The 288358-nt window shown below is 38.7% G+C and overlaps 2 protein-coding genes and 1 non-coding gene across 3 annotated transcripts; 1 reads left to right on the top strand and 2 right to left on the bottom strand.

Moving 5' to 3' along the window:
• The first annotated feature begins 60206 nt into the window (after positions 1–60206).
• EXO5 (exonuclease 5) lies at positions 60207–68561 on the top strand. The gene is made up of 6 exons (XM_089490214.1): positions 60207–60402; positions 63117–63180; positions 63628–63896; positions 64762–64866; positions 65074–65246; positions 68112–68561. The coding sequence occupies exons 1-6, from the start codon at positions 60207–60209 to the stop codon at positions 68559–68561; spliced, it is 1257 nt and encodes a 418-aa protein (XP_089346340.1).
• An 8786-nt stretch (positions 68562–77347) lies between these two features.
• On the bottom strand, positions 77348–225702 carry LOC149289664 (rap1 GTPase-activating protein 2-like). Its single transcript, XM_089490213.1, has 23 exons — positions 225596–225702; positions 179072–179156; positions 130241–130276; positions 129825–129869; positions 121616–121648; positions 120883–121092; positions 119947–120050; positions 118683–118761; positions 117591–117644; positions 117393–117476; positions 113038–113138; positions 112250–112379; positions 107634–107789; positions 105148–105219; positions 102147–102233; positions 101643–101777; positions 98628–98765; positions 97938–98050; positions 96225–96338; positions 95279–95396; positions 92725–92842; positions 91505–91587; positions 77348–77461 (listed from the first exon to the last, which is right to left on the bottom strand). The coding sequence occupies exons 1-23, from the start codon at positions 225700–225702 to the stop codon at positions 77348–77350; spliced, it is 2316 nt and encodes a 771-aa protein (XP_089346339.1).
• LOC149289665 (U6 spliceosomal RNA) lies at positions 216177–216285 on the bottom strand. The gene has a single exon (XR_016277317.1). It is a non-coding gene; the product is annotated as a U6 spliceosomal RNA (small nuclear RNA).
• Positions 225703–288358: the final 62656 nt, after the last annotated feature.

Genomic DNA, 288358 nt, shown 5'->3' with positions numbered 1-288358 from the left:
TTAGCAATATGACTTGGCATGATAGGAGTGTGATTGCTAACAGCAATCACACTCCTATCATACCCAGGCAACCAGTAAATGCTGGTACCTAGGCATGATGGGACTGTGCTCGCTGTGATTGCTGTTAGCAATCACACTCCTATCATGCCAAGTCAGCCAGTACATGCTGGTACAGGGTGGGTGTAAGTGATGTGCAGACCCCATACTGCTGGCAGCATCACTACACAAGGGGGGCAGCTAGCTAGGTTTCAGCATGTACTGGCTGACTTGGCATGATAGGAGTGTGATTGCTAACAGTAGTCACAGTCCCATCATGCCTAGGTTCCAGCACTTACACATCCATCCAGTAAATGCTGGAACCTAGGCATGATGGGACTCTGATTGCTATTAGCAATCACACTCCTATCATGCCAAGTCAGCCAATACACGCTGGTACAGGATGGCTGTAAGTGATGTGCAGACCCCATACTGCTGGCAGCATCAATACACAAGGGGGGCAGCTGGCCAGGTTTCAGCATGTACTGGCTGACTTGGCATGATAGGAGTGTGATTGCTAACAGCAATCACAGTCCCATCATGCCTAGGTTCCAGCACTTACACATCCATGCTATCACACACACACACACACACACACACACACTCACACTCATTTATTCATATAATCATTAATTCACAGATTCATTCCCTCAATCACACACACTCATTCAAACACTCTCCCCACCCCCTTACCTGTACTGCAGCTCCCTTCGATGCCGCTCACAGACTTCAGCAGGGGGCGCGGCCTCCCTCTACCTTCTCTGCTAAAGCACAGAGGAAGTAGGATGTCACGTGAACTCCGCTTCCTCTGTGCTGTCCAGAAGACCCTCCCACAAGTAAGTAGCAGGGCTTGAGGTGCGGCTCGTGTAAGATCGGTTGCCCTGGCTGCCGATCTTACGCGGGCCGCACCTCGAGGTCTCGCGGGCCGCATTTGGCCCGCGGGCCGCATGTTGGACGCCCCTGCCTTATTTAAAAAAAAAAAAAAAAGCTTAAAAAAGATTTCGGGTGGCCCCTTGGCTTGGGCCCCCCTGCCGCCGGGGCCCGGTCGCAGTCGCGACCCCTGCGACCCCGGTAGATCCGCCACTGCCCACTAGCAACAGTAACCCACTCAGAGTATGTACCATTAATAACCACCCTCTGTTTCCTATCACTGAGCCAGTTACTTACCCACATACACACATTCTTCCCCAGCCCAAGCATTCTCATTTTATGTACCAGCCTTTTATGTGGCACTTTATCAAATGCTTTGGAAAAATCAAGATATACGACATCCAGCGATTCACCCCGATCCAGTCTTGAGCTCACCTCCTCATAAAAGCTGATCAGGTTAGTTTGACAGGACCGATCCCTTGTAAACCCATGCTGATATGGAGTCATACACTTATTTTCATTGAGATACTCCAAAATAGCATCTCTTAGGAAACCCTCAAACAGTTTACACACAACAGAAGTTAAACTAACAGGCCTAGTAGTAGCAGAGGTTGTCTGCACACATTGTGCAGACGTTCACGGGCTGCCAGAGAGGAGGATCCAGGTCTCCTGCAGCCCGATGCAATCTCGGCTGCTGGAGCTTAGTCTTGTAGTTAGACCTCAATTTGAGGTCTGATTATAAGACGACCTTGAATATAAGACAAGGGGTATTTTTCAGAGCATTTGCTCTGAAAAAAAATTGTCTTATAATCGAGAAATTGGCAGATGATAGGCACATGAAGCCCAGTGCAGCAGGACTGTTTTTCCACAATATTATAGACATTTAAAAAAAAGGTTCCTCAGAATAAGGACGGTCAAAGAGGTGCAACAGAAGCAGTAGTAGTGGTAGGGCACTGGGCCTGGACAGACAGACACCAGCAGATTATAGGCACATCCAGCCCTGTGAAGCATGACTGTATTTCCCTTATATTATAATGCCTGGTTTTGTCACCAATATTTTTTTTATCAATGAAGAATAATATATGATATGATAAAAATATAATTAAAAACTTAACTTGTCCAAAAATTACAGGTTTGGCTAGTAGCATAATTGGCCAACTGTCGTAATCAACTAAACTTTACTCAGGAACAGGGGGAAATATCTGCTGCAATCCCTGTAATACACTACAGTAGTCACTACAGCTTCTCCAATCCACCCCACAACAGTAGATTTTCTGCACTAAAATAAACTGTTAACTAACTTGCAGTATTGTACATGAGTAATGAGCACTGATCTCAGCCTCTGCAAAACTCAGTGTCACTGACTGTCTCACATTCCAACTCTCACCAGTCTGTAACTGCTGCTACTGACAAGTTAAAAGGGTGTCAGTTATATATCTAATGCTTGTCCCTTCCCCTTGTAAATCCTGATTGGCCAGAGTGAAAAAAAGAAAAAAAATCTCCAGGTTCTTGGAACCATCACAGCCATAACAATCAATGGGACGGCCTCTCATTTTTGGCTACTTCTACTTATTAGTCATTAATATGTACCCTCGTACACAAAGTCCCTCCCACTTTACCTCATCAAGGACCGCCAAAACGGCTTGTAATGGCACCAAAATGGCTTGTAGTGGCGGCTACACGTGGCAACAAAAGGACGACTCCTAATGCATTTTTGGAACTTTTGCAATTCGTTTTTGTTTGTTTCATTGGAGATCGCCCTCGTTTTTGTTGATTTGTATGAATGCACAAAAGGATAGATTTTTATGAAAAAAGAAATTTGTACGAAAATGAATGCACAAGTCTAGTGCTAATGCCACAGAAACTACCTTTTTAGTAGTAAAATTAGAGGCACCACTGGAAAGATTTATATTACAACCATGCAGAAGGGCGTATTTACCGTTAATACAATGACTTTTAAGGTACGGTTCCACTCACTCTGCTGAATTTAACATTTTAACTAAATACAGCATCAAACAAATCTTCTAGAACAGCTTGATGCCCAAACTCTTCCCAGAAATAATTCTTTAATCATGCAAAAGAAATTCACACTTTCATATTTTATCTCATATATAAACTGAAAAAAGCTCTTAAAAGTTTCTGTGCTGTTTTTAATGTGATTAAACATTCCAAAAGAATAAAATGATAGATCTCTCTGCATTTCTGCTTAGCATAGTAGATTAGTGCAATTAATGTTTTGCCTAAATTGAAAGATATATTTAAGAAACAGTGATATAAAGAATTTGGGTTAAATTAAAAAATATCTTAAATGTTCAGACAATGGAAACATAGAGGAGCTGATATCAGATAAGAAATAGGAACTATGGGACTACTCATTCTTTCTATGATGGTTCAAAGTATTCTCTGTAAGTGATGTGCAGTTTCGTAAGTGCACAGTAAAGATGCAGCTACAAAGTTGTTTTACAAGCTTTTTATTCATCATCCAAAAAAAAAAAAAAAGAAGATACATCTCTGCGGAAGATGGCAAATAAAAAAGAAATCCAATAAGCTTTTATAAACCAAGTTCAAAGTCCTTCTCGCTACTTTGTAACCTCTTTAGTAGCAGGGCATGAGCAATGCTTGGTTAGACACAGAAGAGCTAAAACTGTGCAATCCACCCATGTCAAAATATAGGACTTGGACAGCAGGACGGCAACAACAGAAAGCAACACTTAGTCAGGTTCACCATGGAAACGTGAATTCACAGCAGCATCATTCCTACTCCTTGGGGTTAATGAGAAGAATGGAAGGCCACACAAATAACCTGCAGAAGAAGAAGAAATATCCCCAATTAGTATGACACGGGAAGGTTATACAGGCTGAAAAGCTTTTATTCTTGCAATAAACTGAAAAAACCATTATGAAATAAACATCTTCCCATTTTTATGCTCCCACGCATTCTGGAAAATCATCAATTTAATGCAGAGAAAAACAAGTAGTGAGTTAATGAATGATGCATACAGACTGCATTATTTCTGCAGTGTTGCCCTTTTCTGTCAGATAAATAATACTTCAGATCCCTACACATAAAAGGAAAACTAAAGACTGCTATTTGAAAGTGGCAGTCTGTGTTCAATAGGAGCACTGCTTTTACCACCTGGTCTTTTAGCAAATATCAAACTAAATACACAGGCATTAAAGGTAGAATATGTTTCAGTTTCCTAGGGGGTACTTCATTCAATTCTAAAGAAGTTATCCTGGAAGCAACTTCTCCTAATGACTTTGATGTTTTATTAATCACACTCTTTGAAAATAACCTGCTCTACTTAGTGAGTACCTTCCTCAAATCTTACAGAAACAGTACTTCTAATAAACTCATCATGTAATTGTCACGGGGTCAGGGAGAGAGGAAGGATCCTACTATGCAGATAAGCACTGTAGAGAAGTCCAGTATACAGTCCGTAATCAAAAGGGCAAAGGCAGGCAGCGGTGTCAAACGTATCCGAGGTCGAGGCAGGCAGGATAGGAGCAAAACGGTTAAACAGGTCCGAGGTCGTGGGCAGGCAGCAGGAATCTTAGTCAAAAAACAGGTAATGGTCGGTACACAAGGAAATCGAGATAATATAGTAATCAGCACACCCAGAAAGCATAACACTTTGAACGGGTGACTACAGGAGAGAAAAAGTGGTGTTTAAATAGGTAAGTGATTACAAACATCTGTGCAGCGTAATCTACGCACGTTGCGTGCGCCGCGTACGCTGCATAGGCTGCATAGGCTGCGTACGCTGCGTAGATTGCGTACACTGCGGTACGCCAGATGCGGACCTACGCCGCGTCATACCCGCGTCCCCTTCGGCACGCGCGGGCGCGACCACGGACAGCAGACGCGACCCTAGCCGAAGAGGAGGAGGTGGGACCGCGACACCGCCGTGTGCGCCCGGCGGGGACCGCCACGGAGTAGTCGGGACCAGGCGTGGCAGCCCTGGCGTCAGAGGTAGGGACGGCGGCGCGCGTGACAGTACCCCCCCCTCCAGGAGCGCGTCCCGAGCGAGACGGAGCCGGACGAAGAGGGTAGAGCGCGTGGTACCGCGCGACACGAAGGGGAGCATGTACGAAGCGAGCAGGCACCCACGTCCGCTCCTCAGGACCGTACCCCTTCCAAGCCACGAGATACTGAAGGCCGTTACGAACCCAACGGGAATCAAGGATCCTGTCGACGACGTATTCCTCATGACCCTGGATGTTGAGCGGGGCCGGAGGCTTGAATGGAACGGTGAACTGGTTGGACACATAGGGTTTCAGCAGGGAGACGTGGAAGGACCGTGGGATCCGCATGGTAGGTGGCAAGGCAAGGGACACCGTCACGTCGTTAAGCTTGGCACGAATGCGGAAAGGGCCAATAAAACGAGGCCCCAGGGTCCGGGAAGGTTGCTGCAAACGAATGTGTCGCGTGGATAACCAGACACGGTCGCCCACTTGATAGTCCGGAGGTGGAGTCCTCTTGGCGTCAGCACAGCGTTTGTAGCGAAGCTGGGCCTTCAAGAGGACCTCCCGGAGTTTCTTCCAGTGATCGTCCATGTCAGATACACGTTTGTCGACCGCGGGTACCGTGGAGGAGGAACGAGAAGACGGAGGAGGCAGTATGACAGGGTGATAGCCCAAGGCAGCAAAAAACGGGGTACATCCAATGGACTCATGCAGGGAGCCATTATAGGTCATCTCTGCGAGCGGCAGGAGAGACGACCAATTGTTTTGGCTGTCGTTGCTGAACATTCGCAGGTATTGTTTGAGTGTTTGGTTAGTCTTTTCGGTTTGTCCATTGGTCTGCGGATGATAAGCAGTCGATAAGTGGAGCTGTATTCCGAGTCTCAGGCAGAGATGTCTCCAATAGCGGGATATGAATTGTGTACCGCGATCGGACACCATGTGGAGCGGAAGACCGTGAAGACGGACGATCTGATTGAGAAAAACATCGGCAAGTTGCGAAGAAGATGGCAGGCGTGGTAAAGCGACAAAATGAGCTTGCTTAGAGAAACGGTCGACGACCACCAAGATTGTCGTGTTACCCTGTGATCTGGGGAGATCCACGATGAAGTCCATTGACACATGTGTCCAGGGAACCGTGGGAACGGGAAGAGGATGCAGGAGACCTTGGGGTCGATTCCGAGAGGTTTTCTGGCAAGCACAGGTGTGACAGGCGGCAAGGTATGTTCGGATGTCTCTGGTGAGTGATGGCCACCAGAACGACCTGCGGACGCGGTATTCTGTCTTCCGGAACCCTGAATGACCAGCGAGGAAAGTCTTATGTCCCCAGTGAAGAACATCCGTACGAAGACCGGGAGGAACGTAGAGACGTCCCGGAGGAGGACGTTCAGAAGACGGGATGGCCCTTTGGGACATACGGATCCTGCTCATCGTGCGTATGGACAGACCGGCAACCAGACGTGCAGATGGAATGATGGGCTCGTTGATGTGCTGATCCCTGTGGCCCTTGTGTCGTCTAGAGAGGGCATCAGCTTTGACGTTTTTGGAGCCTGGTCTGTAGGTGATGTAGTAATTGAACCGGTTAAAAAATAGCGACCACCGTGCTTGTCGAGGGCTTAATCTCTTGGCGCTCTCGATATATAGCAGGTTCTTGTGGTCTGTTAGGATGACCACGGGTTGTTCTGTACCCTCTACTAGGTGGCGCCACTCCTCGAGTGCCATTTTGATGGCTAGGAGTTCGCGGTTACCGACGTCATAATTCCGTTCGGCTGCGGAAAAACCCTTGGAAAAGAAGGCACAGGGATGGTATTTCGTGGTTTGATCGTGACGTTGTGATAGAACAGCCCCTGCCCCGGTTTCGGATGCATCTACTTCCAAGAGAAACTGTTTGGTAGGATCCGGCCGACGTAATAGAGGAGCTGAGACAAAGGCTTGTTTTAGCTTTTCGAACGCCTGACGGGCGTGTGAGGACCACTGAGATGGATCGGCTCCGTTTTTCGTCAAGGCGGTAATAGGGGCTGCAATGGCAGCGTAGTTTCTGATGAAGCGCCTGTAATAATTGGCAAAACCCAGGAACCTCTGGACGGCTTTGAGTGTTCTAGGGAGGGGCCAGGCTGTGATGGCCTCGAGTTTGGCAGGATCCATGTGAAGCCCCTCGGAGGAGACGATAAAACCCAGGAAGGGCAGACGGGTTTGCTCGAATATGCATTTCTCAGCCTTGGCGTACAACCCGTTCTCCCTTAACCTTTGTAGGACAGCTCGTAGGTGGCGTCGATGTGTCTCGAGTGTTGGAGAATACACGAGAATATCGTCCAAGTACACAATGACGTGAGATAAGAGCATGTCCCTGAAGACGTTATTGATGAAGGACTGGAACACGGCAGGAGCTTTGCATAACCCGAAGGGCATGACTTTATATTCATAGTGCCCGAAGCGGGTGTTGAAGGCCGTTTTCCATTCATCCCCGGACTTGACACGGATCAAATTGTAGGCACCCCTGAGGTCTAGCTTAGTAAAATACTTGGCTCCTTTCAGGAGGTCGTAGATCTCCGTGATGAGAGGGAGCGGGTACCTGTTCTTGATGGTGATACGGTTCAACCCCCTATAATCGATGCATGGCCGTAGGGAACCCTCTTTCTTAGCCACAAAGAAAAAACCGGCACCAGCAGGAGAAGAGGATGGGCGGATGAAGCCTTTATCCAGGCTTTCTTGAATGTATCGCTCCAGGGCTTTGTTCTCCGGTTCGGAGAGGGGATAAGTACGTCCCCGCGGCGGATCGGTTCCAGGCAACAGATCGATAGCACAATCGTAGGACCGGTGCGGTGGTAGCCTCTCCGCATCCTTTTTGGAGAATACATCCAGATAGTCCCAGTAGTGTCTCGGTACTAGGGTCTTGGGATCCGTGGGTGTGATTTCGAGGACGAGATTGAGTCGTCGACAGGGCAGAACACAGCCCTCTTGACAGTGGTTGCTCCACGCTAGTATGTCCCCTTTTACCCAATCGATGTGTGGGTTGTGCTGTTGCAGCCATGGATGTCCCAAGATTAGTGGGGCATGAGGAGACTGAATTATCTCGAACGTGAGCTGTTCCTGGTGGGTTACCTCTACCAGTAGGGTCAGAGGTATGGTTTCCTGTGTCACGAGTCCTGATCCCAGAAGGGAGCCGTCAACGGAAGCGACCAGGGAGGGAGCTGTCTTGCTACGAAGCGGTAGGTGGTGTTCCTTCGCCCACTGGCGATCCATGAATATGCCCGCAGCCCCGGAATCTATGAAGGCGCGGGTGGCTACCACTTGTTCCTCCCAACGAATGGAGACGGGCACCGTCAGGCGTGTAGCGGGAGGAGAAGAAAAAGGACGTGTGCTTAGGGTGCCTTCTCCGGTGCAACCTAAGCGTTGTCTTTTACTGGTTTGTTGGGACAGGAGGGCAACAGGTGGTCAGCTTGACCGCAGTATAGACAGAGCCTCTGTGTCCGTCTGTGTTTCTTTTCGGCCTCCGTGAGGTGGCGCACTGTCCATATCTCCATGGGTTCGTCGACCACGAAGGAGGAAGAGGAGGCAGCCGGAGGCCTTGTGTAGCCGGAGGCGAGTGGTCCTGGTCTTTTTCCACGGGCGTGTTCGTTCGCCCTTTCCTGGATTCGTTTGTCCACTCGGAGACATAGAGCTATGAGATCCTCGAGATCCACGGGGGTATCATGGAAGACGAGGGCGTCTTTGACTTTCTCGTTGAGGCCTCGTCGGTAGGCGGCTTTGAGAGCGCCCTCCTCCCAGTTGGTCTCATGGGCCAGGGTGCGAAACTCCACCGTATACTGTGCCAAGGTTTTGCGGCCTTGCTGGATGTCAAGCAGTGAAGACTCTGCTGTTTCCTTACGACCTGGCGCATCGAAAACAGTCCGTACGGCTTCCATGAAAGCGGGACAGTCCTCAAGGAGATAGGACTCTTGCTCCACGAGAGGAGAAGCCCACAGTAAGGCATCACCTTTGAGCAGCGAAATGACGAACGAGACCCTTTTGGAGGATGTCTGGAACGCCTGGGGGTGGTTTCGGAAGTGGAGCATGCATTGATTAAGGAAGCCAAGGCATTCCTTCGGATCTCCAGAATATTTGTCTGGCAGAGGGAGCCTGGCAACAGAACCTGTGTCCTCGTGCTGAGCGTCTCTGCGATGGGGTGATCCCACTGTTGGGAGAGACGTCAAAGAACACAACAAGTCCGTCATGGCATCCACCTTTTGTTCCAGGGACTGTAGCTGGGTAGCCTGCGCCGCCATACGCTGGTCCTGGAGGTCTTGGCGTGCTTGCAACCGCGCCATATCCGCGGGATCCATGTTATGACCCGTTCAAAATTGTCACGGGGTCAGGGAGAGAGGAAGGATCCTACTATGCAGATAAGCACTGTAGAGAAGTCCAGTATACAGTCCGTAATCAAAAGGGCAAAGGCAGGCAGCGGTGTCAAACGTATCCGAGGTCGAGGCAGGCAGGATAGGAGCAAAACGGTTAAACAGGTCCGAGGTCGTGGGCAGGCAGCAGGAATCTTAGTCAAAAAACAGGCAATGGTCGGTACACAAGGAAATCGAGATAATATAGTAATCAGCACACCCAGAAAGCATAACACTTTGAACGGGTGACTACAGGAGAGAAAAAGTGGTGTTTAAATAGGTAAGTGATTACAAACAGCTGTGCAGCGTAATCTACGCACGTTGCGTACGTTGCGTACGCCGCGTACGCTGCATAGGCTGCATAGGCTGCATAGGCTGCGTACGCTGCGTAGATTGCGTACACTGCGGTACGCCAGATGCGGACCTACGCCGCGTCATACCCGCGTCCCCTTCGGCACGCGCGGGGGACGCGCCGGCGCGACCACGGACAGCAGAGGCGACCCTAGCCGAAGAGGAGGAGGTGGGACCGCGACACCGCCGTGTGCGCCCGGCGGGGACCGCCGCGGAGTAGTCGGGACCAGGCGTGGCAGCCCTGGCGTCAGAGGTAGGGACGGCGGCGCGCGTGACAGTAATATAGAAGTGCTTTGGCACATATTTGAAACATGCAGACATAACGAAAATCTCAGACATCACTGGCACAATAGGCACAAAGGCATTAGACCTGCTGTGTCTACAAAGTAATCAAAGCTGGGACTTTACTAGTTGAGTTTGTCCTGGCAACTTAAGTTGGGGCCTAGGGTGAGTAGGTGGGGCTCAATATATATATGTAAAGATAACTAGACAAATATATCAAATGTAAAGATAACTAGACAAAATAATGTCCACCTCCCAGGATGACCAATGCGGGCAAAGCCTTGTTCCCACTTCTGTTTTTTACCAGGGTCACTATTTCTAATATACATTATTAATGCCATATTTTTCCTTTTAGAATTTTGCAAGCCTACTCAGGCAGATGCCACCACAGCGCTACAATGCTATACTTCCCCAATATGTCTACTTGGAATAGAAATGCATTTAACACTGGGAGATTTCGGGGCACAGGGGATGGGTGTTTTTGTTTAATGTGACAGCCACCTTGAGTGATTAACATCAACCTTTGTGGACATTGTTTGCCCAGTGATAGGTTTTTTGTCCTCATTTCACCATGATATGTCATGTAGAAATAACTGAAGGCCAAGCAAAATGCATTGAGAGACTTCCTTTCATTTAGGTTTGTGTAGAAGTGGACTTCTGCATATCATTACTGTTTTGACCCTCCAATCTTTGAGCCCAGGAGTGTTTTTTTTGTCATGTTGTCACAGTGAATATCATGTTTCAGGACATGTATAGAGCTGTTTTATCTTTCATTTTTTATCTGGGTGCACCTCTTAACTTTGGTACTTTTCTCATTTTTATTCAGCAGTGTGGAAATCAGTATCTATTGGAATGCCTATTTCCAGTTATTCAATGTGAGTGTATAACAAAGTGGCTTGTTATGTTGGTGTCAAGGCTATATGCAACTATATATTTTTTTCTTACTTCTCTTGTGTATACCACCTACCATGTGCATATAAATAAAAACTGTGGCAGAGCCTTTATTTACATTGTCTTGCTTTTGGGATCTTCTGGTCGATCCCGTATCTCATACACATATCTAAACTACTTTTTAAAATAGTTTGTCGAAGAGGTGACACTTCAATAAGATATATTTTTTTCCTACTAAGTGGACATCACTGCTCGTTTAATAACCTTATTAAAGTTACATGGAATATATATTAACTTAAAGCCGAATTAGGAAGAAAAAGAAACTTTTTTCCTCAAAAGTAGAGGCATATATTACAGAACCCAAAAAAAAAAGGATTAGAATACTTTGAATAAATATAGGGTGACACATTCATTCCTATGGCCCATATTTTTGGACGACCACTGTCTGATATATTGTCTCTTGTCTATACTTGTCTAGTATTGAAGGGACATTAAAAAAATAATGCCCTCACTGCATGGCAACCATCCAGTAGCAATAAATCTCTCATGAAGGATTGAGTCTGAAGCAGTATCAATCTGTCAGCGGTAGCAAAGGAGCAAAGTGACTTTGTGCAATAACAAAGGGGACTGAGAAATAAACAATGCAATGAAAAAGGAAATTGAATGAATTTTATAGGGTCTTTGATGGTTGGAATATTGTTATACTACTGTCCAAAGAAGAAGCCATAATTGCATGTGTAGTGCTGATAGGGAAAACAGCTCTAACTTTGAAGATAGATAGCACAGGAACTGAACTTCTTGACTTCAAAACTCTCAGGTGTACTAAAGTGGGGAGTGTTGGAACTAATGCATTTTTAAACCTTTTTTTTAGACTTGCGCATTCGTCTTCGGGCAAACATGAAAACGAGCACGAAGAGGCCGTTTTTTTGTTCGTTCCGAAGACACGCCGAAGAGAATACAGTGCCGGCAAAACGTAGGAGAAGACGAAGACTCACAACCACGAAGAATCGAAGCCGCCAAAATTTCAAACAGGAGTGAGCTGATCTCGTCTGTCCAATCAGCTCACTCTTGTGACGTCACGCTAAGGGTCTCGTCCAATGCCTGTGCTGCTGTTTTTTAAATTCTGAAGGCGCCTTTATAAGACCAGAGCTTGCCTGAGAGATCCATTCATTTTTCGCTGTGACTGCTTTGGCAACACTGCTGTGCTGCATCCGAGCGTTACAGAGAGAGATTGTTCTGTTCTGTGTGAGACTGGTAAGCCTTAGCCTGCCATTTCTCACAGTGTACTTCATCCTCACTTCAGTGCTACTTAATATAATTAATAATAATAATTTGATTAATTTAATTTTTTTTATTTAATTTGTCATCAACTGTAGTGTAAGTGCTGTTGAGTTGACAGTGCACCCAGTGCCTCAGTGGCACTGGGGTGCCCTTGCCCTGGGCTGGCACTAGTGCCTATTGCCTGTCCTGCTTAAATAAATTAAATAGAATTTATAAATAATAATTTAATAGAATCTATAATTTAATAGTTCATTATTATATATATATATATATATTTGTCAGTCATATATATATATATATATATTCTATAGTATACTAGTGTAGAGTGTACTGTAGACATTCATCTACTAGTGTCTAATTTAAAATCAGTAATATTAATTAATATAATTAATAATTGAATTCATTATAAAATTATATATATATTTGTCAGTTATAGTTAGTAATAGTATACTAGTGTAGAGTGTACTGTAGACATTCAAGACATCTACTAGTGTCTAATCTAAAATCAGTAATATCAATAATTCTATAATTCTTTCTTGTCTTAATAGTTAATTAAATTAGCTATAAATAAAAGTAATAATATTAAATAATTACTACTAGCGTATAGTTCAGCTAATCTTATTAGTACTGGTGCTGCAGCTCTATAGTTTGTGCTTTGTTTTAGCAACAGCAAGAGACCAAGTCAATTTTTCTTAATTAATCTTTCATTTTATTTCATTTGTTTTGCTCACCTCAGTCCATCAGTGAAGTGAACTTGTTGGGCTAGTGAGTGCAGCCGCATAAGTGCTGTGTTTTTTTTTGATCAGCAAGCAGTGACGTTAACTGTTTTGCAAAGATTTTCTCATTTATTTTACATTTTATTTCAATTTTATTAAAAGTACCCTTAGTGTTTTGCTCACCTCAGTCCATCAGTGAAGTGAACTTGTTGGGCTAGTGAGTGCAGCCAGCAGTGAAGCTAACTGTTTTGCTGTGACATTTTATTTTATTTCTAATTCTTTTCAAGAAAAATTGACTGTGACGAGCTGTACTAAGCAAAGCTTCAAGCTACTAGCTGTAGTACTAAAATAATTCTAATCTTCTTTAATCTTAATCTATAATATATTATAAATAATATATAACAATATAAATTCTAATTCATAATCTATAATATAAGTAATTCTAATTCTAAATTCTAATTCATAATCTATATTCTTCTATCTATAATACATAATATATAAGTAAATTATTTCTAATCTATTAATATTATATAACTTAATATTAATTAATAAATCATATACTGAATCTGATTTAACCTCACTTTAGCTTAGTGGGTTTGAGAGCGTCTGCCTAGAGGTAGACTTATAGTAAGGAAATATAGCTTTAGGCTAGCATAGTAGTAGGCTAAGCTCTTAGGCCCGTGTAAATTCAAATTAAAAATAAAATACTGCTAGTTATTAAATAGTTAATCTTGAGTTAATAATTTAAATAACTTTAGCACTTTGGCAGATTGCACACAGCACAGTGCAGTAGTGCATAGTTTTACTTTTTAAGCAGTAGCACTGAAGAGAACTTCCTCTAATTTTTTGTCTTTAATTCGTTTTTCCTTTTTTTTTATTTTTATTTTTTTTTATTTTTTTTATAGTTTTTTAAACACTACACTACACTACACACACAACACAAAATTTGAAATGGATCCTCCTTTTGGGACTAAGGAGGGACAAGCTCCATCTACCACCGCCACCACCAGCACCACCACCAGCACCACCACCAGTTCTAAGATGCAGCCTTTGCGTCAGTCTAGTCGGCCAAGTAGGCCAAGCTCTTGCTTATCATTTGGGGAAGCATTGCTTGAAGGATCATCAAGTAAAGGAAAGGCACCAAAAGCAGGCAGTAGTAGTGCGGCTAGGCCCACAAGCTCTATGGTTTTTTACGGAAAGCCTAAAGCACCAGAAGCACGTTCAAAGTTAAAGGGTAGCACAAGTAGTACCAGCCCAGTGACTAAAAAGAAGTGCCTTTTGCCCCAAGCAGCATCTTCCCCATCCACCAGCAGCATGCAAGGTACCAAGCAGAGCCAAATTAGCAGCAAGACTCAGAGGGGTCCCAAACCAAAGCGATCTCATTCCTTTGTAGGGAAAACCACCACCACCACCACCCCCACCTCTACCGCCTCTACCACCACTAGTGCTGCGCCTACTGTTCCCACTGGTACCGCCACGCCATGTCCTCCTAGTACCTCTAGCAAGCCACCAAGTCCTTACAAAATTTTTGTAAAGACAGTTAGAGAGAGGGCTACACATAGTGGAACTCCACCTAGAGAGGTAGCAGAGGAGCCTGAGACTGAGAGGCCAAGTGCAGAGTCTATTCTTCCTGCTCGCACTACTACTAGTCACGAGTCTCACGACGATATCAGTCTTAGCTCCAGCCTAGCAGGAATTCCATTCGATCTGGCTAATGAAGAGCTAGACTATGAGCCAGAGGAAGTAGAGGAGATGAGTGGTCAGGAATCAGATTCCTCAGGGAGCAGTGTCCAAATGACTAGTGCACAATTTTCCCCTGAGCCTCCACCTTCTCCGCTACGATCATCACCACCACCACCACCACCAGCAGCAGCAGCAAAACCTAGCAAATCTAAAGCAATTAGCAGTCCCACTATGGCCAGTACTGTTACCACCAGTCCCACCACCACTAGTTCTGCCTCTGTTCATCCACCCCGAGCAGTAGGAGCAGCACCCAAGGCACACTCCAAGGCTATGCGCGCCCCAATTTGGGAGCACTTTGAAAATGTTGAAGAAGGGCGCTATGGAAAGTGCAAACATTGTGGGAAGCTAATAAGCAGAGGAAAAGTGTCTGGCCATTTTACCAGTGCTAGCATGAAGCATCACCTCAGCACTCAACACAACGCTGTGCTATTGGGGAAAGATGCAGAGGGAAAACTTAGTGCAGGCAGCATAGCTGGTGGCCGTGGAAAAACCCCAACAGCTTCTTCTTCTGAGCCAATAGCAGCAGCAGCAGCAGCAGCAACTAGTGCTGGCAGCCAGAGACCAAGGCAGGTTGGAGCACTGCATGTCCAGCCCACCCTGGAACAATTTGTGGCATTCCAATCCAAAAGGTCAATGCCCAAACAGCAGGCCAATAAAGTAACGCGACTGATTGGTCAGTTCATTGCTGTTGGAGGGGCATCCTTCTCTATGATCGAAGGGGAGCCTTTCAAACAATTGATGGCGGCTGTGGCTCCACAATATACAGTTCCGTCACGTTCCACTTTCAGCAGGAACATTGTCCCCTCATTGTATCGGTCCTGTGTTGCAGCAGTGAAAGAGGAGCTTTCCAAGGCTGCTGGTCAGTCTGTTCATTTCACTACAGATTTGTGGAGTGCACCTAGCGGCCAGCATGCCTTTCTTTCTTTGACAGCACACTGGTGGCAGCCCGGTGTGTCTAAGGAAGCTGCTGCAGCAGGCTACCGATCTTTCCTTCTCCATGCAGAAGTGATGGATGAAAAGCACACTTCCCAAAACATTCTGCATGCGATGAGGAAAATGTTTAGTCTTTGGGTGGGAGCAGAGGCGGGCACCAATGTTGAAGTTGGTTTTGTGGTAACTGATGGAGGTGCCAATATGGTGAAAGCGCTGCGAGATGGTCATATTGTTGGTGTGCGCTGTGCAGCCCACATCATCCATCTTGTAGTGAAGGCAGCAATGTCAGAAGGAACTAATGTGGCAGCAGTAGTTCTGTCCCGCTGCAGAAAGATCGCTGGGCACTTTCACCATAGTGTTAAGGCTAGCCAACTTTTGAGGGAAGAGCAAGAGAGGTCAGGTCTTCCCGTACACTGCCTGCGACAGGATGTCAGTACACGGTGGAACTCCACGTTAGACATGCTCGAGAGGATTTTGGAGCAGCAGAGGGCAATCCATAATCTTGCCTCAGAGCACAATATTGGGATTACCTCTCCATTGAATAGGGAGGATTGGACAGTGATCGCCCAGCTAGTGGCAGTCCTTAAACCATTCAGGGATGCCACAGAAAATTTAAGCTCAAACACTGCCAGTCTGGCCCAGGTAATCCCAGTGTTCTCCCATCTAGGCAGCAAGATGGATGTGTTCCTTGGAAACCGTGAGGCTGTTCAAGGTGGCACTCTACATCCTGACATAGCAGCCATAGTCAGGAAGCTGAAGGATCTGCTAAAAGTACACCTTCGCAAACGAATGGAAGAGAGTCCCGAAATGATGCTAGCGTGCCTTTGCGATCCAAGAATTAAGGGAAAGCTAGCTTTGAAATTTAATGTTCTCAGTAGCTACCGGGAGCAATTGGTCAACAAGGTGCGTGACTGGCAGCGTAAAATGGGAATGCTGTCCGAGGAGGGAGAGGTGCAGGAGGAGGAAGAGATGATGTGGTCTGCTACTCCTAGCAGCAGCATCAGCAGCAGTGCCACAAGCAGCACAACACAGCTGAGTGGAGCAACTGCGTTTTGGGAAGAGGCACTTGGGAGTATAGTTGGACCATCTGACAGAGCTAGCAGCAGAAAGGAGAGTAGTGCTGCTGAAATGGTCAAACTTTACCTCTGTGAAGTTCCTTCTGCGCCTAATGTTGATCCTCTTAGCTACTGGGATGAAAAGAAGAGTGTGTGGCCTGCACTCTCATGGGTTGCGCAGCAGCTACTATCATGTCCGCCAACCACTGTTCAAAGTGAGCGCGTGTTTTCTATGACTGGAAACATACTCACGCATGGCACCTCATCTGATGGAGCAGATTGCCTTCCTTAAATTCAATCTGCCCAAGTTGGGTTACCCAGCTCTTAGCTTGGAAAGTTAATTTTTTTTATCTGTAATGTTTAAGGTAGTTTCTCCCCCTGGTTGCACGTGTTTGCGGTGTGGCAACGTCTGCTACCTCCGCCGGTGTAGCCAATTTACGCTAGGGCCTAGTGTCTGAGTTCTGGAAGTCCGCTCCCAAACGCCATGGACTGACAGACTTTCATGCTTTGCCCTGGGGTGAAACAGGTGAGCGGGTCGTCAATTGCCCACTCATTCACCTTTTTCCTTTTCCAACGGTGCTGCTGGTGGTGGTGCCAGCATCTTTTGCCAGTTCGCTTCCTGGCTGAAATCATGCCTCAAATGTCCCTAATGGAGAGGGTAGTTTCTCCCCCTGGTTGCACTTGCTGCGGTGTGGCAATGCCTGCTACCTCCGCCGGTGTAGCCAATTTACGCTAGGGCCTAGTGTCTGAGTTCTGGAAGTCTGCTCCCAAACGCCAAGGACTGACAGTCTTTGGATGCTTTGCCCTGGGGTGAAACAGGTGAGCGGGTCGTCAATTGCCCACTCATTCGCCTTTTCCAATGCTGCTGCTGCTGCTGCTGCTGCTGGTGGTGGTGCCAGCGTCTCTTCTCTGCCAGTTCGCTTCCTGGCTAGTGTCATGCCTTAAATGTCCCTAATGGAGAGGGTAGTTTCTCCCCCCCTGGTTGCACTTGCTGCGGTGTGGCAACGCCTGCTACCTCCGCCAATGTAGCCAGCTTACGCTAGGGCCTAGTGTCTGAGCTCTGGAAGTCTGCTGCCAAACGTCTAGGACTGACAGTGTTTGGATGCTTTGCTCTGGGGTGGAACAGGTGAGCGGGTCGCCAATTGCCCACTCATTCGCCTTACCCAATTCTGCTGCTGCTGCTGGTGGTGGTGCCAGCGTCTCTTCTCTGCCAGTTCGCTTCCTGGCTAGTGTCATGCCTTAAATGTCCCTAATGGTAAGGGCAGTTTCTCCCCCCTGGCTGCGTCTGTTTGCGGTGTGGCAACGCCTGCTACCTCCGCCGGAGTGGCCAGCTTACGCTAGGGCCTAGTGTCTGAGCTCTGGAAGTCTGCTGCCAAACGTCTAGGACTGACAGTGTTTGGGTGCTTTGCCCTGGGGTGAAACAGGTGAGTGGGTCGCCAATTGCTCACTCATTCTCCTTTCCCAATTCTGCTGCTGCTGCTGCTGCTGGTGGTGGTGCCAGCGTCTCTTCGATGCCAGTTCGCTTCCTGGCTAGTGTCATGCCTCAAATGTCCCTAATGGTAAGGGCAGTTTCTCCCCCCTGGCTGCCTCTGTCTGCGGTGTGGCAACGCCTGCTACCTCCGCCGGAGTGGCCAGCTTACGCTAGGGCCTTGTGTCTGAGCTCTGGAAGTCCGCTGCCAAACGTCTAGGACTGACAGTGTTTGGGTGCTTTGCCCTGGGGTGAAACAGGTGAGTGGGTCGCCAATTGCCCACTCATTCGCCTTTCCCAATTCTGCTGCTGCTGCTGGTGCCAGCGTCTCTTCGATGCCAGTTCGCTTCCTGGCTAGTGTCATGCCTCAAATGTCCCTAATGGTAAGGGCAGTTTCTCCCCCCTGGCTGCGTCTGTTTGCGGTGTGGCAACGCCTGCTACCTCCGCCGGAGTGGCCAGCTTACGCTAGGGCCTTGTGTCTGAGCTCTGGAAGTCCGCTGCCAAACGTCTAGGACTGACAGTGTTTGGATGCTTTGCTCTGGGGTGAAACAGGTGAGTGGGTCGCCAATTGCCCACTCATTCGCCTTTCCCATTTCCTTTTCCATTTCCATTTCATTATTTTCCTTCTGATACACAACCAACCAAACATAACACACACAATAACACAAATAACACAGTGACATAACACATAACACACATAACACATATAACACAGTGACAAGTGACAACACACATAACACACATAACACATACACGTACAATGCAAAAATCACAAGGACCTTTCCTCTTGTTATTTGTCCTGGCCTTCATTTCTACACTCACTAGCATTAACGCTATAACTCACACTTCATACTATAACATTTTTCCATCCACATACCTGCCAACAGACCCAACTTTTTCAGGGACAGTCCTGCTTTTTTCCAGTCCTGTCCCATCTAATTTAGCTAAACTAGGTATGCAAATACACGTTGGTAGTTATAGCTCGGTAGGTAGCACTAGTATAAACATTAAATAAATATAATAAAGTACTAAATAATAAATCTAACTTTAAAATACATTTAAATAAACCCCTAATTTTTTTTTAAAACCCATTAAAATTAAATTATTATTTAGACATAATACATCTTTAACCAAAGCAGTGCACTGCTACTAATCTTAAACATAACCGTACATTAACCCTAAGCTATTTTTTAGTTCTTGTCCAACATTTTTCCATCCGCATACCTGCCAACACACCCAAGATTTTGGTGGACAGTCCTGCTTTTTTACAGTCCTGTCCAGTAAAAGTTGGGTTGTTGCAAAGTATGCCATTGTAAATAGGTAGCAAATGTTAGGCATGTATTACAAGTGGTCCAAAATCAATTTAAAAATGTAAAATAATCCCTATTCTTTTATTAAACATCTATGGATGTGTGATTGTGTATGATAAACGGAGGCCAAGTTCCTTGGAGCATTTGTCTCTAGGTCATTTTGTGTACAGTACACCTCAGTACGTGTGTGCAACTCTATTGGTCGTTTCGGCAGGGGGCTGGCCTGCCATCAACGAATGAAGTGCGTTCTGCAATTCACTAGTTGATGCCAGACCAGCCCCCTGCCGAAACGACCAATAGAGTTGCACACACGTTCCTTCACGGCAGCTGCTGCTGCTCCGATGTGTTGTTAACCCCGTATTAACCCCTGCAAGGCAACCGGGAAGGAAACGAAGATTAAACGAGCACGAAGAATGTCCGCGAATATTCGCCCGAAGAGAAGACAGGAACGGGCGAATATTCGCGGAATACGAAGGTTTTTTCCCCCCCGAAGACGAGCATGAAGACGAACACGAAGAGCCCCCTGGTGCCCAAGTCTACTTTTTTTCAACCTATATTTCATGCACATTAGAGGAGAGGAAATGCACGAACATTCATCTAAGAAACATAAAGTATGAAGTTTAGATTAAAGTTTTGAAAGCAGAAATTATGGAATTCAGAGAATCTATTTCCAGGTTCATACACAGAAGTCCCTCTTCTTGCTGTATATGTCTCTCTTTCTACTTTAATATATATAGTAGGTTTGGCTTAAAATATTTCAACAGAAAGAGAGAACTATACAGCAAGAAGAGTTACTCATGTCCCACTGGCTAGCTTTTCCCCTAAACAAATAATAGTTGTAGACAGGATTTTTGGATTCATCCAAACAAAATAGCTTTTATTGGTCTCTAATATTTTCTTCCTCTTTACTTTGAATGTGCTAATAAATGTTTCCTTCATATCCTCAAATACTGTGTTCATGAAGGCATGTCCTAGGCAGAAAATCAAAGAGAGCAGGAATTTTCTGAAAAAGCTTTGTCAGTCAAGTATATTTAATTTCATATTGTTATAAAAAATATAATTAAGACATTATTCAGTGTTCATTATGAGAGGGCAGGGAGCAATTGGCCCCCTGAATGCTCTGATTCGAAGACTGTGAGACACTTTGTGTGCCTTGCTTGTAATTCCACATAAATCCACATAACATAGTAAGAACTTTATACTGAATTCACAGTCTGGCCCGCTCATTTACAGATCATTCATGGGCATCCTATGACTTTCTTCTTGGGAATTTTTGTGTTCGAAAGGCACAGATAATAATTCAGTGTATTGTGTCTTAAGTGTGTTGGGTCACTAAGTGGGACTTTGTATAGAGCTTTTTTCAACAAAAGCTAACTGTTAGGAAAACAGTATGTTAAAATACTTGAATTATTAGATTAATAAGAGATGACACCTTCACTGCTTTTAGCTTAAGTTAATTTGACGTTGGCTATTATTTGTGCTTTTTCATGTTACAATGTATCTAAACTGTTTTGGAGATATTCAAAAGGAAGAGGTTGTTGTATCTCAAGAAGAGTAGATCTGTGGCAAAACTACTAACGTTCTCTCTTCCCTTACACCAAATGTATAAAGGATATCTGAACACATCAGCATTTACTAAATGGTAGAACTAACTTAATAGGGTGATATGAAGAGAAAATGTTTTTCTAATGCTAATGTATTGCTTATATTGAACCTAAACGCCATTCTAAAAGCTTATTTAGTGTCCTGAATTGTAAAATGTATGAACTGGGGAAGTGGAAGATCTGCCTTAAGATTCATCCCACAGTTGAGTTTTTTTGTTTGAAGCTGATGCAAGATCTTGACAAAAACCATTACTAGACATATATTATTCCATTCCACTTTAAGCTTGGAAGCACATCATCTATAAAGGGCATTTCTGGCAACAGCATTTTGCAAAGGCATATATCATTTTAAAGAGCTTCTCGAACCAAATCTATCACTGACAACACAGAACTTTCCTGCTATATGACAAACCAGTAGGAGATATCCAATTAAGAAATGAGATGTGGAAACATGGACACTACTTTTAATAACCCTCACAATTTTCTGTGAATTTTTATAGAATAACTTCATTTTTCTTAGTAGAGACTAAAATACATACACAACATGTATTAATTGTAGAAGGAAGATGGCTACATGTGATCAAGATGAATTTAAATGATACACATATAATTTAGATATAAAATTACAGATCTATGGGTGAAGAACTAAATGTAGTATAAAGCAGCCAAAATGTATTTAAATAACAGAAGAGATAAATCTCCCCTTCTCTCCCTTCAGTCAATTTATGCTTGTTAAATTACCATCTCTTTTTTATTGTTAACATACAATATTAGAATAATACATTTTTTAATAGTTATTTTTAACATGCAGACATTTTTTCTGTTTTATAAGTCTTTACATTATTGGGGGGAAAAACACCATTGGGAGCAAAACCCCAAAAAAGTATAGTTTATTAAGAGGAAAACAGTTGATACAATGGCCCAGGGACAATTAAAATCATTGGGTTGTCCAAAAGATAAAAGGGACAACAACTGGTAAGGTATTTTAGATATCCCACCTGAGCACAGGCTGAACTATAAGACTATAAAATTGTGTCCATAAATAAAGTGGACATTTATTAACGAAAATTTGTACAAATTACACTTTACATGAGTCATTGGTGATACTGTAGGTTATTTGTTTTCGTCACACAAAGTGAGTGGCCTTAGCTCATTAATCTACGATGAGAATTAAAGTAAAGGGGCACATTCTTTTACTGAATCTAGACATACCTAGGAGAGAGAATGGAAATATTTTGATATCTATGTTCTATAAAGAATTAAAAGTGACTTATACCTCCTTCAGGGCTCAGAGTATAACTAAGGTTAGAGGTTTACCTCATGTAAGGCATTCTATTTAATTTCCAGTCCCTTTTCATACCTGGTGTGTGTTTAAAATTTCAGAGTAAAAAGGCCTGACATTTTAAGAGTCATTATTCTGTTTTAATAAAAAGATTCCAAGACAACAGTGACCTTTTTACTGAGGATTTGTAAATGCCAAAAACTGTTTGCATGAAACCTCTCACTATCTATTTTTTTTCTACCTCTCCCCAGAAAATGAAATCTTTATATTTGAAAAGGCTCCCCTGTAATGATGGTGGTGTAAGATATAAAGTAACCCTTTTATTACCAAAACATGCTGCTGGCTTTGTTAGAAGTAGGTTACAGAGAAAAAAATATATATTAGAATGAACAGAAAGAATATCTCGTTTTAATCTACCATAGTAGCAAAAGTCTAAAATATGCAAATTTAAATAAATATATATAGTATAGATAAATTGTAAATTGTATATGGCAAGCAAAATCAATTCGGACAAAACATTTATTTTTTGAGTCCCAGCAGGATGGGACTCAATTTCTCCAAAAATTGCACCAGTTTGATTAATTGATTCCTAAGAGTATGTCATATGTGATATGTCAGCGGCAGCAGTAGTAGCAGGGCACTGGGAGTGGGTTGACACTGGCACATATCCAGCCCCACCATACAGGACACACAGAGGCAGAGCAGGGAACAGGGCAGGCACTGGTGGACAGACTACCCCCCCCCCTCACACACACTATTAGAAACAAGAACAAGAATTGATCCACCAGAGCAAGAAAGGGAATTGAGGCACAACGCAGGACAGGCCAAGCACTGGCAGACAATAACAATCACCAGCAACTGATCCCCTAGGAAAGGCATTGAAGCACAGGCCAGATTAGGCAATGACAGACAGACACATTCAGCCACAAGACTTATCCCACCATATTAGAAAAATAAGAACTGATTCAGGCAGGCACATATAGCCCCTTGGAGCAGGACAGAAGTTCCCAAATATTATAGAAATTAAAAAAAGGTTCCCCTAGAATGAGGATAGTGAAAGATGAGCAGAAGCAGTAGCTTCTAGTTTTTAAGGCTGCATAACTGCTCTGTCAAAAATGTTAGACATAGCTAACAAGTGTCGGTATTTCCATTAGCTTTCCTTATATACTATATTTGAGTATTGGGACAGACCTCTTAAAGATTGAATTCAGATGTTTCAATCAGACCCATTGCCACAGATGTATAAAACCAATCACCTAGCCATGCAGTCTGCATTTACAAAGACTTGTGAAAAAAATGGGCCGTTTTTAAGAGGTCAGTGAATTCAAGCAGGAATTCAGCCACAAAGTATAAGACCATGTAAGGTCGCAGAGTAGGGTCACAAGTGTTGAGACAAGCATGGGATCGAGTGGCATAAAGCATGCCGGCGCTGGAACAGTGGAACAGTGTTCTGTGGAGTGAAGAATCATGCTTCTCTGTTTGGCAGTCTGGGTTTGGCAGATGCCAGGACCAGGAAAGCATTACCTGTCTGACTGCACTGTGCCAACTGTAAAGTTTGGTGGAGGAGGCAAAATGGTATGGAGCTGTTTTTCATAGGTTGGGCCCCTTACTTCCAGTGAAGGGAAATCTTGATGCTTCAGCATACCAAGACATTTTGGGCAAATCTATGCTTCCAATTCTGTGGAAACAATTATGGGAAGACTCTTTTCTATTGCAGCATGACTGGGCCCCAGTGCAAAAAGACAAGGTTGACTGTCCGGCACAGAGCCTTGATCTCAACCCTTTCAAAAAACCTTTTGCCAAACATAAGCAAGGCCCTCTTGTCCAACATAAACATCATAACATACTGTCATGTACATGGACTTTATGTGCAATCTCCATTTATGAACAATCACATATAGTTAATACATTTAATTAAGGCAGGTCAAGGCTTTTAAAGAAAAAAGATTTTTTTTTCATTACTTTTATTATTTGGTTTAGCATTTAGGGGTAATAATTGGGAAAGTGTGTTTTTTCCTTTTTCCTATTTTTACCATTTGTAAATGTGATGTGATGAACAATCTCCCTTAAGCTTGGCATTTATGAAAAGCAGGACCGTCCTTTGTATAGAACAAAAGGGATGGCTGCCCATAAGACTCTACAGAAGAATGTTATTTTGCACAGATTTAAGCTATAATGAAGACAGGTAAAACAGGTAGGGGAGGGAGCGTGATCTTTGGAAAATGAGCTGTGAGAGGGAAGAGGGGAGGGGGAAAAATGGATGCAGAGAGGCAGAGCGTGTATGTGTATTAGAGTGTGTGTGTTAGTATTTGGTGTTAGTGGCGGGATGTTTATTTCAAAGGAGGAGAAATGTTAGAACAAGAAGCACCAGATAGAGGAAGACTGTATATGTGTAAGTATCAAAATCTTTGTATCAGCTCGTGATCACAGATAGTATGATTGTAGCACAAAAAATGAATAGACATCCCATCATTTACAAATTTAACCACGTTCATATGATTCAGAGAACAAGGTTTAGAGGACAAGGAAGCGTAAACATGCCTTTCAATCTTCTGGATGAGTGTATATTGTTAGAGTGAGTGTGGGTGGGTGTCAGTGTATGTTATTTCACAGCCCCTCTTCCAGCTGCACAATGCATTGTCCCGGGACTTGGGGTCACTCTACCGTGCGGACCAGTTGCTTATAGGCCTGGTGGTTGGGGACCCCTGGTATAGAGGACCTAGGAAATATTTCTTCTGCTTCTTTATTTTAGCTAGCCTTATCTTTGCATGCAACATTTTAATCCAATATTTATGAAATAGTAGAAAAAGCAGACTTTTTCTCTGTAATCATATCACAAACCAAAACATTACGCTATGCTTACAAAAACTAATTAAGATCAACAAAATAAATTAATAATACTTTTGCTTGGTATGAACAAAACAGCACATTTTAGCTAATATTACTGCATTGTCTCAATGATCATTTCAATCCAAAATTAAAGATGACTAAAGTAATCACACAGAAAAAAGAGTGCTATACTTTAATTAATTTTTGCAACAGTTGTTCTAGTAATTGTAATTCCACCAGTTAAGACATTACTGAAAGTCTTGCAAGCATAATTGTAGCTTTTCTGGATTAATTGCAATGGGATACATTGATAAACAGGAGATGCTGACAGCCCCTTATCAAACAGATTCCCTGCAGATACAAAATGCTGTTACCGAAAAGTGTTTTAATAACACTTTGACTCAACAAACAGACTTGGCAGATGCTATGGCGGGCTTTCAAATATTATATGAGAAAAAGAGATTGCTGAAGAAAGATATGCAACACAAATGTCATAGATAAATGTGTGTTATCTTAAAAGATTGGACGGGAATAAAATGAAAAGCCTGTGTGGTCAGAAAATGTGAGGAGAAAGACAAGGCGCTTATGAGTATATATTGTTAGTTAGACAGCAAATCAGATTGGAACAAAACAAATGGTAACTGTGTCTGTTATGGGAAGATAAGAGCGGAGATGGAGACAAAGGCAGAGTGGGAGTTAGCGGAACAAAATGGAAAATACAGAGCTGTACTAGCCATTACAGAACATGGTATTACTCAACCAATGGAGAAAAATCCAGCACACCTATCAATTATGTACATTGAAGAGTTGTCACGCCTATTTCTTCACAGCCCCACCCACTGTGCCCAACCCATAGCATATTTAGCTCCGCCTAGTTATTATCATGCAGATTGTATCACCAATTTCCCACCAACACTACCATACATGGTTGGCATTTGGTAGATACATCTTTTTTGCGAGAAGAAGCTTTCCCCTGGTGAACCCTTCTTCTATTGTACTGTTATAAACTGTCTTAAATGTTTTCTACTTTTGAATAATCTTTTTCACAGTAGAATGGTAGACTTTAACTTGTCTTTCCTCCTTGGCATTGTGTTAACACACACCTGAATGCTCCAGACCAGCAAACTGCTAAAAGCTCTTTTATAGAGCTGGTCACACTTGCTGATGATCAATTAATAAAGGGCATGACAAAAAAAAGAAATAGATGCAGATACGGACACAAAGTATGTCACAAGTATTTATTTGTATATACCGTATTGGCCCGATTATAGGCTGCACTTTTTTCCCATAATTTAAATCTTTAAAGTGGGGGTGCGGCCTATAATCTGGGTTTAGCATTTTTACCTTCTCCAGGGAAGACCGGATCAGAAGACTGCAGAGCGTTTTCTGTAGTGAGGTCCGGCGAAAATGCGGTCCCCCGGCAATGTGAGCAGAAACTTTAGTACAATAAAGAAGCAAGTACATATAGTATTACTAAGAACCACCATGGGATTTCTGAGGGGGAAAAAACAAGCCTTCTGGCTTGTCTGTTGATGAGTGTTTAATAATGCTTCTACTACCCCTTTAATTTTAAGTGGAAGGGTTTTCTATCACCTTTACCCACCATAAATTTTGTAAAGGTATTTCTTGTGCTCTCCCAAGTCTCAGGTATTAAGCCAGTATCACAACCTCATGCTGGCGAGTCCCATTAAGGATGAAACAGCTGTCCATGAGTAGTGATCTGGCTACTGCACCTCTTACCTGAGTTTTTTCTAAAGGCTGTCTTGTACAGCGGGCAATTACTTTCAAAGGTTCCATGTATAAAGTGGATATAAATGCAAAAGGTGATCATTGTTGACCTTATTTGCATGTGCCTACCCAGAATCCCTTCCATCAGCTTTACCCACCATAACTTTTGTAATGGTATTTCTCGTGCTCTCCCAAGCCTCAAGTATTAAGCCAGTATCACAACCTGTCAGAACCCACGGCGGGGTTCTCGCCGACATTACTTACCTGCTCCGGGTAGATTGTCCCTTGCCGCGGCTGTACCGTCCTCCTCCGCTGGCCACGTGGCTTGTTCTAAGCGCACCCTCACAAAACTTTATGTGTTCCCCGTCACAGGCGGCGGGGAATGTGCGCGAGTGACATCACGTCTATGGGCGTGGCGATCACTAGCGGGAAGTTTAGAAACTGAGCACTGAGACTCATTCAGTGCTCAGTTATTGTGCCTTGTACTGGCTATTCCTGACGTGCCTTCTCGTGTACCAGACCCGGGCTTTTTCTTAACGCATCCTATATCTTTAACAGACCTCCGATACCGCTCCCTTGCGATCCGCGCGACAACTGCTGCTGTGTGCCGGGGTTTGTTGTCAGATCCCAGCGCACAACACTGAAGCCGCGCCCACCGCTGTCCGTGCCCTCTGAACCGGAAGAAGACAGAAGAAGAGGAGCGAAGAGCAGGAAAAGGAGTTGAATGCTGTAAGGAGAAAAGAGGAAAGGTAGGAAAGCATTCACTAAGAGTGACAGTGAGAGTGGATTGGTATGTGTGGATTGGTATGTGTGGATTGGTATGTGTGGATTGGTATGTATGTGGATTGGTATGTATGTGGATTGGTATGTATGTGGATTGATATGTGTGGATTGGTATGTGTGGATTGGTAAATGTGTGAGAGTGATGGGTGTTATGCTGTACCATTTCCAATGTCTTTTTCATTATATAATTATGCTCTAAAAGTACATCATAACTCCCATCACTCTATACTGTTCCATACAGTGGCAGAGCTGGGAGACAGAGGCCTTGCACCCCCACCGCAGGACTCCTGAAAGGTAAGTGAACTTCAAAGGGGGGGAGGGTAGATAGTTAGGAGGGGGTAGATAGGGAGAAGGGGGTGAGAAGGGGTAGATAGGGCAGAAGGGGGTGAGAAGGGGTTAGATAGGGCAGAAGGGGGTAGATAGGGCAGAAAGGAGTGAGAATGGGTAGATCGAGAGAAGGGAGGAAGGAGGGTAGCAAGAATATTGAAATAAAGATTCAGAATAAGAGAGAGAGAGAAAATGAATGGATTAAGGTATGAATTGTGTGAATGAGTGAGAATGAATTTGTGAGAATGCATCAATGAATATGTGTAAATAATTTGTGTGTGTTACATGCGCCGCCGTGGCTCCCTCTCCGGCTGCTAACGCCGGCTCGCCGGGCGTCGGCAACCCCACCTCCGTCCCGCACGCGAGTTGCCGACGGGTTACACGCACCGCCACTGCACGCACCTTGGCCGCTCACGCTGGGTCCCCCGACGTCGGCGGCTCCGCCTCCGGTGCTGCCGCGGTCTCTCGGGGGGCTTGCGGTCCTTCTTCGTCGGGCGTGCGCACCCGCTCACGCTCCAGACGCATCGCCGCGCGCACACGCCGGGAAAACGGCGGAAGTGCGCCATCTGGTGGTGGTTCCAGATAACGCACCTAAAATCAATTTAGGGCGCGACACATAGGTGTATAATTGATTTGTCAAAAAAGCAAATATGGTATAAGCAGGGTGTTTATGGGACAAAAATGGCACAGGCAGGGTGTTTATGGGACAAAGATGGCACAGGTAGCGTGTTTATGGGACAAAGATGGCGTACACTCGGCTGTTTGGGAACAATGCTGACTCACGCTGGGCTGTTTGGGGGCAAAGATGGCACGTCCTATGTGTGTGTGTGTAATTTGGGTGCTGGTCAGGTTCTATGTGGGCAATGTGGACGCTGGCTTTGGGGTCTGCAATCTGTGATATATGCCTGTAATTTAGGGGGTTTTATCTATACCTTTATTGCTGAGTTTTTATGTGATTTCTAGTTGATCTATACCTGCAATGCTATGTTTCTTTACATTATTATTGTATACCTGCAAATATGGGATTTGTATGTCTGATTCTATGCCTCCAGTGCTGAGTTCACACGTGAACAATAATAATAACAATATATATATATATATATATATATATATATATATATATATATATATATGATTGCTAACAGCAGTCACACTCCTATCATGCCCAATAACAGCTGAAAATATTAAATCCCTATGAATATACCTAAGGCATAGCTGACAGGACTATGCAGCCATCACTTTTATTGGATGAATACATGCATAATCTTCAGATTGGATATGCCTGATAGTTACCATACAGACCTGCTCATGACTATTTTTGTTTTATGTGTAACATAATTGTAACTTTACAAAATTTTATGAAAATTAGATTTTTGTTATGAAGAGCAGACAAGGAGCTGCCTACATGCTGAAAATCTGATTCTTATTTTGTAAACAACCTATAATCAGAGACAGCCTATACAGAAAATAATGTGCATTCACTAAATGGATAGTTTGCAAGAGCATGCAAGACTCCCTAATTTGTACATAAACTGACAAGTCATGTTTAATTATTTTGCAACTCTACTAGTGGTCTTCAAGCAAAAAGCAGTAGTTTATGACTTATGGTTGACATTTATTAAAATACAGGGAATAATAAATCGATTGTTAAAAATACAACAGGGTTGTTTCCAAAGTTTACACCATACGCTAAAGACTACACCACTAACGCAGATTGACCACATGACAGGCTTTTCGTAAATGGATGTAATCCTCAGAGTAGAGCATGAAGAAGATACTAAAATGAAAATCACAGATTTGCTAGGTTGCGGTTCTGCTTTGTATTAAACTGTCTTTAATTAGATTGATACTATGACAAATTCCATCTAAGCCAACCACAGCTTAAGCTGGACTCTCATTCCAAATGCGAGAGATGCAGTTCAAACAATTTAACCAGCAAGGGCAGGACTGGAAAACAAAGGACAAATCACGAGAAATTGTTTCCACTTCCTAGTGACTTATGGGTCAATGTTGTCAAGCTATTATTCATGCATCAAACTGTCATATTGCGTATGAAAATTATACCGATCATATGTAATGTATTAAAAAATCAGTATTAAAAAAAAACAAATTAAACACTCTATGACGTTTTTCCCAAGAGTGAAAGTGTAGTCCAGATGTGGACCTCTTTGCTCTGTGCCTCGAGTGATGCCAGCTGCTATGATAGATAATACTCACGGAGGCCAAAACCTCCATGTCATTGGTTTGCTAAATCATTGAAAATGTGTTTTGTATTCAGGTGTTGCACCATACCATTTGTATTGTACATTTGTGGCTGAGCTACTATCTTCTGTATGTGTTTAAGTTCAGTGTAGAACTTCTTTAGACTTTTAGACAATTCAGTTTTGTTACATGACTCACTAGTGCAGCTCTTACTTGTTCATTTTTAAAGAATATGCTTCATTAGCACAATGAGAGAACCTTAGAGACAAGATCTCTAGTTTAACAAAGTCAATAGAAATCCAGAGGCAGCAAGAGGCCTCAGAGAATATGTCCTCTCTCACCTTTTGCGCAGCAAATTATATTCCATCGATGTGCTCTTTCACCCCATTCAATCAATAAAACTAATTGCAGGCAGTTTTCTTCACTGGGATAGATAAGGTATGACGGCCTTTGTATAAATGATATGCTCTTTAAGCATTCAGCTGTTTCCTACACAGAAATGCCAGACACTCACTGACATTTACCACATATTTACTTAATATAATTGGTCCTATGATTCTAATCCATTCCATACAGTGTGTATCGGTGGGATACAGATGACTAGTTCTACTTACACAGTTTGAATATCTGATTTTCACTTTTAATTTGTTTTAATCATTTGTGCAAAATGAAGCGCAAGATCTATGCCCAATATAAAGGCTAGTAACATAAATATAGGTGGGCTAGTAACACTTTGGAATTGGCACTGTCCTCAAGTGGCATGCCAGGTAATGCAAAACACCACCCTTTTTTTCATCACTGAATATTAAAAAATGTTTGTTTTTTGCTGTTGTGACAGCCAGATATACAGAATAATGGCAATTTTAACATATCTCAGGTTGAAAGTGTAGTACAGAGGTGGGAGAGAAATCAAGAGATGAGCTAGACAACTACCCATCTACTAGAAATGTACACACATTCATTATTAATATAGACTCTCTACTAGTTTTAGACGTTCCAGAATGTTACACACTTCTCCTTAGCCTAGCTCGTGTTTCCCTTGGCCACATAGATTTACAAATCATAATAATAACGCAAGGTATTCTAATGTATCACCGTATTGATTATGGTTGGTATTCCATAAAACAAGTAATAGAAATTTCCCGCACAAAATTGCAATTGTAAAATCTGCACTAGAAAAAAGTTATTCTCTTATTACACACAAGAGATCAGCGAAAAACACAATACAAGAATTGATATATAATTTTGTATAGATTTCCAAAAAAAAACAGCATGTCCTATAATCTATTTGGATGGAAATAATTTACCCTGTAAGCACTTTGAATGGTTAGAATGTGGAGCGTAGAGTAAAAAAAAATAGAACTAATTATTAATGTGGAAGCAGCTTACAGAATAAATTGGCATACAGTTTTCAATATGTTCATTCTACAGCATTCATTTTCGCATACTGTCCCCTGGCAAGTAATTGTTCTTTTAAAGAAATGCAGACACAGCACAGAATTCATTAAGCTTTTACTCCAAGCAAGGATATGACTTTAGGTCAATACTGGAAGTAAAATTCACTGTTAGAAACTGTAGTTGTGAAACTGTATGAACACATTGCATTTAGTGCTTAACTAATTCTGCAGAATATATGTAAAAAACCCATAAAATAATTTTATTGCAGTATACTGAATAGTTGACTATATTAAATGCGATATGCAAGAGGGAGCGACTGATCGTATTGGTAAAAATAATACTTTTAATGAAAAAAGATCAGTTTTTGTTCATGGAACTATGCTGTATTTAAGTATCATAGTTGATATAACTGCTTATTTTTAACTGCTTATTACCCAATAATATCAATAATAGCTAACCTGCACTCTCATACATTAATTGTGAGCAAAAAAAAAAAAGATTGTAAGCTTACTTGAGCAGGGCCCTCCTTACCTGTTGTTCCTGTAAGTCAAATTATTATGTTATATACTACTTGTTATGTCATGTCTACCCATTGTACAGCGCTACGGAATATAATGGTGCTATATAAAACAATAATAATATGCTACAGGAATGCTTCTAGAACAGGAAATAATACACTATGGCTAGAATAGGTATGAGCATCTGAGGGCATGATGTGCTGGCTTTGGGGCTTTATATAGGACTTCCCATTAGGTCTTGGAGCCAAATTTGCCTATGGCCATCTTTAGTGTTGACGGGACCAATGGTGATACAGCTCTATTGACCCCTCCCCCCATTGACCGAGCGGATCACTGGCAGGAGACCAGTCCTGACCGAGATGTGGAACTGGATCACCAGCAGAAAACCAGCCTTGATGGTCTGCGGGTGAGTGACACTTTTTAGTCAAACCTTCTATGCAAAACAGACAAAAATATGGTGATAATATGCAGATTTTTTTATGTATATGTAAAGTTTGTATTTGTCTTGCATCAGTTTCAGTTTGTATTAAGGTGATCTAGACACATTTATTATGGCTAGTTTAGTGTAATTTAACCAAATTAATTATTTTAATGTCCAGAGATTTGTTTTAATCCACTTAGCTGAATGGTGATTTTTAATTGGGAACAATGTACTCTATGAGGAGAGTTACGCTCGCTAAACCTATACATTAGTCTGAGTGGTTATTACAAGTTACTTGCTTACTTGTGCTGGGAATTTATCCCTAACTGATAAATATGATTTTATCACATTATTCCTTTTTTCAAAAGTCTGGATTTTAAATAGCTTCTTAAATTAAGCTATATATATGTTAATTAAGTACAAGCTGAAATTTTACCTGGAAACAAAACTATATCTTATTTTACAAGCATGTTTCCTGAAATGCAAATAAATATAGTGGAAACTCATATTCCTCATATGACAACACAGGGGTAATTACTTTAACATAATCTGTTACTGGGCTCTGTGGGTCCAGAATCATTTATTATCACCTCCTTAGTTACAAAGAAAGATGATAGAAATATATACAAACATATAATAACAATAAGGTACATAGGTGCACGCAAACTTGACCTTCCTTTAAAGACATTTGAAATATATTCATTATATGTTTGCTTAAGATTTGCTTCTTTGATGTAGCCATCATGAAAAAGTAATTCTTAACTTTTTGTATGCTACTAAATAAAATGAGGAGCTGATAGATGAATCAAAAATAAAAATGGTAATTTGCTGTTCTCAGTAGAACTAATTTTCTTATGTATTGTATATAAGGTAGCTATGTGCAAATGGGCCAAAAAGATTTGGACCAATTTTTTGGTTTGTTTTTGGCCCATTCATTTGTGCACCAAATTTCCCTGCTTATTTGTTTCGGCTAAAACTTCAGGGGCATTTTTGATTTGGGAACGAAATTCATTGTCCAGTGACCGCTTTCACTCTTACTCACGCTCTCACTCTCTTACTCACTCTCTCATACTCCCATTCACTCTCTGTCTCATGCTCTCTAAATGTTTCCTTACCTTCTCCAATCGGGGGAGAGGACATTACCACAAGCGCTGTCATATTGCCTTCGGTTTGTGGTTTCAGTGATATCCTCTTCCCCAATTAGAGGATCGCGGAGGCCACCATCGAAAGCGCTGCAATTTTGGCGGAAGTTCCTGCCGAAGTTATGTCCTGGGACATGTGGAATAACAAAGAAGGTAGCAAATTGAAGATAGAATGGAGAAGAGAAGGGAGAAGATAAACCATGAAGAAGATGCAGAAGCAGTCACCAGAGAAAGTAGAGAAGCACTTATAGAGTGTGAGAGAGAGTGAACAAAAATGCAAGCGTGAGAGAGTGAGTAAGAATATGAGAGAGTGTGAATGAATGTGAAGCCACAAATTTTGGAAGAAATTCATGTGGGGGTCTGGCAACGTTTTCAGGGCTTTGTATGAATTTACAAAATTCTGTAAATTTTGTAATTCATACGAATCCAAATCCACAAGTCTAATCTAAAGGACTATTGCTGACATTTTGTAGGAATACAAGGAATACATATAAATATTTGAACAGCCCTACCTATAAATCCTGTACAATTGGTGACCCAAACTGTGGTATATTGAGATAGATTTCAATTTAGAAAGACTTTTTCTGCAGCGTATATAACTTGAGATTTGTGCAATCAGTGTTGTCACATTAAGTTGTTTAATTAATGTCACAGTTCCAAAGAGAAAAGTTTAATAAATGAATTCTAATTTCTGTATCATTTAATTATATTCCTTTTACAGAAACAACATTTTCTGTTTGGAGAGGATGACTTAAAGAAGGCAATTTGCATTGTGGCTCTGCTGATTTCTCTACCTGCAGATGAAATATAATGCGCGTCCAGGCTTCTGTGCCAATTCCCTCCTCTCTTAAGTCAACAAATCATGGCTTTTATGAAATGAAACATATCATGGATTTCCATCTGAAGCCAGTTATTATACCCTGTGAATGTATTGTATACACAGATGTCGGATGCTGTGAGACTTGCTGAAATGGATACATTTCTAAAATCGCATACTAATTTTACACACAGTTAAAATAAAACCAACAAAACAGTGGTTTTCTATAGAAGAAGCTGTCAGCAAATCCATATTTAACTGAGATCAATAGCTGTGACTACACGATGTTTTGAACAGCACCTAAATGTTGCAGACCATCTGGTCTTGCTTGATCAAGTTTGTACCCCAATTCTAAAAATGTAAGCAAACAAGACATTTTTTCAGATAAATTGGCTTAGAAATCCAAACCATGTTCAATGTAAAGTATAACTAAATTTAGTGGAATATGCATGTAACTATGGGGTTAGACATAAAACAGTATGTCTCATTTATTTGCATTTACTTGATACAATACTCAACATTTTTCTCTCATGGGAGATTGTGTTCTTCTGTAGAAAGATAATGTTATTTTCTTTTTCCTTTTTTCTTTTTCCTGAACTTTGTAAGTAGCACTAAGGATTCTGATTGCATTACTTAGAGAGGCATTGCAAGAAAAAAAAAGTTGGTTCTTGCTCATCTTTAGAATAAATGTTCTGATTTACTCTGGATCACATTAACGTAGAAGAACATTCAGTCTAAGAAGCAGATAATGGCTTTCTGCTGAAAGATACCTATTCTAAAGGCTCCTTCAATGGTCAATTAACCAATGGTCTCAAAATAGCTTAGCAAGACAAAACTTTTGTAAAGGTTATATCTCTACGGATTATTTCTATGGAAGTACTTTGTGTAGAAAGGTATTTTTTTGACGCTACACTTAACTCATGACAAGAGCAAAACATATATATATATATATTTGTTATATAAATGCCTTTTATGATATATATATATATATATATATATATATATATATATATATAAGAACATAATGTGTCTGCTAAGATTATTTTTTTTTATTGGTATTCTAACTATTGTGCTCTGCATCCTTTATAAACACTTTCTCATAATGTCCAGTTGGGAGTGCATTTACCTCCCTGCTTGTGAGCAATGCCTTCTTTCCCAAAGGAGACATGACATCACAGGTTGAGGGAACATGAAAGAGAGATTTGTTTTAATAAAAGTCTGCCCGAGACATGGTACTACCTTAGTCCAAGCATGAAATGCTATCCCCCACAAGCACCTAAACCACATTCATGCTCTCTCACACTCTCACATTCTCACTCACTAAATGTCTTCCTACCTTCTCCGCTGACTGATTCTATGTCCCTGTCTACTTTCCCACAGCTCTGCTTCTTCTCTAGACTCTGCTTGTTTTGTCTTCTTTCTTCCCCCTCACGCACTCACATATATACCCAGACACACAAATATCAACTAGCATACTCAAACAAAGACACGTTCACACACTAAAATACACACACACAGTAACATACCAAGACAAAGATACGTGTTCACATACCATCATACCCAGACAGACACAAACACATAATAACATACCCTATGACAAATGTTTGCACACTAACATACAAACTTTCAATAAAATACCCAGAAACACACTTTACTTACTTATAAGTTACAGACACAGAAACAGACACATTAACTTACACAAAAATATATTCAGACACACTAAAATAACCCAAAGACACATGTTCGCATACTTACATACTCACTCACACACATACTAATATACCCAGACACAAGCTAATACACCTAGACAGACATTAATGTACCCAGACAGACACACAAACACACCCAGACAGACAGAGATACGTACCCAGATAAACACTAACATACTCATATAGACACAAACATTCCCAGACAGACACACAAGAAACTTACTTACCCCGTGCAGCCTCAGGTAGGTGTTTAATGAAGCTCGTGTGGCACTACTCCCGCAAGGTCACGCAATAACACTATGTGACGCCGGTCGACCTCATCTACTCCCGAGAATAAGAGATAAAAGGGTAAGTCCAGGTGTCGGGACTTACTTCTTTATCTCTACAATTGCCCTGTTGTCCCCCCCCACACACACACACACACACACACTGAATCTGCCAATAGCCTTGCTGCACCTTTTAAAGTGCTGCCCATGTCCAATGGACCCACCGGACCCATGTAAGGGCTTTGGTCTCATGTAGCTCTAGATATGTTATTGTGTTTGCTAATACGTGACAAACCCCAGTACCAACAGTTATTCAAAGAGGAACATTAGAGTGAACTGAACTCCGGAGACCCTCTTTTGTTTCTGTTTGTTGTTTATGTCATATAAGCATTAATTTTATATGTACTAAACCGACCACAAATTATGGTTAAACAAGTTAGTTGCATTTCGAGTAAACCATACTGTCTGCTTTGTGACCCAAATCCTTTTGTCCCTTTGCCTCCTGATAACCTCCATTCCTAGGAGCTCAGAATGTTTGCTGGGTATAAGTGTATCGTAGTGTTCTACAGCCCTAAAAGTCACAATTATGTGTATATATACTTTAAGTTGCAGTGCATGTGCTTATAAATTGAGCATTACTTACGAAATATATTCTTTCAAAGAAAACATTTGGATACAAAATTCTTCGGAATACATGTTCCTTTTTATTTATATTGCATGTTACATATAAATTTTCAGGTATATTTTTTCCCTTCAATGCCAGTTTTAATTCACTGTCCCTCCGCTTTAAATAGCTATGATTGTACTATGTGAAGCTAAAACTTTGTGCCGGTCTCTTTTGAAAGCAAATGTTAAAGTGGGTTCATGAGCGAATTCTTTGTACACTGAGCAATATTCTGCTCTATTGTTTTCTAAAGGGTGACATTTCACAAGCATAAAGCCTGTTTCATGGATCACCCTTTCAAACGTTGCATCTCAATAACTATGGAGTACATTTGATGTATGATTTACCATCAGGTTTTGAACAAAGATGATTAGGGCTATAACAATAACTGAATGTAGTTGAATATTGTGGGGTTGATTACACATTTTAGTATGTTAACAATTCAGGGCCTTTATATATTTCTATAAAAAAGGCTTTTATATACACACACATCACTATAAAAGCAAACACATAAGAGACAGGATCAAGGTAGTATGAGAAAGGTTTGTCTATTCACTAAAAAGCAGACGGTTCAGTCAAGTTAATGATTAACTCAACTGGTCAGACTCAACTGAGGTTCCTAATTCCTAATAAATACCAGACTAGAAAAGATCAGTATCACCACTAAATAAAACGTTCTCCAATTAAAAACTCCTTTTCAATATTATTCCAATCTAAAAGTTTGAATCATGGACCATCATTAATGTCCCGCCTCCTATACAACAGCCACCTTGCTACTGCTTTAATGATGACATGATGTTAAAATATCCATTCCCCATCAAATATCTATTATATTCAAAGCAATTCCCCTTAGCTCAAAATATGTATGAGGCATTGATCAGCAATTTCTATTCTCTACGAGTAAGTTGTGAGGGCAAGAGAAAAACAAAACCCCAAGCTTACAAAAGAGCTGGGGCCTATGCAATGTTTATAGCTCCTATATGGAACATATCACATTTTCACAAATGCGATGTTTGAAACCAAATATAACTGGATGACTAAAAACAGCTAGACACAAAACAATGTAGTGTGTAATTACACACTAAAACAGAAACAGAAAGCGGTTGTCTACGCGCATTGTGCAGATGTCCACCGGCTTCCCCCAACAGACACCAGGACGTCACGAGCAGGAGGGGACAAGTCTAGGGATGCATTGGTAAGTCGGGAGTGGCATATAAGGAGGTATAAGGCATATCAGGGGGGCAGAGTGGCAAATAGGTGGTTATAAGGCATATCTGGGGCAGAGTGGCAAATAGAGGGGTATAAGGCATATCTTTGGGGCAGAGCGTCATATAGGGGCTATAAGGCATATCTGGGGGGGCAGAATTATTTATTGTTTATCCTTTTTAACATCTTTCCATTGCAGTGCTTTCTCCAAAGCTATAATGAGGTCACATTTACCTCTCTCTCTCTCTATATATATATATACCGTATTTGCTCGATTATAAGACGACCCTGATTATAAGACGACCCCCCAAAATCTGAATATTAACTTAGGAAAAAAGAAAAAGCCTGAATATAAGACGACCCTAAAGGAAAAAAGTTTTACCAGTAAATGTTAATTCATGTAAACTATTTTTTTTAATAAAAGCTATGATTGAGAAAAATATTTTTTTTGTTTTTATTTCTTGTATTTTCCAGCCTGTCCCCCAGTTACGCACATCTGCCCCCAGGCTTGCCACACCAATACGGCACTGTGGCCCATGATATGCCTTTTAACCCTCTATATGCCACTGTGCCCCATGGTATGCCTTTTGACCCCCTATATGCCACTCTGCCTCCAGAAATGCCTTATACCCCTATATCCCATTCTGGCATTTAGGGGGTTAAAATGCATATTATGGAGCAGAGTGGCATATAGGGAGGTATAAGGCATTTCAGGAGGCAGAGTGGCATTAAGGGAGTTAAAAGGCATTGTATAGAGCACTCTGCCTCCAGAAATGCCTTATACCCCTATATGCCACTCTGGCATTTAGGGGGTTAAAAGGCATATTATGGGGCAGAGTGGCATATAGGGAGGTATAAGGCATTTCAGGAGGCAGAGTGCTCTATTAAATGCCCCCTTAACGCCACTCCAGAAATGCCCTATGCCCCCATTTAACTAACACACACACACACACTCTCTCCCCCCCCTCCCCTCTCCTCTCCTCTCTCCCCTCTCCCCTCTCTCCCCTCTCAGCCCTCTCTTACCGGTGCTTCCAGCCGGGGCAGCGGGTTGACGTCGCCTTCTGCTGCAGCCGGAAGGAGGTGGAGTTGGCAGCGGGGGTTTGTATGCGTCCGTCGCGTATACTTTCCCCGGCTGTCAGAGATCAGAGATCTCTGACAGTCGGGGAAGGTCTACGCGACGGACGCAGACAACCCCCGCTGCTAGCCACACCTCCTTCCGGCTGCAGCGGACGTTGTCTACGCGGATCGCGTAGACGTCAACCCGCTGCCCCGGCAATACAGCAGGAAGCACCGGTAAGTGTGTATGATGGGGGGGGGGTGAGACAGGAGGATCCAGGTCCCCTGCAGCGGTGCGGGGGATCTGGATCTTAGTCTCCTAATCAGACTCTATTTGAGGTCTGATTAGAAGACGACCCCGATTAGAAGACGAGGGGTATTTTTCAGAGCATTTGCTCTGAAAAAAACCTCGTCTTATAATCGAGCAAATACGGTATAAAGAGCGAGAGTGTCAGTATACAATGTTTGTGGGGGTGTGACAGTGTACAGTGTTTGTTAGAATAATGGTGTAGGGGATAAGTGTACTAATCACAATAAGTGTGCTGAGGTGACAGTATACAGGGTTAGAATAAGTAGACGTGTGTGGATGTCAGTGTATAGTGTTAAAATTAGTGTTTGTGTGGGCGTTAGTGTACAGTGTAGGCTGTGTGGGGTGTCATTTAGATTATATTAGAGTGAATTTGTGTGAGGTGTCAGTGTACAATGTTAGTGTGACTATGTAGAGTGCATGGTGTTACAGTGTGTGTGTGTGTTAGTGTATAATGTATGGTGTGTTGGCATATGGTGTTAAACTGTGTGCGTTAGAATATGGTGTTCGGCCAGGAAGGTGGTGTGCTAAGTAACATGCAGAGAGCAGAACATCTAGCAGTGAGGAGGCTGTACAGAGTAGAGGGCAGAGCAAATATTTCCTGTGTCTAGGTGATGCACCCTGCTAGGATTTTTTTTATCTCTGTAAAAGAATGGGGGGGTAAGAGAATATATTTCTCTAGGGTGCCACTTGATCGGCACTGATTTGCAATATGTGCTTGATTCCTTGTTTGTTTGCAATTGGCTTGTTGTATATACTTGTCTCGAGTTATACCTGCTAAATTGTAATACATCCATATCAAGAGGTTGAGACAATACTGATCTAGTTATGGTCCCTAGCAATATGTTCAGCAAGGTTAATGAGTGCATCCTGTATTTATTATAACGATTTGTGAACTCTGGCGCATCAATATGCCTCAAGGATTGAGTGGGATATCGCAGTCATAAAGCATATGTGCTAACAGGCAAAGACTTCCAAGATATATCAAAGGTTAATTAGTGATTAAAATGATACCGTGAATAGTTATCGCATAATCACAGATCATGAAACAACCATATACTTTGATTTAACTTACTAGAAGACTGAGGATACCACAGTGAGATAACAACTTCAAAAACAGTCCTGCGTTGCAATTTATCTGAATACCAGAGTACGCAAAATGATGTGTCAAGCACCCGCTAATGAAGTAGGAAATGTATTCCAGAAACTCTACAGTAAATGTACTGGTTTATTAAAGTGGGGCTGTCATATCATTCTGCCTATTGCTCTAGGGCCTGAATAACTCTGTGATGCGATTTCACCAGTAATGTATTACTAATTAACTCCTTCTATTTATACTTTGTACATTACTTTTAAGTTTTTAACCTCTGTATACTTTACAAATACACACAGGTAACAGAAACACACACAGAAACAAAGAATCTGATGGCAGATAAGAACCATTCGAACCGTCTGCTCATTTTTCTAGATGTAAGGATTCACTTTAATTAGTGCTTCATCTTGTCTTAGATTCAGGGTAGCTTTATGCCTATCCCATGCATGTTTAAATCTTCTCACTGTACTAGCCTCTACCACTTCTGCTGGGAGGCTGTTTTGTTTATCGATCAGATGTAAAACTGATCGATAAACCTTAGCATTTGACTCCCTAGTTTTGGATTATGACCTCTAGTTCTAATATTTCTTCTCCTTTGAAATAAACTGGCCTCCTGTACTTTGTTTGCATAACTAGTATTTACATAGCGTCTATTTCCCTAAGTATTTAAATGTTTCCTACCCCTTTCTTCTTTCCTCCAAGCTTTTATATTGAGATATCCAAGTCATTTTTGTAAATTTGTATCCTGCAAACCATTTGTCATTATAGCAGTCCTTCTCTTAACTTCCACCAAAATGTCAGTATATTTATGGGGTATTTAGAATTGTACACAATACTGTAGGTAAGGTGTGACCAGAGACCAGAGAAGTGTCAGAATTACCTTCTTATTCCTGCTCTCTCTCTCTCTTCCTTTGTCACTTACGGAACAGTACCACTAATGCTATATTCTGCTTTGGGATTTTAACATCCCAGGTGCATTATTTTACATTTATCAACATTAAACTGCAGCTGCCACACTCTCGACCATTCTCCTTATTTTCCTAAATAATTTGACTTGTTCCATCAGGAATGTCTACCCTGTTGTATCATCTGCAAAGATACAAACCTTCCCATTAAGACCTTTTGTAATCACAAAAAAATTATATTAAAAATGATGGGTCCCAAGACTGATGACTGTGGTACCCCACTGGCAACAGGACTTCCCCCTAAATATGCACCTCTGACATCAACCTTCTGTTCCGCAGCGGAAGTGTAGCAGAGCAATGTAAGTTTAATTGCTCCACTGCCTGCTGCCTCTGTAAAAAGATATATGCATAATTTATCTGGGGGGGTTCTCCATTATCCATCCCCCCCGCATGATTTCCTGGGGGGGGATCCTTGGCTGTAGCTCCAAGATGCCACCCAACATCCAATGCTTCCTATAACTTGAGTTTTCTCTTCTTACCTTTTTATCAGTAAATGCAGTCTTATCTACCTGTGTAGCTGGGTACTGAGTCTCAGAGTGCGTGGAAGACCCAACGCTGAATTTCAGTCAATTTAGTTGAGCTAGCCTGGGTAAATTTACTAAACTGTCTGCTCTGCTCCAGGCTAGTGAAGCTATATAGGGGCTTACCTGATAAGACTAAACTGTTCTTATCTGCTGTAGATCCACACACACACCTTGGGCAGGACAACTGCTCCTCACCAGATGTTAAGCTCCTAGCTTTGTGCCACAGTATATATGCATAATGCAAATTACAAACACCAAATTGGACATAGGTCAGAAGACCTTTTTGTCAACATGACATGGTTTAAAATTTAGCAAGAATTGGCAGTTGTATCTGTTTTTTATCAGTATAGGAGTCTTTTGCTGCACCCTCTACTCCCTCTACAACCCTATCCAAGCGCATCTTGTGCAGACATCAATCTGCTAAACTGGCATAAGCATATCACCGTTTACCCTGCTAGCTGCTGCAATTGTACCGTCTGCAACCGTACAGTTCTTGGATAGGAAAGCAGGTACAATTCTGGGTTTTTAGGGAACCTTAGCAAAAAGGGGGTGCCTTTAGACCACTGGAGAGCCATGGCAGGTGGTTAATCTGTTTATATGACAGCACCCCCTGTTGACAGGGTACTGTACTGTACAGTACCTTGAACATGGACTTGATTAAAGAATAGACATTTTTTAACTTTTGATTTTCTCAGTACTCCTTTAACTTTTTTAAAACGATGAATGGGGATACCAGCCCTGTGGGCATAGAAGCACAATGCAGATCATGCTCTGTAAATTACGAAGCCTATAGGTGTCTCATTCTTTGCCTTGGCTTGCCTACTAAATGTGATTTGGGGCTCATCATTTTGTACCTTTTTGTTCAAACCAAAGGTGTAAAGCAATAAAAATGTATACAGCTTCTGGGTTCCATCCAACAACAAGAAAAGATAATTCCATTAGTTTATCTTATTTTGAAAAACTTAATCTTCTTTAGCAAAACTTTATCAGCAGTTGAGCATTGCTCCATTTTACTTTTTTTCATTTTCTGTAATGAAAATAATAGACACCTGGCTCCCTGCCGTGGGCTGAATTAATCCCGCTTGGAACTAAAGTAACGATCGTGGCAAAAGGTGTAGAGTTATTCATTTACAAATGATGCCAAACAAGACTACAGCATTCAAATAAAGTGTGTGTTTTTTTTGTTTCAACGCCAAATTGCTTAGGTATAGCCCACTGAAACAGCTGACTCCCCCAGACAAAATCAACACACAAGTGCTGAGGGCTTCACTGGAGGATTTTAAATTAGTAATATCTCCAATAAAAACCCTCCCATATCTGCCTTGTAACATTAAAATTATTATAAAAAGTACACAGAAAACAATATATAAACAGACTAGTAATTATCATACGACTACAAACACTTTAACCCCTTCTTTACTGAGGATGTTTTGTATGCAAAAAACAGACTTTTCCAGCATTTTTACACTATTATACTTTTTTAATAATACTGTTATTAGACTAGCAATTATCATACGACTACAAACACTTTAACCTCTTCTTTACTGAGGATGTTTTGTATGCAAAAACCTGAGGCTTTTTCAGCATTGAATTGCCTTTGGCCGTGCTTTTAGCTAAAAGGCTTATTTTAATAAATGGATGGCTTGGCTTGGTTTACAATGTATTTCAACTGTTCTTTGTAATTTCCAGATGTGTTATTTCTTTTATAGGGGTTTTGTCCATGTAAAAAAGATGAAAAGCCACTGCATTAATAATCATGTTCATTGGGGCTGAACAAAGACCAGTTGATTGAAGACAAAGCTATAGCATAAAACTTGACCAAGAAATAATCTGGAAAAGAACATGGAAAATCATTTTCTCTAATGCAATCTTATCAAGGGTACGCAGACAAGCTTTTCTCTATATCCATTGCTTTTATGCCAACGTCAAGTCTGGAACTGTGCTGAAAATTTAATTGACATACTCTCATTTGGCATGTGAAAACAAAATGAAAAATATCACTATGACCAGCTTTTGCTTAAATTCAAATTTCACCCCTGAAGGATGAAAGTCATTTATTATTTGTAGATTCATTTGTGACACTGGGATATCATAAAATGCATTAAAAAACATTGTGGATTGTAGCATTTGGGTAGCTATAAAAAATAATTTTATCTTAGTCTTTGAAACATGACCCTCTGTTGTCATTGAGTGCATAAAACAGGCAACAATGATGATAAATATAAATTACAAAAGCAAACTCTCGCTGCACCACATACTGTGACCTAATCTTCTTGGGTGATGTAAAGAAAATATATAAATTTTTTAAACAATGAAATACATGCTAATCACACTAAATCACATTACATAACGGCAGGTGCAACTGTGTTAAGGTAACAAACTGTATTATTAAGGACTAACACCAGTGATTCAAGTAATGCCATCTTGTAGGCAGTATGGTTGAGTTATTCTCAATGAGTATCTTGGTGGTTGCATTAGAGTTCATTTTTATAACATGAACAAGTTGGGTATCTTTTGGCATATAAATTAAGTTGGAAAGAATAAGTTAAGAAAGGGTACACCAAAGGAATGATTAGGGTGGTAAGACTAGAATTATTAAGAAGCTGTTTCATTGTTACCATAGAAGTCTAGAGTTTTGAATATGCAGGAAATGGTCAGTTTGGGGTGATAGGTCAAGGGAGATTAGCATATAATTATTTGGATTTGGCAGCATGCATATCATTAGCTACCTTTTATTTTTAGTGAAAATGTAGAGCAGAAAGACTGTAGACTGTACAAGACTGTAAAAGATCCAGTGGAGAGTGTAAAACAATTACTAAATTGACTCTTGCCACCGCTTTAGATTTTTTTCCCAAATACAAGATATCAGCCACTCTGGATACAAATGGTTCAAATGCCAGAATAGTATAAAATCCAAAAACACCATTCAGTCCATAGACCATATGGTGCTGACTTCCTGAAACTCAGTATCCCAAAGACTGAGCTACTCATAGTTTCGCCATCTCCTATATCATGCATTCTTGATCACAGCTGTGATTTTCACAAGCTACCCAACAGCCAAAGTGTGGTGTTTTACTCAACTCTCTCTGATGCCCTCTTTCATCCTTCACATACATTCACTCACTAAATTATGTTGCCTTCACCTGATAAATCCTCAAGACATCTAAAATATCAATTAATTCCCTGGTAATATCCCATTTGGATTATTTTGCATTTACCTACAGAACACTTAATACTGTATCTCAGCTCTTCTCTTGAAATACCGTCCTCTTCAGTCTGCCCACAATTTCTCCTCACTTCTTCAAACTCACATAGCCAGGATTTCAACCATGCTCTACCTTTTTTATTCTAACTTTAAATTTGCACTGAAAACCCACCTGTTCAGAGAAGCCTAAAATCTATCCTCCTAATACCCACAATCTGCATCCTGAAAGAAACCGTCTTCGCTACATAAACATGTGACCTTTGCTACAACCACATCATCCTCGCCCAAGCAATCCATAACCTCTTTCTCATTCTTCTGCATCCTCCTTATAGATTGTAGGCTAGCAAGAGCAGGGTCCCCTTCTTCTTCTGCAGAAGATTTGGATGTTATTTTTGATTTGGTAATATTGTAATAGTGCTACAAAATGTATTGTAATTCTATAAATAAAACAATGATAATAACTTACCAATGTGCCAGTATATTATATTACATTTATTTTTACCATAACTTTTAGTTAAAGGTAAAATCTGGTTATCCTTCTATACAATATAGCAACATCCACCCATACATACCATAAACACAGAACAACAAATCAAGGCAATAAACTATGTTTGCTGAACTTTGTCTCTTTTAGAAAGCACAGCTTGTAGGACCGAATTAGTTTCATTATGATCAATGGGCAATAAAAAGGGTACAGACAATAGACAGTGTAAGAAAACAAATAGTCAGTGTGTTACTTATCAAGGAACACGCCAGAAACACAGGCAATCAGAGCTGAACTAAAATCAATAAACCTTTTTACATTGTATAGAAAACAAGCTGGGTTCTGTTTATTCACCCATAGTAAGAAATACGTTGACCCATTCAACTCTTAGAGCCTAAATTATCATGTCAGATGCGAGTTATTTCCTATTGTTATTATTAATGGGCTTAAAATCTACTAGATACTCACCAATTAGGGCATTTTGCACACTTCTGAATTTCTAGTTGTAATAAATCTGGAATGCATTTGTTGTTGTACACAAAGGAGTGTATTCATTAACGGAAGAGTTTACAGGATAGTTACGGTAGGCGAGTTGTGATTTCACTATTCATTATAAAGTGACAACCCTAGTGAGCTTCTACTACAGGAAAAGCTTAGCTGGTCTTGTATTGTCAGGGAACTGGGTCCATACGGACGACTGTAATGACCCAGCGCGCCCAAAGATGGAGTTCAGGAGTTCAGTATGCAGTAGCGGAGTCTCAGGACAGGGCCTGGTGCGGGGCGACTGCACTCACACGGGTGATTAGCATCTAGGGTTGTGCAGCCACACACCAGCGCCCAGATATAGCAGCGGATGTAGTCCAGAACGAAGTTAAATCCTGCAGGCTCCCTGGAACAGGCATGAGACATTACACAAGACTCATGTGCAGGATGCTGCAGGCTGGGAATGTGGAAGCTAAGCAGAGGTTATAGAAGAAACATAACAAGTAAGGGATAGGGAGACCAGGCAAGAAACATAATAGACAAGATATATGATACAGGGCACTACATGGAACAAGACATGAACAAGACAGGACACCCCTCTACCGGGGATAAGGGACAGAGTGATACACAAAAATACAGAAACTAGCCTAGGACTGTTTGATTACTATTGGAGATTCCGTCACATCTTATGGCCATAGTATGCTTAGCCCACCACTACGCCAAAGTACTCCAATGACGGTGGGTCCTAACGCTAATCCCTGCTGACAGAGGTACGAAACAAACTAAACATGTAAACCAAACACATAGCACTGAAACATACCTTTAGGCTGCAGACTGAGACAAACAGAACACATGGGAGGGGCACACCTTATAAAGGATACAAAGCAAAAGCAAAGAGCTGAAGCAGAATCAAGGAATGGAAGATCAGAACAAAGCTACAGGAAATCCAGGAATGGATCAAAGTAAAAGAGGGAAACTGAAACAAGACAGGTATGCAGCTCCGCAGCCTGAGTAGGATCATGACATGTATAATGCATAGTTAAATAAGTGAGTTAAATTATGCATTGTATAGGCCAGCTCGGCCTGTCTTGTTGGATGAATGTTCCACTGTAAATGAATAGCGATATGGGGAGATATGAACTTAACTCTCCTGCAAATTCCCTTTAGTGAATAAATCCCAATCTGTGAAATGCAAAAAAATATTTTGCTTGTATACAAAGTTTTACACAAAATCTTTGAATATATTATGCAAATAAATTAATTACTTAAAAGCCAATGTTTGTATTGGTCAAGGCAGAATTCGGGGATGACAGCACCCATGATTGCAGTGTGACCACTATATCTCCATGTTACATGCCAATGTTATGGTATTCCCTCAATACTTTAGGGGTCTAAATTAGGACACATGGGTTGAGGGTGTCACAAGTGGTTGGGAGGAGCAGAGCCAGCAACGTACGTGACCAGGGCCAACACCGGGCCACATAGCAGCTGCAATGGAGCTCCGTGGTGCAAGACCTCTATTGATACAGTTCCCTGGCCACTCAGGGGAGATCAGATCCCCCAAGAATGTCTATGATCAGTTTGCTGCCTGCAAATGCAGGACAGTGGGGCAGTTACCAGGGACAATGCCCAAAAATCAGGACTGTCCCATTAAAACTGTTGGGAGGTGACATAGAAATAAATAAACTAAAGGACACAGCTACAGTATTCAAATCATGGTGTACTAAAATTCTGGGTTGTCTGACAGTTATGCAAAATAAAGTATGTGAAGTTAAAGGTAAGCTGAAACGAGCTGTGTAACTAAATGCAAATTGGTAATTAATTTGGACCTCTGTCTTAGGTGTTATGCAGTCTTATATTTGTGCCTGCCAATTAGGTAGATATCTTCCCCAGTACATTTATATATGTAGGAAATATTTAACCAAGAACACATTGAGATTTCATTGTTTTCAAGTATGTCCCTGAGTGCCCTAAGTGTGAATGTATTACATTTTCACTTTGAAAGAACTGTACTTTTCATCCCACTTTTTATGTGTTTTATGTATTGAAAATGAAAATCCAAAGTATGAGAGCTTATTGGATAATTGGATAATACACATTTTATAAGCAAAAATATCTGGTTAATAAATGAAAAAATCCAGCCAAATTGTCAATACATTTTTTGTATTGGAATATACACCATTTGATATAGGAGGATCACTGGAACAGATGGAAATAGTTGCTTCCCAACACTGTAATAAGCAAAACAGAAATATATTATGTGATCATTTTTGACAAATACAACAGAGATAATCATCGGTAATGTACAGGCTTTTGGGTTTGGGCCCAAAACCACCGTTTCAAGACGCATCATGTGAAACAGATAGGTCACTGACTTCTGGATGGCATTTTCAATGCTTTCAGTTTTGTCATTGTTTTCTAGAATAACTTGTGTTATGGCCAGATTGAAAGACCAGACAAAAGATCAGGACAGATCAAAGTTAGATGGGGACCTGGGGTAGCACTTTTACAAAGGCCCCCTCCAGAATAATTTTATGTATATATATATCTATATCTATAGATATAGCTATATGTATATACACTGGCCATGTTTTGTGGGTCACGTATAATTTAAGCATATTGCTGACTGGCAAAGATAGAACGCTGGCCTGAAGTATGTGGATTCTATATTCTAATTCAGGAACTGCAAACCTTTACAGACCCAATGGACTACACAACCTTTCCCAAAATCATTTTTTTTAAAATCAAATAGAATGGAAAGAAACAACCAAATCACCAAAATACCTAAATTAAGCAGAACAGAAGGCCTACCTGTAGAATTGTATAAAACCTTAGTTCAAACTAGCTACATCAACATCAGTCTTGCTAGCATATAAAATGCTGTCAGAAAGAGTAAAAAAAAATCATATTAAAGACATATGAGTGCTTAACACGTAGTAGCCGGTACAGTGAAAGGATTGGACCCCCCCAGTAGCGTACCTAGCGGGGGCGGGGGGGGGCGGTCCGCACCGGGTGCCGCTCATCAGGGGGGTGCCAACTTGCCGGCACCCCTCCAGAGACGGACAGTAATGTCCGCCGCTGGAGGAGCAGGCTCGCAAGAGAGCGGTATCGGAGGTCTTTAACAGACCTCCGGCTCCCTTGAGTGATTTTAAGCCGGTTCCCTCGAACCGGCTTAAAATCACTCAAGGGAGCCGGAGGTCTGTTAAAGACCTCCGATACTGCTCCCTTGCGATCCGCGCGGCAACTGCTGCTGTGCGCCGGGGTTTGTTGTCAGATCCCGGCGGCACTGAAGCCGCGCCCACAGTGCCCTCTGACCCGGAAGAAGACAGAAGAAGAGGCGCGAAGAGGAAGACTGCTGTAAGAATAAAAGACTGCTGTAAGAAGAAAAGAGGTAGAAAAGAAGGTAGGAAATCATTCAGTAAGACTGAGTGACAGTGAGAGTGGATTGGTATGTGTGGAATCTGTGGATTGGTATGTATGGAATCTGTGGCTTGGTATGTGTGGAATCTGTGGATTGGTATGTGTGGAATCTGTGGATTGATATATGTGTGGATTGGTATGTGTGGAATCTGTGGATTGTTATGTGTGGAATCTGTGGATTGATATATGTGTGGATTGGTATGTGTGGAATCTGTGGATTGTTATGTGTGGAATCTGTGGATTGGTATATGTGTGGATTGATATGTGTAGAATCTGTGGATTGGTATGTGTGGATTGGTATATGTGTGGATTGGTATATGTGTGGAATCTGTGGATTGGTATATGTGTGGAATCTGTGGATTGGTATATGTGTGGATTGGTATGTGTGGAATCTGTGGATTGGTATGTGTGGAATGTGTGGATTGGTATATGTGTGGATTGGTATATGTGTGAATTGGTATATGTGTGGAATCTGTGGATTGGTATGTGTGGATTGGCATGTGTGGAATCTGTGGATTGGTATGTGTGGATTGGTATGTGTGGTATGTGTGGATTGGTATGTGTGGAATCTGTGGATTGGTATGTGTGGATTGGTATGTGTGGAATCTGTGGATTGGTATACGTGTGGATTGGTATGTGTGGAATCTGTGGATTGGTATGTGTGGAATCTGTGGATTGGTATACGTGTGGATTGGTATACGTGTGGATTAGTATATGTGTGGATTGGTAAATGTGTGAGAGTGATGGGTGTTATGCTGTACCATTTTCAATGTCTTTTTCATTATAATTATGCTCTAAAGTACATCATAACTCCCATTACTCTATACTGTTCCATACAGTGGCAGAGCTGGGAGACAGAGGCCTTGCACCCCCACCGCAGGACTCCTGAAAGGTAAGTGAACTTCAAAGGGGGCAGAGGGTAGATAGTTAGGAGGGGGTAGATAGGGAGAAGGGAGTGAGACGGGGGGATAGGGGGTAAATAGGGAGAAGGGAGTCAGAATGAGAGAGCTAAAATCAATGGATTAATGTGTGGATGAATTGTGTGAATGAGTGAGAGAATTAATGAATTTGTGAGAATGCATCAATAAATATGTATAAATAATTTGTGTGAAATAAATGATTGTGTGAATGAAAGTGAATTAGTGAGTGACTGTAAAAGTGTTTGTGTTAATCATAGGTGTATAGTTGATTTGTCAGAAAGGCAAAGATGGTATAAGCAGGGTGTTTATGGGACAAAAATGGCACAGGCAGGGTGTTTATGGGACAAAGATGGCACAGGTAGCGTGTTTATGGGACAAAGATGGCGTACACTCGGCTGTTTGGGAACAATGCTGACTCATGCTGGGCTGTTTGGGGGCAAAGATGGCACATCCTATGTGTGTGTAATTTGGGTGCTGGTCAGGTTCTATGTGGGCAATGTGGACGCTGTTTTTTTTGGAAGGTTATTAAAGAAAGCACTATTAATTTATTTTATTTATTAAATTGATTTCTTGTTGTTTACAGTTGACATACAGTTTACTAATTGGTGCAATAAATATTCTTAACATAATTTTGTAGATGTCTTTACATTTGGTGGGGGGGGGTGCCACTTACAGGATCTGCCCCGGGTGCCAAATACTCTAGGTACGCCCCTGGACCCCAGCACATTAGGTTTAGATGCCAAAAAGTCATATATGGTGTGGCCATATCTTTTCTACTTGCTACAAAAACAAGAGTTTGGAATTCCCTTGATGACCTATATCTGAGCAATCTGCAATGGCCAATGAGTCAGTAACAATTCCCTTTTAGTGAACTATGCTTTTATAATATAGAAATTGGCCCATGTAGCACTTGGCCTATTTCTGAGACTCATTCTGCATTCTAACATATATAGGGGCATCATCACTAACAAACTAGCAACAAGATGCACAGCATTCACCCATGACACAGTTAACTTGACTCCATTTTTTGAGCATTTCTCAAGTTTAGGAATAAACCTAGAAATTTCAGGAGGTGCTTTAGCTGTCAGACATCCACAAAAAATGCTCAAGCAGCCAATTATGCAGCCTCAATATTATGCCTATTCTGACAGATTTATTACTTATTTATATTTATGGAACAAGTTACCTCTAAAGTTAATGACAGCATTAGTGTTATAAAAATTGTGATATTTCTAGTTTATTTTGTAAAATAAGCATGTCATCAATCATACTTGTACCTCAGAATTTATCAAAATTTAACAAAAAATATATATTTCATACGGTGCAGAAAAAGCATCCTCTAAAATCTCTGACAAATGAAACCTATGAAATTGAATTAACTGTTTCATTGACTCCAAAAATTCAATCAGGATTATACCATTTAATTTCAGATTTAAATTATATATTCCCAATTTTCACGATACTGCACCCCTCTTGACGTAAACCTGTGAAAAGGCCCGTAGCATGACATCATTGTTGAAGACATTTCTTCTATTGATACTCTCTATTCCTTCCAGCTATAAACAAGGCAAACAACCATTCACAGCAGACCATATATTTATTTCTTGGCAGAAGGAAAGTCAACTGTTCTTCCTCTAACCTAAAGACCACATTCTTGTTTATATGGTTTTACTCAAAAACGTAATCAAAGTAATAGTTTACGTCAACCTACTACATTAAATCTATGTAACACCCAAACTAAATCCGACCATAAATTATGACAGTTAAGCTATCAAAACTGCCTTAGTCCAAACGACAAAACCACCCCCATGCCCAAATACCAAAACCTGAAATCTTGCCAAACTGATTAAGTATGATAACCATTCCAACATTTTACTTTTGCAAAAACCCATTAAAGGACAATTATCTCAGACAATCGATAGTCACGTTCACTATATATGGCTTGGCCTATAAAAAAATGTAAATGCATACAACCTATGTAATAGATAAATGGTGAAGCACATTTAGACTAGGAACGGGGGGCATGGAATTTCAGACCTTTAAGGTTTTGGGGCACTTGAGTGCAGGTCTAACTGGGGCATTAGACTGGAGCTGCAGAGCTATTTAGGACAGAAGATCAGAGGTTCATGTCTCTTTGTGATGCTAGACTGGGAACAGGGCTCTGTGGGACACTTACTTCTTTCCCAGTGTTCTCCAGAGGCCTTGTTTTCCTGCTGAGAATCTGCTTTTCTCTCTATTATTCATTTCCTATCCATTACGCAAGAAAGATAAAAAGGAAATAATGCAACATGTTTTCACGATGAGGTAGTGGCAACATCAAAACATATTCAAAAAACAGACATTGATTTATAGAATAAAATCTATTAGAAGCAAAAAAAACTGCTGGAATGCATGTGTAATTAGTTATGGCCTGCTGAAGCAAAGTTTTTAGTACTTCTATAGACGCCTGGTAAAAAGATCTAGCAGACCTGGCGTAGCAATAAAGAAAGTAGGCCAGTGGTCACGCAGCTACTGTTTTCTAAGAAACTTTTTAATGATGTCTCCTGTAGTTGAATCATACCGGTTATAAATTTTATTCAAACATAGATGTTTCTAGTGTGGAGATTATAATAATAAAAAATAGATTTATGCGCAAAATATTTACAGTGTTTTGGACAGTTTACTTTAGACTGGGTCTGGGAGACTATTTAGACTTTTTTCTTTTTATTTATACTACCTATTGAATGAAAGATATACACTGCCACCATGTGGCAGATGTATGGAATACATTAAACCCAACAATTACCCTAAAATGTAATGGGTTATTCTGATTTTTTTTTTTACTTTTCTGTGGGGAGAAAAATTTAAGAAGCCTTAAATGTTCCTACAACTCATTGTAGGAAACAAATAATGTATATGTATTTATTAAGCAATAATGGAGTTGTATTCACTAAATTACATTATGTGAGTTGAATATTTTCAACTCACTGATTTCTTTATACATTATTAAGTGTCAACCCACCAAGATTCTCCTGCAAGAAGGGCGCGCTGTAGTGCTAGTTAATATAATAGTTGTACTTTCTATCAAGAAAAATCGAGCAGACTAGATAGGCCATATGATTGTATAGTTTTATGTTAAATAATTTCATATACTTTTCTCATATACTAATCCTGGTGGGGTCATCATTTTAATAATATACCTGTTAGTATTTTCTCAGGACAACTAATACGATATCTATTTAATACTATATATATGTTTCTATTGTCTCTCTGATCCACCATAATCGTTACATTAAAGGCATGCCCATAAGTATTTAGACTTTTCTTGCTTGATTAAAATCCACAGCACAGCACAGTAAAACTACCGCTATTTTAATTCTTTAAAACTAAATGTTTCAATGCATGATACTAGTTTAATATTATGTGTCGCTGGCTGGGATATTATCATCCATATACACACCATCTACATCCAGCTGTTGCAGAGGTTAAAAAAAACACACAATTAGTCAAGGAGAACTAGATTTATTCTTTACTCTATTCCCTAACCTGTGGAGATTGGAATGGAGGGGACTAATTGTCTAAGCAGGGGACAAAAATAGACTATTTCTCATGGAATACTAACATCTAAGTGCTAAACTTGATGTGATTAAAATAATTTAACTAAATTACCATGTAATTAAATATGCAACTGTAGGGAGATGAGGAAGCTTGCCTACCAGTCTTTGGCATTGGGTGTAATTTACATTTAATGTTCAGACAGAAGAATTTGGATTAGCTCAAGAGTGCGTTAGTGTTAGTACTGCATGGATATCGTTTTCACAGGATGTGGCTTGGTTTGGGATTGGTTAAGAATGTGGGGTGCTTTACTATTCATATACAAATATACTGAATATACTCATGCACAATAAATTACACTGAATGAGTGGCCCCACACACATTCATATAGACTATATGGACAAAAGTATTGGGACACCTCTCTTAATTTTTGAACTCAGGTGTTTCAAACAGAACCATTCCTACAAGTGTATAAAATCAAGCACCTAGCCATGAGGTCTGCATTTACAAACATTTCTGGGGAAAAAAATTGGTTGGTCTGAAGAGCTCAGTGAATTCAAGCGTGGTACTGATAGGATGCCACCTTTGCATTAAGTCAGTTGGTAAAATTTCATCCCTGCTAGATATCTCATGGTCATCTGTAAGTGGTATTATTGGAAAGTGAAAGTGTTTAGGAACAGCAGCAACTTGTAAAGTCAAAGAGCGGGGGTCCCCACGGTGCGTAAAGGTCGCCAACGCTCTGCTGATTCCAGAGCTGAAGAGTTCCAAACTTCCACTGTGCTTAATATCAGCACAAAAACTGTGCGACGGGAGCTTCATGGAATGGATTTCCGTGGTTGAGCAGCTGCACACAAGCCTCACATCACCAAGTGCAATGCCAGTGGAGTGATGAATCTAGTTTCTTAGTTTGGCAGTCTGATGGCCGAGTCTGGGTTTGGCAGATGCCAGGAGAACGTTACCTGCCTGACTGCATTGTGCCACCTGTAAAGTTTGGTGGATGAGGGATAATGGTATGGGACTGATTTTCAGGGGTTGGGCTAGGACCTCTTACTTCCAGTGAAGGGAAAACGTAATCCGTAAATCCATCATACCAAGACATTTTGGACAATGCTATGTTCCAACTTTGTGGGGACAGTTTAAGGCTAGGTTTCCACTTGGTTTTTTGTCCTGCGTTTTTTTTCTTGATGAAAAACGCCAAGAAAACTGCCACTGCATTTTTCTGCGTTTTGGCGTTTTTTTCTGGAGTTTTTTCTGGCGTTTTAGCCTTTCTGTGGAAATGGCTTTTTTTGACCTTAGGCAGTTTTTCCAGCCTTTACAAGTTAGAAGTTTCACCCAGCTAAAAGGGATTAGGATAAATGGCAAGTATCTGCCCCCTGATGTCATTTACTTGGTAGAGTTCTACTTAAACGCCCCGGCGGACCCTTTTGTCACTTTTCTGTGGTTTGTAAGGCATGCTTTATTCCGAATGTCTGCTCCTCTAGGAAGATTGGCCCCAAATGATGGTGCAAATTGTTTGCTGTTGCTTTTGCAATGCCAGTGGAGTGATGAATCTAGTTTCTTAGTTTGGCAGTCTGATGGCCGAGTCTGGGTTTGGCAGATGCCAGGAGAACGTTACCTGCCTGACTGCATTGTGCCACCTGTAAAGTTTGGTGGATGAGGGATAATGGTATGGGACTGATTTTCAGGGGTTGGGCTAGGACCTCTTACTTCCAGTGAAGGGAAAACGTAATCCGTAAATCCATCATACCAAGACATTTTGGACAATGCTATGTTCCAACTTTGTGGGGACAGTTTAAGGCTAGGTTTCCACTTGGTTTTTTGTCCTGCGTTTTTTTTCTTGATGAAAAACGCCAAGAAAACTGCCACTGCATTTTTCTGCGTTTTGGCGTTTTTTTCTGGAGTTTTTTCTGGCGTTTTAGCCTTTCTGTGGAAATGGCTTTTTTTGACCTTAGGCAGTTTTTCCAGCCTTTACAAGTTAGAAGTTTCACCCAGCTAAAAGGGATTAGGATAAATGGCAAGTATCTGCCCCCTGATGTCATTTACTTGGTAGAGTTCTACTTAAACGCCCCGGCGGACCCTTTTGTCACTTTTCTGTGGTTTGTAAGGCATGCTTTATTCCGAATGTCTGCTCCTCTAGGAAGATTGGCCCCAAATGATGGTGCAAATTGTTTGCTGTTGCTTTTGGCACGCAGGATCCAGTTGATGTGTCGCGTATGTTTGTTTGTAATGGCATGTTTGTTCCAAATGGTGTAAAATTCAATATGAACTTTGTTTTGTGTGAAACTGTTTGTTTCCAGCCTATTTCTCGTAGGACACACAGATACTGGGTCCATCCTCTGCATTGTAACTGTGGAAAAAACACCATAAAAAACGCCAAGGCAATAAACCCACATGGCTTTTTCATGGCGTTTTTTCTCTCCCATAGACTTCTATTGGAGAAAAACGCCAAGATTTCCTTGCAAAAAACACCAGAGTGTCAACATGCTGCGATTTTGAAAAACTGCCACAGAGCCCAAAAAAGCAGAAAAACGCCAGAGGACTGAAAAAACGCCAAACAAAAAAACGCCAAGTGGATATGGCATTCTGCGATTTCCTATTGAAGAACAGCTAACATCTGGCTGCTGCGTTTTTTCACTAAAAAAACGCCAGGTGGCGCTATTGGCGTTTTTATGGGCGTTTTTAGATAAAAAAAAACCTGTAGGTAACATCTGAGAGTTGTAATGCTGCAGATGCTGTTCAATGCAGTAATTAAAACCAAAGCCTTATGCATATATCAGCAGAGTGGAAATAGCTTTAACAGAATGCATGCTGTGTTAGGAAGCCAATGATTTCTCCAGGATCAGCAAAAAGAGAACAAGAGAATCCATGTTAATTTACAGAAACAATGTATAAATTAAAAGCTAATAGATGTGTCTAAACTCAGAAGAATACACTTAACCAATTAGTTTTATTGTGTCAATGCCAGAGTATTTGGTTTTACTCTCTGTTATTAATGAAAAGGCATTGTTGCCCTAGACAAAACCATGCTTATGTGCAACCCACACATAGCTGCAAACTCACAGATGCAAAACAAACCCTAATGTGGGGGTCCCAATAACCTAGTCCTTCCATAAGCTATGAATACAGTGCCATTTTGGCTTGTAAATTCTGCATACATGTCTAATTAGCCATATCCACTGGTTTATACCGCCTCAGGGAATATAAGAAATTGTTAAACCACCCCAACTCCTTCTTTACTATGTGACCCAGGGGTCTTTGGGGAAAAATCTGACATTTTAATATCCTTTGGTCTTGTGGTAATATATACATATATAAACATATTTTTTTTCAATTATTCAATCATATTTATTTATTACGTAAATTACACAACAAGTAAGGTTATGTAAGGAGCAATTCTGTTTCATATTAAAGTGAAGCTATCACATTCTATTTGCTGCTATGGTGATAGCACCACTTTTACAACTAGACCCCACATATCATGTAATGTACGATTTCCATTTCTAAGGAATCGGTTTTATGTTTCTAATCCCCTCTCTGTTCTCTATTGCATACTTGCTCTATTAATTTCTCGATTATATTATAAAATGACAACTAAAATCTTTGTTTTTATGGTAACAATTTATAGTATATAGTCTTCAGGGGGGCTGCCTTGTGTAGCTGCCTTAATGCCCTGCTTTTGCGGGCCATGGGGGTCTTGGAGAGTTCAGGAGATTCTCTGATCTACTCTGACTTGTCCAGGAAATGTGAAATAAATAGAAGTCTGTGCTGTCGCCCTTACTATGAGCTCTAAAAGCACCTTTTTACAAAAGTAACAACTTAACTCATTAAAGTATCAGTTCCCCCGGTGCCCCGCCAATTATGTTAAAATCTGAAGAACTGCCAAGGCTCAAAGTTACAGCGATGAAACCAAACAACTAAAATAAAGGCACAGCAGTGCTATTGAAAAAAAGCACAGAACAATGTAGGAGATATCCTGTTCGGATACTCACACGTGGGTGAGTGGGTTTTTCCAGCCATGGTAGTTGTCATGAAAAGCTCACAATGTATCCATACTAACTCCCAAGGAAGGAGTGGTAAGTGTGAAAGCAGGAAAAAAAACTCCAGTTTCTGCTGACATTACACCCTGCGCTACGCTTCATGTGACATCATGTATCATGTAGTCCTGATACCATACATTCTACAAATAGGTTTACAATTGGGGCAGCATCATAATAATTCTGTTTTTACATATTCTGCATGAGAACATGTTTTTGGATTTTTCTTTAAGCAAACATTATTTGAACCTGGTTTAGCAAGAACATACCTGCCATACCCTTTACATTGATTCTGGGAAAAGCTTTCTATCACAGAAGCCTCCATGACTTGGGGGGCGCCCGGAGGCTGTATTTCCCGTTCTAGACGGTGGACCCGCGGATTGCCTTACATACTTCCAGCAGGCAACAGTGGACACTAATTGCAGTGCAATATCTGGTCCCTTTTCTTGGATTTATGTTTAAGTCACTCTATACCTGATTAGTGGTACAGGGTAGCAGCGGAGAGAGAGCTGGAGCTCTCCAGATCCCAGTTGCCCTGTTCCAATATTATTGGTTCTGATGGCATTGTGTAAGTTGGTGTGGTTTTCTGTTATAACAAATTTGCATATGATCTGCATATTGCGTTTTACATATGATGTGATGCATTCTGGTCTTAACTTACCGCCAGCCCATTGAAAGGCTCTTGGAGGCTGGTGGTGATTGTTTCCTCAATATAGTTCCTGTTTTACATCAATATGAGTTCCTTCTTGTTATTGGGATAAACCTTGGTGCTGCCCTTGTCAGGGCGGGTAAAGCACTGTAATGCTATGCTTCTGTAGTGGCCATGGGGAGAAGGAAGAATAGTCTGGTAGATAAACCCAGTTGGGGTACAGGTCGTTCCCGTCGCACTTTCCTCTTTTATTAATTTTGATTACATTTTTCTTTAGCTGTGCATATGGGGCATGTGGATGTAAGGGATGACATCTGTGCAACTCAGAACACTGCCGTAGGCTCATAGATAGCATTGACAAGATTGAGTAGTCAATGTTCCTCGCATGTTCTACATACGGGCTGCTTGATATCAGAGGACTTTCCCAAAACATGTGTTTGCTGCTCTGGTAAAAAATGCTTATTGATGCACGGAAAGCTGCAAGGCCACTAGGATAAACCCCCTTTGTCCTGGGCAGGTAGGGGAAGCTCTACCCCACATAGTGCAACAGGGAGCATCAGCATATACAGTGGATATAAAAAGTCTACACACCCCTGTTAAAATGCCAGGTTCTTGTGATGTTAAAGAATGAGACAAAGATAAATCATGTCAGAACCTTTTCCACCTTTAATGTGACCTATAATGTGAACAATTCAATTGCAAAACAAGCTGAATCCTTTGAGGGGGAGGGGAAACAACTCACAATAACCTGTTTGCATAAGTGTGCACACCTTTACACTAATACTTTGTTGAAGCACCTTTTGATTTTTTTTACGGCAATCAGTCTTTTTGGGTAGGAGTCTGTTAGCATGGCACATCTTGATGTGGCACTATTTTTTGCAATTGAATTGTTCACGTTATAGGTCACATTAAAGGTGGAAAAAGCTCTGACATGATTTATCTTTGTCTCATTCTTAAACATCACAAGAACCTAGCAATTTTAACAGGGGTGCGTAGACTTTTTATATCCACCGTACTGTTACAGCAATCGGGGCTGGCACTGAAAAGCCACCAGGGACTACAACAAAAGGGAAGATGATGGGAAAAATTGAATACTTAACAATAATTTAACAAACAAACAAAATACCACGGCAGCCACTTAATAAACATAGGTGAATAGCAGGACTGAATATAACTGTTCACCACAGTGCGTATGTATCAATTGGTATGAAAAGATACATTTGAAGTACACAGAGCGTTGAATAAATGTTTGGGTCACGTGACTTAGAACTTTCACAATGAAGAATAGGGAGGCGCTTATAGCATTAGTCTTCATCACATGAGCGAGAGAAAAAAAATGTCCACAATATAGTGTCGTTCCGGCCATGGCAAGCTGCGATGATCCTCAGGCGCCATCCACGAAAAGTACAGAGAAGACACCGGAGCAAGAGGCAACGGAAGGTGCGGTGGACGCTCAGCTTCACGAACAGGATGAAGACGGATTCTCTGACATCAGTGACTCAGAGCTGTTGGCGGTACCGGAGGAAGCTATGATTGGCAGCGGAGGTAAACGGCATCTCAGTAAGGGGGCGTGCCTAGCTTCGTACAATGGTGCCTTACGGCTCTCTTGCACATGCGCGAAGCGTCTGTGCGTAGAAGCTGGTTAATTGTTAGTTTTTTGGGAGGTTGTTGCTCTTATTTTTCAGACGAAGTACACCGAATTGATGCCCATCCGTAATATTATATGAAGCATTTTGTGTTAACTGTAGGCATATCCCGCTCCAGCTCCTGTGGATTTTGCCTCCCATGCTGCTTAGCAGCGTTAATGCTAAAGGTTATTTAACAACAGCCATTGCAAACCTGTTAATTATTGTGTTTTCCCCAGCACGTGAAGAATTATCCCATGTGTTATATGTAAGCTCTGCAGGGCAGATACCTTATTTGCTATTCCTATGTATTCAAAGCTAATGTACCCCAATCGAAAGCTCTGTAGTTTACATATTATATTACAGGGCTTATTGAACCTCCCCTTTATTAGACAGTAAAGAGCTAAGTAAATCTGTGCTCAATAAATAAAAATACTTAAGTGCTTTTGCACCTGCCATTTGTTAACATACAAATATACCATCAGAGGGGCACAAAATCACGGAAATGCTTTAAAAAAATCATAATTCAGGATATTAAAAATAAATATGAATTATCTGTAATGCCCTTTGCAAACACAATGTGATAAGGAAGCCTTTAAAACAACAGAAGGGATCATTCTTAATCCAAAAGTGTACTTACAGTGCAGGATCAATTATACATGAATGAGCCACCCATGATATTGGAGTCGCTTCACACCATGCTATTGCACCCTTAGTTGAATAATTTAAAAATGCTGATTTTCTTTCGATGAAGCCGTGACCTGATCTGGAGAAACGTGGAAGAGGCTGTGAATATAATTATCCAATCCTTTCATCTGCTGCTTTCTCTTATTTTGCACTGGATTCTATCACTTCTATCATCAATGCACTTATTATTAAACTAAGGGTGTAATATCTTGTGAGTGACTCCAATATTGGGGGGACTTTCCATGTATAATTGATATATTCGGATATACCGTATTGGCTCGAATATAGGCCACACTTTTTCCCCCCACTTTAAGTCTTTAAAGTCGGGGTGCGGCCTATATTCGAGGTCTAGCGCCCGACGCCCGGGACGTGCAACTCACCGAAACAAGCAATTGCACTTTACAGTGTCACGCTTGCATCGCCACTTAAAACATGCTTCGTTTTTGTCAGCACAGTCATGCATATTAAAAATAACCAACACATTAAATTGAATTCCCATGAGGCTCAGCCATACATACTACTTCCATGAGGCTGGCTAAGCGTCATGGGAAGTGCAGCAACAGTAAAGCTGCAGATGCTAACTGTGAACTAAAATTCCCATGATTCTCAGCCAGCCAGGTGTCGACCATAATGCTTGCTGAGCATCATTGGAAGAGTAGTCCACAGCACCAGAGATTTTTTTAAATTAAAAAAGGCTAATGTTAGCCTCCCTTCCAGGACCCTTTCACACTGCCTTTACACACACACCTGCCCATAAACACACAGATACACATACACTGCCTTTACACACACATATATACACTGCCCTTACACACACCTGCCCATAAACACACATATACACATACACTGCCTTTACACACACACACACATATACATATACACTGCCCTTACACACACACACACATATACACTGCCCTTACACACACATATACACGTACACTGCACTCACACACACAGATACACGGCAGCATTCCCAGAAAATGTGGACAAGGTTCAAAGTGGGTACTCATGTTAAGCCAATGGTGCTGCAAGGGCAAACTGCCCGGAAAAAAATCAAGGACAAGGTGCAAAAGAATACATTCGGTGATACAGAATATGATGGTGATTTATAATATCTTTAATAATCTTAACCAAAAAAACAAGTTATAATAGTGAGGTTCAGAGATACGGAAAGGAATAATACATTTTTTTCAAGGTTTCTCTGGACCTCAAGTAACATTTGCTGGGAGACTGTTACACAGACCCATCACTCTTCTGTAATGTAAACCCCCCTTTCAAAATTTAGACTTTTATTACAGCAACTAAAAGTGCAAATCTCAGAAATCCTGTGGACTTCAGCTTTCTTCTGCTAGAAGACTGTTCCACATATCCACCACCCCTTAGTAAAGTTAATCTTCCTTACATTAAGTAAGACTTTATCAGATTAAATAAAAGTACAAATCTTAGGGATCCTGTAGACGTCAAGCTTCTTCCTGCTAGGAGGCTGTTCCATATAGCTACCACCACCTCAGTAAAGTAAATCTTACATTAAGTAGGATTTTAATACATTAAATAAAAGTACATATCTCAGGTGTTCTGTGCACCTCAAGCTTCTTCTGCCGGGAAAGAGAGAGGAAGAGAAATAGAATCTTCATGTACTAAATATTTTAATAACCCATCAAAAGGTTTTGTATTTGTAATGTGTAATGGTGGTAAGCAAATGGTTGAGAATGGTTCTCCAGTAATATCGTAAACATTTTGTAAATTTTTGTCTGTATCCAAGCTGGGAGTTTGGTTGTGATATACCAGTGAAGAAACACCAGCTTTTATATGTCATGATGATCCGCATCATCCACATCTTCGACCACTGTTAACACCAATTATTATTTATACTTATTAAATTGAGCCCAAGGTGGTCAGGCTGTTTATATTAGAGATTGATATACATTTTTCTTGTAACTCATTTTTTATCTTTAATTGAAGGTTATGACCCATTTGCAGAGAAGATGGTGCAGCCAAAAGAAGTAGCTGATGCCCAGGTAAAAATGTATGCATCATTCCTTTATATTGCAATCATAACCACTTTGATAACTGAAAAGTGCATGCATATACTCATATGTATCAGCACATATAATCAGGACTATTCCATAGGCCAATAGGTCAAAAATAAAAGTGCATGACTGTCCACTTGGTCCATATGATGCAGTTGCCCACAGAGTGCTATAATATTGTAGCAGTGTGTTAAGTATTTAATATTTTGGAGACTGTTAACAAATCAGTCAACATACCATTTGGCCTTCTATTGATGCACATGCTGTGACTCCAATTAAGGTATTCGCTAAAGTTTTGGAATTTGTATGGTTTGCACCTGTTCTCCCATTTGCTTCTCATGTTGGTTAATGTGTAATTTGCTGCCCATGTGACCAGAACCTAGAGATGCAGTCACATACAGTTATTCTTCCTAACCAATTCCCAACTTTTGCATTTTTTTAAGTGATGATAGCCCAGGTACCTCATCAGAGGTACACCAGAAGGAGAAAAGAGGAATCACACAGTTTTTCATAGACATTACACAAAGAAAGAGGAAGCAGTTACCCCAAACTCCCCTGGAGAAGTACCACATGAAGTATTTGTGGGTGACTAACCTTTGCTCCCAGACATGGTGTGAACAGCAGATGGTGTATGAGTTTGAGCTTCCGGCGTTCCTGCAGCCAGAGAAAAGTGCAGTAATGAATGCAGGATCAAGTATACACTTAGCCAGAGGTGAGAGCATCCAGTTTATTGCCTTAATTGACTTTTTGTACGGCTGCAGAAATGTCAGCAAGTTCTACAAGCCAGTTTCTCATTAAGCGTTAAGACTGCCAGCATTCAGGGTCATTTTTTACATTGGTACGAGGTGTGTTTTAATAGGAGATGGATCAAATTATCAGCTACAAGGAAAGCTTGGGTTTCACATCTATACATTAATATTAAATAAATCTTTTGACTTCAGCGGGAATCAGGCTACAAAATGTAAATTACCACTAAGGTACTTAGCTTCTCATCCCTTTTCTGTGTCATAGTGAATACAAATAGTATAGGCTCCACTGACACTTTGTCAAAGTATTCCTATGTTTGCAAGTGGGTTGGATATTTCAGTTTTCTACGTTCACCATGCATTATCAAGGAGAAGATCGAAGAGGTTGACTCTTCAAATTACATAGTAAAGTCAGTGAATCAAAATGCTGAAGGCTCGTAAATCACCCAAAGTAGTGAAAATAATTCAGTTTTAACTAATTCTACTGATGAATTAAGTGAATATTAGATGCATACCAATTTTGAGGATGTGAAAAACATCAATTTCTATTTTTACTACAAATATTTCTAAGCAGAATTTTCTTATATAGATAGTACCTTACATGTGTCCCTCTTTGGGACTCAGATCCTCTTCTCCCTTTTTCTTACCCTCAGGTCACAGTGTACTAGAATCCCAAAATGTTTGGTTGATATGGGTGTATGACGGTGTTCTAAAGCCTTTAATATGTATAGTTCTCGTACTGTGTTCATGTAAATCATCTGTGATAAAGTGAGACAAAATGTCTGTACGTTTTTCTATGATCTGTGCTGTTAAATGTATAATCACTTTCAGAGCTGGAGGTTCATGATGTTGTATCAGTGACGACTCAGACACGAGAAGATTCATGGGCAGTAAAGTTTCTTAACATCTTATCGATGATCCCAGTTTTGCAATCAGGTAGGTTCATATAGCATATAGGTTTTCTTACAGTAGCATTCACAAAGGCATACTAAAGTTACATACTGGGGAGCTAGGTGAACCAAGTGAAGTTCATGTTTTTATTTATTAGGGTTTTCTTTCTAAATAACCCATACTTCTGTGTTTATTAATTGTTTCTACTCCTATTAAACCTAAGGCATCTTCCATCTCTGTGTTTGACGTTAGGTGGTCGTATAAGAGAGTTTCCAGTTTTTGGAGAGCAAGATGGTGTATTTTTAGTGGGAGTTATAGATGAGCTGGGATATTCGCCCAAAGGAGAGCTGGAACTGAGAGAACTGAAAACACGAGGAAGCCCAACATTGCCAAAAGCTGCCCAGAAGAGAAGCCATGAGTTCCAGGTGAAATTATAAATTGAGACATTTGTGTATATTTTTTAGTTTTAGATTTAAAATAAAATGTTTGATATTACAAAAATATATTGGCCTGAAAAAGTGTTTAGAGGGTTTAATAGTGTCTGTGCCAGACCCCAATTAAGGAAGCTGTTTTTTCTATGGCTAAAGTAATTAAAGAACCTGACCAACTGAACCTATTCCAAAAGGCCAGAATATTTAAGATGGGTGTGTGGGGGAAAAAAGAAGCACTTCTGCACTTCTTTTTATCTGAAAATCTGAATTATTCTGGCTTCTTAGAGTACATCTGATAAGGGGTGGAGCCATGGCACCCCACGGGTACAACCTCTCCCCTGTTCCTTTAGTCAGCGGAGAGGGTGTAGGGGGGGTTCCGGCCCTTTTGCAGAAGCACTCTTGAGAGGCTTGGTTAATGGAAATGATACCAATGAAAGAAGACAGAAGAACAAGAAGAGGCAAGAGGAAAAGGAGACAGGGACACTGAAGTGGTCGGCGGAGAAGGTAGGGAGACAATGAGAGAGAGTGAGAGCGTAAGAGAACATGAGAGAGTAAGAGAATGAGTGATGACTTTTGTTTCAGAATAAAAAAAGCATTTCGAATTTCGTCTGAACCAGAAGCCAGGAAACAAAATTTTTTGCCTGAAAAAGAATGGTCCAAAAAAAAGGAAACAAAAAATGTCTAAATTATTTTTGGTCATTATTTTGTGCCTTTTTAGCTGTCAAAATCTGAACCCACACGAATCTCATTCTAGAATTCCTTGCAAATTCGGTTACCCTCAGCTGCTTAATCATTTGTATTTTACTTAGGAGGGTCCCAGCTGTCAAACAGAATTTTTGAATATACTGTATTTGCCCGAATATAGGCCGCACTTTTTTTAAACATTTAAAGCGGGGGTGCGGCCTATGATCGACGTTTAGCGAAGGGATGCGCAATTCGTATCACCCGACACCCGGGATGTGGTTCCGGGCGCGCGGGCGGGTGTTTTTTCTCCCCATTCAGCCTTGCTGCGTGCAAGCAGCAGGGTTAGGATTCAGATCCCCTGCAGCGCTGCAGCTCTCCGGCAGTGAACCTCTGCGCGATGCGCGTAGACAACCTCCGCTGCTGGCACTTCCGCAGGGGCTTCTATGGTGAAGCACCGGCTTTACGTAACCTTCTGGTGCTCCACCATAGAAGCCCCAGCGGGAGGGGCATAGCAGGGGGGCAGAGTGGCATATCAGGGGAGCAGAGGGGAATATCTATAAGGTAAGGTGCATTATAGATTAAGGGGGGACCTTAAAATGGCTATTGGTTTACCAAATATTTGTTTATATATATATATATATATATATATATATAAAACATATGCTGACTAACTGCATAATAGATACCAAAAATGTTAAAATACATGTATTCCTGTGTATTAGGTAATATACTGTTTTACCATTCCACTAATGTGTATTTTTTATTTAAAAATAAATGTTTCTTTAAAATAGCACCAAACTTTTCGGGTGCGGCCTATATTCAAGCCAATACGGTATATAGGTCACTCCAATAAGGTTGCAATGAATAGTATCACTGCTCAAATTAAAAGCAGATATGTCACGTTTTCCCTACATTCTACGTTTTACAGTTTGTTACATTAATTAAACCTTTTGAATGAAGTTTACAGATAGAAACCCTCCTCATGCAAATACCTTGGTTAAATTTACCTTAAGTTTCAGAATCACTCCTCTGACTGTTTATTCATTCAGGCTGTAATTGTAAGGGTGGAGAGATCTTCAGAACAGGAAATTAATTAGATTTGTGACACAGATCTCATCTTTCCCCAGCTAAAATAGTCACTTTCTGTTTATATTTCCAAAAGCAATTTTACTGATTCCCAAAAACACACAAGCTACAGTTAGTTTTGATAAATGAATTTAGCTTTGATAAAAGCTGTGATGGTGACAGTGCCCCTTAATACTAATATTGCCACTCTGCCTCTCATCACACTGTTTCCTAAAATGATAGGGTGGACTAATTGGCCTAGATATAATTAAAGTTTTATTCCATATCAGTCTAAGGCATTTATCGTAAACTTTGCAACATGTTGTCAGCCTGCCCACATATTATGTACTGTATGAAATAAAAGCCATTATTAAAACAAATGACGGCGTAAACATGTATCCCTTAGATATTGGTTCTTATTTCAAATAAATGCGTAAAATAGTATTGTAACAGTAAGCTGAATATACGTTTACTCTACCAAGCCCACTGTCCCTGGTTTCCTTTGTAATATCTCAGCTGCCTTTTCTAAAATGCCTATTTACTAATGAATGGTATAATACTTTTATTTGTGCTAATGCAAGACGTGGCGTTAAATGCTGTATATACATGTCAAGTCACGACGGCTTCAATTTATGATGATGTTAAGGACTGAGTATCTTAGATTTAAACTATTCTATAGATGACTATGACTCTCTACATAGTGCATATGTTACCATCACAAATTTATATTCCACATAAACATAAAACATAGTCCTATTGTTTGTGTAGTAGATTACTATACTATTAGATAGCAGTTAACACACATACATGTCACATGCCTGCATCCCTACTGATACAATTACCTATAATAGATTGGAGGAACTTAATCTGGATTTGTATTGTATTGTTTATTATATTGTGCCCTGAAGATGGGACAGTACACCAGAATGGTGGTTTATAATATGGACATAGCTATAGGCATATGTGATATACCAACGTAGAAAATCATGTAGTGTCATATAAACTTTTGAAACCCCAGAGGCCTTTTTTCAGATTGATCGGGTGTTTAAACTTGCATTGAGCCCACAGAGGATTGGTTCCATCATCATATGCTTGTTTCTCTTCTTTTAGGTGTCCTTGTACAAGCTGCTCTTTGATGGCATGGTGAGCGGAGGACTACAACCAGATCTGTTTATTCAACACTTGCATTTGATGCCGGGTCAAGAATTAGGAGTCCAGGTGAAAGAGCATGCCAACAGAGTTGGCATTACTGTGTCTACCTTCATGGACCTTGCAGAGCTCACTTGCTTAAACCTTAAATTTTCTGACCTGCCCATGATTGACAGTTTGAAAGTTGAGTATTGCTATCAGGAGAACGGGGCCATCTTGGGATGTGAAGTATTACATTTTAACAGAGAAACAGTTCTGGAACGCTTGAAGTATTACATGGAATTCTGGAAGGGACTAAGGGAAACTCAGGGAGTGGACATCGAAGAAGCCTGGAAGTGCAGAATGTGTAGCTTTGCCAACATCTGTGAATGGAGGACAAGTAAATCAACTGTAAAAAAGAGACCTAGATGAAGTCAAAACTTTATACTAAGAGCAGACACCATCATTCAACTGCTTTCTCATCTGGTGCTCTTTTGTATGGCTTTTTTTTTTAAACTATTTCATGTTGACGCAATATTTCCTATTGTAACATGTTATCCATTTTATAAGCATTATTTCAAACACAAACTTTGCTGTTGTCCCTGGTTGATGCTTGGTTATCTTTCATAGGGTAGGGCAGGTATCCCATTTACTGTTTCTATGAAAGTACTTGCTTCAATTACAAACTGAAAGTTTAATGCTTACCTTTTCAATTGGATTATTCATGTTACAATAAGTTAGAAACCAAGCTAAATAACTTTATGCAGATGTCTTACTATGAACATCTTAATTGTTAGATATTTGAAAAAACAATTATGGATGTATATAACGTTAGCTGGCCTGTACAACAAAAAATGCCTGGTCACTTGTAACATTGTAGTGTCGATACCTTTTTTTGCCTTTCTTATATTAATGTTTTATTACTGTATCCCTCTCTACTTTAGCCAAAAATAATACTGGAATACCTCTGTTCATATGTTTCATATGTTTACCTCTTGTTTTGTGTGACCAGCAAAAAAATATATTTTATCTTGACATTTAAGTTGTTCTTTAGATTTGAAAATATATCCCATTTTTTTTCCCATTTTTGTTTTATGCTTTAGGATTTATGTCCTTCAAACAGAGTGTATATTGTTTTTCCAATGACAGGTGCACTTTAAACCTCGTCATATCTAGAACAATAGTCAATATATATATATATATATATATATATATATATATATATATATATATATATATATATAAATTGTCAATATATAATTTTTTATTGTAAGTTATGGTTTCTTCTGAAATCTTGTTTGGTTGATATAAATGAAGTATTTTGGAATCTATAATGTTAGCTTTGACCACTCAGTACAGCCCTGTGCAGGACTGTTTTTTTAATCCCGCACCTGCTGAATTTCTGACCATTACTGACCGCTGTCGCAACATATGTGTCCAATCCCGCCCGCTCCCGCAACATATGTGTCCAATCCCGTCCGCTCCCGCAACATATGTGTCCAATCCCGCCCGCTCCCGCAACATATGTGTACAATCCTGCCCGCTCCCGCAACATGTGTCCAATCCCACCCGCTCCTGCAACATGTGTCCAATCCCACCCGCTCCTTCAACATGTGTCCAATCCCGCCCGTTCCCGCAACAGGTGTGTCCAATCCCGCCCGCTTCCGCAACATATGTGGTCAATCCTGCCCACCCCCTTACCTGATCTGCAGAAGTGACGTAAATTCACGTGACTCCGCTGGATTCCTGGGTGGAACAAGAGAAGAGACTCTGTGTAGGAGCAATGTGAAGGCAGCCTTGCGGAAGTGTGAGGGATTACTGGGAACCGCAGGTACAGTGTCTGACTGCCAGCTCCCGCCCACAACACCCCAAAAACTGCCCACGCCCGTAAATTCTTTTTGATGCAGTCCTCTACCACTCAGTATCAGGTGAAGCAGTGGAGTTCAACTACAGACCTCGAGGGAAGAAAAGAGGCCTGGAGATTTGTGTATCCTTGCGTGGAAACAGGAAAGTTAATGAATTTATAGTTGAGCTGCATGTGCCAAAGGTGATCCATTACACCATTTTACGTGTCCCTGCCTGAAAACATGTTATTTAATGAATTGGAACCTTATTTTTAAAAATAAAAAGTTCATGATGCTGCCTGTTTGCTATATAGCTATATAAATTAGTTTGCAGAGCCAGACAAATTTTTGTTCTAAACAGACATTTAAAACTGAACGTGCATTGTATTGCTGTTGATCTCAATGATACACTTTTCTATTCTAACTAAACCTGTAGGTGCACAACTTTAGTCTAATCATGATAATGTTATCTGACAACTCGGTGAGAAAAAAGTGCATGTTCAGTGATTTTCGGCACTGTGTTGTTCACTTTCGTTCTACCCTTTTCACTAGAAGTGAAAGTGAAAGTGAAATAGCTAGAAATAAGAGGCTACAGACCAAGCATAAAATGGCTTCTATGGAGTTTACACTGTTATTTGGCTTGTCTGTGCTGATCTGTGGTAAGTGTATCACATCTTTTTTATCTGCTGTCCCCTGTTATTATAAATAAAGTCTTAACTGACCACCTACAATATGCTGTCATAATTATAGCAGCCTTCCTGCAGTGAATGTGATCACACTGGTTTGTGTGGTGTCTGTACTCCTCTACTGTGTGTGTGTATCTGCATAAGTTGAACTAAAGTTTCATGCTGAAAAGTAACCATTGCATTTGTATTGTATTGTAGCTAATAAATATTTGGTAGCAGGGTTTTACCTTCTTTTTTCCTTTTACTCTAATTAAAAATCCTGTCCAGTCCTGGCCGCGACCCGCATGGGTAGGCTCCGGGTAGCCAGAGCCCAGAAGTTCCCAGGTATGCACACGCCAGAACAGCCTCTGCCACACCAACACCCAAACATACACCAGGACAGGCTCTGCCACACCTACACCCACATCCGAACGGGCTTAGCTACAATAATTAAAAAAAAATATTTTCCACACTGTTGTTGCCCCCCCTTTCTTGTTTTTGCCCCCTTGTGTTTCGCCCCCGGGCAGCACTATGTGTATTTATGCCCCCAGCCTGCCCTTCACTTTAGTATTGATTTATGTCATGGCCCTAGCTACCCCCTTGTGTACTGATGCCACCAGCCCCCCATTGTGTATTTGTGCCCTCCAGCCAGCACCCCAATGTATATTTACTCACCAGACAGCAGAAGACTTCTGTTTCCATTGTGCTCAAGTTTTATACTCATCCCAGTCAGCTCCAGTTCTGGCTGAGCAAGAGTTTGGGGAAGAGGGGGAGCTTGGAAAATAAGATTATATGTTTATTAAAGAAAATAAAATGGCTCCTTTGTTTTTGTAACAGGATTCCAGGCCAGTAAGGATGCCTCTCAAAGGAAAAGTGGAAGAATTCCCTGTTCGACTGGAAGCACCAGACACACTGATCACTTGGCAGCAGACAATATACCTCATGTGATCAAAGACAAGTCCTGGCTAGTGCTATCAGCATCTGATGAAGAGCACAATGATTTGGAAGGTGTCAAATTTATTCTCAAAGGTGAGAAACTGTCTTGCGAAGACTGAACGAAAATAGATATTTAAATATAAGAGGCTCTGATGAATGTGAATGTGTGTTTATATATATTTTATAGTGGCCATTATCATCGTTAATAAAAGAAAAACTGTCATCTGAAAAAGTAAAGTGTGACTGATTGTTTCATTTATGTGTGCTGCACACTAATTTGTGCGTTACTAAAATTACTTTCCATTTCGCTAAACAAACTGCTAATCATAATTTAACAGCTGTTCACTGCTTAGTGTGTGTGAGTATTATTGATTTCCCCCAGAGACATATTTACCTTTGTTGCCCCCATATTACTAGGGCAGCACCACTGGTCACCCTCTATCCACACGCTAGGTGACCACATTGATCATCTTTACCAGGACACATATATGTTTTTCATATTAATGACCAGCACAGGGGAAGTGCTGCCCTGCAGTATGGGGGATATATAGACTCATGGAAGGGAACCAATTAGTCAGATATACAGTGATCAGTCATAACATTACGACTACTGACAGGTGAAGTGAATAACACTGATAATCTTCTTATTTTAGCACCTGTGAGTGGGTGGGATATATTAGGCAGCAAGTGAACATTTCGTCCTCAAGGATGATCTGTTTGAATCAGGAAAAATCTGAGCAACTTTGGCAAGGGCTGAATTGTGATGGCTAGACAACCGGATCAGAGCATCTCTAACACAGCAGCTCTTGTGGGGTGTGTGGCTACCAATCAAAGTAGTCCATGGAAGGAAAGACGGCGAACCAGCAAACACGGTAAAGGGTGACCGAGGCTCATTGATGCACGTAGGTAGCCAAGGCTGACCTGTGTGGTCAAACCCAAAAGACAAGCTACTGTAGCTCACAGTGTATTACAGTTTGTTGCGTATGGGGCTGCGTAGCCGCAGACCAGTCAGGGTACCCGTTTTTACATCACGTGGATTACGGGGTGCGTAATTTTGTATTATTATTTTTAAATTTAGACATTAACACAGCAGTTGTTCAGATGTTTTTGCTTCATTTATGCTGAATTGATTAAATTGCATAAATTCTGTCTTTTACATTATTTTAGAACATTTTTGCAGCATATTTTAAAGATCTTAAATTTAACTTTTGTATTTTGTACTGAAAAAAAACCCCAAAAATAATAATTGGGGGTTTTTTTGTTTTAACCATATATTTTAAAAGCAGTATGTATTAAAAGCTCCCTCACTTAATTAAGAAATTAATTAAGAAATTATAAAAAGTCAAAACTTTATGAAGAGTGTCACGGAGCTGGCTAGTCCGACCGACTGCCTCCGCTGTCTTGTGCTCCCTTAGCCTCGGACAACACACTTTCCCCGGTTCCCCAGTCACTAGCCGAGACTCAGTGTAGGGTAAAACCAAACGAAGACTGATTTATTTTAGACACACAGAGCTGGATATATCCAGCAAAACACACATTAACATAAAACAAGATATTGGGACACAAACCTCCCCCTTAATCTGCCTCTCAGAGACAACAGGGGCAGTAACGGGATTAACAATACAATAGGGGGGAGACTGATTTATACAACATTAAACATCAAAGAATGGTGGTCACTCCCTGGTGGCAGATCCTGGCTGTCTGCCGGAGATAATCCCCTCAGCCAGTGATGAGATGATACTGCTGGGGGTAGCCACAGAAGTCTCTACAAACCCAGGGCCCATAGTCAATAGGGAGGAGGCTGGCAGTCAGGCTTCTCCAGTGGCCCCAGTGATGGAGGCTTCCGTCACAAAGAGTAGTATAATATAGTGTATAATACTCGGTGAAGTGACATCAGCAACAAGAAACTTGACATCATCTGGGCATAAAAACAGCCTATATGTTGTCTTATTTCTCAACAGCTTCATATCTTTGGGTTCAGGAAGAGAGAGGCAAAAAGCATGCTGCGAAACATCAGATATAACAGGAACAGGTTAAAATCTGCTGTTTGAAATGTCTTTAAAACTTCTGGCGTGTTTATTAACATTGTGCACATTAACTAGATGTACTACATAACTACAGCCAACAGGTGGCATCATGAGACCATAAACCAAATATCTCACTTGTTGAAAACAAAACAGGCAAGTAGTACCATAAAAAAGATAATGATCTAGAGTCAATTAAATGTTAAAAAAAGACTTTACCTAAAACAAATGCTACTGTTTCACAGCCCTCATTGCCCTCATGTTAAAGGTAATTATTATTATGGATTCGAGGGAAATACAGCTGGGCTTGCACGCTTTTAAAACAACTTCTACATGTGCAACAAGTGTGCAGGGTAAATCATTATTTGTTAAGCTGTAGAATAAAAATGTTTTACAATGTATGCTGTAGCAAGTGTAATAATCACAGCCCATTGTGCCATTTTTCCAATCCTACCAGTGCACATCTAATAAGATCGAAGAAAAACTTTAGAACATTAGAATTCATAGTAGCCACAGCAGCAGCTCATTACAGCCAATGTAGTAAAAACAGTGGTATGATTATTTTTATGATTTATTCCACCTTTCTATTTCTCCCTAAATGAATTATGTGCATTGCTAAAAGGGCTAACATTTCTACATGAACAAAACCATTTTACAAAACGTCATGTTTTTCTGTGCCAAATTGAATTACATGGAATCTCTTTCTTCATAGACTCATCACTAAATCCTATCCAGTTTTTGAAGAATGACGCAGATAGGCTTATCTGCACGATTACTTTAAATTTCACTGATAACATTCAGATTATCTGGCCCACTCTTCAGAAAAATGAAAATACAAATCAATGGTTTTCAGCTGCGATTAGACATCCAGATGGCAATTTTCAGGTGACAATATATATGAATCAGGTTACAGAGAGAGCATCAGTGGAAGAGCGTAAATTGCAACAAGACAAATTCCTGGATGCTGATACACATCATGTTACAGGTGAAAGAAAATAAAAAGGGGTATTATCGGCTTTAATTGCTACCAATGTTTGTTTTGATGTTCGATCCCAGGATTGCGAGACACTGATGTCTTAAGAACATAAAACTAGACATAGCTGTTTACTCGCTAAAGCTAGAGTTCACAGGAGTGTTGCGGTTCCAACTCAGGGAATGCACTATGAAGGGTTGAACCTAGTGAGCTTTTGCTGCAAGAAGCACTAGTTAGGCCCTGTATAATACATTTTACAGTTCATGATGGGATTTTAAGAAATCTCACCAATTTAATTATACATTATACAGGACAAATCAAGCTTCTTGGGCAGCAGCAGGTCACTGTCATCCTACCATCTCCTGCTTCAGTGAATAAACCCCAATTGATGGTCTATTACCAAAACTTGTGAGAAATATACACTTGTGAGATTTCCCATTAACGGATGGATACGTGTTTAATAATGAAGCTATCTAGTACAACATATATAGAATTTGAAATGCTGGTTTCCTTGGTTTGAAAGCTTGAAGACGTTTGTTATAAGCCTTCTTCTAATAGTTTCTCCCAAACACTTGATAATGAGCATAATTTATAGAACCTAAGATGTAATAATATGACAAATTTTTATCTACCCTACAGCTGTTTATATATTAAGTACCAATACTCCTCTTATCCAGTCAACACTAAAGAAAGATGTTCTTTTGGATTGTTCCTTCTCCTTGGACCACCAAGTCGATGTCACAGTAACTTGGTTATTCCAGGGGAAAGGGCGGAAAAAGATAAAACTACTGACTTATAATGGAGCCAGAAAAACGATACAATATCATAGCGAACATGTGATGTTGCATGAAGAAGATTTACTAAACGGGAATGCTTCCATTTTATTAAGAGATGTTGCACTAGGAAACCAAGGAGTTTACACATGCTCTGTATCTGCAGCCGGTCTATATGGGGACCAAAATGTTCACCTTGAAATCTGGGGTATGTATCACTGTGCCTTGCTTCCTCGCTCAGTGTTTATAAACCCAAAACAGTTTCTTCCAAGTTCTCCTGATATCAATTGAGTGTTATTAATTATTATTACAGTCTATAAAAACAGACATAGTAGTAATAAGTGCCCAAATAACATTTTCCACATGGGGGAAAAAGACTAAAAGAAATGTCTATATTTTCGGTCTAGATGTAGTGTATGATCTTCTGTTTGGTCGTGCTCACCAGGAAATAGAATAGCATTTTCCCATCAGGTGCTCTGGATATAGGCCCCCACAGCATGGGAAATTTTTTTTTGTAGATGAATTGTGGAGTACAACTTTGCTATCAAATACCAATCATATTGCTATCATTTTTGGTGATTTCTAAGGTTTAAGAGCTATTCCATAAAAAAGGAAATTCAATAAAAAAAAACATACAGTATACTGAAGTCCCTCCAATTTACCAATCTTTATCCACATTTCAAAGCAGTATTTGAGGCTGATGATAAATATGTATTTGTAATTTTTCCTTTTTCTCATTTTTCTAGAGAGTCCAGTTGTTAGTTTAAATGTGGAATCATTATTACTCGAAGAAGGCCAAGAGGAGAAAATCGTATGTTCTGCATCTCATTACTATCCACTAGATGTAAACATTGAATGGCTACAGGAAGATCAGGATAAATTACTTGTGCCTAGCATAGTGCAAAATACCTTCTTCAGTGGCCACATATACAACTCTGATGGAACCTATAGTCTTATTGGCTCCTTCATGTTCCGAGCTTCTCTGCAGGATAACGGCATCACCTTTACTTGCCGTGTGGAGCACCCAAGCCTGGCATCACCTATAAGGAGACGTGTTCAAATTACTGTCATAGGTACAATATCCCTTATTCTTGTGGTCTTACTCTATGTAAAGTTAGAATGTGTTTAATAAGTATGTGGTTGTATGTACAAAATTGTGCCTGTCAGATGACTCACAGTGCAACATTTAAACCGAAGTCATAATTTGACAAAGTGGGTGTCACGGTCCCAGATCCTTGCCCAGCAAAACATTAACAGGAATATCCTCGGATATCCCCACCTCCCGCAAACCCTTGCCAACACCCCAATCAAGGTACACACATGCCACTGGCACTGCAGGGCGCACCCCGCCAATTCCATGGATGGACATGGTCTTCCCAGGGATAAGATCCTCCAACTTTACCATCTCAGGCCGCACCAGAGTGCAAGCAGCCCCCGTATCCCTGAGTCCCATAGTCACACGGCCACCTACAGTTACTCTTTGTAGGTTCTCTTCTTCATTCCCCTGAAACCTGGAAACAAACAAGACAGCTGGGTGTTCCCCAACTGTTACACACTGCAAATTGTCTCCTTGTGCCTCCTTTGGTCTAGCCACAAATAAAACAGGTGCAGCTCCCCCAGCTGTACCTCCATTTCCATTTGTCCATGGAGATGGTCTCTTAGAAGGGCAGGTGGCACTCAAGTGCCCAATCTGGTTACACCGATAACACCGGCGGGTATCCCCCTGGCCCGATGTGGCCCCTGCTCTGTTGGCTAGAAAAGGTGTGGGTGATGGTCTCCCTGCTGGCTTAGGAGTTGGTGGCTGGTAGGCTGCTCCTTTCCAGGTAGATGGTCCTTGTGATGCTTGTACCCGCTTGGTTGTTGGAGTACGGTTGTTGGCATAATCATTAGCCAGATCTGCCGCCTCTGCCGTGGTTTTAGGTTTTCTGTCCAGAATCCACTCTCGGGCCTCCGGACTTCGTGTCCTCAGGAACTGCTCCAAAATCATCAGATCCTCCAGGGCCTCATATGTAGTAACTTGTAGGCCTCCAGTCCATTGCCGGAAAATAGTCCGAATCTGTCCCGCATATTCGGTGCAACTGTCCGATGTAGCTTGCTGCATCTCTCGAAACTTTTTTCTGTAGAATTCAGGGGTGAGGTTAAAACTTTTTAACAAGGCAGATTTTATGGCCTCATAGTCCTGATCAACTTCCATTGGTAAGGAAGCAAACACATCCAGGGCTTTCCCCTTCAGACGTGGGGTTAAATACTTTCCCCACTCTTCCTTGGGCAGCTGGTACTGCCGGCACACTTTCTCAAATCCTCTCAAAAACACATCCAAGTCAGTGTCCTTTTCCAGCATTGGAAAGTGTTCCAGGCGAGGTCGGTTAGCATATCCATCTCCGTTAACCATGCTTTGGGGAGACGGACTATATTGCTTTAACCGTAGAAGTTCCAGCTGGTACCTCCGCTCAGCTTCTCGTTCAGCAGCTGCCCGCTCCGCAGCTCTCTCAGCAGCCTCCCTCTCTCTCTCTCTTTCCGCAGCCTCCCTCTCTCTCTCTTTTTCCGCAGCCTCCCTCTCTCTCTCCTTGTACTGCAGAATCAGGTTGAACTTTAGCTGAGGATCCACGCTCCCCAGATCTTTTAGTGCCACTTGTAACTCAGAGTCCATTACACTCAAGGCGTTAACTTTATCAGGAAAACATCCTTGATCCACAGGCTCTTCCAAAATCACATCTGCTCCAATGGCCTGCTCTGCACAAAGTTTATCATATTCCAGGAGATCCAAAATCAGCTGCTCTTTGCTTTTGCCAAAAATTTGTATATTCCTTTCTTGACAAACCAGCTCCAGAGATTCTTTTGGCTGTCGTCGATATGCCTCCATAATGCAGTATGGTAGAGAAAAATAAAAGGGAGAGGAACGAACTGTTTTGCACTGTATGTCTGTAATTAGGCACTGAGTAATGTCTTTGGGAAATTACACAAAACCCATGTAATTTCTTCTAGTACTAAAATCACCAAACCGGGCAATATAAATAGCACTAAAAAACTCTAGATATCCCACCTAGCTGCCGCCAAGTTTGTCACGGTCAAGACTACTTGCCAAGCCGTGACTGTGTGGAGGGCGTGGGCATGAAGGGGTTAATAGCACCAGGCCTCTGGATTTACTAACTTGACCCCTTAACAAGGCATAAGCTATACCAAATTAACCCCCAAATCCTGCCTGTATCCCCCCAGGTAGTCTGCCACCACTCACGATTTTGATACCGGATTCGTGAGAAATCCGAATTAGAACCTTTATCTCTATATATATATATCAACCCACCCCAGGCAACTAACATATATATATATATATATATTGTAAAACTTAATAACAATATGGTAACGTGTTATCCTCTCTTAGGGTTTGTGGATATCGATACTAGAGCCCAAAGACAGACTTGGATTATGAATATTTTAATAACAAAAAGACAAAGATTACACAGTGCCAGAATTACAAAAACAAGACATACAAAATAAAAATAAAACGGCAAACAGTTCTTAAAAACAATAGGACTTAAACACAGGACCCTCACTCACGAGTTTCTCCAATAAGTAGGCCTGTGGGAACTCTTTAAGTCCAGATGGTTTCTTATGATGTTGTTCTGATCACAGAATATCGTGGAGTTCTCCTTTGAGGTCGCTGCTTTGTCCCTAAATCAGACTTTTGCAAGCAAACGCCCCTCTGACCACATGACCGATTATATGACACCATCCCCAAGAATTGGGTCCCATCTTTGATGTGCCAATAAGTTATGGTGGGGTAAAGGTGATGGAAACCCCCCACTTAAGATAGGAATGGAATTCCTATAACTCAGGGTCCTTATCTGTTAGGCCATGAATCACCACAGGGGTCCTTTGGGAAGATGACACCTCTAGCCAGAACAGATACAGAGGGCATTCACAAAGAAACACATTAAATCAACCTCAGATTAACTCATTGAATGCTTAAACAAAGAAACTAACCACCTCTGCTGGGTTACCCTTCCATGCATCCACTACGTTATATGAGTTCATCATGACAGTGGGGCCTTCATAAGCCCACTATTCTTGCCAGGAACTCGGTGAGCTTGCCATCTAACTTTATGGCACTTTCATACAGACAACATAATACATTAGCACTTTATAAATAAAATATTATTATTAGTGAGTCATAAATGACACAATAGGTCACTTAATCATACCAGATTTTTGTTTTCCTATTAACTGCACTGAAATTTAGGACTAAATTTAAATCAGGGCAAAAATCCAAAAAACAATTAGTAATTGCTGAACAATTCACATATGCCAAATGTACCTCATAATCACAGCCCAGACCACACTAATTTCACTTCTAAAACATATCATAGGAGCACATCTAATCTATTAGTGCAGTTTCTTGCCACAGCTGAACCTCACTATAGCCAATTAGGTGGCTTACATACATACATACATACATACATACACACATTCATTATATACTTTATACAATAACAGAGGAAGAAATAATAGAATTGTGTTTTGTGTCAGAGATACCATTTGTTATCTCATCTCCGCCATAAACGGGTGCGATTTTATTTCCGACAAGCTCAGTTCTGTTTGTTCTAAACCTTAGTTCTGTTGGTTCTTTGAAGGTGCATCCCGTGACTAAATAATTTATCCAATTTCTTTCTAAATAGGGGATACCTCTAAATTAACTATATATATAACTATATTAACTATATATATATAAGATGCTGGTCCAGCAGTTACCTGACATATACTGTTGTGCTGAAAACAAGATCGTGGTTTGGCTAACTTTACTTATCTCTGCCTACAGAATCTAAAAGATGGCGCTTGGAAGAATGGTTGATCTTGATTGTTATTCTGTTTCTGATACTTTTGTCCCTGGCAATATATTTTTGCAGAGGTAAAAAGTCCATGTTCAATGAAAAGTAAATAAAGTAGAAACATATAATTTCATGTTAAATAAGAACCATTCGGCACATCTAGTGTGCCCATTTTTCCTGATGCAAAGACTCATACTTTAATCAGTCAAGGTCTTGTCTTAGATTCAGGATCCCATGCATGTTTCAACCCCTCACTGTGTTAGTCTCTACCACTTCTGCTTGTAGACTATTCCAGTTGGATAATGAATTACAACTCCCATGATCATCCACTCTAGCTAACAGAGAAGTATAGGAAATCTAATTCATCAACAGCAAAAAAGTTCTGAAACATGTCATCCTTTTGACATCTTTCCATTTTCCAATAAGACTAGATTTCCAATATTTGCCCGGACATCCTTATTCCCAGAGTGAGAATTTATCAAAAACATAATTATTTTTACCCTATAGTGATGTATGCCTTATCATGCCTTTGTATATAAGGACACCTATAATCTGTCCCTACATTTGTATTCATTTGATGTGTTTTGTTTGATAATTACAAATAGTGGCATAGTTCAAAGTACAATTTTACCTAATTTAAGATTTTTGTTGGGAACACTTATTTGTCATGGGACACAAACCAGGGAATGATAGAAGATGCAAGGCAGTCCTTGGCAAGTTAATAGCTATGAATAATTGGACAGAAATCTTGGATAGCAACAAAAACTTGGGGAACTTTGACCTTAGTGGCGGGCTAAGCAATATTTGACCATATAGTATGGCGAAATCCCTAATATTTCTGTTTTATTGTTTTTTGAATGGTATTTGCTGGGTATGTGCTGAAGTCTTGCTATGTTTTAATGATAGAGTGTTGCCATAGAAACTGAAAGAGTTTTTTAAAGGTTTTTGTGGTGTTTTAACTGATTACACTTTTAGGAGAAAGAATAAAATGACAGATTTGCTAAGGTTTCTTTGCTTAAAATACTAGGGAGCACAATATGTTGTCTAAGTAGATCATTACCTTGGAAATCATACTTTCTTTTGCAATATCTTAGAAATACAATAAGTATTACTCTGTGTGTGGCATATGGTTAAGTTATATTCTTGACTTATCTAACGTTTGCTTGTTTTCTGCAGGAATACTCTCAAACAAGGTGAGGGTTGCTTTCATATTTAGACTTTAACTATCAGTTCGTATTTCCTATGGGGGTCAAGATTGGGGGCCCTCATTTTTGCATTTCAACACTTAATTCATTAGTGATTGAGAGTTTCCGACTTAAGAAGCTGACAACACTTTTGCCATTGTATTGTTATAAACACTAAAAAACGTATATAATGGTGTGATTAATATAATGGACAGTTACTAAAAAACAATGTTTATCTATACCAGGGGTATAAGTACAAGATAAAAATGTTTTCACAATTTCCATGAATATTCCTCCCCATTTATATAAACCCCAACTATTGTCAAATCATGCATATCCATGTTTTATTATCATTGAAATGGAATTTAAAAGCCTGTATATTGTAAGTTAAATTGCATTTCTCTTTTGTTTCTATTTAGAAAAAGCCATATTAAGAAAATATTATGATTGGTAAGTTATACTTGTGGTTGGGTTGCAGCGTGAGTAACATTAGTGTAAGTGAATGAGTAGGAAGAACAGAAGTACCTGACGGTATGATATGGAAGAAAGATCAGTGTTGCATTTTCTGGAAAAACCTAGGCAGTGATGACCCTAGATGCGGCTGGCGAGACGGCAAGCCTGTTTAGAGTCCTGACCCTTAGAGGGGTAAAGGGAGTGAAGGGAGGGTTTCTGGAAAAAATTACGTAACATCTTAGGAGGGCTGGTTTAGAGAGGTTCAAGTATACTTACCACACGTTCATGCAAGGCCTTTTCCTAACTATTTGTAGTTGGATTTGGTGGGTTTCTGTTATCTCTGTGATATTTACAAAATGCTATGTATATATAACACATAGGAGCCTGGGCCAGACTATGTCTATACCCGGAGTGCTTACCCTCTATGATGCCAGGGCTCGATTTGCATGTGCAAATTAATTACTTTGTATTGAGAGCACCATGGATGGTCAAGAGCAGTTGGTTAGGGCCACCATTCATTATCCCCAACATTTCAGGTGTCATGGTTAGGGACAGGACCACTCCGTTCCTAGGTATGTAATTTCTGCATGCAAGAGGCACAAAAGGTAAGGGTCACACTTGAACCACCTGGCAACAATGCTTCTGCATTTTCTAATGTAAGCGGATGTTTTATGAGTGAGGGGCAGGACCTCTGACCCTGCCCCAGGTGCCAAGAGTCCTAGTTACAGCTTTGCACTTACCTTTAACAACTTACAATGTATTGAAGAAGACCACTGGGATATGACTTCATATTGCTGTGCTCAGCTTCATGTCATGGAGTAGCCATGTAGGAAGCTGCATTTATGTGCTGTGAAAACAGAAACTTTGATAGATTTCACATCTCTGGTGTCACAATACCAGGAGCTCACAATCTAGGAGTTATTCACCCAGGAACTGAGTATAGATAGAAAATCCCTTGCCATAGGGCCAGTTACCCGTAGATAAGAGATGCAACAGGTAGTTACTTAGGAATGGTAGCCCCAGGAAGCCAGGTCAGGTACACAGACAGGTAGTCAGCTGATGCCATGTTCGACAGGTAGTGAGACAGAGCCAAGGTCGTTACACAGGCCAGGTAGTCTGCATAGCCAGGTCAGCAAAGTACAAAAAGCAGTAGTCAGACAGTCCATGAATCAAAACACAGCTTCAGGATACAGAATTGCATGATCACACTCTGGTACTTCAGTAAAATAGCTACAGGTTTTTAAATCCAGCACAGAGCCTGCCCTGCCCCATGTTGCATGTCACAACTGTGCCCCCATAAGCGCATCACAACAGCTCCAGAAGCCAAATCAGGAGCCCGACATGACAGCCATTGGGTAGGAACCTTCTGCATGGAGACCTTGCTCCAGCTAACTGCAGCTTGGCTGCCAGTAGCACATCTCTGATGTGTAACATCTGTGGGCTGGCCAATGGAGACCATGACCAATCCTGCCCAAAAAAGCAGAACGGGACAACTGGTCTAGGGCCCTTGGAGGATGAAGGAGAAAACACTACAGTGAACAGCTGTCTATGTATACTCATACATACCAACAGTAAATTTTGCTATTTTAAATCCAATGCAACAATTCCAGGGATTAGAAACTATTGATGTAGGAATAATGAATGATGAGCTTAATTCAATAAATAAATTGCGATGTATGCTGGTGCAAGGATATTTACAAATTGCGCTACATACAAGAATGCTACCCTAATTCCAATCTACTATTTATAAAATTAAATATACTTTATTATCAGAATCACAGATGTCTTTACAGAGTACAAATATATTGTCCATTTTGAGAATTACATCATTGTGAAGAAATATGAAGCATGATTGTTCAGGTCTTTACATATTTACCAAAAGCTACTACACAATAACTAATAGCAAAAAACAACAACAAAAAATAAAAGTATGAAAACTTGCAGTGTAAATATCTTCTGAATAACTATCGCTCCCGCTAGCAAGAAAAGATTTACTCTTTAAAAAAAAAAAAAGAACTGGAAATGGCAAGAGGCCTTATTACAGCGTTATAAAACATATTTGCTCCAACACAGAATTTCTGTATAGATTGTTTTAAGATGATTTAAGAAAAGAATGTAGGCCTGAGGGTAATGGCAAAATAATAATCTCATTCAAGAGCATCTCGGGGTTACTGGATTACAGTTGTAAAGATCATAGAGGGAAATAAATACAATTATAATTGGCAAAATATAAAGATTTTTTATTAAATTCTTTCTCTTTCAGGAAGCCTGTGTGAAGAGTACTACATTGACCCTCTGTAGCACCTCTGGTTCCTACAGGCTTTTTCAAGTTGTTGGAAAACTGCGGGCAGGAATCAATTTTCATTAACCTGTGAGAATAGAGAAAACCTGTACCTAGACATCAGGACATGCTTTTGCAAACTAGTTCAACATATTTTAGAAATTCAGACCCATTGGGCCACTTACTTCGGTACCAGAAGGCACTAGTGTTATGGACAGAGACATTTGCCACAATCTAGAGGTCACATTGCACATGGAGAATAATTAAACTTATGTTCAAAGTAGGCATGTACAGTGGAAGAAGTTTGTATAAAACTGAACTGAAAACCTTGTTTTCTGATTGTGTTTAGTAAATTACCTTTTTAAAGGTAAAACTAACTTGACTTGATGTTTGTTGCACTTCTATTGTGAAAAGGATCCTTTATGGTGGAACCAGAGTTGTACCATAAACCTATGGTGTTATATAACCATAAAAGAACCCACCATCACTGACAGACACATGGCTTGATGGAAATGTATGTTTGGCCTGAAAAGCTGATATTTTTCATGCATGTTCAATTGAATAGATGTATGTTAGTGTTCTCAGCAGGCATACGTTTTATTGTGTGAAAATAAGTAATTGGCATAAATATTAAGTACTGTAGCAATGATTCTTCCATTTGAATTTGAGATATATAAAGTGCTATCTTCACATTCATGGATGTAATTCTAATTTATGTTTAGCTGGATACTCTTAATCTTTGTGAGCAAGAGATCAAAAAGACAACAACATATCTAGGAATAAGGATGAGTCCTAGGGAATGGTAAATCATAATTTTCAGCATTATCTATCATTTTAATACAAATATTATAAAATTCATATTCATCTCTGTGAGCTTCAAGCTTAATTATAAAGTATGTAAAGTTTGTAGTGAAAGTAAGGTAGTGAGATGAAGCAAGTAATAAGGAAAATGTTTTTTAATCCATACGAACAAACAATCCAAGGGTATATTTAAAGTGCCCAACAGTCTTATGACCACAGCATCCAATAGAATGATCAAATCAGTGCAATTTTTTAATTGTTGCACCAGAATCTCCTTTTTCTATAACCCCCAACGTCTTTTGGAAAACCCACAAAGCTCTCATTGACATAGGTTTTTCACATACAATTCTTATATGATAAAACAGCCACAAAGACACGGAACAAGCAACCAATTGGACATAAAATAGGTCATTTATTGTGAATTCTGCAAAGACACATTTAAGCAACAAAATATACATTTATGAACTTCAGATTTCATTCTATACAGGACTAGACCATAGCAATAAATTAAATGTACACTATTTACAGACAGAGGTCACTGAAGACTTACAGAAAGCACCGCCTATCTAAACATTATATAAATAATGGTGTTGATTTCCACTTCATTTATCCCCATATAGTTAAAAATTATCTTCATAATCTAAACGTAGAATTTGATTCTTTTGCATTTTCTAGTGCTACATTTAGGTAGAAATTATATATCTGCATGCTACTTTATATATACACGTTTCTTCATGTTTCTACCTGCCACAAAACATCTCATCAAGCTTAGAGTAACAATGTCATGAGACTATATTCTGTCATAAATGAAGGTTCACCAATATTTGAACACGTCAAGTGTAGGAAATGTTTTGGCAAGTTGGGACGCTCTAGGGATGTCCAACATCAGGGGTTGATAAACTGGTAACCTTGTAGGCTGAACTATAGTTAAATACTATCTAGAAATAGGGTTGTAGTTAGTAATGGATTTCCCATAAAGCAGTCAAGAACTTGCCTAGAGTTCCACTTTAGAGGGGTGCTCCAGATGGTAGGTGGTCCTACAATCTCCTTCCATTTTGGCTCCTAGTCTAGCCTATTTTGGATCATGCACCGAGTCTCTCAGACACTTATGTCTGGCCCAAAAACTTTGATTATCAAGTTGTGACTATAGGATGTGTGCCAGTTAGCTCCTGTGTACCTGTTTTTTTGGTGCCTAGCAGTGCCTTGGATATGAATCTTCCCTAGTTTTTAGTGTAATGACCCCGCAAACATGATTCAATATCCACCATTGTCTCTTCATTAATCACATATCCTAAATGTACGCATTATAAAATAAAATTTCTTCTCGGCAACAACTGCAGGCCTATCAATTATTCGGATTTGTTGTTTTGTACACATACTTTGAGAGCATGCTCTTTGCAAACCAGCTGCAGTAAAGCATATCAAAAATGTCCAGTCAGATATATTAAATGTTATAGAAGGCAATAAAATTCTTCCTTGTAAGGGTGTAATAACAAATTGTAAACTATGTTTTGTATTCGATTCGAAATATTCTTACAAACTTTAAATATCCTGTCCATTCTAATTTCAGCATACGTTCTTGCTACCCAATGCAATATTATGCAGTGTCTCAGAAGTTTTACTCTACAGTAAGGTCAAGTAACTCGTCAGGTTTTTCAGAGACTCAATTGCCATTGCATACTTGCAGTTATTTTGCAACAACTTCTGTGGTTCCACAGTTGTATGACACCCGTTCTACGATGTGCACTCAAGTTCTGAAACACTCAAAAGAGGATCTCATAAAAAAATGTAACAGTACATACCAGGGTCAGTACATACCAAAGTGCGGCTTGCAGCTGGCTATTCACAGCCGCACACTTACACTGTTGCAGCTTGCAGCCACATGTAGGACCTGATCTGCTGCTGGAGCGAGAATGAAGTGCCATGGACCATCAGCCCGGTTTGCCAGATGGCATATCCAGCACAATCCTTAAAGACAAAGTAATCTCTTTTAACTGTTTCACTGCTGGAGTGCATGATTTGCCATATTTTCTTTTATGTTTGCATAACACATTTTACTTTTAAATTCTTTGGTCAAGGGAATTGCAATGATGCATTTGTAACTGGATATATATATATATATATATTCAAATATAATATTTCTTACAATATTAAATTATATTTACCCTTTAAAATATATATATATATTTTAACTTCCAGTGCACAGCTTATAACATTTTTAAATAACGCAATAAAAGAGACACCACATTCCATTTGCATGTGCCCACCCTAAAACTATCTACACTGAACTCATAAATCATAAATAAGTATGGAACACCTTTTGCCATTGTGAAAGCTGGTAGTCTGGACAGCAATATTTTATTTTATTGAACGCAGGGTGGAAACGTCTTTAGAGTCCAGATACTGAGTAAAATCAAAATTATACTTCAGCTCAAGCCCAAAACAATTTCCCAAACTGAGACGATTGAACGATTTGCATATTAGTGTGTTCACTGAAGAAGGGCCATCTTACTGAGTTCATGACACCTTGAGACCCTGGATACAAAGAAATCAGTTTTTAGCTTCCATGGGTTATCATAATTAGGTTGACTGGGCTTTGTGTATTGAGTTCATGAATTGATTCCATTATGACATCAACATTGAGTTACCTTATGTCTTCCATACGCTCTCATTTGCTGCACATGCAGGTTGCGATAAATTCTCTACTAATTTTATCATTCAGTTTAGGGATTAAGGTAATGAGCAGACCTTTTTAGCTTCTGGCCATCAGAGGTCCCAAATCTCCTGGAAGTTCCCTCTCCCTCACAGTCTCCCTACCTTCTCTGCTGACCACATTTGAAATATATACAAATCAAAGGTGTAGTGCATGATATCTAAACACATTGGGAGCCTACGTGTAAACACTGCTAGTTATGAAAAAATACAATGGCTATGGTTTTAGTTTTATAGACTTCTGTGTAGCATTACTCTTTCTTTGCTCTCTTTTAAATGCAACACAAAACAGCTTGATCACCTGTTACTTAGACAAAATGGCCCATGATACACAATAGGAACCTGAAATTAAGTATCAATCATTATCCATGGAACAGCAACTAATAGTAAAAAGCATCATTAACTTGGCTTCAGAACCTTTATATTTTAAGGTACTCCTTTTTGTTGCTTTTCCAAATAAAGAACGCTATCAATAACAAAATATGGCTTCCTACATTATTCCAGCAAATCACATTTAACAAGAATTTATTAAAACATCTTTTTGTTGCGCTGTTTACAGGAGGGATTAAAGTCCCTGAATTAATGGGAGAATTAAGGATTTTCCAGCACTATATATTTATATAACTGATACCTAAAAACATGCCTGAACTTTTCCATTCCCACTGATAAAACCTGCCAATCTGTGTGCAAAACAAATTCAATGGACATAGAGGAGACCTCAGATGTCCTCAAACCTTTTTCTACGTTGAAACAGTAAAAGCTATCAACTTTAATTATAGACAACTTCAACAGACCACTTTAGTGGCAATTGAGGCCCAGTATTTGATTCTCATCCCTCTCAACAGGAGCTTAAAGGTTTGCTTTACTACTGATTTGTTAAATAATAATGTCCATATGCAAACGTTAATATCAGATCCAACATGTAATAATCAAAAATTAATCTCGCTACATTTTTTAGAACATCATCTGAAAATAGACTGATGCAACTTTTAACAGCACAGTAGCACATATGACCATCCATCAGTTACCCTTTGCCTGCCTCTTAGCTTGTCACGTAAGGGGGCATGAGAGCTGAGGGTCAATAACAGCTCAAGGGACATGATATGACCAACTGTTAATAGCGATGGAAAACAGAAATGGAATTTATGGATTTGGCTAAAAATGGCATGTGCAATGCTTTATGCAATCCCCACATATCAAAAATCGTTAATTAGGATGAGCACTGATTATTTCCACCAGCTGAAATAAGAAATCTGTTCCACATGACCACTTAATGGACCTAAGGAACAGCAGACATCTCTGTTCTGTGCCAGAAATGAGCATTTGTGCTGCTTCACTGATCATAGGAAGATTATCTGCCCCAGTCTGTAAGTTATTCCTTGCACAGGACCATATTCCCAAAGACATAATTTATACAAAGACTCCTATAAACGATCTGTATTGCACATCAAAGCCTCTGCTTAAAAAATAAATTAGTTTTCTAAAGAAATTGCATGGTTAATGACAACTATCAGAGTAGCTATCCATCTGAGTATTGCAATCCAGCTATGACCTTTTCAGATGGATCTTAATGGTTTTTTAGAATTCATGACAATAATGGAATTCTAAATAATTTAGTGGCAGTCAAATAAAATTACATTAATGCATGTGGAGTGCCTAAGAAGCTAAAATGAGCCTAACTTCATCACTGCAGACAGTTTATCAGGGGGTTATACAAGTTTAATCAACAGGCCTAATATATGCAAAGTACAGACAGTACTTTCTAATGGTACCCAATAATGTTTTAGGTATAGGGTACTATAGGGTACAGTGTATAGGTAAAGCCCATTTTCTCCAGGACACATATACATATACACAGCACTGCCTTGCAATATGTATGATGTGTAACTGAGTAATTGATTCTTTTATGTGTTTTGGTGCAAAGTTGAAAATGTGGTGTTACCACCATAACATCGGTGAAATGATCTAAGCCGGATTATTCCATGCTGGTTGCAGCACTCTTAGCATTAGTCCTCACTATTTCTCTTTATAAGTATGGTTGTCTTAATATTGGCCCAATTTGTATCACCACATTTTATAGTTATAGTAACAAACTGATCATTAGCAAAACACTCTGACAATTCCATACACATTTAAGTAAATGTCAAGTATTGTAAAATGACAAAAGGTAACATTATTGATGAGTTACATTCGGCAACACAGTTCTTTAACCATTTATAGGACAGAGGCAAAAATATTTTTCATAGAAAGGAGAAAAAGCAGATAACAGATTGTGGTAATAATCCCACAACCTTATGTTGAAGTTACATAACTACAAAACGTTCAGGTACATTTTTTCGTGTGTGTGTGCACCGTATAAAAAAGTTTATGTCTGTAGGTTTTCTTGGAATGGCACTGGTGTCTTTAAAATGCCAGCCAGCCGAAAAAGAACTGAGTGAAAAACAAAGACACTAACACCTTCGAGTCTGGTCATCTGAATTGGCAAGTGCTAGTGTGTTACACTGTAGTAATGACACACACCAGTCTGAAATTCTGCACAATTATCATTTAACTTATCATGTACCGTCCATTTATTCTTTTTATGCACAGTAATTGGCACATGGTGATCAGGTGCAATTGGAATAGTAGGCTTCTTTAGGTTGAAAAATAAAGCTTTTTTTTGCTTTTCATTTTTGGAATAAAAAACAAAATTTCCATTGCTGTACTGATTAGTACTGAATTACAAGATAAGTCTCTCTTGACACTGGGAGTGCCGTAAAGTGGCAGTTGCTTCCTTCACTTGTGGGGAACAGCTTACTAATTAAACATATCCATTAATGGATCATGGCAGTAATTATTCATGGAGTGGATTGGAGGTCAGTTTTGAAGATGGAAAGTTTCTTTCATCAGAACATGAACTCACTGTAAGACAAGACAAATTAATGACATTATTCGTATTTAGAATAATTTCCTTCTACAGCAAAAATAAGGATATGTTGCTCTAAAGCTCATATGGTATTAGGTACATTTACAAAACAAGTGAAAACAAGAGTTGTAGAGTATAAAGAACATGTCATTCAGGTTTGTAGTGCCCGTTCTGTAGGCATTTTAATAATTATATGCTGTATCTATTGGAGAGTAGGGTAGTGTTCAGTACATATGACTGTGTAAAGTAACATTTTGGTAGATAAAAGCATCCATAAGAACAGGGAGCCAGCCATTAAATGGCCACTCACTAACACCTTCATAAGTGTCCTTTTTTTGATATTCTCTGAGAAACCATGGCCTTCTGAAGGTATCCCTAAGCTTTTTTTTAATGGATGGCCTCTACAATGTTCTTGTTTCTGCTTGTGCAATTTACTTTTATATATTGCCTAACCATGGCTGTTATCAGTACCTGGTTTGATGACACAGCTCCAAAGGATACCATAACAACAATGATGCTTTTATAGAATCATTATCATTTGAAAAGTGGTTTTGCACCGTTCCATTGATTGCTATGTCGATACATACTTGTACAAGTTGTACACTAGAATCATGTTTTTCTGATAATCTATATATAATACCATAATATTAAAATGCCTGACAATCCAGTCCCATGCCGTTATTTCAGTTTGATTGGCAAAAAAAATACTTTATTGCCTCTGTACCAAAGTACTGGTCAGCTCATTACCACCTACTGTCAGGTTCAAAGGTAGCCCACATTGGCAATGTAATACTTGGTTGCCATGGGACAATATAAAACATTTGACGATTCACTTAGATGGTTTCATCAATTAGGACGATGAACAAGAATGTCCTAATTCTCAATCAATGTCATAGTAACAGACTAGCTATGCTGTTAGCACAAGTGACAGTCTACTGTTAAAAGGGGAATGACAGTCTCAATGTGAGGCTTTGTGGCCAGAAAATTGATCTACTTACTGTACTTGAGCCGGAACTTGACTGGCTGAGTTTATCAAAACGAAATTTGAGGTTGGATCTTGGGGAATTCCTACTCTTTATATCTGTGAGAAGGAAAAATGGTCAGACGTGCATTTGATAGGTGCGTTATGGATTTCTTATTAATTGGAAACTGTGTAATCCAGGTTATGTATTACATAGAGCAAATGTCACTTTTTAAAAGTTAGGAGACCCATTGTATCAATTGCACAAGATGGCCACCTTCCTTCCAACTGCAAAGAGTAACTATTGAGAGTCAGTTGTTGCAAGGCCAAGGATTTGTTAAGATCACAATCTCATACGGCAAATATAATATGATTTATGTTTGAAGGTGATAAACTTGGGGAAAATTTTATGTGAGGGCTAATTTTTTTTTAATGGAACCACAGATTATCTAGTTTCACAATCCTGATGATAATTATTGACTGCCCCTTTTCCCATCCCCAGCAAGAATTAAAAGCACAAGCTGCCTAAACGGCGCACTAATTGTCCATTGCTGGACATTAGCTAGATAAGTGGGGTCATTAAAAGGTCAGGAAGGTTAGGGTATTCAAGTTTTGGCGGGCTAGGTCAGCTAAATCCAGTTTGAGGTTGCCGGGCAGGTAGATTAGATAGGACAGCTGATTGGTTGATCAGCTGTGCTGCAGCGCGAGCGTTTGTGCGAGTGTTCTGTGCGGCGGGAAAATTAGCGCAGCTGAGCTTGCAGCGCGAGACAATTTTAAACTGAATAAATAAGCAGCGCGCAGAGAGATCAATTTACCTCAAGCAAAATCTTCGGAAAGCTGTTGCTGAACGAGCGTCCCCCCCCCCTTATAAATTTATGTTATATATGTCCTAGTTTTATAGTTTTTATAGAGGTAAAGGTCGCCTCTGCTTTGAGGTGGACAGAGGCTTGGTGGTTAAACAATCTGGCTAAGAAAGGGTGGATTGTATCTGGTGTGTTATATATATATTTATTTGGTTGTTATTACGTTAAATGTTTAATGTGTTGTTAATGCCTCTTATAAAGCTACGGCCATTTATATCCAATTTATAAAACTGTGTCTGTTTTCTTTATTTATTGGTTAAGGGTTAATATGTACATGCAACGGACAATGTATTTGAGGACACAGAGTGTAATAAATATAGATAAGTTTCTTGTAGTCAGATTTATGTTTTGATTCAAAGTTCCCTAACTTTATAGACAAAAAAAACAGAAGCACCTGTGGGGCTCCGGCTCATGATTACAGGGGTAGTGGCTGTATGGTTGTCACTGCTGGGAGCCTGGCTGTAGACAAACACTTCCTGTTTGAATGGTGAAGCGGTCAGTGGCTGGCTGCCCTGCGGGAAATGTTTGCAAAGACATATTTAGAAAAAAAATGTTTGACGTCAAAAACTTCCAACATAATAGTAACAATCCTGGGCGAAATTATCCTGCCGTACAGAACTTTGCTGCCCTAACAGGGATTGCAGTTCTATTATTTAACCATTGAAAGCTGAACCTACATAGTTATATGTAATAAACATCAGGAATACGTAGGAACATGGCTAAGGTTGTCTTGAAGGGGAGGTCAAAGTGAAATATGCTTTAAATAAATTAAAGAACCAAAACAACAAATGTAGTAAATTTCAAGAGGGCATACAATCAGCCCCTAGTCTATTGAATTAGTACCCCTAACCGGTCATAGGGTGATATGTTAAAGGGGAAGCGAGTAAACCGTTTTAGAGTGTGCTTTTAATCTAGAATGGTATCCAAGCAGTGGCGTCGCTACAGGGGGGCAAGGGTGGGCAATTGCCCCCCCTAGGTTATTCCTTGCCCCCCTGTTGCCCCCCCGCCGAATTTGTAACCACCCAGGACAGTCCTCGACTGCTAACGACGGCATGGTGCCATCGCAAGCAGTCCCAGTCAGGTGCTAACGACGGCACCATGCCGTCACTAGCACTATCTTACCTTGATGGAGGTCTGTGGACCTCCATCACCACCTACCCCGGCGATCTGCCCCTCACACTGAAGGGCATCACCGGGGCCACCCGATCTGCCCGGTGACGTCTCGCGCAATGACGCGATGACGTCACCGCGCAACTTTATTAACAACTGACAATTGTCAGTTAAAGAGGTATGGGGGCATGCTGCTTAGATGCCTGTATCTCAGGCATCTAAGCAGCTACATACCCCTTATCAACATATACCATTGGAAAGGTAATCGCCTCACCTTTCCGACGGTATATAATAAAAATAAAATATTAAGTTAAAAAAAATAAAAATGTAAAAAAAATTATTTGGGGGTCTCTAAAGGCAGATAAAAAAAGATCAAATTTAATTATTTAAACATAAAGTAGTTTAACTTTAAAAAAAAAAAAAAAAAAGTTTAAGTATTCTAGCTAAATGATCACTGTGGTAGCCAATGTTACCACAGCGATCATATAGATATAAAAAGTCACATTCCCTTTTTAAAAATGGCCGATACTAATTTTTAATCCTATGATCCCTTTGATCATGGGGTTAAATGTAGCCAACGGTAGAGCGAGGCAATTTTTGAAATCCTGATGAACTGCAAATATTATTAAAATCTGCCATTTAACCTGTGCGGTACGTGAGTAACCATATCATCCCTGGAGCGCCTTGCAATTTTACTGAAAAACTTATTTTTGCTGTAAAAGTGATTTTTTCTTCTCCCTTTACCATCATTTCTTTGGGATTGTAAGGGGAAAGAATGGTGTGTGCTACTGTGAGTAAATGTATGGAAAGAATGGCGTGTGCTTCTGTGAGTGAATGGAGATATGAAAGGCGTGTGAATGATCAGTAATTAGGGTTGAAGCCTTGACGTTGCATTACTACTCACGTAGGAAGTTAAATTATGGCACAAAAAGTACACATTTGCAAAAACGACATCCCCTGGCGCATCAAATGAGGGGCAGCATGTGTTTCTAGTACAAACCTGGAGTGTGCAAGACACAAATGAACAGTTAATGTGATTGTGTGTATCATAGATGTATAATTGTGGAAGGGCAAAGATGGCACTAGCAGGATGTTTGAGCCTTGGGGAACAGGATGGCACAGGCAGGGTGTATATGGGACAAAGATGGCAAATCTTATGTGTGTTATCTGGGTGCTATGTGGGCAGCGTGGTTGGGGTGTGCAACCTGTGATCTATGCCTGTAATTTAGGGGGTTTTAAATATACCTTTAATGCCGTGTTTTTATGTGGAAAAGTTAAGGTATTGTGTTTAAAGGATTTCAAGGATTAGTCGTACTAAATTGTGGCTTCAGGCTTCCCATGTTGAATGATCAAGTATTGTCCAATATCATTCCATAGCACATTACTTTTGGCAATATATATATATGTGTGTGTGTGTGTGTGTGTGTTTTCAGTGGTATGATTTAATGGTGGAAATTATTAATGCCCCCCCAGTTTGACTGTGGTATCTTGTGTGCCCCCCCTATATATTGTTTCTAGAGTTGCCACTGTATCCAAGAGTGATCGTTATAATCACACCAGTTCCTTTGACACAGGGTGCACATGAGATGCCAAAAAAACTAAATAAATAACCAGCATGCATGTTTTTGGATGGCAGGTATAGTGCTTTCATGAGAAATTTAAGTGATTAGTCTCAATGGCACAGGGCATTTTATATGTTAGTGAATGTGAACACATGAAACATTTTATTTATTAATGCATGAGTATAAGTTTTTTTTCCCTCCATGTTGCTGATCCCATTTTGCAAATTCATTCACATTTTAATAGTATGGCAGTAAATAGGGACTTTATATACATACCATACTCTCATACTCTTCCAAAGCCTCGCTCTCCCCAGCAGTGCTACTGAAACTGCTAGTGCTGGATGATGAACGGGAGATATTAGAACGACCGTTTTCTTTCAGTTTCGTGAAGGGCCTGAAATACATAAAATATCAACAAAATAATCATTTTAAGTGGACAACTCACAATAAATTTACCTTGATAACAAAAATGGCTCACTATCCTGAGAAAGTGTTACTGTATAGTAATGTGCTACCGGCATATTGTGCTATAGAGCAGTGACCAGTGACCTACTATCAGAGGGGTGGCAGGCCCCCCACAATGCCACCTGCAGATCCATAAACAGGCATAGGTATTTAAAGCACATCAACATAGAGGTGAAGTGATGAAATGTGTCCTACAACTGAAGAACTGGTCCAGCAGGCCACTAGACATTTGCCCTAGGAGCCGTATTTGCTCTGAGGCCAGTCCAGAATAGTCACATGTGACTGAGTATCTTTGAGCCTCTGGCACTTATTACTGTGACTATACTGAGCAGTCATCAGAGGGAGCAAATCATAAAGTTTTGTTCCAGAATAACACGTCTCCACTCCCTTCCAACCATGGAGGTGTTTCAGTGATGTAAAACGAGTAAGGGTGATAAATAATGAGAACATTTACACATTTGTCTCTGGCTCACATCCACAGCCTACTCCTTATCAGAAATATAACTCCAGGCTATAATCAATGCTAGGTTTCCTTTCATGTTCAAGAAGATTCTTGTGTATGTAGGATTAGCCAAGTCAATTCAAAACCCAACAGGGGCGATAGCACATGAAGGCTCTATAGGAAATCATATCTGCAAATATTACTCTCCCTGTGTTCAGTCAGCCTTATGTCAAGTATTATGTTGAGTATCTCCGGCTGATATTCTATTCTAATGTGTTACACTTAAATGCAAAAACAACCTTATGTTTTCATTACCTCTCTTTGTTAGGGCAGATTTCAGGCGAGCTGGGATTGGAAGAAGTTTCCGATTTCACATCTTGGGATGAATGCCCACCATCAGGGGTTTTCTGGGTCGAAGAGACACTATCACTAAGGATGAAAAGTAACATATAACTACAAGTAATATAACTACAGGTAAAATGTAAGTCGTTTAGGGTTAAATAGCTGTTTTTCTCATAGCCAACAGGCAACTGTGCCATAACAGGCAATATTTACTGAAAAGGGTTAAAAATCTTCTAACCAAATTAATGAAGCAACTATCTAATTTACTGCATGAGTAATATATATAACAGAATTATGTTTTGCCAAATAATGTGGTAAGACATTTTGGAAAAGATTATAACATTAGAAAATGCAGAAGAAGTGACATAAAATACCGTATGTCCAAATGATGAGTTTCTGCAATTTAACAAAAACTAAATATATTTTATTGACACTGTTAATTTCTTTACTAGCATGAGGCAGAAACTCTCTTTGTGGAGACACTGTTCACCATCACCAAATTCTATGCAATAAGGACAAACATACCATTTAGAATTGTTGGCCATTCCCACTACCTTCGAGTAACTATTTAGGGGAGTATCTACAAACGTTCTAGTATATATCTTGATTGATATTTGCCCTCTTTTCAGTTAAATTACACACTGAAATTCATTAAGTTCTAACAATGAAAATATATGAATATGATAATCATGAATATGCCTTTTTATTATCATACTATACATGAATATACCATATGTTCATAGGACTCACCATAAATATAAATATATGAACTAATTAATGCTTCAGAATTTACATTTTAGCTATGGGTGTGACATGGTAAAATATTAGACATTTTTAAAGCAAAGGTCTGAAGACGTGCATCATTTGATTAGTTTAATAAATGGGATTTATCAATTAATTTATATGCCTAATTTTAAGATATTTCATATAGATTCATTATTTGGACCAAAATCAACATTGCTTAAATAATGGACTTATATTAAACATAACAACATTGTTAAGGAAAATTAGTAACCATGTTTATCTTAAAATGTATGCATATAAGCTTTTAGAACATGATTCCATGTGTGATATTCATTCTAAAATGAACTGCAAATTATGTAAAAAAAAATATATGTAAATAGCAATATGATCATGTACTGTACATGAACATCTGATTGTAACAGTATACATAATTGTAATTTAATTTTGAAGTTATGTATGTAATTATGCACAGAGCACTTTATAATCACAGAGCATTATGGGTAGCACTATTTAAGACTGGAAGTCTTCATGTCTGTATGCCTGTCATTAAGCAACATTGTTGGGCATGAAACCTGCAAGACATCTACCCAGTGGGTTTGGAGTCCCCACTGCTGTCAGTCGAGAAATGTAATAAAAATGACAATTTACGTTGCATTGACCTTGTCTGTCTGTGGTGGGAGTACTGGATGGACATATACACTTACTGTAGAATGCATAATTTAATAACAAAAGTATAAGGTTTTCCTGTATTTTATTACTACCCTAGCACCAAAGCAAGTGGTAGATCATTCACTTGGTCGATCTGGTGATAAGACCCTTTTTTTTTTTAAAGTTTGCACTACATATAACTCCATATGTCAGCCACACAGCACTATTTAACAAGAATAATTTTTAATAGCTATGTATCTTTTAATACAAACAAACCAAAAAAGTGATGTTTACCATCGAGTCCGGCCTTCAGTCTGGGTTTCCGCTCCTGTGTGGAGACGAGGGAAGAGACCAGATCTCCGCTTTATGGGGCTTTTGGACTGTGTCTTTGTGACTACCGCAGGAGGCTGTAAAATTATTACAAGAACAGCACGGTTTTATCAGTATAAGTTGACAAAGCAATTTCACTCAAACTATGCTGGAGTATTCTATACTAAATAACACAAAACCAATTCCAAGTTGCATTATCCGCTCTAGCCCACTGTAGAAGGTACTGTATAATGCAGAGTGATGTTAAACTATTGCATCTGACATCTGTCTTCTAGACATTCCTGTGCTTGTAAGACATAATCAGGTAAAGGGCACCAGGCCAAACATGTAAACAGGTCATCTTATGTACATCATGGTTGCCAACAGTCAACACTCCTTTCTTTTAAAGCATGCACAGCCTGATTTCGGCACTGTGAATGCTGAACTGCCAGCAATCCCAATAAACAATGCTATTCCAGAAAATTCAGGGTTGTGAGTAATTACGGAGTTATGTTCCACTGGCTGTCCTGAGCAGTTTTACAGTTTCCTGAGACTGCTGGCAACTTTCATTGGCAAGAAGACACTTATAATGCAATGCACACATTGCTAGCTGATGCCTAAGAATCATCTGCTAGATAGCTAAACTCTGTTATAAAATAATAGTACTGTGCTTACAGAGAAGGTAGTCTTTGTGATTTCTGCAGTTGTATGAACCATGCCTCCACTCAGACTCCCAGAAATTCCTCCAGACTGGTGCTTCTTCTGACTTCCTACCATGGTTTCCATAGAATGGCTCCGGACTCTGATTGCTCTCTAAACAAAACATATAAGAACAATAAGGTTATGAGGATTGGTAATTCTTCAATTATGGGACAAGAAGGCCTGGCTCGTAATCTCTGCTCCAGTCCACCCCAAAGGTGTTATTGCATTAAGCCCAATAATCTAAATATATGTATTTTTAAAGTGAGTCAGGCTAGTATTCATATAACAAACAGAAAATATGTAATACTGGTAATTTTGATGTTTTAGATGTTTTCTTTAACAGGGTCAGATACTGTATAAAACAGAATAGGCATGCGCCTAGAGTGGGTTATGAGGGGAGGGGTTGACTTATTCCACTGTTGACCAAGCACCAACTACTTTTCACCCATTCTTCCCCATATCCACCCATTTTATGCCTAAGACTATTGCATTTAGCCCAATAATATAAATACATGTATTTTTAAAGCAAGTCGGGCTCCAGAGATGTATTTTTTAATTTTCATTTTTTGGGTTATTCACTAAAACAAACAAAAAAGTTGGCTGCCATCAGCTAACACAGTACGTATTTGTGGAATAAGAATTAGATGGCCCTTCAGCTGCTGAATTTGCAATTCTCATGTAATCCAAATTCCACAGATGCATAATGTAGATTAGCTAAACTTGGCACAGATCCCCTTTTTCATGTTCAGACACTGGCTGTGGAAACATCTGAAGGGTGTTGAATTGAACCAGGTGAGATGAAACATTTGAATTTCCTGATCTTAGTATGCAATATGAAGCAGCAACCCTGTCCAGCTATACCTGCAACAAGGGTCACGATGTCCCTGGTTATGATGTAGATTTATTGAATGCCTTCTCAAATATAACTCAACGTAATACAGGAGTTTGTGCCTCAATATAAAGGCATTTCCGCAACACAGACCGAGCTTAGGAGGTGATTGTTGATTGCTTCCTAAGCTCTTTTTAAGCATTTGGCTGCCGCCATATTGAATGTGGCAAATGCAATACACCCAACTTTTTTTGGTTTTTGCTGAATGTCTTAATATTGAGATGTTGCAGCAATACCATTTGAGTGAAGGAAACGATCACTGATCTAATGCTCTCCCAATTATATTTCTCCTAGTTGTTGATTGTTGATGATTGGTTCAAGCAGCCTTTGTAAAGATGGGTTGAGAAGAAGGAAGAGAATCTCAGGACAGGAAGCTGATTAAATAATGGTGGCTTTGCCAAAGGCTGCTGCCAATCCTAGGTTCAAAGAGTTGAAATGTATCGTAAGTATCTCCAAAACAATGACACTGACGAAACCACAGGATTGTTTTAATTCATTAATTTAGTTATGGTGAAAGCAGAACTATGCTTTGGGCTTTATAAACTAAGTATCAGATATATGAGAAACTACAAATTTCTCATACACAAAACTATAGCTGAAAACATTGACATAAAGTGGCCTGGGTCATTAAATTATGTAAATTATGCGCCAAAGCCTTTACATTTAATAAGCCTAGTTAACACATCATTTCATTTGTTATGGTGTCCTTTGTGGGTAATACAGTAAAATAGACAAACTTTTTTGGCCAACACAAAGGGCACCTGACTAAGGTGGCTTCAATTCTATGTTCAACATTGGTATTAACCGTAGAAGTAATAAGGCAGAATTTAACACTTTTGTAAATGCAGTATTAGAACCATCATTCTTATATTGTTGAATGCCCAAACCTTTCCCAAATAGTCCTTTAGTCATGTAAAATTGTGCCTCCTTTATAATGTCATGTGACACAAAAAGCAAGCACCAATGCGTTGTTGCCACAAACTTTGAACAAATCCTATACAAAGTTTAGATTTAGTTTTTTTATGTGATCAGACATTCAGAAGAAAAAATAATGACAGAGAGCTTTAAACGACTGTTCACTTGTGAATAGAGCCCACATTCAGTGGTTTACACAACTAAACTGTTTACACGAAAATGAATTCATTTTATGGTCTTTGTGAAAACATATTGTTTGCTATAACTGTGTTTTGGTATAAATTATCTTGGAAGCGGACTCCATACCCAGGCAATTAGAGGAAGGCATAGTCTGCTATTAAGGGTCAAACGCCTTAGCAGACAGTCTTGCCAGCGATCATCTGTGAGAGTGTCACAAGCTACCCAGGGTTTAAATGATGATCAGATGCAGAGATTAGGTTCTAAAATATAAGTTATGTTAAAAATCAGACCAGTTCTCTTTAATTAACCATTGTGCAGCTGTTTCCATCCACATTAATTTCCAATCTTGGCAGTGATCCTAGAATCTAAACATACCATCTGGCCATAAGGTGCCAGATTATGAGAATGCTATATATGTATATTCATAACAGGAGGACAGCTCTTACTTTAAGCTCCCAAGTGCCATGGTAATGCACAACAAAATTGACACATTCTAAAATGCGTTTTTGAAACAAAATATATGAAAACATAAATTTTACATAAAAATGCATATTGTTATTTTATTTATTCAGTAAAGCAGAGTTTGCAGGTGATTTACAGTTATATCTCCCTGACTTCAGTGAGTGGCCTCATCATGCATAGCGATTCGGAGATTTCAAAACTGTCCTACAGACTTTCCTTCTAACTTTAGTGCATAAACTACTTAGTCTGTCATGCATTGTTTAATAATACAATTATTACCAGCTTTTGTGTTTTATAAACATTACATAGGATTATTTAGTGAACAGAACTGCACACTGTGCGACTTGGAAAAAGTGAAAGATCAACTCTAAACACTTGCTCTCAAAAGTTGTGAGTGACAGATCAGCTTTAAGCACCCTGCTCTCACAAGTTGTGATTCCTTTGAGGTATGAGACAAATCACAAGTCAAGTTTTGCAGTAGATGATAAAATTATATTGCAATTAATAACCGATGATCTATAAAAAACCTTCTATTTCCTCACCTTAAATGACTCCAAGAATCCTCCATGAGCTCCATTTTCTAGCTTGTCTTCTTCTGGACCAAGGCCAAGCATGGCTTGTGTGTGCATGTGAAGGTCATCATGAAGATTGTCCAAGAGAGCAGCTCTAGTTCGATCCTATTGTTATAAATTTCAGGTCATGAACTTCCAATTTCAGCATAATGGTATCAATTTTAGAAGACCACAGGTTCTCCCTACACATTTTTTGGTTGTTTACCCAAAACAGAAACTACTATAGTTTGTGTTTTCTTTTTTCATTGTCCAAATTTAAAGATATTGGATAGGGATTGTGCAGGAGCCCAACTTCTAAAAGGTGGCCAGATGGCCATTCACAAACCTGGACTGGTCATTGGACCCACCAAACACCTGTTGATCAGTGCTTGGTAAGTATGGATCAGGTTTGCTTTAACTACTTGAATTAGTATCTGTCTCTGGTTTTGCCATGGTTTTATCTACCGTAAGAAAATGGTTCTTTTTGTAACTTACCTCAAGCTTTGCAAACTTGTCTGATTTACAGCATGCATGTTCCGCATTAATGAGTTTGCACAACAAAAATTCACGGAACTCAGAGTTCTGTAAAAAAGAAAAATGTTTCATTAGCTTGTTATATGCATAAATGTATTATTTCCTAATCAAGGATTGGCCAACTTTTAGAAATTTAGCAGTTGGGCACTTCAATTCACAAAATGCTCACGAAACCCCAAACCCTATATTTTTATTTATATTATATCATAATTTATGATTAATATCGCTTTACAAAAAATGTGTCTTGGGATGTTGGGCCATTGAGTTTACTGTTATAAAGCAATAAAGCATGAAATTAATTATATTTTTATTTTATGTGGTACGCTTCCTATCACTCAGCTATTCCGTTTGGAGCCAGGTCATGTAGGAGTCATATGTATGTCACAAGGCACTTCATTCATACCTTGCAGAGAATGCTGTGATCACAAGTATTGTCCACGTATATCCTACAGTGATATTGATGATATGATGAGAGGATAGAGATTGCCCTACTTAGTCCTACAGTACATAAAAACAACAATTTGGAGCAGTGGTGTCACTAGGGTTGGTGTCACCCAGTGCGATGACACATGGTGTCACCACTGATTTGGAGGCAATGTTGTAGACAGAACAATATCCATGAAAAAACTTCCCTTTGTCCTGTGGGATTTTAGCACATGGCCGTTAAGTACTCTAAGCAGCCACATACCGTATTTGCTCGATTATAAGACGACCCTGATTATAAGACGACCCCCAAAATCAAAATATTAATTTAGGAAAAAAACAAAAAGCCTAAATATAAGACGACCCTATAGGAAAAAAGTTTTACTAGTAAATATTAATTCGTGTAAACTAATTTTCATATTAAATACAAGCTATGATTGAGAAAAATATATTTTTTATTTCCTTTTATTTGCCAACCTGTCCCCCCAGTTATGCACATCTGCCCCCAGGCTTGCCACTCTGCCCCCAGAAATGCCTTATACCCCCCTATTTGCCACTCTGCCCCATGATGTGCCTTTTAACCCTCTATATGCCACTCTGCCTCCAGAAATGTCTTATACCCTCCAATATGCCACTGTGCCCCATGATATGCCTTTTAACCCCCTATATGCCACTCTGGCATATAGGGGGTTAAAAGGCATATCATGGGGCTGAGTGGCATATAGGGGGTTAAAATGCATTTCTGGAGGTATATATTTTTATATAACTGCTAACAGCAATCACACTCCTATCAAGCCAAGGCAGCCAGAACATGCTGGAACCTGGGGATGATAGTAGTGTGATTACAGCCTCCCTATGCCATGCTACCACCCCCACCCACCTTACACATCCATGCTATCACACACACACTCATTCACAAACATTTAAATACTCATTCATTCCATTAATCACACATACTTGCTCAAAAACCCTCCCCCACCGCCTTACCTGAACTGCAGATCTCCCACTCGCAGACTTCTGCAGGGGCCGGCTGTGCAAGCAACTTCTCTGGCCCCGCCCCCAGAGGAAGGAGGGGGAGGCAGAGTTATGTGAGGACTGTGCTAGCTTCCTGTTCTCCTGCTGCTGCTAGAAGAGACGCTGCTCTCGACCAAAGCCCGGTAAGCAGCCTGGCCCCAGCAGAATGAGGTCTGATTAGAGCATTTGCTCTGGAAAAAACCTCGTCTTAAAATCGAGCAAATACGGTATTTAGATATACTTTTATTGATATACTTTTATACATGTGTATACTTTCTGTTGTATAATTCCAATGATATATTGAAAAATATGTACTAAAAAAATAAACCTACACAGTCCCCGGGGGTAGAAAACATATATCATCACATTTTCTAAGGCTTGCAGTCTAACACATATGCATGTGATTTTAAAATTAATCTTCTGCTAAGGAGTTCTGTAATACACATCAGCAGGGCTCAGTGGTGTTAAAGAGATAAAGTGAGGTATAATGAACACATTTCGTATTCAGATATCATTTCATTTCTTTCATCTCTCCAGGGCCAGCAGGGGCTCATAGGCATTTTAGCTAACATGCTGACGCATTTCTGACAGCTTCAGGGAACTCATGACTAATATTTTGACTGCACAAAGCTGCTTTTTCAGAAATGACGACCTGTTTCCTGCAGAGTATCCAGAAACGGTCTTACTGGATAAATTTGTCAGTTTTATTGAGTCATGGCCTGCTCTGTGTTCTGAATCACTGTTAAACATGGCAGGTGTCCCAGCAGAAAGCGATTAAAGGTGGTCCTATAGTACATAATGCATGTAAATGTATTTCATCAATCTTAGGGCCATAACTGCAAGGCAAACTAGGCTACTGCCAATGGTCCTGGCTATGCATTCGCAGGCCATGTAAGTCACTTGTTAAGGGGTATACATGTGACAGGGTAGCAATGGCCCTCTACTGGCTATACAGTATACGGCTTTTTTGTAATGACTGGTGCAAGTGACCATGTATATGCCTTGATTTACTACCTTAGGTTTTGTAGTCACTGTTTTTTGAGGTTCCCAGTGACATGTCATATATGATACAAGACCCAAGTCTGTATTATAATATTTTTTGGTATAATATATATCTATATATACATATACAATAAATGGACAAAACTATTGGGAGACCTGACCATTACACCAACAGGGACATTTGTGACATGGCATTCAAAATATATAGACATTTATATGTAGTTGGTCCCCCTCTGTAGCTTTAACAGCTTCCACTCTCCTGGAAAGGCTTTCCACAGGATTTTGGAGTGTTTCTGTGGGAATTTCTGCCCATTTATCCAGTAGAGCATTTGTGAGGTCAGGCATTGATGTTGGACAAGAAGGCCTGCCTTGCTATCTCCGTTCCAGTTCGTTGCAAAGTTGTTTGTTATGGTTGAGGTCAGACCCAGTGACAACAGAATCTATAGTAAAGTTGTTCTACATATACCAGGCCTTGTGTCATTTTATTTTAAAGATTTTTCTTTTCTTTATTTACACCACTTACTTTTTGAAATACTGGTGGATTTGGCAGAGGAGGTCCAAAAGATGGAACATCTTCTCGAGCAGTCACAGACACCTTGACAAAAACAAAACAAATTGATAAAGTACATCAGGTATTTATGTTTACCATTCAAAGAAATTATTATTTAGTAGGGACTTTCTGCTTATTCAGTTTCAAGGGTTAATGCCCCCCCCCCCCATTAAACGTGTGTTGGTCATTTGAGTTGAACCACTATTGGTATACTGCAGCACACATGATTCTGGGCTTCATACACAGACACAGAGCAGGCTAGGTATACATGAGCGCAGGTTCAGTCTTCTTGCTGCCTCCTCTTTTAGCACTATCATGTACAACTACACTGATATCAGTATCCATTATCCACAGCGACAAAATATTATTCCAACAAAATCCAAACTAGGCACATTATTACGTCTTACCGTTAAGTATATATTCATACCCATACCTGGTGACTCTTATAGTCTACCCTGAGTCTCTTTGTGTTACACCGATCTCATGTGTTGGAGCTCATTGAGCTCATGACTTCACATTCTAAATTGAGTTAAAGATTCCTCCCGGTTGGTGCTTTTCTCACTGCTAAATCACATTTAACATCCCTGCTTGATTACAGGTGACTCGGTTCAGAAAGTTTTTTTTATTATTATGAACGCTGTTAGAACCATATTGTTGTTGTCATCATTAGCAAGTTGCTACAATACAATCTTTTGATGGATAATTTAAAAGTGAATATTTGAAAAGCCTCAGAGTCAGCGGATTGAGTGCCAATATATTTTCATAACGTTTTTTTACATGCATTTTTTTATTTTGGTTGAAATATACAGTATACCAGGCTATTTGTACCATATGGCTTTTAGATTACATCATCGGGACAGTTTCCTGATGTACAGGCCATTACCTTCTGCACACAACACCCAGCCCTTTGCCTCGGTGAAGGATGGCATGTTCCCCTTTATGTCATAAAGTAATAATTGTAAAAGAATAGCTTTATCTGAGCCGGTGCCTGGTAACTATCATCCTGAGAGGGAAGTTCCTGTCCTCTAATAATATTTGCATTAGAATATTGTCTGGGTAAAGCCAGCTGCTTCTTGGAAACAATTAACAGTGCTGCATGAGCCAATCTGTTCTTGTAAGAATGCTTCATCAAATAGCACATTTTGTATTTATTTAAACTGGAAAGTGTAGCAGAACAGCTCATGTATAAGCCGATTTAGAATGTTACATTTTCTGAACACCTACTGGCTTGCCCGTTTTTAACCATTATTTATAATACTTAACATTTGACAGTTTTAACAGGGTATTTTTTGTGATCGCATTAAAAATAGTTTTTAATAATATTGTGTTGTGAATAAGCAATTCTAGTGCGGTAAACAAAAGAATGTCCCAGTCTTAAATGGACACTCCAGCTAGTATATTCAGTTCTATAGAACGGCCCAGTCTTAAAGCGACACTCCAGCCATTGGGCACTGAGTATTCAATTCCTATGGAGAATATCATTTTATTGGATAAGTGGCACCTTTATCGCAAACAGACAGCTAAGTTTGGTTTTTGACCAGGGAAATTCACCCAAGATATCAGATTGCTTACAACAATGGCAACCTCCAGGTCTGCATGTAAACAAAATTAAATGAAACTAAGTTTTGTCAACCTGTGTTACTGAATACAGCGCTGCATCTAAGGCTCAAACAAAAATATATATTTTTCAATGGGATTCCATTAGCATTGTTAATAATAATAATTAATATGATTAATTATTTTGGTCAACAATAAACTGAACCATGAACCATGAACTCCAAAGTTCTTCCAAATAAATAGGAAAAATAAACTAAAAAAAAACTCGCTGATAATAAGAATTAATGCAATGTTCCACATTATCATATTAGCATTTTTTAAAATATTTATCATGCAATCAGTCAAGCTTTCAACATGCCTACCATTTAAAAGATGCATTCTGTTTAAGGAAAACAACTCTTATTTAGAATTTGTGGTTCTTAATATATTAAATTCAAATAAATACCAATTTCCAAGGTGCTTTCCAAACAATTTGGTGTCAGATTGTATTAGCATGTATAGGTGACTATTTACCATATTTCAGAAATCAGCTGCTAATATTATATATTTTATATATTATAACCATAAGTCAGAACATTTTGACAATGGCTGTCAGATCATCTGGCCAAAGGTGACAATATATTGAAAGTATTTCAATGTAGAAACATAGACTTTGGCAGATAGCATTTTGGCCCATCTAGTATGCCTATATTTTTATTGTTGAATCTAAAACCAAGCAATTTCCTTAAAAAAACAAAAACATTTATTCCACTGCATAGTTAACTTTCTTGTATTTTTTTCTATATGATTTTCTCCCTGAGTGTATTGCAATAATGAAACTTCTTTTGAGTATTACTAATAGTCACCTACTATCAGAGGTATTAATAATTACACCGGCACCCTAAAATGAATGCCTCCTATACCTTGTATGTTGTGCAGTCAGTCTCAGGGTTTTCCACTTGCACAACAATATATGCATGTAGGAAGTTGGATGCGATCATGTCTGGAACGAAAGGAGTGTTTTCTTCTTGAAAGACAATAGCCACAATATCATTCCCGATGTGTCGTTTCCTTTGTAACTGAAACAAAAAGATGATTTCATTTAAGGTATGTTTTTATTAAAAATTAGAAATCAAACCTAAAAAGAGCAACTGCGATTCTTTAATTTTGTAATACGTAAAATTGATACACTGATTTGCAAAATTATTTTTTCCACAATAATTTCAGTTGTTAAAATTATATGAATTTTTTTTTAAAAATTAAAAACATATGTAGCAAAAAAATAAATAAATTATATATATATATATATATATATATATATATATATATATATATATATATATAGCCTGTGTATAGTCAGGAAACGGACCTATAGATAAAAACGATATCAATTTATCTAACACATTGCCAATACATGTACCAAAATTGGGTTTCCTTGCACCCAAATTGGACTTTAAGATTGGATTTTAAGTTGTGAGTTCATTAAGATGATTAAAAGGAACTGTGAAGTTGGATTACAAGTCAGGATCTGTCTCAGTTCAGACGGAACAATTAAGTATATGACTTATCGTGCCAGGGCAGGATGGGCACAAATGCATGGAGGCATTGGTGATGAGGGACTCAGAGTTACAAATTGTTTTGAACTTTTAACGGTATCATAGATTTCCTACGTAGTTAAATTACAGATCTACTGATGTGGTCACCAGTTTATAAAACAGACTGTTCTCCAACCACACAGTAATGACATACACAAAAAGCTAAAAATAACTAACGAAACAGATTATGTAAAAGGCTTGACAACAAGTTGTATTAAAAGATAATTGAGCAATTCAGCACTTCTGTCCAGGGAATAGAGTGGGGACAATCACATCATGGAAATGCCAAAAAGATGAAGGTTCCATCAGCTAATGGGACATGATAAGCTCATGGGTTGATGTCTTCAATTGTCCTAGATGTGTCTAAGGTCAGGAGTCTTTGTTGTGTGATGGATGAAGAAGGACAAGCATTATCCCATATCTGTTTTTCAGGGATTGGTGGGAGATGGGTTGTTTAGGAAACTATTTCTCATATGTTCATCCGTAGACTATATACAGGTATATTAAATTCCAGGCCTTGTTGGATGCATGTACATTGGGTTTCCCAGATAACAGATTGCTCCAAAATACACAGAATTGATTAATTATATGTGAATATATAGAAAAATGTCCTTGAAGGACACAGTTTGGCACCCCTTTTTTAGGAAAGCTGCAGAATGTCTGGTCTTATAAATGAGACATACAGTATATAGTCAGGCTATTGTCAAGTAAAGCAAAAGCACTTTTTATCACAGATCTAGTGCAGATTCTAATGGATTGTTATATGTATTACACATTATAGCTCCCCCGATGTGTAGAAAGCATTGTCAGAAAAGGGAAACCACCCATTATAAACCACTCTGCTTGTAATTTTGATCCGCACCACTGATGTGAAACCAATTACCATGCAGTGCTTACACAACTATTATGGCAACATGCGGTCCCCGTAATGCACAAATTATCCTTGTGAAATTAAAGAAGCAGAAAACATGTGGTACAAAATTGCAAAAGTATAGTAAATTGAAGATCCAATCAGTTGATATCAAACAAACCCATACTATTGATCTCTGGCACGTGAAAGACAAGTTTATAGGCTAATAGTCTTTCGATGTTAGATGGAAAACATTCTGATTTTGCCATTTTAGCTTTAACAAAAGTGATTTAACTCCCAAGACTCTCGTTCAAGTAACAAGTACCAACTGCTCAATTGCATGTACATGTTAAGCAAATGTAACTCGATCTTACATTTAAAATTGCTGCCTTCACATCAAAGAAGATCACAGCAATCCTACAGGCAGCCTTATAAGATCAAAGTCATTAGAAAATAGGTTCAATTAGGCTAAACTAGCTCTAAAAGTGTGTCCAGATCCCCTTGATATAAACTGGAGCTGAAACACAACCTTTGCATATATAAAAACATGTACTGAGTGTTTCAGGGGCCAAAACACAGCAGTTCTTTTATTGACATTTGCGGACAACCCAATTCATCATAGCCTTTAAACTTCCCGATGCTGTGCGCCTCCTTTTATTGGGCGAGTGACCCATAGGATATAAGAGAACCACAACATAAGCCATAGAAACCTAGCACTAGGACAGGTAGGAAACCCTTTTTCCAGGCAGCAGTGCCTCACAGCCCTCAAGTGTCGTCATTTATAGGTTGGGTTCCCATCGAATAGCCTTAATACGCGTTAATAGCACAATAGTCAGCCAATCCAAGCTGACACTTTTCTCTATCTCAGCTTGCCTTGCACACCGCTGTTCCCACTCAGCCTTCGCGCCAGGGCTGCCAACCTTAACCCTTTACTGCCCCTAGTTTTTATATATGCAATGTACATATATATATATAATTTTAGGTAATAAAATAGTAATGATAAACTAATAACTGCAAAAAGGACCTCTCAACAATTAAATAAGGGGGTCGCAGCAAAAAAAGTGCCAGATTTTTTTTCAATACACTTTTTTTGCCATGTTAGATTTTTTTTTACAGTGCCTCATAATGAATACATGAGACATTTACCATCAGATTAACACAATGTAACCATGTAAGGTACCAGAAGGCTTTCCCTAATTATGAAAATTCACTTGTCAGGGCTTCATGCCAGAATTCTGTCACTCTTCATTATCTTGTACCTTACATGGATAAATTGTAGTAATTTGCTGGTAAAGTTAAGAAAATGGGTTGTAAAATGGCTCTTTCAATGCTGGAAGATATTTAATAAAAATTAATTAAATTCATGCACTTACACTACACTATTCCACACTGCATTGCAGAGCTGGCATTATATATATAACTTAAGCTTTATTTAACACTCATGCCCCTGGCTCAAAAAAAAAAATGTAGGTGTGACAGAATCGAGATAGTTGTCAAATATGTTGAAATATGTAATTAGGCTATATATAACTGATATATAATTTAAGATTTATATTTAAAATATGTTTATGGCATTTTAAACAGAAGGTTAATTTTCTTTTTTTTTTTTAATTGCAAATTACCGTATTTGCTCGATTATAAGACAAGGTTTTTTTTCAGAGCAAATGCTCTGAAAAATACCCCTCGTCTTCTAATCGGGGCCGTCTTATAATCAGACCTCAAATAGAGGTCTGACTATGAGACTAAGATCCAGATCCCCCGCACCGCTGCAGGGGACCTGGACCTGGATCCTTCTGTCCCCCCCCCCCACCCCACACACACTTACCGGTGCTTCCAATTTCCTGCTGTATACCGGGGCAGCGGGTTGACGTCCATGCGATCCGCAGAGACAACTTACGCTGCAGCTGGAGGGAGGTGTGGCTAGCAGCGGGGGTTGTCTGCGTCCATCGCGCAGACCTTCCCCGACTGTCAGAGATCAGAGTTCCCCGCACCGGTGTCTACGCGGATCGCGTGGACGTCAACCCGCTGCCCCGGTATACAGCAGGAAATTTGAAGCAGCGGTCAGTGTGTGGGGTGGGGTGGAGTGTTAAATGGGGGGGAGACAGAAGGAAGACTGCTGCCCCGGTATACAGCAGGAAATTGGAAGCACCAGTAAGTGTGTGTGTGTGGGGGGGTGTTAAATGGGGGGGAGACAGAAGGAAGATCGCTGCCCCGGTATACAGCAGGAAATTGCAAGCCCCGGTAAGTGTGTGTGGGGGGGGAGTGTTAAATGGGGGCATAGGGCATTTCTGGAGGCAGAGTGCTCTATGAAATGCCTCTTAACCCCCTGAACGCCACTCTGCCTCCTGAAATGCCTTATACCTCCCTATATGCCACTCTGCCCCATAATATGCCTTTTAACCCCCTAAATGCCAGAGTGGCATATAGGGGTATAAGGCATTTCTGGAGGCAGAGTGGCACATAGCGGGTTAAAAGGCATATCATGGGGCACAGTGGCATATAGAGGGTTAAAAGGCATATCATGGGCTACAGTGCCATATTGGAGTGGCAAGCCTGGGGGCCGATGTGCGTAACTGGGGGGCAGGTTGGAAAATACAAGGAAATAAAAACAAAAATCTTTTTCTCAATCATAGCTTTTATTAAAAAATGTAATAGTTTACATGAATTAACATTTACTGGTAAAACTTTTTTCCTTTAGGGTCGTCTTATAATCGAGCAAATACGGTATTTATTGAAAGATTTACATAAAGATATGCATAAAAAGAAAAAATATACAAATAAGTAAATACATTGTGCAAGCATACATAAGAAACAAAAATTACCTAAGGATTGGAGAAACAAGGATTCAAAAGAAAAGTATAAATTCAACATAAATGAATCCAAAGTAGTATTTCTCAAGGCAAATCAAGCTGAGTTTTTTAATACATCAATCTCCACAAGTAGACACGGCTAAATATTAGCGCCGCCAATTCTTCCCAAATCATGCCCATGGCACAGGATGTTCAGGATTTTATAAGATATAATAAGAAGGAAACACCGCACTGAGTCAGAAGATGCTTATGCTACAATAAGAGACAAAAAAAATGAATTTTACCTGTTGGGTATCTCCTTCGGTAAATGGCAACTTGGTGGAGACGTGGAACATAATTTCCTTGTCTCTAAACACCGTGTAAACAGATTCAGTGCCTGTCTGTCCATGGGCAACGTCAAGGCCTCCTCGGAACCTGTCAAATCAAAATGTGACTCACGGTTTAATGCTGTGTATATTATTCATACCAAATTCACTCCAACTATTTCCAATATCTTTTAAATAATGAGCAGCCAACATGCACAAAATGTAACATTGGCTCACACACAAGCCATCCCTAATGCAAACATAATGCAAGCATATTTTGAATTTACCACCACACTTGCTAAGGTTTAATGTCTTTTTAGGTATATAGAATTGTATTTTAGAAATTTTGTTTCAAGTTAATTGAAATCGTATTTTAACTAACTTTTAGATTGTTAAAGGTATGTTGTTCTGGCCACCTGTTTTCCACTAATGAATGTACAGGGATGGTCTACCTCCACTTATGTTTTAAAATCAAAACATGGGACACTTAAAGCTTTTATAAAAGTATCCACAGCATCACTTAGCACTGAGCTAGTAATTCATCCTACACCATTACATATTTTAAATGAATGGTGTTAAGTTTATTCCTGTAATCACTTATAAGCAAGAATAAATGTTGGTAGGATACAAAATCAGGCCTCATCGTATAAAGTCAATGAGAAATCGGAATGTATGGCAACGCTCAAGTAAATAACCGGTTGCTATGTAATAGTATGGTGCTACACAAATGAATGAATAATAATACATACTAATAAATACTTTCTCACCCTTTAAAATCCTGGAGCAAGACAGTGTCTCCCAGTAAGGACATGAATTCTTTAAAGGCAGGACTCTCTTCATTATTTCCAAATAATTCTTCTTCTAGTGTCTATAAGTAAAAGTAACTAAGTTTAATAAGCTGCTTTACAATGAAAAGGAATGATATAGCATAATTTATAAAAATGTATAAGGGAAACTAGAAGTGTTTTTTTAAATAAATCACATTAAATCAAACATAAGGTATTATTGAGTTTATGAGTAGACTCGATGGGCCTACCACATTCTATGTGGTTTCAAGATATTTGTACTGGTCTTTGGTGTTTAGGATATATTTCCAGTGTTCTCTTGACTTAATCTTTCTAGTTTTCTATTCAATTTGCAGCATTTCAAGTCATTATTATTATTATGTTTTATGTCAGGAGTGGTAAACTCCAGGACTTCGGGGGACTAAACACAAGCCAGGATTGAAAAAGGACAGTTCATTTTGAAAAATAAGTTGTATTTATTTTCAGTTTGTGATGACCGGGGCTTGAATTCATAGATAAACATATATATATTCTATACTATCATTATCTATGTTACATGATGTATAAATTGTGTTTCCAAGTAAATGTATAGTTTTATAGGAAGAGGGTGCCCATTTATTACAGTGTTGGCATGAGCCACATAAACTTTCTGTATTCAGTCTGGTTAGAGACAGAAGTTTATGTTTCTGGCGATGTAGTAGTTACACACAAAGGACAATGAAGATGCTTAGTTAAAGCAAAAAATAGTTCCATTCTAAATCCAGAATTTGATGCAGGAGACTCTGGGTAATCTTGAATTTCCATGTACCTGTAAGCACCATCCATGTTTCAGATCTTCTGTCTTAATTCTGAAATGAGCTTCTTTTTAAAAGAGCACACCTTCGTTCTTAACTCTTTGGAACACTGGCAGCTTTATAATATTTCTAACTTGGGTCCAGAGACTTTACTCTCATGTTTGGTAGACCCTGACAGTTATGTGGCCATACTTGCCTTATTCCCTAAGTGTGTAATTTACTTTATGTTTTCCACTTAAAATGTATTTTGTTTAAACCACGTTGGTCTAAAAACTACCTCTTCCACAACTCCCCCCCCCCCCCCCCCCATTTACTGAAAAGACCACATAGGCCAGACCCATGTCAAGTGGGATAGAGGTTGCGCCCCTTAGTTGTTTCTACGGAATACAGAAAAAAACATACGAAAAAATAAAGAATGTTTAAAGGCCAGCGATTCTGAATTGGTGTCGATATAAAATGCAATGTTTAAGTTATAATCTCACTTGTAATACCAAATTGCAAAACAGGTTAGTGAATTATTGCTCAAGCAACACACATTTATTCACTAAAGCCAGGGGAATAAGGTAAAGTTCCATACGCCCTGACTATGGATTCAGCACACCTCTGTTCAAGTAGGATTTGAAGTTTTAAAAACCACCAAAGTTGACGTGTTTCCACTCCACCACCAAAAAAAGAGATAATAGTACATCGTTTCCCTTCCCTAAAAGTTGTGCAGAGTGCTAAATATGTAGTGCAGAAATAACAAGGAATAAAAGACTAAGAAAATTGATTATACCGACAAGAAAAACAAAGTAATTGTACAGTTATTAGGACATTTGTATTCTTATCCTTTCTGTTTTTCCCCTCCCCACATATCACATTATTTTAACCACTATAACAACTTGCAGCTACACAGCTTTGGCACAGAAAAAAGGCTCAGAATATGGGAAGATAATTAAGATCCCTGCCAGCATTTTCTCTGACAAATTAGTGGATACATTCCTTTCTGTCTTTCATGTTCTGAACTCTAATTACTACATTTCCATTACATATATGGTTTTATTGTGTAATTCTTCCACAAAGGAAAGATCTTATTGAAATTTGCTGAGAATCTGGCGCATTGGCAAAAAGTTTCTTGCAATTACAAATATTCCAAATAATTTAATGTCTTTGAATTTAGATTTTTTTTTTTGTTCTGAATGAAGGACAAAGTCATCATTTAAAAACTGAAAGGATTTCTACAGATTTATTTTGCAAACTAATTTAAATCACTTTTTTTTTAGATTAATTTAATAGCATTTTATCCATTCTGCAATACTGGTTGTATTGGACAAATATAGGTTAATAAAGAAAAAATTAGTCTGGATTTTACTTTTTAACCCACAAACTTTCATATTTAATCTCAAACGGGGAAAACAATCAGAAAAGTGAAATTAGAATGTTCGAGGCATTGCGTAATTTCATAGCTCCTGCCAACAGTGAGGATAAATGTCTCTATTTCATATTAGAAATAAAAAAGTCATATGAAAATGTCATTGTTATTCACAGCTTCTCTTATAGTCCGGATACTATTGGATAACACAGAGACATATCTATTATGAAACATTATCTTGACAGTCCCAGGCTACTTTTTTCTTGAAGGTCTATTCTATGTGATAAAGTCCTCGATTTAAGGTCCTTCATCACTTGTAAAATGACAAATCCCTTTAAATGAGATGTTTTGAAAAGGAGGAAACCCGCAAATTATGGCAGGGCTCTTCAGTTTGATAAGAAATTATTACAGCCTCATATCTCGTTTGATGTTGTAAACACGTCACTTATGTTTTATTGTTAAAGTAATAAAAAGATTCATCTGTTAGTATAAGGAGCTAGAGCAAATGTTCCCCACCCTGCATATTAAAGGAAGGCAATTGACTAGAGTGACATATGCCAACCATTCAAAAGGAACAATTTCCTCTTTAGCACACATCAGCCTATAAGCTTCCAGTTAAAACTCATTTCAGGCAAATAAGGGCTGAGATACTGCACCCCTTCAATCAATTTATCAAGTGAAGTTTGCAAAACGTTCCGCACAAACTGTACTTTTCATAATATGGTCCAACTGTTTCTCGCAAGTAAATTCTGTTATTCCTACGGCCTAATCTAGCAGTCAACTATTCTGCTTCCCATGGTTAGCTAATATACAAGAACAGAAGGATATCACACTTCAGCACAACCTTGATTGATTAATTTTCAGCAGTATTACTGATGTGCCCCAAAATATATAAGTATTACATGATTTTACCTGGATTGGTGTTGTGTGCAATATGTTTCTTGGGATTTCATAAACTAAAGCAATTTATTAAAAGGTTATTGTCTCTAAAACCTCTTTCTGCTGTCCCCTTTACCTTTCAGCTCTGAATGTCAGTAATAGAAACATAGAAATGTAGAATTTTATGGTAGATAAGAACCATTTGCCCCATCTAGCCGCCCATTCTTCTTGACATAATGACTTAGACCATAATCAGTCTTTGTATTGTGTTAGATTCAGGGCAGCTTTATGCCTATACCATGCATGATTAAATCACTATTTTAGCCTACCACTTCGGCTAGGAAGCCATTTCGCTAATCTACCACCTTCTGAGTGAAGTAACTTCCATATATTACATGTAAACCTAGTTGTAGATTATGACCTCTTCTAACCTGTCTCCTTGTTTGCAATAAACATGTATAAACAAGCTTTACAGATTATTATTATCTTTTTATTTATAAAGGATCAACAATTTTGCACAGCACATTTTAAGGAGTCTGACAAAACTGATAGATTTAGATAAACTGACACACTGGATAAAGAGGGCTCTGCTCGCATCCTTACACTCTAGAATGAGATCCTTGAGTCTTGTAATTATGTCACAAGGGATTAGTGTTTTTCTGTACTCTTGCTATTCCACATTATCAGCAACTCACAAAACTGGTTTATGACATCATATCTCCTTGCCATTAGTCAACTATGTCACAGAGCCATGGGAAACAAAATAACTCATTGTCCCCTGCTTTGTGAACACATAACTGGAATTTTCCTCCCCTTATTAAGGGTATTACAGGAGGAAGCGGGCCATTGACGGCAAGACGCAGGTGACATCTTTGACACATAGTCCTGCTGTCAATATGTGTGCTACAGAAGCTGTATTTCGCAAAGGAAAAAAGTGCTTTGCCCTTTGTCATATCTGCAATGTCATCGGCCAGTTTATGCTTCAAAACATATAATAAAAAAAAAATACTCTGCATACCTAGTTGCCTACATCTTATCGTATGGTTCTGCTTATGGGTCTCAACAATACAATATGAATTCCATGAAACAGGGATGTGTCTTTGTTGGAAAGCAAGCAAGCTAGTGGCACATGAGCTGAGGATGGACCAAGGCAGACCCAGATCTTGGCTTGTTGATTCAACCACAAATTTGAGCTTGCCCTCTACGTAAGAAAAGCATGCAAGGGCCAACATACCAAAGGCTCCAACTCTCTCCTCTCATGACAAACTGGGCTAAACTATAAACTGGTCCTCTGGGGGCTAAAAGTTACTTACTTGCTTGAACTTTTGATATATGACTCCAAATTTGAATGTATTATTGATTTCATGTTCATCATAGGCAACGATCAATTGTGAAGCCTGAAAAACATAGAACATGGTGGTTAGACTTTAATATTTATCAGTTAGTGAAAACACAGGATATATGAGTAACCATGTTATAACATGTCATGTAATATATAAAGTTCATCATACCTTGGGATACAGAACAGGATTAAATTTCAGTCCTGTGGCATCATCACATAATGCCTAAAAGACAAACATCGTTTTTATTATATATACACAGTCATGTCTTATATTAAAATCTAACAACATTTATTTTAATACACTCACACCAGCTCAAGTGCAAAAGAGCATTCAGTGATATGGGTTACCGGTGCGCCACCACTTAGGAAAGAAGGAGATTATCTCCATGAGGAAGTCGGTATATCCGATGAAACACGTGGGGTATTGGAGACATTAGTATTGTATTTTTAAACTATCTGATATTTTTTTTATTTATTTGTGTGGGTGTTCAGGTGACTAGACGGAGGATTACATATAAATATGCATTTCCACAGATGGTGTTGCTGCTTTCTCAACTCACGTGTACTTGCGGATGTTCCATTTGCCCTTGTTCTTATCGAGGCAGTGCACCGGTAACCCATACCACTTAATGCGCTTCTGCACTTGAGCTGGCACTTAGTTCATATATTAAGTGTGTGTATTTAAATATATTTTAATATAAAACAGTGCTGTACCTTTTCTTTCTTTTTATGTACACCCAGATCTCTAAAGAGATATCAAGTCCTATTCCATTATCAATCGATTGGTGATATACTCTTCTTTACATAGGTTGTTGGGATTGGAGAAGTCCTAGCAGAGTTTTCTTTATAATGAGAGTATATTTTTTTCCCTTATATTTGGTCTATTTTTATATTTTGCTATTTACACAGGCATCAATGGCCAATTCAGCTTCAAGAGCTGTAATCTTGCTTTTTAAGTATTTCGAACTACTATGTAAATCAAACAATTAACACGCATGATGTATCAGCCTGGAACTGGAGGTGGACATCCCCCATGCTTAGCTGTATTTATAAGTGGTCCATTAACAGATATGTTAACAGATATATAGTCTGTGTGTGACTATTCTTTCTGTATATGAATTATTAGAAAGGAAAATGACATTCACTTGGCCATTCTATACACAATTTTAGAACTTGCCAAAGTTTTTTTTTAATGTTAATTTTGTGACTGGACAGACATAGTTTCCTAATGACTGATTAAACTCTCAGCAGTCAGGATTACCTTTGCAATCTGAGGAATGCTGGGGAGTTTACTGAATCCCGCCAATGGAATCCGTTCATGTAGAGTCTTTGCTTTTGACCTTGAAAAGATTGCAAAAATAGTATTTATGGATCTAAAAATGTTATGAATATAGAGAATCTGTCTGTCCATAGTAAGGGCTGAATATTACACTTAGCACTTTATACAAAAGTTCAGTTAAAAAAGCTACTAGACCAGCGATACGAAAATAGATGTTCCTTATTTTCTGATCTACTTAAATTATTTATGCAAATGTGACCAATCTTATTGTAAACTATTTAAATAATCCTCATACACAACAATAACTATACACACAGCCTCTGTAATAAAGTTAAATAAAAAATGAACACTATCAATTAACTCTTTAACTAATACAAATTATTACCGTATTTGCTCGATTATAAGACGACCCCCCAAATCTGAATATTAATTTAGGAAAAAAAGAAAATGCCTGAATATAAGACGACCCTATTCATCTAAACTATTTTTTTTTAAATAAAAGCCATGATTGAGAAAAATATTTTGGTTTTATTTCCTTCTATTTTCCAACCTGCCCCCCAGTTATGCACATCTGCCCCAGAAATGCCTTATACCCCCTATATGCCACTGTGCCCCATGATATGCCTTTTAACCCTCTAAATGCCATTGTGCCCCATGATATGCCTTTTAACCCTATATGCCACTGTGCCCCATGATATGCCTTTTGACCCCCTATGTGCCACTCTGCCTCCAGAAATGCCTTATACCCCTATATGCATATAGGGAGGTTTAAGGCATTCAGGAGGCAGAGTGGCGTATAGAGGGTTAAAAAGGCATTTCTGGAGGCAGAGTGGCATTAAGAGGGTTAAAAGGCATTTCACAGAGCACTCTGCCTCCAGAAATGCCTTATGCATTTGCTCTGGAAAAAACCTTGTCTTATAATCGAACAAATACGGTATATACTATTATAAATGCTTTGGCTTTTTCATTATCTGCGAAAATACTAATTTCCATTTCTAACACATATTGTCTCATTTATAACTAACGTTGTCTTTAAATTAATTATAGTCATGCATGACTACAAGAAGGTAAGCTCATAAAATGGACACGAGAGCAAGTACTGTGTAAGCATTACCTGTGTACGTATGTATTGCTTTTTTTTTTTGCTTCTTCATATCACTAGAAATGCCCCCCTCGGTGAAACTCATCATTTAAAAACAGACCCCTAAATACGGTATATCTGCAAATGGCCTTTAAAAATGCCCACCTGAGTATAATCCTCAAATATTCTATGCTGTCGGCTTCTTCACATTTAATAGAAAGGATCATGTTTCCAAGGCTACTTCCAGTGCAGTAAAAATTTAGATGATCCTAAGATAAAGAGTTAAAATGTTAATAGAGATACAGATATTTGTGCAAGACTACTTCTTGTAATAGGACTAATGATATGAATACAGAATATGCATTTATATATATATATATATATATATTGTAGGGGACAGCTCACGCATGGGGCGGCAATGACAGTTTCACACAGGTTTCCAACGTAAATGCGTGTTTATTTAGATGTTGTAATCACAGAGCACCTTGTAAACAAAACAAACTATAAGCCTGTCCGGCTCTAACTAAACAGCAGGATACCTCTCTAGCAGCCTAAGGTCTGACACAAAGCAAAGTAACCAGTTTTGTATGGGGTAAAGCTTCATACCTGGTGGGCTGCAGCGCTGGCTGTAGCTGCTCCTTCATTCAGTGTCTCCCTCCCTCTGAAAACCTAACAGCCCTTTCTTTTAAGGCCTCCTCCCCAGTAACGAGCTTAGGAAGCCTCACCTGAGAGCACCTGGGTTTGCTACCAGGCCTGGCTGAGGTAACCAGGTGAGACATATATCCCATCAACCACTCTCCCATACACTTTACCACAATATATATATATATATATATATTATTTTGTGTGTGTATGATGTCATATTGCATATATGATTCAATATAATAGGTGAACAAAACAGATTTTTGAGCCACCATCTTCCCAGACTTACAATCACCATCATCATCATTGACTTCATGGCAACATTCATATTGATGATAGATTTGCATATACATTATTATAGGCTAACCCTATTGATCTCCTCAGATATAGACATAACACATATTCCACACAAAGTTTGCGTCTTGTCTATTTTGCCATGTTTATTTAAAAAGAGCAGACCTTTCCTAGGAAATGTTTTCTGTAAGCGCGGGCTGAGCCTTTGTATTCTAGTTTATATCCATAGGTACTGGGACTCATTGGTTCATCGTCGTCTTCACAGATGCTACTATCCGAAGAAGTTGGGGTGCTTAGGTTTTCAGGATCTTCTATCCAATAACCTCCAAACTGTGGCAGGATAATCAGTGGGTATGTTGTGTCTTTCTCCAAAATCTACAGCACAAGAAAAAAGTTGATATATTATGTTCATATGTGAAACTTGACTTAAATATCAGGACTATGATTCCCCCCCCCCTCTCTTTTAATGCATGTTTATTATTGACGTACTTCATGGCACTATGAGCCAATTTTCTGTTAGTAAAACTTGAAAAAACAAGAAGCTGAAAAAAATACACATGATGCAAATGTTTACTTGATCAAAGAATTAATTCTATGAAGGATTTGGAAATGCACAAGTACTATGAACAATGTTGCTAATGCTGCATCTAGTTATCAAAGTATTAAATTCAACAGCTGGTGGAACAGCCACTTTAAATGGATTGAACAGCATTGCATATACCTAGAATATCTATACAATAAATTGCCTCTGTGCTTTATGAATTATAATTTCCATAGTATTTTATATAATTAAACCTAGTATGTATTAAAGTCACACACTAAGCAAACATTCCAATTGTTGATAAATCAATGTATGAAAAAACCTATTTACACCTACAATTATTAAAACAAATGTTACCTCGTCAATGCTGGGATACGGTATGTAATCATCCTGTGAAAAAGAAAAATAATTAAACATTATTACTAAATGCATGTTAGATTGTACTGTATTTTTTCAAAGAAGGCAATTAAAGAATAAATGCAGTAATTAAATCACAGTGTGTGCTGAGGGAAGGAAATGACCATATGTGTCCAAAGTAAAAATAACACTTCTTTCCATGTATACAGTTTAGGTAAAAGACTTGCGATTCATGCCTAAAAGTTACAAGTTAATGTGGACTTTAGTTTCAAAGGCCTAATCTACGTCTGAACAAGGGACTGCTGAGGCCTTAAACACTTATGTACTGTTCATCTACACTGTAAATGTTCTCTGGAACCAATATGGCAATATCTATTAAAACTATTATTACCGTATTTGCTCGATTTTCAAATGCTCTGAAAAATAACCATTGTCTTATATTCAAGGTCGTCTTCGACTCAGACCTCAAATAGAGGTCTGAATACAAGACTAAGATCCAGATGATCCAGGTGTCTGCAACCTCCACTTCTGCTGGGGCTTCTATGACGGAGCACCGGCATTACATGACCTTCCGGTGCTCATTAATAGAAACTCTGGCGGAAGCCAGCTTCCCCACTAGACACCAAGGAATCTGGAGCACGGTGAGAAGTCTAAAGAAGCACTGGTAAGTCAGGGGAGGGTAAGAATGGCATTTGGGGGGGGGGCTTTAAAGGGCTTTCTGGAGGCAGAGTAGCATATAGGGGTTAAAAAGAATATCAGGGAGGCTGAATGACATATAGGGGGTTAAAAGGAATATCAGGGAGGCAGAGTGGCATATAGGGAGTTAAAAGGAATATCAGGGAGGCAGAGTGGCAAATAGGGGATTAAAGGGAATATCAGGGAGGCAGAGTGGCATATAGGGTGTATAAGGCATATCTTGGGGCAGAGTGGCATATAGGGGGTTAAAAGGCATATCTGGGAGGTACAGTGCCATATGGGGGGGTATAAGGCATTTCTGGGGGCCAGAGTGACATATAAGGGGGTATAAGGCATATCTGGGGGGCAGATGTGCATAACTGGGGGCAGGTTGGCAAATAAAAAAAAGAGATAAAAACAAAAAGTCATTTTTCTCAATCATAGTTTTTATTAAATATGAAAAAAGAGTTTACATGTAAATTAATAGTTACTAGTAAAACTTTTTTCTTATAGGGTAGTCTTATATTCAGGCTTTTTCTTTTTTCCTAAATTAATATTCACATTTTGGGGGGTCATCTTATAATCAAGCAAATACAGTATATAGCCAAAGGACAGGGGAAAATAATCAGAATGTTTAATGCTTAAGGGATATAAAAGGTCAGGGAAATTAAGACAGATTAAACATACATAGCTGTAATTGTTTTATAATTGCTGTTTGTACAATAAAAGACAGAACTGCAGGGAGGTATGATGGATCCTGCATAGAAAATATTCTCTACAGCATGCAATCACACCATTTAAAAAAAAAGTAGTTCCTGCGTAGGTTCCAGAAACTATGCTGGTTATTGTAATTGGCATAACATTGTGGAAATACAAATTCCACAGGGGGAAGCACTGAGCACATTATATATTTATACAATAGAATAATGAGAGCCCTATTAAAGTTGGCAAAAGCTATTCTGAGTTCATTTGTGTATCTAAAAGACAATAGTTAAAATCTTAATTCATAAATAAAACCTGTCTCAAATAGAATTGTTTCTTGGCTTCAGGTACAAATACGAACGAACAATACAACAATACCATTCGCCTATAATGTTGCTATATAGGGATGCAGACTGGCGATGACTAGGATTGCCATTGTAAAAGAAAAAAAGTAAAATCCATAAACATTAGATATGTATACAATTTTTACCCAACTGTAACATGTAACTTTCAGGAGAAGTTACAGATCTGCTTAAAATCAAGATAAACAACTGTGCACAAAGACGTAAAGTCTGTTGAACATTGTGTTATGGTCTACTGCTACAAAAAGAGGATTTTGTTTAGTATAACAGATGATAATATTTTTCAGAGCCCCTAACACTTACTATATTTTTTGCTCATTTATTTATTTTGTACCAGAATATTTTTCAAAATATTTTTATAACCAAAAAGATATATTTTTCACGGGTGTATTATTTTGTGTTCTGCAGTCTGCCGTTGCATGTTTTGAATATTACAGAAGAATGGAGGTGAAGGGAATAGCCTTTGTTCACCTTGTCTCTCTGAACACCCAGACCACAAACTGTAAGCCAATGTCAACTGATGGAAATTTTCAACCTTCCTAATATCAAAGGCAGTCAGCAAAAGGATACAGCTGCCTAATTTATGGTACACAAGGTCTGATAGGTATTTTAAGATTTGAGACATTCTCCTGCTCATATCAGGGGGAGCAAATGAGGTCAATGGAACTTTGATGATCTATGATCCTCTTCATGGACTGAAAATACAAATATGTTTTAATGTGGCTGAACCAAAGGAGTGAACATAATGTCAGCTGTATTTGATAGTAGTAAGTACAGGGGATTGTATTCTACATAGCACCTTCCTATAAGGCAATGACAATATGAAACGTGGTAAGAAATGTATTGAGTGGTCTTACCACTATGGCAACTAATCGAGTAGGCCAATCAGCAGGGACATTTTATTATGCAGTATTCACCATAATCAGGTTTATATCCAATTATAATTATGTATTATGTATAGCATGAAATGGCACAAAAGAAGTCATAAAGAAACAGAAAACAACACACCTTAGATGAAGTGGAGAGAGGGAAATCAACGTGTTTGGCAATCTAAGGTGTGTTTGGGCCACCTACAGCTATCGAGATGTCCTCTAACTGCTTCCATCGTTCACAGCCAGCTGGAAATCAATGTATTCCAATGGCAAAGGTGTACAATTCAGAGATACCAAAGCTTAAGACAAGCATTGGGGGGGTTACCTAAGCGTGTTTTCAGCACACTGTAGAGTTCATAAAATATAAATATAGCTCAATCAAGATTACACAAAGATAATCTTGGGAGTTTTGAACAAAAAGTAAAAATATAGAGATTGTTGTCCTCTCTATAGGCCCTAAGCAATAAGAATATACAGTTATATAGAAATTCCCCTATGACTGCAGGCAATCTGTCGTTAATGACCTGTCTCAATATCCATCTAGCTGCAATTTGAAAACTGTGCTGAACTGAAATGTAACTTTGTTGTATGGCAAATATAATGAATGCAATTTACTGTCTTTGTACTGTCTCTGCCATATAATGTCTTTGAGAGAGACCTATTGTCTGTCTACTTTGTTGCTACCCTGAGGATTCTCGGAATATAACATTGACAGTTTACAATCCAGAAGAAATGGCAGATTATTCTGGGGGGAACATTTAAGATCTGTAACAGGAATATCATAAAAAGCAAACTTTGTTTTTATTAAAGGTGTTATTGGGATACACTCGCAATCAGTATCCCAATGCACAAATAATCTTTAGACTGTGTTACAGTTACATCCTAAACTGGTACAGTACACATGGTAAAGCTGTGAACGCAATCTTGAAGTTACTTTGTTAGTGATTAGACAACACATTTCTTAAGGGTTTTGGAAAAAAAAAATACTCCCTGAAGCTCAATGAGTAAAAAGCAGTACATTTAAGAGCAACATGATTTTAAACAGCATGGGTTGTAGATGCTACAAGATTTAAAGGCAATATGGGCTTTTAACTTCATGGCAGGTCTTGTCGGCAACAAATTAGATAGAATTACATAAGAAAGGTGCAACTCACAAAAGAGAATGGAAAAAAACAGCATTTTCTCTTTAGCTTTACATAAAAACAGTTTCTACAAATAATTGTTCTGTTGACACTATTCATATAAAAAAAGACTGATGTGAGTGTGGGCCTAATGGAAAAATGAGTACATACTGGACCTCAACTGGTTAGAGCTGTATCTTCTATCTAGTATCATCACCAGGAGGTCCCTCAGTCACAGTTATGCAAAAAAATTGTTAGTTGGAAACACTGTTTCTGTTGAAATCCTTTTTATGTTAACTAGGTACTTTTGTGGCTTTTTAACCTTCATACACCTTTAACTTATTTAATTTCTATGTATTAGTGAATTTATTTATTTGAGTTTATTCTTGTCTAAATTGTAATATAGTGTTATATATAGTTAGTTAGTTCCTGGTACCGGCAAAAGGAACATAAGTATTATGACTGTCTGGCTGGGTTCTAGTAAGGTATGCTAAATCATGTAGGTATACTTCTACTATCTATGGCAAAAAAATGTTATATTTCTCTGGCCAAGAGAGTGGGCCATCAGACAGATTACCAGTAGAGAGAACCCCAAGATCTGGTTCACACGTTGTCATATTGCCTTAGTGTTTGACAAGTTATTTGAGCAAGGTAACCTTACAGTAGGTCCATTGTATATGATAGAGATAATATTTATGCATTTATACCTTTTGTGCACTGGTATATTTGTGTCAGCAGGGCCTCAGAAATCTGATCTACCCTCTCCCTACCCCCCTCTCACACTACCTACCCTCTCCCTACCCCCTTCTCACACTATCTACCCACTCCCCCCCCTTCTCAGGCTATCTACCCCCTCTCCCTCCCTTCTCAGGCTATCTACCCCCTCTCCCTCCCTTCTCAGGCTATCTACCCCCTCTCCCTCCCTTCTCAGGCTATCTACCCCCTCTCCCCCCTTATCAGGCTATCTATCCCCTCTCCTTCCCGCCCCACTATCTACCCTCTCCCTACCCCTATTCTCACTATCTACCCTCTCCCTACCCCCCTTCTCACTATCCACCATCTCCCTACCCCCTTCTCACTATCTACCCTCTCCCCCTTCTCACTATCTACCCTCTCTCTACCCCCTTCTCACTATCTACCCCCTCTCCCTACCCCCCTTTGTAGGTCACTTACCGTGCAGTCTTGTGGTGGAGGCGCGAGGCCTCTGTCTTAGTGCTCTCCCGCAGTGCGCACGGCTTCACTGCTGAGCGCCGGCATATGACATCATATGCCGGCACTCAGCGTGAAGCGCCGGCACCCGAGACAGACGCCTCACACTCCCACCACTGCAGTCGGGGCAGCGCTGAGGCAGGCGGCGGCTGGGAGCAGAGGAGACAGAAGGTCGCCGAGTGGTTGCTGAAACAACCGCTCGGCACCCCTTGGGCCCCCCTGACTGGCAGAACTCCAGGGCCCGGTCGCAGTCGCAACCCCTGCGACCCGGTACTTCCACCACTGGTCTTCACCAAACAGAAGCTGCCAGGAAAGTAAAACATTTCTTACATTATGTCTATCAATTACTAATCATAAGCAGGTTTTCTATATAAAGCATCCATAAGCAGAAATGCTATTTAAACAAACAAACTAAATTATATTTAATTTGGAATTTAAATTTGCTGACTTTTCAGACTGGAAGATTATTTTCCTCTACAAAACCAAATTACTTGCATAATTACAATATTCTGTATTGTATTTTAAAGCAAGAGTCTCTCTGAAGTAAATTGTTTAAATGAATGTGCAGCACGAGCCAGCCAGACGGTCTGCATTTTCACAAGCAATTATGAGTTTGCATTCATTCGCAGAAAAAAAAAAAAGTGACAAATAATTCATTTATCTGAATCTTGACTAACAGGAACAATTTTCGGCTCGCAGAACACTACCAAATGAGTTCAGAGGCATATTCACTATACATAAAATAGGATTTGCAATATCTAGGACGCATGCTAATTTAAATTCTACATGTCATGATAAACTCCTTCTTCATTCCCCTTGGAATTCCTTATGAGCAATCCGTACTGATCAAAATAGTGAAGCAAGTGTCTTGTTTTAGCACACTATTATTGTGTTATTTGTAAATGATTACTGAGATTGTAGTATTTATTTGAAAAATAACACCATGCAATTACTGCAAATCTAGGTTACAAATACAAAAACTTTCACTTTACCTAGGAAAACCTATAGATTTTTTTCAAGACATGCTAAACTATTCATAGATACTTAGTATCAGAGAAATGGTGCATCAGATCACATGACACATGGCTAAAAATACATGAGCTCCTCATGCATTCCAAAAGAAAATAATACAATAAATGAAAACAAAATATTTTTCTAAAAAGCCCAAACCCCTCAATAAATTCATCATATGAATGTAGTGGTACATATATGTAAACTGCACATGGAGCTAATGTTGATTTTGCACCCACAATAAAGGGTTATATTACACAATTTTGCTTAAGACACAAAATCTAGGAACAAAATAGAAATGTCTAAGCATGTGATATCCTTTTTGCATGCCTGAAGCGCACATTTTAGCTGGCTACTCCTCTTATAATTATCCTGTCTGTTGTAGTTCACAAAAGATTGTCTGTCTGTTTTTTATTAAATATACATTTATCAAATTTTGTTGGTATTTTGAGTTTTTATTATTTTATTGGGAGGTAGAATGGGGGTGCCTGCACCATCACAACACATGATCATGCCAGACAGCTGATCTCACTTTAACACCCCCCACCACCATATATAACCATGGTATAAAGTAGCCATATTTGTGTGCCTCCTCCATTAGACCTGCCTAAAAGCCACCTTTTAATTGCAACTCAACACAGCCCAAATGGAGTCTCAAAATATAAAAGTGAATACCACTCAACTCGACCAACAGTCAAAGCTCATATGATGCTCATATTTGGTTTGTTGAGTGTAGTCAAGTTAGACCAGTCCAATTACCACTAACTCGAGATGCTACAGCACCTTACTAGTTAGTGTAAGGCATGTGGCAAAATTCCATGTTTCAGCAAACTGTTTCAATGTCCTTCACATGTTCACACTTTAGAGCTATGTACTGGGGTGATTTTATTTTAAAACAGTAACTAACAAATTGCAACACCGGTACACCAAGTGATACACAAAGCAAGAACTTAACCCTTTAAACCGTACATGCTGCTCCCTCACAAGTACTGCTTCAATAATTTAGTTGCAAATCACATTCAAAAGCTGGGGCGCAAATACATGTAAAGAAAAAAAAACCAATAATAGTGTAGTATATTTAACCCTTCAAAGTGAGCAAAGGATTTTTTCATTATCCACTCTCACAAATCCTGGATCACAGAGTTCATCTAAAACTGTTCTTTAATTCCATGATTCTAGAACAGAACACCCAACGGCACAATATCACTGCACATATATATTATGAATTGTGAAGAGACAATTACAATGTGTGTTGCACGATCCCATGTGCAAAAAAATGCAGACTAGCAGCCAACAAATGGTTAAAAGCTCTTCTTAAAGATGTACAATTGCGCTAAGCATTTCCCTGGGATTAGTCAGCTTCTTCAGGAGGTAAGTATTAAATAAATTAAATAAAAGACCTAAGAATCCGAGGGATTTTTATTATTATATTATCATTATTATCTATCATGGAAGTAAAGAACTGTTTATGATTAACTTGTGTTATCCAGGATTTTTGTGAGTGGGGAAGAAGAAGAGAGGAGAAATAAGTATTCCATTGCTCACATTGAAGGGTTAAATATACTATACTACTATTGTTTTCTTTTACCTTTATATATATTTGCGTCCCTGCTTTTGAACGTGATTTTATTTTAACCCAGATCAGTAATCCATTTATAATTAATGACAAACGGTAGGAGCGTATCATTTTCTTTAACGTTAAGAAAACATTTTTATTCAATGATAATCCAGTTTCCAATATATAGGCACTTACGTATTATCAAATGAATGACTATAATACATGTTGCTTTCCAAAACTCTTAGTAGCTATTGTTTTCACATAAAACCTTAATCCTTTTATCTTCTTCAATGAAACAGAAATCATGTTATATATCTGCAAAGTTGCAGAGCAGAGCCAAAACTTGTTATATGGTACACTGGGGTCGATGTATAAAAAGGTAATATTGTAACAATGCTTTATTCCTATAGTCTTGTTTTTTAGTTTATTCTTGCAAGATACTAGTTACTGAAGGTGTGAACTTTATACATGTGAATACTTATAGTACATATATGTATAGAAAAGTGAGGTGATGTAGTCATCTCAAAATATTAAAACTCTGGGGCTTAAAAAAACAACTAACCTGTATTAAAATCATAACAATTATATAAATTGCCAATTTTGGCCCAGCCATTGCACATCCTAATTATATGGTAATTGCACTTTTATATATCTCCCCTGTGCCCCTGTTTGTCAGTTCAGTCTTTAGGTTTAACTAACCTTGTTTTTCTGACTTCCACTTTTCTGTTCTTCTAGTTTAGGAGCCTGAATGAAAATAGAACAATTCATAAAAATGAAAGTTAATGTTTTTAAAACATTCTTTCCATATAACAGGAAAAAAATATCTCACAGTATCTTAAAAAAAAAAGTCTATTTTTTTAAGAATAAAAAGGCACAAATATTTTAACCAGTTAACAGAATAGTATTTCCTACAATGTTCTTCCAGGACTATGAAGACTTCTAAACCAATGTGTTTATAAGCAGAAAAAAATATTAAGGTTTCTAGAACCCTAGTTTTATCTTTTTAGATATATATCAACTAAGGTAAATGTATTGTAAATATTTAATCTGTGTCACTTTTACTGAGGGCTATCCACCTTCCATGGTTGAGTGTGAGAGATCAGATGGACTCTTACCTGCATCCTTTCCAGCATTTCGAAAAACTCTGCCGACTGGTAAAGAAAGAAACATTGTTTAGAAAAATAGAGCAAAACCATAACATTGCTAGTATTTTGTATCAAGCCAACTACACCAACTTCTCAATCCTAGAAGAATAGACCCACAGCGAACATGCATCTCAGTTTCCTATTATGTATGCTTTTTTTACATTGGACATATTTTTTGCTAGATCAACCTAAATAGACGTAGTAAGTTACGCATGTATGGTATTTGCAGGTTCTGCATTCCTGGATGTCAAAATGTGGTTTTTTTTTTAGTTTTTTTTTTAAAGATGCAAAACATACATGCCACATAACACATTTTCCAATGTTATTATGAAAAATTGTAGATATGCATACCAGCAGCATGCAAAAATCTCTGATCCCTTATGGCTAACCATCAGTGGCCTCCAATACCTTTGCAGCTGGTCTTCGGGAGAGTATGCTTAATAAAGAAAGCCTAAGCAATTATGGCCAAGACTAAAAGATTTTCCATAAAGGAAATGTTTCCTTGTAGAATTTTAGGGTTTGTATTCAACTGAGTTATCAATGTGTATACATAATGGTTAATGATTACACAATATGGCCTTTTCTATTTTATTTGTTTCTTCTTGTTTCTTTATCCCACAACTTATGTTATATATTTGTTGCATTCCTGCATGTAAATGACCTCTTCTAATTATAAGGATTACCAAAAGAATCAGTACTTAGAAAAAAGTAAGTAACCTTTGATCCTATGGTTGTCTACAACATCCATCATTGCTGACTAATCTAAAAGGGATTTGATTATTAGTCAAGCAGTAGCTGGAATGACAACTCTAGTTTCTCTGCAGGACATTGACAGCTATGGCTATCTGTTCCAAATGAAAGATGGCACTGAAGCTCTAGCATGTTGTTTGGCACCCAGTAATCTGGGCTCCATTGGACATAAACATAGTGCAATACAGCAATTACTGGGAAAACGAGCTGGCAATTCCTGTCTGACTCACATACTGGAAGAGAACGTGGTATCTGCAATCTAGTTAAGCTGTTTAAACAAGCAGTAATAAGCAAAAGGTACACAAAGTTCAAGTTGGCACCAGGCAGAAGCCCAAGAAAAGGAATTCAGATCTAGTAACACAAATGAGTTTGATATTAAATGCCACGTTGACAGCAAGAGTCATTCATTTAGGAAAGCACTCAAAGAAATGAAACAAATTACCTTTTGATGTGCTGCAAATTATAGTAAAATTAAATATGTGTGTCCTTTAAGAATAAAGATGGCATAGAAGTTCTATATGACTAATCAATTTTAGGAAACTTACTCCTGACTACTGGATCTTCATAGATTCATGAGGTCTACATTACCACAAAAGTTGACCATCATGTGTTTTGATGTTATAGAAAAGTTTAATCATTAGAGCATATTTCTGTATGTGATATGTTAAGAAAGTAAATGGTTTAGCAGCTTAGGATATTAGTGCTACATCATTTAACTTGTTAACAATATACATATTGAAATTATTTTTTTGGTAGGCCTTCAATAAAGGTTTTCTTCAGAAAGTCTTCGGTTGTTGAGGCTCGCAAATGCAGGACAATTTATCAACAATTATCATCAAAGAAGACCCAGCCAAAGAGTTGAGAAAATAGTTCAGCTTAGATAGGGGTCCTGAGGCTCAAAACAGACATATAACTGAACTCTGCTAGGTCCGGGTTGCAAAGGGATTCTGCTAAGATTGGTTTGGGAACCCAGTGCAGTTGGGGGTCAAGTTCATTTTACGCAACCCGTGGCATTGCTAGTATTTTGTGTAAATATTCAAGAGGTCAGATTATTATTATAGGATAGTGGGATATAACATTATGAGATGCTGGTTATTAGTATGAGATAAATCACAACATTCTAAAAAACAAGGCTATTGATACTTGTTAAAATGAACTACATACATGTATATGAAGACGAATTTGCATTTGATCTCTCATTCCCTGTGAGAAACAGCCAAACAAGTCAGCTGCCTTCAACTAACTTAATAACTTAATGGGTCAGAATCATACCTGGGAACTTCCCAGGGCAAGCTACCCAGCGCTCTCCTTCCGAGGGCATGGCATTGCAATGGGGTGGGGCGGGGCTATATATGGGCATGGTAACCAATGAGGTGGGGAGGTCTAGACCCAGTGAGCATTACATCGGTTAAGAGTTGGATGTGGGCAGCCAGTGGGCGTGGCTAAGGACCTCTGCCCTGCTCCATAGAAAGACGAACATGACCCAGAGATTCAGGGAAGCAGGGATTTACCCCAAACCCAGAGTTTTCCCAGGCATTATCAGAATAACCATGAACATTGTGAGAATAGGAGATTAAGATGGATGCTTCCCATGGTAAATGTATAATTAAGCTTTCTAAAACATATGTATGTTTTTAAAGAATAGAGTGTCAAAGTGCACTTCAGTGCAAACAAGCGCAATTAAGAATGTATAAAACCTGATTCAGACAGGAATCCTCTTTATATGATTATTACTTCATAACATGTAATACAAATACAGGCATCTCATAGTGTATACTATGTCTTTAAATGTAAAATGAATGAATGATTTTTAGAATCCACTCCCAAATACAGATGATAGAATAAGTTCTTTAAAATGAATCACCCTGTGAGAGAGACTGTAGACCTAACCTCAGGAATAGGAAAAAAAACAGTAGTCAATGAAAGTGTAAATAGTACATACTTTTAATCAAAATGAAAAACTTTTAATGAAGCATCTTACATTACAATAAACACGGCAGCAGTCCTATTTCCTTGGTGAGATAAAGTTCTATGAAGGTCCGCAAAGGTAAGGTAAGTGTAGATCACCATTTTTTGCATTACATCTTATGAAGGAATAATCATACAAAGAAGATTCCTATCTTAATTGGGTAATATAAATTTCCCAATTGCACTTGTTGGTACTGAAGCACACTTTGCATTCTTTATTGTTTATCTTTTATGTGTATCTTGCTGCTGGGTTCTTTCCATATTTTTTTATGTATATGTTTTTTATTAAACACCATGGTATCGGTCTATTTAGTATATTCCGAGTATATCTACATATTAGATACATCATTTATGAATCATATTATTTAGAAAATATACTTATGTACTATCTGTATTACTAATACAAACATACTGTATCAGCTGCCACATTCATAAAAAGCAGTTTTAAAACAGGATGATAGGATCCGTGCAAAAAAAAAAAAAAAAAGACAAAATGTGGAAACCTGCCAAACATATGTATTAATTATGTGGAATTGATTTTTAGATTACTTCCTCCACTGGGTCACGCTAACTTTTAGTTATAGCATGCTGTGACAAGGTGGTTGGCTTTTTCTTTTTTTTAACAAATTAGATGTTTGCTAGCAGTTTAACAACCAGAGAGATCAATTTTTCCGTTTTACAAACTGGCTTTAATATATATATATATATATAATATTTTAGCCTGAAGGATGGAGTTTTACAAAATGAAAGCTGATTATTGTAATACCTGTTCCGAATGTTTAATCTATTTTTTTCACGGTATGGATGTTTTATATTATGCATTAAAGATTAAGAAAACACGGCTTTACAGAAACCTTTTAATTGTAAAAGAGGTACATACTGGTTAACAGACATAAATATTAAATAAAACACTATTAAAAAGCTATTTCCTTTTCACTGGACATGGCTTGCATTTAGATTTATGTCATTCTGGGTGATAGAAAATCATTTTCACTTTAAGCATCACAATAGAGCCCTAAATGCTGTCTTAGTTATGTCTTAATATATAGGCTTGGGTAGTACTCCTCACTCTTTTGTAAGAACCATTTACATATATATATATATATATATATATATATATATATATATATATATAAACAAAGTTAATGCTCCCTTATATCTGTCATGCCACCATTATTGGTAGGAAGAGACACTTATCTGGTGTTTTTACTAGATCTAGACAAATCCTCAGAAACCAAATGATTTCATGATGGTGTCCAATTTTGTGTTCATCTCTACAACCATAGCATGTTGTGGCCACCTGGGCTCTCAAAATGTTTTGCCATTTAAATTGTACAGTCATTTTTCCTTCCTGACTCCCTTTCCTCGATTTCACACTGTAACCCTGATGAACTCAAGAAAGTGTTGGTCTTCTACTGTTTTCAGAGCTAAAGGTTTCACTGTAAACCCTTACTTACCACTAGTAAACAGTGAGTAGTGGGTGAGTGATAGTGGCCAAGACATCTCAATTAAGCAGAGAGGAAAACTTTTGTCTCAACACAACTCATTGTTTATTGAATCTACGTCACTGATTATGCTCTAATGACATTTGAGTTTCCTTTCGAGAATAGATAATTTGAGGAGGGGGCGGTTAAATCAAGGGATTACTACAGGATTACTTCAAAAATAGAATACAATCCAAAAGAAAGCTTTCCAATCATACTGAGACTCGTTATACTTCTTTCCAATCAACGTATGGCTCACTTATATTTTGTATATGCTTTTAATGTAATACTCCATCACTGATTGGAGATACTTTCTGTTAAGCCTTTGTCTCCTGTTAAACTACACAGAATCTCTGTGCAGAGAACAAATGTTGGGTCAGTCTCCTTGGGTAGAAACACAGTTCTCCCCACTCCATCTTGCCTTTAAGTGGAAAGTCCTGGCACATGATACTAGAATTTGTAGTCTGTGATCTCTGTGACTTTGCTCTTTTACCGCTATTTTAGTAAACCCTTGAGTAACTTTGATTACTCAAATAACTGCCAAGTATTAGTATCTCCTCTGCACTGAGGGTCAAGTCTATGAAAGCAAACTGAGATACTAACTCAAAAAAACAAGTTTCCTATAAATTGCACCCGCTTTTAGGGTTTATTTAAACCCCCTTTTCCATTTTTACCCCTGACATAAAACACACATACAAAATCTCATTCTTTATCACTTATTTTGCCTGCAGGAAAAAAAACTAGCTAAAGCTTTCAAAATCATGAAATTAAACAAAAAAAGAAATGTTACCACTATCTAGAGTAATTCACTTAAACAAAACTCGCTGCTCTCCTGAACTCTCTTTATCATGTCTTTGAACAAACACAAAGCAGCCAGATGCTGGATGCCGAGATGTGGGTGTATGATGGAACGTAAAAGAATGAAGCCTACACAAAAGTGATAGCCGTTGGGGACACGCGTGTCTATGCAGCTACCGTATGATATTTCACGTCAGCAAGACATAATGGTTTCCTGCTCGGTGATTAAATGCATACCCTATGGTTTTGATGGACAAAACATCAGTCTTGAAGGTACATTTTGTTAGGGTTGGATGGACTGATTTGTAATTATAACGCAATGAAAGAAAAGCAGCTCTAGTGCACCCAAGGAAGCTGTGACATATCTAAAGCTCTAAATATGGGGTGTAGAGGCACTAAAAATAAAACAAAATGTGCAAGATTGAAAAGTGAACTAAGATCCAACAAAGACAATCAAAACAATATGTTCAACTCTATCTTGTAACACACATCAAATTAACCAACCCCAATCTGATTTAATCTTACATAATATTAATAATATTAAATATTATGACTGCTCAGAAGTATGGGTTAAGGGTTAATGGTAACAATTGCTTTTATTTTCGAAATCTCATTAGCACCTTTACATTTCCTCTGCCAATAAAGTTTCACCTTGGCATTTATTAACCTTTGAGTTATACTGCTGCTGTTATGCTTTTTCAGATGATTTTAACAATTTTCATAATAAACACCCGATGGACTGTTTATTGCTGTAGAAAATATTAAAAACCATAAAACACATTTACAAGTAAATCCATATGCCCCAAACAGGTTGTAAAACGTTTTTTTTACAAGAACCAAGAATCAAAACAGAATGAGAAAATAAAACATAAAAATCTTAGATAGAAACACTGGTCTATTGCCATCGCATAGTTTTTAATTAATGGAGAAGTTACCCTCTCTTCGAAGGGGTTAATGGAAACTACTGCCTACAATATTGGGTATCAAGGGGATGATCTGGTGCTTCATTATACATAGAAACACAGAATTGTATGGCAGTACTTTTTCAATGCCCTACAGTATTCCTTTAAATGTACCGGTATGTCTTAATTTGAAATGTTCCACTTAATCCATGAGTCTGGCTTTAACATTATTGTTTATTGATCACTTTAATGACATTTCCTAAAGTTAAGCAAGTGCCATACAATCTAAGTTTGCTTGGAAGCAAATGCTTGCAGAAAACATGTTTTCAAAAACTACCCTACTTCTGTATGGTGAAATGAAAGCTTCAAATTAAATATTAGTAAAATCAGGCAAAAGAAAACCATAATGTCCTATTGTGTTATGACCTTACAATCACAAATTAAAAACGTGAATGATCAAACAATTGTGCTACATGCAGCTGTCAACGCACAGCTCTGCCAGCAGTGGGAGCAATGACGCTGGTATAAGCATAGAAATAACTGGTGACTATAATACAATGTGGGGTTAAATCTCCGTACAATAGGGACCCTTTGGATCAAAATGGTAAACGGGCAAGAACTTTCTACTGGTTGGTATAGTGATTGCTCAATTTTAATCACTGAGCACCAGAACTGCTTAAACATATAAAAAAAAAAAAAAAGCTTGTTTATCATTAAAAAGAATAGACAAGTAAAATCTATCTAAACATTAGCAATTTAGTTTTAAGACAACATTGTTGTCATATGTTTTGGTAAAATGACTCCTTTTTCAGTTTGCGCTCTTTTAGACTCATATGTGAAAAGAAAAGTTAAATGAAAGTCTATGTAAGAAGCTTCTATAAATGTGCCTTATAAATGCCATAACCTACCACTAGAAACGATCAAAAGTTATATCTAGATTCAGCACATTGCAGGGCGGTATGTAACAAGTGTGTTACATTCATACACTGATACAATTTAATTTAGTGCATTCATTTTCCTGTGATGTCTTAGCAAATGGTGCACCTCACTGTATAGGTGTCCAGGGAGAGTGATGCTAAGATTTTCTCGGAGCATCAGTGAGGGCTTCTCTTCAGCTAATGGAGTATAATTTCTCAGCAGCAGTCTGGGGGAATGCTGCTATGCATGACAATGATTCAACATGTAAGGGAGAAAGCCAAGAGGCTCTGCAGAGTATTTCACAGAGAGATGCTCCGCAGAACGATATGAGAGGTCATACTTAAAGCAAAGCAGGAGTCCTGTAAAATGAAATAACATTGTGATGAGTCTTCCTTTTAAAGAACAACCTGGTAACCCTACTGTCTGCGCCCAAGTGGTATACTCACCACGTCAGCTCTCGCACTGGCTCAGTAGGAGTTCGGGTGGGGAGTCTATGGATACCCTTTTGCACATGCACAACTAAACTCATTGATTACAGCAGATTTAAACAGCCAATCAGTGGTGAGAAAAAACAGGATCATGGAGGGGGCCTTGGAGCTGCAGCTTCACCTAATGGTAAATATTTTTGTTTGCAGGGTGAGGAATGCAAGTATTTACAAAGTATTTTAATATGTATTATTTGTTGACGACGCTGTCTGGGATACTAAACTGCCACATTAATACAAATGTAATAATATATAACAGTATAAATATATGACTATTAATCTTTCTGCTGACTCTTAAATAGTTTTCTGAACCATTAATCAGTCTGGGTACTTTTTTACGCCCTCACTCTAACCTGCCTGCCCAGAATGATAATATAGAATAAATTTTTCAGCAAACGTATTGTGTACTAGTGTTTAAAAAACACAGGCAAGAATATTCATACAGAATGCAGTGTAACTCTTTGCTGCGTATAATATGCGGTCCGCAACATACCGGCCTTCTGTAATACCCAAAATTAATAAACAATATGTAGTTGCCAACATTTTTCAAATCCAAGTCTGCTCCTATTATCAGTGCAACCTCTGGTCTTGTAGTGTCAGAAATGACTTAATGTAAAAGTATTTCATATAAAATAGTAAATAGATTTGAGTGAGGATAATAATAAATAAATGGCAGCCATCTGACTACTATAAAAGCAGGCAAAAAACAAACGTTAGCCCTGTAATTGCCCATTGCAAAGATTCTCATTAACAGAGGCAACCAAATGGATCTAATAACATTCATTATTATAACATTATTTGTCTGGAGGTAAAGCTATTCTGAATAAAGTCCTTTGTATTCAAGCAGGGATTCCAGGTGTGCTTTAGCAATGAGAAAAGCACCAATTGGAAGGCTCAGAAATCATTAAAGGTCAGTGTATTAAGTGTGTTCAAAACTTTATGACTCTGAGAATCTGCCCATTTGCCTTGAGATTGGGGTTAAAAACCCAGATGCTCAAGGGCAAACTCTGAGTTTTCGTAAGTATGCTAATAACTATTAGATGTGCACTTGGACCAAAAATGAATAGGACAAATTTTTGGTTTTCTTTTTTTTGGTCCATTCATTTTCAGACAACAAATTTCATCTTCTGCTCTTTCGTTTCAGACAAAATGTGATTTGGAAACAAAATTCTTTGTCACTCATTGGCATTCCCTCTCTCACACTTGCTCACACTCTCTCAATGTTTCCCTACCTTTTCCAACAACCGTTCCGTGTCTCCTCTTCTCTGTCTCCCTCTCTGTAGCTCCTTCCTCGTCTCCTGGCTCTCCCCTGCATTATCCTGGCCTCTTCCATGTACTTCTGCAATAGGGTGGACCCTCCATGCATACCATTTCCCCAAGATTGGAGAATGGGGGAGATGTTGCCCCCGTGGTTTGTGTGTTAGCTCTTCCCTGTTGCAGAAGTACTCCAAGAGGCCAGAATAATGGAGACAGATCCTCAGAAAAAGAGAAGTGTTTCCGCACCAACTATGTTGGCGGAAGGATAGAGGAAGGGACAAGGGCATGCTTAGGGCAAAACCATTTTCAAAGCATGTGTAAAAAGCACGGACCTCTATCGATTGTACAGCATGGTGGGCTAGTCAGGGGGATCAGAGGATCTCCCCAACCACCCCTTTAGACTCCTATAGGCAGAAGCCTACCTAGAACATGTGTACGCTAATTAGGTATACATCTCTACTTATGTAAAGTCCTCTTAGTATATGCTAGGCATATGTGCCAGTATTAACTTAGCTAAATGTTACCAGTTCTTTCCTACCTCACACTACTCCATTTCCCATAGCATGCCCTTGGATATACTATTTTTATAACTTCTATTTTTATATTTAACGCACAAACGCAAATGGTATACAATGGTTCTCCATAGCGCAAGGCACAACTCACAAACATACAACAAAGAGCATTTGCAAATTCCATGAATCGTAAAAAAACCCCAAAAAAAACATATCTTCATTGTATATAGTTAAAAATAGCTTTTATATTATACCAGCTATAATACATAATGGGGAGGAGGATCAGGAGAAGAAAGAAGAAAGGCAAGCCTTAAAACATGTCAAACACTACTATGCTTAACAATAGACAACCGAGGACTTTTCAACCACTCCTGAAATGCACGTGAATACTTTTTTTTTCTCTTTGTTGTTGGTCTGTGGAAGTGGAAACAGTAATGCAGCATTCACAACACGGATGGCAGGAAGCCTCACCACTAACAGTGTACTTGGGCGGGCAAGTTTAACTTTTGAGCCCTAGTTAAATACTGTACTTGTACATCTGGTGTGGTATTACGAGATTAGTATGTGTTGGGCAAATGTAGGATTAGACCTCTTGTGCCAGTTGCCCATGCACTGCATTGCTCCCCTGACCAGATTTACTTTCCCATACTGGGGACATTTTGTTGGGTAACAGTCAGCACCCCCCCTCCTACAAGTCCGGGTGCCCCATGACATGAGACGGGTGACATGACACTAAGACCAACTTTATTGCTTCTTTATGGTGGTGGTGATGCAACCCTTCTGAACTTCATAAAACTCAAGTTGGCTTCTATATGCTACATAGATTTCTCCAAACCAGTATTCAGAGAGTGAAACTCTTGTTACAAAGCTAAATACATACAGTATGTACAGTTTATTAGGACTTTATTCTACGAAACATACGGTAAATGTACATGTTTTCCACGGGAACCAGATTCTTGGTTGTGCACCGATGAGCTTAGTCTCCTGAACCTAGATTATCATAATGAGTAGAATGCTATCTACTGTTCAGCACTGCTCAAGGTGAAACAGTTAGCAGTCCTTTACTTTCAGATCAGAACATATCTGAATATAAGTCTTTAGGGAGAAGAGAAAAGACAACACATTTTATTCTTGCAGTATGAACAGTTAGTACTAACTCTGTTTTTGACATAAAAAAAACAAGTACATTTGGAATATGTGTTGCAGAAAAAAAACCCAGAAAGCTTAACCCAAAGCTAATTCTTCTATTAAATGCTGTTTCATTTAAAAGCACCAGACTGTCACATATTGTGTTCAGTCTATTTGTAAAGAAATCTTTTGTTGAGACAAGAAAGAAATGCTGTCTTTTAACTCTGTGCTACATTATTTTCAAAGGGGTTAACTGGCTGAGCATCAGTTGGGTAAACAAGTCAATATGTTGATAACCACTCTAGAAAGGGAACAAAAAGTGATTTTTATCCATACTTGGTAGATCATTTTTTTAGTAACAGTACTGTTTTTTATTTGCAAAATAATTACAGTTTAGAATAAGAGAATAAGAGATAATAAGAGAATAAGAGATAAATTAATAAAGTCCGTAGAACACAATGGAACATAAATGGAAGTTCCAATCATACCTTGCACTATATCCACTGTGACCTTCAGCCAGACATACTGGCTTTATAGTCCATAAATTGACACAAGCCTCAGCCTATAGATTTGACCATTTAAAGGCATTTACTCTGATGTAAAGACCCCAAACCTTATTCATCCATTAGTTTTATCTGCTTCACACAGTGTTATACCTATTCCATGCATGATTAAATTCATTCACTATAATAACCTCCAATTGGTTTTGAAGCTTATTACATATATTCACTGCCTTATCGTAAAAAAAAAAAAATACTTTCTAAAATTACATATAACATTCAAACCTAAAATATACAACAGGATGCAACAAAGTACAGGGTGATAGAAAAATGGAGCAAAATGATATGAGGTGCTACTATGATTCAAAAATTAAAACATCACACTTTATTAAAGTCAATACACAACATTATATCAAATGAAAAAAACCTAAGTTTACCAAGCAAGAAAAAAACAAACAAAACAGAAATAATGAAAAAGTAAAAGGAGTGAAAAAACCTGTATCTCTCAAGAGATATCCCCCACTCTATTTAACCACACAAGCCACTTAGTCCTTTGTTCTGCTTAGGTATATGTGTTATGTGGCTTCGAAAGTACTCTTCAGAATATTGTGTAGCTGCCAAAATGTGTTTTCAGATAAATGGATCGGTCTCCAAACTACGGTTGACACATTGACCATTTTTCCTGGACATATCTTTGCCGACCACAACCTATGAAATGCTTAACTGCATAAGGGAGGATGTTTAAATTTGATTAGGTAACTGATTTCCTTCTGTAAGTTTTTCTATCACACATTTGAACACCAAATAAAAAGTCATGGAAAAATTGGCGGATATGACAACACTACTATATTTGCTAGAAGTTAATACACTGAATCTAAGACAAGACCAAGGAATGATGAAGGTTTTAGGTTAATATAGCAGGAACAAATTGTTATTCTCTACAGTTCTCTCTAGGTCTCTTACTTGAAAGAAAGAAAGTGTGTGTATGCTTTAGATGTAACACAACGTCTTCAACATTAAATTTAGCTCAATGCAATGACACCTCCACTATACGGTCTACATGTGTAAGCTTGTGATTAGATTTCAAGATATGAAAGCTAAGGGGATAGCCATTTTTGGAATTGGGATGTTTGGCATTAATGCCAAGTAAACAAGCATAACAAAAAGCACACTACCTGTCAAAAAGCAGTCAACATGAAAGAGTGATGCTGGAATGTTCCGCAACTGATGAACAAAACTCTTTCATCTTTCATCATCCAGGTGAAACTTTATCACCTGTTTAAATGAGCACAGACTAAGCCTTGAGCCTTTGTAAGATGTGGACAATGCAGTAAGGTTCAAACAGACATTACACCCTAGACTTAAAGAAAATCAAGTTTCAGAGTAGACAACTTTAGATTAGTACTAATTGACTTGCTGGTTTAACTATACATTGTACAGGGCAGCTAGGCTCTTCTTGTAGCAGAAGCTCAGTACTTCAGTAAGTAAGTAACTTCAGTACTACCTAAGTAAAAAGCAGGAACACATATATAGATGCACTTGTGAAGCAGAAAAAGACAGAAACAAATCACAAACAAGCAAAAATTGCAATATAAAATACATACGGGGAAACCCAAAATTCTATAACACCTTAATATTTTGTCATCAATGTATCAATGCAAATGGCATGAAATATATTAAGTTTCCAATTTATGTGTTACATATTTAATAAGTACAAAAGGACACCGATATAAAAAAAAAAAAAAAGACACAATGCAATGGACATTGAAATGAAAACTCCCCAACATTGTTCTGCATTGAAATGCCGCTTTATTCCCACTCACATATAAAATTAATCACTGAAGAGCCCTTCACGTTTTCAAGTGTTTAAAAATGCATTGGTTAGGAGGAGGCCATAGGAGGGCATATAGACACAATGCATCTAGCTGTCCCTTAGAATGAACCTTTGGGGTTTGATAATTATTTAAACTCGCCTGGCTGTCATTAAACTTTTAGTGTTTTCGGCAACAAAGTAACTTTTTTCACATGACTAAACGCTGCATAGTGCAACTGAGAATCACAATGGCTGCCCATCTCCCCTATGTAAATGTGAATTGCATTAACACAGATGTGCCTCTTCATCCAGTGCTAAAGCTCTACATGGAGGATTATAACTTTATACTAAGGCTATTTTCCGTTAAAGGGACGACAGACATCCAGTGTCTCTGTGTTTAATGCTAGATGCCTTTGCTGTAAGCCCATAACAGCCCATAACTGTCCCAGTAACCTGCTTGTCTCCTGAACCTACTCTAAAAAATGATAAAATCTAAAGCAAATAATTGCTGCGAGATAAGATGTCTGACTTTCTATTTAACAGTGACTATGGTGTCTTCCCTGTTTTCTATTTACCTTAATAACTGCAAACATTATACCAATCATTCATCTAAAGCACCCAGAAACCGAGAGCCAGCTTCTAATATATTCTCCCAAATTTCTCTATTTGGGACAGACAATCTCTCATTGAGATCCAAAAAAACCCATCTTTTTTTCCTCTCCTGATACCCCTGTTTTCTTCGAGCTCTGTCCTACAGCCCTAAAAGGCACAACAATGCATACATAAAAAGCAGGAATGTGTCTAAAAAATTTTTTTTTTAATAAAATACGTTACTTGCTTCACCCGTGTACATAAATATCTCTCAACAAGGCTCATGTTTATGTAAGTCTCTGTAAACCCTCTCTCTACAGACTCTACTGACATGCTGCTCGCTCCTGTGTACCGCATAGCATATGGAAGAATGAACTGCAATGATTAAGAAGCGATAAGACTTATTTTTCCATCCTGAATCACACTGGGTTTGGTCTTCTGATATTGTGTTGATGTGGCTTTCTATGACATATACATGTTCCATTGCTTTTGTAGTTCTTAACCTTTACAATAAGACTGCCTTTTCATGCTTTGCTTGGCTGCTAACTATTCATCCATGCACAGGTCCTGCTTGTCTGCATCTCAACGCACATTCTTGGCTGCAGACTGCACTCAGACCTCTAGCTGGATAGCTCTTATCTGTCTGGAAGAGAACCATTAGGTGCGAATTAAAATGTCATTATCTAACTGAGACCCACTTACTTGATTCTCCCCCCATAAGACACACTAAGCACCCAGCTACATTGACCGGGTTGAAGTGAAGCTGCAAGACGTAAGGGTTGTGGCCAAAACAGCCAGGATCTGCCACTATTAACTATCCTTTGTGTCGGTTTGACCTATGCTTTATCTCATCGAGTCTATCACCTAAACTTAAACTAGCCTGGGCAGAATCATTCCAAAATAAAATTGTCAGCAATTTTGGTATTATCGGGAGAGCCCAATGTATGGATCTTTTATCCCATGAACTAGCTGCCCTGACCAGTGTGCTGTTCTATGGGGTTGCTCTAAAATGCACCTGCCCAACACCCAAATCAGGTTGTGTACATTTGCCAATGAATGCCTGTTTTAGCCAATATTAGAGAGAATGCGTGTGCACGTGTGTCTTTTCCCTAGCATGAATCTAATGCCAGTTTAAAGCCTCTTTGCCTACATTAATTTGCTAATTCATTGCTGTACAAGTTGTTGAATGGGTTAAATAAACACTCCTTGGCTTGGCACACCCATGCTATTTTTGTTCTTTTCCCTTGTAACTCATTTTAAATTATCTAGTATACCTATAAATAGGAGCACATTCTACCATATGGAAAACAGAGGAAACCAACTAAATAACTATGCATATATATCTAGCCCTGTTATTGCTGGTTGTGGGGGATGAGACAGGCCCTAGTTGGGTTTCTCCTGTATCAGACACCGAATGGTTAAAGTCAAATGTCTACATTTCAAGGTAAGAATTCACAAAATTAATAAATAAATAAATTCAAAACTCGGACAATAAAAACAAAGTGGGGCAAAAAAAGGAAAATGAACACTAAGTATCAGGTTTAAAACACAAACCCAAAAACTACACCACTGCATCAAAACAATCTGATTAAAACCAATTCCGTTGTTGAAGCAAAATCTCCCCATCTGAGACACCAGTAAGGCTGTCTCTCCCACACACTGGAGTCAAAGTGACGATTTATATTGATAATGGAAACAGAGACAACAAATTTACAACTCGCAGTAAAATAGGAGAAATCAATTACAGAAGTGATGCAATAAAAATATAACAGGGTCTCCAGCATTCCACATCAGAGAAACAAAGCAGAAGAACAGGCATACAGTAGTTACCCAGAACAATTATTGTTAAAATTGACAGTGCAATATATTTACTAAATGTCTGCTTTCGTCCTGATGTTTTTATATGAAGAATGAAAACCTGTTAATCATATGAAAAAGAATAGCACAAGATACCGCACATAGGTTTATTGAGACCATCTAATAAAATGTCTGTATGATAACATTGGATGGGACTAATCATTCTTATGGAGATTCCATCTATATAATGTAATGAAAGATTAGATTATTTGAAGTGCTAGAACTGATCAATCCATCATCTATAACCCTGAACCAGAGGAAGACCTTATTTTCAATCAGCACTGACCGATCAACGCAAGTTTCGCTAACTCAATATTACAAGATTGGGAAAACAGATATATTCAAATATACAAACATATAAGTCATGCGCAGAAAAGGGAAACTAGCTTATATAAAACATATTGAAAATGGAATAAAGGGAGTGAATATGCCCCAACGTTAAAAACTTTAGTATAGGTACGTTGGGTTCTTATATTTTGAAGACATGGGACCAATGTTTGTATTACAGGAACAACGTAAGTTAGCATTCTCTTATCTTTTACTTCTTATATTTTGCGTTTTAATTTTTGTTACAATTTTTATTTCCCATATTTACTTAGTCTCAATATTTTTTTAATTCTGGATTCTATGCCGGTGTTTTCTCTCCTTTAATATTGTTTGTGGTGTGAAACAGTCCTATAATTGTAATGCTGCACACAGATCATTCTTTTGTGAGGTTAAACATACTTTTATTTTACACATTAAAGAAAGACATACTGTGTCATCAAACTGGCTGTCAGCGCAGCCCCTCTGGGAAAGAGAAGAGGTGTTCTCATTTACCGAGTGATCTGTTTACACAGCTTGGTGAAAGACAAACACATGTACTAGGACACAAAAAAAAAAAAGAAAGAAAGAAGAAAAAGAAAAAAAAAAGACAGTGGGACTATTTTGTTAATGGGAAAGTTTGGCCAACTTTATCTAGCAAAACTTACCAAGAGATTCTTAAGGAAATCCATCATCTTCCCATCCAGAATTCCTTCACGAAATGTTTTAAAACCAAAAGGGAATTCCGCCCCCAGGGCCAGCAGACGTACGGCTGACAATCCCAGCCCACTGCTGACTGCTCTCTACCTGCAAAGGTCTGGCGGAGCTTCCCATGTAAATGCTGCTGAACTAAAAAGGGTGGGTCGTCTGCCAAGTCTGATGGCAAGAAACAGGTTATTCAGGAAGTATGCTTTAAAGTAGCAAAAAAAAAAGAGAAGAAAAAAAACAAAACTCTTTGAAAATGATTTGGCTTTGAGTCCATCGATTGTTGTGTGCTAATGGAGCAGCCAGCACCTTCCAAACCAGGATCAGGTGCCTTGGTCTCGGCAGCTCTATTTCCGTCTAGTGTAGATGTCTTGGAAGTATGTTTGCATTCAAATAAAAACAACAGCACTTTGTAGATGTATTTACACACAATAGGGGGTAACTGTCATACCCGAAATAAAATCATAATTAACCCCAGGCCTAAAAACATCTATCATTATTACAGAAACATAGAAACAGAGAATTCAATAGTCAATCTAGTCTGCCCATTTTTCCTGTGGTAAAAACTCAGACCTTAACCAATCTTTAGTTTTATTAATATTATTATTATTATTATTATATTTTATTTATATAGCACCAACAATGTACGCAAAGCTTCATACAAGACAAGAATTGACAGACAAACCGATACATTCGGTGGAGAGAGCCCGGCTCGCAAGCTTACAATCTTGAGTTTTGTCAGGATAGCTTTATGCCTATCCCAAGCATATAGGCATATAAATTCCCCTGCTGTGTTAAGCTCTACCAATTCTGCTGGGAGGATGTTCAACTTGTCTACCACCCTCTCATTAAACTAAAACTTACTTACATTATATCTAAATGTCTGACCCTCTAGTTTGGGATTATGACCTCTTGTTCTAACACTTCTCATAATAAACTTCCATCTTGTACTTTGTTAAATCACTTTATTATTCTTCTCTCCTACAAGCTATATATATATTGTGATCCCTTCGACTTTCTTGATATTTTTTATCCTGTGATCCACTTACCATTTTAGCAGCCATTTTCACTCCAGAATATAAATATATCTAGAGATGGGGTCTCCAGAAGTGAGCAGGGAGCTGTAAAGTACTCTCATGCACTACATACAATTATAGAATTTGGCATATTAAAGGAACACCGCAGCCATCGTGTGCACATTGATCTGTATACTGTAATAGCTGTGTGTCCAATTTAGGATGGCAAAATTAGTATTCAGCAGTCTCTAGAACCGCAGCTTCTCCTTTTATTTTTCTCCTCCATGTGAATGAATGCATATTAAGGTACATACAAAGTTCTTTAATATGCATTCTTCATTGATGGGGTTATATGAGACAATATGACAATCGCGATAAAAATCCTTGATATCGCGATTGATAAATTAAAATTCCTTTCACCCTTAACTGCTTCGGAAATTCCATAATTAAGAAAATTAATTCTATATGTTTTTTCAAAGTATTTAAAAAGTGTCTTTTAAGACTTTTTATCATTTGTGTGTGGTACTTAACTGATTGACTTTTTTTCAGTGAAGTTCATTACAAAGTAGTATAGATCAAGACAATGAAGTATAGAAGTATAGAAGGAAAGCATCCATTTATCCACCTCTATCAATGATGAGCATGATCTCCCAAAAAAGTTACAAATATAATACTTTTCAATTTATTAAAAGTTATCCCTATAATCAGTGATGTACCGCCCAACCTGTTTCAGCATCTAAACTGCAATTATCAAGGTGAAAATTGGTTATAAGTCACATGGTAATTTAACACATCAAGTCCACCCACTTAATATATTTAAATTAGTCTACTTGATAAAATTATTATAAGAACACTGACTAATTAAGCTCGTGATGGAGACCGACTGTGTAGAGAGCATTGAGTTCGAATATCCAATATGCTTCATGTTTAAGTAGATGAGTGTCCTGACCCCCTTGTTTAATTAAAGGTATGGCTTCTAACCATACAAATCATTTTTAGTGCTTTGGCATTGGGTGCAATGTCGACAGTTAAAATTGCGTTTGTTAAACATCTCCAGGTGCCCATAAGACACATTGCTATGTATTAATTTGTTCCTGATGTTAGGTAAGCATTTGTAAAACACATTACGATACATTGAAATATATTTTTGTAACTTTGGCTCATAAATCTGATGGTATTTTTTTTTTTTTTGTTGTTTGTCATAATCACTGACATTCAGTAAACTTGTTTTAGTATTCTCCAATAAAGTTTTAGGGTTACCCCCTTGTTCAAATCTATTTCCTAACCATACCCTCTGTTGTTCTCCTATAATGGGATCTGTGCACCGATGAAGGTTCAATGCGCTGGCATATGACATCATATGCCTCACATGCTATAATGTGTTGCAAGATAGTAATGTAATGTACATAACACTGCCCCCGGCACCACCTACAACCATACCCACTGACCGAAAACCACAAGCCTTGCAACTCTATGGTAGAACAGACAGCCTTTTGGGATGTAGGATGGGTTAGTAGTGTTAACTAATAAAATCAACATATGACATACTCCTCACAATTTCAGTTGTCTAAATCGTGATGGGCTAGAGGTGGGACTTGGTTACAGGCAGGTCAGGGGAGACCAGAGAAACTCCCCAATCAGCCCATGAGTCCCACTGGGGAAAGCTCTGTCGAACAGTGTCTGAAAATTGTCTCATCAAAAAGATACTGTATGGGAGGAGTAATATTACAGCCATGGTAGTAAATATCTGAACTCTATTTATAAAACAAATAAAATGTGATCAACGTAACTTTGCTAAAATTGGTTTTGTCTCTTGGTTGTTAACAACTGCTTTGTTTTAGAAAGTTTATAAATAGATGAGCTAAGGATTATTTCAGAGATTGGACAGTTTGTCTCTCCGACCTGACAGAACATTAACAGCTTTCCTGCTTTACAGGATTCTTGTATTGACATTTGTGTATTTAACTTTCCTGGAAAGAGAAGTGTTCAGTAGACGAGTACGTCAGTGAACTGAGCCCCAACAGCTGCAAAACAAATATAAATGCAGACGGACTGAAAGATGGGAAATATAAACTTGCTTGTGGATAATAAAGAGTTGACTAATCATAAACTTTGAGTTACTTTTGTTTATAGTTGAGATAATGACAGACCTTATTGTTCTCCCAAACCCACCTCACGACTCATCTGTCCCATCTCAACATGCGCCCTGTCTAGTTACCTATTTAGTAGGTAGTGTCGTCCATTTCCCCTTTAAATGGGAGTGTGTCCCGCAATGACAGTGACAATGACGCAACTCACTGACATCAGCAGATAGTCCTGGCCTCATTCCACAAGAAGGGGCTCTGTGAAGCCAGAGCTTAAAAGTTCCCAGGTATGGTTGTGAAAGTGATACTACTGAGGTTTGACTTATATACTGTAAACAGGGCTGTGCATGGGACGTCTCTGATCAATATGCGGCCCACCTGGGTGGCCTATCATCCAATAGGACAATCTGCCTATGGTAAAGCAGCACACCATGCCAGAATACACCGATCCCACCAAAACTGTTCACTGTCCCCAAAAGGTCCTCATGCCTTATGTTACATTAAATGTCCTACTTTTATGACCGATCTTTATTTTAACTTTGCATCTAGAAGCTACTTTACCACAAAACTTTAAAAAAAAAAAAAAAAAAATGGAATATAGTCCATGACTAGAATTCTACCAGATTTGACCAAAGGTACTTTAAAATAATTTCTGTGCTATTTAATATTTTGTTTCCTTTGAAAATCTGATTTAACTAGACATCAGGTCACAGTGAAACTTTGCTGAATGACCTCCATTTTGTCGTACAACATCATACATAATAGAGGCAGACAGTACGGTATTTCTTTGAGGGATCATTTCAGCTAGGCAGCATTCACCTATCATAACAAGAAGGTTAAGCATTGACGCTTACCTTCATAATCAGCCGGTGGTTTTAACGAAGACTAATACTGCACATTTGTTGCATAATTGGTCAAGCAATTCCCGCCACCCATCACTTTGTGAGAACGGGCCTTCAGCGCTATAATCTTTTGCCTTGATTCGGCAATAATAAAGCCGCCTCCTGCTCTTTACAGAAAAGTACCATGGTTGAAATAATAATCCTTTTGCAAACAGCTGCCTAGATTCTGTTCCTGCATTTCTCACGCTGCTATCAATATGGAACATTCATCAACTTTACTGTTTATCTCTGATGTTAACAACTTTGCTGATTGAAGAGCAAACTCCACCACGCTGTAATGGATTTTTGTGGATCTGTTACTTAGAAAAGTAACTCATATTATGACAATGAAACCTAGCCATATTTTACTGACATTTTAAAGTCCCTTGATCGTCAGAACAATTGTACTTCAATTGCTGGTGTTTTCTCGTTACCAATAGAAAAAAAAATATGACATATCATAAAAAGCACAATATTTTGTTCGAATTGCACCAGAGAAAATCTCTGTTATTTTTATTACATAGCTGCGGTATGAAAACTCTAATAACTCTCCAGTAATGGCCTGCACATGCCTCTGACCTGCTAGCACCGAGGAGTTTATTCACGTGGGAGAGCAGATGAAACAAAATCTTTAAACCTGCTTTATCCCTGCTCAAAACATAAGCCTCAAGCACTTACTAAATCACAATTCATTCAAGGCAATGCTATGCAAGAACAATACATGGATATCATACCCCCAACATTTTAGGGGTCCCAATCGGGACTTCTCTCTGTTTAGGGTGTGGCAAGTACCGGAAGGATTAGGTATGGAAGGAGGTTTGGAAAACCTATTAATCCAACCGGCCCATGATCTTAAACTGGGACTGATGGGAGATACAGCATATGTTACATATATAGATTTAGATATATATATATAGATATATATATATATATATATATATATATATGAGTGAGAGAGAAATGTATGCGTGTGTATATATATATATATATATGTTATATGTGTGTATAGTGTATAGTTCTTCACGTATTTCACCCTTCCTTTTCACCATATATAACTCATTCACCAGCTATTTTCATATCATCCTCATTTCATGGTCTATTATACAAAATGTGTATAAGTGATCAATAAAGGTACCTTTAAATCTTAAAGACGTTTTATGAGTTTATTTTACCTTGTATCTGAATATGTATGTTTTAGACAAGTTCAGCTATACAACACACCATGGGGATGATTTATAAAGATCTTGCAAGTGCAAAGGCTTTATGAATTGCAAGAACATTTTCAGATTTTTTTCAACCCCATTAAATTAATCTGTGAATGAAAAGGCACAATCATGCAATCAACAGAATTATCAGACATGATGGAACGAGAGGCTCATGTAGATATCTATTTGCAAATACAGACTGCTTATCTTGCCACGCACGTGCTAATCTTGATAAATCACCCCTAGTTGGGTAGATTAGATGAGCCGACTGGTTCTTAGCTTCCGTCACTTTCTATGTTTCTGTGTTAATGGCAGAAGCTATAAATCAGCATTTTCCTGAGAAACTGATATACTTTAAATAGTTTATATTTTTAATGTTTCTTTATCTCTATTGAGGTATTTTTGCATAAGGTTTGTTTAGCTATTGTCAGGATTCCAGCCCGGACCATGCGTTATTATTTTGCTGTCATGTCCATCTGCTACCACTAGTGGCCACCCTCCTCCCTCTGGAGTGCTCCGAATCAGATTACCAAGTACAGCTGAGCCTTATTACCTGAGTGAAGCCCTGCCTTTAAAAGACCTGCCCTGCCCTTCAGTCAGGGTCTTTGCATTAAAGTGTTTGGACCACTCTGCTTTGGCCCTGTACCCACCCTGTGTTGATCCTGCCGTCTGGCCTGCCAGTGGGCTTCCTGCCATCTGCCCTGCCAGTGGGCATCCTGCCGTCTGCCCTGCCAGTGGGCTTCCTGCCGTCTGCCCTGCCAGTGGGCATCTTGCCGTCTGCCTTGCCAGTGGGCATCCTCCCTAGAGACTTACTGCCTGTACTTGCTGTTCCTGTTACGTTTGTTAATACAGTACCTTTCAAAGTATTCTGCCTGTGCTGTGTTTCATTGCGCCTGTCTGTACCATCCCACTAGTCGCCATGCATCGTGGGGTACAGACAGAACCCCTTGTATCCCCTGCGACTGGGGATTAAAGTAGTAGTATGCATAAAAAAGGCTCCAGCAAGATAAGGGTGTGTGGAGGTGTGTGATGATAGGATGACAATGTTTCAATGTTGATTGTGTTAGTGTGTAAATGTGTGAGTGTATTAGAGTGTGGTGTGATGATGTGAGGTGTGATGATAGAACGAGTGTATATTAGCGTGAGTGTGTATGCGTAAGTGTGCAAGAACACAACACCAAGGTCGGTCGAGTGTTGTTGCAAGTATTTCTCAATTGATCAATGTTGCAGCCTCTTCATTATCTTTTTTTTAAGATGCCTCAAACCATCTTCTGTTTCTACAACATTCATCCTTCTCCCACATCAGACCAATTATATAATTAATAATTTCCCTCAATTTATTACTTCTGAGACAAGGACAGAGCAAATGTTTGCTGGACTGTATCTAAAAAATGTGTTATGACAGCTCACGTCAAGTAGTTTGACAACAGCAACATTTCTTAATTATACATAAACTAAACGTTTTCAAATGGATGTCAACAGCAAACAAACTATTTTGTACATTTGGATTTTTGTGTTATATTATAGTAGATAATAAACCCTGCGGTACTGCAGACACAGTTGATGGGATGTTAATTCTTGCATATCAAAAATCTCTTTGTAATCCTCTTTGGGATATAAACTGTTTTACTTGAGGGTTCCAAGCAACCCTTGGCTGCCTTTTCAACTGTAGCTCTGACATACAACTGTCCTGGTAAAGACGGGTTGGAACTTAAAGTCTGACCTGGACTTTTGTTTAAGATGATAGCTTAATTTTTTGCTTTTAGCAAGTATTTCTACTGTTGAGAGTGTACATTTTTTGGGCCAGCCAAAGGCCCTGAATCATTTATATTACCTGACATTTGTAACAATGCAAGATATGTACTTACAACCAAACATTTTTTAGTCTAAAGGGCCAATCTCAGTATAATGCCAATAAAATTGGTCCGATATAAGAGCAAAATGCCAGTAAAATTGCCTCTAAGCCGTGACACCAGGGCTGGATTAAGAGCATCATGGGCCTGGTGCTGATGTTTTGGGTGCAATTTTTATGGAAATAAATAAATTAGACACCTCAGCATCGATGTGTACTGGATAAAGATGACATTACTGCGAGACAGATAATATAGGATAGAATGTTATGAAGCCACAATTTAGTGCCACTAATCCTTTTCAATAAAATATGCCAATTGAAATAGAGTAAATAACACAAAACCTTCACTTTTCCTCTCACTAATTTCTGGGCCTAGAAACTTTTGTCCTTTGAAGTGACTACAAATTCAGGAGGGCGTTTTATCTCTGGATAAGTAAAAATGAAATAGTTCTATTTATTCCTATACAAAGTAAAGTGCCAGGAAACAGATGACTAAATACACAAACCAGGACAGGCTCTGCCACACCTACAACCAAACACACACACCAGGACAGGCTCTGCCACCCACATCCAGACAGGCTAAGCTACAACAATAAAAAAATATATATTTTCAACACAGCAAGCACTATGTGTATTTATTCCCCCCAGCCTGTCCCTCCATTCAGTATTGATTTATGAGACGAGATGGCCCCAGCAGTCCCCCTTGTGTATTGATGCCACCAGCCCCTTCATATATTTGTGCCCTCCAGCCAGCCCCACAATACCCCCAGCCACCACCCCTAGTATTGACTTATGTGATGTCCCAGCCAGCCCCTCTTGTGTATTGTTGCCCCTACTACCTTGTATACTTATGCCACCCAGCCCCCCCCCTTTAGTATTTAGTATATGTCATCAACATAATTTTTTGGTTACTTTACTTTTTTCCCGACTTTGTCATCTGCTCTACGGGACCAACTGCCACACGAGGAAATCTGTTGAACTCCGTGCGAGCAAAGAGGGACAAGACGAAGAGCCTCACCGAGGCTTTAGGCGGCATGGAGTCTACAAGCCAGATGCTCTAACTTTAGGTGGCCGTTGGAGTCAGCCGCATTGAATCACGGACCAGAAAAAAATGAAAGCAAAAACTCTTTCTGCTTCACAGCCAAAAATTTTAAATTAACAAAAAATATTCCCCTTATAAAATTACATTTTTTCCACTATTGTACCATATCACTCATATTAAATGATGGTCTATACATTTTTCAAATGATTGAACAAGCAAATAATAATAATAAAAAACTTTGTTCACTAGGCTGGGAAAATCCTGGCCATGGGGGTTGCCTACGTTATATGATTAAATATCCTAGCAATATTACCCCCTTTTCTTTCCTCCAAGCGATTAAACGTAAGAGCATGTAGCGTTGACCACAGCTTTCCCAATAATAATGGAGTTGGTCCCAGTTTTCAGCGGTGCTTTTTATGATTACCAGCAATACCAAAACAAAATTTTATATACTCCGAAGTTCAGTAGTATCATATAACACACGCTTTTAAAGGGATACAACTCTAAAATAAAGTTTGTAAGATTTCTGTTTGTACCAGAGACAGAACAAGATAAAGTGGCATGTTCCAGGTGGAAATAGGTCTCAGACTTCAAAGACAAGTGAGGTCATCTGACCTAATAGGAGCTTTGATCTTTTTCTTATCCTCCTGAGATCATCAGTATTACATTACCTGGGTAGTAATTTAGCCCCAGGAACACCTTGCACTGATAAGGATTATGTAAATTCTTTGCATCTCTATTTCAGAATAACGTTAGTTTTTACTCTTCTCCAGTTACCTATTGTTAAACAGAAAAAGGATAAAACGTGTGTTGTGATTTTCTTCTCTAACAGCTGAAATTCTTGAGATATAATGTTTTAGTGCTATTAAGTTCTAGTAGTAATGTGTTTCTATCCATCTACAGCTAATTTTAACAAAATTCTACATTTGTTCATTTTTTATTACTGCTTTTTCTTCTAGGGGAAAGGATCCATTCATTAAACATGCCTTTCCACTATTTATTACAATAAACTTTATTACAAGCATCAAGTAAAGAAAAGCATGTATATGTACTAAACAGTTTGCAATGTGAAACTGATTCTCACTTAAAAATGGTAATTCTGGTTCAAAATTGTGGAAAGTAATTTTATTATTGTAGTAATGAACGAGTACTTTTGAATTTTAAATAGAATCCCCTCTTTTTATATGACTATTCTACCAAAGTTGTTCTGATATTTTTATTACTTTCTATAATATTTGAATAAAACAATACAATAAAGCATTTCTATTTCTTCGTTCCTGCTAGAATGGGTAGCAGTTGAGCTAATTTACCGAAGTTCCGCTATGTGGTCAACATAAACTAAACTCACACCAGATTAACTGTAGCATACCACTGGACCATGCCATCCCATGGAAAATGACGGGATAAGAACCATTCAGCCCATCTAGTCTGACCATCATTGATCTTGGCTTAGATTCAGGATAGCTTTATGCTTATCCAATGCATGTTTCACTGTATTAGACTCTTCAACTGCTGATGGGAAAATGTTCCATTTATTCAAAACATTAATATTTCTTATGTTGAATGAGGGATATGGGTGGCTTCCATGCCCCTCAACAGTAAATTATGAAACCTGCTCAACTACCAACAAGCATACCCCCAAATGCACCTTTTAAACATGAAGCATTTGCATTATCTTGAAAGTAACTTGTATGTTAATTAATATTTAATTGCTTTGTAAGTGTTAGCGTGAGAATACATGCAAGCCGTGTCAAAATGTGTCAGTCCCATTAACCCCGAGAACATGACTTTTGTGAATATCATGTTTGTCAGCTTATAGGACTAGTAGTGGCCAATTTATGAATACCAGTCCATATACAGATTGTTTTTTTTGCATACAGGAGTATGCAAGGTAGCTAGAAATTCCTGACTACTTTGCATACCCTTGTATGCAGTTTCTCTGCTTCCTAGAAAAAATAAGATGTTTCAAGAGTCAATTTTTACTTCTTGTCTCTGAAACATATTCACTTTATTTTTAGACTTTACTGTTCATTTAATCTTGATGTATCTCTGCTGTCTGATACTCATCCTCTGATGAAGTGGCTGTCACAAACTCTTTTTATACTCCCATCAACCATCTTCTGCTCATACGTTTGTGATATTGGTCTCCTTGATTCTTTTAAAACACCCTCCTTATATCTTATTGGGGATATGCAACTGTTTAATGATATGAATAAAACCTAATTTTGGAGTTTGTACACAATCACCTCCATCAGGCAGGATTAAAAAGTCAACACGGTTTATAAATTGGAAATATCATCCTCTCAAAGAAATGAATCGTGCAACATCACTTTGAGACAAGTGGTATAAACAGTGATTAAGCAGACCGTGTTCCTGATGCATCTTCTTAAACCTAAACCCACAAGCCTATAATTCTGTAAGAGTGTATTTCAGATTTGGGAGAAGGGGATTAGCTCTTCTTTACTTAATTTAATTGATTGAAAATAAATATTAGTACAATGTTTACTTTTTAGCACGAGCTACAACTCTACAACTTACATCCTCATTGTAAAAAATACATATTGAAATCTGGAGTATATCTACTAATATAGATAAAGTTCCAAGTGGAACTGGGCTATTGCGCAATATATATGAACATCATACTTCTTAAGTCTGACTGTCCCCTTTGTGACCTAAATCCCTCGCCCCTCTTTCCTCCTTTGATGTTCCTATAATGTCTATCATAGTGTTCTAGAGCCCTAAAAGTCACAATCATATTTATAAAACAGCAGCAAATGGGCTGAATGAAATCCTTGAGATAAAACATAGCAATATTCTTTATAGATTGCAAAGGAAAAATATAGCTTAAAAAACAGAGCACTATTGGCTCAGATTCATTAACCGAGATAAAATGTATCTCATTTTTCTATTGCAATCTAAGGGGAATATTATTCAATTACTTATGGTAGATTTATCTCGGGAATTAAATTCAGCCCAATATGCCTTAACAAAGCCCTGCCCCATAGCCACAGGTCAGAAAGAAAAATAATACATTTTATTATCCAATGCATCTTCATACTATATACATTTTATTATGTTTTCATTATTTTACATAAAAACCTCTCATGCTTGAACAATACAAATAAAATTATAATGCATAGAACAGAAAACACTATCAATAAACGAGTATTGTTAAACCAAATGACAAAAGAGAAATTGTAGGTATGCAGGGTTTGTTTTAAAGATCAGACTTGTCAGTTTGATGATCGAGACACTCTTTAGTTTGAAAAAAAAGTAAATAATAATAGCGATAGTAAAAAGTAATATTGCTTAAAATGTAGACTGTAACCTGCAGCAATGTCTCTCCAGCACTCTATCTGAATGCTAATGCCTGACTCCATTTGCTAGACTGGCTTTTCTGTGCATTGGACAGGGAGAACTACAGCAAATGATCACCAAAAACCAAGGTCTTTGTAGACGAGAATGCATAAATAAAAAAATAAATAAATAATGGCCATTTTTTAAAAATCAAATTAAAATTTGACACGTGCAAGAACAAAGGGTGATTTTAGCATGTAAGCAGAGTAAATAGCTGATGAGATCCTAGATGTGGACCCATAGAGGATGGAGGGAGAGACATATACTTGTGTGATGCAGATGCCTCATGAAGTTATATTCATATCTGAGACCTGCCCAGGTTGGGCTACCCAGAGCTCTCCCTCTTCTGGGGGTGTTGTTTCATGAGTAGATGGGCAGCCATCTTGTGAGTTGGGCACATAGGTGCAGGCCTAGCTTTACTCAGTCTTAAGCAGGTGGTGAGTAGGAGGGGGAAGTAAAGAGTGGTAATGGCCAAGCAGCTATTCTGCCGGGAGAAACATAAATGTGGTAACATTAGGCATGCAGGGCATTACTACAACCTTTCATGCAACTTTGAAACCTAATGTAGGCAACTGACTAAAACATTTGGAAGACGAATTTTGTTTCCACAAGTTGATTAATAAATCAATTTCTGCTTGTTGTGATTTTAGGGATGGAGGATAATGTGATATTCTCATATGTAGCAAACATTGTAAGGTCCAAGAAAACAGGGACATCAGGGGAAGCGAGACTTTGGGAACCAAATCAAGACTGTCCTTCTTATATAGTGATACTTGATGGGTATGCTTTCTCTGCTTGGATAACTTGTATACGGAATACATTTCTTTTCAATCGGAATAAGGATTTCCACTGGTAAAGGTAATACAGTAAATGAATAGCTTTTTGATGAGTAAAAGCTAAAAAAAACACAATTTAAAAGAAAGGACAATTTAAAAATGACAATATAAAAAAAATAATAATTTGTGCTTAAAAAAGTAGGCAATCTTAATTTTGAATGCAGATTGCATGTAAAGCCATTAGGTAGTAATGCTGTAATAATACTGGTGCGGGCTGCCTTGAGGACCAGGGCTTTGCTGTATTTAAAGACAAGCTGCTGGGAAGTTCGCCAATAAAATGTTCCTAGAAGACCTGGCTCTCTCTTTGTTTAAATATGCAGATTTAATTTTGGTTTTGCTGCTGGGATGGGCTTCATGATCTTTTAAACACATAGGTACAAAAGAGGTTTGTTTTTACAGTATTGCTACTGTACATCTGCTCATGTGGTTCTATTATTCTGAGTACAATTGGAGCACTTTACAGCTGTGCTTCCATGAAGACCCCATTGAATAACTTTGCCATAAAAAATTGTAGATCATATGATGCACAGGTTGACATAAAAGAGGCTCTTGTTACTCTGTTGCCAGTAAAAAAACCCTGAGATTTCTTATGAATACAAGCTTTTTTATCTTCCTGTTGAGCTCCAACTTTATGATCACCTACATAAATCATCCTGTTATGTTCCCCCTCTTCCCTGAACAATTTTACACCCTTCTTCACTACAAAATATCTTTCTCATGCTTTCTGTTTCTTCTACCCTTTTTCTGGAAAATGTTCTCTCTTTTATCTTCATTAAGTGTCTAAATGGTTATCTTTCTCTCTGTGGAATGCTCATCATACTCTATCTAATTGGTTCATGGAAGGTAAGAAACCAAGTTCATTCGCAACTGATAATTGTCAAAAAACCCTCAAGATTTTGTCAAAAACAAATAATATGGCTCTTATATCAGTTCATCCTAACCCCCAACCCCAAAGCTAAAGAAATCCACAAGTAACATACAAATCATATCAACATAAAATAGACACCAACAAAATGGTAGAACCTGACTAAGAACAAATATGAAGCGCAAATGAAACATTTTCAATGAGCCACAAGACCATAAAAGACCATAAAAGATATTAGCAAAACCAATTGCTAAATGTTGTTCTACAAACTTCAATTCTGAATAGTAATAAAAAATATAATGAATAATTTACTCCTATTTACACCTTTGGAGAATTTTTTTCAACAAATGCTTTCTTTGTTTAAGAATTGTGCAGCGTATACTGGTCAAGGCTGATCATTCATCCAAGGTGATTAACCAAATGAAAAATTCCCCTTGTACAAAACATAAAGGAGACTTTCTAAGCCAGGGATATGGAAAGCCATGTTTTTTGTGATGAACTCTCAAACATTCACCTTTATTTTACCCACCACTATTTCAAAAGGTTAGCATTAATGTAAAACTGAAGGGGAGAATACAGATAAGAAGTAATTTTTAAATTGAGAACACGTATTTCAGGGTACTTGCAAAGGGTTCTGTGAAGATAACTTCCCAGCTACATCAAGAAACGTCTTGGTATGTCAAAATCCTCAGTGCTCTGTGGGCACCATCCATATCAAAGGGTATGAAAGAAAAACACAGAACATAGTTTCTGACTATTGTGTAGTCCTAAGGAGTCCACTGACAAAGATGATTAAAGATTTGTGCTAATCAAGCACCTCACTATTCCCCCGGCAGTCTTCAATGAACATCAATCCCCGAGAATAATGATGAAGGAATTATTTTGATGGGCCCCACTGATTGCATTTGAAATTAAAAAGGTAAGTGAATGATGGGAGGATAATCTGGACGGTAATGAGACATAAAATAGATTGTTGTCTAAATACTTAAAGAAGAAGGAGAAACGTATTTAACCCCTTCGTGACAAAGGCTGATTTTACTTTTTGTACCCTTCGTGACAATGGCTGTTTTAACATTTCTGCGCTGCTCGTGTTTAGCTGTAATTTTCTTCTTTCCCGTTTACTGAACCCACACACATTAGATATTGTTTTTTTCAGGACAAGAAGGGCTTTCTTTAGATGACATTGTTTTGATTGTATCATATTTTTTACTATTAAAAAGAGTATAAAATATGGTGAAACATTTAGAAAAAAATGACTGTTTCTAACTTTTAGTTGAAAAATCTTTTACTCATCTATAAAAGGTAATAAAAAAACCTGCTAAATAGATTCTACTATTTGTCCTGAGTTTAGAAATACCCAATGTTTTTATGTTTTTTTGCTTTTTTCTGCACGTTATGGAGCAATAAGTACAGGTAGCGTTTTGCTATTTCAAAGCCATTTTTTCCAAATCTGGTAATTCTTCCCCCCATGTGCCATTTCGGGTATCTTTGAACCCGGCCAATGCAATTTACCCCATCAAGTCATATATTTTTGAAAACTAGACAGCCCAGGGTATTCCAAATGCTAGTATTTTAACCCTTTCCAAGCACTTATTCTACCATGCCCCTATCAGTGGGAAATTATTTTTACATTTTACTGTTTTTTTACTATTTTTTTCTAATTATTATTAATTTTATTTTATTTTTAATTTATTTTTACTAATCACACTGTGATTAGAAAGCTGAGCTCCATTGACTTGCATGGTTGAATGCAGTACCTGTATTCAACCTGCAAGTGGAGCCAGAGTTCTCTAGAGGGTCTGGAGACCATCTAGCGAACTTTTTCGTCTTTATTGTTTTTTTTCCCGGGCCGCCGCCATCTTGCTGATGGCGAAGATCACCGGCAGCTGCGGCTGTGACCGCTCTCCCGAGCGGTCACAGTCCATCCCAAGGTAAGTGTTTGGTGTCGCTGGACGCCTCCTAAACGCTTTTAAAACGGGCGTCCGCCGCCATACAAAGTATTGCGGATGTAGATGCCCCGGGGAGGGGCCAGAGATGGCCCCTTTGTGCCGATCATGGCGTTGCTGAATGCCTCGAGGTCGAGGCATTACAGCAACGCCGTTTCGGTGCAGAAGCGAAAATAGATCGCTTTCTGCACCCGTTTAAAGACGTGCCAGTCCTGGCACGTCAATTGTCGTTAACGTCTTGAATTTCGCTGACGTGCCCGGACCGGCAATTGTCATCAAGGGGTTAAACTGGAAAATCTAATCTGTACTTTTCACGCTCTAGGTAGAGAATTATATAACGTGAAAGATTATGTAAACTTTTTAAAATTTGCAACTACTGCATAGATAAATACAATCAGTACATTATTTGTAATGTATATAATCTGGTTCATCAAGAATGGAAGAACCCGATCTGGAGCCAAGCTTTTCTCATTGTGGGTCACTGACTTTAAGCCCTGCATCTGGCATGGTTCGGAATACTGGGATATGACATCAAGCCTCTTAGAGACATGCATCGGAGAAGGGCACTACAAAGGCTTCTGCTAGCTGGGCACAGACCTTTGTAGTGGAAATGGGGTATGAGGAAGAACTTTCATCTTCTCAACCAGTTCACTGAGTAAGTGCTGCACCAGGAATCTGGTTTCCCAATAAAGTTATTTGCCCCCAGTAATATGGGAAAGTGCTGTTGCCCCCGGACCTGCCACCTTATGACTAGGCCACAATTCTCTACTGAGTAGGGGCACAGATTTTAAACATTACTTTAACCAGTAAAAGTATGAGTGATAGGAAATTATGACTATTTATGGAGGACAAACACAAAATGAACGGTGAAGCTGAAAAGGCCACAGCTGCCCATTACAAACACCCATAGAGTGGTGGTTAATAATAGATCTTTTCCCTTGAGATTAGGAGAAGAAAAACTAGCCATTATCACTACAAGTCGAACATAAATAGCTGTTTTAGTTATCCTTATAAAAAAACATAGCAGGAACACCTCTGCAAATAGCAACACTTTCTTTACAATTAATAACAAAATATACAGTGCATGTCTCAAGCATCATAAAGAATATTTAATCCATAGGAATGCAGTTTGTCCAGCTGGTTCTTCATCTTTGCAATAGGGAGCTGCTATTCTTTTGTGCTCTTAATACAATAATAGGCATTTGGCATTATGTCATAAGCCCTTTAAAAGAACGAAAGTGCAGACCCACCTATGGACAAAGTATATTTATTTTGTGTGGTTTTTTAAGTCTAAGGTTAATTCTAACCTTTGAAAACCAAGCTGTTATTGGATAATAACTGTTGATAAACTGGCTTTGTAGGGATCATGGGAGTTTTAGTCTAGAAGTAGTTGATGAGCTAAAATCTATCTAATCCTGGGTTAACCAAGCAGTAATGCAACATTGGCAAACCTGATCAATATTTAGCTTTAGTTTTAAAAGGCAGTTGGATTTCTATAGTATAACTATCTATTTTTCTACTTTGAGAGTAGCCAAGTAGTCTAGAAGTTATGCTATTTAGTATATATGTGCAAATGGCCAAAAAACGACAACATTTTCGGTTTATTTTCAGGGTTTTGTACGAATCTCTGAATTTACCAAAATTCAGTAAATTTACAATTTGTACGAATCCGAATGCACAAGTCTACTATTTAGGTTTGCTAACATATGCATAATGCAGTAACAATGTTATCCAAAACAGATAACACAATAATGTTTTAACAGAATAAAAGAATATGATGCCCTGCCTTGTTGTAGCTTGTACTTTGTGCTTTAAAAAGCATTCTCCTTCCTTCTTGTTTCTCTTCCCCCTTTTAACACTCTTTATTCTATTTGGGTGGGATCTCTAATCTTCAGTAAGGATGCTTAATTTCAAAATATGTCCACAGCCCCAGACAATGGGAGTGCACTCTTGGGCAAAGAGAATCTGTCTCCCTACTTGTTTCTGTATCTTGTAAGTGACGGCTTTGTTGTTCCTTGCTTTAGATAAGAGCAGTTCTCTCTGAAGACCTATTTCACTATATGCACTTGGACATGTGTCATGGTGACATACATGAAACATTTAATTCCTTCACTCACAAAACATCTAAAAAGATGATGTGAGTACATGGGGCTTGTTATAGGGACAGTTTAGTGTCTGATACCCCACTAAAGAAGAATGCATATTAAAGTAAAGTACTCTGTGAGTACTTTAATACACAAGTAAAAACAAATAAAAACACAGCACTTACCTGACCTAGAAGTTACAGTCCTGCTGTAGCCATTGCCCTCTTACTCCATGGTCTGGCTATTATTGTCACCGATTGGCTGCTTGAAGCAGTTATTTGGTGGCTGGGAAAAGCTCCCATTGAAATCAATGAGAGTATTTTTACACGGGGCCTGAACAGACAGGTAATTTCCTGGAACATGAATTTCTAGGGTCACCCCAGTGTTTGGAGCTGTTCACATTCCCTGTTTTACCCCAAGTTGGTCATTTGCAACCAATGTTACCACCCATTGTTCCCACCTGTTGTTCTTTATATTTTACCCATTTTATACTTATCTGATGAGATAATCCCTTTGTAAATGTAAAAAAGACTGTGGGGGAAATATAATTCCAGTGTTCCCTGATTCCAGTTGCCTTGTCTACATGCCATGATGACACTATTACAGATAAAAACAATGTAAAATAGACTTATTGCTATTCTTTCCCCCAAGCCACAATTGCTACCTTGTTTTCAATCTTCCACCTGATCTGCAAGCCAGGCCCTACCATATAGACAAGTGAGCACATACAGTATTGGGCGCCACCATGAGATTCCTTCTTGTGTTAGCAAAAAGGGGCATGTTGGAGGGGAGCACCCCATGCATTGGTGCTAGAAAAATGTCGGCCCTTCTTTTCAGCTTCTATAATTGACATGAAATTCCTGTTTTCTTGGACATAATGTTGTTCTAAACTTTTCACTAGTGGAGCTGTTAAAATTGCCCGTATCCAAACATGCTAGCCTAGCCCATCCGTTGTTTGCCAAGCTAGATTTACTCCAGGAGACAAAAGGTTACTTTCAGAGCTTTCAACAGGTCTAACCTAAAAAAAATCTCATCTCCCCTGCTGCTTTTAAATTAAGCTTGCAGGACTGGCAACGAGGCAGTAACAAGCGTTCATTATTTTTTGCTAAACCCAGCTTAATTATAGCCTTTTTGCATACCTTGACTATTCAGTCATCTTGGCAGTGTCCAGAAAGTAACACATTTGGAATCATAAATACCTCTACAAACCATCTGAAATTATTTTATATATATACATCCTGCATCTGATCCCAGGTTACCAGGGACAGCAACATTTTCGTTTACTGCATGAGCAATACCATGCTCAAACTTTGTGTCATTGTCTTACTATGTTTAAATTGAAAGTTATTTTGTATTTAAATATATTGATCATCTTCTAGAAATCCCATGCATCATAGCATGCGACATAGCTACCATACATTAAGTGTAAGGCTGCTTTATCTTTTAACATTTTTGGATCCTAAGAAGCCACAGATTATAAAATGTGCCAAACCTTTAAAGAAAAAAAAATAGCTTCTTGGTCACTTTCATATGCTCGGTTAGCTCCTGGGACTCCAGAATTCATATCTTAATGCTGGGTAGAGGTGTCCCGTTAACTCTGCCCACGCCCTGTCTTCCAGATGTGATTCATAAAATATGGATGATGTTTGCAGTTTACTAAGAGAAACCAGTGATGCCAAAGACTACTGATGACTCCAATTCAATTAATAGCTTTAAAAACTCACTGGATATTTAGTAGAGCAGAATATATAGAGGTGTATATAGAGATTAATTGCAGCCTGTTGATCCAGCGTGACATGAGATTGTTGTTCTGGAGTTAGAGATCATTTTTTCTCCTATTTCCAAATCGAAATGTGGGGTTTTTGCGATCAACAGCAGGAGACACAAGGATAAATGAAAGGTTAGAATTCATATACACAAGTCTTTCAACCTAAATAACTATGTTACTTCTTCAACTGCAATCCATTTTTGGAGTAAAGTCATAGTGAGACATCCTATAGAAATAAATACAAGGTCTTTCTTGGCTTCTGCTATTGCTGTGTTTTTGTGTCAATGTGAACCAATTACTTAGTGGTTCATTGGCATCAATAACCAGCTCCAAAGCCTCTGCTTTACTTTATACCATAAAAAAAGTAGCTGATATATAATCAAAACAGGTGATGGCAGAGCTGCAGATCTGCAAACATTATTATTATTAATTATCCATAATTGTTGTACATATCGTCATCATATTCCACAGCACTGTACGGTGGGTAAACAGGAATTAACCTTAGTGCATCGTGCTACAAAGGCAAGGAGCTCAAACGAGCTTGTAATTGTATTTTTATTTAGGGGTCGCACCGTAACTATTTTTCAACGTAAAAAAACAAAACAAAATATTTTAAAACATAAATATAATATATAATATCTGTCAATAATTTTAGTATGCAGGAGCATTAGGGAGAAGAGTTTGCTGCATTGTCACTCCCTGGTTACACTGGAGCTTTGTAGAAATAATAATAAAAAAAACTTTAAGAGTATCAATGTTCTAAAAATTCTGTTTATTTTATCTCAGCTATAATATGTGCTGTGAGAGCACTTTGTATTTCCTGTACACTGCAGTGTTCAATCTGTTTGTTCTATGCAAAGCAGAGAGAGATAAGAAGGAAATTAAACAGAACATACTAAATAGAAAAGACCTTTGGTCGCAAAACCATGGAAGAAATAAAGAAATTATTTATAGATTGTGGTCCGCTGGAAGCTATATTATATGTTATTACACTAATTCCAACTCATTAACATCAAAATGGCATGGAATGGCATGTGTCAACAATATACAATATTCATTTTGTTCATACACATAATGTAGGTTTTGAATGTTTTTGTCTTTTGAGAAAAAATATTTTTGATCTCAATATATGTAAGCAATTAGTCAACTATAGGGCCCATTTGTTTTCTGTACAAAGTAGATCTACTGGTTTGATCTGAAAGAATGACTTCGGAGAAAGCTGTTTTGTTGTTTTATTAATTACTGTAAAATAAACGTATTGGTTTATATTTGGGTATAGTAATATATGGTCCGTACTTGTTGTACCAAGCTAAGTAGATTTACTAGGACAGGATTTTATCTATATCGACAATGGAATACAAGTGGGTAATCTATAAATCCAAGACTCTTGGTGATACTTGAGTACTTGTTTGAAAACTACACTTCTTAGTAATAATCTCCTTTAATTTTAGCTAATAAATTACCAGGTTCCACCCCATTCATCCCTCAGCAATGACGTTGGATTGTTATAAACACTCTTGATGTCTTCTATAAATGCTAAAGTACTAGACAACAGCAACACAATTCTACAAGCAAAATTATATATTATATCATTAGTTTTGTTGTTGCTTGCTGGTTTTACAGTGACCAACACACTTGGATACAGAATAATTTATCTGTATAACTACAGACTATTAGAACCTATTTTAGATATAAAGAAGTAATGGGGAAACACAACTCCTAATGATCTAGTGTGCTCTAATTGAGCGTATTCACTGCTTTAAACTGTTCTTGCTTCAGAGCCATTCTTCGGAATATTTTTTTTTTATATGTATGTTTTCTCACTGCATTTTACAGACTGTTAAAAATACTAAATGTACCAAAATGTACTAAAATACTAAATGTATACATTTTAATGGAAATAGGATCTGGGTCTGCTTTTACTTATGTGCAAAACCCGCCCACTGCCAAAAGGAGGCTCCTTGGGTAAGGCGGGTGGGTGGCTATGCATCTGACCACACCCATGTCTGGATGTGGCCAGAAATGCTGGGCTGGTGCCACTTCAAAGGTTGAGTTGAGTGGTCAAACTCTCTTAACCTTTTTGAAACAAAGCACCCTTGGTAAAAAAAAAAAACATATCGTACATAGTAAACAAGTGTATCCTGTACCAAATACAAGCATTAATGAATGCTTGAAATTGAACACAGTGAGTACAGACTAAGCTGATCTGTACTTTTAGACATGAAGTTGTTTCTTAAGTGTGGGCCCTTTCTATTAAAGATTATTAAAACACTGAGCAAGCTAGCCAGCAGCTAAAATTAATATTTTAGCGCTATAGGGATATCCAACACTCTTTCTAGCTCCTTTGGCAAGCTGTTTCCAAGCTTCGTCTCCAGCACAGAATTGTTTGCTAACATGGGGGGAATCCTGGTGGAGATGTCCTCTACCAGCTCAGAGTCCCAAGTATCCAATAAAGTCCATTAGATGGCAGGGATGCAGAATGGCAAAGAAGGCCAGCATTTGTTGTCCACTGTAGCTGTGTAGTGTATAATGGCAGAAGTAACTTCATTTATCATCCTTTGCAATCTAACATCCCTGAATTTATCCAGTGTATAGACACTAAAGGGAATGGAGCTACACTGTATAGCTGTTATGATCAATTAGTCTAACCACGTCTCTGTTTAATCTGATCTTGTTAAGCCTTAATTACTAAACAACCAGACAATGTAACTCCAATAAAGACCTGACAGCAACTGGCTATAAACTTAGACCGGGCATTGATTTATTGGTACTTAGTTCACAAACTCCCTTCTCATTTCATTACCTAAATAGAACCTTGATGAGCAGAGAAGATATGGTGTTCTGGGGAATAAATCCTAGTTTTCATGTCCTTAGCATCAAAGAATTCTTACTGGACCAAAACATTAAGGAATCAATAGTTCTCACACATTCACTGCATACTTATATGTTTGGACAGATATACGGTAGAAAGAAAGAACCAGTGGAACTAAATGACTAAAGCTGCTGAAGCACTTCTTGTCAAGTAAGGTTCTGCAACATTAGTTGTAGGTGCTGGATTTACTGCACAGTTGTGCTCGTTGCTTAGTGGATAATTCAAGACACATACAGCCTTTTTTTAATGATAATTTTTTCAGAATTCCAAAATTTGGATCAAACTGCTTCTGACAGCCATAAAATTGAACCATTATTAACATACCCAGGAATTCTCCAGCCACTGTTTAAACTCCTTGTGGTGGAGTGGTGCCCAACCCCATTCCCATCCAGGTCATGTCCCCTTCTGATTTTAAATATATTGGGGGACAGGTGTTACAGCCACTGATTATTCCATTTTCGAAAAATAAAAATGTGACAGCTACATAGCCAGTAAAAGCATTACTGTAGCGTGTAAACTCTCCATGATTTCACAGGCTGGTCCAGCAGCCCACTGGGTAAATGCCCTTTCACAGAGTTAGCTATTCCAGTCCTGGCTATTAACCTTTTCTTGAAGAAAAAAAAAATATGCTTGGATATGTAATTAATGGTTTGAAAGGAAAAATATCTCGCAGGGATGTAAAGAAAAAAAACACAACAAAATACAAAGGGAGGTGAGGTGCGCTGCTTCTTCTAATGCCCAATTAGCCAGAGCAAGGAGATTGATTAACAGACACACTATGCCATTAACACGACTTGCCCAGCTCACTTATTGATCTGCCATGCATCGATCTGCCTCACAGTGTATCCTAAGATATTAGCTTATTTCAGAAGTGATTATGTCAGGCAGCTGTTCTATAAAGTCACAGAAAAGCAGAGCACGGTGAAATAAACCTAGCAGAAATAGGCTTATTACATGTAGTACCCTTTTCAGGGGACAGTCTCCTGACTCTTCTGTCCTTGGAAACTTTTTTTCCCCTGAAATGTGTCCCCTGAATATTTATTAAGCCTAAATGTACAGTTTAGAATCTGACAATTTCATTTACAGAATATTAGTGATACTGAATTCGAGAAAAATGTAGTTTTTATATTTATCTGTTTAAAGAAAAGTCCCATGATTTCCTTAAAAAAGCCCTGAATTCCAGTGCCATTCAGAGGTGATGGGGTGTATTACTTGAGAATATAACGTATCAATCTCTGCTTGAGAAACAGAGCCAAGTGGAGTCTATAGCTAAGTTTGCTCTGGGCAATTTGTATCTATTCAGTCTAGTTGGCAGCCTGCTGAGCATCTTAATTCACTCCTGCAAGGGCAATAGTGAGTATAGCTTAATTTATGGTTTGGTGACTTTGGTCCTTTTTTCTCCCAGGTACAGTAAAGCCTATCAAAAACCACAGGTGAGGCGGTGCCTCCAATCAGGCTACAACACGGTCCTTTTAAACTTACCCCCCTGAGTCTCCACACTCCAAGGATAATCCACTGATGAGTCCGTACTAATGGCCACGGGGAAACGTGCTTCAGGCATATTTTGATTTTCTATTTAATTGTATTCTGCGGCCCCAGTTTATTTCTTCATACATGTATTGAGATTGATCTAGATTACCCCTGTGCTCTAACTATATAGAAAGGGAATATGAGTGATTATGACTTGTTGAGTCATAACCTATGAACCTTGTCTATTACATCTGAGTATAGTAAGGGACTGCTCAGGATTTGGCCTACACTATATTTATTTTTTAGGACAGCACTGCTAAAGGTTAAGTTTTAAGAGTTAGGATTTCATTTTCCTTTTTACTTCTTTTTTTCACTTTTCTTTTTTTTTTCTTTCTTTCTTCCTTTTCTTTTTTTTCATTTTAAGTCCTGGCATTATGCCAGTCATTAGAGAACTAGACTTGTGCATTCGTCTTCGGGCGAACATGAAAACGAACACGAAGAGTGCGTTTTCGTGTTCGTTCCGAAGACATGAAGAAGAGAAGACAGTGCCGGTAAAACGTAGGCGAAGACGAAGACTCACACACGAAGAATCTTTGGTTGATGCCAGAGGAAGACCCTGCAAGTGACCAATAGGGCTCACTCGCACGGCCTTTTTAACTCCTGATTTCCGCTCCCGTTAACCCCTGCGATGCTGCGTTGGATAACGGGAGCAGAAATCCGTAGGGTAAAGGGCTGTGCAAGCGACCAATAGGCTCACTCGCACGGTCCCTTACCACTAGTTGCTAGGCAGAAGACAAAAAATCAACCTGGGACCCTGCTGCAACAGTTAAAAGTCCGTGCCAGCGACCAACAAAGTCCAAAAAAAAAACCCATAAAAACGATTTATTCAAATAAAATATATTCCCATGATCCTTTCGTGTAATGGTTTAATACAAAAAAACCCCCAAAATAAATAGAAAAAAAGAGTTTGCAAGTTTGACAGAATTAATGTCTGCGAGTGCGGACATTTAACTGTTGCAGCGGGGAGACCAGCGGATCATGGGGATATATTTTATTTGAATAAATGCAAATGAGCACAAAGCCACATATATGTTCGGACAGAATGCTGCCCTCTGTTGGTTTTACATTAAGTAGCATAATAACTGGATTTCTTTCAAGCATATGGAACAATTTTATTAGGTAGTGAGCTCATTGGTCCCCAGCAGGAGGCCCCCTGCTGGCGACCAATAGAGTTGCTGATACGCACATTTAAACTACTGGCGCCAGAGCTGCTGCGGTACGCGTTAACCCCGTATTAACCCCTTAACCGGAAAAAACGAAGAAAAAACGAATATTCATTATAACAGGAACGGGCGAAGACGAGGGCGAAGACGAGCACGAAGACGAACACGAAGAGCCCCCTGGTGCCCAAGTCTATAGAGAACCTTCCCTGACTGATCCCTAATTTTGACTAAAGTATAAAGTGCAGCCACATGATTTATTTGGCAGTTTCTAAGTACTACAGTTCAAAAAGACTGCGCAGACAAGTTAAGTAAATGTATAACTTTTTTAAAGACCCTATTACTTAATTTACTGTTAACTTTATTTTTTTTTTACAATGAGATGTACTTGGCCTATTAACTTCTCACAATTAAAAACATATATATATATATATATATATATTGTGTAAATATTGTTTTTTTGTAAATAAATAGGCAGTTTAACTGACATCCATTCTAAATCCTAGTTTAATTAAGACATACGTTAATCGGTAACCACAAGGTCATGTCTCTCAATTTTCTGGTCAATACTAGATCTTGATAAAAAAAAATGAAGTAACTTTTTCCCCGGGTCGGAAATTAAAATCACCGACCCGGTTTGCCCTTGAAGTCCACTTCATAAAGCAACACCCTTAATATTATAAAATCATTAGCACAAAAGAACTTAGCAATGGAAGACATGAAATTGTCATGGGAATTTTTAGAGCTAATCAACCTGTTGAGAACATCAAACACAAATGTTTATCTGGGAAATGAGAAAGGTGTTATGGTATTTGTCAATCAGTGGAATCGGTGACCCTGCCACCCACACACTACATGTAATAGAAGAGCATACAAACATACAATGTATTAAACGTTAAGATGTGCAAGCTTTTTAAGGTTCTTAAATTTCCTTTAACCATAACCAACTTTCAGTTTGTTTAACAGCTAAAAAATAACTTTGGTTTCTCTTGTAGACCAGACAAGGGAGCACTAAGGAGGGAGAACTGTGTAACGGGAACCAGAAGGTCTACCAGGACATCCCTGGCTTTGTTGCCGCTTTCTTCACACTCTGAGCTGGCTACAGATGGGTAGCCGCTACGGTTGTCTTAGTAAGGAGCTACTCTGAGAATAATCCCAAACAAACCAACAGAGCAAAGACACGACACAGAATCAGATGCAAAAGAACACTTTTTATTGAGACTGGGCATAGTTTACAGTGACTTTACCAGGGGAAGGGGAGTTCACATAAACAGAAAACAGGAACAGATTAACATGATGGCAAGGGATTACACAGATAACCAGACTTATCTCATCACGCAGGCAACAATGGTGAATACACAACTAAGGTAAATGATTAGAGAAGTAACACTTCAATGTTGACTAGAAAATTAGACATTCTTAATACACATATATATATGGAAACAGGGATGAAAATAAAAAATTATACAATTCACCCCCCCTGCAAGTCAATGCAAAATTACAGTCACAAAAATGTTCCTAAAAAGGAGGCTCAGCATCCGTTACACACTACACTCAGGCACCCCTATAACCTAGGGGCTCAGTGGGGTAAAGTAACGCAATGTTACATGACACCGTGGCAGCAGTGCAAGCTGCTCTGAAGATAATCTCCGCCCATGGTAACATAGATGAAAGAGAGAGATGTATGAGAAAGAGTGTGTAAGAGTATGTTGCTACAGTGATTTAGTTAGCGTATAGCATTACAATATGTGTGTTTGTGGGTATGTGTTTGGATGTTGTTACAGTGTATATGTTAGTGTATGGCGTTAGAATAATTGTGTTAGTGTATGGTGTTAAAAAAGCACACATATCTGGTGGTGTATGGGGTTAGAGTGTATGTGAGTGTATAAGTGTTAGGAAAAGTTAGCATGTTAATATGAGTGTATGTTTTTTAGTGTGCAAATGTTTTTAGTAGCAAAACTTTTATCAGCCAACCCTAGTGTTTCCACTCCCTATCTGTTATCTTAATGTTATATTTAGTATTCTTAAATTGGACCTGCTACTTGAATACTAGAATGATATCAAATTCATTTTCAGTTATGTTGTCTTTAAGTTTCTGGGCTTCTTACAGGTGAAGACAGAGGATCGTCCATTAAGAATTAGACATCTCTACTTAAAGGCATATAAAACGTACAGGGCGCACAAAAATGGCACTGCAGAAAGAAAACAACTGACAAAATATGCAATTTTATACAAATAATTAATATTGTAATCTTTGAGCAAGTTGCAGTTAAGCCAGCTCTGCACAACAACACAAAAAGTGGCCATGGGTTTCACCACACACACACATTTCTAAGGCTAAAGTCCACCTGTCTGTGTGGCCAGATGTTTATTTAACTAATTGAAGCTGTGTATTTGCTTTTACAAAAAGAAAATTGGCAAAGCAGATAAGATACTGTTGTTCAACAGGGAAAGCCAAGCACTGGGTGGAAAATGTGCCTATGTTTATAAATAGGCTGGTAAATACTATAATACATTATGTTAATAGAATCATTTAACTATTCCTACAGAGTTATTAAAGGGGCTCCAGTGATTGCAATTATGAATAAGTCTAATATTCCTAGGGACTGAGGGCTCTTAAGCCTTAATGTCCCTTTACCTAATGATCTAGTTGGAAAGCAAAGGTAAAACTGATCACACATTCTCCGCTCCCCCACAATGGAACTAGCCTGGATGTGACCGCTCACAGGAACAGGTTACTTAGTATATGTTTGTCTGCAGGTTACCAATCTATGTACTGTACATGTTCAAGCAGTATATGTAGACTCTACTCTCTACTCATTAAATGACCAGAATTACATCAGTCACTCCTTAGCCTCTATATATATCAATGACAACTAAACAAGGTCATCAAAGGGTAGATTAAGATCCTAAAATGAAAGTGTTATGTTTACATGTGTATGAATTTGTTATATATAGTACTGTGCAAAGGTGTGAAAAATGCTGTAAAGTAAGAATACTTACTGTAGGCAGAACTAGACAGAAATAGAATGCTAAGAGTTTATTTATGCCATTTAACAAAATGCAAAGTGAATGAACAGAAGAAAAATCTAAGTCAAATCACTATTTCGATTTTGTAGGCATGTAGTTAGCTGAATGATTAAACAACTATACCAAGATGATGCTAGTGCTCATCAATTTAATATGTAGATTGAAACACAATCACTAACTGGAACAGAAATAGCTGTCTAGGAGGAATAAACCAAAAATGAGGTTGATGAAGACAATTTAATGTCAAAAGTCATACACCATGGCAAGACTAAAGACAGCAACCAGATACAAGGTAGTTATACTGCATCAGCAAAGTCTCTCACAGGCAGAAATTTAAAGGCATGTTCTGTCCAAGCTATTTTGAAGAAGAACAAAAAAACAGGCAAGGTTGAGGAACACACATGCAGTGGTACACCAACAAAACTTAGTGCAGTAAATGAAAGATATCCAAAATTGGCAGTAAAAAATAAAAAAAATGTAAAAAATTCGCAGAAGCCAATGGGACCCTGGTACACCCATATACTGTCCATCTAGTCAGAAGTGATCTTCATGGAAGACTTGTGGTCAAAAAGCCATACCTCTGATCTGGAACTCAACTATTCATAAAAACACAAGAACTGGTGTGCAGAAAAATGGGGTGCTTTGTACTGATGCGGTTTGTTCACTAAAGGGCCAGAGAGCAGTACAAGAATGAGTGAAGCATGGTAGAGGTTACTTGCAAGTTTAGGGCTGCCTTTCTGCAGAATTAATGGTCACCCCAATGCTAAGATGTACAAGCAGATATTTATCCATCATGCAATACGACCAGGGAGGCATCCGATTGGCCACAGATTTATTCTGCATTATGACAACATACATCCAGCCAAAATCATTAACTATCTTCAGTGTAAAGAAGAACAAGGAGTCTTGGAAGTGTTTTGCTATGTTCACTTTTCAAACTTTGAGGCAAAATCACTTTTTATACATTTATACATTCTTCATCTTTTATTGTATATTTCATGTACAAAATCTAGTCTTGTTTTCTTACTACATGCAATCAAATACATGTGCAGCACATTCTGCTGTTCGAATGCTTAAATCACAAAATTATAGAAGGTAATTAACAAAAAAAATTAAAATAGACACAATTGCTTAAATTAGAATACAGCTTATACCGTATGCAACAACTTCTGTGTGTGAATAACAAAGGAGAAGCTGCCCTTCCCTGCCCTTCCCCAGAACATTATGCCCTATGGAGCAATTATACAGGAAACACTCTAAATTCAATTAACAGAGGCTGCTGTGTTGGCAGATGGGAAGCTGGACACTGAGCATCTAACCTCTACAGTGCTGGATGTACACTACTAGTTAACACAATAGAGGTAATATACATAGAACAGTTCTCTATAGCAAAAAAAGTGTTTCTAAATGATCTAGTCTTACCCATTTTGACCAAAATTGTACTTAAAACATGACCCCCACTGAAGTGTAGCTACAAAAAGCACTTCACTTGCCCAGTGGAACAAATCTTATGACTTCCTCAAGGAGTGAATGGAAGACACCATGCCTATATCATAATTCATGTCTCTTGTTTATAAGTGTCCCTGTTTTGCAATCCCTGTCTGTTCCTTTCTTAGAAGCTAGAAATATTTGTCAGAGTTACAATACTATGAAACAACAGAAATTGTGTTTTTTTCTAAAAAAAAATAAATATTACATTTCTTCTAAATGCTTTAGACAATCACATTAATAGTTACCAGTCACATAAAAAGACTTTTATGAAAGTAAGACTTTTTGTAAAGTTTCACCACACTCTTAATGATAAGTGTCCCCTTTATGGCCTTTTGAAATGAGAGACATGCAAGACACAGTATGGAAACTATAAATATCATGTTTGCCCAAGGAAAATTTACTTTATTTGTAACTTTTTTAGAATTGCAGAATTATCATTTCTCGTAGTTGTTACATTTTACAGGTCAGTAAATGATCTCCCAACTAAAGGAAACTTTATAAGGGTTTTCTTCCTTTCTAACCTTTATAGAGCTACTCGTACCTCCAGTCATTGCTGATAACCCACACAGAACCCAAGGACATGGTTAGAATTGGGGCTAGGTGCAGAGCATTATATTTGCATCCCCCTTATATACATTTATGGGAACTCTGAGGGTTTAACTCTGAATATCAGCGTTTATGCTCCAATCTCAGGGTCTCAGGGGTAGATTCCTAGGGTTGTACAGTCTGGATACATTGATCTGAAGCAGGCCCGGACTGGGACAAAAAATAGGCCCGGGCATTTAAGACTGAGCAGCCCATTTTTATTTATTTATTTATTGTTAAAGCCCACCCTTCATGTACCATCTTTGAATTTCCCCAAATCACTTAAACATTCATGATAGACACAAACACTTACTCACTCATTCACACAAATCATTAACACATATTCATTAATGCAGTCTCACAAATTCATCCACACATGAATTCATTAATTCTCATACGCATTCACACAATTCATCCACACATTTATTCATTCATTCTCATACGCATTCATACTACCCCTCTCCCCATCCCCTTCTTATCTGCCCCTTCTATGTTCCCCCTTATCACTATGTTCCCCTTTTCTCATACGTACCCCCTCTCACTATCTATCCCCTCTCCTCTATTACCCTACTTACCTTGTTGCCGGAGTAAGCAGCAACTGCGATCGGGTCCGCCACTCTAGGAGGCCGGGCAGCCCCCACCAGGGCCGGCCTTAGGGGTGCGCGGCCGCATAGTGCTTAAATTAAAACATCTGGGTTTATTGTTGTTTCTTTTTTAACTTTATTTAACATCCTCCATGTTAAATAAAGTTAAACAAACTTTATTGAACTTGAAGGATGTTAAATAAAGTAAACAAAAAAAAACCCCCGATGTTTTAATTTAAGCACTGTGCGGCCGCGCACCCCTAAGGCCGGCCCTGGTTGGGGCTGCCTGGCTCCCTAGAGTGGCGGACCCGGTCGCAGTTGCTGCCGGCTTAATGGGTAGGTACCCCTTATGCCCTGAGTTAATGCGGCCGTAGAGGCCGCATAGGCCCACTCAGTCTGGTCCTGACTGGGCCTATTTTAAGGTAGGGGCCTGGAGCTGCAGCTCCATCAGCCCCTACGTCAATCCAGCCTTGGGACGGCCGATGGCCAGTCCGGGCCTGATCTGAAGTTATCTTAGACTCTAAAGCTACCAATTTGTTATGGTTGCTATCCCTTTTCTAATTGCATGTCACTCAATAAAGTGAATATTTAAATAATAACAAGTCAAGGTGCCCAATTTAAAATAAATAATGAGTGAGTACATAGAATATACATGATAGGCCATTAAAGCGTTACTTGTTAAAGGGTCAGCTCATTTAGAAAGTGCTCAGAAACGCTTAATTGTTATTGAGACAGAGTGTCTGGATATTTTGTGTCCATAAGTCACAAAGCAGTCATGTGGATGCTGTGTAGCGATATATTCTGACCTAAGGCAGCAGGTTCAAAATTTTACTAATTTTAACTAAGTGGGGTTAAAAATTCCTGAAAATGGCACATAAGCTAAATATTTGTTGTATTTTCATTTATATTATATTGTTATATATTATATATTATGCTATATTTATAACAATTCCCACTCTTAATATTTTTGAATTTCAACTCCTATCCTATGAAGTGATTCACTATGGTGCCTCGCCAAGGATGCACTGCATAGTAATGGCCAGTGACATCAATGACCAGCCTGATTACAATGATGGCAGTGAATTGTGAGTCTTCTTAAAGGGACTATAATCAAAGTGTAAAGTGGTTTAAAATAGAGAAATAATGCACTCAAGGTACATTGTTGAAGAAATTGCGCACTATTTCCCATTTTTAATAGCACTCCAATCTCCAATGCCATAAAAACAGACAATAGGCTGGATTCAGTGTTGGTGATAAACCTATGACATGCAGCTCGACCTAGATTTAAATGGCAAAATGTGGGATAATGGTATATTGAGTCCGATTTATTGTGATTCTAGTGATTTCTATTCAATTACTTGAGATAGATGTATCTATAGAACTGAATCAAGCCCAATACTGTTAATGAGAGAAAGCCTTTAGAATATCCCCACCGGTCTGAAATCACTAGTGCTTTTTCAACCAGAGAACATATCATCTATTTTTTTTTCAAGATCACATTTTTCTTTTTTCTGGCGAGCGAAGTGAAGTACCCCAAAAATATAAGGTAATAACATATGAAACTTATCTCTCTCTCTATATCACTTCTCTGTACATCTCTAGGAAAAGTAACTACACTATTGTTATCTTAGGTGTTTGACTGAAAAGGTAGCTTTACTTACCCACTATTGAGCACTCCCTGCCTCTTGCTTTCTCTTGCTGACATTTAAGGTGAAATGAAGATTCGTTAGTGAATATGGTTACCGCTGGCACACAGTTGTTGAGAAAGCAAGTGGCTACTAAATAAAGTTGCTTTTTCACTCAAACACTTAGACAAACCTTGGCTTACATATATATATATAAAGTTTGCTCAACTTTTCCCTTAAATGTTAAAAAATAATGTTTACTGTTTATAGTGTTTACACACTTATGCCACCTTGACAATCACATGTGTTCTTCATATTCATACTGCTAGACCCTAGAAAGCCAGTACATCTGGATAATAGCATATATTTAATTGGTTATGGCAACAAAACCGGATTTTCATTTTATGTGCGGTCTGTCTAGCATTATGTCAGCCTGAAAAAGCAGTAGTCTGAGCAAAATCTGATTAAAACTGGTTCAATATATCTATATTTTCAGCCAAACAGGTAAAATGTTTATTTCATGCTGATTTCTTCTTTTTTTTGTTTTATTTGAACAAGCAACAATTAGCACACCATCTGTTTCTAGTGTTCTATTTTATTGATAAATCAATGATAAATCACAAACAAGTATGGATGCAGTTTTCTCTTTTTTTCCTCATTGTAAAGCTACATTAAAAAATTGCTAAATATATATTTTTTTCATCACATAACTGTGATTAACAATATGTATAGCAGAGTTTTCTTATATCACTAATTATTTATAGCAAGTGATCTGACAGAGAATTCACAAAATAAGTATGTAACATATCAAAAGCCAAAAAATGATTTATTTACAAATTATAAATTTGTTGTAGGAAGACCCGCAGGTACGAGTTTAAGATTTTGCTTTGCCAAACAGTGACAACTGAGTTAACCAACAGAATCTGTCTAAATGTATAACCAATAAAAAGGCATATTGAGAAAATAACATGCAATCATAGATATTATAAACTGAGATGGGGTGCTGGGATCAATTACCTTCATGTTTGGTGGTGCGGTTGCAGGTGGAGACAGAGGACGGTCGGGAATAGTCACTTCTGAAGTGTTGGACAGCTCCTGTTTCCTGTTGACACACAAAGTATCGCATAAGTTTTCCAGCCATATACAAATATACCAAAAAATAACAATTACTTTTCGTTCCATCACCTCTTGGGCTTCATCTGATACTTCCTGCACGATTCAAATAGCTTAATTACTTATGGAGAGGTTTCAAATGACTCCAACCATTTAATATTCTGAACGATTCTTGGTAGGTGCTTCTCTTTACTTCACAGAAACTTCATGGAGACTTGTAGTTTTTCAACCCAACAACAAATACACACTTTATAAATACTGTCTAATGATTAATTAAATATTCTACCTACTAGAGATGGTGCAGGTAAACCTCAATTCAGGTGCTGTACAATCATATAAAGACAGATAAATAGAGTTGCATTCCCATGACAACCTTATTACGACATATTTCCCCTAGCCCTCCCTTCTCCTTCCTCCCATCTGGTGTTCAATAGTTATGTAGCATATTCTGTTTGCTTCTGGCTTTCCTCTTCATAGCATGAAGGATTATATACGGTACTGAGGGTGGTGAGATGCAAAAATGCCAACAACAAAACACGGGTGTTTAAACCCGACGAATCTTGAGTACTAAGAACGAGGGGCAGGTGAAGATGAGGGAATGAAAAAATTATTGAATGGGTTTTCATCCAGTTCACTGACACTCAGGTGCATTAACAACTTAAAAATATGCTTTATCCTCCATTCAAATAAAAATGAAAAATTAGAGATCTATATAAATAAAGCCTTGATATGTGTTTGCCTATTGGGTCAGGAACTAAAATCCAATAACTATATGCAGATAGACATAATATAGTCAACATGAAAAGTCTCCAAGCGTCACAATGTGATATCTTTTTTTCAAACCATGGATGTTAAGGGAAAAGAAACAAATTTTAGTGGATGTCTAGGTGGACAGGCTATACTTAGGAGGATGTTAAGGTGGACATGTAAGGTTGCTACATAGGCCACATAGGACTGTAGTCCCTTCATGACCAGAAGACTACCCCAGTTTGCTCTATGATGTTTTCATCCCTCTTAAGAAAAAAATCAGTTGTAAATTGCTAAATAAAATTAGGAAGTCTATGGCATTTTTATATTTTGCCTTTTCTACCAGACTTACACTTGATATTTCAAACTAAATGGCATTTTAAAAAAAAGAAGGCACCTACTACTGCTAATGGGGTGGCTTGTAAATTGTTTGCACAGGTAATGTGTTACATATGTATGGACAGTAATATGTTACAATATTAATTAGTTAACTACTAATGTCACACATAAACACACTAAAAAGTAATACTCTGTGTAGATGGGGAGTTTAGGTTCCAAAGAATCTTTTTATGTATGTGTTCATATGTAGGGTCAGAAATAGCTGCACTTGAAATATATAATAAAATGCTTTAATGATGTAAATATAATGAATTAATGATGCAATAATAATTTAATCAGTACATTAACAGTCCACCTAAATAGAAGTATAAGCACAAATGACTGACATGTAAAAAAAGGTTAAAAAGCGTGCAAAATCTGTAACAAGTATCCCTGTGGTAAGAGTATTGAAACCAGAGCATGGGTGGTAACAAAGCTTTTCATAAAATTAGTTTGCTGCACACTGCCAAAAATACGAGGTCAGATAAATGCAATTTCTTTATCTTTTTTGCTCAAAAGTGAGACCAACAACAGCTGGGCAGAAACAAACGGCTCTATAGGGCTTTTATCTCACAGCAAACAAGCAACATTTCTATGGCAACCTGCCACATGGTTACCGAGCACAACTGTGAAGCTGACCGATGTACCCTGGACAGATGTCGGTAATTAGAAACCAAAGGCACAAATACTGAAATATATGCAGTCTACAAAAGAGCATTTCTTTTTTGAACTACATAAAGATTGGGTTTGTAATTAATCAAATTATGTGTATCATTGTTTATATCAATGTTAAAATTGCTGCTTCTAGAAGAAAATGAATTTTATAGCAAAGGAAAATTATCTTCCAATGTTGTTGATAATTATTTGGAACCAAAATTTTCAGAAATCCAGTTTGCTTTTTCTTCATCAGACAAGTGATAGGGGCAGGTCCAAGCATAAGTTTTTTTTTGCCGGGCCTAGGGTATGTGGCTATATTTCTAACCCCTCCCCCTAAAATATAATACTTCTAACCACACGCATTTTCTATGTCAAGCATTCCACTTCTTTTGGCTCCTTGACTTTACCAAGTTACATGTCACCCACTTCCTATAGTGCCAGCTTTGCCCCAAACAGCTCGTCAGTACCACCGTTGTCCCCCAAACAAGTTACCAGTGCCACCTCTGTGCCCAAACAGTTCGTCAATGCCACCTTAGCATCCAAACAGCTTGTGGGAGCCATCTTTGCCAACAAACAGCTTGTCACTCCCATCTGACCATCAGTGCCATTTTTGTGCCCAGGCATATTGTCATTGACATATTTGCCCCCAAACAGCATTACATTGAATGTGTCAGTGACATCCGGCACTCCAATTTTAAAGAAGGTGCCAAGCACAAAGGACAGAGCCATAGCAAGAACAGAAAATAGTGCTGTCCACTATATTTTAACAGAGGTTATTTTTGAGGAAAGTAAAAAAAGAAACAAGAAACTTAATGATATTAAAACTGCAGAGAATTCAAAAATAATAACGTAACAACTTTCCCCAAACCCAGTGATTTATTCACATTTTTGTAAATATGTTTTGCATGAGCTTAGTAGGACACTGAGGTGAATTAGACAGTAAAGTAACATTTGGCCCTTTAGTGGTTGTGTGCCATAATCATTTCATAATCATTCCCATTATGCATGTGGTGAAGGCATTATAGCATAGTCCTCATCAGTAGACAGATACGATACAGTACAGCTCATAGTTAGCCTGAAATATATGGTACAGCATAAATTTCATTGCTATAAATTGAGCCAGATACCGATGGTTGTATTGCATAACTGCCATCATTATATCTTGAGCCCGACTATAACAGTGGTAAGAATAACTCCCATTATTATATAGAATGCCATACACCAAGCATGGTACAGCATAACTCTCATAATTATATACTGAGTCAGACATGGACGGTGTTACAGCATGACTCCTATCACTATGTACTGAGCCAGACATTGACAATGGTACAGTATAACTCCCATCTTCCATCATCATCATCATTTTGGTTCCATCACTTTCTCACCTCTTCTCTCTCATACTCTCACTCACTCTCTCTTATACTCTCACCCTCTCTCCCCTTTTGCAGAAGTGCACCACGAGGCCTGGTTGACGATAGAAGAAATAAGATGTGGGGAGAAAAGGCAGAAGAAAGAAGACAGACGAACTAGAAGAGGCAAGAGAAGAAGCGGCGCTGTAGCAAAGGAGACAGGGATGCTGAAGCTGTAGGCAGAGAAGGTATAGAGACTCAGCCGGCACAGACTTTACTCCTCTTGCTATGCCTATGCACGGACATGAATAGGGGTTATGTATATGCCCTGACAGTGGCAATTTTCAGGCACTGTCTAGCTAGCCTATGCTCAAAGCCACTAGGGGTGTGGTGTGGACATACCTGCCGTCATGTCCTTCAGAGGAGGACACACCCATGATCCCAAAAGGCTACCCTGGGAAAGGTATAGCCCAACCTTCATCACCCCTCCCACGGGGGAGTGTCCAAGTAGCTGTAAAACCCCAACACACCTGTAATTCATTGCCAGGTTATTCTGTTGCCTCATGCACAGAATCCCAGCGTTTTCTCCTGTTTGCCTGCTCCTTGTTCCTGCGCTCCTGCTTCCCTTTTAGACTCCCGGCTACGTGACCTTTAGATTGTTATAAGGACCTGTGATTCTTTACTGTCTGCCCCAAACCCGCACCACCTGACTCTGAGTGGCTCTTTGGGTAGGATTGGCCCTGCAACAAACCTTTCTTTGGCCATAGCCTCAACACATGTGTCATCACATGTCATCAAAGCAACCAAAAGAATGTTCCAAACAAAACAGCCATTTCTACTGGGTTTTACGGTGATAAGACCGCATTTTAATCTTTGCAGCAGAATATGTTTTTATGCATAAGCTCTAGGTCTGCAACTAACGATTATTTCCATAATAAATTATTATGGACGATTATTTTTTAGATTAATCGATTAATTGGATAAAAAAACATTTAATAAAAACTATGATTGAGAAAAATGCATTGTTTTTATTTCCTTTCATTTGCCAACCTGTTCTGTTGTATTACTCACTGTTCTCATTTATGATTCAACCTGAGGCTGGGTTCATTCCATAGTAGAGGGAAGTTGTTTCAAAGGGTGTGTTTTATTACAATATTTTTATTGAAAACCGCTGTAACACAGATGTAAAATGTTGCCTAAATTAGTAACAATGGGTCCTTTGTAATTGGTAGGAAAACTGTGCGTTTTAATTTACAAGGAAACACAACATGCTCTTTAATATTACAATATCAGAAATGTAATTATTCCTGTCACACAACACAAATGGGGCTACTGTTTCACACTTATTTATTCATTAAAGGTAGAGGGATATTCTGAATAACCTATTCGACAGTAAACTTGATCCGACTCAGGAATGAAAACTTCCTGTTATCCCTAAAGGGTTTGGACATGAATGATTACAATGCAAGGAGCATGCAGAGTTTCTTGTTGTGTTTAGTTTCTGAGTCTAGTGTACTCAGCTGGGTAAACTCAGAATCCTGGAGATGTTCATGCAGCACTATCGGGTGCCGCAGTTGGTGGCCAGCTGCTAGATATGCCCAGTCGCACGCTATGTGACCATAAAATTGCTACGGCTGCCTCACCATGCTGCATGACCCAGAAGAGGTCTATAAATCACAGTCGAGCAAGTGGCCACTTGGACATCATTTGATCTCCAGCAGGGGAGTGGTGTTCGGCCATACTCATTCCTCCGCCAACTCTTCTTTCATGTCTTTTGGAGGCTTGATGCTACCCGTACCCACCAATTGTTTAAGAGCAGGAGAGGGCTCGATCTGGAGAGCAGCCCTGTGAAGTTCCTAAGTATGCTTGAAAGCTTTTAGATGTGAAGAACAGAATGCTAATGTTCAATCATTATATATAGACCGATAGATAGATAGATAGATAGATAGATAGATAGATAGATAGATAGATATAGATATTTTTATTAAGGTATATAATATATACAAAAGGCACAACTGCTTTATTTCAATATATATATATATATATACAAGCAAGTAAAAATTGTGTCCCATAAAATAGGTACACTATGAAAAAATGTGTGGCTGATATACATCCCATAAGCTGTAAGGAAAGAAAATGAAGGAACACACTTAATAAACACTAAAAAATGTCTGACAGTGGCTTTAAATTGGTGGAAGCTTCTGTGCGCATGAGTGTTAATTCGGGGTACTTAACATGCATGGAATTCTTTATTTCAACCGTACATGTCAATCTGACCCAAAAAAACATCTATAGCCACTCAACTAAACCACAATCATGGAAAGAAATTAATCTCTTATAAAACATGTTTTTATCCTCTTCAAAGGCAACAATAGAAATCTAGACTCAAAAGGTAGAATAAATCATCACAAACCTAGTTCTTTATGTGATACATTTGAGAACTATACAAAGGAAATATTCTGTGAACTCATCACTCCCTTTCTAATAGGCCAATATAAAGAATCATATCTCACGGAGATGCAGCCTAAAGTAGTGGATACAGATAATGAGTGCCTCTTCTTGCAGTTGTAGCCAGCTCTGAGTGCCCTGACATAGTGCCTGTCTGCATCATGACTCACTGTGATCTAAACACGGCTCATTTACAACTACTTCTGAGAAGTAACACATAAATGTGAATAAGTGTTGATAAGCTCTGTACCAAACACTTCCAGTTTACCAGCGATAATAATAATATATCTGTGATATGAAAGGTCATCTGTATGGGACTCATCAGCATGCTGATTGACAAAATACTCAAACGTGTGTAAACAATCCCAAAATATCATTGAATACAATCTTGCTGCTTTTCTGAACTGTGATTTATATACTAAAGACAGGACATACTTTTTGGAATATTCAGTTTAAGTATTTTCCTCAATGATACTTGAAAGTGAGGAGATTTTATTTATATACAGAGAAAAGGCATGCGTTCATAATAAACTGTTATTTGTCAAAAACTATTCAAACATATATTATGGGCTTTCTAATAAGAGCCAATTGTATCGCCTGGAGAAGATTCTTCTGGAAAATGACCCACCTGGTGTAAAATGGTATTGCACACAAAAACGCTGGTATTTTATGCCCCCTAGTGGACATAAAGTATCATCTTTAATTTTATTTATTGTTATTTAATTGAGATTCAAAGTCAAATATATTAAACACATATAGACCACGGTTTAAAAAGGCAGAGTAAGAGAATATTAGTATGTACTAATAAAACAACATTTTAGCAAGCAGGCTTTTTTATTTACAGGGTTTTCTCTTACTTTATTTTTATTGTTGGTAATGAATATGAATATGAATAGCAAAAACATGTACAGTATGTGTTGTTTGAGTAAATTGAGAACATACACAGAAAAAAATAGAAAAACAATTATTTTATAGCTAAGACTAAATCCTACTTCTTTATGTAGGATTTTCTGTATGGTTTATGTATGCTCTTTATTCAACAATTCAAGTTGTTTACATTTTCTGCATGTTTAAGTATTCTTGATATACTAGCTCAGAAGTCTAAAAATAGTAATCGTGGCTAGTAAGCTCCTAAATAAAACTGAATTGAAGGGAATTAAAGTAATTATTTAAAATAATGTCAGCCTTTATGGCTGTAAAACATAAAAACACGATTTTATTATTAAAAAGCAATAAACTGTAACACTAAATGGACAGGATGTATATTTGCACATGGACAATGTACTACCTGTGCAACACAACGAGTACGCACTCAGGATCAATTTTGGCTATTTAAAATGTTGGGAGATATGCTTAGGGCCCTAACAATCTATAGAACTTATAGGGATGCTACCATCTATAGCTCTGTGCTGCACAATGCAAGCTATATAAACTCAGAGAAGGATAAAAAGGCTTAAAAAGAGGACATGACTACTTAGAACTATAGTATAAACCCTAAAAAACTACCACCCAACCTGACCCCAAGAAAGACGCCAGACAGTGACTGTGGGAAGGGAGGTGGCCACAGCTAGACCACTAGAATAGCAACAACCCATTAACGACATGCCAGCGTTTGAGCCATAAGTCTAACAGGCAGTTCTTCCCAAAACCTTGAAGAAGAGTCCCAGCCGCCCAGGTACCATAAGCTCCCTGCAAGACATGTCTCCCCAAGTCCGTTATGGGCTGGCCAGGTGACCCTTACTGGAGTTGTGACAACAACAAAAAAAAACATATATAATGTCAGAGAGGGAACTATGTACATAAAATCCTACATCATTTTGATAGGACCAAGAGTTTGCAGCTGGTGACTATGCAGTACCTAAAAGATACCATGGTAATTAGTAACATAGTTCATAAGGTTGAAAAAAGACCAAAGTCCATCAAGTTCAACCTATATACATATTGTGTCCCTACTGTGTTGATCCAGAGGAAGGCAAAAAACCCTTATGAAGCAGATGCCAATTGCCCCATACCAGGGGGAAAATTCCTTCCCGACTCCAAATATATCAGAATAAATCCCTGGATCAACGTTCTGTCCCTATTAATCTAATATCCATAACTTGTAATATTATTGCTTTCAAGAAACACGTCCAGGCTCCTTTTGAACTCTTTTATTGAGTTTACCATCACCACTTCCTCTGGCAGAGAGTTCCATAATCTCACCGCTCTTACTGTAAAGAACCCCAGTCTGTGCTGGTGTAGAAACCTTCTTTCCTCCAGCCGTAGAGGATGTCCCCTTGTTATAGATACAGTCCTGGGTATAAATAGGTCCTGGGAGTGATCTCTGTACTGTCCCCTTATATATTTATACATAGTTATTAAGTCCCCCCTAAGCCGTCTTTTTTCCAAACTAAATAACCCCAATTCTGATAATCTTTCTGGGTACTGTAGTCCTCCCATTCCCCTTATTACTCTGGTTGCCCGTCTTTGAACCCTCTCCAGCTCCACTATATCTTTCTTGTACACTGGTGCCCAGTACTGTACACAGTATTCCATGTGTGGTCTGACTAGTGACTTGTACAGGGGTAGAATTATTTCCTTGTCGTGGGCATCTATGCCCCTTTTGATGCACCCCATGATTTTATTTGTCCTTAGCAGCAGCTGCCTGACACTGGTCGCTACAGGTAAATTTACTGTTAACTAAAACTCCTAAGTCCTTTTCCATGTCAGTCGTCCCCAGTGTTTTCCCATTTAATACATATTCCCAGCCTGGATTTTTCTTCCCCATGTGCATAACCTTACATTTATCTGTGTTGAACCTCATCTGCCACATCCCAGCCCAAGCCTCCAACCTATGCAGATCCATTTGTAATCGTGCGCTGTCCTCTATTGTGTTAACCACGTTACAGAGCTTAGTATCGTCTGCAAAGATTGATACTTTACTATGCAATCCCTCTACAAGGTCATTAATAAATATATTAAAAAGAATAGGACCCAAAACTGACCCCTGTGGTACCCCACTAGCAACAGTCACCCACTCAGAGTATGTACCATTAATAACCACCCTCTGTTTCCTATCACTGAGCCAGTTACTTACCCACATACACACATTCTCCCCCAGCCCAAGCATTCTCATTTTATGTACCAGCCTTTTATGTATCACCGTATCAAATGCTTTGGAAAAATCAAGATATACGACATCCAGCGATTCACCCCGATCCAGTCTTGAGCTCACCTCCTCATAAAAGCTGATCAGGTTAGTTTGACAGGACCGATCCCTTGTAAACCCATGCTGATATGGAGTCATACACTTATTTTCATTGAGATACTCCAAAATAGCATCTCTTAGGAAACCCTCAAACAGTTTACACACAACAGAAGTTAAACTAACAGGCCTATAATTCCCCGGGTCACTTTTTGTCCCCTTTTTGAATATTGGCACAACATTTGCTATGCGCCAGTCCTGGGGAACAGACCCTGTCACTATAGAGTCCTTGAATATTAGAAATAGGGGTCTGTCTATTACATTACTTAACTCCCTTAGAACGCGGGGGTGAATGCCATCTGGACCTGGTGATTTGTCTATTTTGATTTTTTTTAGGCGGCACTGCACTTCTTCCTGCGTTAGACAGGCGACATGTACTGGGGCATTTATCTCATCCTGCTGTATATTACCTGGCATTTCATTTTCCTCTGTGAATACAGCAGAGAAGAATATATTTAATAGATTAGCTTTTTCCTGATCCCCGTCTATAACTTCTCCCTCATTACTTTTTAAGGGGCCAACGCTTTCATTGTTAACCTTTTTACTATTTATATAGTTAAAGAACATTTTGGGGTTTGTTTTACTCTCTTTGGCAATGAGTCTTTCTGTCTCCAATTTTGCTGCTTTTATCTGATTTTTACATATTTTATTTTTTCCCCGATAGCTTTTTAGTGCTTCCTCACTGCCTTCCTGTTTTAGTAGCTTAAATGCCTTTTTTTTGCCATTTATTGCCCCCTTTACATTTTTATTTATCCACATTGGTTTTCTCTTGTTCCTGACTCTTTTATTCCCATATGGTATGTACCTTTCACAGTGAGAATTTAAGATATTCTTAAAAATCTCCCATTGAGCGTCTGTACTCTTGTTTTTGAGGACATTTTCCCAATTTACAGTGTTAAGGGCTTCTCTTAGTTGATCAAACTTTGCCCTCCTAAAGTGTATAGTTCTTGTGGCTCCTCTAAGAGTTCCCTTATTGAAGGACAAGTTATAATGTATCATATTGTGATCACTATTTCCTAGATGTCCCCTGACCTGCACATTAGTTACTCTGTCAGGTCTGTTGGTTAATATTAAGTCCAGTAGGGCGCCCCCTCTGGTCGGGTCCTGTACCATTTGGGACAGATAATTATCCTTACTTATAGTCAGAAACCGGTTTCCTTTATGAGATTCACAGGTCTCGGTTTCCCAGTTTATGTCGGGATAGTTAAAGTCCCCCATAATAACCACCTCATTGTGATTAGCTGCCTTGTTTATTTGCTTTAATAATTGATCTTCTGCTGCTTCCATTATATTTGGTGGCTTATAGCAAACCCTGATCAGTATTTTATTATTTTTCTTTCCATATATTTCTACTCATAATGACTCCACATCATTTCCCTCACATATATTCTCCCGCAGTGTGCCCTTTAGGCTGGACTTTACATAAAGGCAAACTCCTCCCCCTTTTCATTTTTTCCGATCCTTCCTGAATAGACTATACCCCTGTATGTTAACCGCCCAGTCATAGCTATCATCCAACCATGTCTCTGTTATACCCACTATGTCATAATTTTCTTCAGACATTATTAACTCCAGTTCGTCAGTTTTATTGGTCAGACTTCTGGCATTAGTAAGCATACAATTTAGAGGTGTATGGTTTTTTTCCCTATGAAGCCTATCCCTATTAACTATTATAACCCCTCCCTCTGCTCCACCCCAGGTACATTTATAAGCCCCAGCTCTCTATCTACACTATCTTCCCCTTCTATATTGTAGTTTCCCTCCCCCCCTTTCCCTAGTTTAAACACTCCTCCACCCTTCTGACCATCTTCTCCCCAAGCACAGCTGCACCCTCCCCATTGAGGTGCAGCCCGTCCCTACCGTAGAGCCTGTATCCGACAGAGAAGTCGGCCCAGTTCTCCATGAACCCAAACCCCTCCTTCCTACACCAGCTTCTGAGCCACTTGTTTAGCTCCCTAATCTCCCGCTGCCTCTCTGGTGTGGCACGTGGTACAGGTAATATTTCAGAAAATACTACCTTGGAGGTCCTTGATTAGAATATTCTATTTGTCTTTATTTGTGATATTAAAGAGTTTTACACTTGCTTGTGGTCAGTCAGTAACCTTATTGCTGTTGGAATCCTATTATCTATCATAAAAAAAGGAAAGGAAATATTTTTGTAAGTTTGGTTGAAGGCTTTGTTAGCAATAATTACAGCTTGAAGAAGTACAATACAATTTTTGTCTCCATGACCTCACAGAAAAACACACTTTAAATGCGTGCATTGTTTAATATGTGTACTTTTTCCACTCAAAATATTTGGCAAGTTTCCTGTAATCTGTTATTTAATTTAAGTGCAGCATTATTTTACAATATTCTCTTAAACTATAGGTTGTCTATAGATAAGCAAGATCAGGAGTGGTCAGTGGATAAGCATTGGAACTTCAATTACAAGCAGAGACAGACTGATCAGGCCTGGACTGCAACACCCAGTGGGCCATTGTCTGATGGTGCCCCCTTTATTGTCTTTATTGCCACTTGTGCTCTTTAGTGTGTAGCCACTGGCTAGTTACACATGCTGTATGAATATGCCCAGTCACATGCTTCGTGAGCATAAAAAAATATAACATGCGGCCGCACAAATCCAGCCATCAACTGCACTTATATCATCAGGTAGCCACTGGCCTTAAAGTGCCAGGGCCACAATGTCATCACCTGTCCGCTTGTGCCAGGACCTGTTTTAATCCTCAATCTGTTCCCGATTTACACAGCTCCTATGAGCACCTATACTCACACACAGGATTACGATCAGGTACAGTTTGACAGCTGACCAGTTCAGTAGGCTAATGAAGGGAAATAAGGGAAGGAAAAAATACAGGGAATGGAGACATAGGAGATCATCTGATGCATATCTATGTCTGACTTCAATAGTAGAAACATTTTTGTGCTATAAACTACAAAATAACTGTAGGATTACGAAGTGAAAGCAGCAAGAATGAGGCACAAACATTCACACTGTATCCCCGCCTGCCCGTAATGAGTCACATAATGAATTTCCAGACTTGGCTTTAGGAGCAGATGATGTGGACCAAAACTGAATACCAAGCTACTGGAACCCAGACATGGCAATTTCAGTATGTACAGAACCAAATGAGCTGGAAAAACAATAACTTCCTTAAAAGCCCTAAGGGCAGCCATCTTTAACTTTAGGTTTAGTATCATGACTGGCTGAAACTCAACACACAAGCAAATGTTTTTGTTTTGCTTTGAAAGTAGACCAATTCAGGTTAATAGTTGATTTTAATTATAGGAACACTTTGTTTAAACTGTAGCTGAATTCTTAGTTTAATTGCAACATAGTGTATATTAACCACATATTCTGGAAGGCATTCGTGGACATGAAGGCTGCTGTAAACCATTAGCTTTAAAGGTTAATAGGGTAAGTAATGGCCAGAGGGGATTAAACGTAAAATCCTTCTCTACTGTTCGGTAATCACAGTTACAAGCCTTATAACAGAGACCAGGTCTCTCCAACAGGCCCATGTGCATACCTGGCTACCTGGAGCTCTCCGTCTTCTAAAGAAGAGAGAGGAAAGCATGAGTTGGGAGCGGGCACCGTTAAACACCATGAAGTCAGTGCTTCACCGAGAAACTCCTGGGCAAAGTTCCTAGGTATGTCCATGGCCACCAGTGTCTGCACAAATAGGACAGTGGGGCAGCTCAGAGGGACAGTGACCGAAGTCGTACTGGTTCTAAAAAATGGAATGGTTTGGAGGTTTGTGTATAGCATGTTTAGGTAGTATATGTAATTCTTTCTATATATGTTGCTAACAACATTGATAGCACATGTATAAAGATACAAAATGCACATTGACCTGGAGGTTTTCCTTTTTCTGCATATCTGTCACGCGCGCCGCCGCCACGGCTCGCTCTCTGGCTGCTCACGCCGGCTCGCCGGGCGCCGGCAACCCCACCTCCGTCCTACACGCGAGTTGCCGACGGGTTACGCGCGCCGCTGCGGCACTTACCTCGGCCGCACACGCTGGATCCCCCGTCGTCGGCGTCTCCTCCTCCGGTCCTGCCGCGGTCACTCGGGAGGCTTGCAGTCCTGCTTCTTCGGGCACGCGCACCTGCTCACGCTCCAGGCGCGTGGCCGCGCGCACACGCCGATAACACGACGGAAGTCCGCCATCTAGTGGTGGGACCAGCAAACGCACCTGATATCAATTTAGGGCGCGACACGCTCTACGGCGCGGCTGATGACGTGAGTGTTTCCTTTTTCTATATAAACCTCATTTGTTTGCCTTGTCTTTGCCCGTTCTAAGCGTTATCTAGCGTTGGGTGTGCTATTTTCTCGTTCTACTTGATCTCTGCCTTGTGTACCGACCTCTTGCCTGTTTAAACGACCACGATTCTTCTCTGCCTGCCTACGAACCCGGACCTGTTTACCGTTTTTGCACCTGATCTACCTGCCCTGACCTCGGATTGTTTTTTGACCTTGCTGTTGCCCTCGACCTTGGACTGTGTTCTGGACTTTCTTTAGCTGTGCTTACCTGCATTGTTGGATCCCTCGTCTACCTGACCGTAACAATATCTGGCACATATATGATCGCTCACATACTGCTCTGTCTCAAAATTCAAAGGCTACAGTTATTCAGGCTAAACTGTGTGACAGTCCAGACAGTATTAAAGATGTGTGCAGCTCATTGGCAGTCATATTTGTAATTCTTATAGGTATGATGACCTTAGATTGACAGTTTGTAAGAGAAAATGTGTATGAAGCAGATGGAAAGGGGGCAGAAATAAACTGTTTTCTTGGTTAATCTTTCTTTTTTGAAACCTTTGTAAAAAGAATAGAGAAGTGTGTAGCTGCCAAGAGTCCCAAATTTGCCTTGGCAGCCCAGACAACTAGGTTCGTGTTGGTTGCCTTGGTAGATGTCTGCTGGGCCCGTCAGCAGCAATACAAGAAAAGGGCTAAACAGAGGGGCATCTAAATGAGCAGAACATGTCAAGACATCACTCTGCGACCCCACACTTGTGTCTTTATGCTTCCTTGGGTATCTCGGTAAAGGGATAACCAAAATTTGCTTAATAAAAAAAAGGGACATGCTCTTTAAAAGTAACATGCTGGATTAACAAATATTTTAAACAAAGCTGATGACCTGGTGCACTACAAAAATAACCTGACAACTGTGTGATCATAGATGCATTATGACCCCAATAACCCTTTGAGAATCTCACTCCAGTTAACATAATAAGAGAACCTCTTACTCTCACTTGGCACTATAATTACGGGCTACTAGTTAGTGCCAGAGTTCTGGACACTTTTCTCCCTACTAGTTTTGCTATATTTATTTAGTTGACAACCTTACAAAAAGCTTACATTTTACCTATGGAAACCTATAATTTATTTTTTATTATCCATAGACGCCTGTATGACAGCACCATGCTTACCGGACCCTTTTGGAGCCATCAGTCTCTGAACCAGCATTGTTGCTGCTCCTCTTACCTAGCTGTCTAAAACCGAGCTGCTCTGGAGGTCTTGAAGCAGCACTGTCATTTTAGCTATCTGGCAAACAGTGAAAACCCACCGAAAAACTACAAGTGACTTGGAGGGTTTCCACTAGGAGAACTAGTTTATTGAGGAAAGCTTCAGGGGTTTACGGTATATAGTGCAGAACAATGCTATGGACAAAGCAAACAAGATAAACATTTAAAGTTGTCTTCCACTACAACTGACCACTAAAAACAAGGGGTTTAGTTTATATTAACCTGTGCTGATTACCCCTATAGTTCCCTGCATCTGCTCACATGGACCTTTGTCAGGTTCTGTCACAGCCTGTTTTAAATTGTTTAATACATCACATGTATATATATATTATCCTGTAAAAAAATCATTCTTTGAAAACAAAAAAGTAAATATACCATATTTGCTCGATTATAAGATGACCCCCCAAAATCAAAATGCTCTGAAAAATACCCCTCGTCTTATAATCGAGATCGTCTTCGAATCAGACCTCCAAAAAATGTCCGCTGGGGCCAGGCTGCTTACCGGTGCTTTGGTCGCGAGCAGCGTCTCTTCTACTAGAAGCAGGAGAACAGGAAGCTAGCAGAATTTCACATAACGCTGCCTCCCCCTCCTTTCTCTGGGGGCGGGGCCAGAGAAGTTGCTCGCACAGCCGGGCCCCTGCAGAAGTCTTCGAGTGAGAGATCTGCAGTTCAGGTAAGGGGGTGGGGGTGGGTTTTTGAGCAAGTTTGAGTATTTAAATTTTTGTGAATGAGTGTGTGTGATAGCATGGATGTGTAAGGGGGTGGTGGTGGTAGCATGGCATAGGGAGGCTGTACTCACACTCCTATCATCCCCAGGTTCCAGCATGTACTGGCTGCCTTGGCTTGATAGGAGTGTGATTGCTGTTAGCAGTTATATATATATATATACCTCCAGAAATGCCTTTTAACCCCCTATATGCCACTCTGCCCCATGATATGCCTTTTAACCCCCTATATGCCACTCTGGCATATAGGGGATTAAAAGGCATATCATGGGGCAGTGTGGCATATAGGAGGGTATAAGACATTTCTTGAGGCAGAGTGGCATATAGAGGGTTAAAAGGCACATCATGGGGCAGAGTGGCAAATAAAAACAAAAAGCCTGAATATAAGACTACCCTATAGGAAAAAAGTTTTACTAGTAAATATTAATTCATGTAAACTAATTTTCATATTTAATAAAAGTTATGATTGAGAAAAATATATATTTTTTATTTCCTTTTATTTGCCAACCTGCCCCCCCCCAGTTATGCACATCTGCCCCCAGGCTTGCCACTCTGCCCCCAGAAATGCCTTATACCCCCCTATTTGCCACTCTGTCTCATGATGTGCCTTTTAACCCTCTATATGCCACTTTGCCTCGAGAAATGCCTTATACCCTCCTATATGCCACTGTGCCCCATGATATGCCTTTTAACCCCCTATATGCCCCTCTGCCCCATGATATGCCTTATCATGATATAATGGCATATAGGGGGTTAAAAGGCATATCATGGGGCTGAGTTGCATATAGGGGGTTAAAATGCATTTCTGGAGGTATATATATATATATATATATATATATATATATATATATAACTGCTAACAGCAATCACACTCCTATCAAGCCAAGGCAGCCAGTACATGCTAGAACCTGGGGATGATAGGAGTGTGAGTACAGCCTCCCTATGCCATGCTACCACCACCACCCCCCTTACACATCCATGCTATCACACACACACACTCATTCACAATCATTTAAATACTCATTCATTCCATTAATCACACATACTTGCTCAAAAAACCCTCCCCCACCCCCTTACCTGAACTGCAGATCTCCCACTCGCAGACTTCTGCAGGGGCCCGGCTGTGCGAGCAACTTCTCTGGCCCCGCCCCCAGAGGAAGGAGGGGGAGGCAGAGTTATGTGAGGACTGTGCAAGCTTCCTGTTCTCCTGCTGCTAGTAGAAGAAATGCTGCTCGCGACCAAAGCCTGGTAAGCAGCCTGGCCCCAGCAGAATGAGGTCTGATTAGAAGACGACCTCGATTATAAGACGAGAGGTACTTTTCAGAGCATTTGCTTTTATGGTTTTATTTTTATTTATTAGTGTTAGGGATCAGTTTCTTTCACGCCCGACCATTCTGTTTAGGGAAATCTCAATTGTGTTTTTCTTTAATTCCTGATTATAATTTATTTCCTTTGTTTCCAGACTACCACAACATTTACAACAAAACACTTCATGCTACAGATTTATTTATTTTTAAACAAAATTGTATATAGAGCAGTGAACAATTTCTGCAGCTTTGAAATCAATATTAAAATATTCTGGCGTGCCCAGAATTTAGGCAGCTCCAATTGTGCTACGAAAAAGAAAATACATTTGTAAATCTTTATCCACAAGGACCGGTTGGAGAACCACTGTTATAACAGATTAACTGCTAATTAGGAAAACAGTAGGAAAACTTCAGCCAAGACGGCACCCCAAATAGCAGAATCATTAACCAGTTTGCCTTCTCTCCATTTTAATTTCTTTTATGTGAAAAAAATATAATAGAAATTTACAGGTTTAGTTTGTAATTGAAAAATGCATACATCATTTGACCATGTTAGGAGCAGAAAACAATGCACTTCTTTTATATACATAAAAAATAGACTTGCATTCATATAATTGATTTATATAGCTCCATCATAGTCTGCAGCGCTGTACAATTGGTGCATTACATAACAACTTGGACTTATGAAAAACAAAAGGTGGAGGGCCCTGCTCAAGCAAGCTTAAAATTGAATTTGTGGATATATTACACAAGAAGTTCAAATATATTGTTTAAGTAATAATATTACTAGACGTACTAGATGACTGAAAGTAAGATGGTATACTTGTAGACACCCAACGGAAGGAGTGAGGCTAACAATGGTGAGGTGTTGGTAGGTTAGAGGTATCCTGGTAGGTATCCTGTTAGTTGGCAGACATCCCTGAAGAGGTTGGCCTTGAAGAAGGGACTGTTCTTGAAGGACCAGAGACAAAGGTATTATAAATGAGCATGAGAGGAAGAGATTATAGAAGAGGACAGATGAAGATCATCAGATGAATGTGGAACAGCGATGAAGAGCTTTGCAGGTTTCAGCAATAAAACTTTACCATGGAAAGAAAAAACAGTTTGAAACAGAGGGTATTCATTTATTTTACTCACTTTAGTTCAACAAATCTGACCCTTTTTTCTGACTTCAAGGAAACAAACATAATACCGAAAAGTAAATGAACTGCACTAGAAAAATGGAGGCCTGGCACAAAAGATCTGCTTCATATATGCTCCTGAGCCTAGCAGGCTTATGGCACAGACATCACGGAGTGTATGTAGGCAGTGGTAATGAGGGGCATAGACATCGAGACAATAAAAGATGCTTCCTATGAAAAGAAAAGCCAGGTCTTTTTGAGTTATTTCAGGGTTCTGATCAGAGACAAAGACATCTATTTCTGCAGACACTGTGACTGATTGAAACCACACTGATAACCTTCAGCACGGGCGCATAGATATGAAAGCCAACTGCTGTGGCCAAAGACTTGATGGATTGGAAATAGAGATTTACTGTTATAACAATGGCAGACACTGCTGATGCTCCATATCACTTACACATTTTTAATAAACCATAAACAGATTTGTGTTGGTTCCAGGAAGCCTTGTTTTTATCAATTTTCCAATGCAGCCTGATGTCTTTTGTGAGTTAATATTCCATACAAGTAGTACATGATGAGCTGTCACACATAGCCTCATGTTACAAGGGTAAACAAAGTTGCAAGGTTAAAATTTCTTAAACAAATGTGCTGAAATAAATTGTATTGGGTCACAAGGACTTCAATGCATATGGAATTGTGGGATTGTGGCATTTAGGTGATCAAAGCCAAATTGATGCCTTTTATTATTAAAATAATAATCTTCAAGATTTAGATTAATATACTCTACCTTTCAGCATCATCCAGTATATCATGTCCAATGGACAACCCAGCCCTCAGGACACGTACCACCTCTTCTGGGTTATACTACTCTGCCTGCTAATCGGGTTTACCAAAGAAAACAATATAAGGAAACTGCATAACTCACACAACCCCTAAAAACAAAAGTATCCATCTTTGGCCATTTAAAATTTTGGGAAGTATGAAAATTATATAGACAACTTTATTGTTCCTGGTTTTCTTTCCAATGCTTAGTCAGACATTACAGTTCATGCATAAGTGTGCAGTGACTCTCACTTATCTTATGAGTTCAATGTATGGGTAAACAAAAAGGTTGTCTGCGCCCATCGCTGGGTATCTGCTTTGAATTATGGGCCTTGTATCTGTTATTTTTTTCATCATCACTTAGCCAAGAAAAAGCTCATAAGGTTCTTTTAAGTAGCACTAATTACAATCCATCCATCATACTGTCATTTGTAAATGGCTAATTGATATCTGTTTTCTACTGTATAATATTTTCATGACATCTGCTCTCATTTGGACACTGGTTTTACAAAACAATCAAAAGCATACAATTCAATATTTGTGACACTGTGTAAGAGCCTTGTTTGCGGACATGATGCAAAACATTAAAACACCTTTTTTGAAGATTCATCACATATGCTGGGTATTGATTTCCATTGTCATATCTTCATATTATTAAGTGGCCATCTTATTTTATATTTAATACGGCATAATGGCAAAAAACGTTTTATGAAGTATGCTGTGTCTGTCTGTCAAGACAAATTCCTTTCCCCTTCCTAATAAACTGCACTTTGACCTAGGGCCACATGTGGCACCTGGCAATGAAATACTTAATAACATAAAAAAATTCATAATTCTATTATCAAAACTTTGATATTTTAAGTAGGTGCAATGGTTTGCTTTCATCTGATTAGACTAGGGAGTATAATTTTGTTGAGTAAGCAGTATTGTCTTGAAAAACCTAATGTTAAGAAGAACCATTAAGTTAAGCTCAGGAAGTTTGGTATGCGATTGGGCTATGGGACTGGCTTTTCATGTGAACTTCTGACACATTGATAGCTACATGATTAGAATAAGACATTTAGAGAGAGAATATTTTTTTCTAACGTACACAATTTAACCTATAAACACAGTTTCCGGTCTTTATAAAAATGTTATCCCATAGAAGCTGAGCTCCTAGCAAAGAGGGGCATCAAAGGGATTTGGGTTGCCGAGAAGGTGCCACTTCAAATAAGAAAGAAATTAAATGGAATATTACGTCAACACAAAAAAGTTTCCAAAGTCCTTTTATCTCCCCTTTTCCCCCTATATCCAAGAGTGGTTATAAAAAAGTTACAATCTTTATGTCTTTGTATGAAATCCTGATTTCTTTTTCTACACAGTACACCGATTCGGAATTAAGTAGATTAATGATGATTGTTTAATACAAGTAAACGTTATTTGTAGCACTTTTACCTTTTATGTCTTCGTGGCATTCCATATGTAGAGTACCCAGGTCGCATAAATTCTGAACAAAAAGCTATAGTGTTGTTGCTATGACAGCAAAGCCCAGTCACTCATCCAATGACTCCCCCCTTAGGTGGCATGCCAGCAAACTGACAGCTCAAATGACCAATCCCCTTAAAGTTTGAGCATGGTATGATAACAGAACCTTAAACAAATATATATTTAATTAATGAAATAATGGTTCATGAAAGTGTTATTAGTGATACTTCAAACACAGTTTAACTAAGATGGTTTATAATCATATTTCTTCTACTCCTTGCAATTCCAAGAAACAGAATAGCTCCAAAGAAATCACGATTATTATGTCCTCTGGCAATTAATAACCATGCAAAGTTAAGAGAAATGGTGGCCTAAATTTACAGTTGTTTACCCAAGGCCACCATGAACTTTCTTTGTATCTACTGACAAATTAGGATAAATGTTATATGAAATAAAATCATGGCAAGAAATGATCGCCGTCACCCTTGCAAACATTAATTATTGAGGAGAGATTCCTAATAATTTCATTTTCCAGCAAGGCATAAAAATTAGCAACTTTTAGCAATTGCTTTTGATCTAAATCTAAATGTTGTCTTAAATGGACACAAACACTATATCGTTCTACAAAACTGTGTCTTTTTTATAAGGAAATGTATATAAAATAACCATATTTTAATTTAAAACACCTCAAGGCACAAATTTCAGTTGTGATCTATAGTCTTGAAAGGGGCTTATTTACTAATTCACTGGCATACCTATACAATGAAAAATAGAAATCATGTTTCTACCTTGTTGCTTTAAGATTTTTTTGTTTTCATATTTAACATGTTAAAAGAATACATATACATATATATATAGAGAGAGAGAGAGAGAGAGAGAGAGAGAGAGAGTCGACACAGCAGAAAATAACGGCAATGTTTCACAAATATGATCTACAGCCAGTTTACATTGCGATAATGGAGGCAGAAAACTCACGAAAACCCATAACAAAGCATCTGATAGCTGTGAACTTCATAGCTACGATCTCTTTATCATCCTAAAAAGCATGTCATGAGACTAGACAAGGAAGAAATGAAATATGTCAAAGCAACAGGGAAAGTTACAAGAAATCTTATAGATATGTGCTCATGCCTTCCTCATTTAAGGACACTAACAGGCCTCAAGTCTATTCACTAAAAACTGATTTGTGAAATGAGTTACACAGCCAACCCAAAACATACAACTGCACTGGATAGACCAAGCTTCCACAGCAACTCATCTGTTCACTAAAAGTTGAGATGCCACAAGGGGTCTATTTGCTAAAGAGACAGCCGACAGGAGAGTTTACAGGAACGTTTCAGCTCGTTGCCTTCACTGTACATTATGAAGGTCCAACAGCAGTGTGCTTTTGCAGCAGGAAGAGCTTGGCTGAGACCTGATGATGTCCACCTAATTCATTGGCATTTCTTCAAAGGCTCCTCCCGAATTAAAGTTGAATGAATGCACAAGTATTCATTATGCAGGGCTGATTCAGCCCTTCTAGCTGGAGGAACTTGCCAGTGTTTGCCCATGGTAATGAACAGTGCAGTGAGGGAGCTGAAACCGCAACTCTCCTACAGACTCTCCTGATAACATTCACTTTAGTGAATAAACCAATATTGTTTAGTCAACTTTAAAATATCATCAAGTTGTGTCAAGTTGTACACAGTAGTGAAGTTGCTGATTTGCAAAACTGTCATTAAAGCAGTTGAGCATGCTAACCATTTTGTGGCTGGATTACCTGTTTATTTTAATTAGAATACCTGGGGAGTCCCTTTTTCAACAGTGCTTGACATCAGCATGTCCTCTGTTGACTGCAACTTGGCACAATTCAAAGGAAGGTTTGAATTTTCAAACACTGCTGTCCTCTACAACTTGACGCCGATTGGAAATAAGGTTGAGTTAAGTTGAATTGAACTGGTTGACTTTAGTGAATCTCAGTTCCCCATCTGAAGTTGACCTTTATTGAACAGAGCCCTTCAAGAATGGGCATCTGTGTATTACACACACATCCAAGATGAAATGTGATGTATATAAGGTTTCCTGAAGCTTTATTTTTAAACTAAGCATGCACCTTGACACCCAAATCAATAATATGCATGTTTTGAAATTCATGTTAAACAAGAAAAAAACCTAAAAAAGGATGTGCTCTAACTGTAAATTATAAATAAAGAGACCTATGACCAAATTAAGTGTTCATTATTATTCTAAGCCAAAAGCATTATGCAAATTATCCTAATAGTGTGAGAATCGGGAAAGGAACTGTTCTAACAAGGGAATCTTTGTATTGTTACAAAAACTATGTTTAAAGCAGTCCAGCTACCCCAAAACAATTATGTCTCTTTCTGCCCAGTACTAAAAAAACTAACTATACTGTTCCTTGGAGGCATTTAATACATATCTAGGCATTAATGAGAACTCTTGTGCATATATGTTTTACACTATATAAAGCACTTGAGAGCCTTGCTATATTATTGCCCACTATATTCACTGTAAATGAATGGTAATTAATACAGCCCAATTACTGGTTCTATAACTCGATGGACCTAGTAGAGCATTTGTAGTGTCAAAATGGTTTATAACACACATACAATTCAGTAACATGTTTTCCCCCAACTGTATGTGTTTTATAGAATAGTATAGTTTTGTAAATAAGTGCTAATCATATTTGCATTACTCAATCCTCCAAATAGTCACTTGTAACAGACTGATGTAACCCCTAAAAAAAGTTTAGCCAAAAAGTCTGCCCAATAAGAATTCAATAAAAATAACGGTATCAACTGTAATTACTGTACAATAGCTATTTATTGAACTACACTCTGGTCCCACAAGAAGTAACCATACACAATTAAAAAAAAAATTATAAAAATATTACACACAAAAGAAGCAGCTATTACTTATGTATGGTGTAAAACCCCCCAAAAAACACTCTCCTTTAATCCAAGTATAGATTGCCAGTCCGTTATTCCCAGGAAAGAGGATCGTTAATTGCCTATGTATTTTACTCATTGTTCTGCCTCTTGAGAAGCAGCGATAGATTTCATTTAGAATTAGAATGAGAGTCATCTGGCAACACTTTTATTTCACTATTGAGGCAGCAGTACAATGCAGTTTACTGGTAACACACCTGATACCCCCAGATGGGTCATTGTGGCCACATGGCAACTTCTTAACAGAATGTAATAAGAACACGGCTGTATCCAGTGCCTGATTCATTAGACTTCATATTGCTCCAACATCAGCCCTGTGGCTGGGTGACAACAACGCAATTGATTGTCTCTCTGGGAAGTGGAACACAGATATGCTTGATGTATCTGCCATTTTTTGTGCTTACACTGTGTGACCAGGTGTTACCTAATTTCTAAATATGACAGTAGCAAGGTTAGCAGGTTAAAAGTATTGTAGACTAGGATGTACATTTCTTGGAGACTATGTTAAAAACATTGCAGATTAAATTTTCTAAAGCAAGTAGACCAGACACATAGTTACAAAAAGCTTTTTTGTAATACACTGCTGTAGACAACATGCCAAAATGATTAGCTACTCAAATTTAGAGTAGAACAAGTCTGTTGGGGTATTATAATACTTCCAAGCAGGGGTTGGCAAAGTATCCACTGCCACCATTTGTGGTGCTCTGCAGATGGCCCGAACTGAAAACAGCACGGGGAACAGATTTCTGTATCAGTGCTCCTTCACGCTGAGCTCTGGCTATTGGTGCTAAGCACTGGAATATGATGTCATATCCCAGCGCTCAGCACTGAATCTGCGTGTACCACGAGGGAGCACTGAAGTGAATGTCTGTATGAACAGACCACGCACTTCTATTACAAGACCATCAGGGATTAAAGGAAATGTGAAGAAGAAAAATGGATGGAAGAGAGAGAGAGAGAGAGAGAGGAGAGAGAGAGAAGGGGAAGAGAGAGAGTGTGTGTTTTGAAAGTGTGTGAACAAAAGTGTGTGTGTTTGTGAGAAAAAATGCTGTAAGTAAGAACGCTTTCAAAAATAGATATAATTTATTTCTATCCTTTAACAAAATTCAATGTGAGTGAACAGAAGAAAAATCTAAATCAGATAAATTTGGTGTGACAACCTTATGCCTTGAAACCAGCAACAATTGACTACAGGGTGACATAACACTGCGTTATGTACCCCGCTACGTTCTTGCCTCCTTGGTTGGTCCAAAATTGTCCATAAAGGCTGGGTCGGACCAGCCCTTTGTAAACAATTTTGGAACAGCTTGGATTGCATTTGCACCTAGCAGCCATCTTAGTAGCCCATTCCATCAACAGCTATATAAATGGGAAGGATAACTTTTTAAGTATATATTTGCTAGCAATTACGCTAAGGCTACACACACACACACATATATATATATATATATATATATATATATATATATATATACCGTATTGGCCCGAATATAAGTCTTTGAAGTGGGGGTGCAGCCTATATTCGGGGTCCGGGCAGGCAGCAGGGTTAGGATACAGATCCCCAACAGCGGTGCAGGGGACCCGTATCCTACTCTCCGATGCGTTCTGACAGCCTCCCCTGCCGGCACTTTCCACGGGGGGGAGTGCCGGCACGGGAGATTGTCTAGGCGCATCGTGCAGACGTTCACCAGCAGCGGCGATGAGCGTGACCGACCTCCGCTGCTGGCACGTCTGCTCGATGTGCTTTAACAAGATTGTTAAAGCGCATCGTGCAGACACGCCGGCAGCGGAGGTCGTTTACGCGCATCGCTTAGACAATCTCCCGTGCCGGCGGAAGTGCCGGCACCGGAAGTTGTCTACGCGTATTGCGTAGGTGTCCCCTGCCGGCCCCGCAAGACACACGGGAGTCTGCTTTGGTAAGTCGTGGGGGGGGCACATCTTGGGGGCAGAGTGGCAGCGTATTTCGGGGGGGGCAGAGTGGCAGTATATATCGGGTGGAGGGCAGAGTGGCTGTATATATCGGGTGGAGGGCAGAGTGGCAGCAGATCTATTCTACGTTTTTTTTTAACTAAGTAAAATTTTTCTTAAAAAAAGCACCTAACTTTAAGGGTGCGGCCTATATTCGGGTGCGGCCTATATCCGAGCCAATACGGTATGTATTGGTAATTCCCAACCAGTTCATTTTGGTAAATCATTAAAATAATACAAAAGTGGGACAAAAAAACCACTAATTGGACAATAAAATGGAAACACATGGGTAGCCTCCTGAAACTGGGGTGGCTGATCACTTGAGCACCCTTAAATATTTTGACATTAAAGTAAACTACACTGACCAATCCTTTCTTCTGCAGACATAAATAAATAATTCTTGAAGGAAATGATCTGGAAAGCACAGAGAATATGACAAGATAGATTTGCTTTCTTGTGAATTTATCCAAAGCACTGTGTTTATTCAAATGTAATGCTACAAACAATACATGTTTTATTTAGATTAAATATAATAATTATTTTGGATTTCTACATTGAAGATACTAAGTATTTTATTAGATCTCTCATTGAGTAAATTGCTATATGCTGAGTGATTCATCATTTTAAATCACACATGTGTCAGATATCATTTACGCCTATGACTATGAGGAACTATTTTGATAAATTAAAGTGAAAAACTAAAAATTAGCTTTTATAAGGTACTTTTGAGTGCATGTGTAAATTGGACTATATTATATATATATATATATATATATATATTGCCTACATGAATGGGGGATCAGCCTTGAACCCCTTCAGTTCCAAATGATTGCACTTTTTTGAACACTAGCCTCTTTCAAATTCGAAGCTTTGTCCAGCAGTTAGAAAATAAATATAACTTTGCCAAGCTCTAACTATGAAAACATATTTAGATGAAAAATATCATGCATCAAAGTGATTTAAGGAATGTATGTTTTAGGTTATTATATGTTTTATTCAAATATTAGCACTTCTCATCGTTCCTTGTGCCACAGCAATGTTACCCCACATCTGGATGTTAGAAATTTAGCCTGTCTACCAGGCATCTGTATCCATCGCACTGGAAGGGTAAATGCTTTTGGAGTGTGTGTATGTCTCTGTGAACATGTGGTACACGGTACACATTAAATACACTATTTAGGAGCCCCTGAGCCCTGAGGATTCTATCTAGTGGATAATACAGCCACCGCACCACCACTAACATCATACCAACAGTAGCTCTACTGCCAGGACCTCATTGGGCTCATGTAATGTTATGTTAGATGACCCTGCACTACTAGGTTGACAGCGTATAGACTGACAAGGTATTTATTGTCAGGGATGCTTAAAAGTAATGTCTTCATACATTAGGAGCAGTGGCGTCGCTACAGGGGGGCAAGGGGGGGCAATTGCCCCCCTTAGGATATTCCTTGCCCCCCCTGTTGCCCCCCCGCCGAATTTGGAGCCACCCAGGACAGTCCCCTTGACTGCTAACGACGGCATGGTGCCGTCGCTAGCAGTCCCAGTCAGGTGCTAACGACGGCACCATGCCGTCGCTAGCACTATCTTACCTTTATGGAGGTCATCACCCCCTACCCCGGCGATCTGCCCCTCACACTGAAGGGCATCACCGGGGCCACCCGATCCGGCTGGTGACGGCACGCAATGACGCGATGACGTCACCGCGCAACTTTATTAATAACTGACAATTGTCAGTTAAAGCGATATGGGGGCATGCTGCTTAGATGCCTGTATCTCAGGCATCTAAGCAGCTACAGACCCCCAACATATACCGTTAGAAAGCTAATTATCTCACCGTTCCAACAGTATATAGCTTGTAAAAAAATAAAAAAAATTTAAGTATGCTAGCTAAATGATCACTGTGGTAGCCAATGTTACCACAGCGATCATATAGCTAAAAAAAGTCACATTCCCTTTTTAAAAATGGCCGATACTAATTTTTAATCCCATGATCCCTTTGATCATGGGGTTAAATGAAGCCAACGGTAGAGGGAGGCAATTTTTGAAATCCTGATGAACTGCAAATATTATTAAAATCAGCCATTTAGCCTGTGTGGTACGTGAGTAACCATCTCATCCCTGCAGCGCTTTGCATTTTTACTGCAAACCTTTTTTTTCCTGTAAAAGTGGCTTTTTTTTTCTCCCTTTACCATCATTTCTTTGGGATTGTAAGGGGAAAGAATGGTGTGTGTGCTTCTGTGAGTGAATGTATGGAAAGTATGGTGTGTGCTTCTGCGAGTGAATGGAGATATGAAAGGCGTGTGAATGATCAGTAATTAGGGTTGAAGCCTTGACGTGGCATTACTGCTCATGTAGGAAGTTAAATTATGGCACAAAAAGTACACATTTGCAAGAACTACACCCCTTGGCGCATCTAATGAGGGGCTGTATGTGTTTCTAGTACAAACCTGGAGTGCGCTAGACACAAATGAAAATGTCGCTATGGTTGGAAAAAACATATTTTCTAGCCAAAGCGACATATTCCATCATTATTTGTGCACTCAACTTTTGTCCTAGAAATACATGTAGCCCCTTATTTGAAGCTCCAAGGGGCGTAGTTTCTTTAAATGGATGAATTGTCTGAATGAGGGAGAGCATGAGTTAATGTGTGGATGATTTGTCTGAATGAGGGAGTGCATGAGTTAATGTGTTTGTGTGTATAATAGATGTATAATTGTGGAAGGGAAAAGATGGCACTAGCAGGATGTTTGAGCCTTGGGGACAGAGATGGCACAGCCCGGGTGTATATGGGACAAAGATGGCAAATCGTATGTGTGTTATCTGGGTGCTGGCCAGGTTCTATGTGGGCAGCGTGGTTGGGGTGTGCAACCTGTGATCTATGACTGTAATTTAGGGGGTTTTAAATATACCTTTAATGCTGTGTTTCTATGTGAATTCCAATTGATCTGTACCTGCAAAGCTGGGTTTCTGTGTTATTCTGTAGATCCATATCTGCTATGCTATGTTTCCATACGTTATTTATGTATACCTGCAAATACAGGGTTTGTATGTCTTGTTCAGTTGATTAATACCTGCAATGCTGTTTCCATGTATTTATTTGATCTATACCTGCGATGCTACGTTTCATATATTATTATTGTATACCTGCAAATACAGGATTTGTATGTCTGATTCTGTTTATTTGATATATATACCTTCAGTGCTGAGATCACAAGTGAATTGCAATTGATCTATACATGCAAAGCTGGGTTTGTTTGTTAATGTGTTGATCTATACCTGCTATCGGCAGCAGGGTCTAATATTTATATATATATATATATATATATATATATATATATATATATATATATATATATATCGGCAGCAGGGACTAATATTAATATATATCGGCAACTGTGTGCCCCCCCCCCCCCTATATACTGTTTCTAGAGTCGCCACTGATTAGGATGTAGACTACCGTTTTTAAAAATATAATGAATGTGAGGACTGAGGGAAAGGTCAGAGTCAATGTTGACCCTAAAGCAGCAAACGTGGCGCAGAGCTAATGGTTGCACCATTGACATTGAAGAAGACTGTCCAAGGAATTAGCTTTAGAGTGAAGATAAGAAGTTCAGTTTCTTAGCTGTAGGAATCATGCAGACATTAGTTTAGAAACAGGAGACAGGAAAGTTAGGGCTGAGTGTCTTCAGAATACAAATGGTACCGAAGGATGAAATTACCTTGCCACAGGAGTCTTAAGTGTGAACAGAAGGTGTCTTAGAACTCAGTGACATTTCTTTTACTCAAAGGTCCAAGGGGTGGTTTCCTTCCTTTGTATAATGCTTTTAGTGAGGTGGGTTTTACTATTTACCCTTAATTTATATTTATAATGTTATCACATATATTCACACATGTCTTTCCCAAAGTTACCCAACCACTCGAAGCTTGACATCATAAGATTTTTTTTAATATAGAAGCACCCTGCAGAGCAGGTAGGCATTGTAACCTTTCATCTAGAAGTAAAAGTACGCTCCTGAAAGAAAACACAATAACATGGAAGCTCATTTAAGAAATGACATTTACTAATAGAATATGTATATACACTTCTCTACACACCCATGCTATTTGAGCTGCCTGGGCAAGGGTTAATTAAACCCTTTACACCAAATTAGCAGTCTGCTATACAATGCACGGTGACAATGATGTGGGAAAAATCTAACATGAATTACACTATCTAAATAATTTATTCTTTGTCAGATCTCATGCATAATTCTGTTCTTCACCTGCAGCTAAATGATATCCTGACCAATAAGAGCCCACCGTGCTATCTTTAGAAGTAATGTACGAGGTGCTTTCCATCTCCCTTCCCTGCTCGAAACTCCTATGGAAAGCGTCCCTGTACGCAACGGGATTCTGACCTACTTTCATTTAACATTTTAGTTCAGTAAAATAAGGACCCTTCAGTTAAAAGTGCTGTTCCACTTAGACAAAACGTTAATTGCACTCTCTAGAACGTTACGCAAATAAACCTCAGCGGAGTTGACAGTTGTCTGAAGGTAAGAACACATAAACCTATGCTGGGACTAAAGAAGCTTCTGCAGTTTCTATGACTGCATTTGTGTCACATGACAAGTGTTCCTGACAAAAATTATGAACACGATAAAATTTGAGATGACTAGAGAATTATTTCCAGGAGCCTGTTTTGATATTTCTGATGCTATATGTAGTTACCAAAGCATAACATTCATCTAAGTAGGTGGAACACAGACAATAAACCAAGTAGAGGCATTTAGGTTTTTTTCCCCATAGTTGAAATTTGCTTATGGGTTTAACAGGTTAATTAGAATAAACTTTGATGGTTATCGTTCTCATCTATACGGACCGCCACAACATCCCTTTCGAATTTCACTCGATAGCAAATGGTAACTAATTGGGATATTTGATAAAGCTGGGAATATCTTGACCAACAGGACTGGCGTATCAAATGGTTATCATGAATAGGAAACCTCCGTCACAGCAAGAGAAAGAAAACTACGGTCAGCAAACATGGAGGATTATATTTTTTGTGACCTATGGTAATATGAACATAGGTTCCTATTGTAGTTTGGTAACAGTGGATTTCAAACCATGAAGCAAAAATGACTCCATATTATTTACAAAGTGGCTGAATCCTATCCCTTTTTATGTTCTGCCCAATTATACCTTCATGTTCTGCCCATGATGGGTGTGAATCTGGTCTGGGCAAGACACGCAAACCTTGATTTTAAGCATCCCTAGCAATTTTGCTTACTTTGGCTGCTCCAGTTAAATTGAGTAATAGTTACAGCAGGTAATGCAGATAAATCATACTGCTTTATTTAACACCAGATGCCTTCTACAGTGATCATCAAAGGTCAAAATATGGCATTTCTCAAAATGTAAATGGAACAAAAGTTGCTGATTTTATAGGTTCTCAATTTTGCTACTTTCTTTTAATTCCAGATTATGCTTTTTATCTTTTGATTTTAATTACAATTACAAAAAATACAAGAAGCAAGATAGTACTTAAATAAGCGAGTTAGCTGTCTAACTGGGAACCTTCTACATTGCATGTGGATGTTCCACATATGACTGTTTATTACCAATTACCGTGTCTCCAGGGCAACCCCTCATTTGCTTCCCAAGGAGGGTGGCTGGTAACCTCACCTGCTCCACGGAGAGAGGGGAAAAAAGCAAGAGTAGTAAAACTAAAGAATTTCTACGGGAGAGACAGAAGCACTTATTATCACACTTTTTATGCCCTAATGCCGGCCAATATATATAGAATGATTGCTGTTTGTAGCCGTTCGCAATCAATGAATAACAGTAGCAGTAGACGCTGATGTACAAGAGTGATTACAGCTGATGGCCTTTAGCTGATGGTAAAAGCTCTGCCAAGTGAATATATTTTATTGCAACACAATAGATTCCACTAGGATTTATCTTATTTAACAAAGCTGAGGCTTGCTTTATTTAAAAAAGCACAAATATATTCTGCATTTCTATACAACGTGCAGACACAACAGACGATTAGCGGGGAACATAACATATTAACAATGGGCAGGTACAATGGGGGACATTATTTGTGTCAACATTTTGAAACAAAAGGTAAAGTGGTTATACATTATATATATATATATATATATATATATATATATATATATATATATCACATATCACATATATACCGTATTGGCTCGAACATAGGCTGCACTTTTTTCCCCCACTTTAAGTCTTTAAAGTCGGGGTGCGGCCTATATTCGGGGTCTAGCGCCCGACACCCGGGACATGCAGTTCCGGGCGCTGGGCAGGCAGCAGGGTTAGGATACAGATCCCCCGCACGGGGGGAGTGCAGGCACGGGAGATTGTCTAAGCGCATCGTGCAGACGTTCACCGGCAAACGTCTGCACGATGCGTTTTACCTCTGCCCCCAAGACTTACCAGAGCAGACTCCCGGGTGTCTTGCGTGGCCGGCGGGGGACACCTACGCAATACGCTTATACAACTTCCGGTGCCGGCACATCCGCTGAGTCCCGGCACCGGAAGCTGTATACGCGTATTGCGTAGATGTCCCCCGCTGGCCCCGCAAGACACCCATGAGTCTGCTCTGGTAAGTCGGGGGGGGGGGGGGCAGAGTGGCAGCATATCTCGGGGGGGAGGAGGAGGATAGTGGCAGCATATCTCGGGGGGAGGAGGAGGAGGACAGTGGCAGCATATCTCGGGGGGGAGGACAGTGGCAGCATATCTCGGGGGGGACAGTGGCAGCATATCTAGGGGGGGGAGGTGCAGGATATCTCAGGGGGGACAGAGTGCCAGCATATCTCGGGGGGGAGAGTGGCAGCATATCTCAGGGGGGACAGAGTGGCAGCATATCTCGGGTGGGGGAGAGTGGCAGCATATCTCGGGTGGGGGAGAGTGGCAGCATATCTCGGGGGGGGAGACAGAGTGGCAGCATATCTCGGGGGGGGGAGACAGAGTGGCAGCATGTCTATTAAAAAAAAAATTTCTTTAAAAAAAGCACCAAACTTTGAGGGTGCGGCCTATACACGGGGGCGGCCTATATCCGAGCCAATACGGTATATATCACACAGAGACAGCCGTAGTGTGGCTTGCATGGGTTCCCCAAGCATTCCTTCCTTGTGGTCCACTGGCACAGAGTAGCCTGCTATAGAGGCACAGGGAAGCTCTGGCAGGGCTTCAGGAATATAACAATAATAAGTATTTTTGATGTGACTGCAAACAAGGCAAAGTCAGCCACCGTTGTATTGAAGTTCCACTTTATAAGGTTACTTTGTGAAGATTCACACCAGTGGTTTACAATGAGTTTTCACAGTAGGAATTACTTCCTGCAAAAGGAAAGGTGACCAGTTAAAGGGAAAATAAAATCTATTTTATAAAAAATCCTGATTAGCAATTATAACATTTTGTGTCCCTAACTGTTCAGTATTCTAGGTTCTAACCTTCAGATGTAACTCCAATAAGTAACACAGCCAAGGTACGGCATTGCAGATCTCAGCATCAAGTAGAAGAATAGAGGGATCCAGAACATTGGTGTACACGAATCACAGTTTTTGGTTTATTACCGTACATTGCACATCTACAGAAAATGACACATTATTCAATAAAGTGATATATGGAGGGTTACCATGAGACCTAATTGTAATTGCTAAACTGCTATTCTAATTTTTATCAAATGTATACATGATGAGAAAGTAGGGGAAAACTAGCAAATATAGAAAATGCATAGCAAGGTAAGGTATGAACTTCACTCTCCCTCGTATTACGCAATATTGTGGGACTGGTGAGGGGGAAATCATCTCACAAATGATTTCGTTAGCAGCAGCTCCAGGATGTGCCCCCCGAAGATATGTTGAAGTTTGCGCATGCATTCCAACTGTATGAGGGAAATACTACCTTTTCTCTTCCTTGTAAGCGTTACCAAGTATTGGGCATTTTGCTCTGACCCCAAACCATTTTACTTTCAATTTGATATGGGATAAGAGTATAATAATTCCATTCAGCAGCTGTACATGAGTAAGATCTGGGTTCCAAACTGTGATATTTCACACACCAATGTACGCTCTTTGATTTGCAAAGATCTACTTATCACATTTGTCGAACTATAGAGCTAAAATAATTCTCTAAACCCCCAGGGGAAAAAAAAGCTCCCTTCCACTTAATATGGAAAATGCGTAACACAAACTTAGTCTAACCTACATAAGTCACCTTCCTCGAAGGATACATATTCTCTTATCTTCAACTGTCTATTACAGTTTGCAGTCACTATTCCTGCTGAATGTCAGGGTCATTTTGTTATACACATTTTTTTTTATTATATACTGTATATATTCATGCACAAATACTGAATATATATATATATATATACACACACCCAGACTGGTCACCTGGCACATCAGGCAAATGCTTTGTAGGAAACTGCCTGACAGGGCCAGACTTGCGTTCACAAGGCGGCCCTAACACTTTAAGGCCACTGGCCACCTGATGAAGTAGGTACGGCGAAGGGATGGATATGCGAGGCTACACGCTACGTTTTTATGCTCACATGGCATGCAGTCGGGTGTGCCAGATGGCCTGTCCGGGTATGATGGATGACAGCTCCAGCAGATTGGGTCATGTAATGTGCGTCCACCAACTGGATATGCCTAGAGCATGAAAAGTGCAGCAGTGTGTGTCCAACCATAGACCACGCTTGCCAGGGCCTCCTAGTCATCTCCAGTCCTGTCCTTGATACCGGTATATATATATGTGTGTGTGTGTGTGTGTGTGTGTGTGTGTGTGTGTGTGTGTATATATACATATATATATATTGTGACAAACCCTATAGCTGGAGGGCCATACATGTCACTTTTAGGGGTCCTAAGCACAGTCCTCTAGGGCAATCAGTCTCGGAAACACCAGCTTGTAACAAAACAGATCTTTATTTTTAATTGCTGAAACCCCAAAAAAAAAAATCATAAAAAGAAAACCTAGCTCCCAATTGGAGCCCTCTCTAACTGAACTATGCTGGTCCAGACTGACCAGCCTAATCACCCACTAACTCAACCTCCCAGCCAGACCCAGCTACGCCAGGCTCTGGAAAACCTCCCCCAGACAGCACACAAAATGTCCAGGCAGGTATTGCCTCACTTGGCTCAGGGATTGTCTTCTTCAGGGCCTCTCCTTGCCCTGGGAGCACAGGGAACTTCCTCTTCCCCCAACAGTCTCTCTGAGTATCAAGCTCCAGGGGTTTTTAATGTTCAGCACCTGTGCCTGATGCCGGCCCCAAAGGAATCCCGGACCGGATCCTGCAGATTTCTTGCCTCCTGGAAAACCCGGCATGGAATTTCCACAGCATGGGGAAACGGAGCATTGGCCCACCCTGCTCTCCAATTGCTCCACCCCAGGGACCCATATTTATGATATGGATAGCACCTATACCCAAATGCCACACTAAGCATCTCCCTGGGGTTTACACTGTCACAATATATATAAAGACCAACTTGCCTCTCTTTGGCCATCTGAAATATTGCAAGATATTGTAGTTCAATGGTTCAGTTGTAGCTAGAATATTTTCTTAGGACAAGCTATAACTCAAGACCTTTTAGAAATTATGGGCCTGTTACGTGAAGAGTTTTAATATTATAAATTACACATAAAATCTCAAGAACAGTACTATTAAGTCTATGTTATTTAAATTCTTTCTGCATCCCCAATTGAGAACATTTCATAACTGCCAGTCTTTTGTGGGGTATGACACCCATTTGAATTCATGTTTACAGTGTGCACTTAGAATTCTTTTAGACGTCCCTCAGGCAGGGCCGGCCCTACAATGGGGCCGACTGGGGCAATTGCCCCAGGCGGCACTTTGCCGCCCCAAGCGTTTTTTTGGGGGGGTTTTTTGAAGCGGAGGAGAGAGAGAGGGGCACCGAGTGATTTTCGCTTACCCGCTCGGCGCCCCTCTCTCTCTCCTCTGCGGCGAGTTTACCTGTTCGGTCTCGGTGCCGGCTTGTAATGCAGAGCGCCGGAAGTGACGCGAATTTCCGGCGCTCAGCATTACAAGCCGGCACCGTGGCAGCACAGGGAGACTTGCCGCAGGACTGTTTAAGGGTAAGTACCGGGGGGGGTAGATAATGCCGCCCCCCCCCCGGCGTCGGCGGGGGGCGGCATTTTAAACTTCGCCCCAGGCGGCGTTAAGTCTTCGGTCGGCCCTGCCCTCAGGTATGCTGAAATAGAGGGAAAGTGTGGGTATTTTACAGAAATGTTTTATAGATTGATTAATTTAAAGTAATTGGGAAAAAAGATTTAGACTAGAATGTTGATTTTAAATTAAAGGGCTATTTTCCTTCAGGAAAGCTGAGTTCTGGGGAAAGTATGGCAAAACCTGGATAATCACTTCCTTTTATGTATCCAGTTCCTTTATTAGATTGAAAGGCTACATCAAAAGGAACGATAATCATTAAAATCCTGGGTGAAGTACTTAAAATGGCTGCTCTCTATTGCAACATGGATTACTATTACAGATCTTGTCCTTTTTTAATCTGTAGACACAAGTTTACAAATTGCTAGAACAATAAAAGGTAATATTTGACAATGTGACATGACCATTTACATTTTCCTCATTCTTCACTCTCTAGTTGCCATTGTAGTTGAATATTATATAATTTACTGCTCTGATTATTCAATGCTTTTTTTTAAAAAAAACTACAAATATTGGCTCAAGTTTTGTTCACCAATAAAGCAACGTGACATTTATTCAAGTCTAGAATGTATAGAGTACCATAATAAAAAGAAATCGTCCAAAAACAATGAAAAATAAAATTCTGAATATATACAATAATACTGTAATCTGATTATCATTATAGTGTGACTATGCAAATTATGACAAATAATTTTTACCTCTTTAGACATGATTAAACAATCAAATTTGCTGGCATTTTTTTTATTTGTAGAATTAAAAAAATCAAGTCCTCCCGGGGCCTAATTGCCTCGCAAAGTGTTTATATGACATGCACTTTGTTTCCCAGTACAATTATGTGACCCTGAACCAAACCTTAAGGCAAAATGCACCAAAAGCAAATTAAGTGGCCACAGTTTTACGTGTCACCAGGCAGCCACCGCATGAGCAACCATGAGAAACTGCTTGCCTGCTGCTCACTAACTGCCTCCTGATAGCTTCTAAGGTAATGGAGAGTCAGGGACAGTGAAGCTTCTGCCAATCCCTAAAGAAAAAATGAATAATTCTGGCTTGTCTTTGCTTTAACATTGAATGAGTCTGTACTTGTGACCTCAATGTCACTTTTGATCGTAGCAGATGGGTATATATCACACAGGTACACCCATGTGTAATGTACAGCACTGTAGAGTGTTGATTGGAGACGGGGGCTCAAACAATTACATATTCATAAAATGCCAACATCTGGTCATTACATACATTGTACACATTTATCTGGCATAGCAAATGTGTGCACACTTCTTCCATTCCCATGCTTCTTTACATCTCTCTGTGTTACGTATATTATACAGTACATATATATATTATATAGAAATCATCTCTATAGATGGCATGTTTCCCCACCCCAGTTTCTGCTCCTTGTTTGACCATACACATGTCCTGCTTAGCACTGTACAAATGTGTACCTACCTCCAGCCAGCTCCAGCAGTAAGACAGAATTTCCAAGGGGGTCGAAGAAGACTTTACTTTAAAGAACATTTACTTAACCCCCCCACATCCCTACCATGCACTGGGTTGGAGAAGAAGAGGCAATCATCACCCCCTTTGTTAATATGGAATTCTGGGGACCCTCATTTTGTTTTTTATTTATTTAGTTTTTTGGAATTTAATGCAGAGGGACTCCGGGTTTATTAGGTGAAATTTGAGAGTCAGAAGTAGCCAGTAAACATAGAAAGATGTAATTTTATGGCAGATATGATCCATTTGCATACCTGGGAACTCTCCAGGTTTGAGCTGGAGATTGCTGGGTGAGCACTGCTCCTCCGGTTCTCCGGGTCAAGACTCAAATCCTCCGGGTCGCGGCTTGACAAGCCCCGCCCATTTTTCCTTGAAATGGGGGTGTTTCCCGCTGCCGTCAGCCGAACCCGAGAAGTTCAAAGGTATGGCCATTTGGCCCATCTCGTCTGCTTGTTTTTTTTCCTGTTGTAAAGACTTAGCTTCTGCTGGAAGGCTGTTCCACTTATCTAGCACATTTTCAGTAAAGTAATTACATTACATCTAAGCCTTTGACTCTCTAGTTTTTCATTATGACTTTTTTCCCCCTTCTTTGAAATAAACCCCTTATCTGGACAAATTTAATATGGAATAGTTGATACATTTGTGTATCATTCTTGCATAGGGGCCATGCTAATCTTCTGTATATCGTTTCAGTTATAGTATATGAGCTGTCAGATCTTGAGCTTATAACATAGTTAATACAACGAGAAGTAGTGCTTAACCTGCTATCATTTCTCATTATCATTAGTGAACTGTTTGAGAGTGGCAGGAGCAGCCCAACCATAAACAAGGCCATATTCAGCACGATGATGCAAAAAGGAGTAAACTGTAACTTGGCCCGTCATAGACTGCAGTATCAGGCATAATCTTTGGAATTGGAAGTATAAAAACAGAAGCCTGGATGCAATTTCAAAGTCAATTTGTAAAACATAACAGACGAAAGCTGCGTTTATGCGAGCCAACATATTATTTATTCTATGAGACTTTCCCAACTGTTTGAGGAATAAAATGTTAATCTTGGTCAGATTTTTTATAATGTGGGAATAACTGAAGTGTTTTCAGTATTTAGGAGTTTCTGCAGTAAAACCTACTTGCTGTAATCAATCATTAACTGCAGTGTAAGGGAACAAGCATTATTGATCGTTATTGACCCGCACATTTTAGAGAATAAATTCTTTAGACCCGGGGGAAAGCACGTTTTATTATAGTTTTAGGTAGTGATGTTATGAATGGAAGCAAATAGTAAAAATACCACCACATAAAACCTGTTCATTTTCACATACCTCCAAGCGATCATTCTTTCCTCCCCTGATGTCCCCTTTTTTCTAGGAGGGTATGAATAATACTTTGGGTTTTACAGTTCTAAAAGATGGTATTTATTTATATTTATAGAAATAGCACACAAAAAAGTATATATTTATATATTAAATTGTGTGAATAAAATGAATTATCATATGGAATAACAAATATTTAGAAAAAACAGCTATCCATAGCTCCAAAAGTCACACAGAAGGTTTCAGTATAGCCCATCTCCATTTAAAGTCTAACCACATCATCTAACAGTAACAATAAGTAGGTGTCTAGTGCCGATTAGATCCTAAACCCCAGATTAAGAAACATATCCCGCTTAAATTTAAATTAAAACCAGACAGCCTCTTTTTTTTCCATTGGGATTGTCAGTAAGATGGTGTCTGTGGGTTAGGTGGAGAACAGGGCTGGACAATTCTTTGAAGAAGGTCCCATAAAGACAAGTGAAACGGAAACCAAGGTTTTTTTGGGACAGGGCATATTTTATATAGCCACTTTACCAGGGGAGGGGAAATTGACAATCACAGGAAACAGGAAAGGATTAACATAATTAACACAACAGCAAGAGATTACACAGACATCGGCACCAGACTATTCTCAACATACATACAACAATGATAAATACACAACAGTTGTAAAGAGATTGTGGAGTAACACTTAAACGACTAGACAGTGAGTTATTGTTAATACATATAGAAATGTAGAGGGTTAATATACATATTTTACAATTTAATAAGTTAATATAAAATTACAGTACCAATAAAAAAATAAAATGGGGGCCCAGCATACATTACAACAAGTCTTAGGGCCAGTTTGATATTTTTAGGAGCCAGAACGAGACAGAAATCATGGTAAAATGTCACACAACATGATGAGCCAGATCTTAAAATCGAGGAGCCATGGCTACCTTGCTCCTGGGATTTGCCAAGCTCTGATTGTACAGTGACCTGGTACTGACCTTCATACAAGACACAAAAACGATAAGTCAACTGATGGTGGCGAAATGTTCACTGCAGTGCAAGAAATAAAAATATTTGTGAACGCAGATACACATCCCAGAGAGAATTACTACTGTCATGATAAGAGCTCTTTGCAGAATACTTCCACTGCAGCTGTGGCTTTTAGGCAGTGGCATCTGAATTAGTATTCATACAACAAAGCGGAATGTCCCATATCAATTTTGCTTAGTGAATATATTAAAATTCACTGGTGTTCCACATTTGGTGAACCCATTCCCAGAGAATCCTGTGGCATAAGTAGAGATACCCGAGAGTGACACTGTAAATATACCTCTTCTGCCAGCTACTCACAGTTCTGGGTTATTAAGGAGGCACATATCTCCTAAGGATTTTCTATGGAGAGAGGTCTCCTGATACCCCGCACACTGTACATAAAGATCTAATAATGGGTGGGATAAGCGGGGACCAGAAAGCTGTTTGATGCTGCACTGCACAGTCTCATCACATTGACAATTGTCTGAGGGCTGACAGCAGCTGCGCCTGATACAAATAGACAAACAGAGTCATAAATGTATAACACCCGATGCAATGCTGTATAGACACTGATTTTTGCCTTACTTCATCATGGAGGGTTTTCCCATCAAATCTATAGCCACCATGAACCATTTTTTGTTGCCTGCTGATAGCCCTAACAAGGTTAGAAGGGGATATAGGATACAGAATGGATAGAAAGTGCATTTTATCTCTTGTGCATTTGCAAATGGAGAGTTGGTATATCCAAGGGCTGCCATCACAAAGGCATAAATCACTGGAGAAAAAAGGCACTCTAGGCAGGAGATGCCACTTAACTGGAAATAGGCTTTGCTGATGGATCCATATCAGCAGAGAGGATGTAGAACACATGAAGGTACACATGTAAATGTCTAAAGTAAACTAAGAAGGACTGAAAGCTGTTAGCAGAAGTTGAAAGTAGTAGGCAGCGGGAACATCACTGATAGGTTTGGCATGGCAACCTACTGTAACTAGACATTAACAATCCTTTATCTGCAAGACAGCGTCAAACAATCTCCAGCTCACCTTCTGTTATAGAGTACAGCTTCCTTCAACAATTTAGAAATGCTACAGTCTTTGTTAGCAATGTTAACAAACAACGATAGAGACACATCAATATATTTTGGCATAAGAATATATGGCAATACTAATGAGCAAGAAAACTCTCTGCACTTCAGCTGATGTATGTGTTGAATCACATGACGTAGTGCAACACATCACAGGAATCATTCATTCCTGTTCCACAGGAGCAAGATGTTCAAAATGTCTGTTATAAAACAGATGTTAAAAACATTTGACCCTGCATTCTATACCTTGTCTTGTAGATTTGGATTAATTCTCTTCTGCAAGATGTATATACAAGCAAGTGAACATCTGTTATGATGTTTTTATACTTCCTTTTGTTTTATGGTTAAAACTTGATTTAAGCCTTTAGATTCATGTGGACCTGAATTTAATAGAAATTTGCCAATTTCATTAATTCCACTCTTTCTTTACTTTCTTGTTCTCCGTTTCTTTTTTCTTCTCCAGTGATATGCTTCTTCTGGGGTTCTGCAGTGTTACCCTGGCCTTCTGTAGCACCTCCGCAATCAGGGCCAACCTCTCCCCAAATTCCAGTAATGGGTGAAAGGCTGTCCTGTGGTGTGTGCCAAGGCTTCACCCTGTTGTGGAAGTGCTCCAGGTGGCCAGAATAATGCAGAGGGATCCATGGAGACAGAGAAGCATTTATGTACTTCTTTTTCTCTGAGGATCCATTGATATTATTCTGGCCTTCTGGAGCACTTCTGCACCTGGGCCACGCCTCCTCCGACTGAGGGTGGGTGACGATGAATTTTGTTTCTGAATGGGAAAAGCCCTCCAAATTTCTTCCGAACTGAAAGGGCAGCATGATCAACTCAAGTGCATAAAAGATGCATGCGCGCAAAAGGTATGGGAGGAGTGACCTCAATGGATTCCTCCCTACCATCAAATGCCCTAATTGAACCTGGTCATTCGTTCATTTGGCACTGTGGCCTGCTCAACAGGCAAATGTTACATCGCTTGAAAAGGTGGAAAAGCCAAGTGGCTTTGCAGAGTGCATCACAGTGAAACCTTCTCCAAAGAATTAGGAAACATGCAAGGCAATATATATGGAATTTGATGCACATGCTACTTTACCAATAATATGTGAGTTGATAATAGGATAATGGGGGAAGGCGCGAGATTTATGGTGATATAGCGTCTGCTTTTGCCAGCCCTCATCACATCACAAAAGGATCTTCATGCATAATCCATTTTTAGGAGCCTTGGAACCCCCTTTTAGTTTACTGACCTGTCTTCACCTAGCTGTAAGCATTACACGCATGCCCTACATTTTCTTGTCGGCCTTAGTGGTTAACCCTTCCCATCCACTTATTCTTTGTATTTGGTGACATGCAAATATTATGCTATTTCCATCAAAAGTCTAGCCTATCTTTTTATTAATAGAGTCCTCTTATCTCAGTCAGATAGCTTCACCACACTTCTACTTATCCTGAATGGGTTTCCTCATGCATACGGCAAACCCAGCATACTGAAAATCTCCAGTACTGAAAATGATTTACCTTCATTAGAATTGTATCCATTAGGAACAATCTTTAAAACCGTCCATAGTACAAATCAGGTCCTCGGTTATAATGGCTAAGGTGTAAAATATGTTCTTAAGGTCAAGGGAAACATCATGATGAGGAATTAAAAGCCCTTCACATACTTAAGACTGATTTACCTCCTTCATCTGATTCTTCTGACAAGGCATTATGCTCCCAAGGTTAGGTTACTGGGGCAGAAAGCATAACTGATGGAAAGCCAAAAAGCATTTTATGCAACAGTCAAAATATTTTTTTTCAAATGGTAATCTAAAATTAAATAAGAAAAGAAAATATTTTCCCCTTAAAGAAAGAAGAAATTATCATAAATATTTAGAAGTGAAATTAAATGCATTTTTACATTTTAGAAGTGCTACAAAATGTTCCAGCAAGCAACTATATTATAGAGCTTGTCTTTCAGCCCATCATGGTTTCGGTAAATAAGCTTGGTTTGTCAAGATGATGGAAATGGCCAGAATGCAATTGTTATGAAAAATTAATTCTAAGAAATAAGGCTGCATTAATACCACTGCTATACTGCAGGGTGACATATTTATATGTATTTTTTATATGGTTTTCCTTGGATGCAGGGTTCAGGCCTATGATGTATGGGGTGCATATCATCATGTCCTTTAGGAACCACATGTCATTTTGTTCCAGGACACATAAATATGTTGCTTGTTGCTGACCAACAGTATGTGGGATACATGACTATTACTTTATATACATCTAGATATTGCAAGATATATTCAGGAACATAATACACAGTTAAACTGGTGAGATGATCATTACTGGGAACTCTTGGGGTTTGGCTCAGTCTCCCAGTGAAGTCCTCCTTCCCCAGGTAGCTGGGGATTATTGTTTCTCTGGGCAGCAGAGAGGCACAAGGCCACCCCACTTGCCATCTACGTTCCACCTACTCCTTGCCCACTTTCCTCCCACATGCAACCAGATCCACCCCACTTGCCATCTACGTTCCACCTACTCCTTGCCCACTTTCCTCCCACATGCAACCAGATCCACCCCACTTGCCATCTACGTTCCACCTACTCCTTGCCCACTTTCCTCCCACATGCAACCAGATCCACCCAACTTGCCATCTACATTCCACCTACTCCTTGCCCACTTTCCTCTTACATGCAACCAGACCCACCCCCACCTGAACCTACTCCCCAGAAGAGGAAGCCCTCTGGGCAGCCTACCCTGGGAAGTTCCCAGGTATGGAGATGATGTCCAGTAACTATGCATTATGCAGGGTCAGCTCCACTTTTTTTGCAGAAGAACCCCAGCGTTCTTAGGCTTTTATGATGCACAGTGAATTTAGGTCGAAAAGGAAATGCACCGCATCTTGTAATTAGGCAAATTGGGGTTAGTTACTCCCTGTGCCTTCTGAATCTAGTGAAGACACTTATCAGTACTGCCTTTAAGCTGTGAAACAAACAGTGAAACATGTAGAAAGGCATGAAATGGCTAAGGGTTATCTCAGCGTTACAGCTCTAAGCTGTCGTTTTTGTTCCAGAAGCCACCTTATTGTCTGTGGACGACTACTTTATGTTAAATCAACGTAAGACTGAAGCTATCATTATCTGCACAAGCATTCATTATCTATGTGCGGTAATACCGTATATAATACAGAAATCACCATTATTAATTTATTACACTACAATTTAGAGAACATCACCGTGGTAGGGAGAACCAGTAAATCAGAAAACCTCATTTTGTAATTTTCAACGTTGTCATGTTTCGATGTAAGCAGGTGCACCATGAAAATATATTCTCATTCTAGCAATCTTTTGGAAAAAGGGCTTTGTTCAGAACTTTACGTCTCAAGCGGTTTTACAATTCCTGTTAACTCTTCAGGTCCCAAGGGGATGAGTAAATAATTGTTAAAGCAATGCATTATTTGCTTTCATGGCACTGAAAGGGTCAAAGGTTTGTATGTTTTTGCTGTATACTTTGGTATACGTTCACTGTTACACATCATCGCTTGTACGTAGAAGTAATACACACCTGTTCAAGACATTTTTAAGCCCCAACTTTATCCCTTTTGCCAGTTCCAAGTTATTGCACACCCCATTACAAGTAGGTTGACTACAAGAATTATGTTTTGCATGACATATATTTTTCACATATTGGTGACAGGCATAGGTAAAGTGCTGCCCCGCAGTATGTGGGATGCATAACTGAGTAACTGATTACCTTTCATGAGTTTATGCATCCCACATACTGCAGGGAGCACTTTACATGTCAACAAGATGCGAGAATTAAAGGCATCCTGGAAGACATGGTCAATGTGGTCACCCTAACTACAAGGAAAAAAATTCAGGCTATAACATTCATTGGGGGTACGAACAGAGGGCTCCAGCACAATCAATACTTACCGCTTTCACTTGTTGCTAACCACAAACATGTGGTTCCCCAGAGGGCTTTTCAGCACAGCTGATCCCATTTGAACGGTCTTAACCCAATAATGTCTGATATCTCCAGACAAATACATAATAATTAGTATGTTACATGCTGTAGAAATCCAACAGTTTAATTCCTCACTGTGGGGTTTTTGTATAAAAGTATCACAATCCCATGAGTATCAAAAAGTGTTTGTATTTTGCATTTGCAACAGTTCTTAAAGCGCTTTGGGACAGTTCATTCTCACATACTATAATGTCGCGAGTGTTATTGTAGCCTATTGTGCGTCTGTGACAGCGTTACTGGAAAGAAGTGTTAACTTTTTAATTTAAGACCGCAGCGGTCCTAGTCAATCTGCTAGAAAATGAACACCCCAGTGTAGGAAAGCAGTGAAAGCAGTCAACGTCAAGGCTTCCCTGCAGGATGCCTTTTAGAAGCACCTCTGCTTCAAGGAGTCATCAGGTCATCCTCCAAAAGAAATGTCCTCTTTAAAATGAGAAGAACATTGGGAAGTTCCATGTTTGTTAGTTGGAATGAGCACTATTTCCCCTTAATTGGAAACCCATTATAGAACAGTAGTGTCATTTTATATTTCACAGAAACTGGCCCATCATATAAACACAGAAACCCCTGCATCCTCGCGCTTTGCAGAATGTTTCAGTTGTGTCCTCAGTTAAAGTGAAATAAGAATGCAGTACACCTCTCACTTTTTTTGCTTTAGATCCTAAGTACTAATCTCATTCCTCCTAAGCAGTTATATTATTTAGTAAAATAACATTATGAAAATCATGCTGGCAACTCTAGAGAGCTGCCAAATGCATATGTTAGAAGTACATTCAAGCCAGGTATATCAGTTAATTACCACCTTAAAAAAGCCCCATCATTGCAGAATTAACATGCACACAAAGACTAAAATATATCATAACCGGGATACATTCCTCACTCCACACACTGAAAATTTTAGCTGTTAATTAAAAACTGATTAATAAACTCCCACAATGCACTCACACAAGCAGAGTGAAATGTTACGGATGCACCCTCACTGCCACCTTGAGAAATGTTGGTGATACATTCTCACAAGCATGTCCAGAGTGAAAAGGCCGTGTCACACTTGCACAGACATGTCTAGAAGAATATGTGCCCTTGGACAGGCACTGTAATTTCAAGAAATACAATTCTGGTAAGAAATCCACATAGGCACCTTTGGAGTGAAATACTGGTGATACCCTCGCACAAGCACCTCCACAGTGAGTTAGCTAGCGATTATTCAATGCCTTTATTACAGAAAGTGATTATGCTCAGTAGATATTATAGTAAGGGGAAAAAACGCACACATTACTGCATGGTGCCTTTAAATTATATATTATCATCAAAGTATTTTCACCATTTGTTTCAACCTTTGATTCATAAATAAAAGCACCAGACTGGTTATGCTAAGAGGACACAGCATTTTTCTGCCCCAGACAAAAACAGGACGCTGATGTCATAGGGATACGTTGCTCTGCTACAGATAAATATTGAACTTTCCTAATGCTCTGCTGATTATATTTAGGATTCGGATTATGGAGTTTCTAAATATGAGATTCTATATTAATGCAGCCCAGGAGAAAAAAAAATGAAAACTTGACTGATCCTGAGGCATTTAGAGGCCACCCAATTTCTATCTAGTTTTGTGTCTTTAGAAATTGACTACTTAGTTTATAGTTGGATGAGATGATGTGAGCTCGAAGTCAACTCCTTTCTTGACCTAGTTCACAAAAATAATAGTATGAGGCAGGATTGTGCCAATAAAAAGGCACATTCTAGAATTGTGGTCCTCATGCTTGTCTCTATGGATGCACTCAAGAACTTCTGTCTAGTTTGGCTTCTTCATGGCTCAACCAATGTCATATACGGCAGGCAAAAGTTAGTTGCAGTGTGCCAAAATGAAATGGTCCTTGTGATGCCAGGGACCTATATAGCATAGCCCTGAACCCTGATTACCTATGTGATTTTAAAAACCAGAGGATTAAAAAAACAACCCTATAATGCTCATAAATTCCATACTTTGTACACAAATCCACCATAGTTTTCCCAATTAACAGTGTGAAATCCTATCTATTAAAAGATTGTCAGAGCTTGTGTATCCCCACTGGTAAACCATTCCATGTATCCCCATTGACATACCATTCGCACAACTCTTAGAAACTCTCTTGGTAAAGTCTTATCTACACATACATATAGTTACTGTATAACCACAGCTTGAAAAGAACCTGGGCGTTTATTCCCAGGACAATTTGTTCTGTTTGACATTTCACCTCTGCACTTGTGTTACTATTCACAAAGCTTCTGTAATGGTCGGATAGTGACTGTCATTCAGAACCCAAACATACTGCTGTGCTAATGGCCTGCGTTTATCCTAGCACTTCTTTCCATACATTACTTTAGCAGGCATGGTATTTCTTTACGGAATCCTGCTGCTCCCACTTATGATCTCAACAATGCCACAAAATCTCACATATACGATAATAACATTTTCCTTGCTCCCCAGCATAGTCAGGCCACACAAAGAGAGTTGGCAGAAAGCACCAGAGAAGCACTCCGTCATATATTTGCTCAGTCGTCACCGAGGGTGACAACACAAACACAATAAGTAAAAAGAAATAAGGAGAATTATGTGTGTACATTACCTCCGCTCTCTGTTCTGTTTCCGTGATTTATGGAGCAATCCAATCAGAACTACAGCAGCTCGGATCCCTGCTTTTTTCGAATGCATCCTCTCGGTTGGTTGTGACATGGTTATTAGATCCAAAAGCCAGGTTTTCCAAAATCAGAGTAACCAAACTTAAGCAGCAAAAATAATATATATATCCACTCACTCCCCTGACTCCCTTTTTTTTCCCTTGCCTGAGATACTTGCGGTGTGATTGATAATATTGAGGCAGGTCACTGTTACAGTAGTGACCTTCAGGACACTGGCCACCGCCGGCTTCTTCAAACCTAGTCTCCAACTTCTGCCTGTCTCTCGTCTCCTGCCTTCCTGCGAGATGTTGGGACTGCCAATGGGAAAAAAAAGGAAAAGAGGGAAAAAAATAGCACAGCCTGCTATTTACAAGTGACTTTGCGAAGTCCTGCAGCCTGTGTTACAGTCACCGGTGCATCCCAACAAAAATCCTTCACCTCGGTTTCACCTGAGGACCAAAAAGCAATGTCTCTGATTTACAGATATTCCAGCACAAGTTTTATCTCTGAGACAAGAGCCTGAGGAGAGAGTGTGCTTCCACTATCCAGATCCATAATTTGCTAGGAGACATACACACATACAAAATCAAGCTGAATAGGGACGTCATGAAATCAAAGCCCAAGGGAGTGGGGGAGAAAAAACAAACACACTCACACGCATAAAAGAACACAATGCTTCTGAGTTTGTTCTGCACCTGCTTGTTAAAATATTAACTTTCACTTGCAAGAGGATGCTGAGTGTGTGTGAGGTAGGCGGTGGATTGAGCATCTCTGCCTGCACACGCTGGGGATACTTGGATCTGCATGGTGGGTGTTACCAGACGGCTTATTTCCTCCTCTTTTTTCATTCTTTCCCCCCTCGCTGTAGGATGGCTTGGCTGGATTTGGTGACACAGAAAAGCTAAGTCTGTGTGGAGTTGTAAAGAACTGGCCGAGGATCTGCAGAGACCTAGCGTATCAGCAGAAGAGACAGCGTATAGCTCATATGGAGCAGGGGCGGATACTGTTTTATTTAACCCTTTCCACTGTTAATGTATATCAGTGTATTTTCTTTTTCTTCTAGATTGTAAACTCGTTTGAGCAGGACCCTTTTTACCTCCCGTTTCTGTAAGTTATATTGTTATGTTATGCTCTACTTGTTATGTCCTGCTTAGCCGTTGTACAATAATGCAGAATACGATGGCACTATATAAAACAATAAATAATACAAATGTCAAATATTCTTTTTCTTAATGCATAATATAATCATATGCTGAATATTTTTCAATCAACCCAAGCTATACATTCAGGTTTTTTTTACATATCATCTTTAGAGATAAATTATAAAAATATATGGTCCATCTACTTCTTTTAAAGCTATTTTAGTCTCATGACAATTTCTATTTCACAAGTTGTTTCCAGTTAAAGAGCCAGGATAACCGGTTTCAGCACTAACCAGGTAATTTATTAATACACAGGTCTACAAACATTTGATGACCTTACTGGCAAACAATCAATCGATCACAAATTAAAATTCCCAATAGCTTTGTTTTTTCAACACCAGTATGGTTATTACTATAGGAGTTCTCTCCGAATGGCCATTTCCCTGCTAAAGAGCATCCCGTTCTAAACTCACAGATACAAAATAAGATTATGGGTGTTCCTCGTTATTTACATATTTGCGGTCACATTGCTGCTTTGCTGCCTTTTTGAGATGACTTGCAAGTGATATGTTTCTCCCCAGAAAACATCAGCAAAGACTGCCACCACGGCACAGGGAGGCTGTAAAACATACTGCACCCTTTATATCTTAGGAAGTATATTATGCTGACTATGTGTCAATTCATTATTAAACGGTTAAAAAGTATTCCTTATAAAACGCAACTTTCGTGATACAAACATATTTGTTACATAATTCTAGACTACAACCACCTAAAAGATACATTGCATCAATTAAAAAAATATTTCTGTTCCACAACTTAACTGGATATATCATTACTGATACATTCCAGACCTTAAAAGACCACGTCTAGAACCCACAACAATGTACAGTAATTTAAAGGGACAGTTTAAATGTATTTAATAAAGTACAGGAGGGAAGTTTATTTCAGAGGAAGAGAAATGTTGAGACATGAACAAGAGATCATAATCCTCAAAGGCTTAGATGGAATTTAAGTACATTTTACTTTACTGAAGGGGTGATAGATAAGTGGAACAGCCTCCCAGCAGAGGTGGTAAAAATTAACACAATGAGGGGATCTACACATGCATGGGATAGCCATATGGCTATTCTTAATCTACAGCAGACTAGATGGGCTGAATGGCTCTCATCTGCCATACAACTCTAAGTTTCTAGATTTACTGCCTCAAACAGCTTCACCAAACATTAATTATTATTAAGTAACATAAAAAACAAGTGACTTCAATGTGTTCATATAATAATAATAATAATAATAATAATAATAATAATAAAGCCAACTTGCATTAGCAGTTGCAAAAAATGAAAAAAAACAAACTTGCATGTTTAAAAACACCCTACACATGCACAGAGAAGTAAAAGGACAGTATAATAGGAGCAATTTAACCCCTTCAGTGCCACAATTTGGATTGTTACTTAGAAAAGAAGCCACTATGTTACTCGTGCATTAAATTATATACCCCTAAACAATACTGAACCACATTGGTTGATGCATGCTATCTGATGCAAAAAAAAGCTAAAAATATGAATTTAACACAAACAGGTTAACAGATAAGCACAAACAAAAACACTACTGGCTTTATCACATAGGCTGTAATGTTGTAATGTTGTGGCAACAACCTTATGCTAACATCAATTCATGTTTTCCTTTGATTCACTCCATTTAGTGGTTTAGACATGGAATTCAGGTAAGCACCCTAAATGTGCATTTGTGCAGTTAGCAACCGTGCTTTGGATTTGTGCCCTATGAGTTATATTTATTACTTGAGAGCATGATTTTAGAATTTGATCTTCATTGTCTGCAAAATGTTAAGTTTTTAGACAGATCATGGACATAGGGACTATATATCCTTTAAATAAATATTAACTCAGATACCTATTAATTATAACAGTAAATTATGAGCATACCTGGGAAGATCCAGACTACAGGTATGCGGAGCCTTCCCTTTCTGGGATGGGGGTAGGAGGTCCCGCTGATGTTAAGTGCGGGTTTAGCCCCACATGCAGGAAAACTGGCTGTGTTTGGAAGGGAGGGTTGCGGGGAGTGGGGTATGCCGCAATGCCAATCCCACGACCCAGAGTTTCTCCATGATGGCCCAGACAGAGAAGCAGCGCTCTACTTTGAGTCTCCGGAGAAGTTCCCGGAGAGCTCCCAGGTATGATCATGAGACACAAAAAACCACAAAAGGAAAACTGTGTGTGTGTATGATCCATAAACCATGCAATATGGTGAACGGCCAACAGTACATTTTCCTTACATACTTAGATAATGTAATTCTATTTACCTATTTAAGTAAATATATTAAAAGCCAATTAAATCCTGATTAAAATATTGAAAATTAATTTGTTTTTTTTAGAATGTAATGTAGTAAATACATTTTGTTCTATCCATTAAGCTTATTTATTCAACAACTATCTTTATTAAAATGCAGGAAGACCTGCATGGTTATTTTAATAGATTACCATCCATGACATTAAGAAAAGTAATAATAATATTTTTTACCTAAAACAATAAAAATGGGTTCTAAAATAGCCACCTATCCTAAATCTTACACAAATTAGCTTAACCATATCAACAGATGGTCACAAGAGATCAGAAGATGCAAAAACCAGGACACTTAGAAGCTATGTATTGATAGCTGTTTTCAATATTAAGGACACTGATATCCTTTGCCAGTGACAAGGTTATATTACTTCCTAACATAAATGATGAATAGTTGTGAACTTATAAATTACAAAAAGAAGTGATAACAAAAAGTGAGCATTATTACTAGTTTTCAGTGAAAACAAATAGAGCAACATCTAACGAGGACTATTATGACCAAGATGAAATGCTGCCACAAACTGTATTCACTATATTTGTATTATACAATGGTGGAGGGGTATAACTGTGTTTCTGTGTCAAATATGTAGGGCAACACATAGGGCTTTGATTCAAAAACCTGTCTAATTCTCAAGTGGTGTTAAGGAAAATGCATGGTTTAGGAATCTGCTCACAGATACATAGAACTGTATGGAAAATAAAAACCTCATCAAATAAAAACCTGTCTAATCAGTCCTTAATCTTAAGTTAGATCCAGGATAGCTTTATGCCTATCCTATACATGTTTAAATTCTCTATTTCTCTATCCCAAATTGCAGTTGTAGATTCAAGACTGTTACTTCTAAAAGCAAACTACATTACAAAAAGCTGGAAAAAAACCACTAACCTGAGCTGAAAACAAGTGGAAAGATAATTCTTTCATGGTTCTTCTCAAACTTCACCTCTTTTCATTACACAGATTTGAACCAGGGTTTAGGCTTGAGCCCACCTAACCCAGCTATAAATCAAGAGGTCAAACCCATCGAGTTTCCATATATGATTACTGCTGACAGGAGGGGTGGATGTACGTTTTAAGGGGTCGTAAGTGAAACAATTCAGCGCCATCTTTGACACCTTTCGTCCTCTGAACAACTGGGTCACACAGTTCATTGAAGAGCTATGACCAGGTTTCAGGCACCACAAACAGACCAGGAATTCTATATATCTCTCTGCTAAACACAAAAGGCTTGATCAATTTTGGCCATCTTCAGTGTGTTTGTTGCCAAGGTTGTTCAAAAAAGCCTGTCCTGTTTGCGACACGCGAGGCCTACAGTTTGAGACCCCTGCAACTAAAAAACTGTGTATGTTTACATTTGATTATAGCGCCAAGTACGTGTTAACCCCATCCATGTTGTCATTGCTACTCTTTATGTTTTTATATTCACATTTATAATGCCTATTTGTTCAAAATATAAGTTTTTAATGTTTATAATTTGTAAAAGTCTCCTTAGCTTTACATATATTCAGTGTGTTCCCATAATAATGCCATGTATTAAAAAATACAGGTAGGGTTCCTCATCTACTGTTTTTCCTGCGCATGTTAAATTGCTATCCTGCAGAATGTGGGATGTATGCAATTGCATAAGGGAGTCAATTAGTTGATCATTGTGATTCATACAGTTGTGCTTAATTAATTAAACAATGAATTCCCATCAGTGAACTTATACATCACACATACTGAAAAAAACACTTTGGTCTGCTGATCAGCAGCATGTGAAAATTAGGTATGTCCCAGGTATGTCCCAGAATTGGCCAAGAAGGCATCCCTGGATCCAACTGGTGTCCGAAGCCTCTTCTAAACAAGCAGCGTTGCTAAAATGATTCCCTATAGATTTCTAATGGACATGCCTCACACTGTATATGCAATTATATTATATTACAGAGGAGTAGACCACCCAGAACCTTGTCCGTTAATGATCAATGAAGACAGGAACTTAAACATCTGTGGTAAAGAGATGGCAGATCCATAACAGGGATCCATAAGGGGGTCTATTAACTTTTAACCTGGATTGACAATGCAGTGAACACAAGAACACTTAACAAAAAATAAAATGTTAGATTTTTTTAGGGTGATAAAAACCAAATAGGTGTGATCCATTTATATTGGAAAGGAGTAGGAGTACTGACATTTTTTTGCTATACTGTTCAAACACAATAGGCCTCTTATTGAGTGTTGTGTGTATGTAAATATAGGAATGACAAAAGCTATCACAGTATTTAATCCTGTTTTTGTTCAGTAACGCATGGCATATTGTACTAGTAATGAATGGTAGCTTAATGGTTGTGAAGCATCCTAAATCTGTTTAACCCCCCACCAACCTAAAGGTTAAACAAAGATGAGTATTTAATTCAACAAGTGTTCCTGTTCTTAAACTAAAATATGAATACAAATCCTGGTTTTCTTCTTTTTTTTCTCGACAGAATAAAGGTATTAACATTTTTTGGAGAAGTGGAACAGATGCTTTAAGAAGAAGCTATTTAAGACAATATTTTTTTTAAAAAAAGGGTAAGGAATACAGATGGGATACTAGAAAAGTCATTGAAAAGTTTAGAACAATAGCTAATTACAGGCTATTTGGACAAACAAGAGCGAGCACAGTATTCAAAGACCCTTTATTCAATGCCCTTTCCAAAGCTTTTGTTTATGCATCACATATTTACTACTCATTTACACTTATACCACAGTAGTAAGAAAAATTGCCCTATATGCATTCTGTTGAGCAGGGCTGTTATGAGCTCTATCCATTAACATGTATAAGTGGTAAACATTAGGGTTTAGGCTTTGTGGGGAAATATAAACCATACACTGCTTCCAAGAATGTAAGAATCAGAAACCCAAAGTGAGTTCATTGACGTTATGCAACAACACCTCAAGGGACAACAAGGTTGTTTTTAAAGACCAAACACTGTGACACTACCTGCATACATAACACAATAAGTAACCCTTCCTGCCAATAGTTCTGCCCCACTCCATCCCTCTTTTGTGGGCAGTAGGGATCATGAAACAGTTAGGGGGAACCTTTGATCTCCCCTGACCGGCCCAGGGAGGTGAACAATCAATGGAGGTCAATGGTGTGCCAAACACAGACCTCCATTGCAGTTCTCACTTCCTCCTCACTTCCTTGTCACAGCTTACAACGCAGGTATCCTGATACATACACCTGTTGAGGGTATGAGACACATTGGTTGTTTCTGCACATAGCAGGTAATGTTCCCTTTTTCCTGGTATTTTCCACCAGCACTGAGGCCACCCAAGGGCCCCCATAAAATTAGGACAAGCTGCTGAATATTCCCTTTACATCAAGCCTGTGGTTCTTGCTATTTGTTAACAAATTGTATGCTATATATTGTAATGTGAAAACACGACCTTTTTTAACCACCAAGGAATAGGATAGTTGCAGCTATCTTTTGCTATTCATCATTATGAGCTGTAAAACCATGTTCTCTGGGACGTTGGCAATTATTGATGATGATGGCCCACTGAAAAATAGCATCTTACAGAAAATCACAAGGCAATGACATCTCACAAACACTAAGGCAATCTTCTTGGAAGCAGCCGTTCAGGGAACTTGTCTTCATTTCCTTATGATTTCTAAGGTTCTCTTACTATTTTCTCTTTGTAATATCTTCCACTATACAGAGCTTGAACAAACGTAGGCGTCTTACTTTGGATTCTGATTGCCAATTAACACTTTCAAACTCAAAGCAAATTAACATTTTTAAATCTGGAGTAATAAAACAAGCAATCTAGTATGCTTCTTAATATACACATATACATAACCTGCAGCTGCCATCCTCCTCTCTGGTCTCACAATTCTTGCCAATGACACAACCAGTGGCAGGAAAGCGCTCCCTCTCAACATACCCCCACCCGCCGCACAACCCGAGTTATTCATAGATAATGGTAAAAATGCTAAATAAAAAGGGACACACCTGTTATACATGTTAGTCAGCATTAGATAATTTTGTCAGATGGCAACATTCTTTTAGGTTTTTTTCTACTTACCTTGGTAGCAAGTGGCCATATTAGGCTCCCTGTTCCATGGCTCTAAACGCAGCAATCAGATTTCACTTCACTTTTACAGTTGGAGTAGTATTTGACCAGAGAGGACACCTGTGGAATTCTAAACCTTTCTTTACTCTTTAATGGAAGTTTTTTGCATTAAGTTTAACATGCATTGGCATCTTGTGCTGATCAGCAGCCCCCTACACTACAGAAAACAGAAAGGGGACCTAAAGTGTTACCACTTTTGAGATACATGGATGACATATGTGGTTGGTTTTAAAAAGGGTCAAGTGTGGGGTTTTTTTTGTCTACTCTGCGGAATTTACAGTTTTAAAACTAAATGCAGCATTAGAAATATCATTCCACATACTCCTAAATGTATAAATCTGCCCAAAATAAACATTCAAGGTTATTTGATTGATAACATATGGATAGCACCAGGACCGGACTGCGAATGACCAGACGGCCCTGGCACTGTAAGGCCGGTGGCCAACTTAAGAGCGGCCAACAGCTGAATACAAGAGGCCGCATGTTAAGTTTTTTTGCTCTTGCAGTGTGCTGCAAGGAATATCCAGACGGCAGCTGAAGACTGTAGCACCCAAGTGTCCTGAAGTGGCAGATTGGGTGTGCATGGAGTGATATCAGCCAGTGGCCAACAATGCATTTGAACGGTGTGTCAGATGGGCACTTAGAGCCTGCATAGCACTGGCTATTTCCTAAGATTAGAATAAATGGTTGCATTTGTATGAATGTATATGATATACAATGCCTTCACTTAATCTCCTTGGTAAACTGATGTTTTAAATGTGCATACAATATCTGAATGCAAAAAATAAATGATAAGCTACAAAGATCATACATTCCGTGGTAAATTAATAAAGCTGGTTGGTTTAGTTTATTCCATTAATATCCATTCAGATGGTATATGATATCAGGGGACCTGACAATTAAATGACGCTGAATTTAACACGTCTACTACTTTGAACAATTTGGTACCCATAAAAGCTATAAGAATAGAAAACTAAATGCTTCATTCCCTTTATTTTATTTATATAATATGTAAATCATATATGGTATATTTATTCACATTTAATGATACAAAATAAAAAACATGGCAAAAAAACATGTGCTTGCAGGCAAATATCTTATTTAGCGGTGAAGAGATTTAAGTGATACATATTTATATATGACTTTCCAAGGGCCTTCCCCTAGCAGGCTTATAAAGTCACATTCTTAGAATAATTTAAAGGATAATCTTACAGAACCAATGGAGGTGCAATATCCATGCCTTTTCTGTGAACAGAGAGCTAATTCCGTTTAAGATGAATGATCCCTAGTGGAACTTGATCTATTTTAGATTTGTAAACTTATGTCACCCTGGGTGACCTCCTTCCCTCGCGTTGCACTGACTGCTCAGTAGATGACAGGTCTAGATGAGACAACCCAAGAGATGTAAAGTCTGTAGCGAAATACATGACAAAATTAGCTCCCTGCACCGTTTTCTGTCAGCATATTGAGAAATGTCAAAATTAAAAAATACAAGATTTTCATAGTAGAAAGGAAAGCATATTTTGAAATAAAAAAACAGTGAAAGTACAAGTGTGTACAGGCAGAAAAAAGTAGATTAAAAAAATATATTTAAAAAACACATCTCAAGGGACAGAATTTGTATGTAAAAATGTCAGATAAAGTTGCCTAGTGATGTGAGGTAGTAGTGATGGCATATAGACAATGTAATATAACCGTTGCCAGGCTTATTCTGCCATTCCAGTAACGTTTACCTTTAACAGACAAATGACACGTCAGAAGTTATCATACACACTTAGTCCCAAGGATAAGAGCTTTTAAATTCATTCTTGTATGTCTTCTAAAATGCTGAGAAACTTAATTGTTTCCCCTGGTATTGACCTATGCCAGCCTACCATTTCATCTGCTGGGTGCTATATTGTAGACCTCCTTGAGTGATCTCCCTTTTGACATGATCTTCCTAAACAGCTACCAGTCAAGCCTTAAGTGGGGTATTTTATAAATAATTAACCAGCCAGATGTTGCATGTGGCCATTGCTCATTCTTTGATGATTCATATTTGACATGAGTGTGGTAACCTGCTGCCTTCTTATCTTTATTTATGATCTATTGGGCTGGAAGGAACCAGGGCCAAAGAAAAGATTAAAACGTTTGTAATTTTTTAGCCCTTATAATTACATTTATCAAACATAAAATTCAACTATAAAACTAATACTGTATTTGCAGGATTTATGCCAAACCCATTTTGTTGCAATTTACAAAAAAATATATTATGCAAGATCTAGGAGGTCTGGGAGCAATGCAGATAGAAGAGGTTTGTGTTAGATTTCTTACTCAAAGTACTTTGTAATATATAAAATATACAGCAATGTCATTATTTAGTGTTATGTGCACATGTGGTAACTTCCTAGGGCAGGTAGTTGGAGCTTTTTTTCTTCTGATGGAGTGGCTTTCATGGGAGCGGAGCTAGCTGTGCATGATTAGCCCAGAGTGCCTTAATTGGACCACTTCCTCAGAGAAAGAAAAACCTGACCCGGAGACCTGAGGAAGCATGCTTTCACCCAGAGACTCCAAGTCAAATCTAGAGAGACCCCAGGTAATGTTCATCTTTATTCTTTATTCTTCTTTATTTCTCTTTATTCTTCAGTTGCTCTACCAACATCAAACTAACCAACTAATCACTGTATTGTGTCCCTTTTGCATTTGCTTGCATTTCTCTAAACTGAGCCGGGATGTGGAAAGGTGAAGTGACCACATATTAGCATCTATTTAACTCCTTCTTCCTTCATTACTGTTATGGTGAACAGAATATTTTTTGTTTTAGTAAATAAGTACAAATTAAATACAAATTGCATTGAGTCTTATCCTAATAACAATGACAATGCAGTGTCCATTAATGGTCCTTGGGCTGACTCACTTTGAGTGATTGCAGGGAAAGTTTGGTTCTCCTCCCTGAAACTAAAAAGGTTAAGTATGTGAAAGCGAGCAGATTACTGTACAATTTTCTGGTAGTGCAGAAGTAACACTGGCAGCCACTGTAGCATGCCACCTCTCTGTGACCTTCGCTTAAGTGGTCGGCATGGCATCCGCTGCTGTGATTAATGCCTCCCAAATTAAATAAGAGTATGGTGAGAGCAACACAGCTCGGGAAAGTGTCTCTTCTTGCCAAATGTTCGGCTGTGATCTGCTTGAATCACTGCAGCTGTTCCTATTTCATTGCAGCAGATTCTGCTTTTTTATCATTCGCCTTAACTGTTTAATTTCTATTAGTACTAACAAATCTATTCACTACTACCAGCCAAGGATTTTTCCCCAAGTCATGATTAAAAAAATCTACAGACTAGGCCTTGTCTGCATACTGCTTTATCCCCCCTGTCATACCCTCCTCTCATATGGCTCTCAAGACAGGTTCTAAGCATAGACATGTTCCATGTTCAAAGCAATAGCTCTGGGAGTCAGGGCATCTGGCCAGTAGCACTCAGTTGTCAGAGTCTGGTCTTGCCCCTGTCTTAACCGGTCCAAGCAATGTTTCATAGAATGAAAGACTTCATAGCATGGACAAAAAGTAACTTTTTATACTCTCTGGGATATCGTAGGGGCTGTCTTAGGCCTAAACAAGGCCAGCTCCACCAGGCACCCCATGCTTTTTCTGAATGCAGGTTTTTGACTTTATCAGGACATGCAGCACTGGGCAGAAGAAAACTATGGAGGTTGTGCTGACTCAGTCATGCATAGAGTTAATAGGCTAGTTGTGGAGATCAATTGCCTCACTGAGCAGTGGCACAACAGGAAGCCTGATTGTCCAATAGGGTAATTGGCTCCCTGTAATGCGGCAGATGGGGTTACTACACCCCTGGACCTGCAATCCTGAGTATTTTGGAGTACCCTGTCACGTTTCTACTTTTTACAAAACATCTCATAGGAATGCTGACACATGAAGAAGTAATGAAGAAACTTTGATTTCACGTCACCGCAGCGCCGCCACTTTGGCGGAAGTTACTGCCAGGTTATGTCCACGGAAATGCAGGCAAAGAAAGAAGATAGCAGATTAAGGATGAAGAGTGGGCAGAGAAAGAAATTCGGTGCCCAAAAACAAATGGGCCAAAAAATGAACTAAAAAAATTAGTCTGAATCTTTTTTTACTCGTTTGCACGTGTCTAATAACTAGCTAGAATCTGTTCAAGACTTTTGAAGCCGCATAACACGAAGCAAATAGTTAAATGGATTTCCCTAATGTGTTCATCATGCCAATGGCCTTTACCAGACAGGTAGCCACATATCCTATATGTTGGAGTGTAATGGTGTAATAAATGTAGAGGGACACTTTTATTTTAGGTGTGGCCAGGGATGGGGCTTCACCATGACTTTTCATGTGACATAGCGATAACTACTTATATAACAGAGGAATGCATTTAGAAGTTAAATAATATCAATTTATAAACCTAAATTGGGACATTTGGGAGGTATGCCTTATGTATGTAAATGTTACAAAAGAAGCCCTGGAAGGGGTTAGAAGATAAGAAACAAAATGCCAAAAGGGTAATGGGTCAAAAGTTTAAGGGGCTGGTTGGAGAAGCAGGTGGACTGGGCCTACTAAATGGCAGGAAAATGGGGGAGGCCAGCATAAACATGTGGCAGCAGTACGCCTATGCGAGGGTTGGTTTGGTTATGATATGCTCAGGTTAAATTTTGCACCTGAAAAAGCATTGGTTGGTTATTTATGTTGTAGTGCTTTATCTATTATGGTAATATTTTGTTAACAGTATGCTAATAATAATTACAAAGTATTAATTGTTATTATTACAAATTCTTTGGCGTGTCACAGCAAGTGTCAATAACCTACCGTGACCTAAGTTTATCCAGCAGAAAGTAAAATGTTTTCTACGAAATATTGCTTGTCTCTGTGTTTTTATTTCTGGGTCCTTAGACAATCCACAAGTCATGTGTAAGATTCACCGGGTAGCTTTTCCTGTGTGCCAGAAATTGATTTTGTTGTACTGGGCCCAGAAAAGACCGGGACATTAAAATGTCTCTTTAGCTTTAGACCCTCGATTGCCCTTTCTTCAGATATTGGGGAAAAAACAACGGACCTCCAAGGTCTTACAAGGTTATGTGACTGTATAGCTTCTAGAATATGGCCCCATAAAGGTTGAAGAAGAATGAAGGCCCTCTTCTAAGAATTGATCCTCTTGCTAAATGTAACGTGTGGGAAAGCAGGTGACACAGGAGAGGAAGACACAAGCCAACACACACTACTACAAGGCCCTGTTATTGCCACTGGGTCCCATTTTGTATATTATATAGTAATAACTATTGCTTTTGGAGAGTGAACCCCTGGATCATATCCCTCAGAAAATTGTATTACAGTCCATCTGAGAAATTTGAAGAAAACCAGAGACTTGTCCAGCTCAGTCCTTTAAGTATGCATACCTGCACATAACAAAGCTATACCTACACTATGTGCTAAATGCCTCCATGATTGTGGCAAATTCTTTGGGCAAGTCACAAAATAATCATACACAAAAATACACCTTTTTCTTATATAAAACCCATTAGGGACTGTTTGGATGTCGGCATGTCGCATTAAAAACATCTGGTGTTTAAGTCAGATCTGGCTGACATCCTTCTGTTTCTTTTTTTAATGAAGATAAAATATAATACATTTTAAGCGTCTCTCTCCCAGGGAGACAGCTGCTGAAGGCCATAGGCATTCTGTGTATTGAGCACATGCTACATTTTCACTAAGAGCTTATTTCACCTTAGAAACTAGTAACATGCAGGTGTCTGTCGGCATACAAATTATTCAGGATCAGTGCTTCTCTATCTTTTATTATGTTCTATTCCCTGGGGGCTCTAAAAACCAAGAGTTCTTAATACTATATTGTTTCCAGACTTTTTTAAACGAGCACTAAGCCAAAGGTGCTACTCTAAATATGTTATCTAAATGCTCTTTTTAATACGTCAAGGGGGTCTGAAATAAATGTATTACTAAAGTTTATTTAAGTCCACAGTTGTGTCCATTTTAATTACCATACAGTATATGAGTGAACATCTCACACAGCTGTAATAAATTCTGTAATATAATTTCATCAATTTACCATCTAGTAATAGTTTATAACCATAAGTGTGAACTTTCCTGGGTAGGTCACCCAGAGCTCACCTTATTTTGGAGAGTAGCTTAATGGGGTGCAAGGCTAGCCTTTCATGGAGGTGGTGCTTAGTGGGCTAGCTGTGCACAAGCAGTGGGGCTAGCCCCAGACAGCCTTAAGCAAGTGAGGAGTAGGAGGTAAGTGGGTGCAAATCATCATTCCCCAGCCAGAAGAAAGAAGAAACTGACCAAAGACCCGGTGAAGCAGCGCTTCACCTAGAGACTCCAGGTATGTTTAACTATATTATTTTAATTAGATGTTGATGCTGAAAAAATATACCACTTATATCCACAAACAATTAATCACATTGTAGGGCTAAAACTGCATCATAATGTATAGCTGCCCTCTCTTTTTTATATATTTTTCTCAATTTCAAATTTTGCCGCTTTTATGTGATGAAGCCCGGAGAGTAAAGAATGCAATAACAAATCTGTTAAAGGGACACTCCAGCCACCATATGAACTTTTATGCATTTGATCCCTCTAAATTTTCATGGGGTGTTCTGCAGAGTCCCCTCAAATACATTTTTCCCTGCCCCCCAGCTGTTTTCCACGCAGGATCTGTGTTGTACGTGATATACTTATTGCCAGTAAGGCAGTAAGGGTAACGCTGCGGGCAGGGGTCTGTTCAGACCTTCGTGTGCATGTGCGGAAATTGCTCTCAAGCTTCAAGCAGCCAAGAGTCATTGTATTTCCTCTCATTAAATTCAAGCTGTTAACCCCTTGATTACAGAAGGGGTGTAGAACACACAACAAAACATTATGGCAAATCATCCATCTGGTCCTCAAAATATTAAAGAACGTTATTATGCTGTCATCCCTATTATTAATTTCGCAATTTCTCTAGACATTCTAGTACAAGATAATTATTTTGTACACTATTAAAATAAGAAGTTAATAACATAGGAAAATCACGCATAAAGTGAAAAAAACATGAAGTAATGCCCCCTGAGAATTTTTTTCATAGCTGATGAATGACGGATCTGTTCCACATGGTTACCAGAATTGTTAAAATCTCCCAAACTGTTCATTACAGAGGTGTCACAAGAGATCCATTCTTCATCCTTCAATTTTAGGTGTATAAAAAAATCCTTAAGACTCATAGAAGCTCGATTTGCAGAAACTTTGTGAGTATCTATCGTTATCGAACTTTCCTTTCTTTCATACAAAAGAACAAGCTGTACAGAAAGATTTCAGTTGGGTATTTTTATGCCCTGCTAATAGTCCTCATAAATCTGTATTACCAATGACTACAGTGATTTGATGATAACGACAGAAAATATTTTCTTCCTTCCCCCTTAGCCTTTCCAGTGCTAAATGACAGGAGGAGAGTACTGTTTGTATGATGTGCGCCCTGAGAATTAAAGACATTTGTCTGACGATATTACTGCAAATGCAATATGTATTTTGTAGTGGAAATGGCAAATGGCCATAAATGTTTCTTGGAATATCATATTACATATGGTCTAATGCAGAGCAGTAATACATTATATGTAATATTGAGAATCTTCGTGTTGGACATTTAGAAAATAAGGCCCATTCATTGTCCAAAAAGCATCTTGCATCCAATTTAGTATGCTACCATATAAACATATTATGTAACTGCCTGGGGCCCCCATCACAATAATGCTCATCTGTGCTACTGTTCCATCACTATAATGTAATTTGTTTTTAAAGGGACACTCCAGTGCTGCATACAGCTCCCCCACTGATGACCGAGTTTTACTCCAGTTTTGAATAGATTGGCAGGAAAAAGCTACCACTAAAATCGATAGGAGTGCTTTGTGTGCATGTGTGTGGGGGGCATCTTGTTAGACCCCCCTAGAACTCAAGCATGAGCCAGCGCTGGAGATGGATGGTGGTGAATATAGTGCACAAGTATGCCTGATTAACCCTTCATACATTTTCAAGGGAAAATAAATTTTAAAGAGGACACTCAGCTCATCATATGCATTAAAGTGTATATGATTGCTGGAGTGTCCCTTTATGGAAAATAAAGCATGTGTCACATTACTTATATAGTTGCTTCTATTGTGTTATTTATAATTGTATATGCAATAATAAGCTTGTGTTAAAGATGGATTCCTTAAATGTATACATTTAAGGTCCTGGAACCTAGAATTGGTTCCTTTATGAACAGCCAAGATTACTATCAGGATGATGCATGGCGTGGGATATTGATGTATTAGGCCGTGTAGCTAATGCTGTCTCAAAAACAGTCTACTGATAATTTGCCCATTAGAAAACCATACATCACCTGTTCACTAAATATCTGCAATACTTATCTGCCTGAAGTCAAGGCATATAAAGAGCTTATACAGCCACAAAGATTTACAGAATAATAAAACACCAAAATTAATCACATAAAAAACATAATTGTTAAAGTAAAACTGACATCTAACACAATATTTATAAAAAAAAACCACATTACAAATATACTATTTAATGTTACTTGATTAAAAATGGCTGTAATTATTGAAGCCTACCCCACTATAACATTTTGAGCTGAAGATGAGATGTGGTGAGTTGGAACAGGTCATTGTTTTAATGCGGAACAGACCTGACTGTCGGACAGGACAGGAGGATCCAGGTCCCCTGCAGCTGCGGGGGATCTGGATCTTAGTCGTCTCATAGTCAGACCTATTTGAGGTCTGATTATAAGACGACCCCGATTATAAGACGAGGGGTATTATAAAACCTCGTCTTATAATCGAGCAAATACGGTATATATATATATATATATATATATTATATATATTAAATAATATTTAATATATTATTCATTTCTGTAAATTGCTATTAGTAGGTTGTAATGTCACAAAAATGTTAAACTACCCCCTACCAACACTGCCTAAAACTAGTGCCCCTCTGAAGCTGGGGTTTATGCTGCAGAGTTGGCCCTTTAAAATCCTCTTAAACTGATCACACTTAAAACTCTTTAGAATAAACCCCATTATGCATCTGGATTTTATGCAGTTCATCGTAACTCATATACTGGGCAAATAGCCATGAGGATGGATTCATTCCAATCACTACTGGTCTTGTTTAAAACAACCTGGATAAATCCACTTGAAGGGCAGCATGGTACAATTTATACACTGTAAATGGAAACAGTAATTTGGATACCGGTATCTTTACAGACAGAGTACCAGGTTTGATAGGCCACAGGTCTCTACAAAATATATCTGATCTTTTGTTTCAAACCCAAAGCATGTGATTTAACAGTATGGTGGCTTATAACAGGAGCTGGAAAAGATCTACCGTATTTGCTCGATTATAAGACGACCCTGATTATAAGACGACACCCCAAAATCTGAATATTAATTTAGGAAAAAAACTAAAAGCCTGAATATAAGACTACCCTATAGGAAAAAAAGTTTTACTAGTAAATATTAATTCATGTAAACAATATTTTCATATTTAATAAAAGCTATGATTGAGAAAAATATATTTTTTTTATTTCCTTTTATTTGCCAACCTGCCCCCCCCCAGTTATGCACATCTGCCCCAAGGGTTGCCACTCTGCCCCCAGAAATGCCTTATACCCCCTATTTGCCACTCTGCCCCATGATGTGCCTTTTAACCCTCTATATGCCACTCTGCCTCCAGAAATGTCTTATACCCTCCTATATGCCACTCTGCCCCATGATGTGCCTTTTAACCCTCTATATGCCACTCTGCCTCCAGAAATGTCTTATACCCTCCTATATGCCACTCTGCCCCATGATATGCCTTTTAATCCCCTATATGCCAGAGTGGCATATAGGGGGTTAAAAGGCATATCATGGGGCAGAGTGGCATATAGGGGGTTAAAAGGCATTTCTGGAGGTATATATATATATATATATATAACTGCTAACAGCAATCACACTCCTATCAAGCCAAGGCAGCCACTACATGCTGGAACCTGGGGATGATAGGAGTCTGAGTACAGCCTCCCTATGCCAAGCTACCACCACCACCCCCCTTAAACATCCATACTAACACACACTCATTCATTCACAAACATTTAAATACTCATTAATTCCATTAATCACACATACTTCACACATTAATCACAAAAAACCCTCCCCCACCCACTTACCTGAACTGCAACTTCTCTGGCCCCACCCCCAGAGGAAGGAGGGGGAGGCAGAGTTATGCGACACTCTTCTAGCTTCCTGTTCTCCTGCTGCTCGTGACCAAAGCCCGGTAAGCAGCATGGCCCCAGCGGACATTTTGAGGTCTGATTAGAAGACGACCTCGATTATAAGACTAGGGGTATTTTTCAGAGCATTTGCTCTGAAAAAAACCTTGTCTTATAATCGAGCAAATACGGTAATTATTGCTGCATGTCATGCAATGCCCTGCTCTCATATATTTATACAGGAACAAGGACTTTAAATGATTCTCTTTTGGTGGTGGGTCTGTGGACTGTAATAAGAGCAATTGGAAGGAACGTACATGACTGCCTGACAGCATTGACACCTTTCTCTAGTACTTGTTGCTACGGAGATTAAACAACTAAGTTCTCCCTTCAATCGCATCTTGGAAATCAACATCTCACAATATGTCACAATAACAACCTGCCCAATTAAAAAAAGCAAAACAAACATATTCTAAAACACTAATAATAATAATAATAAAACAGTTATTTAAGAAAATTAGGTTGATTCAAAGTTGCAATTCTGGTTCAAAGTGGATAAGCAGGGAAATTCAGTTAGTTGCTATGGTAATTTCTCCACTTTCAACTATTTGGACAAAATTACTCTTTATCAGACTTAAACTGGCCATCCGGCACACCGCGCAAATGCTGTGGTGTGCAGTCACTGATTAGATATTCCTGTGATAAACAAAAATGTAATGTGCAGAGGCGTAGATCAACCATCATTAACTGTCCGCCACCTTGTCATCCCCGACACTGCTCTTCATTGGTAGGAAAATCTCCCCAATCATGGATTTCAGTGTTAAGATATAGGTTTTAGTAATAATACAAAAGAAACTTATACGGTTGCAATACTTTGTGGTGTTGAAGGCCACATAAAGCAGCTATTTAAATACACATGATTATCTTGAAAAAAGCTGCAAAAAAATGATGTGATCTTAATGTTCACTAACTTTAGACTGATTGAAGCTAATTAGCAGAATGCTCCTTGACGGTCTGACTTCCCTAACAGCTTGGAGAAGTGTAATTGAGAACACTCCAAGATGAAACTGAAATCTCTTCACAATTAACAAGTAGCACTTTCTTCACCAACATGCTGTTTCTTACCATCTTATCTGGTAAATAACCTTAGGTCATAATCGTGCAGGTAAGAGTATTCAAGAAAATGCCTTGGATAGCTTACCAGAGTGGGGTTAGTGTTACACTCCAACCATCATTAAGGCTCAAATTATCACTGATAATTTTAACCCTCCTTCTGTATTCACGCTTTTTGCTCCTTGGCTACTTGCAGGTGCCATATATTGATAAAGTATAGATCCCCAGGGTATGGCATATCAGGGTATGGCAGTGCTGACCAGCACTTCTGGGTGTGTGGCACATATGCCACTATCTCATGATTTTGTCACTCTATACTTTATATAGCTCATTACTAAATCTAATGTGAAATCAAAGGCCACTTAAGAGTCATGAGTGTAAGATTTATTTCATTTTTAGGCAGTTTTTCGTCAATTTTAATTTTCAACATAAATTAAATTTGGTGGCACTTGTCTTTAAAAGTTGCAAAATTCCCCGGTTTGTGTAACTTTTGCAGCCTGTATCGTCAGAGATCATGGAACATCTAGTGAGATCAAGCGGCACACTTGATAATGTCACTTGTGTCAGTTTCCGGACATGGCAACATGCACTCATACATTGGTACACTATCTACCATACAATACATTGATTGTTTAAAATAAACGGCTATTTCTATATTATAAAGTGTATGTGTCTGTGTATAGATAGATTGATACAGAAATCACAAATCATTAATATACATGTGGAAAAATTCAGTTCAATCTAATTTATACCTGGGCCATATAATCACATTTATAAAATTAAGAACAGCATTTTAAATGTGCACCGATTAGATGCAAATGCAAACCAGGTGGTGGTTAATGGACGCATGCAGATGTTGACTGAAATGGATTAGTCACAGGCAAGCCTACACTCACAGAGAATTTACAAATTGGGGTAAATTGCATTCTGCATTTATTTCTTGATTATGTCAAAGCAATGCTTCTTTGTATGAGGCACATACAGTATACTGAGCTCACACAATGGTGTACTGCAACATAATCATAAATCAATTTGGTGTCAGATCTTATTCATGATTAATTAATTCTGTTCATGCTCAGGTTTTTAATGATGCTTACATAATGGGACTATATTTCTAGTCAGTCCCAGGCATGTATGGCATTGGGGTACGCTGTGCTCCCACATGTAACATATTTGTATTTTATTTTATTTATCTAGTGCCAACAATGTATGCAGAGCTACTTACAGTACATACATTCAAAGGGTCTGACAAAAATAGAATTGATAGATTCAATACATTAGGTAAAGAGGGCACTGCTATCAAGCTTACAATCTATTAGTCAATATTAAAATGTCCTTTTCTTGGGGGGACAAAGAAAGTACGGTATGTAGCGTGACACACAGGACCACCCGCATTATGTGTGTATTGTTAAAACCTTTTGTATCATATATGTATTCCAAAATGTGTTGGGACAAGTACCGCAAGCCTGCGTATTAGACAAATACATTCCTGTGACAGAGCATATACATTGACCTAAGCGTTAAAGCCAATATAGGCAGTTGGCAGAAAAGTTTTCCAAGTTCTACTCCATAAGACATGGTGTATACATAGGAGTCAGTCAGTGAGGTTAGTAAGGGCTAGGCTGACCCAAGCTGGGCCTAAGAAAGGTAACCGAAAGAGAGTGGTTATCTTTGGATAAACACTCAGGGACAAAGCAAACATTTTCATCCTTCTCATCTAAATATCCAACATGGCCAATACTTACTTCATTAGCATCTTTGCAATTTAGTGCTCATCACCTGCTCCATTTCTAGGCCAGTACCAGTACACATTAGTGGGGTCTTTGAAATCCCCCTGTCATACTGTAGACCATCAGGGTATAGGCATACAGAGGTCACAATTGCAGACATCCTAAAAGACACACCACTGAAAACCAGGTCCAATTACGTCTCAAGCTACAATGTCATTAAGTTCGATTTGGTATGTGTTGTCCTTATTTTACATAAGGACATTATGTTCGCTCTTGTTTGTGAATCTGAATTTTATAGCTTGGGTTAAATAAGAAAATGTACTTAGACATCCTTTAGCATTATTGGTAATTGTTCCTGAGCTTTCAAGGGTTTACCTTTCAAAAAAGAAAAGAGTTTCTATATCCTCATAGTCATAGGGCTAATTGTGGTCATCCTTCCTACATGGGAAATTGTAACCCAATTAAGTACACCTGCCACCAGTAAAACTCTCCATTCAATGAAACACATTTGCCTTCTGTCTTTAGTGAATAGAGAATAGATTCTTAGAGTTAGTCATTATAAGCAAATAATGGTTTTGTAATGAATAGGAATGACTAATTAAAGCTGAATAACAGGGATAAATTGAATTTGAATTGGAAAATCCAAGTCAAATAATGAAGACAATCAGCAATTACCATATATTTAAAAGGAAACCCTCGAAGGAGCTATTTTCAGTGGTATTTTTGGTGGAAAAGGATGACATATTCGCCATACGAGTGCTTGTAAAACACAGCCAAGAGAGGACTCTGCTGGTACCCAGAATTAATTTGTTTAGCTTGTTCCATGTTAAATAAAAAGAGTTGTGTAAATGGGTGTACATTATTAAAGAAGAGCGTCACTTCCATTTTTTCTGATGATTTACTGTGTTTAGAAGAGTATCACCATCATGTACAACAAAAGTAATAGAGTGACACTGGAAAATACAATAATAGAGTAGCGGAACAGAGTACTGAAGCTAAAGGAAGAACAAATTATGAATTCAGGACAACAAGGTCTGATAAACAAATAATTTTATCCACGTTCAAATTGTTCAGTATTCTCTGCTGCACCTTATCTAGTGGCCACATTCAGAGCCGGCCTTAGGCCCTGTGCGGACTACTCCTCTGGCGCCCCCCTCACTACCCCCCCTCTGCCCCTTCAAACTACACCCCCACACCACCACTACTTACCTTGTTGCCGGAGTCCTGCGGTGAGAGCGGGAGGCATCTGTCTTCTCGCTCTGCTGGCATTTCATGTTGAGTGCCGGAATAGTCCGGCGCTCAACATGAGATGCCGGCACCGCGACGGAGTCACGGAGCGTAAGGGGCGCCGAGCGGCTGCTGAGAACTTCACGAGTAACCGCTAGGCGCCCCTACCCGGGACTTAGATTAAAGCATCGGGGGTTGTTTTTTTTAAACTTTATTTAATATGAATGATGTTAAGTAAAGTTTAAAAAAAAAACAAAAAAACGATGTTTCAAGTTAAGTCCCGGGCAGGCGCCCCTGCTACCATGGCGCCCTGTGCGGTCGCACAGGTCGCACACCCCTAAGGCCGGCCCTGGCCACATTGATTTTGACTACCACTTTATTACTATCACTTGTTTAAACTTGTTGCGTTTTATTGCAGGAGCCATGGAAACTATAGTGTTGTTTGTAACTGTCAAGTAGGCCATAATGAGTAATGTGATTTCAACCCACATTGACTGTAAGCTTGATATGTATAATTACTTTGTTCTTTACATGGTGAATTCTCAGCCTTGCTAAGTTTTTTCGAAGTTTAAATCTTTGTGAAACCTAGAGCTAAATAAATATAAAATAAATATAAAGGATAGAACCACTGTAAACAAATTAGATGTAAAGGGATACAATGAAATTAATTGTATATAGCATTTAATGGGGTCCTAAAGTCTGATAATTCAATTGACTGGGTTTTGATGATTGCAGAAACTACGGCGGAATAGTTAATAATAACAAGAGGTCATTAACATAAAATCTGGACGTGCTGATTTTCTAAATCAAAATGTACCAGGTTAAACTGAACTTGGGCCAGCATTCTGCTTATTTTAGGTTTCTACCTTCTCACTGATGGCCTATTTGCATTATAGTAGTTGAGTTGTGCGAAGTTGAGTCATACGTATCTGCTGGATATAAGAAAATATTAAAACACATTGAAAGAGGGGGAGCTTTAGTTGGCATAGCTCCGACACACACTCCTCAACAACCCAGGCCAAGTCTGATGATGGGCTCTGGCCCATGCCTACTCACCCTCTTATATTGCACACATAATGCTATAGTTTAGCCACAGGGAAAGGAACTGTTGACCTTCAACTGTAACCCTTACCAACTTCATATGACCCCACTGTAAATCAGCAAGGTAAAGGGGTTCCTGCGTTGCATGTTTTTCAATTTTGGTAGTAATTTTTTATCTTGTATCATGCACAAGTATCATTCAATGAAAATATTCATGTACATATAGCAATATTTTATGATAACCAATAACCCAGCTGCTGTTTCAAACATAATTGATATATATATATATATATATATATATATACTATACTCTCTGAATTTTAAGTGTCATATGCTGTCAAAATATGTTGGTATTTCTAATTAATAAAAATCAGGAAATTTAAAAAATGCCTCATCCGCAGAGCCTCTTTAATCCAATCACTGGACATCTGGTGAGCAAAAATGAACGGTTACGCTTACTTTTTGCAATGATAGGTTTGATCATTGCATTCTCTCATGGGGAAAAGTTAATATGCTGGGCAAACATCCCATGAGCAGATGTTCCAAGATTCCATAGCGTGATTTCCATATTCACACACTACAAATTTGAAAAGCATGAATTCCAGACGTGATTCCTCATATTATATTCAATTAAATAATCCCACCAATTTTAGTGTGAGTAGCACCAAGGTGGGCTCCAGTATCAATAATGAAACAGTCCCATACCTGGGAACTACGTGGTTATTCAGTAAAACTAGTAATTGTCACGTAATTGATCCTGGTTGAAAAGAAACTGTTACGTCTATCTTTTAGCGTCATTATATTTATTTTTATTTGTAACTCTGTATCATTGTTTCTTTAGAGATATTTGATTTAAAACTAAGGGACTATTTTGTCTCGAGCAGATATCTGTTGCAAATATGGCAAAACTAGCATATCACTAGTTATAAAACTAGTTTCCTTTCATTCATTCCTCTCTTCTTCGTCTAAACCTACTAGAAACATTATGCTACCATAAAAGAGAGATTTGGGAAAAATGACACATCTGCTTTAACCGTATTTCAGACTATGGATACTTGAATCTTTTATGGGGTTTTTTTAGCATTTCAGGTGTGTGTGCTGTCCGAAACACATCACAAGCAGAACTGAAGCTGAGCCAAAGTCTTAAAGGGCTAAGAAAGGCATCTGGCTTATGCACCCCCATAATTAGCATGTTATTGTTTAAATATGTTTTCATAGATGATTGGATTCATTATATCATGAGGTTCTGACAGGATTGGATTTCAGTAAGGATCATTATCAGAACCTCTGGAAACCACAAACAATGAGTTGATATTGACATCTTCACAATAACCTACAATTTAAAGAAACTCAAGGATGGCTCGGTTAGTTTTGAGATATAAAGAATACCTTCTTTAAAACCATCATGGGTTTCTCAGTGCACATTAACCCTGAGGCCCAAAAGAATAACCTTTTCAATCCATATTATTTCCTGATATTCCCAGTATTTTTTTGTGCTTTAGTTTAATTCGAAGGAAAGATATAGATCATTTTATAGGAGAATGTGGGTGTTAGAACTTGGAAACATTTTCTTTGAATCACGCACAGTAATTGGAGATTGCTTATGTAGCTATGAAGCAGTCGTAGACTATATGGGCCAAATATTGGTTGGCAAATCTTTTAAATAAGTGCATATGCTTGCCAATGCTGTTAGATAAAAAGAGAGAACACGCAAATATATATGAGGTTTTACAAAAAGCCAATATGGTTAAAGGAACAGATTGTACAAATTAAACATTGATACAGATACCAGGCTAGGTGAACCCATGGGTAGAACTATCTATGAAACTTGGCTCACCAGTGATGTATTTATGGTTTTGTAGAGCTTACTGTCACATGCCTGACCTAGAAAAAAATGGTTAAACATGACCCTGATTAAATTATCCCACCCCTAGCTAAGGAGATCCCCATAACCTGACCCTCTATTACGCAATAGCCTATGATCCCCACTTAGACCAGTGCAGAAAAGAAGAAGAGAAAGTGACACAGATCTGTGTCAGAGAAGCACACCCTGGTAAGCAGCACGAGCAGGCAGACTGCCAACCTTCTCAATATATCCCCCTAGCCAGCCCAGACCTAAATGCACTGCTCACATAATGAAGCGATATCTCTGCACCATCTTCCACAATCTCTTCAAATTATGAGCGTGTTACTTTACTCATCAAAGGAGTAAATTAGCCACAGATATGCACAACAACGTGTAAAAAATAGTATCCATTAAATGACATTACAAAATAGCATCTGAAATGAAGGATGCATGCAATTCCCCTTTGATAGTTCCCATTTGGAATGGATTCTATATGGTTTCAATATACCCCATACAATTTAGATACATTCATATGATTCACATATTAAAGAAACGGCATCTCTAGTAACTGCTTGAAAACACCAGAGAGGATTCGGGAACAAATAATTGTAGTTTCATTCATTTTTTTATCTTCTGCCAGTAAACATAAACCTTTTTTAGCATGCTATGTTTAATGTAACTTGCAAGCAGGAGTCATCGGTACTTACTGTTTTTTTATTGTCATTTGGGGTTAGAACTATGGAACACAATAAACTTATTTATGTTATATATACAATGCATATTCATGCACACATTTTCTAAATGTTCTCATTGATAAATACAGAATACTGATATGTACAGTTTTCTCCTTCAACATAAGTTCAATATGGCACATTTATATTTATACTAATTGGTCATTTACAATTACAAAGTCAATGTGTTGTGACTTTAGTCAATGCCCTCTTTTATTTAACAAAAATTGAAACATAAAAATAATACTAAAAAGCGCAAACTCTATTATGGTCTCTGTGGCAGTGTTCTGTATTCTGCATTCCACAATACTAATTTCAGTCACCTGCTTTTCTTCATTTCCTTTTACTTATTTTGGTTGAGTTTACATCTCATTACTTATTTATCTGTTACAGAAAATAAGTTCCAATACAGTCAGAAATGATATGGCACTGGTTTTGCTCGTGGCACAAGAGTTTGCCTCAGATTTTCTCACTTTTTCTATTTTTATTACATGTATTTTACCATAAATAAGAGTAATAGATACTTGATTAAAGCTAAAAATGGTTGTGGCCAAACACCCCTATCCCTACCTGAAAGTTAAAGACGTTGACCCAGAGGCCTGGTAATCAGCTCTGAGTGAAATATGAAGAGTTCTCAGCAGGGCCAGACTAGGGCTAATGAGGCAGCCCTAGCACTTTAAGGCCAGCGGCCACCTTATGACATCAGCATGGATGGCGGCTAGATGTGACAGGTCACACATTACGTTTTTATGGTCATGTGGTGTGTGACCATGCATACTCAGCCAGCAGCAGAACTGCTTGAGTGGCATATCGGGTGTGTATGGAGAGATGTGCCAGTAATTATGGAAGGTCCCCATCTGCCTTGAGAGATCAAGCCATGCCTGACTGCAGACAGCAGACCCTTTCCTCCAAAATCTGCACACATCATGCTTGCTCTTGAAAAGAAAATATATTCCATTGTAGATTTAGTCATTACACTGTAGTCTACGTTGAGTTGATGAAGTCTATTTCCAATCTCAGTTAAGACATTTTCCTTGACAGTTACACGCAAAATATTTATTTATCTTGTGGATCTTAGAACTTTAGGAACAAAGCCAATGAAATTTGTATTTGAAAAATACAATGTCAAAACAACATTTTCATTTCCATTTCTTCTGTGAGAAAAAAAAAAAATTTAAAACGCAAATACAGAAGAAGAAACAAGCTAGAGATAACGGAAACTGTACAGCTGTAAAGTAGGTGAAAATGATACTTCTTTTTTCTATTTTAATTCCTTGGAAGCTTTCAAAAACAAAAATCAGTATGCTTTTCTTCCAATCCCAATTGCTAAAATGTAAATAGAAAAAAAGTATCACTTTAAAATGTGTTGATACTGCTAATAGCTTTGTTCAACAAGTGAGCCTTCCTCATTACAATTCATATGCAGCTATCAGATTACTTTCTCAGTCTATGCCCTTTGGGTATAACTTGTAAGATTAAAAGTATATATGAACCACATGCAATAAAAGTTTCATTGTTTATACCAAGGCACCAGGGGCAATGTAATAAAAGTCTGCCTGGATTTGTACTTTCCCCTACATCTAATGGGGAAGACATTAACTGCTATTGAGTCTGTTCTAAAAGAGTCCTGAAATTAGTTTCACTACATTTTACATAAAAGCCCCCAACATGTATCCATCTTCCTGCCCCTCATCCTTTATAGTTTGGGACTGAGCAGTGCTGCCTTTGATTTTAATGGGGCTCTGGGCTAATCTCTGCTGTTGTTTTACAGGGAAACCTGAGCACAAAATGATGCCGCTTGCACTGACGCCCTCTCCACGACTGGAGGATCGGGAGGACATCACAGCATATTGCATATTGTGCAGGCATATTGCCTTCAGTTGGCGCCTGCAGTAGCATCCTCTTCCCCAATTGGTGGAACGGGGAGGACATCACTGCAGCGCTGTCATTAATTGAGGAAGTTGCTGGCTTATGTCCGCGGAGATGCGGACCAAGAAAGAAGATACCAGATTAAAGATTTAAGATAGAACAGAGAAGAGAGAAGTGAAGGGAGAAGATAGAAATTAAGAAGTTGATGCAGAAGAAGGTGCAAAAGCGGAAGTGGTCAGCAGAGAAGGTAGGGAAACATTTAGAGAGCGTGAGAGAATGAACAAGAACGAGAGTGTGAGAGAGTTAGTTATAGTTTGAGTGTGTGAGAGTGAATGTGGGCACCAGGCAACAAATTTTGTTCCCGGAGTAAAAATGCCCCTGAATTTTCAGTGGAACCGAATGGACAGGGAACAAAATTTGTTGCCTGAAAACAAATGGGCCAAAAATGAACCGGAAAATGAGTCCAAATTGTTTGGACATGTCTAGTGTTTATTACTTATACATAACAAAAGAAACTCTAAAACACAGAAAACATCTATTACAGCTGTGATCGATAATTTACTTATGTAGAAATATAATCAAGCATTTGAAACAAGACAAACATCATAATCGGTGACAAAACATACTCAGAAATGCACGTTGATAATAAATATTACTTCACTCACAAAACCGCCAACAAAAGGTGACATCACAGAAAGCAGCCAGCCTCTCATGAGCCATTAAGACATACACCATGGCACAGGAAGTGCTCCATACTCTAGACACTTTACAGAGGAAGTGCCCATGGAACAAACCATCTGAGGCAGGGAGGAATCTATTTTCGACAATTTTACCTAACTCCCAGCAATTTATGTGCCTCTAATTACACCCTTGCACAAAAGGGTTATTGAAAGACAACTAGGCAGGTGCCTCTTTTGTTCTGCGGTAAAGATAACCAGGGGTTTCAGATATGTACATCTTGCTTCTCGAAATACATACGGATCTCCAACCCAAGCGGCCCGTAATCCCTTACTACGTAGAAAAGCTGGGCAGTGGGGCAGCATGGAAAATATAGTTGGGAGATATGGTTTAGGGTATATATATATATATATATATATATATATGTGTGTATATATTATCTTTATGCTTAACGCTATTGCTAGAAGAGTATTTATTGTATAGAACTGTATGTAGGACTTGGAAAAAGTGACAGATCCACTTAAAGTTAACTGCATGCTAATACGTGTGAGGATAGGTTGACAGACTCACTTTATGGTCTTTGTTATATTGGACTGTCACAGCACCTCCTCGTGTAAATGAACAGCGTGTCAGTATAGATCAGGTACTTCAGTGCATCATAATTACATTAAATGAAATACGAAAGCCAGCTAAATGGTAAATAATGAGTTTCATTAGAATGCCATACAGCCAAGTCTCTCCTCTAATTAGAACAGTTTAAAACTTAATTGTACACAAATTATTGCTAACAAGCCTACTTTAAAGGATGCGTGAGGCAGATATAAATGGACATGAAATGTGATTTAAGACAAACTCAAACCACTGCTCGCCAAAGCCCTTTTCATTTTTATCTTACAATCTCACTGATCTTTTGGAAATGTTTAGGAGATTTTTAGTAAATGACAATTTGTCTTGTGCTTCAAGACAAAGGACTTCATGTGTCAGATAAATTGAATGCAAGCGAGGAAGGGGTTTGGGATTTAATCTTAGATTTTGTGCATCTTTATGTCTTATGTAGATGTTGGCCTTTTCCTCAGAATGAACACAGTGTCTATGGAAACTACCTTTACTCTGTAAGCCTCGATGTAAGAAATGTAACATGTATCACCTTTATCAAATAAAATAAAGACGAATAAAAAGAATTGTTTTAACTAGATGTTTACCTTCAAGAAAAACTTCTTAGTGAAAGAGGATTTTCTATTTTTTTTACGCATTTTCTTTTATATAAAAAAAGAGAAGTGATTGTGCTTTCTTTGTGCATGTGTGGTGGCTCTACCCTAAACTGCGTGATTTTTTAAAATGATATTTAAAATAATGTTATTATTAATGTAGAATGGGAGGTGATTTCTGTCCGTGAGCACATAAGGCCCTATATGCATCGTTGCTCTTGCACCATAGTGGGGTCTGTTCATTAAGAAGTCAATGGTCAGTTGAGTTAATGTTTAATTCAACTGCACAAACTCAAATCTAGTAGCAAGGTAACAATCAGAAAACAACTTATTCAATGATATGCAAGTGTGTCGAAGTAGTCTGCTAACTCGGGAGGGCTTAAAGCTATAGGCATAGGCCACAGTAGTATGTATAAACAGAATACCACTCATACATGTATGTTGTGGATACGATACTTGGGATGAGGGTAATTCATATTTTGTTTTTCAAATATCTATACATGGGTGTACCACGCTGCAAAGCATTTGGATGACTTTTTTTTTACTGATTTGTGCCCCGGCAAAATCCCAATTACATCATGTACAGTGGGGCAAAAAAGTATTTATAGAAAATATAGAGACTGGAATGTCACGTGAAATAGAAATCAATAACTGTAATACTCCCCAAATGAAAAGCAGCAGCCAGCAACACTCTTCCTTCAAGTGTTAAACAAATAGACGGTACAACATGGCGCGCATAAACATGTGTTTATGCGCGCCATGTTGTACCGTCAAAAAAGTATTTAGTCAGCCACCAATTGTGCAAGTTCTCCCACTTAAAAAGATGAGAGAGGCCTGTAATTTTCACCATAGCTACACTTCAACTATGAGAGAATGGGGGGAACGAATACAGGAAATCACATTGTAGGATTTCTAATGAATTAATTCCTCTGTAAAATAAGTATTTGGTCACCTACAAACAAGCAAGATATCTGGCTCTCACAGACCTGTAACATCTTCTTTAAGAGTCTCCTCTGTCCTCCACTCGTTACCTGTTTTAATGGCACCTGTTTGAACTTGTTATCAGTATTAAAGACACCTGTATACAACCTCAAACAGTCACACTCCAAACCCCACTATGGCCAAGACCAAAGAGCTGTCGAAGGACACCAGAAACAAAATTGTAGACCTGCACCAGGCTGGGAAGACTGAATCTGCAATAGGCAAGCAGCTTGGTGTGAAGAAATCAACTGTGGGAACAATTATTCGAAAATGGAAGACATACAGGATCACTGATAATCTCCCTTGATCTGGGGCTCCACGCAAGATCTCACCCCGTGGTGTCAAAATGATCACAAGAAAGGTGAGCAAAAATCCCAGAACGACACGAGGGACCTAGTGAATGAGCTCCAGAGAGCTGGGACCAAAGTAACAAAGGCTACCATCAGTAACACACTACGCCGCCAGGGACTCAAATCATGCAGTGCCAGACGTGTCCCCCTGCTTAAGCCAGTACATATCCGGGCCCGTCTGAAGTTTGCTAGAGAGCATTTGGATGAGCCAGAAGAGGATTTGGCAAATGTCATATGGTCAGATGAAACCAAGGTAGAACTTTTTGGTAGAAACTCAACTCATCGTGTTTGGAGGAGAAAGAATGCCGAGTTGCACCATACCTACAGTGAAGCATGGGGGTGGAAACATCATGCTTTGGGGCTGTTTTTCTGTAAAGGGACCAGGACGACTGATCTGTGTAAAGGAAAGAATGAATGGGGCCATGTATCGTGAGACTTTGAGGGAAAACCTCCTTCCATCAGCAAGGGCATTGAAGATGAAACGTGGCTGGGTCTTTCAGCATGACAATGATCCCAAGCGACAGCCCCAAAACATCGCTGCTCTAGAGATCTGCATGGAGGAATGATCCAAAATACCAGCAACAGTGTGTGAAAACCTTGTGAAGACTTACAGAAAATGTTTGACCTCAGTCATTGCCAACAAAGGGTATATAACAAAGTATTCATATGAACTTTTGTTATTGCCCCACTGTAGTTATGTAGTATTTGGACCCAGTATAACCTTTCGATCTATCTGGTAAACTAAAACATGGCATAAACAATACTACACAGTACAAAGCCTACTGGTGCTGCTTCATAATACAGTCCACCGATCAAAGAGGGAAAACAGCAGGTAAAGGGCAGATGCATATAAACACAGTCAAAGATGTCCGAAGCCCACATAGGAGTCAATATGGAAATTCCCATAGCTCCTCTAAAACCGCACGTTTGTAATCAAAAACCAAAGAAACACTTTATTATATTAATAGGAAGCTTCTTAGGGTCCCATTTAATTCATGAATTCAACCCTAGAGGGCACACAGAAGAAGTGGACCTTATTCCTCTAATTATATTTATCGGTTAATTTAATATATGTATTGTTTTTCGCACAAACGATTAGCCACTGCAGTGACAATGACAGGGTTAAAAAGTTAGCCACAGAAAAAATTGAATCAGTAAATGTGTATTGAAGCTCATACAGTACGACTTGTGACTTATTACCTGAAATGTAGCCTAATAAAAGCTTCTCTCTGGTGTGTACTAAGCCAAGAATAAAAAATGGAGGGAAGTGGGAAAGAAATCAATCTCTTGATACATGCATCACAGTAACATTTATGGCCCAGACTCTGCAAATTGAAGGGGAAAATGCTACCAAATATATCTCTGATTGAGACGTAAATAATACAGCACATGTCAGGGCTTGGAAAAATAATATACATATACTATGTATTTTTACAATATTTTCTACTATAACTGGTAAACTGTGTAGCAACCTAGTAATAAACCTTGATGAGCCACTGCGGACATGAAGAATATGCCTGACTTGGCCAGACTCATCAAGAAGAGGCAACTAGAACTAGAACTAATTTGGACATTATAACAAATGATTTGTGTGTATCTGGGTGGTGAGTGACCTCAGCATATAAACAGTCTCATATAGCAAGGTCCAAGGTCTGGTTTAGCCCCCAGAATAGGTCAGGCTGCTGTACTTTCGGCTAGTCCACACCTACCCAGTAATATAGAGTTTAGAGGCCACATGGATCGTCCATTAAAAAATTAGTTATCAGTTAGTGGGCTTGATTGCCCGCCCAAGAGGGATCTGCCCCCCATTTTTGTTGTAGGGAACTGCAGCCCATATAGAACTGCGATCACTAGATACATCACTACTTTAGGGTAAACTTTTAGGAATGTGTTCAGCACCTTCTGAGTGAAAACTAAAATGTACATTGCTTTCATTGGGAAGGGTCCCAAAGGTAAGATTGGGGAAAAAACAATTTTCCACCCCGTGAAAAACATTTCCCATATACATTACGTGTTGACACATCAAGTGTTGTAATGTGACCACTTATGAATTATAAGTCATGTGACTGTGGTTGGCCTTTTATAATGCATGGTTAAATGTTTCATCTCTTTGCAACTCATTTTCAAACTCATAGATTATTGTTTAGACCACCGCAAAAGCACCAAACCACTGAAGCATATTCCTGGCCCCATGCTTCCTGCTGACATTAAAACGTAACGAGCAGCCTGTCATTTTCGCCCCTTGGCCACACTGACGTAATTAGGTGGCCCACTAATCTTAAAGTGCCAGGGTTGCCTTACTATCCCCAGTCTGGCCCTGATCCAACCCCGATTCCTATATGTGTGCTATTTTGCTTAAATTGAGTAATAATATTTTGAGTCCTATGGAAATTGAGTAACTGATCTGAATTTATAGAACATAGAATAATGAAGAACAAAAACTGAATAATTGTTACAATTATTTTCCCACACAAGATATTAAAAATAAGTATCTTGTCGCACAAGAAGTAACAATAACATATAGTTGAAATGCACTGTAACGTGCTATTAATAGTTAGTACCCCTTTTACTGTGAATAATAAAATAAAATACTAATATAATCATGTTTTCATTTTAATTTAGATAAAACATCGAGAAACCATACTTAGGTAAATAGGGAAGTAAAATTAGCAGTTCAACCTACAAAATTGAAAACATTTTCAAAGGATTAGGTAAAACTGAAACATATGGTATTTACATCAGGATCATAAACCATAATAGTAATTTTCTTCGTAGGTGCTGAATGCTTGGAGTAATACTGTATTTCTTGGAGAAAAACACATTCCTTAAAAGTAGTATATGTTTTTAAGTCACTATAGATTATACAGACATATGTTGTTGTGATTTTTTACTGCAGTTATTTTTACCAGTTTTCCAAAGCAAGAAAAATCAATAGTTCTATAAAAAGAATTGTGTTATTATTGCCAGTAAGAGAACGCTTCAGAACAATTAAATATACGTCCACACTATACTCTAACAATACACATTAGGGTGTTTTTTTTTATGCCCTCTGGCATATGAGTGTATTAAGGCTGGTAAACCGTTTGATTAAAAGGTCAAGATAGCGAGTGTTTTAAGAATATATCTGCTAGTGCACTGGTGTCATTTTCTTACAATGACTGAAAAAATTTCCTTTTTCTGGAAAAAGCTGCCAAGCTGACATGATGAATGATTGTATAAAGCTTGATGGAGGCATCACAGCCAGTGACATATCCTGGCATACTCCTTGGGTGGCAGGTCCCCCTGCTGCCAAACCGGAGGGTAGATCACCTTCTTGGGTGATCAGACTCCTCACCCCCGATATCACACTGCTCATTTGCCTGGTATTAGGGGAGACCTTTGATCTTCCCAAACAGCCCATTTATACTATAAAATCTGTGCTGACTCAGCACAGCCTCCATAGACTGCATTAGAAGGTGCTGCGTCATATCCCTGCACTCCGTGTCTTGAAGGCAGTGCCTTTCAATGTGGTGCAGATGCCAACAAGGAGAGGGCGGCTAGGGGAGCGTCCCTAGGTCAGGGATATTCTACGCCCTGTTGCCAAAATTAATAGTATTTGGTAGGAATCAGTTATCTATAAAGAGTTCTACAAAAAAGACTTGGATAAAAAGATATAGAAGTATTACTGTTTTTTTATGTTTGAAAAGGGTTAAAAGCTGCTGGTTTTTTTCCAACAACCACTTTTGGTGGATCAGTAATAATTTAAGCATCCTGTTATTTTAGATGCATTAGTATTTGGTCTTGGTATACAGTACATTCAGCTTTCTAACTGTCTTTCTAAATATACCTACAGAGCTTGCAATGCACTGAAACCATATTCATCTTTTTTTTCCACCACTATCTCCAGTTCTGTCCTATTTTCATATCGGAGGGCCAAAATTAGGGCCCTGGATTTGATGACAATTTGCCATGTGTCCATGTGGCACTCAAGCAGTTAACAGAAAAGAGCTGGCACAAATGTGACTTATATCCGCATTGAGATGCTAGTATGCACTGCTCTCTGTTAGGAACACTTCATTTAAGCACAAAAACTCAATTGTGTTTCCATGCTTTTACTAAAAATAGCCTCATAATTATCTTTCAAGCAAAGGACAGAATTGAGCTGGCAGTGTATACCTGAAGACTCGAGGATAGGCAATTTGCCTTAAATGCATGCATTTCAATACATTAGATATATCATATACATCAATATTTACCCTACAAATGTGAGGGGATCAGTCAAAGCCAAATCTGCTTTGATGATTTGAAATCACAAAATTGTCCTGTTTGGCTTTTTATCACCTTAAGGACAATGGAGGTAAATGAAGCATGCACAGAATAGGCATTAGGCTTTCATGAACAGAAGACAAACGAGGATTAAATAAGGTTTGGGATTTTTATGCAGATGGAAAATAGGCTGACTGGATGTGCCAAATTCTGCCCAGAAGGGATGTGCCAAATTCTGTCCAGAATGGATGTGCCAAATTCTGTCCAGAATGGATGTGCCAAATTCAGGTCGGAAGGGATGTGCCAAATTCAGGTCGGAAGGGATGTGCCAAATTCAGGTCGGAAGGGATGTGCCAAATTCTGGGCAGATGGGATGTGCCAAATTCTGGGCAGATGGGATGTGCCAAATTCTGTCCAGAATGTATGTGCCAAATTCTGTCCAGAATGGATGTGCCAAATTCTGGGCAGATGGGATGTGCCAAATTCTGTCCAGAATGTATGTGCCAAATTCTGTCCAGAATGGATGTGCCAAATTCTTTAATGGATGTGCCAAATTCTGCCCAGAATGGATGTGCCAAATTCTGCCCAGAATGGATGTGCCAAATTCTGTCCAGAATGGATGTGCCAAATTCTGTCCAGAATGGATGTGCCAAATTCAGGTCGGAAGGGATGTGCCAAATTCAGGTCGGAAGGGATGTGCCAAATTCTGGGCAGATGGGGTGTGCCAAATTCTGGGTGGAAGCGATGTGCCACATTCTGGGCAAATGGGATGTGCCAAATTCTGGGCAGAAGGACTGTGTCAAATTCTGGGCAGAATGGATGTTTCAAATTCTGGGCGGACGGGGTGTGCCAAATTCTGCCGACAAACTATTAGTGGGTTGACATATTTACTGTATGTTGGGCATTTCCACTTAAACAAAGCTTAGTACTGCATGCAAAGGTATCAATATGGCAGCCTTAAAATTGTCTAAAATGCCTAAATGCATTGTCCTAAAATGCATCACATTTTCGTTAATACGTTTGCAATGTGCTCAATAAAGCTGTTACGAACACTGCTCAGAAGAGCAGTTCAGCTGAAAACGTATTTGGCATTAGTGGGGTTCAAGATGTGTTGGACACCAACAGAATTTAGCCTAATGTATAAATTAGCATTCCTGGTTCTGCTCGTGATATGTCTCATTCTACAGATCACATACTGGTGCTTCCTCTTGGAAATGACCTAAATAAACAGCAGAACAATACATAACACATTCCTTGTGATAAATTGTGTTTAGTGTAAAACTAGATTCCAAAAATGCTAACAGCCCATCAAGGTAGGTATGTTTTTCTTTGAGAGATCTGTCTCTTGGAGAACACATCCTACTTATGATTAAGCCATTGAATATGTCTATACAAAAGCAGGGAGCCCATCATGATAGCATTTTTGTTTAAAGCAAACATGTTGGAGAACTATGGAATATCTTCTTCCTGAAGATCAGACTATTCAGATAGAAGCTATAAATTAATTTTCCTGAAAGATATATCGATTGTCTGTCACTTTTAGCAACTTGACTTTAATTCCATTTATCAGAGCTATTATATATTGACAGTGTGGCAAGGATACAAAGCACTAGAAAAAAAATGTAGCATTTATTCAGTTTACCATGATTTTTGGGCACTTAATATAGACCTGGAGATACAGAAAAGTAGCTGGAAGGCCTCCATGTTGCTAGTGAAACTGATGTTTACAATGCAGTATTCACCTTACGTCACACAAGTTAAACGTTCTTTTAATATGTTTTTTCCATTGTCTGCTAAAGATGTTATGACCATATTTTTATATCAGTGGTTTCATGTGAATCTAGAATGCATTGTCCCACAGAAAACTTTGTTGTTGAGGTAGGTGCTATGTCAGAAATCCGGCCAACACAGTGGTATAGTAGTATGGTTAGTTCCCAGGCAGGTAACCATGCAGTTCTTATAAAAACAGAGTGTGACAGCAGATAAGAAACTTTCTGCTTACCCAGTCTGCCCATTTTTTCCTGCTGGGAAAAGCTCAAATCTAATTTTTGTCTTGTCTCATATTCAGCATAACTTTATGCCTATCCCATGCATGTATAAATTCCTTCACTGTATTGATCTGTACCACTTCTCCTGGAAGTTATTCCACTTTCCACTCATTGATTAGTTTTAAATATAAAAAATATACAATATTCTATTCCTGATATCTGGTTTTGTAACAAATGTGCTTGAAAATGACTTAACAGCAGCACCTGCCAACATTTCATGCAAAGGGGTTGCCTCTCTGCGTGGATGCTCTCCATTGGCCATAGAGTCACGAAGAAGGGCACTGTTAGTCTTCACTGTTGTTAGAAAAGTTCAATGGCAAAGAGAAGGCAGAGCTTCCTTTACAATCCCACCAAGTGGTGTAAGGCTATTTTGAACCACCGTAAAGTAACATATAGACATGTTTTATTTGTATTTAAGACTCCTTCTGTAGTTTACTGTCTCTACCTGCTACAGACCAGTATATTTGCCGCTGGCACCTATTAATGCATCATTTTTCTTTTTTTTCTAAAGCAAATCAAAATCATTTGCGCCCAAAGCCACATACAAATTCTGACGAATGACATATTGTCAATAAATTCACAGGAGAGAACGTGTTAATTCACTTGACTAACCACATTCCATTTTATCATAGCTGTCACATACACATGGGATAAAAAATAGGGGGCCTCAGTGGGAGGAAAAACAACTTAAACTGATTTATCCAAATTCTATGACATTTGTGGGTACTTTATAACTAATTATTCCTTACTTGGGATTAGTCTATGACTATTTTAAAAAATATATATATTACCCTATATGAAATAACACAACCAAACTAAATTTCTATGAAAAATATCTTTGGGAATGCACCACAAAGTCAGCCTATGCTCAAAGTAGGAGGAGAGTGAGCAGTAAACCAGCCTAGTGCCACACGTTCTGGTCTCCAGTTTTTCCTGATGTTTGAGCTGTATTTTCGGGGCGTCGGGTATTGTATTCTATTACATGAGACCTTACATAGAAAATGAGGATGGTGCTAGCATTTAAAAAGAAAAGGACCCAATTATATATAATATTAATAATATTAATATATATATATTTTAATATATATAATTATATATATATTTCTTGAACATTATTCAGTGCTAGGTCCTTCATAATGCAAATCAATGATGAAAAACTGGACTTACTATTAAATATACCAATTTTTGTTAAACGAGTTACCTCTCTTTTGCTTTGTGAACAAACGATTTTGATTTATGCATATTTTTTCATAGCCCAGTGTTAAAAATTAATCATAATATGACTTTAAAAGAAGGGAAAACTCAATCAAGACTGTGCACACAATTAAATCTGGACTCTACTTGTCAAAATCTGTTTAGTGGTTTTAAAGCCAAGATTCAGCGAGCACAATGTTATTCCATCGAGTAGTAATTGCAGTTCTTTCCTGGGGAATAAAGCCTGTGACTTTAGCTGTGTTCTTCTCAGGGGATTCACGAATATAAAGTTATCTCACCCGGGAGCATTTTACTATTTATATATGTGTCACATTATTTTCATGCATTTTATAAGTGTGAAGACAGATATATGCCCACCCAGAATAAACGGTACCAGACCAATTAATCTTTAGAGTTAGCAGCTGACCATTTTGGCCTGTAGACCTATGTTTGGCTCTAGTATGTTTAGACAGGACACTGTCGTAACTTAATTTTCGAGGTTATGATGAAGATTAGAGTAGCTAATATGAAATCACTTCAAAGGTCTTAGCATACTACATGGAGACTTATATATAAAAAGCTCCTTTGCTAAGTAACAGTTAGATAAAGTATTGAGCTCCAAAGATTGAGACCCCAAAACATATTACTAATTATATAGAACTGCACCCAATTCATGTAAAAAGAGGAGCCTCGCAATGGGTAAAATCCCAGGAGGCCTAAACAAATGTGGCATGGTATGCCTTGGAATGGTCGGCGTGTTTGTGGTCATTATTGCCCCGGTATAATGCAAAAGCAGGTCATCTTAACTATGGCCTAGCTTGGGGTGCACAAGCATTCGGGTCTCTGTGCCTAGGTCCCAGTGATATTCACTGGAGCGTTGGTGAGATTATAAACAGTATAAATATATCATCACAACTATGTTATTATTATGTTGATGAGGTATTGTGTCATGGAGGTTGACATAGTCGGCCACTGTGGCCAGTAAATATTTCCAGTGGAATAAAAATCAATTTTGGTGTTTGTGTTTATTTGAGGGAAGAACTAAAGATGGTCCCATAGTCAGAGGTCAGAGTGTCGGCCTTAACAAACTGGTCAGCGTAACTCTGTGTCTCAGCTACTTAGAAAAATAATGACCAGAAGCATACAGTAATGTAGGAGTCCCCCTATCTAAAGGCAAAACTCTTGATTATACCCAAGTGAATCCAGAAATATCACACAATGTTGTCTACCTCCTAAGACCAGAAATAACATGCTGCTGCCACGTAGGTGAAATAGTTTAACTCCTCTTGGAGAATGTAACAAGAAACAAGGTTTTCCTCAGCACTGAGCTTCTCACTTCTAAATCTTATATAACTAAACGTTTTAGATGAACGGACTGGGATTTGTGGAGCTATTATAGTAAGTAAAGAATAAGTTAAAAAATGAGAAAAAAAGACCTGCACTTCAATCATATGCTCCCCTGTGCACTAGTAGCACCCTGTTTTCACATATTTACCAAAAAAAAAATCACAGTTTTATTTTTGGGTTAGTCTGTATGCGAGAGCAGCCATCTTACTCCTGCATCACATTTTAAATTATTCTTTATTGAGAAAACAAATTTATTAATTTTATTAAAGTGATGGCTGCCTGTGCCCTCATTGGGTTGGACTAAGATACGCTTTTTTTTTATAGTTTGCCCCTTGTCAATGCCTGTGGAGAAAAGCATGACTTTCTATGACAACACTCTAGTCTCATATAGGGCACTGACATGGAAACTAAAACACCTGCTTATTCCCCCAAGACTTCTATTCAGAGTTTACCATCTGTCACCTTATAGTGTACCCAATATTACTTTATTTTCTAGCTGACATATATTTCTCTCTCTCTATATATATATATCGTATTTGCTCGATTATAAGACGACCCCCCAAAATTTGAATAGTAATTTAGGAAAAAAAGAATGAATATAAGACTACCCTATAAGAAAAAAGTTTTATTAGTAAATATGACTTTACATGTAAACTATTTCATATTTCATATTTAATAAAAACTATGATTGAGAAAAATGCATTTTTTGTTTTTATTTCCTTTTATTTGCCAACCTGCCCCCAATTATGCACATCTCCCTCCCTGATATTCCTTTTAACCCCCTATATGCCACTTTGCTTCCCTGATATTCCTTTTAACCCCCTATATGCCACTCTGCCTCCCTGATATTCTTTTTAATCCCATATATGCCTCTAGAAAACCCTTATACCCCCCTATATACCACTCTTTCCCTCCCCCGACTTACCAGTGCTTCCATAGACTTATCCCCGTGCTTCAGATACCTTGGTGTCTAGTGGGGCAGCCGGTGGAGTTCTGCGCGATGCGCACAGACATCCCCTGCTGCTTCTGCCGGGACTTCCGCCTGGGCTTCTATGAATGAGCACCGGAAGGTCATGTGATGCATCGCACAGACCTGCACCGGCTGCCAGAGAGGAGGATACAGGTCCCCTGCAGCTCTGCGGGGGATCTGGATGTTAGTCTTGTACTCTATTTGAGGTCTGATTAGAAGACGACCTTGAATATAAGACGATGGTTATTTTTCAGAGCATTTGCTCAGAAAAAAAACCTTGTCTTATAATCGAGCAAATACGGTATATACACAGTATCCTGTGGTCCATGGCAAGCTGGCAGATACACAACAGTTAGATATACCAAACACTTTTCTGTGAAAAACACTGTATTATTATTTATATTATGTATATAACTGTCTTTGCTCTTATTTTTAAAGTGGGTATTATAAGTAACATTATATATAATGCACGTGGCTTACACATATTATATTACAAGAGTATTGTAGTATTAGTAAGTTATATTGTGGCAAGTTTTACAGAACATTTCTGTTACCGTATCATCTAAACTAACTGATCTGTCAGAAAACAGTCATGATAATAGTTTTACATTAGAACAATACGGATCTAAACAATCTATAGTGCTAGAGGTGGATGCCCAGTCTACTGAAACAGTGCATACTGGGTATAGGAAGCATGTTACAACTTACTGATTGGTTTAATGAATTGATTCTAATGCAATCCATTGAAGAACATGAATAATGTAATGACTATTACTGTATAACAACTATAACAAAGAGTTGAACGTTGAACAGCCTCCCTGCAGAAGTGGTGGAGGCTAATACAGTGAGGCAATTTAAACATACTTGGGATGGACATATGGCTATTCTTATTCTAAGACGAGACCAAGCAGCAATGGAAGTTTGAGTACAGTTAGCTGTAACATTTGCAGCTGCCTTTTTGTATAACACTTAAATTGCATCTATCACACTTCCCTGTAAGCCCCTCTTCTTCTTTAAAACCTTCACAGCCTAGAGTACTATAGCAAATCTCATTTCCTTCCAAACTTGTGTTATATTCATAGATTTTCAACAGTAGCAAAAAAAGCTCAAACTACATTTTTTTTACCATTGACTCGAAATTTCCAAAATCATCAATTTTCAAGGAACAAAAAAGAAAACCACAGTTTTATACTAACAGTCCTCCCTGACAGATGGTTCGAGATCTAACACACTTAATTTCTAAAAGAAATGTTAGTTTAGATGAAGAATCTGTTGTTGGGTTTATAGTTTGAGCAGAGAATATTTTATTCTGTATGCTCTTAAGAGTCTTAAAATGTCCTTAAAATGAATTTCTACTGCTAAACATTATTATTATTATTATTATTATTATTACTAAAATACACATATGGGGAAATAAAACACCCAGAGGCATAGCAAATTAATTGATTCCAGTATTCAGAAATGTAATTCCCAGCTCACCAACCAAAAGTTCACAGATTAGGGTAAAAAGGGTTATGCAAACCACTTGTGGTTGGGTTGTCAGCTGCCTAAACAGAAGAGTAATTGGCAAAGGTGGGCCGGAGGACAACTGCCCTTGGAAAGTGAGGATTTGGGCCAGTGCCTAAACAATTTTCATGTGCATTAATTGCATATATTGTAACTAGACTCTCTTCTCTTTGTACCTGTTTGTTATTGTGTGTTAAATTATTTTATTGAAGCTACAGAATCTGCTGCAGCTATATAAATAAACGGAATGTAATTGTAATGTAGGATATAGCTTCCAGGACATTTGTCTTTTGGGGACCCCATATTACTGGACAGCTTTTTCTCCCCCTTTTTCAACCCTGTGCATAACTAACACGTCAAAGCTCGCTAGGGGTGAGCAGCACATTCCATGCATGGGATGGATATTATTTTATGCCATGCACATTCCATGCATGAGATACAATTATATTTATGTTACTAAATAGAGACATGATGTTTGTAGTGTTTATTATCATCAAAGACAAACACTGCCTTATATTTATAATGAGGGAGTCTTGGAGAATGTTGTAAAAGTACAGCAGATCCCTTTGGAAACCAATAAATTTTTTCCTTTATTTGTGAAGGGCAAAGTTTAGGTAACACTAAGAATTTTCTGTAACAATCCCCCAAAGGACATGTCTGGTTACCCTATTCCAAGGATACCAATCTTAAATCACATTAGGAATTCTGTCCTTGCTTAAAAGTGTTTGAGTGAATCAAAGTAAGGGATATCCAAATACCTCTGGCATAGTTTCATTTCTTGTGGTTTATGGCTCAACACCTGTTCCCTGTACTTAATCATTAACCTCTTTCTATATCAACAGGAAGTGTACATTACAGAAAGTCAGCAGGTCATGGTTTAATACTGGGAATAAGACCACTTCTACTAAACATAATTTACGTGTAAGTTTTATAAACATTATTATTTGAAAATGCTTATAACTCTTCTTTTTCTTCATTTTGTTTGAAGTATTTATTTGGTGTAATATTTCCAACTGATTTTAGTTTCCTCTACATGTTCTCCAAAAGAAGGGGAAGAACAAAAAAAACACATAAATTACTAAAGCCCCCTAGGTGGACTTTTTATTTCCAAAGCACACACTGTTCTACACAAATGATTGCTTTCTCACTACTAATCAAAAGGAGTTTGGAAAAATCTGTCGAAGGGGAGCATTATGTACTCTGATGGAAATATGGCCCAATGTTACTTTTTTATGCCTTGTACAAATAAATGATTTACAATTCATTTTTCACTAACCCATCAAATTACATTAAACAAATAGAATCTATTAGCTCCTTAAGGGCCAGGCTGTTTTTTACTTTTTGTACCCTTTGGGACCGAGGCTGTTTTAACACTTTTGCGGTGTTCGTGTTTAGATGTAATTTGCTCCTCACTCATTTAGTGAACCCACACAAGTTATACATTGTTTTTTTCAGGACAAGAAGGGCTTTCTTCAGATACCATTTTTAATCATATTATCTAATTTCCTATAAAAAAAATAATAAAATATGATGACAAATTGAAAAAAAACTCACTTTTATCTCACTTTTCTGCAAGTTGTTGGGCAATTAGTACTTTTATAAGTACTTTTCATTTATTTTATTCTTTTTGGGCTTTTTTTAAATGTTCCTTTTTTTAAGCTTTTTTTTTACATATTTTTTTTATTATTTTTCAAATATTTTACTAATCACATAGTGATTAGAAAGCTGAGCTCCATTGACTTCCATGGTTGAATGCAGAATCTGTATCTAACCTGCAAGTGGAGCCAGAGCTCTCTAGAACTTTTCCAACTTTGTTATTTTTTTTAAAGGACACGCCGCCATCTTGCGAGTGGCAAAATCACTTGCAGTGGCAGTTGTCACAGCGTGTCCTGGGGTGAGTGTTCGGTGTCGCTGAATGCCTCGTGATCCAGGCATTTCATCGACACCACTGAAGTTTAACGATCGCCTCCTAAACTCTTTTAAAATGGGCATCCGCCGCCATACAGTGTATGGAGTATGTTGATGCCCCGGGGAGGTTATGTTTCCTAAATACAACCAAATAATGGATAATAATTTTATTAGGCAAGGTTTTGCTTTTGGTACACCATACAATTAAAAGGCATGTAGTAATTCAAATATTTAACACTTATGTGGCAAGTTAAACAATCTCCTTATCCACTGGCTCCACATTTAGGCTTCACACAAAAAAACAAGATTTCATCTGTAGAGAAAGTGGTTTATTCCACTTCCCCTTGTTTTTCTTGTCTTATACAGATAGCTCCTTTTCTTGTTGAGCCTTGTATACCCAATACCTCTTAAGTTTATATTGAACAGGATAATCGTTAAGTTAGTGCTTTCATTATGTTGTAATTACTGCACCTAACTTGTCTGTATTTTTTTTTTTTTTCATGACGTTCCAACTCCAGATCCTTGCTATGTTGCCAGGAGACAACTCTCCAGCTTTGCTTTTCATGTTGGTTTTAGAATTTTGCACATGGACAAAACGTCTCGTTTTGTTTTTGGTCCATTCATTTTTAGACTTTTTGATTTTGTTGTCACTCATTCTCATTCACACACTCTCACATACACTCCCCATGTCCCTCTGCCTTCTCTGATAACTGATTCTATGCCTCTGCTTTTCCGTCTCCTTCTCTGCAGCTCTTCTTATTCTTTTATTTCTTCTTCTCCTGGCTTTCCCCTCCATTCTCCTGCTGTGTTCATGTAAACTAATAAAGTCTATGGAGGAACAGACTTTATTAGCATTGCCATAAGGCATCAGCTAAGTGTGGTCAGGTAAAGTGACCCAAAATATCACGTGGCTTCAATAGCAGCCTTCACGTCTGTAGAAAAACAAAGTTTATTGGAACGATGTTAGATAAAACCAGGGTTTTCTCAATGTTTACCCATGTATCTATATACAGTACTGTATTTTTGCTTTGCCCCCACTGGCCATTCAAGTGATATATTCTTACAAATATATATATATATATATACTTACGTTATTTGTGTTAAAAACATAACATAACATGGCCTCATTTTGGCCATTTGAAATGTATGATATCACAGATGTTCAACCGGTTTAATTTTAAACATTTTCAGCTAGCACATATACCTCACCTGTAACTTTTAGCATCAACATGTTTTTTTTTATTTATAAAACATTATGTTAAAAAATATTAAACATTTATAAAAGATATAATTTTGCCTAATAACTTTTTAATACATTTATAAAACCTATTCCTACCCTATTTTGCTTACCACAACCCTGATATAAAAAAAAATGATATGGCTGTTTGTTTTTTTTGCATGAGTGACATTTTATATATCTGTCTCTGTGTCTTTCCTTTAACCTGCAGGCTGCCAACTGCGGAAATAGCAGTATGAATCTTAGCAGTTTGTGTGTGTTTAATAAACCCTTTTCCTTATACGCAGTGGCACTTTGCTCTTTGAAAGTGGAAGTGTCTTAGAAATCAATGCCTTGTTATCGCATTGCCTAACCAAGTCTGGTGCAGATTTACAGCAAGCTACAGATGTGACAGAGGAGTATCGCTGACCTTTTCAAGGGCAAGAATGCTTTCTGCATCTCACAGGGTGAAATAATTATATAGATTTTGACAAGGTGACCAGGCAACCACACATCTAAAGACCTGTTCCTGGCATGCTTCTCGTACAAGGAGTTGTCTTCTAGAAGCCTAGGTCACACAGCACAAACTCAGTAATAAGACATGATTCCTTGTCTTTTACTTAATTCATTCCAAATCAGCAGAGACTACATTGCCTAGAGATATTGAGGGTTTACGCTGCAGTATATAAATTGTCAAAAAAATTGAAAAAAGAATCCTGTTATTTGGCTTGAAATGAACAGGGTCAATTAATTTCCCTGGAGTATTTGATGAATAAAACATTTATCTGAAGAACAAAGAATGTTTATTGGCCCAATATGCCATACAAAGGACATGTTATCTGTGTACAGTGGCTCATGAGCGGCTTTATAGCTCATGGTATCTGAGAATGCGGAATTGTCACTATCTGTTACTTAAGTATAGTAAATATTTGCAAGTGAAATGCTTGATTTCTAAAGCCCAGCATGATCTTAAAGACGCCCATTTAACTATCACTGGAAAGGAAGTTGCAGTGCATAAAGCAATCGTGCAAACATAAAAGGTAAGTAGAATATATCAGAATAATGTAAATATTAGATATTTCACTCAGCATATTGACTTATTTAGAGACAAAAGATAGCGTCAAACATAAGTTCATCTGTATATGAGAGTTGCTGATGACATCGTACAAGGGCACAGCTAAAAATGTAGGCACATTTCCAAATCCATAAAAAGAGCTTCAAGAATTGGTGCACAAATTATTTATTTTACCCAGCCCTAAAATAAAAATGTGATTCATGTACGTATAAACCAAATTGCTAACAAATATTTTTGTCAAATGTTTTCTTTTGCAAGATATCCAAATTCCATCAATGTATAGCCTACATAAAATTTACAATTTGCACAATTCAATCTGTCAATGTAAATAAATAGAGCAACTTCCCATCAGAAGTGGTAGAGGATAATACAAAGGGAATTTAAACAGGCATGGGATAGGCATACAGCTATCCTGAATATATATACACACAGATCAGCCATAACATTATGACCACTGACAAAGTTGATATGTTAGAAGCAGAAAAGGGCCAAATTGTGATGGCTAGAAGACTGGCTCAGAGCATCTCTAAAACTGCAGCTCTTGTGGGGTGTTCCCGTTCGGCAGTGGTCAGTATGTATCAAAAGTGGTCCACGTAAAGAAAACCCATGAACCGGTAACAGGGTCATGGCCATGTGTGGTCACATCCAACAGACGAGCTACTGTAGCTCAAATTGCTGAAAAAAGTTAATGCTAGTTCTGCTAGAAAGGTGTGAGAACACACAGTGCATCGCAGTTTGTTGTGCATAGCTGCAGACCAGTCAGGGTGTCCATGCCAACCCCGGTCCACTGCCGAAAGTGCCTACAAAGTGCACGTGAGCATAAGAACTGGACCACGTAGCAATAGAAGGTGGCCTGCCCTGATGAATCACGTGATTCATTTATTTGGACAATTGAAGCGTGGGGACTCGTGCATTATGGATGAGTTTCCAAGAGTTTATCGTTTGTAGACATTATCCATTTGTCCTTGCAAAAGACTGCAATAGAACTGATTTTTATCCGTGTTCTACAATAATAGAAAAAACAGACAATTAAAGCATGATCTAATGAAAAAATGGTGTTGCATGCATGTGTTTTAAATTTAGTACACTATCTCCTGCCTGATTCCCTTGAGTCACGCAAGAATTACTGCCGCATTTTGCCCTAAAGTTAGAAACTAGTTCACTGCCATAGGAATTAGTTATTCCAAAAATCTTGTCCTTTTTACATAGCTCCTTAGTGAATATAATAATTTTCAAGTCAACTTTATTACCTACCTTATTAATCTCTATGATAACCAAATTCAGAGACAATTAGTTGGGATTTACAATCCCTGAACATGAAGCTCCATATTTTTTATCTGACATTATTATGTCAGATAAATACCATTTGACCTTCAGTTTCATTTTGCTGGATGGACGCGTGTAACAGTGATTTGCAGCAGGAAAATCAGTAGTGAAAAAGTTAACAGAACTAGGACAGGAAAAGAATAAAATCAGAAAGTATAAAAGACTTCTGGTGAGCCAGGTGTTAAAAACTATTTAAAAAAAATGAAAAGAACATAGTAATAAAACAGGAAAGATGTTGATAGGGAGCTTTAAATACATGTAGTGGGGTATCCTGCTCAGAGTTACTGTTAATCCTTAATCATTTTGCTTCCTACAGAACAATAAACTAAAAAGTATAGTGCTTTAGGTCTGTTTAGTAGGGAATTAGTCTCCAGGTAAAGGATGTATGTAGGTATGTAGGTAAGAAACTGACATTTCACGCCAAGCAGGCAATCTCTCAGATCCGGTCAGAGGAGCAATATCATATTTTATCATAATTCACTACATTACTATATTTGCTTCATCATAAGATGTGCCGACCCAAATTTAGGTCTCAATGAAAGAAAAAAAGAAAATGTTTTAATATATGACAACTATTGGAAAAAATCAAAACCACTGTTTTTGCATGCTTTCCACTCACTCGTACGCACACGTACATTCTGCCATGCACTCATACTGTATGTACACTTACACTCTGCTACTCAGTCATACACACATTTATGTAAGTAAAGGCTGTGCCGGACTGGCATAGAGATTTGCAGAGAAAGTGAAGCTCTTTCTTCCAGAATCTGTCTGCAATATTCAGGCCTCTTGGAGTACTTCCAAAAAAGGGAGGAGCCTCAGTTTGCAGCACGAGGACTGCCTCTCCCTTGTTCCTCTAATCAGAGGAGAGGGTGTGCATGGAGGCTCTGACCTTTTGAGGAAGTACTTGGATAATGGATCTGATTTTTTTTTTTTTTATATATTTTTTTGGAAGCCCGAGGTGTCGTACTTCCTTTGGTGTGCTCCGTTAATCCAGTGAAAGATCGCAGCGAAGCTCAAATCCAACGGAAAACTGGAGTATGCCAAGGCCTTTCCTTCCCACCCCGGCCAGAAGGCCTACAGGAGGGTCAGAACTTCTTGGTTCCCCCTGAAGAGGAGAACCACTGTAAGGAAGAGGTGAGCAGCCACAAGACTTCCCCCACCTCTCCCAACAAATGACTGGAATCCAGTCTTCACTGTGATGCAGTGCTCCAAAACTTCAAACTATAAATGTGTCCAAAGAAAATCATGTTCAGGCCATGTATCAAAAGTCTGTGAATCCATCCTAATTAATAGGCACAAGTGCACCAATGGAAAGTGCAAATGGTGAAATAAATAAGTGTCCAGCCATATCCTTGCGGCCGAAAACTATAAGTGCAGGGTTGCGAAGATGATCCAAAGCTGCTCTGGGGCTCAAGTGTATACCTCAGGCTTCAATGCTACCTCGGCCCTAAGATCAAGTTTTTCCCCCCTTCCCATAGGGTACTACACGTGATCTTAGCCAAAAGGCCAAGAAGCGATTATGGAGCTGATACCAGAGATGAAGAAAGAAGACAGATGAAAAAGAAGAAAAGCTGCAGAAAAGAAGACAGGGACATGGAAACAGTCAGTGTAGAAGGTAGTGAGACATTGGCCGAGAGTGTGCGAGAGAGTGAATGAGAGTGAGAGAGAGCATGAGGGTGAATCAAAAGCCCCTAGGCTTAGTCAGCTATCTGGCGGTGCCTCGGAACTGAGGTCTGAATAAAAGGTTACCTCAATTATTAAACAAGGTCATTTTTTCAGATAAAAATAAGAATAAAAAAGACATAAGACCATCAAGTTCAGCCTCTGAATGATACCATTCTCATGGTATGCAATGATACTCATTGCATACCTCCCTTTTTTCACAGGACAGTTCACATTTTTGGGCTGAGTAGTTTTTGCATGAAGTTGAAATGCATATTAGAGTGTTTTAATATGTACTTTACATCTCTACAGAAACAACATAACTCTTTATACATCTCTGGATTTTATCCATCTGAGTAATTGCATTAAATCTTAAATAATGAGTCTTTGTCATGGCTTTCAATTATCACAAGATCTGTTTTCTTAATCTATTGCTAGGAAACAAATCCCTGGAGATATATTTTTTCTTATATGCATGTATAATATGCCATTTTCACATCCACATCCTGAAATCCATAGTCAGTGGAAAGTCTATAAGAGCTATTCAGGGCAAGAAGGTGTTACAGAGACACATTGATCAAAACATTAATGAAGTACCATAAATGCCTTGCATGTAAAAGCAAGGTGACCACGGGAGCTTGTCAAATCAAATATACAAAATGCAAACTATTTTGGCAATCTGCAGAATTATCGGGGCACTGTCGATTAAACTAGAGGACTAGAGGCTTATCTATAATGTAAGAAAGTATTACATTACTAGGAGTGACAGATAAGTGGAACAGCCTCTCAATAGTAGAGGTAATACAGTGAAGGAATTCTAACATGCATGGTATAGACATAAAGCTATTGTGAATCGTGGGAAGGGAAGACCATAAGCCTGAAAATCTAAAGACCATTAGACCAAAGTAAAACATTAAGAGTAAGGGGCAGGAATACTAAATTTCATTTTCAATAAAAGACCCAGTATTAGCCAGGAGCCCTTTATATTATTCTAACCTCAACCCTCCTCTCCATCAAGGACACCAATCTAAAGGGTTCACCTTACATCAGGAAAAATAGGCAGTATGGGCCAAATGGTTCTCATCTGCCATCCAATATTCTGTTTCTATTTGCAAAGCATGGATCGATAATGGATTTGTTAAATACATTTTTACATTTAAATCAGAAGTCTTTTATTACATTGCCAAATACTTTTGGATCCAGAGAGAAAATTTTAATATCTCACTTTGTGATCCCAGGAAGGAAAAAGTCCTCAAGTCCAAACATAATACAGAACAAAATTAAGGTGGCTGCTTAGCATCTAGGATTTCATTATTCAGGTAGTGGTAATAAATTATTCCAGAAAAGACTGTTCATTCATTTGGGATGCTCCATATTTACTTTCTGTAGCTGAGCTAAGACTGTCTTATCTCTAAATATCTCATTCTCTAAACACAAAAACACCACACATGTGATTAGAAGCTATCATTTTTTTACCCATCAAACATATTTGTAGTTTTTTTACGTGAAAAACAATTAGAGGAAATAATGGAGATGATTTACATAGAAAATGAAAACCATATGAATATGAAATAAAGTAGATTGTGGCAGGCGCAGAATCCACATTATGCAGTAACATAACTAGGTGATTAGGCATTGCAAGTACAACCCATGTATTATACTTGCTGACGATGCCATTGATAAAACATATAAATGGTTACTATGCTGCCTATAAACACTAAATTACCATGTAAAATACAAGTACACTTTTATCTAAATCTATTTATTAAATGTATTTATTCACTAAAGGGAGAGTCGTCAGGAGTAGTGGTCTCACGTAACTATTCATTATGAAGGGCCAACGCTAGCAAGTGTGAGAGGGATACTATTTTTTTCTTCACAATACTGCAAAGGTAACACTGCTAATAAAAACAGTAATATATATATTTAGTTTAGTTTTTAATAAAATCCTGTATCAACCAGTATTTCACCTAAAAAACATACAACATTCAATTTTTAGTGTCCATGTTTTCTTGTATGATTTGTATAATGTCTGGAAACTTATAATTGTCATTATACAGTATACTATACAAATAATACATTTGTGAAAAATATACATAATCTATCTGTAGCACTTGTAAGCAAATTACCAATTTTTCTGAACTATTGGTTTATATATTTTCTACCAGTCCTTTATCCCAATGTACATATTCACTAGTATTTTTGCATGTATTAGGATGACAGCTTGTGTAAATGTACGCATGTGAATGTAGCATACGTAAACATACCACTGTATAGACTCTTACATACCAAAATACCAAAATAATACCCAAAAACCTGAAAGTCAGAGATTAAACCTGTTTCTTTTCACTGGAAAATGAGATCTGTTTTGTGTTCACATAGGGGGTCACAGATTACTGTTAATTATTTAGCTTTTTACTTACATCAATTTGTTGGCATAACCATGACATCCATCTCCCATCTGTTTCTGAAGATAAGTTGATTAAAATCTGTCGTTTTCCCAATAAAATGATATTGCATGCAGTAAACAACTAAAATTCCATCTTTTTTTCATTTAAAAGAAAAATAAGTTTGGGTACGTCTACTGCTACACTTTAATTATTTTTTTATGGCCAAATAGTAATTTATGTAAACAAATAATATAAAAATGCTAACTGCAAGGGTGTTGTGTAAAAACATGTTGTAATATTTGTATTTTGCGTTTAAGCATTTCTCTATACATAACATTTACAGTGAAAACACATCCCACGGCATTGATATATTATTAAAGTCAGGCGTAGTACACAACAGCTAGGAATAGGCACTATACCTAATTTTACTTGCAGTGTACAATAAGAAGTGGTGTGTTTAGACCTTGGTCAACCAGGATGACCCATCCGAGGGGTATCTTGGCTGCATGGTACAGTGCACCATGTAAATATCACACAACATAAGCACAAATGTCCACTTCATCACTGCTTGACAATCATATTGGAGATCAGTTCAACAAGGTAAATGCAAGGTGGACTCAGAAAAAGAATGAAGCGATAATATGCAGAAGAATAAGGTGTTGCATTCGACAACCACCCCAAGACCTTTGGACTTTGTATTTATATTACTTGTTTGTTGCCATTTGAAGGAATGGGAAACCCAGACCTGCACAACTCAGAAAGTGGAGATGGCAATAGTACGGGAACAAAGCGGAGGGTCACATAAGGGCTGGACACAGTGCTATACAGTGTTTTCTTAAACACCTTTGGTTGGTAGAGAGCAAAATATTTTTCATACCATGTGTGATCAGCAGCAGTTAGCAGAGACCCTAGCAGGTTCTATACAGAATAAAGAGACAGATACCTCCTGTTCTTAATAGGTCGCCTAACAAAGTAACAGGAGTGCACTGGGGCAAATGGCCCAGTAATATAGTGGCCCCAAAACAGGCTCCATACACATTAACTAGTCTCTCCCAAAACACATTCATGAAAAGAGACTGCAGATAAAACTACCATTCTTTTAACATTCTAACATCTAACAAGCTTGTGGATGTCCCAAAAATTTCAAATCATACCTGATCACACAGCAGTTTCTCTCCTGGTAGTACATAAATGGAAGAAGCAACTACATAAATAGTGGTAGGGCGCCTGATTAGAATGCCTTGTGGAAATCTGGCCTAGCTCATATACTCTTTAGCGAGAGCACAACTTACCTGGAAAAGAATATTGCTTAGTCTGGAAAGTGTCTAAACTAGTAATAGGAAAGATGGTGGAGGAGTGACAAAGGGTCAGGTAAAACCCTTTACTAAATACTTAGAAAATATAGAACTATCATAATATATCAATTAAATAATGTTCCAGTTTCAGAAACCCCCCAGAGTAGGGCTCATTACCAAAACCAGCCCTATCCTCCTTCCAAACCGAATCATCTGACAATCCTCTTATTCCCTCATGTTAAGTCTTTCTTGCAGAGAGTACTGAACGGAGATTGAGGTTGAATTTTCAGAGATTAAAAACTATTAAGTCACAATAAACTCTTTTTTTTTCTTGTCATGGTGGATTTCCTGTCATATGGAGTTGTGATCATTCACCTTTCAAACAATCTGTTGGAAAGATAAGATAATATTTTGACAGCAGAGCGAGCAGAATGTGCGTTATGATCTGTAGAAATGACCATGTACTAACGGTTAGAATTCTGTGTGCAAAGTTTAACACTATGAATCATTACTTCATTACAATGAAGAATTACTATTTTTAATACAGAAATGTTACTATACATTTTTTTTTTTCCAGGAAAAGGACTCATAAGAAATTCAAGGAAACTTGTGGGCTGTCTGCCAAATATGAACCTGCACCACTTCCTATTATGCCGATGCTATAAAGCTGATTATGTAAATGTGAAGTAGGGATCTGGATCCCCACCTGAGATCTGAACAGCAGTAGTTGTTTCTGCAGCACGTCCTTTCAGTCAGGGAGTTTAATGTGCTATCACACGGTGCAGCAGTAAAAAGGCCGCACAGTGTGAGGTAAATACAAGCGCAAACTGGCTCATTATTTTCTTTTTATTGATGAAGTACACCCTTTGCCATACCTGACTGCAGCTCTGAAAATAGCTTAGAGACAGAGAAAACAGTGGATGCCTGCATGAAAGTTGTTTAAGGTTAACCATATATTTGAAAATGGCATGAATGTACTTGGTGTGGGGTATTGTCTGAGTGGCATATATGTCCAAACACTGACGCAAACACACAGCCATGCTGACACAAACTTAAACACATTGATGACCACTCAATCGCACATATTGTTCTCTACCACACACAACACACTCAGCCACACATCCAGTAGATTTCCATGTCACAGCTTGACCTTACACGAATAAGAAGTAATAATTCAAGGGCTGAGATTTACTATTGCCGGATGACAAAATGAAAGCCTTTACACGGTAGTATTAGTTTTATTCCAGATCAAAGTTGTACTATTGATTCTGTTGAAATGTTGTTGAAAGCAGTAATAAATCTCAACGAGAAAGCAGGTGACAGCATTTAACCACAAAAGGAGAAGGAGAAAATAAGTTTCCAATGCAAAATAAAGGTTTTCTTTTTAACGTTCTTCCGTTACCATTATGTGTGTGATGTGGCCTATGCTAAGTTTTTAAGGTTTACCTGTCTCTATACCAGGGAAGTCCCCCAACCCGGAGCTCTCTACGCCCTGCTCCATAAAAGAGGCAGGGAGGTCTAGCCACAAACAGGGAAGGCTTGCCCCAAGAGATTGAAAGGGGTGAGGAGGCAAAAAACGCTCCCATACCAGGAGATAAAATACCAGATTCTTAGTAATCAGCTCTCCAAGTCTCCATGTATGCCTATCTGTTGGAATTTTAGCTTTAAATCAATAAGTGTTTGGGCCTGCGGGGGCCTGGCCATATGTCTGGCAGGGAGGTTGGGGGGCTGGTGCTAGAGGCCACTAGAGCCTAGCGTATGTCCAGTGAAGATATGGTGCTAGATGGCTCATGGCCCTGTCATGCCAGTTGTAGCCTCCTGATGGGGGACCTGTCTATTCCTATTTAAAACATTTAAGTTGGCTTATAATTTATTTGTAAAGCCACACATACAGTTATCTTGCTCTTTCGATGAATATGTATTCATATTTTTCCATTGGGCCTTCTTTAATATGTTGTAAAAGTAAATATTGGTGCTGAAAACTGTCTTCAGGTAAAATATATTTTAAGCTTCATATAGCTAAGAGACACAATCGTGTGATAGTGAATCTTCAGACAAGTTATTAGTTTGCCCCTTCACCTGACATTAAGAATATTGTCTCTTCCCAGCACCAGGTCAGCCTCAAAGAGAAATTATCTAAAACCTTAATGGGCCGGATTTCGAACAGAAAGAAATGCCGTGTTCTATCCATTATAATCAGCCTGGCTGCTAAAGTTCATTTATAATAAGCATTGCTTTGTCAGTCTTTATTTAATCAGTATAAACACTATTATCTGTTTGGGGCAAAGAAGACACATACAGGCTGTTTGGGGGGAAATGACAAGCTGTTTAGGGCAAAGATGGCACAGACATTCTGTATGGGGCAAAGATGGCGCAGACATGCTGTTTTGGGGCAAAGACGATATAGACATGCTGTTTTGGGGGCAAAGGAGGCACTGTGGTTTCTGTGTTGCTTGTGAAGTTTTAGCCCAGGGGCCCTGTGGTTTCTAGTTACGCCCATGTTTCTAAGCAACACTAGTAATTCAATAAACCTGTAGTTTTTAAGTTTCAGGGAACATTAAGCAGAACAAAATTACAGGTTTATCTTTACATGATGCAACGCTTATCTGGTGAGGCACCCTCTGTGGAACAGCACCTTTAGAAATGATAAACATTTTACCTGCACCCCAACTGCTTTTCTGTAAAGAAATCTGTAAATATTTAACTATAAATATATAAAGGAACGATATATGACATGAGAAATGCATCTGTGCTACATTTCATTACATTAATGAAACATGTCAAATAACTGAAAATGCACTTCATATTTTCACAAACCCTTTAGCCTCATATATCAGTAGGTCTAAAATGTTTAGAAATCTGGCCATCTACAAATGATATTTAATTTCAAAATGTTGCACTAATTTCATTAGTATAGTGTTAAAACACATACAATATTTATCCAAATAAATGAAATATCATGTAGCAAAGCTTTTTATACATTACTTTATATTAGTCATCCAGGATAAAAGTACTACCACCAAGCCTGCTTGTCATTAGAAGACTGCTCCAGAGGTGCTGCTATCGCCTGCCGCACAGGGTGCCTTCGGGGCAAATCCGGCAGTTTCCCTTGTAATCTTATTACTTCGCTAAAAACATTTAAGCATCCACCATTTAAGTAACTGCAGCCAAATCTTTCATAAGGGAGCAAAATTTGGTATTTCAGAAGCACATGGAAATACCCACATTAATGCTTTCCCAGTTTTTGTGTTTTCATTCAAACGGTTCACATAATTACATTTAATAAGTCTGAACTGAGACGCAGAAGAAAAAACAATAAAGAAAATAAAATGAGGTAATGGATGCTTTTAAGGAAAAAAACAGATAAATGCAGTCTTTAGTTTATAGTAATTAATGTTTTTTTTCTATAGTAATCATTTCTATTGTTCTATAAGGATAACAGTGAATCACAAAGTCACATTCTTGCAGCCACCTCCTCAGTGTTCTATAATACTATAGCACTTATGGGGTTAAAAGAAGCATTTTCATTCCAAGCAGCATACTGGCTTGGGGACTTGAATAGTGTTGAGCTGAATGCGGATGCCCTCTATGGGACATGAGAAGTATGGAAGAAAAATACAGGCTAAAGTGGCAGCTAGGCAATTTCCTAGCTGTCGGAAATAACTACCCATTGTTCTCAAATATGTATCAGGCATCGCTGGCAGTAAAATGAGTCAAGGCGTTCCGAGAGCAGACAATATAAGCTCTTATATTAATATTTTCCACGCAGAAAATCCAATGTACATCGTGACAGATGTATCAAGGGATAGGAATGATAAAAATGGCAAATTTAATTAAATTAATTCATCCTTGCTGGGCATTAACTCAGTCATCTTCCTAAAATATATAACAAAACATGTTTTCCTCTTTTTCCTGTCTTCAGTCTTGACAGATGGAATGAAGTAAATAAATAAATACATCATGGCTTCCAGGACCAAATTGTTCTAAGCATTCTTTCTTATACAGAATACAACTGTATAGAAAGGGTTCCAACTATAGTCTTTACTTCAAAGAGATAAGTACATATTATGTAACTTCTTTTGTACAATTTTATGTTAATATTTAATGTATAACATTAACTAGTGATATGCTAGGATTTAATGCTCTGGCAATGTCCCTGATTAAGTTTCAGTTTATTTTAGGTTATTTGGATATGCCCTTCATGCCAACTGTAAACTCTCCCATGCGGATTTTATATGATTCATTTATTGTCCATTTTTTAAAATATTTATACAGTATTTATATATATATATTTATTTATATATATATATACACACACATATATATATATATATGCACACACACATGCGCACACACTATATGGACAAACATGTTGGGACACCTGACCATTAGACCAAAAGGAACTTTTATGACATTGCATTCTAGATACAAAGCCATTAATATGTAGTTGCCCCCAACCCCCCCCCCCCCTTGCAGCTTCCACTCTTCTGTGACACGGCTATTGGACAAGAAGGCCTGGTTCACAATCTCTGTTCCAGTTCATCCCAAAGGTGTTGGATGGGGTTGAGGTCAGAGCTCTGTGTGGCCGGTCAAGTTCTTCCACACCTAACTCATCCAACCATGTCTTTATGGACCTTGCTTTGTGCACTGGGGCACAGTCATGCTGGAATAGAAAACAGCCTTCCCCAAACTGTTCTCACAAAGTTGGAAGCATAGCACTGTCCAAAATGTCTTGCTATGGTGAAGGGGACAAAATCCGCCTTTTGGAGTAGCACAGTCAGAGTCTTAACCCATTAGAGGTGATGTGGAATGACCTCAAGAGAGCTGTTCACATCAGACATCCTACGAAAAGCTTAAGCAGCTCTGTAAGAAAGAATGGTCTAAAATCCCTCCTGAAAGTTGTGCAGATCTGATACGCTCGTTTGAGGTTATAGCTGTCAAAGGATCTACAACAGTAATTCAATTCAAATTCAAGGTTTCACTTAGTTTTTCTAACAACACTGTGATAATTTAATGGCGTGTTCAATAAACACATGACAAATTATTGTTTGTGTGTTGTTATCTTAAGCAATGTAGGATGTAGCTCAGATCACATTTTATGAAAAAAAATTTTTTCAAATGTTGGCCATTGTGCTACTATATAATATGAGATGTTTGAAGGTTACAAACCAGCAGCCACATAAACTTTTTATATCTGATCTACAGAGTAGACAGACAAAGGAGATAAATAGATTAGGGAGATTATTGGAAGACCTAAATAAGTCCTGCATTTTATAGATTTGTAATCACACATCATCATTTTCCATAGATAAACTGTAGACAGTTGTAACCAGTACAAGAGACTATATCAAAAGTGGCACATGTTGAATCACTCCTAATACTAAGATGTGAAATCCATCTATTTTAGGAGATCAGTTCTAAAAATGTGTGTCCCAAACTGGAAAATCAGCAATAACGCATACAGATATCCCGCATGCAGCTTTAATTTACACACGCATCGTAAACATGTCCTTTTAGTACAAAATAAGCGGCTGCATATTAATGTCGTAACATGACTCGCAGCATAACCTAATGAATGTTTTGACATGCATGAGAAGGCAGGTTCCTTGCCATTACAAAAGCTGAAGCCAATCGGAGTGTTTATCCTTTTGGAATACTGACATCTGTGGCATTACACAGCAGCAAGGATCATTCAGGATGACAGAAGCACATTTTATAATAGATGCACAATTAAATATTGTTTCTCGTGTAGATGAGCTATTAAGGACACCATGAGGTCTAGCCCTCCAGAAATAATTAGCAATTTGTATCTTTATAAATCATTAGAGAAGATTGCAAGAGTAAACTTGCGCGTAAAAAAAAATCTGGAGGTACTTTGCTTTGGAAAGATGATACCCTCCTATTCAATGCATCCCATTGGACTGCTTATAGGGCGCAGACCCAAGAATCTTAGGGTGTGATAGCTAAGGTTAAAAAAAAAGAAAAAAGTAAGGATTCTGGCACACAAGGATCGAGATCGAAACTCGTCATCAAGATCATTTGAAGAAAAATAACTACTACTGCTGAATAATTGAAGATTTGACAATTTCTAGTTGAAATACAAGTAATATTGCTACTTTTAGGCAGTATTTCTTAAAAACGAAAAATCCCAAAAGAATAAAATATTACATGTCATATTTTTTTTGCCTAAGAATTATATATATATATATATATATATATTATTGTTATATAGTTGTACAGATGACCTAATAATATATGGAGGTACAGCATCAATGCACTGTATGCAACTTTAAGCAGAGAATAGAAGTGCAAAAATGACCTTAAAACACTTACTATACTATATATGTTCTTGGAATTGGGGTGACATTTCTATATTAAATGATGTGAGGGTATTTTTAGATAAATAGATACATAAATAAATATAAAGTTGCTAGGTAATAAAGCAATCAGAACAAGGCACATATACAGTATCAACTTAGGTATTCAGACTTCACATAAGTCGTTTTAATAGTTTTTATGTTTTTAGTTTGGTTTTTGTGTGTTCAGGGCCTCACTCAGCTTCCAATTATTACCACAACCCAGTATTGATTTATTTGTCTCTCTTTTCGGCTCTCTTTTTTCATTAGCAATAGGGCTAATGAAAAAACCAGCATGCCAACACCTTTTTTTTCAAATTGTATTACAATAACACGGATAACATCAGTAAAGACAAAAAAATAATAGGAAGACTCAAGTTTAATACTCAGATTTCAAAACAAATACTACATATTCCAAAGGGATCACATTAAGTCTGCTACTTTTCAGTCGGTTTAGTGAAGGTGTAATGCTTTTCAGGATAGAGGGGTTTTTTTTAATCATTAGTTTTACTTCTGGAGATTGCAGAAAGGTTAACCCATAAGAATTATATATGGTTTTTATATAACCAACTGAATACAAATTAGGCACCAGCACTAGAAACATTGTATTTTTATAGATTATAGGTTATGCCTTTGATCTCTCAGTTCATACACTATAGTATTTGGTGGAGAATCTGGCCAGTAGGGTTCCCATTTGTGCAAGAAATCCTCCTTCCGTTTGTAATAAGGTCAAATATATCATAAAGTAAACTGACCAGTGTCTATGTAATCTAGAACATATCACAAAAATCCAGAGCCTATCCAGATATCCCACAACAGCCTTGATCTATAAGATAATTTGCACGTTGCAATCTTATTTTAATGGATTACCATATGAGCTGTTAGGGCATCCATATTGTTCGTCCAATTCCACCCAGCTTGAGCTGCTGTTTGTAGTGGTTTGCTCAAGTTCTGCTAAGTGGTTTTGAGTTAAGTCAGGACAGGCAAGCAACGCATATAAATTCACTGGCAAATCCAACCTGCTGAGGTAAGGGTGGCTTTGCTTCCTTCTCTTTTGGTTATACGATCTTAACAGCCCAAAATAAATACATATATTTGAGTAGATTTTCATGACACAAACACAGAATCCGATCGTTATTAGTCTTCACATTGACTAAAAAATATATTTTTCTGGTCTTAATCGCACACATTTAGATTACAGTTATGAATATATTTCACCTAATTTTAAGGTAGCGAGTGGCACAAGAAGTTAATTTATCCCTTTATATACTTTTAAATGCGCATTATGCTTAATATAGGTTATCACACGTTTCATTGCGTTATCCACACACTGCTTTAACTTATAAATAATTCATGTTGCATGATAGGTCACACTCTGTGGAACCATGAAATAATTTGGACTCTTCCACCCAAAATATGAGTAGAGACAACACAATGAATGACTAGAAGTCCAGTTGTTTGGACAAGGTATCTTCAACCTGGTTTAATCTGAATAATCATGTATGTAAAATACATAAAGTACTTGTGATCTGTTTTACACAGTGGAGATCTAAAAAAAAAAAAGACATTCTGTAGATTACATAGCTCTGTGCTCTGCATAAATTAACATGTATTTGTAGCTTGCTGGTATTGATATTGGTTGTCCTTGACACTAGTGTTAGAGGAGCTACACATAGGGATGATTATATGTACCGCATGCTTATGAAAGCACAAGCAAACTTCTTGTAATGCACAAATGCGAGTCATAAAACAGCAACCTAAGATGTGGACTGAGTGGTAGTTCAGTCTGAAAGAACCTTTGGTTACAGCAAGCGCCATACAGGCATTAAGCTAGGGACATTATAGGACAGTTGGCCAATACTGGCCAATACAAAGCTTGAATGAAAACCCCTATGATCAACTCTGCAGTCATAGTTTATTCATGTCTCCAAATTGTCCCTTTTTGCATGGGACAGTCCCAATTTTTCCACCCTATGCTGCCGTCCCACCAACACCAAGTTCTACCAGAGTTGCAGATCAGCATGGGATTTGGGATCCTATATGCTGCTTAGAATTGCTGGCATGCACAGTAGCCATGCTACTTTCAGTAACACCCCCAGCATACCAAGGGTAGAAGTTGGGAGGTAGAGTGTATTAGCAGTTTAATTAAACAGAGTGAGCATGATGTATAGATAACAAGGAGCAAATGGGCTTTTAATTATCTGAATATGAGAAAATGAAAATGATTGAGATCCACGGTGAGATCTTAAGATTGTAAGCTTGCGAGCAGTGCCCTCTCTACCTAATGTATTGATTTATCTTAGTCTGTCAATTCTCGTCCTGTCATACCCCCTGAATATATGTATTGTATTAAGAGCTGCGTAAATTGTTGGCGCAGTATAAATAAAAGAATAATAATAATAGATGATGTTATGTAGGAAAATGAGAGCTATAGAGATGGTATAGGTATTGAGTGTTTTTATTATGGTAGAGGCGGTAAAAAGAAAATAATTATTTGGTAGGAGAAACAATGTAAGGGTTAAAGGAAAACACGGGATTACAGTTTGGTGACTGGAGGAAAAATGGTTATTATGAAAAAAGGTAAAATCACAGAGGCAGAAAAAAATATGGATGTCTACTGTCATAGTGAAGTGGGTCCTGTCAAAACACACTTGATGCCTCATTCAATAAGTGCTGCATTCAGGGGCCTCAAAAAAAGAATGTCACCCTACATCTGCTCGTGTTAGTAATGCAAGTTATCAAGCAGAGAATAGTGTCAGGCATCAACAGGCAACAACCTGGGGGCCCCAACGCATTTCATGAGAAGACGTCAATAAATCTAAGCCAGGAATACAGCTAAGGTAATTCTTGGCTGATCTCACAATGGACTTTAACGCAGGTCCTGAGGCTAACTGTGAGGTTAGATTGCTGCTGCATGGGGTTAAGTAATGTGGGTGATTTCCATTATTATAATCACTTTGTGTTGTCCAGACCTTGGAAAACATTAATTGTACCAATTACCAATACCTGGAGACAACTCTAAACTGAGCTCCCATTTTGTATTGGAACTGATGATGATTACAGCGAAATACTGTGCGTGTCACCAAAATGTCTACACTTCAGTTGACAAGAATATTTTTGCAGAGCCTATCAGAGTCTGTTTAATTGAAAACACATAAGAATGTAATTAGGCCCTAGCCAGCTAAACTTAATTGGGAACAGTGCCCTCCATCAGGTGCCTATAATACATTCCTTAATGCCGCTTATGTGACTTCAAAGTGGAAAACACATCACATCCATTGTCACTGAAGAGGTAGATGCAGGAAAGTAGAGCTAGCGCCCTGGCCTGTCCAAATGCACCACACTATTTAAAGCATGTATATACACACATTGGCAAAAAAAAGTAAGTGAAAACCCTTTGGAATTGCCAGCATTTATATATCGATTTGTCCTAAAAGATATGATCTTCATCTAAGTTGCAATAATTAACAAGCACAAACTGTTTTTGACATCAGAGAATGAAATCGGAACAGTGGGATTACGGGCCTGAATCTAGTTGTCCTGCTGAGCT

Source organism: Sceloporus occidentalis, unplaced genomic scaffold (assembly GCF_023333645.1).
Source record: "Sceloporus occidentalis isolate IW3139 unplaced genomic scaffold, rSceOcc1.0.p SCAF_43, whole genome shotgun sequence".
In the NCBI taxonomy this organism is placed as follows: domain Eukaryota; kingdom Metazoa; phylum Chordata; class Lepidosauria; order Squamata; family Phrynosomatidae; genus Sceloporus; species Sceloporus occidentalis.
This window is presented reverse-complemented; position numbering and strand designations above follow the sequence as displayed.

Bases quoted from the DNA above. Each gene is read 5' to 3' on its own strand.
- EXO5 (XM_089490214.1), top strand. From the start codon at position 60,207: ATGGCAAGCTGCGATGATCCTCAGGCGCCATCCACGAAAAGTACAGAG. The intron at 63,897-64,761 runs GTGAGAGCATCC...AATCACTTTCAG, and splicing joins AAGTATACACTTAGCCAGAG to AGCTGGAGGTTCATGATGTT. The intron at 65,247-68,111 runs GTGAAATTATAA...CTCTTCTTTTAG, and splicing joins AGAGAAGCCATGAGTTCCAG to GTGTCCTTGTACAAGCTGCT.
- LOC149289664 (XM_089490213.1), bottom strand. From the start codon at position 225,702: ATGTCACAACCAACCGAGAGGATGCATTCGAAAAAAGCAGGGATCCGA. The intron at 107,790-112,249 runs GTAAAATTCATT...TTTTTGTTTCAG, and splicing joins CCGAAGGAGATACCCAACAG to TTACAAAGGAAACGACACAT. The intron at 105,220-107,633 runs GTATAGGAGGCA...GTTTTTGTCAAG, and splicing joins CTGACTGCACAACATACAAG to GTGTCTGTGACTGCTCGAGA.